The 288,358-nt window shown below is 41.3% G+C and overlaps 4 protein-coding genes across 6 annotated transcripts; 1 reads left to right on the top strand and 3 right to left on the bottom strand.

The window, feature by feature from the left end:
* Positions 1-1,363: 1,363 nt before the first annotated feature.
* On the bottom strand, positions 1,364-5,356 carry TNFAIP1 (TNF alpha induced protein 1; the record flags this gene model as incomplete). Its single annotated transcript, XM_079726428.1, has 6 exons — positions 1,364-1,600; positions 2,746-2,941; positions 3,754-3,806; positions 3,889-3,978; positions 4,409-4,578; positions 5,152-5,356. The coding sequence occupies 6 exons, from the start codon at positions 5,354-5,356 to the stop codon at positions 1,364-1,366; spliced, it is 951 nt and encodes a 316-aa protein (XP_079582554.1).
* A 3,545-nt stretch (positions 5,357-8,901) lies between these two features.
* On the top strand, positions 8,902-15,133 carry IFT20 (intraflagellar transport 20). 3 transcript variants are annotated; one of them, XM_079724722.1, is made up of 6 exons: positions 8,902-8,955; positions 11,968-12,008; positions 12,168-12,296; positions 13,460-13,545; positions 14,151-14,254; positions 14,712-15,133. In XM_079724722.1, the coding sequence occupies exons 3-6, from the start codon at positions 12,170-12,172 to the stop codon at positions 14,791-14,793; spliced, it is 399 nt and encodes a 132-aa protein (XP_079580848.1). In that variant the 5' UTR covers positions 8,902-8,955; positions 11,968-12,008; positions 12,168-12,169; the 3' UTR covers positions 14,794-15,133. The 3 variants fall into 3 exon arrangements, with proteins under 3 accessions (XP_079580848.1, XP_079580849.1, XP_079580850.1); XM_079724723.1 differs by lacking the exon at positions 11,968-12,008 and having other exon boundaries at positions 8,928-8,955; XM_079724724.1 differs by lacking the exon at positions 8,902-8,955 and having other exon boundaries at positions 11,937-12,008; positions 14,135-14,254.
* Positions 15,134-15,235: 102 nt separating this feature from the next.
* On the bottom strand, positions 15,236-23,337 carry TMEM97 (transmembrane protein 97). The gene is made up of 3 exons (XM_079724725.1): positions 23,191-23,337; positions 17,522-17,666; positions 15,236-16,607 (listed from the first exon to the last, which is right to left on the bottom strand). The coding sequence occupies exons 1-3, from the start codon at positions 23,317-23,319 to the stop codon at positions 16,348-16,350; spliced, it is 534 nt and encodes a 177-aa protein (XP_079580851.1). The 5' UTR covers positions 23,320-23,337; the 3' UTR covers positions 15,236-16,347.
* Positions 23,338-55,125: 31,788 nt separating this feature from the next.
* Positions 55,126-209,370, bottom strand: NLK (nemo like kinase; the record flags this gene model as incomplete). Its single annotated transcript, XM_079726102.1, has 12 exons — positions 55,126-55,321; positions 56,821-56,947; positions 58,963-59,056; positions 59,977-60,175; positions 65,148-65,234; positions 70,755-70,856; positions 74,017-74,226; positions 78,580-78,665; positions 80,167-80,273; positions 105,822-105,877; positions 114,960-115,089; positions 208,913-209,370. The coding sequence occupies 11 exons, from the start codon at positions 209,368-209,370 to the stop codon at positions 56,893-56,895; spliced, it is 1,584 nt and encodes a 527-aa protein (XP_079582228.1). The 3' UTR covers positions 55,126-55,321; positions 56,821-56,892.
* Positions 209,371-288,358: the final 78,988 nt, after the last annotated feature.

Below are 288,358 nucleotides of genomic sequence, written 5' to 3' on the forward strand. Positions count from 1 at the left end.
CCTGAAGAAGAACCTGCACCCTTGCCCAAGAGCCAGTGCTTGCATCTCCACAGCCAAGTACCCAACAAGAAAAATGAAGAACCTTTCAAGGCTCTTAGGCTACTCACATTATCCTGTGTTCAGGGACTCACCACTGGGCAGAACCACCATTCCCCAGCCAGGACACAAAACCAATAGCATGGATGCAGGGCAGGGAGATGTATGGCCAAGCACAGCCGCCTCTGCACAGGGCCTCCAGGAACGTGGGGCTCTGCGTTTGCTGTCCTCAGCTGATGGGCAGGCAGGTGTGGTGCCCACGGGCTCCGCAGCCTTCCTGCTGCAGCTCATGCTCCTGGCTGCAAGTAGCTCCTGGCTCCCGTGATGGCTCTTTGGGTTTAGCGTAAGTGAGGACAGCATGCCTTGGAGCCGAGGGCAAGAGAATCAAAGACAGCAATCATGTAAGACTCTAGAAGTCAGTACGTGACCCTAAGATGTAGGAGTAAAGTATCCTTTCTTACAGGGGTGTTATTAGGACCATAGGTCCTAACTCACACATCCTTACCCCCTCAGCGCTCTCTGGGCCAGCGGCTTGGCCAGTTTGGCAAAGCCAAAGATGGTCAGTTTTTTTTTTATTGCTTCTTTCCCCTCCCGCAGATTGATTCTACAGGGAAAAGGGGGTTAGGATCAGAGAAGGATGACGCGGGTCAGGGCAGGAGACAAATCTCCTGAATAAAAGTACAAAGTGCTTTACAGAAACAGATCCCAAAGGCATCAGAAGGGCCAAGGGTTCTGTTTTACCCACGGTCTTGAAACCCTGGAGCAGAAATACCCAGTCTCCTCATTATTAGACTTAAAACTAGTCATTTCCTGGATTATTTTTTAAAAACCAAACTCATTAAGCCTGTGCTTAAACACCTTAGGAAAAAAGAAGCCCCACCTTCTGTAAGAAATTGGGCCTCCACAGCACCAGAAGCCACCTTCCCCACAGAGCGAACCCGTTCCCCATATGGGCCTCCCTGAGGCCTAAAGTAGCCCTTCAGCAGAGCAAAGGGGTGCTCAGCGAAGGGCCAAGGGGAATGCTCTTGGCAGGGGGGGTGGGCAGGTCAGTCCATTCAGCCCAGGGGCAGCAGCGGCTCCCTGTGGCAGAAAGGGAGATGCTGAGCAAAGGGGCTGGGACTCAGTCGTCCTGAAGTGCTCAGGGAGCTGGGAAAAGAAACGCAGTCCCTCCCCTGCTCAGGCCCTCTGACCTCCCAGGCAGGGCCTGTCATGCCTCTGGGTGCTGGAGCAGAGACCCCAGGCAGCAGCAGCGTGGGGTGGCCAATGGGGCGGGGTTCCACAAGAGAGGAGACAGGGTATCTCGTGCCCTGACTCCAGGAGGGTCTTGTCAGTCGCGATGGGCAGACTGGTGGCCAAGCTGCCGGTCATCATAAGTGCTATAGCGCTTGACGTGGATGCGGCGGACACGGTCCCGCAGTTCAAAGGTTTCCTCATCTTCGCTGGGGGACGCCTGACTGCGGTTCCGGCTTGTGGCCTCCAATAGGGAGTTGTCAGGGACTCGGGGGGTCTCGTAGAGTAGAACGTTGAGTGTCTCCTCATAGATTCGGGCTTCTGGGAATTCCACCTGAGGCAAGGGGGACGAGAGGACCGAATGAGGTTTCACCCCAAAGAGGGAGCAGCACGTCAGGGCCCTTGGCCCTGTGCTGACTCCATAAGGCCTCCAGAACTCTCTCAAGAGACATGACTTTCTATCTCAAGAGGGAGGGTGGGGGTCTTCTTCTGAAGGAGGCGTGAGGAGACGGACTCTACGGACACAGAGACGTGGAACGCTAGCACCCTCCCCCTGCCTCACGCAATCCCAGACCAATGGACTAGTGTGTGTAGAGGTTATGGCCTTGGCTCTGTCTTCAGGCCTAGGTACAAATACAGCTCCCCCGCTTATTAGCTGTGGGGCCTTGGACTTAACCTTGCTGTGCCTCAGTTTCCACATGTTAACATCTACCTCAGTGAGTTGTTGTGAACATTACATGAAAGATGCAAAATGCTTAGCAGAGAGCCTGACGCACAGTAAACGAAAAATAAAAGCTTGGCTGCTCTGAGGCCTTCACGTGCACACAGCCCTCCCCCAAATGAGCTACCCTTCCAGCCCAGCAATGCTCTGCTGTCTCCAAAACATGCTGGTGGCGGGGGGCGGGTGCACAGCTATTCTCCAGGGAGGCACCATCTGCTTGCAGCCGGGGCAAAGAGAGTTAGCTATCTCCTATCAAATCTCTTACACGTGCCTGGCATTGCGTTGTCACTGCAGAGGCTAAGCTGATTGACCAGAAACACCCAACCAGCGGGGGCCAGAGGAGATCTGAACAGCTATTTCTACTGCCCTGCACTGCTTCTCCTAAGAACTGTCTCATTTTCATAACAGCTCTGTTAAATTCACACTATCATTCTCAGATTTCTAATGAGGAAACTGAGGCCCAGATGGTTTACATGGCTTATCCAAAGTCAGAAAACTGATAAATGGTGGGACCAGAATTCAGATCTGAATTGGGCCAACTCCAAAGACCCGGGCCTTCCCATGGCACCAGGCTGTTCCCTGCTGGTCAACAGCCCTGCCTCTCAGCTGACCAAAGCAGAGTTCTATACCTTCCCTAAACCCCACGCATTGGCTTTTGTCCTTGAGCAGCACCATCACGGCAAGTTTGGGAAAGACGGCAAAATGTATGCCCGGTGGCGAAAGGTTCAGCCCCACTCACGCAGGCAGAAGCCCCATACCTTGGTCTGCTTCTTCTCGGTGGCGTACACGATGGAGGTGCAGCACACCTCCGCCAGCTTCCGACCCTGCCCGTAGAAGGACCAGCAGCAGATCTCGTCGCCGATGACATCCTTGATGAAGAGCACACGGCCGTTGAAGCGCAGGGAGAGCTTGTCGAACAGCTCGATGTTTTTCAGCAGGTGGTCATCGGAGTTGCTGAAAAACGAGTGAGGGCCCGGGGCCTGGGAGTGAGGGAGGTCCCAGCACAGGGGCCGGTGCTGGCCGGGATCTCTCCTCCCTTCCACTGTTGTGCTCATGAAACGAGGAAGAGTCAAGATGCCAGAGGGACAGCGAGAGAAAGGGTCATGGGGCCCCCTTCGCGTTTGGGGGCCTGTGAGGAAAAGGAGGTGAGTTGGTTTTAAGTTAAAGCAGAGAGGACTGAGGGAGGGAGGTTTCCTCTTACCAGGCTGGAAGGAAGGAGGCTCGCTGCCATCTCAGCAGGAGGACCCCTTCCCTGGCTGTGGGGGGTGACGCTGGCAATACGTCTGCCCACGGGGAGTCCCTGAGAGGGTTTGGGTCTCCGAGCCTGCAGCCTCCTGCATATACTTAACTATGGCCTGTTGAGAGGCCACTGGGGGACAAGGGGGACACTGGCCCAGCTATGAAGAGCGAGGGCTGCCTGAGGAGGAGTCCCAGCCCCTTGGCTTCCCAGCCTTCCTCCAGCCCATAGAGAAGGCAGGGAAAACACCTGGCCCGCTGCCTGACATGACACACGTTAAGAGGCTGTTACATGTTCAGTCCCATCTACATCCCAGCCAGGGCCCCACATTGAGTTCCAAATGCCTCGGCTCTGATTTCCCTCCTACTCTGTTCTCTTCCCGAGACCCAGACTCACGCCAACTGTGCCAGGCGTGCAGGTGGCCTCCCTTGGGTCTGCTGCCCGATTTCTGTCTGCTCAGCCCTCCCCGCTGCTTCTGTGGCCCTTCCCTGGGCAGCGCACCCCACCCCTCAGCAGGTGCCCCACCTACCTGGTGTAGGAATACTTGTTGTTGCTTCTGTTGTATAGCAGCTTCACCACGGGCTGTGAAGGAAGAGAGCATGAAGGCCAGGGGCCTGACACCCCCAGCCCGCGGCCCTCGGCGATCCCTCGGAGGTCCCAGTACCTTGGTGGAGGATTCGATGAGCCTCTCCTCTTCCTTCAGGGATGTGATGACGGGGACGTTGCACACAGGCTGGTAGGAGTCCTTCTTGTCCTGGGTGACACACAGCCAAGAATCTTTTTGGGATCTTCTGTTTGCCAGGCTTAGCCAGGCTTTCCCCAGGAGCCGTCAGAGCCCCTCTGCCATGGCCACCCCCTACTTGTTGAGGAGGCATCAGAAAGAGACAGGAGGCCCCTGGCAATAGAACTGCCAGCTGGCAAGCAGACCCCCATTCCCAGAAACCTAAAATCCAGATATCTAGGCGGATAAACTAGAAGCACTGTCTACTCACACCGCCTGAGTCCGTCACCTTATAAACCGACCGGCTGCCAGCTTGCTTGGCCTGGGCAACAGCTGGTGTGTCTAACTAGGTTTGGACTCATCAATCGTACCTGCCATGTAGCCTTCCAGGAACTGGACCCTACCTCCGTGAAGGAGGGGGCCCATCCCGACCTCATCAACCTGCCCAACTCTGCCTCCGTACCTGCAGGGCAGTCTGGCACATGTTCACCAGCCCCTGAATGAGGTAATATTTTGCTTCAGCCATCAGTTCCTTGATTTCTTGCCGGTTTTGAGGGAGGATGATGGTGTCATCTCGGAGGTAATTCAAAATGGTGCCAAAGTGCTTTCCACATCGGTCTATGAGGATCCAGCCTAGGGATTCAGACAGGCCCCAGAGGGTTACTGTTTGCCTCCAGGTACCTCAGAGCAGGTAGCAGGCAAAGGCCACCTGACGAGCCTGGTGGCAGGTGATAAGGAGCACAGAGCCCACAGCACTGGGTGACGGGAGTGGGAACAGAACCTCCGGCTGTTAAGTCCATGGCTGCCTTTCACCCCTCCTCCCTGAAGCCAAGAACTGGCAAATACCGTGGGAGACACAGGCCCTCCAGGCTCTGCGGAGGCCCACAGAGTTTGTCTAAGCTCAGGAGTGCTCAGACCCACCTCCCGGCAACACAGAAACACCTGGCCCTGGCCATAAAATATGTGAATATTTTAAAAGTATGGATCTTCTCCCTGGAAAATATGTAAATACACAACATTCTATGCATAATTTCAAAGAATTCTGAAGCTCTACTAAGAACTCCAGGTGAAGGAGTCCTGCACTAGGTGAACAGGAAAAATGAATCTAGATTCCAGATCTGCCAGGCTTGAGCCACGCCCTGAAATCACTTCCTCAGGAACTTCTCCTTCCTTCCCCACCCCACCCAACAAGCCCCAGCACCTCACCTTCTTTGTCGGTCAGCACCTCCATGCGCCCACTGAACATGGCCTTGAGCATGGTGTCATGCCGGGTTAGCGCCCGCACGGTGGTGTAGTACAGGGAACCACCCACATTGAGCTGGACGTATTTGTTGCCCAAGCCTCCTCCCTTGAAGCCGCTTAGCTTGGGCTTGGCCCCTGACGCTGGGCACAGACAGGTATCCCCCGACATCTCCCGCTGCAGGTAGATCACCACACGGCAGGAGGTTGGCTTGGAAGGCCCCGCCGTGGTGGAAGGGTCACGAGTGAGTGGCCAGTGGAGGCCAGAGCCTCATACTCTCAGCGCTGTGAGCAGGAGATGGGAGAGAAGACAGGAGTCAGCAGAGGAGAGCCCTCAGCCAGGAGGGAACAGGAAGAGAAACACTGACCATCCAGTCATTCTCTCCTTATGAACCCAAGTCTCCCTGGCGAGGCTAAAGCCCTAGGCAATGGCAAAAAAGACATTCCTGCTGTTCTTCATGGTACCAGGACCCAGGTCTGGGAGCACAGTCTCCCAGAACCCGATGCTGGTCACCTCACCAGTCTCCCTGAGACTTGGCCCAGCCCTGGATGGCAAGGAGACCAAGTCAACTCTTGGAGCTAATCAAAGGCAGCTCCAGGAACAGACTGGGCAGAGCAGAAGTCCTCACCCCGGGGATCCACCAGTCAGATTCCAGTTGTTTTCTTCTCAGTGTTCCCAGGATCCAAGATTTCCGGCCAAACCTACTGGGAATCCAGCCAGCCTAGGAGTTTCCCAGGAGTCTGAGGGACAGGATGCACTTCCTTTCTAACGATTCCAGGCTCAGGAGCAGCCTGCACCAGTGCTTCCTTTGAGCACCACCCAGAGTCTGGCTTCAGGAAGGCAAGTAACAGCAGCTTCAGGAGAACATGGATTGAGCCAGGCTGGAGGAAGCCGGCCTGTATTCCTGGCAGACGTTACCCTAGCTCCAGCCAAGGTTTCCTGACCTCCCCCTTTTTTGGCATCAGCCCTGTCCCAAGTTCCTGAAATTGTCACCATTTTTCAGGATAGAACAACTACAGGATGGCTATTTTTGCTTCTTTTTCCTGAGAACGGGTCCAGCCTTATCTCCTTCTCTCTTCCTGCCCAACAATGGGGAGAAAGGGCCAAAAAAGACCAGATGATAAATTTAAAAACAGGTGATTTGGAAACTGAAACACTGACGGGAGTTCACAGGAGGGAGAAGCAAGCAAAGCAGAGGAGGGCAAAGCCAGATCACCCCTTATGATCTAGATTCTATACGTGTTTTGGCTTTCTAAAGAATCACTAAAATTCATTCACTGAACGAAAACAAAAAGCAAACATTTTTTGCATGTTTATTATGTTCCAGGTACTATTCTAGGCATTTAATATGTATCAGCTCATTTAATTCATTTGGCAATAAAACAATATTGAGTACCTACCAAGTTAAGCAGGAGGGATAAAGAGATGAAAAGATATTGTCCTTGACTTCAAGGAGTTCAAAGAAGCATGATAATGTCAGTTAACAAGAAAAAAAATAATAAGCGTTAGCACTTATCGTGCCCCTGCTTTGTGCCAGGTGCTGGGGATACAGAAGAGAACAAACAAGTCAGCCTCGTGGAGCTTACATTCTAGTGGGAAGACAACAAACAAGAAAATGAATAAATAAGCAGGCAATTCCAGAAGGTGAGAAATGTAATAATAAAGATAATAAAACAGAGAGAGTGACTAGGAAGAGGTACTAATTTAGATGGGGAGCCAGGGAAAGCCTCTTTGGGAAGGTGACTTTCCAGCTGAGCTCTAAGAGCATTCCAGACAGATGGAAGAGTAAGTGCCAAGTTCCTCAGTCAGACACAAATTTTAGGCACAGAAATAAGGCCAAGATGGCTGGTGCACAGAAAGTAGGGGGAAGTTGGCTGGATGTAAACTCAGGGAAGGCAGGGGCCGGATCATACTGAAGAGTTTGGATTTTATACTAATTGCAATGGGAATCGATTGTAGGGTTCAGAGCAGTGATATGATCTGAGATCACTCTGGCTACTGTGTAGAGAATGGTGCAAGAGACCAAGTGGGAAGACCGGAGGAAGCAGTAGTCTAGGCAAGAGATGATGAAGGCTTGGACTGCAGTGCTGGTAATGAAATCAGAAGAAAAGCGAAATGACCTCATTTCATCATCACAACTTGCAGAAGTTTACCCCGTTCTCTCTTTTAAGTGTAACCCAGAAGTGCACCGGTTTTCCCACGTTTACGGCTCCACTCTCCAAACAGTGCTTACCACAATGCTATGCACATTTAAAAGTATTTGTCAGTTTGTTAGACTGCAATTGTCCCCGAAAAGATTTAGGTAGGTCCCTGGGAGGAATGTCCGAGGGAGGCCCAGGGCAGGTGCTGTATGAAATACTGAATTCCTTTGGTGGCTTGTCATGTACGGATGAGATGAGCCCCCACCAGCAGATTGCCCAATCGGTAAGTAAACTTGAATAGTATGAGGTCACCTTACCTTCCTCTGCCCACCCCAAAGGAATAAATCCACCCCTTAACAGGTTTTAACAAATTCCCTATGTATTTTGTGTCTAGCCCAATTTCCCCAGGATCAGAGAAAAGGAGCTCACTAAAGGCTAGGCAGCTGCCAATAGAGGAAGACAAATCCAAGCTAATCTATTCTTTTCCAACAAAGCAATTGCTTTGAGCCCCTGGATGACGTCAGCTCAGATTCCACCGGCTCAGATTCCGCCCAGGCCAATGGGTTCCAGGAATCCTGTGGCAGGTGACGCCCCAGAAAGTAACTCCGGTGAGAATGAAGTTTCCACTGAGAGCCTCAATGCTCTTCCTTCCGGACTTTGTGTGTGGATATTTGGGGATGCTAGGGGCGTATCCGTGTCACACTCGGCGAAGCGAATGGCAACCCAAGACGAATAAAGGACAAACAACCACGGCGGTGTTACAAGGTGGGGTCCTAAGGAAAGAAGGTCCCAGAAATTCGTCATACTGGGGATGGCGAGGGGAGGAGCCGATCTTGGCTAGAAAGGGCGGATCTAGCAGAAACCCAAGGTGTAAATCTTATGCTTTATCCAAAGGGCCTGAAGAAATTCATCGAGACCCAATCTCTCCGTGGCCAGTGTAGAGTCTTCCCCAGCCCGTACCCCTCCCTACTATCGAGAAACCGAGACCGGTTCTGACACCCACCCCCAGGGGAGGATTTCAGCTCTCCACCTCCCTTCGCCGTCCCACGCCTTTTCCCCAGGACTGGGAGGGACTCTCTTTGCTCAGCCCAGGACCCGTCCATCCCTTCCCCTAGGGCATGGGCCGGCTCGGCTCTCACCCTCCCAGGTGGCGCCTCTCTTCTCAGCTGGGTTGCAAGTCGACACCGTGCCGCCCCTAGACTGTGGCCGCCTGCCCTCCAGCAATCCCGGGCCTTAAACTCCCAACCTCTACCCGCGGACTCCGCCCCAAGCCAGCGGGAGCCTGAGACTATAAGGCGGGGCAGGCCCAGCACCCAATCAGGGTGGAGGGAGGAGCCCCTGAGAGAATCCCGCGGTGAGCGCACAGCTACTTCCGGCAGCCTTTCCGGCGCAAAGGCCTCTGGGTCTTGTAGGCAGCCGTCTCTCCTTTCAGGCCTCTGTTTCCCAGCAGGCTCTGCGGGTGTACGGGCTTACGGTGTCGGGAAGTGATGTTAGGCGTGAACAGGGCCTGTAGCCGTGGCCGCTGCTGAGGCTGGCGGCCAGGGCGCCGGCTGCCACTGACCGGAGAGAGAAGCTGCCTGCCGACGTCAGCCTGGGTCGCAGCCGCTGCCGCCGCTGTGGAGTAAACAGGTAAGCCATGAACTTCGGGTCGGGGGACGTGGGCGGGCCCGGGGCGAGATGAGCCTGACAGGCCCGCGGCCCGAGGAAAAGCCTTCCCAGGGTGAAAGAAACGTGGGAATTCCTCCCGGCTCTGGGAGCGGTTTTACCCCCGGCTAGGGCCTGGAGCTTTACGCGCTGATGCTCGCAACCATCTTAGGAGGAAACTGAGGCTCAGATAAGTTCAAGGAGTTTACGTAGGGAAGACAGCCAGCTCCATCACCCAGGTCTTCCTAATTTTCCCCACACCCCACGGATGGAGCCTGCTCGTAGAGCCCAGCGTGGGTCCGGAAGAGCCCGGGGGGGCCGGGGGGCGGAGAGCGCGTCACCACCCTGATCTTCAGGGAGCTCAGTCCGGCTCTTGTGCCCGGTGCTCCTCAGGTGCGCGTGTGGTGGTAATTGGGAGAGAATGCGGTAGTCGGCTGTGAACCCTCTGCCTACACTTCCTCTTCGGTCTGACCCATCTCATTCAACTATGTGCCTTCCAACCGTGCAGCTGGCTCCGGCCAGATACACGGGACTCTTGTCTGACTCTCGTCTGACTCTCCTTCACTCCTCCCCAAACCCCTGCATTCAGTCATCCTTTACTAACTCCTATCAACTCGACTTACAAAACATCTCAAATCGGAACACTCTTCTTCAGCTCCAAGCCTTGGTTACTGAAATAGCTTGCTCTGTTTGTTGTCACAGTCATTCGTGCCACAGACATTTGCTGAGTGCCAGTTCTGTGCAGGCACCATGCCAAATGCTCGGGTAACAGTGATGAACAAGATAGTTGTACTTCCATCCTCTTATTCCCTCTAACGCGTTCTCCATCCTGGGCTATAGTGATCTCTCTAAAAGGCATATCTGACTATGCCACTCTGCTGGCTGCCCATTAATTACCCTTATGAGAAAATCCAGGCTCATTGCTGCAGCTTTCAGAGCCCTCCGCCACCCAGCCCTAGCCTCCCCACCTCACCTCATCCCGTTCCTCTCTTCCCCTTGCTCAGTGTTTCTACCACGCTAGCCTTTTGGCTCTTGGAACACATCAAATTTCTCACAGCCTCAGCATCTTCACACATGCTTTTCCTTCTGCCTGGAATACCTCCTCCCCCTTTAACTTGAAAAACTTCTGGACACCCTTTAGGTCTCAGCGTGTCACTTTTTCAGAAGACTTTTGTTTACAAATTTTTTTTGTAATTTTGTTTACATATGAATTATGTCCTCCTGCTACGGCTTCACGTAGCACCATGTGCTTTTCTTCATACTGTTATCACAATTCATGATTATCTGTTTACTGTCTGTCCAGAGGTCAGAAGCTAAAGCATTAAAGCATTTTCTTCACTTCTCTATCCCCAGAGCAGGGACTCAGTAGATGTTTGTGAATAAATGCAAGCTCTTAGGGAAGAGAGTGGAAGTTGAAGCAGATCTTTGTGCCCTCAGGTTACTTGAAGCAGTTGTTCTAATTAATCAGCTGGTAGGTGTTAAATGCTTAGACTGTGTAAATAGAACAAATAGGAAGACAGATCTTCTTTAAAAGCCCAATTATAAGGGAGCTCTGGATGATTAAAATGTTTCAAAATGAAGATGCTAGCCAACATACTTGAATGGGCTCCAGTGAGGCCAAAGGCTCTGGACCACGGTCATACACAGCCAAACATACATTAGTTGGGCCACACAGTGTTGGATGTGTTTTTTTTTTTTTTTTCCTTGCTTAAAATTTTTGAATTAGATACTCTCCTTTAAAAATCAGATTTCATATATTAATCTGGATTTCTGGTCCTCTTGAAAATCAGTTCTTGCAAGAATGGAGCTTAATTCTTTTTAACCATTGCTCTTCCTATGGCACATCTACCCCGGGAAGTCACTCGCAGAATCACCCCATTCAGAACAGAACTTCTCTAAGGAAGCTGGAAGGGAAACAGGTGAGGCTGGGGGAGGTGGGAGGGAAGGGTTGGCGCAGGGCCAGGTTGTGGTAGCCTTCGGAACACCTTGGGTGTGGGAATTGGTATAGCAGCCAATGGCTAGACCTCAGCAGCATTGCCTCCCTTTTTAGACAGGGTGTGTGCTGTCTTATTTTTATTTTATTTTATTTTGTGTGTGTGTTTAAGCCAGAACGAGGGTGAGTTTTCAGTGTTTCCTTCCCAGAGTTGAGACATCCTTTGGACCAGGAATGCAAGGTGGCCTGGGAAGGGAGAAGTTATCTCTGCTGGTTCTCTTGTCTACGGAAAAAAAAAACCAAACTCCTTAGCTTAGCACACAGGGTGTTTCTGATCTGGCTCCATCCGACCTTTCCAGCTCCATCCTCTGTCTTTTCATCTTCTAGGCAAGATAGGCCCTTCCAGTGGCTTCATGCTCTTGTTCAGGCTGTTTTCTCTGCTTGGAATGCCTTTCCTTGGCCTCCTTATTGGTATGTTGTTGATGATATTTCACTCCTTTTTGTGTTTTCTGCTAGAGACTGACCCCTTTGGGTCCTAGTTCAGGCGGCTGTGCCTGTGGCATACATTTTGGGTAATATTCTTACACCTGGCTTCTTATTTCTTTAACCTTAATTTTTAATTCACTCAGATTTTCTTTTACTTGTCTTTTATGTTGTTCCTGTACTATATTTGAAAAGCTCTTTTATGTCCTTTTGGGTACATAGCTGTGGTTAAATAAATATGCTTACGGCTCACAACTTAGTTCACATGTCACTTCCTCACCCCAAGTTAACTGTTCTATTCTCCTCCATGCTTTAGTGATATTTCTGTAAAAGCACTTAACACAGTATAATTTTTCAGTGTACATGTCTGTCTTCCTCCAGCTACACTCTGTGCTCCTCCAGGGCGGGCACCATGTTGTACTCATCTTTACCCCCAGCATCTAGCAGTGTTGGCATGTAGTAGGCCCTCAAGAAATGTGTGTTGAATGAACGATGCCTGTGACAAGCAACTGGACTTTATTCTTTCCTGACCCTTGGTCCTATGACACACCTCTTCCTGGCTGACACTGTCGCCCCTTCAGAGAAGGACTGCTCTTCTCTAGGGAAGCTGGAAAGGAAACAGGTGAGGCTCAGAGAGGCAGAGGCAGAGGGAAGGGGGAGCCTTTGGAACACCTGGGTTTTTGGCATTGGGGTCCGGGGCCAGGAGTGGGGCTGGGCTGGAAGCAGGCATTTCCTTGAGTGGCTGGGAAGTGATCGGGGATTGGGGCTGGTTTCTTTACAGCCATGGCCAAGGACATCCTGGGTGAAGCAGGGCTGCACTTTGACGAGCTGAACAAGCTGCGGGTGTTGGACCCAGAGGTTACCCAGCAGACCATAGAGCTAAAGGAAGAGTGCAAGGACTTTGTGGACAGTGAGTGTCATTTGGGGAGACATGGTGCCACTCAGCTTTGTGCCCCGCCCCCACCCCCAGACTGCAGCTTTTGGCCCTGCCACAGCGGAGCTGCTGGCTCCCAGAAAGTTAAGCCTGGCCTTCATGAATTCCCATGTGCCACCCACCTTGTCTACCTGCCTTCTTGTGTAGTCCCAGAGCACCAATCAAAACAAACACTGCAATGGAGAGAGGAGGGTATTTGTTTGGTTATGCCATCTCAGGAACCTTAAACTTCAGAACTATGGCTTGGGGGTGGGAAGTGGAGTTATGATTTGATTTCTTGGGAGAAATAGTGTTCTCAGTGCCTGACTTGCCTTGATTGATTGATTGATTGCCATGCCTCAGGGCATGGCCATAAGTTAATAAACAGTTCCCTGACCAGGGATCAAACCCATGCCCCCTGCAGTGGAAGTGCAGAGTCCTAACCACTGGACTGCCAGGGAAGTCCCTGACTTGCCATTATTTGGAGTGAAAATTTCTAGAGGCAGTTCAAAAGACTCATTTTTTTTTTAGCCAGATATACCCAGGATGCCTCCTGTCCCAGCAGCCAAGCAAACCCAGTAGCAGTGAATACAGAGCAGATCTAACTAGAGTAGGGATTTCTGAGCTTTTGGACACCTGTAGGCTGTGGAGAGAGCTTGACTGGTGAAAGGTAGTGTGGGTTCTCTCACCAGTCTTCTGATTGCTGTGTGCATGTCATCCTACCCTCTGGGCCTTAGTTTACTCCTCAGTAACATGGGGTTCCACTACACCCAAGGACATTGAAAAAAGCAAATGCGAGATTAAGTCCTTAAATGCTTTGAGCTTTTTATTAGCTCAGGTCACAGGTGGAAAGCCCCTACCCCACCATTAACTGAAATCTAGTGTCTTATCTGAGGCTTGTCTAGAGGCAGTGTTCATGTCCTGAGGCAGTTCTTTCATGAACACAGCCCTTTGTGCCTCAAGATCCAAATATGCCCCAGTCCAGCTCTGGGCACCTGGCCACCCTTCTCTAGGTTCAGACCAAGGGTGTCAGACACCAAACGTTTTCTGACACAAATTAGAAGGGGCAGTTAGCCCTGCCCTCTTGCTGCAAGGGAATGCTGAGGGAGAGTGGTGAAGCTGAGAAAATAACACATTTTGTTGTGTTCTTTCCCCAAAAGAAATTGGCCAGTTTCAGAAAATAGTTGGTGGTTTAATTGAGCTTGTTGACCAACTTGCAAAAGAAGCAGAAAATGAGAAGATGAAGGTAAGATCAGCATGTGTTTTGTCTAAGTCTTGGCCTGGTTCACTAGCCTCTCATCCTTCTGCCCTCTTGACGCATTTGGGGGTCGGGGCGGCGGTAGGGGAAGATGGGCAGGGATTCTTTAATTAGAACAAGATTTTAAATAAGAATACCTATGCAAATATTGAATGATTATGCTTTACACCTGAAATAATTCCTGGTCCAGTTAACCTACTATTGATCTCTTATATGCCAGTGTACTTTCAGTCATTGTTTCCTTTAATCTTCACGTCATCACTGAGATAGGTGGTTTACCCTCATTTTATAAATGAAAACATGAAGGCGTGTAGATGACTTGGCAAAGGACACAAATGGCGCACCAAATGGGCCACTGTGTGCCAGGCTCTGGGGACACTCCTAGGTCTGCCTCAGAGCTGCAGTTCCGTTCTCACCAGGCACTTTGGGATTGTGAGGTTAATTAAGCCTCTCTCTGACTGACTCCTAAAGCTCTGAGGCTCAACTTTCCCCACGCTGCGCCCCACCCTCCATCGGCCCCAGGCAGCATCCCTTCCCCACTTGAGGACTTTAATGAAGCCATGGCTTTCTTTGGCAGTATCGTGTTTTTCTAGGCCATTGGTGCTCGGAACTTGCTCAAATCTATAGCAAAACAGAGAGAAGCCCAACAGCAGCAACTCCAGGCACTAATAGCTGAAAAGAAAATGCAGCTTGAAAGGTAAGAAGTTTTGACATAAAGCAAGTTCTTTACTGAACTGCAATTCTATTTTTCCTTTTCGAATGGTCACCTCTTGTCCTTATTCTTCATCATCGTTCTCCCAGGAATACTGTCTTGTCATCCTGATTAAATAAAAATAAAATTACATTTCATGGGGAAAAAAATGTTATTATCAGACAACCTCTAGTAGTTTGAGAGCACGAACACTCAGGTAGTGAGTGCCCAGAGTTGGCTGGCTCTCTGAAAGGAAGACCCTCAGGGCTGGAGACTTCTCATGGGTGGCCCTAGGTAGGGCTTTGCCTCTTATTTTTTCTCTCTTTCTTGCCCTCACTAACTTCATTTTGAACTCACACCGTTTCTTGGAATCATCTAAATCACTTAACATTCTTCTCTAGAAGAATTAAGTCCATGGTTTATTTCATCCATTTTGAGGGCTTCTAACAATTTTGTTTTTCAGGTATCGGGTTGAATATGAAGCTCTGTGTAAAGTAGAAGCAGAACAAAATGAATTTATTGACCAATTTATTTTTCAGAAATGAACTGAAAATTTCATTTTCTAGCAGGAGGGCAAATAAAGAAAAAACCCCCACAACCCCCAAACCAAAAAAACCTCTGCACCAATCCAGTGACTTGACTAATGACCCAAGTGTGTTGTGTGAGATGGTGTGTGAGGAATGCAGCATCTCTGAAGGCAATAAAACAAATCTGGGGGAGCTTGTTTCAGACGTCAGTGCCTATCTGCAGGCGAACACCCAGTGGCCATTGTGGTCCAGGTTCTCACCTCTTGCATTCTCAGTCTGAACTGAGCAACCTATAAACTTTTTTTGTAAATTCACAAAGCTTTGGAAGGAAAAGCAATAAATTATTATTTTCAAATGGCTTGATCTACCTCTTTTCCTGGTGCCCTTGAAATGTACATTTAACCCTTTGTAAGAGAACCCTGGACTCTCTAGCCCCTGGTCCACAAAACAAACCAGGCAGTGGTCAGCAGCTACCTTTATTTTGACCAGATACACGAGTCAGACGATACTCCCAACAATCAGACCATTAGGGCTTGTAAGCAAAACAGGCAAAAAGGGGGAACTAACCAGGACAAGCATCTACCATTTTCCATGTGTGTTCACAAGTCTTTTTTTTTTTTTTTTTTGAGTTGGCCTCCAGTATGAATTTAGAGAAAGCTAGCAGAATACCAAGTACTAATGTGAAGAGACCCTATATGCACACACTGGACCTGTCATGCGCAGTTCCCCGCCACCCGTTGCCTTTGACTGGGAATGAGACAGGAAGGAATTATTAAACTATTCGGTAGGACGAAGTTATCCAGTAGGAGGGACACCTCCAGCGCAGGTTTGAGACACCAGATGTCAGAGTAAAGGAACTTATGTTAGGTGGTCTGTAAAAAGTAATAGAAGTCTAAGGCTTGGAAAGAGGATAAACAAGGAGACTTTAAAAAACCTCTTCTCCTGGGACAACCTGTTTAAGACAGAAACAATACACCTTCCAGTTTGACCCATTTCTGACTGAAGGTCATGCCAAGGTTGAATGTTAAGGAAAACTAAGTTTAACCCTCTTACAGAATAGGTCACCCCCACCTAGGCGTGGGGACAAGAAAACAGTTTTTAATGAACATCACAGAGGCACAGCTTCAAGCTTAAAAATGACCTGAGACACCCCAGTGACACGCTGTAGAGGATCATGAGTCAAAGGGTTAGTCACATGTATACTCTGGGTCAAATGACTCATGAACATGCCAAGTAGGCCATGTTGCTTGGAAGTTTATCTGGTGTCTGGTGTGGTCCTGCCTTTAGTAATCCTGCAATGGCACTTGGGCACACAGTGAGGCCTTTGCCACCACTTCCCTATAACCTAGCCCACACCCCTCTGCTCATCCTCAGGTGATTGGTCTGTTTATGCCAGTGCCCTTGGAAGATGAGGGTTTGATGTGCCTCCTGCCAGTGCCTTGGCCGTGTGTGTTGCTGCTGGTGTGTTTCAAATACTACTGACAACATGGGTTCTGAGCAGTTTCCTGGTACTGGGTCCAACGGGAAACTGCCCCGTGGTCCCCTCTCCCCTGGACCCGGGGTTATTTTTCCTCATTTTTTCTTTCTTTTCTCCTCAGACTTGTAGTAGGGGTTCTGCAACATGAAAAGCAGAAGTATAAGAGGGATGAGAAAGTAGGGCATGTAGACAGATACAAGGAATAGTCGTTCGTGGAAAGTCTTAGGTCCTTGTCCTCTGAAACAACTGGCTTTGGAGAAATCCTCGAGTAGAAGTGTGGAGAGGATTGGAATCAGAGTTGTCATCGTTTGAACTGAGTAGATGATTGCAGGGGTACGGATCCACCTGCAGCCTCCTGAGGTCATCGAGGAGAGAAAGAGATAAGGGTTAGATCTGCTCATGGCTCCAGGTATGTCCACAGCATCCTCCACCCTGTCTCTGCCTGCTCCCTTCAGCTGAATCATTCTACCTCCTTTTCCACCAAGTGGAAACTGGATGTGATATAATAATGCCCAACGTGCAAACTTATGTGACAGCTGGGGCCCTAGCCACTGACTGCCAAAGAACACTGGGTGGTGTCAGAATTAATTCAGAAAAACTCTAGGGCAGTTAAATGGCCATTACTAGTTAAACAAGGTTGGTCTAAAATGCAATTGGGGGAAGGGGAAGAGGCGGGGGCAGCCCTGTCAGCAACATCTCTTTGCTAAGTAAGTATATATAGGTGAGAGGGATCAGGAGATTCTGCTCAGAGATGGCTTGGGGGTTCCAGTGGGAAAGAAGCTGTACAAGCTTAGTTGCCATGAACACTGGTATGGCCACCTTCTTTTTAAAAGCATTTGTCATGGGGACACTGTAAGAATAATTTTTAAATGAGAAGTTAAGCCATTTAGAGATTAGCTTGATGCTACTGCTTAAAAGCCAGTATGATACTACCCAAAGCAGAAAAATAAAAGCAACAACAAAAAAGAAATTCTGTTGCGGGGGGAGGGACAATAAAAAGGAACAAGTTCAAACTTGAAAGTAGCCTCAGGTTTCATGTGTGTGAGAGGTTTCCAGTTGACTGAGGCAGTCCTGCAGCGCAGCTGACCACGGACACTAGCCTGAGCCACATTAATGTCCCTATACGAGATCTCTCCTGGCCGTTCCCACCAACCCTATATCGCCTCCTACAGCCTCCAGGGACCACTCCCCTCTCCTTTGGTCAAACTTTCCCAAAAGATTTCTGGGACCTGGTTTCAGAGGAAAAATGGGATTTCCCCATTTACTAACCTTTGAAGAAGGCATATGTTGCGACAGGAAAGAAAGGCAGCTGAAACACAAGCTCGCAAAACAGGAAGGACTTATACCACACCGGGGGGGTCTGTAGCAGGGGGTCTTTGAACTCCTCAGTATACCACTGCCGTAGGTTTCTCAGCTGGGAAAAGACGAGGATCACAATGAATACAGCTACCTGGCAGGACAGGCTTCAGCAGCTCCAACCCACTGACAGAGCCTCTCACTACCCAGCTCCCTTGGCAGCAGACGGCACACCCAGCTGGCTTTTGTTGTACAGCCTAGATGGTCATTTAATAAAAACTCACCAGCTCTAACTCAAATGTTACCTTCTCCCAGCAGCTTTCCTCAGCTCTTCCAGCCCGTGTGCTACCCAGCATGTCTGTGATAACACACGTCCAGGTGTGGATACCGTCAGGAGCAACTGTATGTGGCCCTTAGTAGGCTCTCAGCTGAACACACAAACGTGAAGTATCTGCCAACAATAGCCTTCTTTACAAAGAAATGATGTGAAAACCATCCTGACGTTTGTCCTTTCAAAATAGCAACTGCACAGCAAGCTCCAAGGGCCAGACTGCCTCAAATACAGAAATAAGTTTCCTTGTCTTTTTTGGGGGGCGAGGTGCGGGGGGAAGAGTAAGGGAGGTAAGTCTAACCTCTGTGAAGTTGCAATTTTAGACAATTTAACTTATCCCCAAATCTCAAGTTCCTTGTCATTCTTTACCCCCCTAATTCTAAAGTTTTTTCTCTTTTAGGAGATCAGTAGTATATTTGCAGAGGAACAGATTCTGCCTCGCTCTGGAGAGTGAGTGGTCTCAGTTCTAGCTTGGGCCCCACCTTCGTGATGACACTGTCAAATCAAAAGATGCAGATCCATGTAGACGAGGCTGCAGGCAGGGGAAGGAAGCAGGAGGGTTTGAGGCTGCCCATTTTGTGCTCTTTTAAGAGCCCAAAGCCTAGGGCTCTCCACACTACGTAGACTACTGAAGGTCTGTCACATTTAACCTCCTGGAGATGGCATCTTGATATTATGATAAATCAAGACAGCTTCCAAGATAAGCATTTGGCTTACGATGGAAAATCCAAAGATATTTTTCCTGTTAATTTTTAATCTAAAGATAAAGGCTCACTATTGTGAAATAGAGGCCTCTGTGCTGCAAGTGAGCTTTAAGCAAACATCCAGAAAGAAACATTCTGTTAGCATAATATTAATTACAAAAAGGCCTTAGCTAGATAATCAATTTACTGACCAAGTGATCTTGAATCTGTATTTGACTTGAAATTTAAATTCACAGCAATATCCTTAGCTTCCTTCTAAGCACTTTTCAGGATGGTAATGTGGTAGAAAATATTCATAAAGGTTAAGTCACTGCACCTCTCCTGGGCTCTATTTTCTCATCTGTAAAACAAGCAACTTGGACTAAATGTTTTTTAAGATCCTTTTTTGCTTTCTAGATTTACTTAAAAAAATATTGGAAGGATGTATTTTGAAAGATTTATTGCAGAATTTAAAAGGCATTCTGGTTCATTTGGGCTTCCCTGGTGGCGCAGTGGTTAAGAATCTGCCTGCCAATGCAGGGGACCTGGGTTTGATCCCTGGTCCGGGAAGATCCCACATGCCGCAAAGCAGCTAAGCCCATGCACCACAACTACTGAGCCTGCGCTCTAGAGCCCACGAGCCACAACTACTGAGCCCACGTGCCACAACTGAAGCCCGCACGCCTAGAGCCTGTGCTCCGCAACAAGAGAAGCCAGTGCAATGAGAAGCCCGCGCACTGCAACAAAGAGTAGCCCCCGCTCGCCGCAACTAGAGAAAGCCCACACGCAGCAACAAAGACCCAATGCAGCCAAAAACAAATTTATTTTTTTTAAAAAGGCATTCTGGTTCATTTGAACTTCACTTTCTATTTAATTCGTATACATTCAGATCCACCTATTTCATAAATCCAGGCAGATTTGTATAACACTGTAATTTCTAAGGGCTGCAGGATAATAACAGCAAAATTTAAAACACAGTTGACCCTTGAACAACACGGGTTTGAACTGTGCAGGTCCGCATATATGCGGATTTTTTTCAACAGTAAATACTACAGTACTACACGGTCAGTCGGTGGCTGGTTGAATTTGAAGATAGGAACGTGGGTATGGAGGGCTGACTATAAACTGTAAGTGGATTTTCGACTGTGGGGGGTCAATGCTCTTAACCCCCAAGCAGAGTGATGAGCATGGTACCCAGGGGCTGAGTGCCTGGCTCTGAGTGCTGGCTCTGGGCAAAGCACTTAATCTCACTAAACTTGTTTCCCAATTATATAGTACCTACCTCGCTGTTGGTAAGATAAAAAGAGTTAATACTTACAGTCATTAGAACAATGGCTAGCACACAGTAAATGTTAAGATTACTTAACTGTAATACATATTTGGAGAAGTTCAATTTAATCCTATTAAAATCTCAGCATGCAACTGGTCATTAATAATTATTAGGTAAGACCCCCAAAAAGGTAATAAAACTGTTTCCATTTATAACTGACTCACATTTGACTCAACTTACCATTGTTATCCATTAAAATATTCACCTGGCCTTCGCACATGAATTTCTAGACTGAAGTTGCTACTGAACAGTCTTGCACTCCTCTTAGAATGAGCGCACAAACTTTCAGCATCTAGATGCTCACTTGTTTTCCCTTATTTTAACAGATGCAATGCTACCCAGCTGCAGATGATACTACAAAATGCTTCCCATCCTCTCCATATTCTAATCCAAACTAAATTCTTACTGTTTCATAGTAAGAGTTTTTCCAAGTGTTGATCTGATTCAAACCAAGAAAGATATTTGCAAATTTTAGCCTAACCATTATGTAATCTCCACAAGCTTTTTAGTTCTGGAGAAACTCCTATTTAGGGAGGAAAAACACAACAGATGTTAAAATTTGGCATTTTTCCTTTTTTTTTTTTTTTTTGCGGTACGCGGGCCTCTCACTGCCGTGGACCCTCCCATTGCAGAGCACAGGCTCCGGACGCGCAGGCCCAGCAGCCAGAGCTCACGGGACCAGCCGCTCCGCGGCATGTGGGATCTTCCTGAACCGGGGCATGAACCTGTGTCCCCTGCATTGGCAGGCGGACTCTCAACCACTGCGCCACCAGTGAAGCCCAAAATTCGGCATTTTTCAAAGAGAATGTGAAAATAACTCAGGGCTTTTATTATTATTATTTCCCCATACAGAAGCAACAAAGCCATCATTGCCCACCCCAAAGCAACAAGAGTGAATAGAGACACAGGCCTTCCAAGCTGGGAGGCCCCTGTGTTACTAAGGTCTTTAAACAGTATCACAGACAGACACACACACACACACACACACAAACAGTTACAGAGTTTCTGGTCAGATCCCGCCTATGTTGGCCCTTGACCTTTTACAACAAGTCAACTTAAAAAAATAAAGCTGAGAAAACTACCAAATCAAATATATAAGTTTAAATGGGGTCTTTATGATTTTGGAAACATTTTAATTGTATTTTCTGAGTGGTGAGCAAGAACTTGTGGTTATGGCACATTCACAGAAGACAGGGAAACCAATAGCTGTTAAGTCTGGAACGGGTGGCTACCTGGAGTAACATAACTGCTGTGTATGTATGTATGTATGTATGTATTTATTTTGCCTGTGCCAGGTCTTAGTTGCGGCTCTCGGGATTTTTGTTGCGGCATGTGGGCTTCTTAGTTGCGGCAGGCGTGTGGGATCTAGTTCCCCGACCAGGGATCAAACCCGGGCCCCCCAAATTGGGAGTGTGGAGACTTACCCACTGGACCACCAGGGAAGTCCCATGACTGCCTAGTATTAAAGGGACTCATTTATAACATCAGAGATTGTGAACAGGCAGCCTGCCTGAGTTCTGTTGGCCACAAAGACTTTGCACAGACATGGCTCTCCTTTCTTCAAGGTAACTAATGGCTAATGCGGAGCTGTGACGACCTGTTTAGAAGGATCATGTACCACCTGGGCCTGTGTCGTAGGCTGAATAATGGCTCCCAAAGACATCCACATCTTAATCCCTGGAGCCTATGACTGTAACCCTATTTGGCAAAAGTGACTTTGCAGATGTGGTTAAGTTAAGGATTTGGAGATGGGAAGACTATCCTGGTTATCTGGTGGGCCCTAAATGTAATTACTTTTATAAGTGTCCTTATAAAAGTTGGGCAGAGGGAGGTTGGACTAAAGAAGAAAAGGCAGCAAAGTGATGACCGAAGCGGAGATTGATGTGATGTGGCCACAAGCCAAGAACACCCGCAGCCACCAGAAACTGGAAGAGGCAAGGAACAGATCCGCCACTAGGACCTTCAGAAGGAACGAGGCCTACAAGACCCATTTCAAACTTCTGACCTCCAGAACTGAAAGATAATAAATTCATGTTGTTTTAAATCACTATATTTTTGTAATTTGTTACAGAAGCAATAGGAAACTAATACATCTTGTATGTGTTTGAGCTTGTGATTTAACTCATCTCTCTCCTACTTGACAGTTGAAGCTACAGAGCCCTGACTTGCCCAAGGAACTCAAGAAGTTCTTGGAAGAACCAAGTCCCCAGACAATGCTCTTGCCACACACAACCTACACTTTTTCCAGGAAAAGGTAGGTCAGAGGTCTTCCCATTTATGCTTGGAGCTAGAAACAAACCAGACAACGGAGTGGGGGTTTATTGTTGAGCAGTGGCTCTTAACCTTTTGGGGAGGGTCAGACCCCTGGAAAAGTTGATGGAAGCTATGGAAAACAAGGCACACATAATTTTGCATACCCCATTAGGGGTTCATGGACCTCAGGGTAAGAACCCCTGCTCTGCAGAGAAAAAGCATTTAAAGAGAAACAGAGGTAAAATCAAATCTTTAGGTAGACACGTCAGGCTTGCCTATAGTTCTGCAGACAGATTGGAGAACTGTAGAACTGAGGACTGGAATTCTGTGATAGAAGGTTACAGGGTCCACACATGAAAATAAAACTCAATAAATAAAAAGCATTTAAAGCAAAAGTTAAAGTTTGGGGTAAAGAATGCTCTCCAATAACCAGGAAATGGGGCTTTCGCCTCCGTTTCTACTCAGGTGATCATTCTTGCTCAAACCCAATAAAAAAGGACGATTTGAAAAGGTGTCGTTTACTTCTGAGCTTTTGAAGTTGCTGGGTCCTAATCTTGAAATCAGGACGCTCTGCGAATGTCCCTTAGAGGGGTCTAATACTACTTGCGTTATTTCTTTGGGATTAGTCGGTATTTTTAAAGCTCTCCCAAGAAACACAACTTTAAAACAAATCCACCATGTGTCCATAATTTAGACACTGGTTCATCCAGGCTACTTCCCTCAAATACTGACAACTGACCAGAGCTGGGGTGTGGCAGTCTTAAACCCAGGGAAGAATTGTCTTTAAAAGGAGCAAGGTGTTTGGCCCCAGGAGCCTTGGGGAAGCGGCTGGGAGAGACAAAGAAAACCCCGAGGAAGAAGTCGAGTTGAAGGGTAAGGAGGGGCCGGAGCGCCGGCGGAACCCAAGGAAAGCAGGAGGGAACCCTGAGTGGGCGAGGCGGGGCGCCAGGCCGGAGGAGGGGAGATCACGGGGACGCCGGGGCAACCGCTACACCGAGGGGCGCCAACCTCGGCGACCGGCGGCCAGGACAGACAGCGCCCTCACCTCCACGGGGTAGAGATCGCGCGGCAGCAGCGCCTGCAGGTCCACGAGCAGGGTGATGGGGATGTGGGAGAGGAAGTAGAGGCCCAGCAGCCACTCCAGGCCGCGCCGGGCGCCCAGAGGCCCCATCATCCGTCGGTTGGGCAGAGCAGGAGCCCAGACTACGCTAGAGGGAACACGACGTGGGAACAGGCCCGCAACCTCGCCATCCCAGGACCCCGCGCCCCGCCCCGCCCCGCCCCGCCCCGCCTCGAGGGCGACGAAGGCCACTCCCATTGGCTGAGAAGCCGCGCGCAGGCCGGGAGCGTCCGCCGAGGAGGCCAGCGGACCTTTTCCATTGGCCGCGGGGAGCGCCGCGTGACGTGGGGGCGGGGCTGCTCGGCTGCCGCGTGGGGCCGCTCCGGGCGCGGTCCTTGCACAGCCAGAGGTCTTGCGTGTCGCGGGGTCTGCCGGCCTTCTCTCCGCGATCGCGTGCCATCCGTGGCCCTTTCGCTCATTTCTCTTCCGTTCCTTCGCTCCATCCGTTCAGTGCTTGCTGGGAGGCTCTTGTGTGCCCGGCCGTGGGCGCTTATGGAGATGGAGCGCCCAGTGCAGTGGGGTGTCACTCAGCAGGGCCGGCCGGACAGTGCGTGGTGGTCCTGGCCGTGGCGGCAGTCACGGGCCGTGGGAACAGCGGGCAAGATCCCTGTCCCTCCGGAGTTAGGGTCCCTGAAGCCTTCTGAAGGATGTGTAGGAGGCAGCCAGCCTCAATTAAGAAAGAAGCACGGGGATATAGTAGGAGGTAAAATTGATCATTCTTAGTGATTGGCTGTGGAGAATGAGGGAGGCTCAGTGGTTCATTTTTATTCTGCAAATATTGATCTCTAATTATATGCTGGGTCTGGGTCTGCCCTGGGACAGCATGGGTGGGGCTGCCATTCACTGAGAAGAGTGAGGTAGAGGAGAAGTGAGTTGAAGAGAAGGTAATTTGGTTCTGCGCATGTTGTCACTGAGCGGGTAGCCTCTGTGGCATCTGAGTGGAAAAGTCTAGCAGGCAGTTGGATGAACATGTCTGAAGATGTAGATTTGTGAGGCATCAGCGTTTGATGGGAGTTGAAGTTTTGAGAGCAGAAGGCCTGTGAGAGATCTTAGGCGACCTGCAACCGTAGGGGTCATGGGACGAGGGGGCTGAGATACAGGTAGACAGCAGGAGTGTGATGTCTCAGAGACACGGGCAAGGAGGGAGGGTCAGCTGTGTCAGAGCAACACCTGTGACCTTGTGCGAGCAGCTGTGGCTGGTGGAGGCAGGAGCCTGATGACAGCAGGGCAAGGAGTAAGGAGATGGGGAAATCGAGGCAGGGAGCTAGACATCTGATTAGGAAGGGGAAGAGAGATGCGGCAGTGGGTGGAGGGGGATGTGCTCAGGAGAGGCTTATTTATGTACTTTTCAGATGAGAGAGACTGGAGTACTTTCACTTGTTTAGGTGCTGCTTGAAGTTTCTCGGTCCAGGGAAAGGTTTTCCATGTAGGAGGACGAGAGCAGGAAATGTGGCTCAAGGCCGCCGAGGAGCTGGAGAGAATGGATCAGGTTTAGGTCAGAGGAGTGCTGTGCTCCCCAGGGTGGGCCCTGTGGCACTAGGACAGAGAACTGTGGTCAGTGTAGAGGACCCAGCTGAGATGTGTGGCCATTGATCTGGAGGCCCCACTCTCCTAGGCTGTGTGCTTTTCTCATGAGATCTGCACAGAAAAAGGCTGTTCGACTCGTCCAGGGTTGGGGTTAGAAAGACAGTGGTAATGTTGAGGAGTTGAACAAGAGAGTGATTGAAGAGACGGAGCTTGCAGTTCAAGTGGGATAGGGAGTGAGTGACATAAGGCCAGAAGGGGCTGGTAGACTGGGAGAAATTGGAGAAATGAATGGATTTGAGGCCTTGCTGAGGAATAAGCGCTAATGTGGTGGGAGTAACTGGATGAATGGGCCAGAAGGTTGGGAGAGTATGACATGCGGGTACAAGTGTGTGGGCTCTGGATCTCAGAGGTTCTGCCCATGGGAAGCTGTGGCTGAAATGGAGTGGAGGGGAAGGTATTTGGAGTTGAAAAGGGACGGAGGGCCCAGGGTGTGGGATGGATGGACCACAGAGGCCACCTTGGATGGTGGTGGCAGTCGGGTGGAGAGAAGGCTGTGAGCCCATTGCCAAAGTCTTCGGTATGTAAGGGGAGTGACCAGGAGGGAGGTGGGCATGGGCTGAGAGGTCTGGCTTAAACCTCGGAGAGTGGAGGGGAAATGGACGTGGCCTTGGGGAGCAGGGAGGCTGGTGACCCCACCTCCTGACCCTGAACTAGTGGACTGTGAGAAAATGAGCAGCCAGTGCTGGGGAGCTAGGTGTCATTTACTGCAGGAGGTAAGGGCTGAGGGTGTGGAGGGCTTTGTGAGCCCCATATAGAGGGGTTTGGGCTCTGGAGAGGAAGGGGGTGTTTACTGGGGAGGAGAATCAGAGCAGGGTAGAGGGAGAGCACAGCAGGAGAGGCAGTGGAGGTTCCTTCTGGGATGGTGAACAAGGGATAAACGCTGTGAGAACACAAAGTTCTGGCATCCCCAGGGCCTCTAGGGGGTAGGCTGGAGCGCTCCTGCACAGCTGTACTCAGGAGGGGGCCTGGCAAGAGCGCGCCCCCCTCCCCCCCAAGGACGGCTTTCAGGACATGGCAGATACCTTTTAAGCTGTAGTCCGTGCTGACTGTAACTGCTTGCCGTGGGGAGGGAACGTGGGGCCCCTAGGCTGGGATTTGCCCAGGGAATGGGGTTAAGTGTACAGCTGTTAAAGTGACTTCCTCCAAAAGCATCTCACTCAGCCAAGTTTGTTTTCTGTAGATAAAGATTTTCAAGGCCAAGCACTTCTGCAAGGCTCTCCATCCAACACAATCTCTGTCCAGCTGCTGTCTTATGTTTGAAATTCCTTTAGTGGGGGAAACCAAAGCTTGACAAGGTCAGATAAGAAGTAGAAGATAAATGGCCCTGGGGAGGAGGACGGGGTTAATCAGCAGGTTCTCACCAAAAGCAAGTGTTGAGTGAAAGAATGACTTAAAAAAAAAAGTTCTGAGCAGCTTCCCTGTCCTTCTGAGTGAGAAGGGGTGATGTTTAGCACCTTTTGAAAATTATTTGTATTGTGATGAGACGAACACCACTAGCCCGACAATGGACCCCGCAGTGGTGGAAACGATTCTAGCCCGTAACTCCAGCCGAAAAGTGCTCGGAGAAGGCCCGCACTAGACCTGCCACCTTCCTCTTGGGCAGCAACTATGCAAGGCTCTTTCCTCTCCTCTCTGCTTTTGTTTCACTCTTCTCTCTCCTTAAAATGCACCCACCCCCCTCACCACACCCCTGCCCGCCTCCCCATTCTTAGGTGTTTTAAGTTCCCAAGGCCTGCTGCCCTGACTGCCGCTGTCTGGGGGATCGTTGCTGTCTCTGAACCTCCGAGGCATTGCCTCTGACATGTTCATTCTTTTCACTCTGAGCAGCACTGATCTGAGTACATGTCCACACCATTTTAGGTGTACAGTTCAGTGGCATTAAGTACATACACATTGTTCTGCAACCATCACCGCTGTCCACCTCCAGAACTTTTTCATCATCTCAAACTGAAATTCTGTACCCATTAAACAATAACTCCCCATCCCCCTGCTCCTCTCCCCAGTAACCCCTATACTATTTTCTGTCTCTTTTCTAGGTACCTCATATAAGTAGAATCATTCAATAGTTTTCCTTTTGTGTCTGGCGTATTTCACTTAGCATAAGGTCTTCAAGGTTCATCGATAGATCATGTATCAGCATTTCTTTTTTTTAACTAAAGTATAGTTGATTAAAGTAAAGTAATGTTTTGTTTCTGGTGTACATCAAAGCGATTCAGTTATTTATATATTCTTTTTTATATATCCTTTTAAATAATATATATATTTTTCATATTCTTTTTCACTATGGTTTATTACAAGATACTGAATATAGTTCCCTGTGCTATATAGTAAGACCTTGTTTGTCTATTTTTATGTATATTAGTTTATATCTGCTAATCTCAAACTCCTAAGTTATCCTGCCTCCCCTTTTCCCCGCTGGTAATCACAAGTTCGTTTTCTATGCCTGTGAGTCTGTTTCTGTTTTGTAGATAAGTTCATTTGTATCTTTTTTTTTTTTTTAGATTCCACATATAAACAATATCATATGATATTTGTGTTTCTCTGTCTGGCTTACTTCACTTAGTATAATAACCTCTAGGTCCATCCATTTTGCTGCAAATGGCATTATTTCGTTCTTTTTTATAGCTGAGTAGTATTCTATTGTTTATATATATATATATAAACTATATATATATAGACAATATATTCTGTTGTTTTATATATATATATATATACACATACATACACACACACATCTTCTTTATCCATTTATCTGTTGATGGACATTTAGGTTGCTTCCATGTCTTGACTATTGTGAATAGTGCTACTATGAACATAGGGGTGCATGTAGATCTAATCTCTGGAGACAAGCAGATCATTGGTTGCCTGGTGCTGATGGAAATGGTTGGGAAGGGGACAAGGGACTATTCTGGGTGATGGAAATATTCTGTATCTTGATTGTGGTGGTTGTTACATGGGTGTATATATTTTTCAGAAGTCATAAAACTATACCCTTAAATTAAGTTTTATTGCATGTTATACTAAGCTTATAAAAAGTCACTTAACATCATTAGTTATTAGAGAAATACAAATCAAAACCACAATGAGAGGGCTTCCCTGGTGGCACAGTGGTTGGGAGTCCGCCTGCCGATGCAGGGGACACGGGTTCGTGCCCCGGTCCGGGAGGATCCCACATGCCGCGGAGCGGCTGGGCCCGTGAGCCATGGCCGCTGAGCCTGCGCGTCCGGAGCCTGTGCTCCACAACGGGAGAGGCCACAACAGTGGGAGGCCCGCGTACCGCAAAAAAAAAAAAAAAAACCACAATGAGAAACCACCCCACATCTAAGATAACTATAATTTAAAAAGCAGCAACAACAGAAAATAACAAGATTAGAGAGAATTAACAAGTCTTGGGGAGAATGTGGAGATACTGGAACCCTGTACCTTGCTGGTGAGAAAGTAACATGATGCAGCCACTGTGGAAAACAGTTTGGTGGTTCCTCAAAACGTTAAAATTACCATATGACCTGGCAATTCTACTCCTAGGTCTAAAAGAACGGCAAACGGGGATTCAAACAGATGCTTGTACTGATACATGAATGTCATAGCAGCATTATTCACAATAGCAAAAAGGTAGAAACAAGACAAGTGTTTATCAGTAGATGAATGGATAAAGGAAATGTGTTATATACAGTTGACCCCTGAACACATGGGTTTGAAGTGCCTTGGTCCACTTATACTTAGATTTTTTTCAATAAATACATACTACTACATGGTCTGTGGTTGTTGAATTCATGGATGTGAAACCAAGGATGCAGAAGGCTGACTGTAAACTTTACACAGATTTTTGGCATGGAGGGTCAGTGCTTCTCACCCCTGTATAGTTCAAAGGTCAACTGTACTTACAATGGAATATCATTCAGCCATAAAAAGTAATGAAGTTACGATACATGCTGTAACGTGCATAAGCTTTAAAAACATGCTCAGTGAAAGAAGTTGGATACAAAAGGACAAATATCTAGGAAAGGAGAATTCTTAGAGACAGAAAGATTAGTGGTTGCAAGGGGCTAGGAGGAGGGAACTGGAGTGATTGCGTAATGGGTACAGAGTTTTGTTTGGGGTGATGACAAAGTTTTGGAAATAGTGATGGTTGCAGAACATTGTGAATGTAATTAATGCCCCTGAAATATACACTTAAAATGATTAAAATGACCAATTATCAAAGAAATAAAAAGAAACAATTTTTAATTTCAGCAAAAGTTGAAAGCAAAAAAAACATTAAGATTTTAATTTTGTAAAGGTAATGGTTCTCAAAGATATAATTTGATACTTTTATCTCTACCTGCCTACCCTGCATTTTCACTGTGATGTCTAAAAGGTGCCTCCGCCTCAGCTATGTCCAAAGCCATGACTTTCTGCTTCCACTCTGTTCCTCCAGATTCCTTCCCCCATCGTTGGCCCCTCCTCTTGTTTCTCAGGCCCAAACAATGGCTTCATTTCCTGGCTCCTTCCTTTTTCACAAACTCCAGATGTGAATTGAAGAAAAATGAAGCTGATTCTATTCTTTGAAATATATCTAGACCTACCCATATGTGAGCACTTGCTTTATTACAGTATTACTACTGGTGAACAACGAAGTAGATTTTCAGTAAATGGTGCTTAATCAGCTGACAATCTAGATGGAATGAAATCAAACAAAAATCAATTCCAAGTGAATTGTGGATCTAAATGTGAAAGGCAAGATAAACTGGAAGATGACATAGTAGAATATCTTCACGATCTCAGGGTGTGCAAAAATCTGAGGGCAAGAGATTTTGGTCTGCTGTGTTTATGCTGTATCTTCAATGTAGATACCCAATATTTATAGAATGAACATAAAAGAAACTTCAACATTCTCTTGAGCGATATACACGTATACAAGTACTTGGATCATTGTGAAGACACACAATGTTCTTAAAGGTAAGATTTAATGTCATATAAATGTCACTTCTCATTAGTCTATCATCTAATGAAATCCTAATTAAAAACCTATTCAGGGAATTCCCTGCGGTCCAGTGGTTAGGACTCCGTGCTTCCACTGAGCACTGAGGTGTGATAAGGCCTACCAGGAGGTAAACAATATTTTAAAGCCACAATTATTACCATTTTGTTGAATCTAGGACACTGTGTATCATAAGGTGCATCACTGGTTCATGTGCCGCTAAGAAAAACACTGCCAACTAGCCTATGACTTCTTAGATGCCTCCTGATTCAAAGACCTCACAAGTGTGAATGGCATTGACGCGTGGATTCTCAGACAGATAAACAAAAAAAAAATTAAAATGCCAGAATAGACCCCAAAACCTACGTGATTAGTAGAAGATTAATATTGCAGATAGCTGGGAAAAGAGGGATCTTTCATCGACTGGTATTGAGAAAATTAGGTGGTCATCTAGGAAAAAAGCCTCCTATCTCACACCTGATACACACACACACACACACACACACACACACACACACACACTCCAGCTGGACCAAAGATGCGAAACCAATAAAACTGTCGTAGAAGAACTTGAGGGATAATAATTTTTATATTATCAGAATAGGGAATACCTTTCCAAATATGTCATAAATTGAGAAGCCACACAGAAAGACTGATAATCTGACTTCTTAAAAGCAAAACCCAGAGGCAAGGCCGACACTGCCCCACAATCTAAGTGAAAATACAAAAGGTAAGCTGGGAAGCAGCCTGGCCGCTGCTCCCACAGAGGCCTTGACCCACCGCATCGTATTTCCAGGGTCCTCATTCTCCCCAGACCCCCACTCACATGGCTGCTGCCAGTGCCAGTCTATATGGGACCTCAGCCATCTCCTAAAATTCGTGGGTTATTTTATACAAACCTAGTGGGTTGAATGGTGGCCCCAAAAGATGTGTCCCCTAGAATGTACAAAGGGACATTTTCTCCAAAAAGGGTCTTTGTGGAATGAGTGAAGGATCTGAGATGAAGTCATCCTGGATTAGGATGGAGGAAAGCGCTTGTCACTGTCATACCAGTGACAGCACGCATGCCAAGTTGCAGGCCACATGGGATGGTCGGATGGTCCTGGGTGCTCTTCTGGAAGTTTCCATTTACCTACCTGAGCTACCCCTCCGCTCCTGGACCCCACTGCCTGGGGAGAACTTACAACAGCAGGTACAGGTAACACATCCTTTTTAACAGGTGGCAGCCCGGCAACTCCTGCAAAAGGTCCGGCAGAGGCCCACTCAGACTGAGCCATCCACACGGCATGGCCCCTCACTCCCAACCACCAACCCAGCCCCACGGCTGCTGACAGGGCAGGGAGCGTGGCCTGAGGAGCAACTGCAAGTGCTCTTGCTGCCTGGGAGGGTGTTTCCAGACCTTGATCCAGGCATACCAGGGAAGGGCTGGCCGGCTGAGTCAGGCTGCCCAGATCGGCCAATCCTTGCCCATCAGGGGCTCATAGTTGCAGAAAATGGGCCTTGCTGCACCAGCCAGGTCCAAGGAACAGGTGTGAGGTCCTGAGGATCAGGATGGACATGGGGCTGCAGCTTTGGCTTGTTTTCTAATCATTTTAACTGACCCATGAGTGGGAGGCAACTGCAAGAAGACCCTCTCCTCACGAGAGGGATCTAGGAGTCAGGTAGAGGAAGGGTGGTGGGCGGAGACAGAGGCCTGGTGCCCGGGTTCAGTGGAAGCCTCTGGAAGAGCCAGTGGAAGGAGGCTGCACAGAGTGAAGCCCAGGGTCACAGACATGTCCAGGAGCTGCTGTTTGTTAGTTCAGGTCCTTCTCTGAGCTGCTCAGGGTCAGCTCTGACAAACAGGTGGGGCTGGGGTGCTTTGCTTTGAGGGCTATGGGCGCCATTCCTGTGTGCCCAGCCCTGCGGGGGTGCCTGCCCAGGTGGGCCCTGTGGGCTGCTGGGTGCCTGCCCAGGTGAGCTCCATATCCTGGGAGGTGCCTGCCCAGGTGGGCCCTGTTCCCTGGGAGGGGGCTGCCCAGGTGAGTCCCATGCTCTTGAATGTGCCTGCCCACGTGAGCCCCGTGGGCTGCTGGGTGCCTGCCCAGGTGAGCTCCATATCCTGGGAGGGGCCTGCCAGAGAAAGCCCCCGTGCCCTGGGAGGGGCGTGTGAGCTAGCGTCCTCTCTTTGCAGCCGGCACGGAGTTGCTTAGCGTCTGCCCCGTGGACACCATGGACGCTGCTGGGATGAGATGAGAACCGGGAGAGGCTGCTGGTGTCTGAACCTCTGCCCAGGCCCGACTAGAGCGACGAGGTCAGTAGGTGGGTGCTGGCTGCTGTGCTGCGTGAGGGAGGCCCCACGGGTACCTCTTGTTTCTTCCACCTGACAACACGGAGGCACTCCCCGCCCGGGACAGAGGGTACAGCCTGCCCCAGGTAAGTGGGAATTCCTGGTGACCCTGTCGGGGACACCAGAGGGAGGGACCAGGCAGGAGGGGAGTGGGCACCCACGCAGAGCCATGGGGCTCGGGGCCCAAGGGGCCTTTCTGGGTCTGAGTTGGGAGTAGACGAGCAGTGGTGGGTGTGACCCAAGAAAGCTGCCCTGGTGACATGAGGCTGACCCCGCTTCAGGGAGACAAGCCTCCCGGGCGACCCCCAAAACAGGATTGGAAGACAAATCTTGTTAAAAGAAGGTTTTGTAACATGAATCCTGCTGAAGGAGAGGTTTTGCAAAGCTAATCCCCTAAGAGGAGGCTCTGTGAGCTCTTCCCCGCGGGGGGACGTGGAGCCTGCCGGGAACAGGCAGTCCCCCTGGGCGGGCGGCGGGTACAGAGCCCACTCTGTGGCCCCATGTCTATGCTTCTGGGTGGGTAACTTGGCTTCTCGGAGCCTCAGCTTCTCAGTCTGTTCGAGAGGTGATGGCAGCATGGATTGACTAGTAAGTTGCTCAGAACAGAGTAGAAAGGGGTCTTGTGGAAATCGCACAGAACATCGTCTTTAGGGGAATCGCAGGTCCCGTTTCCCGCCGGTCTGTCTTCAGGATCAGGAGAGCGGATCTAAGCAGATTTGCAGTAGAGCCTGGGGACGGGCTCGGTTTTGGGGGTCCTCCTGTCTCCTGAATCACGGACGGGGAGGCTTCAGCGGGCAGTGGCAGGTTCATCCCACCTCTGGAAGTGTCTGGACTCCAAGGCCCAGCAGCCCCTGAGCCCCGCGTCTGGGCCCTCCAGAGGCAGGTGGGACAGGCTGGCCTCCTTCCTTCCCAGGACATGTGAGGTGCAGGCTGTCGTCAGGGAGAAGCAGGGATGGAGGGGTATCCCGTGTGGGAAGAGGACGTGGGGCGGCTTGTGTACGTGGATGTCCACACCAGGAATGTGGGTCAGTGCAGGGGGTCTCGGACACCAGGAGGTGCAGCTGGTGGGCCTGAGTAAGAGGGCTGGGGGTCCCGTGGAGGGGGTGGGTCGAGCTTCACCCGTGCTGCGCCTCGGACTCCCCGGCCTTCCTTCTCCTGGTCACTGGGGAGGAGGGGCTGAGCGGTGCTGGTGGAGTGACCGCCAGGCCCTGCCAGTGTTGGCGCTTCCGGCTCTTGTCAGGGAGCCCGTGGGGTGTGGGTTCTGCTGTGCCTGCCAGGGAGGAGGCCTGGAGGGCTCTGGCAGGAGGCACTGGTGTGGCCAGCACCTGTGCAGAAGCTTCCAAGCCAGTGTCCAGAGAGAACCCCTGCCTGTGGATTTCAAGTCCACACACACAGATCAGCTTCTAGTGGGCTCGGATTATTCTCTAGACACGAAGTCCTAACACCCTGTGTGTCCACGGCCCATGGAAAGGCACATCTGTTGTGGTGCCAGGTGCTGCCTCTGGACCCCCTCCTGACTGGATGCCGAGCAGCCAGTGTCACCATGTCGTGACTGTGTGTCAGGCGGGGGGCAGGGGGGAGAGCAAATGGTCCAGGCCCACGAGGGGCCGTGCCATCCACAGAGCCAGTGCTGTGGCTGTAGGTGTGCCCTCCGCTCACCCCACTGGCAGAGGCTACTATCCCCTTACAGATGGGGAGGCAGTTGGTGTGCCACCTGAGGTCGGGGCCTGTGGCTGGCAGGCGGTGGCGGTCAGCAGGGGGTACGCACGAGGTCAGGGAAGGCTCTCAGTGTGTTTACAGAGAAGATGCGAACGTGGGTGCAGGTCCAGAGCTGCCTGCAGATACTGCTGTGAACACCCCTGAATTCCTTCCTGAGAATATTGGCGGAGGGGCATTCAGGCAACAGGGCAAACAGCTTGTTCTGGTGGCTCTTGTTGGGGAGTGGGGCATAGACAGGGGCTCAGCCCGCAAAACCCTAGAACCGCCCCCAGAATGGCAAGAAGTGGTTCTTCCACCTACTAGACGTGGAGGGAAGCAGTGAGGTCTGCAGGGCCGCCTTCACATTCGGGGACTCGCTGGGAGGCTCGTATGCTGAAGGCTAAGTTGGGTCACAGCACACAGTAGGGGTGCATGGGGGGATCCCTGTGCTGGCTTCCTCATGCCCCCTCCTTCACTCGAGGGTCTTGAGAGTGTCTCTTCCCCCAGTGAGGAAGGGTAAAACCATGACATTTTCCCCCAGGGAAGCTCATTAGGGGCTTGGCCCCCAGCTGGGGCTGGTCACCTGGCATCGTCTGCCCTCAGCCTCCAAAATGCCAGTGCCCAGAAGGGGAGCCAGTGTTCATCATGAAACACATGGTTTGTGCAAACAGCGTAGGTGCAGGGGGCCGCCCATAACGGGAGGGAGGTTTAGATAAAAGCAGGGAGCCGTTCCCCAGATGTAGTAGCTTCCTGGGGTGGCCACGACAAATGACCACAAATGGAGGCTCAGAACAACAAAAACCTATCCTCTCTACTCTGGAGACCAAAAGTCTGAGATCAAGGTGTCTCAGGGCTGAGCCCCCTCCAGAGGCTCCAGGGGAGGATCCTTCCTGGCTTTTCCAGCTTTTGGAGGCTCCAGGCGTCCCTGGGCTTGTGGCCACATCTGTCCAGTCTCTGTCTCCATCTTCATGAGGCTTGTCCTGTGTCTGTCCTCTTCTGTCTCTTCTAAGGACACCTGTCACTGGATTCAGGGCCACCCTCATCCGGGATGACCTCATCTCCAGATCCGTAAATAGGGTCTTTAGACCCTATTTCCAAACAAGGTCCCATTCCCAGGTTCTGGGGGGCCAGGACGTGGACACAACTTTTGGAGGGGGCCCATTCCACCCATACCGCAGCCCAATTCCCAGACGCTGACCCAGGGCCATCCATGCCTACTGACCTTCCTCAGGACAGCAGTCAGGTTAGTGATATTCTGACTTTCTACACAGAGGCATCTTTTGTTTCATGCGCTTGATGGGGGGAAATGCTGTTGGCCGACCTCCCAGTCTTCCCAGGGACCATGCTGAGGTGTCCTCCCTGGGAGTGTGGGAGCACGGCCAGGGCACCCTGTATATGCTCTACGCTGACCACTCAGTGGTCATACACCTGCTTGGGGCTGGGCACCCTCAATAGGCTGGACTGGCCCCTGGACCACTGCACTTTCTACCACATCAATAGGTGCACTATGTGCGGGCCTACAACCATGATGTGTGGACAGGCACTCATGCCTGCCTCATGGCCTCCAGCCCACCATGGACCCTCCAGTCCTGCTGTGGACATCGCCATCCAGTCATGGACTCCTACTCCTGCTGTGGACAACCCCCATCCCTTTAACCCCCAAGAGGCCTGCTGATAGGGATGAGAACTCCACCGAGAAGAAGAGACCAGGGGTGTGCATGTTCCTTTGAGGAAATCATTGCTCAGAAGACCCCAGCATCTATCAGCAGTCTTCTCCGTGATCTCTTGACCTTTGCTCTTCCTCTTTTCATCTGATATCTTGCCACATCATTCATGGAGAAATGAGGTCCTAGCTGGCAAGAGCAGAATCAGCTTCCCAACATATGAGAAAAGAACAGGCGTGGGCCCGCACCCATCTTATCCTTCCCTGCCTGCCTGGCCCCATCATGTCAGGAAGATGTGTCCCTCCTCCTGTCAGAAGCCAAATCCCAGATAAAGGACTTAGATGTAAAGGAAACCAGAATATTGTTTTGAGCTATGGACACTTAAAAAAAAAACCCAACAACAGCAAAAACAAATGATCAAATCCCCCAAAATACTGATGTTACAGAAAAACCCGAACGAACTTTTGGGCCAACCCAATAGGTGCAAATAAGGGCGCGTGGACCTTTCTGCTCTTTCTTCCTGGAATCAGGAGAGAACATATCCTCCCCCCCACCCCCACTCCCGCCGCCATGGAAGACGTCCTCCCTCTGCTGGAAGGAGAGTGACATTGTTATCGTCAAGGGAAGAAAGTGGAGAATGAGAGAATTCTGTACAAATGGAGTTTGTTCAACGTAATTCTCATACTCCTTCACTTCCCCACACAGTGTACTTCCTTTTCCACAATCGCCTCTCTTTGTTCAACACAATAGAAAAGCATTTAGGTTTTGCCACTTCTCTGGGTCTTTCTTCATTTCTGTAGTGGGGCACCCTGTGTCTTGTAAATCTTATGGGAAATAAATGTGTATGCGTCTCTCCTGTGAATCTGTCTCCATTTAATTCTCAGGACCGGCTGTCAACTCTAAGAGGGTGGAGGTATGGTTTTGTCTCGGTGACATTTTTCTTGCCAGCGTCTTTGAATTCTACCTCCTTCCTTGGCTTGATTCTTCAGTATGCTGACATGCTCTCAGCTACCATCTTCAGAAACTGTGAGAATGAAACACATTCTTACCCTATGATCCAGCCCTCAACATTTTTGGTATCAGTGGACCCAAGTGAGTCGATTGCTTACATCTACTCAGAAACCTGCACCAGGATGTTTAGGGCAGCTTTATTCAGAACTGCTAGAACTTGGAAGCAACGAAGATGTCCTTTAGGAGGTGAATGGACACATAGACTGGGCTACATCCATGCAACAGAATGTTCTTCGGCACTGAAAAGACAAGAGAGAGATATGGAGCCATGGGGAGACAGATGGGGCACCTGAAATGCATATTACTCACTGAAAGAAGCCAGCCTGGAAAGCTGGCATACTTTAGGGCACCAACTACATATGATATTTGGGAAAAGGCAAACCATGGAAAGGGTGAGAAGATCATTGCAGCGCCAGGGGTTTGTGGCACGGTTGAGGGGTGAGGGCTGATAAATAGGTCGAGCACAGAGGCTTTTTAAGGCGGTGAAGCTATTCAGTGCGATACATTCATTCATGGTGAAATACATTTGTCAAAACCCATAGAATGTACCACACCAGGAGTGAACCCTAATATAAACTCTGGACCCTGGTGATGGTGTCCATGTAGATTCATTGATAGTGACTGACACACACAATGTCGGTAGGATAGTTAGGGAGCGGGGGGCTCTGAGCACCTGGGGGGATGGGGACGGGGGGAGCAGCAACAGCAGAGCAGGGTGTATGTGGGACCTCTCTGTACTCTGCCCAATTCTGCTGTGAACTCAAAACTTCTTTAAAAAAAATAAAGCCTATTTAGACAAAGAAACAAACATTCGAGTAGTATCACATGGCTGCTCCTCTTCCAGTCCTCAATTTGTCTGGGCCACTTGAGAGTGGAACTTCAGCGGACATTGTCCTTTCAACCCGCATCATTTCAGAGTTTCATCTGACATCTGCTTTTTATCTCACTACAATTTTTTTTAAGATAGTATGTCTTCTTTTTTTTAATTGACATATAATTGATGGGCAATATTATATTAGCTTTCTGGCATAACACATAGTGATTTGATAGTTTTATACATCACAAAATGATCACCAAGATAAGTCCAGTTACGTGTCACCATACAATGTTGTTACAGTATTATGGACTCTATTCCCTATGCTGTATGTTACATCCCCATGACATTTGTTTTATAACTGGAAGTTTGTACCCCTTAATCTTTCTCACATACTGCGCTCATGCCCCCACCCCCCTCCCCTCTGGCAACCACCAGCATGTTCTTGAGATCTATGAGTCCATTTCTGTTTTGTTGTGCTTGTTCTTTTGTTTTGTTTTGTATTCTACATAAAGTGACATCATAAGTTCTCTCTCTCTCTATGACATGTCTCAGCATAATACCCTCTAGGTCCGTTCATGTTGTCATAAGATTTCATTCTCTTTTATTGGCTGAGTCATATTCCACTGGGTGTGTGTAAATATGTACATGAAATCTTTCTTATCCATTTGCCAATCGATGGATACTTTGCTGGCTTCCATATCTTGGCTATTGTCAATAGAGCTGCCATGAACATAAGGGTGTGTATATCTTTTTGAATTTGTGTTTTTGTCTCCTTCAGAAAGATACCCCCAAGTGTAATTCCTGCATCATATGATAGTTCTATTTTTAATTTCTTGAGGAGCCTCCATAATGTTTTCCATAGTGGCTGTACTAATGCACATTCCCAACAAAAGTATATGAGGGTTCCCTTTTCTCCACATCCTCGCCAACTTCTTATTGGTTGTCTTTTGGATGATAACCATTTTTTCAGGTGTGAGGTGATAATTTCATTGTTGTTTTGGTATGCATTTCCCTGATGATAAGTGATGTTGACTATCTAGTCATGTACGTGTTGGCCATCTGTGTATATTCTTTGGGAAAATGTTCGGTCTTCTGCCAATTTTTTTTTTTTTTTTTTTTTTTTTTGCATTACGTGGGCTTCTCACTGCTGTGGCCTCTCCCGTTGTGGAGCACAGGCTCCGGACATGCAGGCCCAGCAGCCATGGCTCACGAGCCCAGCCGCTCCGCGGCATGTGGGATCCTCCCAGACCGGGGCATGAACCCGTGTCCCCTGCATCGGCAGGCGGACTCTCAACCACTGCGCCACCAGGGAAGCCCCTTCTGCCAATTTTTTACTTGGGTTTTAGTCTTTTAGAGGTTGCGTTGCATGAATTCTTCGTCCGTTTTGGATATAAACCCCTTTTCCGATATATTGTTTGCAAATATTTTCTCACGTTCAGTAGGCTGCCTTTTCATTTTGTGGATGATTTCTTTGCTGTTGAAAAGCTTTTCTTTTAGATGGAATCCCATTCGTTTATTTTGCTTTTGTTTCCCTTGCTTGAGGAGACAGATCTGAATAATATTGCTAGACTGATGTAAAAGAGCATACTGCCTATGTTTTCTTCTAGGAGTTTTATAGCTTCAGGTCTTACATTGAAGTATTTGATTCATTTTGAGGTTATTTTTGTAGATGGTATGAGAAAGTGTTCCAAATTGATTCTGTGCATGTTGCAGTCCAGTTTTCCCAACAAGATTTATTGAAGAGGTTATCTTTTCCCCATTGTATATCTCACCTCCTTTTTCATAGATGAGTTCCCCATACATAATGGGTTTGTTTCTGGGCTCTCAGTTCTGTTCCACGGGTCTATGTGTATTTCTTTTGTGCCAATACCATACTGTCTTGATGTTTCCAGGTTTGTAGTATAGTTCGAAATCAGGGAACATGATATGTCCACGTTTGTGCTTCTTTCTTAAGATTGTATTGACTATTCAGGTTCTTTTGTGTTTCCACACACATTTTAGAATTCTTTTTTCTAGTTCTCCAAATAATCCCATTGGCATTTTGATAGGAATGGCATTGAATCTCTAGATTGCTTTGGGGTGTGGAATCATTTTAACAATATGGATTCTTCCAATCCACGAGCATGGCATGTCTCTCCATTTGTTTGTGTCCTCCTCAATTTCTTTCAACAGAGTTCCAGTTCTCCGACTACAGGTCTTTTACCTCCTGGGTTAGATGTATCCCTAGGTATTTTATTTTTGTGAATGTCACTGTCGATGGAGTTGTTTTCTTAATTTATCATTCTGATAGTTGTGAGTGTATAGAAATGTAACTGATTTCTTTAGATTAATTTTGTATCTTGCAACTTAGCTGAATTTTCTGATGAGTTCCATTTGTTTTTGGGTGTCATCCTCAGGATTTTCTCTATAGAGTATCATGTCATCTACAAACAGTGACAGTTTTAAACTTTTTCCTCTGCCATTGGATTCATTTTACTTCTTTTTTTTTAAACAAACATTTTTATTTTGTTTATCTTTATTTTTTTCTCTTTTGGCTGTGTTGGGTCTTAGTTGCAGCATGTGGGATCTTCGCTGAGGCAGGATCTTTCATTGCGGCACGTGGGCTTCTCTCTAGTTGTGGTGTGTGGGTTTTCTCTCTCTAGTTGTGGCACACAGGCTCCAGAGTGCATGGGCTCTGTAGTTTGCGGCACGTGGACTCTCTTGTTGAGGTGTGCGAGCTCAGTAGTTGTGGAGCATGGGCTTAGTTGACCCGTGGCATGTGGGATCTTAGCTCTCTGACCAGGGATCGAACCCGCGTCCCCTGCATTGGAAGGTGGATTCTTTACCACGGGACCACCAGGGAAGTCCCTCCCCCCCCCTTTTTTTAATTGAAGTATAGTTGATTTACAATGTTGTGTTAGTTTCTGGTGTACAAGAAAGTGATGCAGCTTTATATATATATTGTTTTTCATACTCTTTTCCTTTATGGCTTATTACAGAATATTGAATATAGTTCCCTGTGCTATACAATAGGACCTTGTTGTTTATCCATTCTATATATGAGTTTGCATCTGCTAGTTCCAAACTCCAAGTCCAACCCTCCCCTGCACCCATCTGTTCTCTATATCTGTGAGTCTGTTTCTGTTTTGTAGATAACTTCATTTGTGTCATATTTTAGATTCCACATATAAGTGAAATCATATGGTATTTGTCTTTCTCTGCCTTCACTTATGATAATCTCTAGGTCCATGCATGTAGCCGCAAATGGCATTATTTCATTCTTTTTTTTTAAAAAAATTTATGTATGTATGTATGTATGTATGTATGTATGTGTTGGGTCTTCGTTTCCGTGAGAGGGCTTTCTGTAGTTGCAGCAAGTGGGGGCCACTCTTCATCGCGGTGCATGGGCCTCTCACTGTCGCGGCCTCTCTTTTTGCGGAGCACAGGCTCCAGACGCGCAGGAACAGTGATTGTGGCTCACGGGCCTAGTTGCTCCGCGGCATGTGGGATCTTCCCGGACCGGGGCACGAACATGTGTCCCCTGCATAGGCAGGCGGACTCTCAAGCGCTGTGCCACCAGGGAAGCCCTTGCTGTCCTCTTTTACATCTTTATGTTTATCCTTTTGCCACTCATTGTAGTTATCGTTTTCACAATTTTTTTTCTAATTTATTTATTTTTGGCTGTGTTGGGTCTTCATTACTGTGCACAGGCTTTCTCTAGTTGCGGTGAGGAGGGGCTACTCTTTTTTTTTTTTTTTTTTTTTTTGCGGTATGCGGGCCTCACACTGCTGTGGCCTCTCCCGTTGCGGAGCACAGGCTCCGGACGCGCAGGCCCAGCGGCCATGGCCCATGGGCCCAGCCGCTCCGCGGCACGCGTGATCCTCCTGGACTGGGGCACGAACCGATGTCCCCTGCATTGGCAGGCGGACTCTCAACCACTGCGCCACCAGGGAAGCCCCGAGGGGCTACTCTTCGTTGCGGTGTGTGGGCTTCTCACGGTAGTGGCTTCTCTTGTTGTGGAGCATGGTCTCTAGGCACGTGGGCTTCAGTAGTTGTGGCACAGGGGCTTCAATAGTTGTGGTTCACGGGCTCTAGAGCACAGGCTGAGTAGTTGTGGCACCCGGGCTTAGTTGCTCCACGGCATGTGGGATCTTCCCAGACCGGGGCTCAAACCCATGTCCTATGCATTGGCAGGCAGATTCTTAACCACTGCGCCACCAGGGAAGCCTGTTCACAAAATTTTTTTGATTTTTTAAAAAATTTATTTATTTTAAATATTTAATTTTGGATGTTTTGGGTCTTCATTGCTGCGCACGGGCTATCTCTAGTTGCAGTGAGCGGGGGCTGCTCTTTGTTGCGGTGTGCAGGCTTCTCATTGTGGTGGCTTCTCTTGTTCCGGAGCACCAGCTCTAGGTGCATGGGCTTTAGTAGTTGTGGATTGCAGGCTCCAGAGCTCAGGCTCCATAGTTGTGGCACACGGGCTTAGTTGCTCCGCAGTATGTGGGATCTTCCCGGACCAGGGCTTGAACCCATGTCCGCTGCATTGGCAGGTGGATTCTTAACCACTGTGCCACCAGGGAAGCCCTGCTTTCATTTTTTTTAATGTGTCTTTCTGTCTGCTGTTTTTCAAAAAAATATATTTATTTATTTATTTAGGTTGTGCTGGGTCTTAGTTGCAGCGGGCAGGCTCCTTAGTTGTGGCAGGTGGACTACTTAGTTGTGGCATGAGAACTCCCAGTTGCGGCATGCATGTGGGATCCAGTTGCCCATTGAACCCAGTCCCCGCACATTGGGCGCATGGTGTCCCATCCACTTCACCACCAGGCAAGTCCCCTGTCTGTTGTTCTTATTGGGTGATTTCCATGATTCTATCTTTCAGATCACTTATTCACCCTTCTGCATTATTTAGTTTGCTATTTATTGCTTTCAGCTCAGGTTTTGTCTTGGCAAATGATTTTTCTAATTTAAATCGGCTATTCTTTATAGTTTCTAGTTCCTTTTTACAGTGATCAGCATTTCTGTTGATAGCTTTTCTTAATTCCTTCAGTCTTTTTATTATCTCCTTTTTGAGGGCTCTAGCAGACTGGGGAGGTCTGTTTCATTTTTCTTTCAGTGGAATTCTCCTGTTTTTTTAATTGGGAGTGGTTCCTGTGCTTCTTCATTTTACTCATAATTTGTCTATGAATTTGGGAGAAACAGTGTCTACTGTTGTCTTGAAGGGGTGCTTTCATGTGGGAGCACCCCTGTGTAGCCTCCATGAGCCTAATATTTTTGGTGCAAGGGCTGTTTTTAGTATGGATGCCTGTCACATCTTTCCTCATTGTGTGCTGGCTGATATCCCCTTGATAGGGGGTGTGATTAGTATTGTGGTGACCAGAGCCTGCACTGGATGTTGAGCAGCGCCTCCTCTTTGCTCTGTGATTGTAAAGCCCTGTCGAGGGCAGAGTCTGTTCCCTAGTTGTTTGAGTAGAAGCCCCCAGATCTGTTTCTGAGCTGCAGTGTGAGGTAGGTGGGACTGGAGCACCTCCGCTGGGAGAGGAGCCACTGCGTATTCCTCTGCAGGAGCTGTCCACCAGGAAGTGCACTCTGTGGTGTTGCCTATCACCCACTGTGCCCACTCACAAAGCACACTGTCGTTGCCACTGCCATTGGCCCCACTTCAACCATGAGAATGCTGGCATTTGGCCTGGGTGTCCCTCAGGCACTGTGCTCACAAGGCCACCAGCATAGATCCAAGATCTGTCAAAGTCAGGCACGGGGACTGCCATAGTTGCACACCTGGACCTGCCGTGGAGCTACAGAATGAGCCTTGACCCCGGCCCTGCCTCCATGTGCCTATAAAGACCTGCAGCTGCTAACACCAGACCCACCCCAGCCATAGGAGCACCAGTAATCCACTTGGCTGGGGAGTGCAGCAAGGTGGCCAGGACTGCCTGTGCTGATCTCTCTCTGTTCTGTGTGCCACAGTCTGGCTGCTGTAGTTCCCTCTGAGCCTCTGAAGCTCCCTATCTGTCCCAGCTGATCTCCCAGCTGCTCTCCCAGCTGGTAAAGGGGGTTCCCAGGCTGAGGGAACCTTTCCTCTTTCACAGCACCCTCCCAGGGGCGGATGTCCCATCCGGAGTCCTTTTTTTTTTTTCTTCACATTTCCTGGTTACCTGACCTTTCTTGCAGCTTTGATTGTATGAGATCTTCTGCCAGCATCCATTAGGTATTCTGTGAGAACTGTTCCATATGTAGGTGTATTTTTTATGTATTTGTGGGAGGTGTTCTCTACATCTTTCTACTCCGCCATCTTGCCAAAGTGTCTCATTTCTTTCTTTCTTTTTAATTTTTTTTATTTGGCTGCGTTGGGTCTTTGTTGCTGCACGCGGGCTTTCTCTAGTTGTGGCGAGTGGGGGCTACTCTTCGTTGCAGTCTGTGGGCTTCTCATTGCAGTAGCTTCTCTTGTTGTAGAGCACGGGCTCTAGGTGCGCGGGCTTCAGTAGTTGTGGCGTGCAGGCTTCAGTAGTTGTGGCTTGTGGGCTCTAGAGCACAAGCTCAGTAGTTGTGGCACACGGGCTTAGTTGCTCCTAGGCATGTGGGATCTTCCCGGACCAGGGCTTGAACCTGTGTCCCCTGCATTGGCAGGTGGATTCTTAATCACTGTGCCACCAGGGATGTCCCATTTCTTTCTTTTTTAAGCTGGAATAATATTCCATTGTATGTATATACCATATTTTGTTTATCCATTCATCCACTGATGGACATTTGGGTTGTTTCCACCTTTTGGCTATTGTGAATAATGCTGTTTTGAACAGTGGTGCACAAATATCTGTTGGAATCCCTGCTTTGAATTCTTTTCAAAGAATTGTATATACAGTTCTTGTATATATATATACGATATATATATATCGTATATATATATATATGTGTGTATATATCCAGAAATGGAATTGCTGGATCAAAGGGTAATTCTAATTTTTTTTGAGGAACTGCCACACTTTTTCATAGCAGCTGTGCCACTTAACATTCCTATCAGCAACGCACAAGAGTTCCAATTTCTCACATTCTTGTCGGGATATTTTATCATACAATATCTTGTATGATTTTTTAAAAATATCTTTTGCTTTAAATATATTTTTATCAGAACTTCGTAGCTACAGATTCCAGCTAATTCTAATTGTGGAAAAATGACTATCATATAAACTGATCGTAAAGTCCTCATTGGCAAACCAAGTGGTCAAAACAGATTTACCTTCTGTTAGAAGTCTGGCTTCATTTTATACGTTTCCATAAAAAACCTCTCACTTCTGAATTTCAAGACAGAACTGGGCCATGAATTTGTTGCCTGAATGAAATAAAGTACTACCAGTTTCAATATTTCTTCCTAATGCTCTCTTTGCTTTACTTTCAAGGTGTTCTCTTTCAAGATTGATGTATTATCTGACAGTCATGAGATGAAAGAGGTGAGGTCCTTATTAAAAAAAAAAAACCACAACAAAACACACAAAACTGTTTCCTCAGCAAACCAGGAAGTTTTTACACACAGGGACATCGTGCCTCAGTAATATTTACGATGTATGAGAAGTACGTCTATCTTCTGTAAAGTGGGAGAATGGTGATCATGAAGGGTAGGTGGAAACGGACACCCTGGAGGAGAATGGTGATGGCGGAAAGCAAGTTGAAGTTGACTCTCTTAAAAAACATATGTGCTGGGGGCGGAGTCAAGGTGGCGTACTAGGAGGACACGGAATTCGCGTCTCTGCACAACTAGGGCACCTACCAGGCACTGGGGAGGACGTGGGGCATGGTGGGGTGAAGGGGGAGGAGAGGTGGAGGCAGGACGGGACTGGCGCCCACGCCCAAGGGGGAAATCGGGGAACCACTGGGAGGGCAGAGGATCAAAAGGTAGTGTGGCCAGGTGTCCCCTGCCCACTTGGGCCCCCAGGAACCTGCTGAGATCCCGGGCCTGATCCTTTGCCCACCAAGGCCCCCACCAGCCATGCGGGTTCTGAGGGAGACGGAGGGAGGGAAGGGGGAGCCGAAGTAAAGGCCGTAACTCCGGGATTGGCACCCCTGAGGGGTGGCTGGGGGAGGGGAGGAGTTCCTACACCCAGCGGGACCCACCCATGGTCAGGGGTCCAGCGGCGACGGGTGAGACCCTGGGGGAGACGGTGGGGGAGGGGTAGAAGGAACGGAAGGGAACATGGCCAGCGCTTTCCCTGTCCACTTAGGCACCGGGGAGCCTGTTGGGCTCCCGGGCCTAATCCTCTGCCCTCGGAGCCTCCCTCCTGCCACGCAGAACCCAAGCCCCGCCCCTACGCCCCAGCCCCTACACCCCCACCCAGGGCCCCACCTCTACACTCGGAGACCCCCTCCAACATGCTGGGCCTAAACTCCACCCACAAACCTTCACTCAGGGCCCTGCCTCCAAACTCCAGAGCCCCACACTCCAGAGGCCCTCCTTTCCACGTGCTGCCTCTCCCCTTCTGCGCAGGTCCTAAGCAGAGGCCCCGCCCCACGCTCAAATGTCACCGCCCCACCCACCTAGGTCCTGCCCCATCCTAAACCCCGCCCCTGCCTAAGTTCCACCCCACCTAAACTCCGCCCCCATAGCCAAGGCTTCTTTTGTTCTTTTTTTTTGAATTTTATTTTATTTTTATACAGCAGGTTCTTACTAGTCATCAATTTAATACACATCAGTGTATACATGTCAATCCCAGTCTCCCGATTCATCACACCACCAGCCCCACCCCCTGCCACTTTCCCCCCTTGGTGTCCATACATTTGTTCTCTACATCTGTGTCTCAATTTCTGCCCTGCAAACTGGTTCATCTGTACCATTTTTCTAGGTTCTACATATATGCGTTAATATACGATATTTGTTTTTCTCTTTCTGACTTACTTCACTCTGTATGACAGTCTCTAGATCCATCCACATCTCAACAAATGACCCAATTTCATTCCTTTTTCTGGCTGAGTAATATTCCATTGTATATATGTACCACATCTTCTTTATCCATTCATCTGTCGATGGGCATTTAGGTTGCTTCCATGACCTGGCTATTGTAAATAATGCTGCAATGAACACTGGGGTGCAGGTGTCTTTTTGAATAATTGTTTTCTCTGGGTATATGCCCAGTAGTGGGATTGCTGGATCATATGGTAATTCTATTTTTAGTTTTTTTGTTTTTGGTTTTTTTTTTTTGCATTATGCGGGCCTCTCACTGTTGTGGCCTCTCCTGTTGCGGAGCACAGGCCCAGCGGCCATGGCTCACGGGCCCAGCTGCTCCATAGCATGTGGGATCTTCCCGGACCGGGGCACGAACCCGTGTCCCCTGCATCAGCAGGCGGACTCTCAACCACTGTGCCACCAGGGAAGCCCCTATTTTTAGTTTTTTAAGGAACCTCCATACTCTTCTCCATAGTGGCTCTATCAATTTACTTTCCCATCAACAGTGCAAGAGGGTTCCCTTCTCTCCACACCCTCTCCAGCATTTGTTGTTTGTAGATTTTTTGATGATACCCATTCTAACTGGTGTGAGGTGATACCTCATTGTAGTTTTGATTTGCATTTCTCTAATAATTAGTGATGTTGAGCAGCTTTTCATGTGCTTCTTGGCCATCTGTATGTCCTCTTTGGAGAAATGTCTGTTTAAGTCTTCTGCTCAGCTTTGGATTGGGTTTTTGTTTTTTTTTTTTTTTTTTTTTTTTTTTTTTTGCGGTACGCGGGCCTCTCACTGTTGTGGCCTCTCCCGCTGTGGAGCACAGGCTCCAGACGCGCAGGCTCAGCGGCCATGGCTCACGGGCCAGCCGCTCAGCAGCATGTGGGATCTTCCCGGACCGGGGCACGAACCCGTGTCCCCTGCATCGGCAGGCGGACTCTCAGCCACTGCGCCACCAGGGAAGCCCTGTTTGTTTTTTTAATATTGAGCTGCATGGGCTGTTTATATATTTTGGAGATTAATCCTTTATCCGTTGATTCATTTGCAAATATTTTCTCCCATTCTGAGGGTTGTCTTTTCACCTTGTTTATGGTTTCCTTTGCTGTGCCAAAGCTTTGAAGTTTCATTAGGTCCCATTTGTTTATTTTTGTTTTTATTTCCATTACTCTAGGAGGTGGATCAAAAAAGATCTTGCTGTGATTTATGTCAAAGAGTGTCCTTCCTATGTTTTCCTCTAAGAGTTTTATAGTGTCCGGTCTTACATTTAGGACTCTAATCCATTTTGAGTTTATTTTTGTGTATGGTGTTAGGGAGTGTTCTAATTTCATTCTTTTACATGTAGCTGTCCAGTTTTCCCAGCACCACTTATTGAAGAGACTGTCTTTTCTCCATTGTATATCCTTGTCTCCTTTGTCATAGATTAGTTGACCATAGGTGTGTGGGTTTATCTCTGGGATTTCTATCCTGTTCCATTGATCTATATTTCTGTTTTTGTGCCAGTACCATATTGTCTTGATTACTGTAACTTTGTAGTATAGTCTGAAGTCAGGGAGTCTGAATCCTCCAGCTCCTTTTTTTCCCCTCAAGACTGCTTTGGCTATTCGGAGTCTTTTGTGTTTCCATACAAATTTTAAGATTTTTTATTCTAGTTCTGTAAAAAATGCCATTGGTAATTTGATAGGGATTGCATTGAATCTGTAGATTGCTTTGGGTCATATACTCATTTTCACAATATTGATTCTTCCAATCCAAGAACATGGTATATATCTCCATCTTTTGGTATCATCTTTAATTTCTCTCATCAGTTCTTATAGTTTTATGCATACAGGTCCCTTGTCTCCCTAGGTAGGTTTATTCCTAGGTATTTGATTCTTTTTGTTGCAGTGGTAAATGGGAGTGTTTCCTTAATTTCTCTTTAAGATTTTTCATCATTAGTGTATAGGAATGCAAGAGATTTCTGTGCATTAATTTTGTATCCTGCTACTTTACCAAATTCATTGATTAGCTCTAGTAGTTTTCTGGTAGCATCTTTAGGATTCTCTATGTATAGTGTCATGTCATCTGCAAACAGTGACAGCTTTACTTCTTTTCCGATTTGGATTCCTTTTTTTCTTTTCCAAGCCAGGACATGGAAGCCACCTAAACATCCATTGACAGATGAATGGATAAAGAAGATGTGACACATATATACAATGGAATATTACTCAGCCATAAAAAGAAATGAAATTGAGTTATTTGTAGTGAGGTAGATGGACCTAGAGTCTGTCATACAGAGTGAAGTAAGTCAGAAAAACAAGTACCATATGCTAACACATATATATGGAATCTAAAAAAAAAAAAGTTCTGATGAACCTAGAGGTGGGACAGGAATAAAGATGCAGATGTAGAGAATGGACTTGAGGACACGGGGAGGGGGAATGGTAAGCTGGGACGAAGTGAGAGAGTAACATTGACATATATACACTATCAAATGTAAAATAGATAGCTAGTGGGAAGTAGCTGCATAGTACAGGGAGATCAGCTCGGTGTTTTGGGACCACTTAGAGGGGTAGGATAAGGAGGGTGGGAGGGGGAGACACAAGAGGGAGGGAATATGGGGATATACGTATGCATATAGCTGATTCACTTTGTTATACAGTAGAAACTAACACAACATTGTAAAGCAATTATACTCCAATTAAGATGTTAAAAAAAAAAACACATGTGCCTGCGCACCTCCAGGAGAGTCTTCATTTATCCCCAGGAGTATGTGTATCCTAGTCTGAAGAATGCTTGTGTAATTAATTGTATCCCCCTCCCAACTAGACATTATTCTTGCTTTATGCAGTCTTTGTTTGCTTAGTTTCCCCCACATGTTCACCAATTTCTTTGTTCATTCTTGTATTGGAAATCTGCTTGTAATTATCCTTTCTTCTTGAAGTATAGCCTTTAGAATTGCCTTTGGTGAGGATCTGTTGATAGTAAACAATTGGTTTTCTCAAAAGATCTTTATGTTTTTACACTAAATGTTAGTTTATAATTCTAGGTGAATTTTCTATCAGAACTTTGGCTGTATTATTTGGTTATCTTCTAGCTTCAGTTTTTGCTGTTGAGAAGGCAAGTTTCACTGTTATTCTTTTTAGGCAATTTTTTTCTGTTACATTTAGGACCTCCTCTTTGTCACTCTGCAGTTTCACTAAGTTGTCTATCCTGCTTATGATTTGTTGTGCTTCCTAAATTCAACGATTCCTAACTATGATCAAATCTAAGAAAACCTCAGCTATTATTTAATATTGCCCCTCTCATATCCTTTTATCTTTGGAACTCCAATTTTATATAGATTGTTTTTTTTCACTCTATCCCCCAAGTCTCAATACTTTATTTTCTGTGCATTTGTGTTATTTCTGCTGTATATGAGGCAGTGTATATTGGGTAAGTTTTAGTTTTTCTTTGGCTGTGTTCAATGTTCTGCTTATTTTTACTTTCAGTGACTTTTTAAAATTTTATTTATGTGAGTTGATTACTTTTCAAATATGCCTGGTCATATTTCAAAGACTTTTAGCCCTTGCTTGGCTTTTGGATACCTTCGTTTTTCTTAATATTCTTAAGCATAATCATTTCGTATTCTGTATCCAATACTTCCAATATATGAAGTACTTGGTTTGTAATTGTCTCTTAGTATAGTGGCTTATTTCCCTGTGCTTTGTAATTTGGACTGTGAGTTCATATTTGGGTGGGCTTTATCTACCAGAATCCTCTGGGGCCCCAGTTAAGGATGCATTCCCCTCAAAGGAGCATCTACGTTTGATTTTGCCAGACACCCCAGGGCACTACCAACTGAGGGCCACTTTAAGTTATTATCTTGGTTTGAGTTTCTTAAGCCTTGATGGTAGCATAAGTCTGAAGTCTAATGACATGTTAGGGCACACTTGTGGTTTAAAAATTCTTGTGGAGGACTTTTTTTTCCCACCAGGAGCTGAGGCAGTAACAGACAAACATATATATATATATGTGTGTGTGTATATATGTGTGTATATATATATATATTCTTTAAATTTTTCTTTCCATTAGTTTATTAGAAGATATTGAATATAGTTCCCTGTGCTACACAGTAAACCCTTGTTTATCTATTTTATATATGGTAGTGTGCACCTGTTAATCCCATACTCCCAATTTATCCCTCCCCCACCATTTCCCTTACCGTTTGTTTTCTGTTTGTGAATCTGTTGTTTTGTAAATAAGTTCATTTGTACTTTTTTTAGATTCCACATATGTGATTATCATGAATTTGTCTTTCTCTGACTTACTTCACTGTATGATAATCTGTAGGTCCATCCATGTTGCTGCAAATGGAATTTCATTCTTTTTTATGGCTGAGTAATATTCTGTTTTATACATATACCACATTTTGTTTATCCATTCATATGTTGATGGACACTTAGGTGGCTCCCATGTCTTGGCTATTGTAAATAGTGCTGTTACGAACATTGGGGTGCATGTATTTTTTTGAATTAGATCTTTCGTCTTTTCTGGATATATGCCCAGGAGTGGGATTGCTGGATCATATGGTATCTATTTTTAGTTTTTTAAGGAACCGCCATACTGTTTTCCATATAGAGTTTGTTTTTTAGAATATCTAATCATCCCTATTGCTGGAAGTAGAAGTTCAAATATTTTTGCTGTACACAAAAAGATGTACACAACTGGTTGCAAAACTCAGCTTAACCTGTTTCTTGATAGATGAAAAAGCATGGATATTAATGATTTGGTCATTCTATTGGTCTTTACTTGCAATCTGTATGATGATGTATATGAAGACGTTAACTTTTAAGGCCCTTGTTGGTAAAATAATTGAATGGTGAGTTTTGGTAAATAGTATGGAATGAAAAAGGGTACACAAATGACTAGACAGGGCCACATCTGAATCTGGGAAAAGTTAGGAAGCTTGTATAGCTGAATGCCTCTTGATTTTTTTGTGTCTAGTGGGACAGAAAAAATGGTTAGTTTTTTAACAATGTGGTTTGAATAACTTGTCTTTAAAAAAATTGTAGTAAAGTGAAAAATGATTTAGAAAATAGTATTACTACAGATATGAGCAATGGCTTACCTGGGGGAAGATTGGTTAGTTGGTTCTACCTTGAATTATTTTTCTTCGTGGAAAAAAATGTCATGCCAAAGGATAAAAACATAGATAAGAGGTAATAATTCAAGTTATTCATTGTTTGCCTTCATAATAAGGAAGTGGCTGAAATTAAAAGCTTTAGCTCTGTGTTCATGGGGAACAACCTTCCACATTGGTCAAGTGGAGAGAAGAGGGCAAGACACAGGAGTGTTCATAGTGTGCTGTCATTCCTATAAAAATACATAAGCTTGATTATGCAGAGTATCTCTGGAATGATCCCCAGAAACTGGAAATAGTGGTTTGCACCTCTAGGGAGAATGATTTCCTTTTCACTATCCTTTTGTAGGTTGTACCATGTGAATGTATTACTAATACACACGCTATATATTTTGTTGTTGTTTTCTATTTTTATTTTGGCTGCATTGGGTCTTCGTTGCTGCACACGGGCTTTCTCCAGTTGCGGTGAGCAGGGGCTACTCTTCGTGCGGTGTGCGGGCTTCTCATTGCGGGGGCTTCTCTTGTTGCGGAGCACGGGCTCTAGGCGCCTGGGCTTGAGTAGTTGTGGCACACAGGCTCAGTAGTTGTGGCGCACGGGCTTAGTTGCTCTGTGGCATGTGGGATCTTCCCAGACCAGGGTTCGAACCCATGTATCCTGCATTGGCAGGCAGATTCTTAACCACTGTGCCACCAGGGAAGCCCCACAATATAGTTTTTAAAAGGAACTCACAATACTGTGTTTACAAGATTTTTCTTCTCAAGGATAAGTGTTCTCAAAAACTCTAAAGCTGTCCATTAAAAAAACATGGTATAACTGCTGTGATTAAGAAATGGATAAAAATAGTTGGCTGTAAGGATGATGAGCTGTGAAAATTAGTATTATTATCAAAACATAAGTAAAAATAAACCCATCTCTTTTACTACTTAGGGACCTTTTGAGTATTTCCCTGAGAGTGTAGGAGACTGACTGCTGTTTCAGAGACCTCTGAAGTCCGCTACCTTAAATAAACACTGACCTCTTAGCAAGAAGGTCCGCTTGTTAAAAATTCTACCAACAGCAACCTGAAAACGTTGTAATTTACCACTTCTTTCCAAGTATCTGGGCATTGTTCACTCATTGGGAAAGTCACAAGAACAGGGGAAAATGTTATCACTTGTGTTTGATTCTTAAAATATTTTAAACCTGAGAGAGGAAAAACTGGATGTTAAATCAGTGAGTAGTATCAGTCTCTTCCATTCAGCCCTGATTTCCAAAATGGAGAACAAGATTGAATAGCATTTAACTTATTCACTGGAAAAATTTTGTTTTTTCCTTCATGCTGTGTCATTTAAAACATTGAGATGAAAGTACATTAAAGAATGGAATGTAACATGTGCATGAATTCTGGAGCTGAGATGGGAGTGAGGAGGACCCTGATTTCGGGCTTATGTAAGCGGGTGGATGACGAAGCCCAGAGTTGAGGGTTGAGGCGTACGGAGCAGATAGAGCACTATAACTGGAGTCATTCTCTTCCATCTCACCTGCCAAAAAAGAAAAGCCTGGTTCTGTACTGCCAGGAGCACCATCCTGGCACCGGTCCTAACCTAATACGAGGAGCCCGCCTCAGTGTACAATTCTACTCCCCTTGTCCCCAGTCCTTTCCCTTCCACAATTCCTCATGAAATAGTTAAACCTCAACTATTTTGCTAGTCTAGGAAGGGGAAAAAAAGACCTAGTGGGGAAGTGAGAATGATTTAATAATAATAAAATTGTCAGGGGAAAACCATTATTAATTTCATTTTTGACATGGCTGAGGTGCCTGTAAGATACCCAAGTAGAAATTTCTAACAGACACCTAGTAGAAAAATCTGGGTATATAGGTAAGAGATTTGGGGTCATTCTCTTACAGTCAATGAGGCCATGAGGGAAGATGAGGTCACAGGAGAGTGTCCTGCAGTGGATCTTGGCTGCACATTGGAATCAACTGGAGGACTTAACAAACAAACAAAACCACAGCACAAAACTGATGCCTGACCTTGCCTCCAGAGATTCTGGGGGTGTGGCCTTGAAATTTCTGAAAGTTCTCCAGGTGATTCTACCAAGTAGCCAAGTCAAGAACCCTTGGCTTTAGAGTTGGATGAAAACCCAGGCCTGATCCCTAGCCCAGAGAACACAAACATGTGAGGATTAAGCAGAGGAAGGAGCCTGTAAGGGGGAGTTGTGGCCCCTAAAAGAGAAAAACAGAGGTGTGTTTCAGAAGCCAAAGAAAGACCATTTAAGGAAGGAGGGGTGGAGAGTCACTGCAGGGAAGGCTCTAAACGTGTCCATTTACTACCATGCTGCCTAGACATTACTAGAACACAGTAGAAAATGGCACCCCCCAAAGCTGTCTTAATTGAAAAATCCATGCAAGTGATGCATCCTCTTCTTTAATGTATTTTAATTTTAATATAAAGGTAATATTTAAAATGACAACCATAGAGGAAAAATGAAATAAAAACTCCAAATCTTATGAGCCACCTCAAGAGATTATCTCCATCTTCTGGATTCTTACACTTAAATTGCAAACAAATTGCAGCTGCTTACAGCCCTGACTTACCTGTTCATACTGATTACTTGCTGTAGAAAATTCCACATTTTTGCAATTATCAATAATTTTAAATTAAGAAATAAGGCATAAATTCCCTGGTTAGGTGGGCAGGTTCTAGTGGGAACAGGTCAACAAGTTTTCTCTAATACTTATCTGTGAAGAAGTTTAGTTTCAAAGTGTTATACGTGCAGTTATTTCTTAATGCTCTCGTGATGAAAACTAGTTTTCTTATTTAAGCATTATTGACATTAACAAGGCTTCCACATAAGTAATTATTGCACTCGTAGGTTTTCAAAAGTTTGTTGGATAAACTAATACTTGTATTGATTTATATGAGTTATAACAGTCAACTCCTCCCATGTCAGGAAAAAAAAATCCATTCATTTTGCTAAATCAGGAAAAGATAGGGAGAAGTACACACACCACCTACAACCCCAAGAGTAATGCTGCTTTATGTAGTCTCAGGGAAAGTATTCTGAAGTTAGGCAGTTTGGTATCAGGTCTTAGTCACACCACCCAGCTGGGGCTTTTTTAGCTGGAGGTACCTTTGGGATGACAGGGGCAGGAGGCAGAAAGGAAGAGGAGGGAGGGGTCAAGCCCCCTTGGCAGTCTGCTGCATCCGGAGCAGCTCACTTTTGTTTAATATAATGGACTCCATTATATTGATTTCACATGAAAATAGGATTCTTTGCTTAAAAAAAGTTTGAAAACCACTGGATTAGACTCTAAAGTCTGGAAAGACTTTCAAATTGCATATATTTAAAATCACAATATCTTTGACATCAGTTAACTACGTTTCCAATATGTTTTTGGCAATCTAAAGTCTGAGAAGATTAAAAAAACCCCACAGGGCCTCCCTGGTGGCGCAGTGGTTGAGAGTCCGCCTGCCGATGCAGGGGATACGGGTTCGTGCCCCGGTCTGGGAGGATCCCATATGCCGCGGAGCGGCTGGGCCCGTGAGCCATGGCTGCTGAGCCTGCGCGTCCGGAGCCTGTGCTCCGCAACGGGAGAGGCCACAACAGTGAGAGGCCCGCATACCACAAAAAAAAAAAAAAAAAAAAAAAAAAAAAAAAAAAAAAAAAAAAAACCCCACAACTAATTTCCTCAAAGATTGAAATGGAAATATAAATAGGTAATGTCTCAAAACTGCAAATTCAGGATACAAGCTGTACTGAAGAGAAAATAAAGGAAAGGAGTTGAAATAAAACAGATGACACCTCTTTTTCAAATGTCACATTTAATGTTTTCACCACTGTACTTCAAATCTACATTGTACAAAGTGACCAGTAAGTGTGCCACGGTAATTGACCAACCTCTGAGATTGTACCTTTCACACCAGTGTCTTCTTGGGCTCTTTTGATACTAAACACGTTTCTCATTCAAGTGAATTGAAATGCTTCAGTTGGGTTGATTCTCAGGAGCCTCATAAAAAAAAAACAAAGATATTGCACCATCTTTGTTTAGTAATTCAATGTTTGTTTCTTTCACAGCAAATAATTACTTCATTGAAGTTAAAACTTCCAAACATAACTTATTAATAGTCTTCAAATTCAGCTCAGATCACTCAAGATGAAAATACTCTGCTAAATACAGATAACTTACAATAACTTTAACAGTTAATTGTCCATAACACACACCAAGGTTTTTCCTAGACCAATTTTAAGACGATCCATTAGTATTCCTTGTACAGGTGAAAAACGATCTTCAATTTTCTTGTCTTTTTATTTTTAATATAAAAGTTGGAAGGGACATTCAAGTTTCAAGTCTCCACATTGAACTTAAAAAAAAAAAAAATAGTCATCATCAGCATGTGGAGGTAAACAAGCCAAGTTGTATAACTCCAGGAGGTAGAGGCCTTCAATTTGTATTCATATATACATATGCACAGAAGAATTCAGTGTTCCAACAGAAAAAAGAATTTGTCAAAAAGTAATAAGTTATTTACTACTGTGACATTTCAAGACTCCCACAGCTTTGCCTAAGGACACAAACACATTTGACATAATTCCCTATGTGCCTTTTTTTTTGTGGCTTAAATTTTTTTTAAAATTTGTTTTTGTCTTTTATTTATTTTTTTTTACTGTCCAGTGCAGGAAAAGTCTCACAAAATTTCACAGACCTAAAATGTGCAAGCTAGTTCTCTCTCTATACAGCAATGTTGGGATTCTTTTGAAATTAGCCCAGAAATGAATTATTTACACACATGAAAGATGCATGCTTGGGGGTTCTTTTATGTAAGAAAGAGCAGAAAAACTTCTAATAAAAATAGATTAAATATATATATATATATTTATACTGGGTAAGGAAAACAAAAGTTTAGTCTCTCCTAGTCACAAATTCATTCTCTCTACCAACAACATTGGATTTTAGACAGCACACATCACCGTCACGGCTCTAATGAGAAGCTAATTATAGGGCTTGATCATTAGGTGGCATGCCCCTCCCCCTCCCCCCTCCCGAGGTGCAGCCACGATCAGCTCACGTGGCTCCATGATTGGTCGCAGGCAAGGTTTCCAGATTCTTTCATTTTAGAGAACCCCAAATTTTCAGGAATGGCTCAAATATCAAAATGTATGACTGTCCTGTGTGTGTGTGTGTGTGTGTGTGTGTGTGTGTGTGTGTGTGTGTGTGTGCGTGTGAACAATCTCACTTCATTTTAAAAAAGAAAAACAAAACAAAAAACACAAAACCCCAAACTCCCAAATTTGGTTCAATTATCTTTTGTTCTGAGGTGAGCCATAACAGCTGCACTAAATTCATAAAACATGTGCAACTCTGGGTAAACTATTTTTCTTCTAAAAGCACAACCACTTTACAAGATTAAAAGTCTAGTAACATTTCTAAATATTATTCATATCATACAAGTAGTGGTTGTTAATTTAAAACTTCATTAGTACAATTACAGTACAAGCATGATTAACCTCCAGAATTGCAAATCCCAGACTCCAGTGGAAAGCTACATCACATCTTCAGTAGTACGTTATCTTCCACCGTCACTCCCACACCAGAGGAGATGGGGGCATCTCAGACGGCTGAGCAACAGTGGAACTGGAAGAGAACAGAGACACGGTGAACCAGTTGCGGCACCACAAAAGGCAACAGGGCAATTCACCGCTGCCTGTTTTCCCCCTTCCTTTAAAAAAAAAATGGTAAAGTCCATTCCTGGATTTTTATTTGTGTCTTTTCACTTCCCGAAAGGTGCATTTGTTCCAAATTGTCCATGTAAGGATCTGTATCTATAGTGAGGCGATATGGTACAGTAGCTAATGAGTGGGCTTGAAAGCAACACATCATTTACTAGTTGTATGATACCGAGCAAATGCCTTCATCTTTCCTCTCCTGGAAAGGGATGCTATCCACCTCATAGGATATTGTGATGAATAAATGAGATAATGTATGTTTTTCACAGTGCCTACTTCATAATATTAATGGTAGCTATTATAAATAACCTTAAAGGATACAGAATTATCCATTTAAAAGTAGCTTCTCAAAATAAGGTGATTTTAAGTGGGAACCTATCTTGAATGAGCCTCAAAAGCATTCTTTTATCAAGTTTTAATTGATAATCATTTAGCACTTGTTATCCACAGATCTGTTTTATCAGTTATTTCACATGTCTGTCTAATGTTGCCAAGATTATAGACTTGAGGGGGTTGTGTGTCACTTTGCTTCCTGGGGGCCCAGGGTAATGAATAACTTGCACCTGAAAGGTATTAAAACACCTAATTGACTCTTAGGGAAAAATATTAAAACAAAGTAATTTTAAACCACAGGGAAGTAAAAAGGCAACTTAACTCCTTCTTTCTACAGAAAAATACATGGAAGGAATGAAAGTCACCTGATTTTAAAAATTATAAACAAAAATTCTTGACCTTGGTTCAATAAATTCAATCAGCTTCAACACTATATCAAGGCCAATTAAAAGGGAAGGGAAGGGAAGGGAAAGACAAGCAAGGAGGAGAGGGAAAAAGGAAAGGGAGGGAGGCAGGAAGAGTGTGGCCTCTCAGATCAAAGCCTCCCTTCGTGCTGCTCTGTGATACCTGAGCCAGACCCTGTTCAACTTTTTCCTTCGCCACGGGCCCAGTGATAATCTTTGCCAACAGGGGGCGCTGAGAGGGCATTGCAAGGTCTTTTTTTTTTTTTTTGCTGTGGAAGGCCCAGCTTTGGTCTACCCAAACTTTCTGGCAAGTTTCTCTCCACCTAGCAGGCTCTTTGATGGATCAGCTCTGCTCACCCCTTTTGTAAAGTTTCTTCACCATCGTGCTGTGTTCCTGTGGCTCCTCTCCAAAAAGGTCCAAATCTTATTAGCCTTGGGTAGGGGGGCTTCCTCTAAGTTCTCAACTTCTCCCTTGTTCGCTCTCCCTCAGTCCAGAGGGAGTACTTGCTTTCCGCATTTGCTACTTTGGACTCTTCAGAATCCTCTTGCATGCCTTTTAGTAGTTAACCATCTTTTCCTAGTTAATGCTTGTTATCAAATTTTCCCTGTTCATATTACTGGGTGTGGTTTCTTTCTCCTGACTGGACCTTGATTGATACAAGGAGTTAGGGAAAAAGAGATGGAGGAGGTAAGGACAAAGAGAGATCAAGAGAATGACGCTTTCTAGATTCTGAAGGAGGTTTATAGCTCTATAACCAGTAAGACTATTGGTTTCTCTTTAAACAGGATACAACAGCAGTCCACCTATAAAATAGAATTTTCTTGCTTGCGGTTATTATTATGGTGGTGGGGATGGCAGTGGGAACTGAGACGACCATGTGCAACTCCAGGACAGTGGCTGCCACGCTGCTGGCAGAGGAAGATCCCCATGTACTTGACCAGGCAGCGTAATGGGCATCTGGGGAACTGCCAAGGCAGCCACAGCGAACTGGAGCTAGTGTAAGAACAAATGCTTACATTTTTAACATGCTTTTGACTAAGTCAGAACTCACAACAGAAACTTTCTGTTGGACCTTTTATCTATGTTATCTAATCTAAATAAAACCAGAAATATGCTGAATGACAAACTCACAATGGCATCCTTTTAATTCTAACAAGAAAGTCAGAATTACATCCATATAGTTACCTAATAAAGCTCTTAAAAGCAGCAGACTGAGGGTTGATGCAGAGAGGCACTCTGTTTCCTTTCTGCTGTTCCAAAATGAACTGATGAATAATTTCTGTGGAGAAAACAAATATCATACAACCCACACCAATTTGCAGGCCTGGGAGCAGTGGATTTTCAGGTTAACTCTAGTCAGCATCTGAACGGCATTTCCTAGTGGTTTAGTTAAACACACACGTCATCCATCTATCAGGCAGAATCCAGTGGAACTTTTCTGAAACCAAAATGACAGGTGCTGCTAAACATAGGCAAAACCCCGCACAGTGCCATTACGGGGGTTGGAAACCCCATGAGTGGGAGGTGTAAAATGGTCTATAAATTTGAGAGTGACTCCACTGGGTTGGCATTATAAATGAACTCTTCTAAATTGCTGGTAATTATTGCCTTTTTGAAAATCACTTAAAAAACCTCAGTTGGTATTTCGGTACATCGTTTCAGGCTGGTCACTTTGGGGACTACTCTCTTCTAAAATGTCCTAGAGCAGACACTTAAAACCACTCAGAATTCTGGCTGTCTTTACCCACCCCCGCAATAGGACATCGTGTCAGGAAATTTTATGAGCAGACTATCAGAAATCCCCTTCTTGTCATCATCCAAGGAATGATTCCCTCAGTGGATGTTTATCCTTTTAAAAACTCTGCATGTTATATAAAGTCCAATATGTATCATTCCATGAAATCACACTGAGTGAATACATATTAAATATACTGAGTCACTCTAAGTAAGTCAGCTTTGAAAACAAGAACAAAATGTTCATTCCTCTGCCGGACCTTCCCCTGGATATAAAATCAGTGTTTTTATAACACACACAGCTTTCTTGGCATATGTGCTCCGGACAAACAGCTGTATGCAAGTTTGTAAAACAAACATATAAAGGAGCTTTGATCTCCATCCAGAGCTCAGCTTTCCACAGCCACATAACAGAAAATGTTACCAGTCACCCCACCTGGCGGAAGGCCAAAAAAGCAAACTCACCTTTAACCTGTCGGACAGAACTGAGGTTCTTCTCAAAAGTGTCATCAAACTTGGGATTGGTGATGGGCTCAAAGTCACTGGTATAAACTCTTCCAGTAGAGGTGGAAAAGCAACATTTACACATACACGTGTGATATCGTAGTCGCCCTTCATCTAGGTAGGGGTGGGCTAAGGCATCCTTAGCGGATATTCTTTTGGACTGAAATCAAATTTAGAGACCAGCACATCAACACTGCAGATAAACATGACTGTCCACACAGGATCTTTCACGAGCCACAGTGACTGCTTTACACAGCTTATACTTAATTTATGGAACATCCTGTGTAAAGGGATAATTGCGGACGGTGAGGGTAAGAGAGTAATTGAATTTGGAGGTGGGTAACGTAGCAGTAGAGGGAGTATATGACGTGAGACAACAAACTACTGTGATAAACCACCATACGCCACCAGAAAGCACTTAGAAATGAGCCTGCTAAGATCCTGAAAAGTTCCTACCTTGAAATAGATATATGCAGGGTCAAAAATGACAAATACCATGACATTCAAATATGTAATGCTTTGGAAGGGATATATTTACATTTAAAATAACAGTTATATTTTCTAAATATGTCTCAGCATTTAGAAGAGATGTGATCATGGTGGCAATTTTACAAAGCTCCTTGAAACTTTTATCCTATTGGATACCAAATCAACTTGGGCAAAAGCTTATCTGAAAGCGGCTGGAGTTAGGCATCAGCTAATGAATGGCCTGTATGCCATGTTTTGATATCCAGCCCAGTGTGAGTATCAGCAGCCTGGGGTTTTCTGGCTCTTCAGATTAGAACATTTAATATACTAGTTTCAGGTTACATAAACCATAAACTTTTAAACTCATTTCTCCATGAAAAAAACAAAAAAGCTGTCCCTCCTTTTAGCTCAGTGGGTATGTAAGTACTACTGAGAGAAGGTGGATTTTAAAGGATTTAAGGATGACTCAATAGTAGAGAGTAGAACACAAACTGACACTTTGCCCTGCTTATAATATGATCCAGCACTTGACATAACACAACTAAAAAAAAGAAAACCATCTGCACTCAAACCAAAAATAACTGGATCACCGCAACTGGTTCTGGTCCCCCAAATAATAAAATGTTAAATATTTCCCATAAACCTGGATTCCCTAAAAACACTTTATCTCTGACTTTTTGCTATGCTAATGTTAAAAGGCATGTCATGACATTTTGGGATATGATAATAACAAGAGAAAGCTGCTGTTTATCCACCATGAAGAGATGAATGTAAGCTTCACAATCCTGGTTTTGTTCCTTTTGCTACTTGTCATGTTTTGTATTTGGTGATGCAGCCCTTCTGAAGTCTGACTCACTAGCACGCTTAGCAACTAAACTTTTCCTTTTCTTCCTAAATGAGTCCAACTATTCCCAGAGGTTCCACTGGGATCAAGGTCTACTGTCAGAACCAAAAGAAGCAGGACAGTACACCTTGCCTGGGTCTGGGCCCTTCTCAGTCTTCAGCATCTCTGGCCAGTCTCATGTGTGGGATTGAGCTCTTTGGCTTTTGCCCACTAAATCTGGTTATTGGCCAAGTCTATTTCTGTTTCTGACTGAGCATGGCCGATTGTATCCAAATTGGTGGCAGCAGTGATTGAATCTGGCTTTTAATTTTATCATATGACCATTAAGTCACTTCTGTTAGGTGGCAGATGTCAGAAATTGGGTCCCTGTCAGCTGCCACCAGCAGATGGAATCTGGTTTCACTGTTAGTCTTTTTTGTTTGGGAATTCTGGTATTTCCTGAAATTTCAGATGCAGAGCTGAAGAGATTTTGGTGTTTTCCTAACTATGGATGGCACGCTCTGTTTGTATGTTCCTTGTGCACCAATATGGGGTCCTCTAAAGTGTCTTACCTAAGAGAAGCCTTTGAACAAAAAGTAAATCAAATCCCTAGCATGCAATGATCAACTTTCATTTCTCTAAACAAATTAAGGTCTTTTTGGGACTTCTGAAACAAGGCTAAAGAAAGGAGACTCATTTTTTAAGGGGTATGAACACTGAAAAGAAAAACTGTCCTGTTAAACTGAGGAAAAAAAAATCACAAAATTTCTCAGATTTAATAGTGATGTTCTTTTGAAGGAATTGATGGTGCATAATTATGTCCTCTATGTCTTAATTACATCTCGTTTAAGTAATCAACATTTGTAATAGATACGGACACTTCACTTGTTTATATCCTAGATTTTGTTACTTTATCAAAATTGGCTCTTCTAGTTTTGAGTAAGTGATAAAATTTTCCATTTTACAAATATAAATGGATGTACTTTGTATACTTCTGAGGGGAGTTAATACATCATATTATGAGATCTCTTAAAATCCAATGGAGCAAACTCCTACTGCAACTGGCTTTTAGAAACAGTATCAACACATTAAAGACATATAAAAAGAAATGGAAAGATTTAAAAACATTATTCTTCCTTATGAATAAAATATTTTGGCTCTTTAGAAATTTTTGCTTGCTCAAGTTATAACTCAAAGATTAAAAAAAGCTTTAATTGAGAGTTAAAATAATACTATTACTTGATTACTAGATTACAAAGCAGGCAAAATATTTCTCTTAATTAACTTAGAAGTTTTAATATCCGGTATATAACTGTATAAGATAATTGTATACAAGATGACTCTTTGGACAAATCAGTCTGAGTTAGTAGTTATAAAAATTTAAAAACACCTGTACAAATAATGCTAACACAATATTCTCATTTATATAAGTTTTAGGTTTGTTTTCTCATAAAAAGCCTAATCATTTTGAATTTGATTTTTTTTCCTACTGGTTTTGCTGGTCAGATAAACTAATATTACTTTGTCTAAGATTATGGAATTGCAAATTATGTGTTAAACTAAATGAGATGAATCATAATAGGTAATGTGTTTCTAAAAAGAAATTAGTTTTTTGTATGCTACGAATCATAAAGACTTAATGAGTCAACTAAAATTTCAATCTCCTAATTCTTAGTTAACATTAAGACCTTACTAACATTAATTTGAGTTAATAAATGGTCTTTGGATATATGGACAACATAATTTTAATATACCTAGGCTCTTCATTAATACCGTATTGAGTAGCCATCAATAAACAGTTAAAAAAGATGTGCAAATACCTTTGGGTTAAAGTACATATGTATTGTTTTAAAGAATGTAAAAGAATGGGTGATGATAGGAAGATGTGTATGCAAGATAACAGTGTTTTTTTGTTTGTCAAGAGAAAAAAGTAAATAATTGTCTAAATTCCTAATAATTATTGTTGTGCTTTAAAAATATTGCTTGTGACTGTTTACTGCCTTTAGATAAATTAAGGTCTCTGGAGATTTGTTTAATGTCATCACTATTTTGAGGTAATAAAACCCTCATTTCTTTCTTCTTAACGTATCACTAACCCTCAAATTTAACAGGTTAAAACCAGAATGAAACATTCTTTAAAAATGGTATCTATTTCTAAATGAACCCTCAGAACTAGAAAAAGAATCCTTAATATCAATCATAAACTAAATTCAGTAAGCATATGTCAGAAAAATTCCAGATAAATCATATCTCCTTCTTATAGATAAAGCATATCTCTTTCTTATAGATAAATCTAATTTGTAACTATGACCACACCAAAGGTTTCATTTAATTAGGTGTGACATCCCACTGTTAAGGAATAAGGACTGCATTTCACATGTAGAACTGATGTCTAAAAGGCCTCCCAGGAAATATGCGTGGTATCCGCTGTACAGTTCAGTAAATTCCAGCCTTAGAGTTCCAGCCATGAGCTCCTGGCAGGTCAGGATCATAAATAAACATGGGATCTCAGAGAAAGAGGATACCCAACAGCTGTAAGTACTGCGGGAAAAACCTGGTACAGGTGAATTACACAGTTCCTCGTTCTTAATCTAAGTAGAACTAATAAAGAAAATAACGTATTTCTGACACAGAAAAGTAAATTTAACCTCAGCGCCTTTAGAAAATCCTCAATGGGCAGACAGAAATTACCTGTGAAACCTTAAGTTATTGTGCCTCTAGTTTTGTTAACCATACAAAAGGTCTTTATGTATTAATCAACATCTCCTGTTAGCTACGCAGATAAACTTGCGAAATAAAATATCAAACTAATGACACTAAACCACTAGCTCATTCAGCAAATTACGTGGCTGAAACTGTCTTTAATGGCAGGAACTTGACCACAAGGGACTATGGGAACAAGAACTGCCACTCTGTCTTGCTTCCCATATCACTAAGTACCTCACATGCCAAAGTAAACAAACAAAAGGAAAACAAAAACACCAACCAAACAAAAAATCCACTTTGCACCCTGAGATGTAATAAAAATAACTTGATCACTCTGATTGGTTCTGGTCCCCCAAATAATAGAACCCTGTTTCCCACAAACCTGGACTTCCTAACAAAACATTTGTATCCCTAATCTTTGTTATGCTGACATCTGAAGATAGTTCTGACCTCTGTGGATTTAATAATCATGTGAGAAAGTTGCTGTTTTCTCATCATGAACAAACCAATGTAAACTTAACTGGTAATTTTGTGGGTATTTTTCCCCTTTAAATACCTGTTGTATTTTGTATTTGGTGACTTCCATTTACTCTCAGCAAGTAAAATTTTCTTTCCTAAATGCTTCTGTTTTTTAGTCTTCTTTGACAACAGTTATTGGCATGGATGTGAATAATGAATATTCTTTGGACAAATGAATAAATGAAGAGCTGAACTCTGCCCCAGAAGAGTCAAGTCTAGAAATGGCATTTGGAAAAGCCACCATTTCAACAACCCAGAGTAAATATTTCCTTACGCAATACAATGGGCAGATTTTTTTCAAATAATGTTAAAAAAATTTTTTTTTCCTAATTCAAATTGGTGTCAAACTCCTTTTACAAATATTGAGATAAATAAGGATGGTACCGTTCCTTATCTCTCTTCACCTAGACTCTTATGTGTTAATACTCAAACTTCTGTGTGATGGGTGAGCATGATACACATGGAACTGGGGGCTGAAGTTTATCTTTTAAAAAGTCATTATTCATTAAAAAAAAAAGTCATTATTTACATTGCCCATCTATTCAAAGCCAGGATGTTTTTCTTAGAACACATATTTTTAATTCATTAAAAAGATATAAAAACAAACACTACTTACTGGATCAAAGACCAACATCCTGCAAAGGAGATGAACAGCTTCATGTGTAGCCTGGCTAGACAGGGTATAAAGTACAGGAAGAGATGGCTGTGAAAAAATAAAGAATTCAAATATGCAAGTGAGTCTTTGTGTAAGTAGATGTGGAATACAGCCAATTTATGACAAGGTAAGTACGCAGCTCAAAAGGTGTGTGCACATGAGTCTCAACTCAAAGGAAATGAGTATTCCCCTCATTAACCAGGCTTCAAAAGCAACAACTGTCGCTGACTTGCAGTGGCATATTTTATATTGCATGATTACCCATTGTAGGTCAGAGCACAGAAGAGCCTACGAAAAATGAAAGCTAATCCTGAAAATATGGAGCTCCTGTTAGCCTTATATCATACACGCTTTGGCAAGAAGGGAAGACCAAATACGCCCAAGGATGGGAAAAAAGAAGATTTAAAACCTTGGCTACATGCAAGTAAACTGTGCGAAGTAGGCATGTGAACTATGTCTTACGGCAACATTACCTTGCTAAAACACTAAAGGAGCCTTAGGACACTCGGGAATTTACAGAATCTTCTAAGAAAGGATGACACCACTTTAGCACTGATTACTCACTCAATAACTGTCTTATTTTAAGTGGCAGGCATATCCACATGCCTATATCTAACCTTCTTGCACTGAGGCAGGGAGATGACTCTAATGACCTGAGAAGCCACAGAGCTTATAAAGCTTTTATTTCGCTGCTTGGAGAGTCAGGGGATGAGCAGTTGAATGGCATCACTGCACTGTCTCTCACCTAAGTAACACTAAAAGGTCTCCTTGTATCTCAATCACAGGCCTAGAATCCTACTATGATAACCACTAACATCAAGTATTTTACATATCTGCCTCCTTCCCTCAGTTAAGCTGTAGAGGAAAATTCTACAAGAACAACAAGACACCTCAGAATCATCAGGAGGTAATTATTCACCATACAGATGTTTTCTTCAGGATCAAGAGTAACAGGAGATGAGATGGGGGTTCTAGTTTACTAACTAATTAGATAAATCAACATCCTGAATCTCAGTATCCTTAAGTATAAAATGAGGAGGTTGGACTAAATGATCACTGAAGTTTACTTTAGTTCTAAAATTGCGTGACACTTGATAGGATTACTATAGGTAAAAAGCATTATGTGCACAGAACCCATATATAGTTGGCATTTAAATATTTGTAGATGGGAATTCCCTGGCAGTCCAGTGGTTAGGATTCTGCACTTCCACTGCAGGGGGCATGGGTTTGATCCCTGGTTGGGGAATTAAGATCCTGCATGCTGTGGGGTGCGACCAAAAAAAAAAAAAAAACCCCAAAACCCATATATATATATTTGTAGACCAAGTTACTACTCCTTGATGCATTTACATGTTTTCCTGCTAAAAATATGTAAATCTATGGCAGCTCTGAAATTATTTGTATTAGTCAAGATAAAGGAGGGGGGATTGTGGAGAGCGTGGGGAGAGGCTTTAACTTACAATTTACATGTATTTTCCATAAGAACTTTTTTATTGTGTAAAATGAAGTAATTTGATATTCTTAAAAGATTCCGATTCTTGGTTTGGCTGTGAATAGCTGCGCTTTTTTTCACTGGCTTGTGAAGGATGGCAGCCAAATTCCAGTCAGTTTTTACTGACCAAAATGTCTCTCCATAAGCAATTCTTTTCTTTCCACTCTCAAAGTGAATCTACCCCTCATCCCATTTTTGTGGTGCAGGCAGGTTATAGGGAAGGGAACACTGGAATGAATACTAGAAGACGCGGCTTCAAATTCTAACTCTGCCATCACTAGACTCAGATAAGTCACTTGAACCCTGGCTTTCTCATCCATTAGACTGCACAAGTACAGACCTGCTTACCTACCACCACCACTGCTGATCATCTAACATCCACCAAGTGCCAGACCCTGAGCTAGGTGCTGGGACAACAAAGATGAATAACACCTCTCTGTGGCCAAGGAAAACATATAAACAAACAGTTCCAGAGGCCATTGAATAGAGGATATAAGACAAATTAGAAGGCAAAACTTACGACTCAAGGACAACTGGGTATGGGATGGGGAGCTTGTGATAATCAAGAGTGGATGTTTAAGGCTACCTGAAATTTTTAAAATCCACCCCCCCATATTATCTTTCTTTACAGAAGTATACCCCAACAAATACACTAAAAATAAGCCTGTTTCACTTCAGCCTAAACAGCCATCTGATATGCTTTCTCCCTTCCTGTGTTTATATTATATATGCAAGTTAAAAAGAGGGACAGAGAAAAAGAGTCGGTTCAGTCATGCCGGTACCTCTCTAGAATGACACCTATTAATAATTTAGCATTGGCTCCACAGGAAAGATGCAATACTAGAAATGCTGCATTTCTAATTCCATTTTCTTCCCCTCTAATTTACCAGCCATGATGCCCGGGCAAGAGGCCCTAGATGGTATATGCCACAGTCATCATGAGGCAACTGCAGAGCGTGGTCACCCCGGCAGCATGGGCCAGGCTGCACAGGGCCTGTTAGATATTCCTGATAGTCTTCACCCAGCAGCAGAGAAGCTGAGCTCCTCAGTCAGCAGCGCTGAGTTGCACCATGCGCAGTGCACTCTAGTAAGCATTTTTGGGGTTATACAAAAGAAACCCCCAATTGAAACATAAGAAGTTTGAATTGAATGAACTCTCTACCGTACTCTGAGTCTCTTAACTGTAAGATAAGGTCCCTGTCAGGGGACAGGACCATTTTCACCTCAGTGAAAATATTTTACCTATTTCTGATACAATTAGCTGAGAACAATCTGAGGAATGATGAAGATCTAAACCTTTTAAGAGATGAACAAAGGGACTAAGGGCTGATAAGAGACTTTTCAATCCTACCAAAACGGCAGTGCCTCAACAAGTATCTGCCTTAATAGATCCCTGGGCCATGGCAGCTAAGATTTTGAGTTGCGGAAAATAGACAATAAATTAAAAATGCTATATAGTGTTCTTGTGTGCCCCCCGTTTCCTGACTTTAAGGGAACCACTCCCTTTTTCACTCTCAAATCAAGTGGTTTGGCTGGGCTTGATTTCAATCTCTGAACTCCAAGGATGGGCATCTGACCCAGACCTGGCCAATGATATGGTATATTCCCCTGAGCACCACGACTGGTTCCAGGATGGGCACACAGTTAATACAGGTCAGGAACATACAATGGAATGGATAAGCTAACACGCACCTCCAATCCTTTTATCCCTATCTACCTTTATTAACTGGGATAGAACAGACCCATTTTTTTTTAGCTTCTCTTGCCATCTCAGAGGCCACACATCACATAGTTCTGGACAATGACATATAAGCAAAGGTTTGCTAGGCAGGCTTCTGGGAAAACTTTTGCTTTCCTGATAAAAGGAACAAATAGTGCTAGTGCTCCCTCTTTCCTCCATTTTTTTCCTTTGAATATGGATATGATTTCTGGACAAGCTACAGTCATTTTGTGACCATGAGGTAATAGGCAAGAGACTATGAAGTCAATATTCTAAAGATGGCAGAGGAGAGAAAGAAAAAAACCAAATCCTCTATGACATAATTGAGCTGCTATGCCATCACCAGACTGCCTACCTCTGGGACTTCATGATATGAGGAAAAAAATAAACTTCTATTTCTTTAAACCATTGTAAGCAAGGTTTTCTATTACTCATAACCAAATACATTCCTAATGGAATCAGAGACCTTCCAAATATTTTTATGGATCTCTTTGGGAAAGCTCTTTCCTGAGGATTGATATGCTAATAGAACGCAGGGCTGGACTACTGGTTCCATTTTTGCAAACACACGGGGGAAAGCCCATCTGAAAATGAAGCCACCACATAGGAAAACAGAACAGAAGAGAGTCAGATTCCTGGCATGAAATATCACTTGACTACCTGAATCCAGCAGAGCCTGAAGTCAGTGGTAGCTCACAACTTTTCAGTTATATGAGCCACTAAGTTCCCTTTTTTGCTTAAGTCAGTTTTAACTGTCTCAGTGGAAAGAGTCCTGACTCATGCCACATGCAAGTATGTATACTAATCAACCAACACAAGTATATTAATTTGAGGCAGTAATCTGTGACTTTAAGAAGATAGCCAATAAGGTTCTCCTGTGTATGTATATTTTTTAAAAAGTCCCAACAAATAATAGTACATATTTCTTCTGTTTGTACAAATTATGTAAATAAATGCATAGAAAAATATGTCTGCAAAGATACTCTAAAATTAATCCAGAGGAGACTAGGATGGCGTGGGGGTTGCTATGGATGACTAACTCTCTGTAAAATTTTTATTTTACATGTACTCACGTATTACTTGCATACATACCACAAAATTTTTAAAAATTGCTTTGAAGGTATATGTGCCAGGTATTGATAAATTAGTTTAATATTCCTGATACTAGCCAGTAAACTGAACATAACAGATCTTGTTAGTTCTTTCTATTTATATAGAACCTTCCTCTAGGTTAAGACTTACTGTGCTCTTCTAAGGGAGTTAGGGCCCAAATGATTCTATACTTCTAAACTAAATGCAACAGAAGGACATAACCAGCAGGGGGCTATTTAAAATACCAGCACCTACATCTCTAGTAGTAAATCTACATTTACTAGTTCGGGCTGGTTTTAGAAGATAACACACTTTACCCATTGCCCTTTTTGCCTGTGAAAATGGAAGCTCTGGAGTCACTAGAATCACAGAGAGGGAACCAAAAGGGAAAGGCAAGGCCTTGACCAAAATGTCTGGCAGGTAATTTGAGAGGACTGTCAAACTCAGTCTGTCATTTGGTCTATCAATTAGATCAACCAGATCTTCTAATGATCAATCAGATCATCTAAATGCCCAGTTTAAAAGAAAGCAAGGCAAAGCCCAGGAAAATTAGTTGCCGAGTCTTCCTGTTCAAGCCTTCTCTCTTCTGTTTCGGTTTGTTGTTCCTAGGAAAAGTATTCCCCTTACTCACTCTTCACATCATTAAGCTGTTTTGTCCAAAGGAGATTAGGAAAGTGCTTCTAAAAAATGCTGCTAAATCGACAGGGTGGAGATAATAACCATCTTGTCTTTCTCAGCAGTGACTTGGCTGGTTGCAAGTAATATTGATCAGTGCAAATCTGGCAATCTCTCTTCATACTTCTTTTCTAACAACATTCACATCTGATTCTGTGTTAGTGGCAAGAGTGCAATAGAAACAGCTTCACATTCCTGGCTGGAATAAGAGATACCAGGTATTTCGGCTCAGTATGTGGAAAGGATATCTTGAGTATACATGCACTAGGTTGTGGTACTGAGGTCAAAGCTCCACCCCCAGTAACTTTTCCCGGACACATCAAAAACCAGGAGACAAAAGCCAGGGGTCATTTATTAGCAAAGGTGCTACAAAAATATTTACTTTTTCCTATAGCATTGGGAATTACTATATTCTATTGGGTTTGACAAATATCTTAATATTTTCTTACTTATGGCCATGACATTAAAAAAATTAATAAAACCTACAAGTAATGCTTTTGTTTAAAAATTCTCATTTCATTATTCTGTTGGAAGAAAACTCTGCCCAAACAGATGGTTACCAAATACAGAGCCCTCCTTCTCCTCTTACCTGTTTGTGAGGACCCCTGAGTATGTGTGCCTTCGCACCTTCACAAGCTGTCCTCATTGCTTCCAGTGATGGGGTGCCCAAGAGATCTGTGATCAAATCCAACTATGAGGAAACACGAAGTATAGATGGATAGTAAGCGCATGGAAACAACATTTCATTACTCTTAAATCACAGTGTTAGAGATGAGGACCAAATTTGGGGGAAAAAACATTAAGGCGACGTCCAGATTAACTGGTAGGAGCCTCTACGTTCACTTTCTGGCCTTTTTTTAAAAAAAAAAAAAAAAAAAAAAAACCAAACAGATAAATGTTTGTTAGGAATCCGTAAGATACAAATAGAGAAAATAGTTTTGGCAAGCGTGGCATTCTAAGGCTATAGTAATTTAGGGTCTGCATCTGCCTGCCCTGTGTCTTGATACCGCAGCCTCTATGATCCTGGTAGAAACGAACTGCTCTCTCGGTGATGGCTAATGACTGTTCTGTTCAAACAGCTCATCAATGGATTCTGATGCTTCAAACGGATTCAGGTTCATCAAGGAGCTAATCCAAACCAGGCAGCTGTGATTTAGTAAATACTCAGAACATTCACACCTGAAGTAAAAGCTAAGTTTGGGCCAGTGCAGACCCTTTACATTCTAGTTATGCTAGAAATCTCTTACACTGGCGAAAAACCGTGTGATTTAGAAAACTATGACACCGTATAAGGCCACACCTAATTAGCTGTGCACGATAAAGGAGACCAATAAAAATGGTCTTCTCACAAACAAGTCTTTGTAGATAGCAAACTACCTTAACAATTTTCTTTAGTGCTATGATTGTTCTAATTTCATAACCCAATTAGCAATAACATTTCATTCTAATTCCTCCAGGATGGAAAATTCTTATCCAGCGAATGCTTATTTTCCTGGTTCTGGGGTTGCCAAATACAAAGCACTATTTTCTGCACTTAACTAAGCTATGGGGTAGCCATCAGTATCACTGCCCTCCAGGATAATAGAGATTCTCAAGTAGCTTGTTTTGCACAGAATAAAAGATCTCTATATAAAAGCTCTTTGGGAAAAGTGTGTTGGCGATACTTTTGGACCTCTAACAACTACACTAAAGGCCGAAGGAAATGACTGGCTCATGAAAACAAATGGAAGTATTGAGAAAGTTGTCTAAAATGGGTCAGACCTATGGATGAGAAACATTTTTATGAAGTCTGCTGGTACTACAGGACATAGGGTATTTATTTCTCGAAGATAAAGGAGAAAATGCTACAGAAAATATCTACTTCCATTTAGAAGTTAGGCTCTTTTTTTCATTTTAGATCTTGATTTCTCACTCCAAAATACACTGATGACTGATAGATGTGAAGGAGACTTCAGTGGCTACATCACACTGGCAAACTCAAGACCTATGTTATCTCTCTAGAAAATGAGATATTTGAATCCCATTCCAGTTGCTTCACACTTTCCTTTGTACATTCTTTTCAGCAGCAACCCAAGATCCTTGTTCAATATACAGTATTTGAACAACATCTTAATTTTTACTTAAGCTTTTCTGTAATGGCAGCTTATGTCCAGATATGACATATCATCTTACAGGTAAGTCTGTTAAACTCTACCTTCTAAAGAAATTGAACAGTAAAGTGAATATTATCAATAGTATCCAACATTAGATTATATATGATAATTTTTTATCACCAGGATCAATTTTAAAAGATGTAAACTTAAACAAAAAGACTGAACGTATAGCAGAGAAATAGATTTAAATGTTGATCAGAGCATATATAGTTTCTAATGTATCAGTTAACAATTCCTGGTAGATAGAGCACAAAGGAAATGATTTCATTTTTGGTCAAGTGCATGAATTATTTACAAAGATACACAATAGTTAGGTTGATCTTTTAAAACGTGATCAATCAAATCTTAACACTCCCTTGCTCAAAACCCTTGCTCAAAAACAGAGAGCTTTCCATCACACTTTGGATAGAATAAAATCCAAAGTCCTTATCAGGTCTCCATGGTCAGGCTCTTTCTCTCTGACCTCATCTCTTACATACTCTTCCTTTAATCAAGCCATCCCTCCAACACCCACACTTGCTCCTGCCTCAAAGGGCTTTGTTATGCTGGTTGTCCCTTTTGTCCCAGGTATGCTCCTGGCCTCACCTCCGTCCAGGCACCTTCTGGTTGTCCCTTTCCCCGGAATACTTCTTCCCGGTATCTGGCTGCCTCATTTCACTTGGGTCACTCCTCAAATGTTATCCCTTCAAAGAGTCCTTCAGCACCACTCTGCTCCATCATCATTCTCTGTCCCTAACCTGGTTTAATTTTTTTCTTCATAGAATTTATCACTACTTGGGATTATATTTATTGGTATACTTATTTTCTATCTCATGTGAAAGTTTCACAAAGCTTTGTCTTATTTATGGCTGTATCCCTCACACCCTGGCATACCACCACCACCACCGTCGTAACTGCTAACATTTACTAAGTGCTTACTAGACCCCAGGCCTTACTTTCAGCTTTACTACTTCATTTAATCTGCACAACAATCCTCAGGAACAGTTTAACTTGCCCAAGACTTGACAGATAGCAAATGGCAGAGCTAGGATTTGAACCCACCACTTTGATTCTACGGCCTGACTCATCATTGTTACGTTATTCTCACGCAAACAATATTGTTAAAATTTATGAATAAAAAATACTTAGGAATTACCCCAAAGAAACTATGGGTAGTGATGAATTAGCTATAAAGACAGACAGTTAAAGTATAATATCAGGAACGGTTTCCTAAAGCTACAGTTTAATCAGCTCCTGATGTTCTCTGCCACATTTAAATATTTTAGCTCAATAAAGGTTAGAAAGGGTTTCTAAATGTTCATATTTAAAGAAGTCAACACTTAAAATTTATATTCTAAGCACAAAGTGTAAGTACATTAAGTCACCAAATACATTTTCATGTCAGATCCATTCAGTTAGAAAGAACAGAGGCCCTCTAACCACTGAAGATTACACCTGTGCAAACTGTTACATCGGAGTCTGCTGCCATGCATCAATGCGTGTAATAAAGTCAACATTCCCTCTAATAGGCTCGTAAGTTGCAAAATCAATATCTCTGTACTCTTCAACTGCATAACTTTCTGAATTTTAAGTGAACTTGAATTTGTTAAAAGCAAGTTAGACAGTACAATGAATAAGCCCAAGACGTGTGCAAGATGGCTTTTCCTTTAAATCTGTAACAGAACTGAAAAGCTCCTAAAGCCTAAAGTGAAATCATACCTGCTGAATGGGACTCTGTGCCTGAAAGAGTATTCTTCGTCCTAGTAGTTCTGCAAAGATACATCCGACAGACCAGATGTCAATAGCATTGCTGTAATGACGGCTGCCCATCAGGATTTCCGGAGCCCGATAATACTGAGTAACAACTTCCTGAGTCATGTGACGGGATTCATCTAATTCTTCCACTCTGGCCAATCCAAAATCACAAATCTAAATAGAAAAGATTATCAAAATAGTGTCAAACAAATATATTTACAAGTGAAAAGGTAAAACAAAATAACAAAAAACTAAAATCTTGATAGACCTCTGAACTTTGAAAAGTTTTCAATGATATAGGCAGAGTATATTTGTGTCAATATAATTTGATCTTATTTGGATGAAAGGGAAGAAAAGTCTCAAACTTCCATATTTCTATATAAAATGATGTATTATAAAGATATGTTTTCACTTTTCATGTTTTCAACTGTAACTAACTAAACAAACAAAAAGCAGCTGAATGCATACTTCTAGGTTTAATGAACAAATCAAGCTAATTTATTTTCAAGGCTGGCTTATGGAGGAAGAAATTACAAGGAAAATCTTAAAGACCTCCTGAGCTAACTATGTTCACTATCTTTTGTTTGTTTGTTTTTGGCCACACCACATGGCTTGCAGGATCTTGGCTCCCACGACCAGAGGTGGAACCTGGGGCCCCGGCAGTGAAAGCGCCAAGTCCTAACCACTAGACTGGAGGAAATTCCCATATGTTCACTATCTCAATGGAATATATATAGTAAAATTTCTTTAAAGCTATGGGTTTCAAATGGAGTCCTGCTGAATCCAGTTCTGAGGAGGTACTTCAGGAGTTCTGTAAACATTTTACCTAAACTTCACATGTATCTATTTAAAATACACACTCAAATGTGTGAGTATGTCAAAATGTAGCACACTGTAGAATACCAATGCTAACAGGTTCCTTCATTTCTTCACACCATAAACATTTAATTAATTGAGTGCCTGTTATATTTTAGACAGTATGCTAGAACTTGGAGACATAATGGTAAATGAGAAAGATTGGTTAGTTTACATGCAGACCTAGGAATAAATCTTTTCTTGCTCTTTCTGTTTAAGTGAAAAGTATTTGGAGGTTGCAAGGTGAGCTGTCAGTAAATAGCAGCAGTGCCACCACCAGCAACTTCTGCTTATTTTCAGGAATTAAGATTTTCTTGATACTGGGCAACCAAAACAAAAACTGGGAGCACTGAGGATGAGATAAGAGAGGAATGACCATCTAAGTTCCAGTGTTCTCACTGATGAACTCTGAGTCAGTATTATAAGGGACAAAATAACACTTTTTATCTGTCTTCTAAGTTGAGGTCCCAGCATAATATTTCATTTGAAAAAAGGGTCTGGAGGCTTAAAAAAACTTGAAAACCACTGCTTTAAAGAAAACAAATTTTACCCCTAATTTTTGGTAATCCTCTCTTTTTATCTTGAATTGTGCTATATCTGGTCACATCAAATGAATTCATGTTTGTAGGTGGGGATGAAAAAGTATAAAGCCAACATCTTTAAAACTTAAAAATGAAAGTAAATTTCCAGACCACACAGAAAAAACTATACCAAAAAGGAAAAAAGGCATATGTTGTTTATCAAATCCTCCCAAAGGCCAGTGTTCAAATAACACATAATCTTTAAACGCTCTATTACTTGGCAAAAAAATTTTAGGATATCTTTTAAAACAAAATAAAACTAAAGGAAAGGACTGAAATCCACTTTACTTTTCTTGTATTTATACTAAAAAGAAAAAAAAAAAACAACCAACCACCTACCCAGCAGAAAATGTTTTCTCTTATAAAACAGATCTGGAATCATTTTTGGCAATTTATCTGGAAGACAGGCTAAATTCAAAGTAAGAAGCTTATATGGTCAGATAACCAAAAAGATATTCGATTTCCAGCAAAATTATCTGTTTTGTGCCTAATAGTAAACAAAATATATTCACAATCTGAAAGGACGTTAATTTTTAAACAATGTTTTATCATCATTATTTTCTATGCATTTTTACGTTTGAGAAGAGAGAATTACCATCAACAGACTGGCACTCTACTCTGGGTTTTAAAAGTAGGCTGCTAAGACAAGTTAAAGGAACGGAGCAAAATTTCAATTTGTTCTGATCTGTATGTTGTTTATTCATAAATGACATTTTCTTTTAGTTATTCATGTAGCCAGAGGTTACAACACCGTAACAATTTGGAAAATGGACTGCAAGCAGTTAATGGCATCAAGCATGACAGATTCTACACAAATGCTTTGTGAAGTTCTCCAACCAGAAACTGAAATAAGAAGAAACTGGCTTAAATCGTCATAAAGTGATTTGGTATGAATAGCACAAAGGATTCCTGACTATAAGGTTTTTTTGTTAAGGACCAGGATTTATTTATTTATTTATTTATAAAATCTTTATTTATTTATTTATTTTTGGCTGTGTTGGGTCTTCATTGCCGTGCACGGGCTTTCTCTAGTTGCGGAGAGCGGGGGCTACTCTTCATTGCAGTGTGCAGGCTTCTCATTGTGGTGGCTTCTCTTGTTGTGGAGCACGGGCTCTACGCGCACGGGCTTCAGTAGTTGCAGCGTGCAGGCTCAGTAGTTGTGGCTCGCGGGCTCTAGAGCACAGGCTCAATAGTTGTGGTACACGGGCTTAGTTGCTCCACGGCATGTGGGATCTGCCTGGACCAGGGCTCGAACCTGTGTCCCCTGCATTGGCAGGCAGATTCTTAACCACTGCGCCACCAGGGAAGTCCCTGACTATAACGTTCTTAATGTCTTTTTTTTTTTTAAGAATTAAAATAGGTTATGGGGATAGGTTACAGCTCTTTTTATTTTTTTTATTTTTATTTTAAAATATTTATTTATTTGGCTGCGCCGGGTCTTAGTTGCCACATGCGGGATCTAGTTCCCTGACCAGGGATTGAACCCGGGTCCCCTGCACTGGGGGCGTGGAGTCTTAACCACTGGACCACTAGGGAAGTCACTACAGCTCTTTTTAAAAAGTGAAAAGGTGGCAGGGGAATGAACTCAATGACCTATAGAAGGAATATTTACTTTAGTGGTTTTTGGGACAATTAATTTTCTGTGGAAACAAAAGAATGAACTACAATATTAGTTGTTTTCAGGGAAGATATGAAAAATAGGTGTTTTAAATCTTCCTAGAGTTAAAACAGGAACAGACTTCTTCAAGGATAGAGTGAAGGGAAATTTTTTATTCAAAAGCAGTGTAACACATCAGCTTTTGAAGAAAATTGGCCCACAGTTTAAAGAAGGCATTTAAGATAAAACTGAAATTCATTTATATACTTGGTTTTAAGGTTTAGTTTAACTGCCAACAAGCTAAGTACTAATGACAGTCTTGATTATGTTTAAAATAAGACAACATTTATAAACAGTTCTTTTCTTTTTCAAATATATCAGTTGAAATGTTAAGAATATTTACTGTGGGGCTTCCCTGGTGGCGCAGTGGTTGAGAGTCCGCCTGCTGATGCGGGGGACACGGGTTCGTGCCCCGGTCCGGGAAGTTCCCACATGCTGCGGAGCAGCTGGGCCCGTGAGCCATGGCCGCTGAGCCTGCGCGTCCGGAGCCTGTGCTCCGCAACGGGAGTGGCCACAACAGTGAGAGGACCGTGTACCGCAGAAAAAAAAAAAAGAATATTTACTGTGGACTGAAGCACCATATAATACTTTAGCCACTCATAAAATAAGAGGAGTTTTAATTTGCTTACACAGAGATGACTCAGCTCTAGGAAGGCCCTTATCTCTAATTTCTATGATAGGGAAAAATATGGTGGGCCCCTCACTATTTAGGAGTTCTGCTAATACACATCTCTATTAGGGGTAGGGTATATGTACACATGTGGATTTTGCTATTCGTGAGCCACTCTAACAAAAGACAATGGGGTGGGGATGGTACTGGGGTAAGAATAAAAAACTGAAATTGACACCTTGAGATTTGTGGGCCGCTAAACATAATAAATCCTGTAATCAATACCCCTTCAGAGGGATAACTGAGAATTGGTTACTGTATACCGTGGAAATACATTTGAACCTTTCCTGGCTTAGTATTTTCAGTTTTAAATGTTTCTATTTCCCTACTTTGCTGCCTCAGTCAAACAGCATAAAAAAATGTTAGCTGTGCAAAAACACAGACAGTCTTCTTAAAGGCCACATTTGATTCTTACGTAAGTAGAAGCTTACTGGTCTTCCAATCTTTCTTCTGATATACACTTCCTTTATAATGGAACAATCTGAAAAGAAATCACCTTCTCTATTCTTATTTCTAGTCACACTGAAATTCCAATTCCAATGTTTCCAAAACATGTGCAAAATATCACAAAGAAACCATGAGCCAAGACTACAAATTAGTTACTATGTCCATGACTAGTGATATTGCTAGAGAACACTGGGTTCTTTAAATTTTGGTAAAGTGATGAAAATAAATTTAACCATTTCTTTCACAAAAACATGTTCTTTAAACATGCCTTGACGTTCCAATTTTTTCTTACATGTTTAAATAAACTGAAAAGCTACCTTTAGAACACAGTTGCTGTTCACAAGGAGATTCCCTGGCTTAATGTCTCGATGTAAAATGCCAGCTGAATGGAGATATTTCAAACCTGAAACAATAAACAGATTTAACTGCAGATACTTAATTCCTTTTACTCAACCAATGATTTGGGGAAAACCATAGAAACAAGAGTACAGGATTTTAAATTGTTCTCTAAATAACTGCATAATGAACATTATTAAAAGCTTGACTTAGTCCTACCTCAAAAAACTATAGTTTTGCTACAGTAAAATAAAATGTCATCAAAGGTTTGCACAGTCTAGAGATAATGTCTATAATTTGAAAGATTATTGAGGTTTAAGTATATAGACAGGCATTCCAAGCACTGGAGTTAAGCCTGACCAGACCAACAGCCTTGAATTGTTCACAAGTGTGGCTACTGGAGCTCTGCTATTGATACTCTCAACCTGTGATTGTGAGCTGCTCCCACAAAATAGTTCCCATCGACCAGCAGGGAGCCTTTCCCAGGACAGATCTTCACTGATGAGACAAAATTCAGAAACTTGCCCAGGTTTGTTGGTAGTATTCTCCACCACTAAGAATCAAGAGGGTAATTAATTACTTTGAAAATATTTTTGACATCTTGAAAGACTGTAGGCTTTAGCACTGCTAAAGATCACAGCTTCAAGGCTGAGCCTTCTGAATAAAATATAGCAAATCCCATTTTTTTTTACAAGTGTGAAAAAAAGATCCAATATCCAATATCTCCCCTCTACCCCCACCCCACTCCCATCTCCAAATATCAACAAATCTATAGAAGGGGAACTTTCTAGCTTTAACACTGTGTATGTGCTTTAATTCTTTTGGCAGATGCTTGTCAATTTTTATAAAGAATGTCTTAATTCTTTGAATCCCGTGGGAGAAAAAAAGTACTTTACTAGGTAAGAAAACTGTTTCAGCTTTAAACAACTCTCCATTTGTAATGGCAAAAGTCTGAGGGACACACCTGATGGCCAGAGGACGCTCCAACAATGTCAGCCCATATCACTTTTCTGTCAAGTCAGTGCTCTTTAATGAGCCAGCCTACAGAATTAGTTAGTTGGCTGTTTCTATCAGTCTCCTCCATGCTTGAAGAGTCATTTTGCTTTTCTAGAGTTGAACTCAGGCATGCCTGCCAACACTCAGGCCAGGCCCACCTACTGCTGGCTTGAAGAATGTATGTTATCCATAGGGAACACAGTTCCTTTTCAATTTAGTCATCTGATGCCAGCCACACACTCCTACTAAAGGCTGTTTAGTGGAAACTCTGTGACAAAGCATTCTTGTTTGACAAACCATCTTGCTTATTTACCTCTCTATATTAACCCCCTCGATTACCTAATGAATTAGATAGGGCCTTCTCTTCCACCACTGAAAATAAGAACCACTTGGCTACCCTTAAAAGCCTCTTATTAAACGTCAAGTACAGAAATTATTAAATATACCTTGGTCAAAAGAAAGAAGTTGTTAGGGAAGAAGTAAGCCTTGGAAGGTCAGATTAGTTCAAATGAAAAGCAAAACATTTCATTTATACAGTGACACTACCTTTTTCTTCATAAAGAAAATCTTACCTCGCAAAATCTGATAAAGAAAAACTTTGACATGATCTGAGCTGAGTGGTTGAGGAGAGACGATAATTTTATGTAGGTCACTCTGCATCAATTCTGTGACAACATATCTTGAGGTTTCAAGTTAAGGAGAGTTCCGAGAATTCAGCCCCCAATCCCTGCAAAGTAGGTACCAGGTCTAAATAACTTCTGTTCTTAAGGCTGGAAAAAGCTTAGGGAAAAAAAGCTTCTAGACAGCATTGAAGAGGTGACAATTCCAGCCCTCACAAGATAAAACACTGCCAAAACTAAAGAATTTTAAAAAGTTAGCAGAAGTAAACAACCAAGTGACTTCACTATAATTAGCATTATAAAAGAGAAAACCAAGGGTAAATATTTTCAACGACAGCTGGGCCAGGAAGAGTGTGAAGACCAGTCTGAGGGTCTATTCAGACATGTTACTGGAGTGTCCTTTGAACCCCAAGAGAGGGTTGCTGGTCTCACCCTAGGCCACCATGGCACCAATGGAACAGATGACAACCTACCTATCAACTGTGGCTTAAGTTACTCTATAAAGCATGGTACTCCTAAAAATACGCAAAATGGTTAGTTCAAGTCCAAATCTCTCTACAATCTTCACAACTGAATTCTTTTATTATTTAACTTTTTATACATTTATACTTCCCTTACTAAATTTTAAGCTTCCCATGCTTTGCACTCTGTTATATCCTCAGGGTTTTGCTCAATCAACATAAGGCAGATGATCAAAGGCTGGGGCACAGGGAGCAATGGAGATGGGAATTCAGGACTCTTGTGAAGGCATCACCTTTTGCTTCATCTAGAAAAGGAAAGATTCATGTCTTACTCTGCCTGCAGTTAAGAACTCCTTAAAAGTCTGGGTGAGCTTTATGATTTAAATAATATAAGCTTCCTTAAGACAAGGAGAGATGGCCTTTGACTTTAGGAGGCTCCTACCAGGATTCAAATTCTTTTGACACCTTGTAAAAGTCAGTTTCACATTCTCAGTAAAACAGTAAGGCTTCCCTGGCCCTGTGCACCTGAAAGCAGGGAAAGGCAAGACAAAAAATGTCAGTTGTTTTGCTTTCTTACATAGTTCCTCAGATCCTAAAATTCTTCTTCCAGAACGATATTATGGAGGCTGTAGTCTTAGGGTGCTTACCATTAGTTGTAAATGAACTAAGAGGCCCTGGGGCTCTTGTTTTAGCATTTACATGCTTGTTTTAAGGGTAAATGCTGGGCTTATAAAAATAAAGACGAGAAGGAATCTGCCTTCAAAACTTAAATTTTCAAAAAGTGATGTTAGGCTTTGTATCTTACCCTTATGAGCTTTAAAAAGTCTCTTGTAGTAAGTGATTATTATTTGGGGAGAAGGATTTAAAAACACTTCTAATTTAATGTTTTAGCAAAAACAGGTAGGAAAAGGGACAACTTGGGAGTAAGGAGAATAACTGATAACACTCGACACACCATAGTTGGAAACGCCCTCCTCCTTGAGACATTTTCTTCAACTGGCTAGCAGGACACCCAACTGTTGACCTTCCTTCTCCCTCTCTGGTTCTTTCTTCTCAGTCCTCCTTTGTTGGTGCTCTTTCCCAAGCACTTAATGTTGAAATGCCCCAGGGCTTAGTCCTCTTCTCTCTCTGTCTCTTTTTTTGGTCATGCAGCATGGCTTTTGGGATCTTAGTTCCCCAACCAGGGACTGAACCTGGGCCCTTGGCAGTGAAAGCACAGAGTTCTAACTACTGGAATGCCAGGAAAGTCCCTGGTCCTCTTCTCTTTCGATACTCACTCTCTAGGGTAATGGGATCCAGTCCCATGACTTTAAATAACATCCATACTGATGACTCCCAACTTGGTACCTCTAGTTAATCTTCTTTCCTTAAGTCCAGCCTTGTCTATCAAACTGTCTACTCATCATCTCCACGAGATGTCTAATTGACAGCTCAAACTAACATGTCCAAGATGTATTCTCTATCTTTCCCCCACCACACACTTTCTAGGTGCAGGCTTTCCCACAGCAAACCTATTTTTCCAGCAGGTTGGTCACACCACAAACCACAGACCTTGGAGTCAACCTTGATCCCTCTCTTACTCTGTCTCCAATCCTATTGGTTCTTTCAAAACTTAGCCACAGAATTAGACCACTTCTTATCATGTCCACTATTACCAGCCTGGCCCAAGACCCCTAGATTTCTAAAACAAAGTAGCCAGAATACATTTCTCACTGTTATATTTTATCTGTATATTGAGTCACTTTATTATACAGAAAATGCAATTTTAAGGTATTTATACTCTTAGGTTTAACTTTTATGTTAGGTTTTATTAACCAGGCTCTTTCCAAAGAAATTAGTGAGGAAATGGGATTTGGCATGTAGAATTCTTAATAGTTAAAAAATCTTTTTCTTATAAAAATTTCCTAACAGACAGAAAACTTGGAAGAATTAAACAGTGATCACCATATATATGCCTACCACGTAGATTTACACTTAACGTTTTGTCATATTTGCTTCAGTGCACATTTATCCATGGCCCTTTCCATTCACCAATTCATCTTATTTTTTAGATGCACTTCACATAATCATGCTTTAGAACGAAAGCCAGATTATGTCACTTTCCTGAAAAACCTTCCCATTTCATATAGAGGAAAAGTCAAAGTCCTTAAAATGTCCTTGCAGGGCCATAAATGATCTGGCTTTCCTCCTTCTCTAACCTCCTGTCACTTTCCTCTTTGCTGTTCTCTGAAAATGCTAGACACACACTAACCTTAGGCCTTTCCTTCTTCTCTGCCTGGACTGTGCTTCCCCAGACATCTACTTGGCTAACTCTTTCACCTCCTTTGTATCTTTGCTTCAATTTTATCTTTCGATTGAGGCCAACTCTGACTACTCTAATAATGTGTCCTGCACTCCTCGTCCAATTGCTACCCTCTCGCACAGCCCTACTTTTTCTTTTTTCCTTTAGTACTTATCCTACATAATTTACTTATTACATCTATTGTTTGTCTCTCCAATCCTTCTCCATGAGGGCAAGGGTTTTTTCTCTGTATTGTTCACAAGTCTATCCAAAAGTCTCAGAAGAAACAATGCCTACATATAGTAAGTCCCCTGTAAATATCTGTTGAATGAATGAATATATATTGAGCACCTACTAGGTATTAGCCACTCCATTAAGTATTTTAAATATATCATCTCATCTAATTTCCATGGCAATCCTACAAGATAGGTAGTGGTATCCCCAATTACAGATGAGAAAATTGAGGCTAACAGAAGGCAAGTAACCTGCCTAAGGTTACATAATAGTGAAACTGACTATGTTTAAATTGTTTCAATGGACCTACACAATTTAGGATTTTACCTTCTTTTCTTTTGAGTTATAATTTTTAAAAACTCTAATAAAATATACTAAATGTTGAGTGTTCTTTATAGAAGAATTTCAGCTAATAAATACAGAAGTAATGATACATTAGGGGGAAAAAAAATCACTGTTTTGCAACCTCTATGACACCATGGATCTAAGGTACCAATTATCAATGGTTGCTAAAACCACTTGAAAGGAATGAGACCCACATCAACTCAATCCACCACTCAATCTTAGCAGCACTTATTGTGGGACAAGATATTATGTCCCTGTGATATACACACCACTGCCTAGAAAATATTCATATCTTAAAAAACAATATAATCAATCTTCTAGTTCTAATTATCAGTTTACTAGAAATATGGGAAATAAAAAGACATCATGAGGAAGCAATCAGCTAAACTCACAATGTGGGTCATTCTCCAGGAAAAATACCTCCAAAAAATCAATGAGAAAGAAAGAAAGAAAGAAAGAAAGAAAGAAAGAAAGAAAGAAAGAAAGAAAGAAAAAGAAAGGGAGGGAGGGAGAAAGAAAGAGAGAGAGAAAGGAAGGCAGGAAGGAAGGAAGGAAGGAAGAGAGAAAGAGAAAGAGAAAGAAAGGAAGGGGGGCGTTGTGAGGGGAAGGGAAGGGAGGAATGTTTGGGATAAAAAGTCTCAAGAAATATAATAACCAAATGCAATGTATATTTGTTTAGATCCTGATTCAAACAAACCTGATTAAAAAAAGAGACCTTTGAGGCAATCAGGGAATTAGCTAATTTTATTAGGTTATGATGGTTATGTTTTTAAGGCCCTTACCAGTTAGAAATGCATATTTAAGTATTTTTAGGTAAAATAATGTGATAGTTGGGATCTACTTTAAAATAATACAGCTCTCCTTTCCCCCTCCTCTCAATAAAAAGGAAACGAGACTGGCAAAATGATTAGTAATTGCTGAAGCTGGGTATTGTGTATATGATAGATATTATACTATTGTCTCTCCTTCTGTGTATTTAAAAAAATTTTCCAAAATAGTTTAAAAAAAAAATTCATCACAGAACTAGGGAAATACAAAGAAGCCAAAGAGTATAAAAACTACATAGAATCCTACCTCTTTGAATTAACCTATAATATCTTCATGTAAAAGCTGTGTATGCATACCTATATGTATATTTAAAACTGGGATTATAGTATACACATGGCTTTGCTGCCTGTTTTCTTGCAGAATTTTTATTACTGTAGAGGGTTCTAATGTATGGATATATTATAATTCATTTAACCAATCTGTCATTGTTGAATATCCAAGTTATTTCTAATTTTTTAAACTATTTTTAAATAACCAGGAGATAAATATCCCACATATATAGCTTTATGTGAATCTGATTATTTCCTAGTGATATATTCCTTGTAGTGGAATTATCGTGACAAAGTAGATCATATTATACACACACACACACACACACACACACACATATTTTTTAACTTAAAATATCTTGTGAATATCTTTCCATGGTATACAATTCTTTTATATCATTTAAAGTGCTTAAATAGGGACTTCCCTGGTGGCGCAGTGGTTAAGAATCTGCCTGCCAATGCAGGGGACACAGGTTCGAGCTCTGGTCCGGGAAGATCACGCATGCCACGGAGCAACTAAGCCTGTGCGCCACAACTACTGAGCCTGTGCTCTAGAGCCCGCGAGCCCCAACTACTGAAGCCCGCGTGCCTAGAGCCCGTGCTCCGCAACAAGAGAAGCCACCGCAATGAGAAGCCCGCGCACCACAAGGAAGAGTAGCCCCTGCTCGCTGCAACTAGAGAAAGCCCGTACGCAGCAATGAAAACCCAACGCAGCCCCCCCCACAAAAAAAAGTGCTTAAATAGTATTCCAATTTATGTAATGTCATGACTTAAGCAATCTCCTATCAATTGGCCTTTAGGTTATTACTGTTTTGACTGTAATGTAGCTTTGTGTGTGTGTGTGTGTGTGGGGGTGGCGGCAGCACAGAGCTTTAATTTTGTTTCACGAAGGATCCTCAATTACGATCCTCTCGGGTTAATCCATTTCTCTAGAGAAGAGCCCTCCAAACTTTTGTCTTGGAGGGCACAGGCCAGGTTGCCAGTGTTCTGTATAAGTGGGGGATGGGGCCAAAGACACCACAGCTCCACTCATGCTGTCTCCAGGGAATAAAGCATTATATGGTCTCCTGCGGAATAGGAGACGATCTGAACATTTGAACATCTTACTACTTCTTACACAGGCTTGCAACCAATTCTGTGTTTAGGCCTACCTGCATCCCTACTTTCTGAGATACTTGATGCCTCCAAACCCTGAGCTGCTCTGATGTTCTGAGCAAGAACTAACTTGTTTCTGGGTTCTCATTACTGCCAGCAGAGGTTTCTGCCTCTTCTAGTTTGAGTTCCTAACCCTTTACTGACATTTTAGGGGGGGCTGCAGGAAGAATTGGCAGTAAAGATCTGTGTTCTATCAACTGTGTTTTCAGATTGAAAACTGTTTACATGTTTATTGGCCATATATACGTGTGAGTATGAGAGAGGGAAAAAGAGAGGAAGAGTGAGAGAGAGACTTGTTTCTTTTCTTTACTCAATTTTCTACTGGGGTGATAATTTATTTGTAAAAGTGCCTTACATATTAAGGATATTAACCCTCTTGTATATACTAAAAATTTTTCCCACTAGGAAATCTTAATCATAGGATAGAGACAGGAAAAAACTTCTATTTGCACCATTAAGCCTTAATCAGAAGTGCTAATATTCCTGAGTTGGTTCCAGAAATCTCAAGGGACGAAAACAAAGGAACATTACACAGGAAAAAAACCAAGACAGAACAACAGAAAACCAGAAAAACTTCACAACTGCTATCCCTGTATTAAGTACTATCAACTTGCAGTTTTACTCAGGGAAAAAAAATTCCTAATGAGAGTACTCATCTGTATGGGATGTCAGCCATGTCTTCTGAGTTTATTGACAATTTTTTCTTCCTGACAGGATTGAAAAGTTCTTGCATGGAAGTGAAGAGTAGGTTATATTATATTCTATTCTGCCTCACATATCTATAAAATAGGCAGCCAAGTTGCGATTCCAGAATCTTTACTGTTACTGGTGACAGTTGGTATGCATGCAAACAGCAGAGAGAAAACATCTTAATTTTCAAGTTATCAGGTTGAATTCTCAGTGCTGGCACCTGAAAAATCTTGCTTTGACTTATAAAAGGAACGAATTGATACAAAAGCCAAAAACAGAGAATAAGTATGAAATAATGTCATATGCTTTCTTCTAACAGTGACTACATTTTCAAAGAAAAGGGAAAAGCAAAACAGTCTGGTTGGAATGGGTACTGTTCTAATCAGATATTTTATAAATAATTACTAATTTCAGAAAAAATTCTTACATTTCACTTAGCATTACGAAACCTGTATTTCCAGATCAGGGTGTTGTTCACATCCTAGACCTGTTGGATTTGAACTGACAATGTTGGACCATTTTGACCAACAAAAATAGTAATTTCACATTGTTCAACCTAACACAGAGCAAAGTATTACCAGATATCAAAAAACCCCTGAAAAACAAGGCATTCAAAATGAATGATTTCAAGTGGTAAGTCAATTCTTCTATACTAAGAGCCCATACATATGTGCACAGTTTCTTACAAAATATAAACCAGCAGGTATTCCCTCTGCTAAATGCAAACAACTAGATTACTGTGTTACTGTCCTCAGGATCTGTGAATTTAAAAAACCTTTCATTCGGGCTTCCCTGGTGGCGCAGTGGTTGAGAGTCCGCCTGCCGATGCAGGGGACACGGGTTCGTGCCCCGATCCGGGAAGATCCCACATGCCGCGGAGAGGCTGGGCCCGTGAGCCATGGCCACTGGGCCTGCGCGTCCGGAGCCTGTGCTCCGCAACGGGAGAGGCCGCAACAGTGAGAGGCCCGCATACCGCAAAAAAAAAAAAAATAAATAAATAAAATAAAAAACCTTTCATTCAATCTCCTGTTATAATATTTAAGAAAGAAGAGTTTAGAAGAGTGTTACTTTCATATCTCTGCTTCTTGAGAAGATGACATGCTTGGTTAAAAAAAAAATGAGGGTAGGTTAATAAACTCTTAATTTAACCAGAAAGTCCAGGGCAAAACCACATACAGCCCTGTCTACCTTGACCATTTTGTTTACCTTTGTGCAGAGATGTTTTCCCCTCCTCTAATATCTTTTAAACATAAAAGTCTGATAAAATTTAAATGTATGATTTTTACAAAGTGATTAAAACAGCCACTCTGTAGAGAGTAAGTTCTGTCAAGCTTTAGTTTAGCAAAGTAAATTCTTCAGGGTTGAAATGAATAGTTTTCACCTCACGAATAAAGCATTTTTTTCTTCACAGAAAACAAGCCAACGACCAGGCCAACCTTAAAAAATTTTATTTCTCTGGAAAACACAATTCCTGAATTTGGACATTTAACAATATAGCTGCAGAAATTTAGAAGCAACACACACCACTTCATGATAAGGTTTCTGCTTTGCTCTAGCAGAAATCCTCTGAAGTCTCAATCCCTAGCATAATGTCTCCCAGATGTCTCAACTAGTTGCCATGCCAACTAAAGCAGCTTAAATTAAATGAGGGCCTGAAAAGGCACCTGCATCACTCCAGGTCTGTTGCGCATTAAATAAAGCTCTCTTGACAGGGACTCAGAGGTGCCATTAACTTGAACAGCAGCTATCTGATTATTGTTTCTGAGTAATTTAATGAGGGTCTCCAAACAAGAAGAAAAACAGGGTGCGCTTTCCCTCTCCCGGTCCTTCTAAATGGGACAGCCTCTCTTGACAGCCGGTGCACCCACTAGGTCAATGACTTTGCTGTGGCCTTTTAAGTTAGCACTGGGTAAAGGTAAAACACAGGACCAAAGTTAGGACTTTCAGGAGAGTATCAGCAGATTAACCATTTTCCCTTATTAAAACTCATCATTAAAAATATGGTTGTAAAAAACACACTGTGCATGGTATGCCAACCTCAGAGCGATCTGAACAGCGCTGCTATAAAATAAATTGCTGCTGATTGCAGCAATTAGTTAAGTAGCTCCATGAAATATGGATTTCAAAATGTACTGATTTGCTTCAGAAAAACGAATGATGCAAATTAACAATTACAACCGCAAGGGTGGGGGCGGGGGGGATGGCAGCTCTTGATGCCTCAGGTGCCCAAGAGACACAAACGTTTCTGTGTTGTTTTAAAGAGTTAATTGTGTATGGTTTTTGTTTTGGTAATACTGACATTTCAGAAGCTTCTTTATATATAACAGGGTAGAAAATAGTCCCTTTGCTGCTTTCTCAATTATTAGTCGATGGGGAATATCACTTAAGAGAAACACAAACTTCAGCTAGAGAGGTTATGTGATCTACCCAAGGTCACATTCAGTCCCGACTCCTAGTCTAGCGCGCTCTCTACCCCACCAAGCTGCTTCCCATAGCAGCTTGCCTACTATTCCCACTTCTTAACCAAATGTCACCACAACATGCAGATTACTTTGAAATAAAGAATAGCTGAATTACTTTTAATTATGTGCTATGAGGAGAAGAAAAGGAAGCTAACTTTCTGTTGAAGCTACTTATGTGCCACTTTATATGTCATCTCATTTAATCCTCACTAACAATACCTAATTTGTAACTATTTCTACTAAGATATGAGCACATCGAGGCTGGGACAGGTTAAGCTGCTGACACAGAGCTCGGATTCAAACCCAGATTGTCATGAGTTCTAAGACTGACCCTTTCCATGAAATTCTGCCTCACTCTGTTTACTATCAAGAGAGAAAATGAAATCCGTAAGACTGACATTATTTGCATGTTGCAAAAACCAGGTTCCAAGCAAAAATCAGAAAATCAGTACTGCATTACATGATGTGGCTTTCAGAATCCCTCCCTTGCCATGTGTCTTCAAATGGGAAGTCACTCTCTTCGTTCTTCAACAAATATTCTCAACAGCAGCACGTGCCAGACACCGTTCTAGACACTGGAAATTTGATGGTCTATAAGAATGTCACTGCTGTCACTGAGTTCACAGCCCACCAAGGGAGATGGACAATTAAACAAGCAATTACAACTGATTCACTCAAAGATCACAACAGTGTTATGGCTGTTAATCTCATAAAGCTCCTTAGGCACTGCTTTGGGATTGAATACGCCAGATTTGCCATCACACAGCCAACAGGAGTAAGAGGAACAAAGTAGCACAACCAAGAAATATTCTTCTAAAAAGATAAATCTCTAAATTATTAGAATTGCTGAATTCCAATAACTAGAGATTTAAACCTTTAGTTAAATATGTGAGAAACCATCAAGATTTCTTCAGCTCCTACTGAACTTCTAATTAGATGCACATTCTAATTGGCAGTTTGCCTATATCTATAAAAACACATACATACTTTCCTTAGGTTTCCTAAAATGGTTCACCTTAAGACTTTTTTTTAGAACACATGAGAAATAACAAAAATAAAAGCAACTAACACTTATTGAGCTTTCTCTATGTGCCAGGCACTTTCTAAGCACTTCCTACGAATTATCTCTATGAGTTCTCACAGCACAAGTGGTAGGTTATTCTGGAGACTACTTGTTCTCTTTTTGAGTTTTAGTCTTTCCTTTTGGAAGGAACTGAATCCGAAGATGCCTGAAGTAACTGCCCAAATCCACACAAGTACTCTTATTAATTTCTTCTAGGATCTGTAGTCTTAGTTCTGTTACTAGTAGGCCACAACCTCAAATAAGAAGCAATCCCACCGTTTGCTGAAGGATGATCTCAGTTTGGTGAAGAATATTTTTGAGCCTACTATGTGCCACTTTTAACATAGGTCACCGCATTTAATCCTCATAACAACCTGGAACTACTCCCATGCAACAAATCTAGGCTGAGCGTGAAGGAATGTCAGGTGGAAAGGCTAAATAATGATACTCCTTTGGCCAGCAACTGAAAAATAATACAAAGTTTCAAAAACAAAATCATAGAGGCAAGTTTTTCTACCTTATACGTTCTTTGCCTCTGTCTCTTTCTACCTCCTGAGTTACTTCCTTCAAGTCTTATTCTTTTCACCCTTTTTTCTTTTTTTCTTTTTAATTTATTTTTGGCCACTCCGTGTGGCATGTGGGATCTTAATTTCCCGACCAGGGGTCAAACCCACGCCCCCTGCATTGGAAGGGTGGAGTCTTAACCACTGGACTGCCAGGGAAGTCCTCTTCCACCCTTCTTAGTCAAATTACAAAGCTAAAATTGACAATTCAATAAACATTTTTCTGTACCTATGAATCATGTATGCTTACCTGCATAGCTTCATATTCCCTATTTTTTTTTAACGGATAAGGAGAATTTTAAAAATTCACGTGCGCACACGTCTGTGTACATATAAAGAAGTCCCAGCTAACTTTTTGTGTGTGGTAGGGTAGAGGGTTGGGCTAGTAGTCCTTGAGAAGAAAATGGGAAAAAAAGAAAAAAAAAACTGAACTAGAAAAATCTCTGAACAAGAGATTGCTGGAAATATAGGACAGGCTTTGGTGGGAGATCTAAATTGAAAATATAAGTTTATATATTATATTACATTAGATATGGTAAGAAATAAACAAGTCTCTACTAAATGAAATCTGCCACAGATGGGGTGTTAATTTTGCTTTTGGTTACAATCTTTTTTTTCTTGCACAAAGTTTTAATTTTTTTATTAATTTTTTTCCCATTCTTTCTTTTATTAAAAAAAATCTGGATTTTGAAATTATGGAAGCATGTCATTTATAACCATGAGTTATAAATTCAACCTTACTGATATGATGTTCTTTAGAATAATGCACATCAGTGTCAAGAGCTGAGTTGTTAGTGCATAGAGCCTAAATATAATATGCAGGACACCCTGCTAGACTCCCACAGGGGTTGCTGAGGAATAAAATGTGTTCATGGAGAACAGAGGTTGAAGCAGAAAAAAGCAAAAATAAGAAATCTTCTGAGGATCAATCAAAGAAATGAGGTAGGAATGTATTAGAGATACCAGAAAGGCAGAGAAAAGGGAGGAGTGTTTAGGATTAAAAACAGTTTTGTACAATTTTCTTTGATGCAAGAAAGGATTATGGGCAAGATGACTAGGAACTAATGTAGATGGATAGAGCCTGGCAGTCAACTACCCCTCAATGGTAAGCCTCCCCTGACCTCTTGCTCCAATTAAAACAAATCTGTACTGCAATCAATATTTGTTTAACCCACCTTTATGATGCTGCATTTATTTTAGGAAGTCATTTAAGAATGCATGATAATCAGCCTCATGCCAGAAAGCCTAACTACTCCAACTGTCAAGTAATTCTGCAGAAAAAGCTATATAATCAGCACAGAAACAAATGCTGACATCAAATTCTGACCTTCAATTATGAGTAAGATGATTGAGTCCTTTTCTGTTTTTAGGAGTCATGATTACTCAGGCAGTCTCAGAGGCTGCAGGACTGGTGCCAACAGCATCTTTGTTTAACCACCATCATTCACATCAATAAATACTGACTAGGTACCAAGTGGGTGTAGAGAGCATGCTAACTCAATGACAAAACAGAGAAAAAAGATGGATGAATGCAAGGCAACATTCAAGAGATTAGAAGAAGCCTGAGATTGATGTGTAAAAATCAGGTAGAGAAAACAAGAAGGAAGCAAAAAGATTTTAATGTACACAGCCACAGAAGCTTGATCAAAAAAAAAAAAATAGCTGATATTTATTGAGAGTTTTCTATGTGTCAGACTTCCAGCTTAAACTTAATTTGCCTCATCTACCCCTAATTACTCTAAGTAAGTCCTATTATGATTCCCATTACACAAATAAGTGAAGAGGTTTACAGAGGTGCAGGAACTAGCCAGAGGTCTTAGCTGGTACACAGAGGAGTTGCTGCCAAATCCCAGCTTTTGTTCTTGACCTGTGCTCTGTCTTTCAAAAGATGAAACCTCAAAAAAGGTGAACAAAATAATTCTACTTAAGAAGAAAGAGAGCATATTTTTAAAATGAGGAGTTAAACGGGTTTAGGCAGTGTGGTGTAGGCTTTGGAATCGAAGACCAGGTTAGAATCTCGACTCGGTCACTTACTGGCTTGGTAACATTAGGCAAGTTAAATAACTTCTCTGAGTTTGTTTTTACTTTTATAAAAGAGGCACAATGAAAATAAAAACAAAGAAAGAGGCACAACGATACCTACTACACAGGGTTACTGCCGGGTTTAGATGTTGTATGTGAATCACATATAAATGCCTGGCACAAAGGGAAGAGTGATTACATGGAAGCTGCTGCTACCATCATCACCACTGTTATGGGAAGAACACATGTGACTATGTTCTTATCTCCTCCTAACATCCCCCCCCACCCTAAGAAAAAGCCAAAGGAAATAAGTAAAAAAAAAAAACAAAAAAACACACACACATACAAAACAGGCAACCAATTTAAAAAGCTCTTTTAAGGTACTGATCTTAAAAAGAAAGATCATAATCTCAAAAGGATATTACTGCTGAAAAGGAAAATTATATTCACTTCTTATTAACGGGGTCTCATGTATTAGTTTTCTTGGCACCAAAAAACAGTACGTCCATTCGTGATAGTCACATTCCTTCATAAGAGGACAAAAACCCTTTTCTTAGACCAAGAAAAGTTTTCTACAGGGCGTACTGCGTATTACTTTTGAGAAAGAACTAGGGTTGGTTTTGGACAGACTGGAAACTCAAGGGAGCAATTAAAAGTGTTAATCTCTGTGAGAGCTCCACACAGGGGACTCCTGGTTTTGGTAAAGGGCTTCTAGTAACCTGAAGAGTTTCTCAGTCTGAGCTCAGGGTGGTAAAAATTAGCTATCATACTGGTTTCCCCTAACTGATTGATTAGTATTCCACATATCCAAACAACACACACATGAAACAAAACTCTGCTTGGCTCATGCATATCATATTTCCTTTGGAAAAATGCCACTTCAACCTAATCCTATTATCTACCATCTGGGTTCTCTTGCCACCTCTAAGTGACGTAGTAGTAAGAGGAAAACTGTCAATAAAACACACAATTATTAAACCTATCACCAACAATTAGGCGCTCTTAATTTTTAATAATGACATTCATATATTATACAGACGTAAAACCAATATAATAAGTAGTACATAAATAAATTGTACTCCAGCTAAAATACAGATTTGTGCTAGTGCACTGTAGGTCTATTAAGTTCCTTGACGTACTGCTCTCAAATAAATTGAGTTGGTAGCTGGAGACTCAGCTGGTCTATGAAGTGGCTAAAAGCCCCACTGCTTCCCATATCCTCCAATTAAGGCAGGTCTGATATATTTAGTGGCTTCTGAAACCTCTGGGCATGTAACACATGCCTCCCTGGTGTCTACCAACCTTAAAAAATAGAAATAAAGTCAGAACAGTGGGATAGGACAAAAAGATCAAATAAATAGTCCTACGAGCATCCCTAAGCTCTCATACCTGAATTAAGTGTGTCAAGAGGCTAATAATCAGAAGGTTAACCAGTTCAAGAGAATGATAATGGGGTTATTTAGGTATGGCTTTGTTGTTATTCATTATTACCCTCTATTAGTTGGGAAGTCTGACAGCATTTCATTCCCACCAGCTGGGAAGTTTTAGAGGTTTATTTATTTTGTAATAGAGGTGAAAAGACTAGATTCTAGCTTTAGACTTTTTTTGGCTTCACCTGAAACACATGTGTTTCAAAGAGCTGGTATGAATAAGTTGCTCTGACTATAGTGACTCTCTTCAAAGCAGAGGGAAAAAAATTCCAACTGTGAGCTGGAACTTTAAACAGTTCTTTTAAAACAACCTCAGGATTTGCTAGTACACTAATGCCGAGATAATCTTTGTGCAGTCAGGAAGGGACTACTACGAGGAGATGTGACCACTACTTTAGGGCATAACAAGGGGAGTGGTTCTGGGACTGTAGGTTGAAGGAGGAGGTTAGGTCTTATCTTTCTAATTAATAAGAAAGGTTTGGTTAAGGTAATGGAAAAAGAAAAAGTAGTAAGAAAGATATAATGTGGATGCAGTCTGGATGGAAGGCTTGGAGCTGCTAGCGAGTTGTATATAGAATATATTTTCTGGTAAGAGGAGATCACGTAAGGGAATATGAGGTACTGAGGTTGACAACCCATTCCTCATTAACAGCTCACATCTTATTAAGACAAAAAATCTTTCTATAATTAGGCTCGGTTTGTTACTGACAGGCCATTATGAAAGTCCATTTGTTTGTGATGAGTACTTGCTAATGCCATCTGTTGGTAGTTGGCTTGGCGCACTTTGTTTGCATCACAAAGTTCATAGGAGTTCCTATTGTCTTCTAGCTTCACTTCCTCTGTAAGGCCTTCCCTTACTACTTTTATAGCACTTATTAAGTGCCAGGTACTGTTCTAAGTCTATTTAACTATCCCAATTTATTCCTCAAAATAACTTTATGAGGTAGGTACTGTTATAATTTTCATTTTATTAACCAGGAAATTGAGGCACAGAGAGGTTAAGTAACTTGCCCACGAAAACACAGGTTGGGCTTCCCTGGTGGCGCAGTGGTTGAGAGTCCACCTGCCAATGCAGGGGACACGGGTTCGAGCCCTGGTCCGGGAAGATCCCACATGCCGTGGAGCAACTAAGCCCGTGCACCATAACTACTGAGCCTGCACTCTAGAGCCTGTGAGCCACAACTACTGAGCCCACATGCCACAACTGATGAAGCCTGAAAGCCTAGGGCCCGTGATCCGCAACAAGAGAAGCCACCGCAATGAGAAGCCTGCACACCACAACAAAGAGTAGCCCCTGCTCGCCACAACTACAGAAAGCCTGTGCGCAGCAACAAAGACCCAACGCAGCCAAAAACCAAAAACCAAAAACCAAAAAAACCCAGAAAACACAGGTAGTAAGAGGCAAAGCTGCGATTCAAATCTAGGTGGTCTGGTTCCAGACTCCATGCTCTTTGCCACTATGGTAGATTTTCTATTACCTCAAGCTAGCAGAATGCTGACTAGGTCGGCCCTGAACTGATGATAAAGATTTTGAAATAAACAGAGGATAAGGAGCTTGTTCCCATTCCATGATGTGATAGTAAGTCACCAAACTCAAGACTGCTCTTGTCAGGCAGCAGAACTAACGGATGATGAGAGTATGGCAAGCAGAAGGAGTGGGGATGGCACTGATTTCAGAGTGCAGTTATTTAGGCTCCAACATCAAGAACATGTATTGGAGGAGCCACCAAGGCTTTGTAAGGAGAAGAAAGGGAGATACGTGGTGGTCAATTTCCTAATATAACCATCCTCTAAGAATATGTAATGAAGGCCAATTTTCCATATTTCCATGTTCAGGCCTGCCAATCAGTCTATAACTTATATTGTTTCCAACTCTCAGACAAAAGAGAATAAAGCTGATTCATTACCCAGCTTCTACAGTCAGTAAAAACCAGGGGAATTTATAAACTCTTATGAATAAATGACTGCTATTGATAAGGGCTATGCAAATATTTCATAAGAAAGCACTGCTATATAAGTACTTTAATAATAGAGAGCTAACCCTTCTGGACAGCTCAAGTTGTGCATATATGTGAAAATCTGTGATGTGGTCTTATGTAAAAAAACTACCTATCAGCTTCAAAAACTCTGGCCACCTAGAGTTCTGAACTACAGCGGCTGACCTGTCTGCTTAACTGAATTGAAGTCTGAGAACACATTTAATGTTCTATTTGCAATCAGCAACTGAGGTTGTATGAGAAACTATTAATGATGCATTAAAAGCCTTCAGATAGCAAAATAAGGGTATTTAACTGGTTTAGCTGGGTTGGGAGAAGAAAATGGAGAACCTGCTGTATCAAATTATTTCCTACAGAATGAATATAGACAGAAAGCTTTGAAAACACAATTTTAATCCCTGACTTCAGATATTAAAAACTGGACAATTCTTTCTTCCATTTCATTTTGGACAGAGACCAACACTAAGCCAAATTATAAAAAAGAAATCTTACAATATTAAATATTTATCAAGTAGGAGCCATCCATGTTGGTCAACAGTTTTACAACTATTTGTTTTAAAGTCTTCATCTTTATGCAATATGAGTTAAAACAAATATGAAAATCAGGTGATTTTTCCAAAAGGACATGGTGAATTTTTGGTTTAATAAACTATAGTATGTAGATACCCAGGTCTGATTCCTGGAGCCACAGATTCTCTTATATGAAAAGTCCAAGAATGACAGTTAAAATATTCTTAAACTCACATTAAGCACTAATTCTGAAATCCTGCCATTCCTGTTGGAAGGAAAAATCTCACAACCATAAATATGGGAGACTTAACAGTATCCTTTTCCTCACATTTTTTTCTTCCAAAATCAGGTCCACAGAGGAGGGAAATTTCAACCTCGATCTCAGATATATAACTGCCTATGAAATAAAAACGAGGGCATTAAATAGCATGGATAATGAAAATCTGGTTTATGGGTATTGTTGATTTCAAACAATGCTTTCCATGTGAAAGAAAAATGGCAATGCATCACAGAAAAAATTGCTTTCTCTGGTAACAAATGGTCAGCCCTAAATCTCATCATCTTCTTTGCAACAAAAACCATGGGCGTCTTTGCAACCAGAAAAAAATTGGTGTGTGCTTCAATTAGAATCACTGACCTTTTATGAAGCATGCCGGTGCTTCTCTATAGAAATCAATGGAATAAAAGGTCACGGTGTTAAAATGTTTGAATATAACAATCTCTTTCCCAGGCTAAGGCAAATTCCTCTTCTTTTTAAGGTAACTAATTTGTTGTATAGAATATCAAAAATCAAAAAATAAAAACTACCTTTAATTTGCGATTTAAAATTGACTAAAAAAAGAAAAAGAAGTCTATTCTACCACTGGAAAAAAAGAAAAAAACCCTGGAAAGTTGTCATTTACATCCCCTGTCATGGCCCAGAAAATTCTGTTGGCTGAGTCCTTGTCACTAAGGCTATAACCACAAATGCAATGAAACAGAAAAAGCATCCTAGAAAATATTACGTTATTTCAAACCTCAGCTCTTTTCTTCCCAAAGTACCCTAGAGAAGGCAAAGGCAAGCTTCTGCGTCTGTCAAATGTAGGTGGTAGAGCCTGGGATTACTAATCTTCCATCATCACAGCCCTTCAAAGCACATAAATGCACGTATACACAAACCCAGACATTAAGAGCCAAGGAACAGGATTTCCCTGGTGGCCGCAGTGGTTAAGAATCTGCCTGCTAATGCAGGGGACACGGGTTCGAGTCCTGGTCCGGGAAGATCCCACATGCTGTGGAGCAACGAAGCCTGTGTACCACAACTACTGAGCCTGCACTCTAGAACCCACGAGCCACAACTACTGAGCCCGCATGCTACAGCTACTGAAGCCCACACTCCTAGAGCCCGTGCTCTGCAACAAAGACAAGCCACTGCAATGAGAAGACCTCGCACGGAAACGAACAGTAGCCCCTGCTCGCTTCAACTAGAGAAAGCCCACAAGCAGCAACAAAGACCCAACACAGCCAAAAATAAATTAAAAAAAAAAAAAAAAAAGCTGATAAGTAGAGAAGGAGTAAGCTGCCTTCTTTTATCCTACCCTTTCCAGGCTATGGTTGGTCCCACTGCTATGCTCAAAAACCTCTTAAAAAATACACAACAGAAGCTAATTCCACATTCCACATTCTCTCATCCTTGTCTTTTCTAGCAGCCTATACAACAATACTGATTTTAGCTACATGACACAAAAAGCTAGTTTACATTTGCGTATTCAAATTCTCCCAGGTGGTCACTGGTAACTTCAACATTCATACTGAGAATCATTCCAGTGCTTTAGTCTAGTGGATCCCAACCCCGAGGCCACATTAAGTTCACTGGAGGGAAGTTTAAAAAACAAACTGACTGATGCCTAGGATCCAACTCAAACCAATTAAATCAGAATCTCTGGTGCTCAACATTGCTAATTATTAGAGAAATGCAAATCAAAACTACCATGAGGCACCACCTCACACTGGTCAGAATGACCGTAATTAAAAAGTCTACAAATAGCAAATGCTGGAGAGGGTGTGGAGAAAAGGGAACCCTCCTATTCTGTTGGTGGGAATGTAAGCTGGGGCACCTACTATGGAGAACAGTATGGAGGTTCCTTAAAAAACTAAAAATACAGTTGCCACATGATCCAGCAATCCCACTCTCCCACTCCTGGACACATATCCCGACAAAACTATAATTCAAAAAGATACACGCACCCCTCCCCCATGTTCACAGCAGCACTATTTACAATAGCCGAGATATGGAAACAATCTAAACGGCCATCGACAGATGAATGCATAAAGGAGATGTGGTATACACACACACACACACAATGGACTATTACTCAGCCATAAAAAAGGATGAAATAATGCCATCTTCAGCTACATGGATAGACCTGGAGATTACTGTACTAGAAGTAAGTCCAAAAGAGAAAGACAAATACCATATGATATCACTTATATGTGGAACCTAAAATATGACACAAATGAACTTATCTACGAAAAAGAAATAGACCCACAGATAGAGAACAGACTTGTGGTTGCCAAGGGAAAGTGGGGTGAGGGAGGGCTGTATTGGGAGCTTGGGACTAGCAAATGTAAACTATTCTATATAGAATGGATAAACAACAAGGTCCTACTGTACAGCACAGGGAACTATGTTCAATATCCTGTAATAAACCATAATGGAAAAGATTATGAAAAAGAATATATGTATGTATGTATGTATGTATGTATGTATGTATGTATGTATGTGTGTGTGTGTGTGTGTATATATATATATAAAATCTCTGGGATGCAGGGTCTGTTCATTTCTTTTCTTTTTTTTTTTTTTTAAGTTCCCTAGGTGAATGTGATGTGCAGCCAGGGTAGAGATTCTCTCTACCCCTCAGTTTCTCAACCATCTGAACTCTAAAGACTTTCATTATTATTCTACTTCATCCACTTCAAAGCGTGGCTTTAGATCTTGAAGGTACTACAACTTGTTCTTCCTTTCTTAGAATAATCTCCATATTCAAACCACACAACTACTCCTGCTGAGCCTGCTATTTGCTGTCATCCCAACATCTGTCTTTGGATCTTGCCTCTCCCCTTTCTCAGAGTACGCCAAGTCCTCTTCTGATTTCAATTGCTTCTCTACCGATGTGGCCAGCCATTCTGTAATGTTCTAAGCAGCCCCTCAGATTTCTTCATTTCCTTGTCTTGCCTCTGTAAATACCCAACCAGCCATCAACTCGACAACCTAGGCTGTTGAGTACATGGCTAAAGAAGTCCCAATCAGTTGCCAAAAATCCTTCTGTCCTTTCACTATATTGTGCACAGCAGTCACTGCCTCTCAGCCCCCAAAGTCAGGTCCTTGTTAAGATATTTTTAATTAAAAAATTTTTTTTGGTAAAATATACATAATAAAAATTACCATTTTAACCAATTTTACGTGCACCATTCAGTGGCATTAAGCACAATCACAGTGTTATGCAACTATCACCACTATCCAATTCTAGAACTTTCTCATCACCCAAACAGAAATTCTTTGTTAAGTTTATAAAGTACGCTTCCAATTCCGTCATTCCTCACCACACCTCACCCTAAAATGCCTACTGAATAAAGATGAATTTCCTTAGTTCAACATTCAAGGCTCTCTATGACTTGGCCCTAACTAGCTTAATTTCTCATTATTCGTACATTCTAAACTCTAGTCATTCCCTAAAAGATGCTAATACTTACTCCCTCCATTTGGAACATCCACCCTCCTCAATGTTACCCATCCAAATCCTTCTCATCCTTCCATACTCAACTGAAATGTCTTTTCCTCCACGAAGTCTTGTGTTTTCTTTTAAAGTCCCACATCACCTGTCTATATTCTTTTGGCACATTCTACCATATATAATAGTTTTTTCTTTACATCTTATCTCACCCCATAGACTTGAGGGAAACATTGTTCTTGAGGGAAAACATTAAGAGGCATCAGTGGGTTAAGAGCACTCTTGGCCCACTGGACCAGTCAACATGGGTTCAAATCCCAGCTCTATCATTTTTAAGTGACCTTGATCAAGTTATCTACCTCTCTGAGCTACAGTTTCTTCATTTTTAAAATGGAGATAAAGGTATTTAGAACAATGCCTGACACACTAAATTTTAAAAAATTAAAGAGCCAAAGAGTCAGCAGATACTAAGGTGGTTAAAGTCAGAAATTTTGCTGTTCTTGGATTGTTCTGCTAACTCTTCCTTGGTTTTGTCTTTCTGTGTCTCTGTCCTAGGCTTCAGGGCTAAGGAGCCAGAATTGGTGACAGTGGGTAAGTGAAAGTTTTTGTTTTAAATCATCATATGCTTTTCAAGTAATCAGCTTGGAAACTAAAATGAGAAAGAGTAAAAAATCAGATCCTCAACACTCTCAGGATATGTAGATTTTTTTCTATCACTATACTTTCCAACCTATATTATAATTATTACTTACATGATTGTATCCCCCACTAGACTACAAACTTGAAAGGCAGAGACTATCTTATTTATTTAGCACCTACTATATGTTAGGCACTGTTCTAAGTGCTGGGAATACAACAGTGAGCAAAACAGAAAAAAATTCCTGGTTCTAGGAACATAGTTGATGCTTATGCTTATCAAATAAATGAAGAGGAAATTCTAACAATATGGGAATCTTCAAAACTCCTAAAATGTAGATTTCTGGTCCTTGCTGGTACTGTTGTTGCAGAAAGAGTGTACTTACATATGCATATACACATTTTATTTTATTTGTTCTTAGCTTTTCACTGGCTCCTAAGATTCCCTGAGGGTTATAGAGCTGTTTCATAGCACTAGGGAATGACATATTGTGTATATAAAATATAGTATACTAACACTATCAAGTAAACTACTGCATTTGGGAGTAGTTTAAGTGATAGCATTACATTATTGCCTACCAAGGACTTTAACTGGCTGAACTGGATGTGTAGGTTCCCTCGCTGCCTTTACGACAAGAAATTCCAGTTTAAACACTGCCTGCACAAGCTAAACCTATTATTCAAACGGACATTTCTGAAAGTGAAAGGAGAAACTTATTTAGTATTTATACCAGGACATCAGGTAAAATCCAGGAGTCCTGGCAAACTGGGATATATAGTCATCCTGTTAGACTTCTTGTTTCCATTGGTTTTAGGTTGTAATTGTTTCTAGCACAGAAGACCTGTACCATCCATATTCTTCTCCATAAAATGCTAAGACTATGTTTCAAGTTAAAAAGAAGCTTTTCCCAAAGCAAGCCAAATTTTAATTTCTAATCCAGTCGGCATCTAGTACTTTCTGGGAAGGGGCCTGTTTATGTTACAGAGTCCAGAATCCTGATGGAAGCATGATAAGAAATGTTTTCCAATCAAACAATTAGAAACTTGTTTCTCTTGGATGAAATTTCAGTAGGCTCAAAGTAATTAAATGCCAAACTGCTTTCATACACATTTCCAAATAGGAACTCAAAGTGCAAAATGAATAATGTAATCCTTTAACAAGCTGAAAGCTCAATTCAGAAAAAATATAATCTTTCTTAATTATTAAAGAATATATTTTCTAGGTGTATATATTAGATTTTAAAACTATGAAAACACAAAAGCTAAAAGATACAGAGGTCATAGTAGAATTTATTGCTCTTTCCATACCTGACTCATCTGTTGAACCCTGTAGGAAGATTTGTAAACAGTTATAATCACTGTCTTTTTAAAAGTTGCTTAAGGAAATATCTAAAGATGCACGGTCTTTCAAAACCCAAGCTAAATCTTTGGTGAGCACTGATATAATCATTTTTATTACAGTTTTAGGGGAAAACATATGATTAACTGTGTGATACCCATGTTGATACTTATTGTGATCGTGACACTTGATTACATCAAAATGTTTATAGACCTCAGATTTTCGAAAATGATATTAACTATTCAATTAGTTTTAAAAAGACCTGGTTTAAAATACTATTTGCAAAAACTTACATATGCAATGTAACATCCCAATTTTCTAGTCTTAGAAAAAAGTGTAATGATATGGTACTGTATGTTCAATGGAAGATTACTAAAGATTATTTCTTTCCCTTTACAACTTAAATAATATGATATATATTTTTGACTCTATAAACTGACTCCTTTATCGACTAAATATTAGAACATCCATTAGATGAATAGCTATATGTGTACACAGAACTTACCTAAAACAAGAGCCTCAAACAGACCTCAAAAATAGTTTCTTCAAAGCACAATTCCAAGATCATATATTTAAAATTCAAAATATTATCCATTCTAAAATCCTCCAACTTGAAAAAAGCACTGTCTGAAACAATGTGTAATGTGTATGCCATGATTTTGAGATACTATAGCGGGAGCTGCTGGCACAGAGGGATAATATACTAAGTTGAAATCAAACAGTAACTTGAGATCCTATTAATCCTCCATATTTTTGTGTTGTAGGTAGTAAGTTTTCTTATTTTTCAGAGGGAAACTGAGGGGAAAACTTTTTTTTTGCTTTGACTACAACAAATTTATTTGTATTAAAAAGCATAGGACACAGAAAACTTTCTATTTAGAATATTAGAAGAATCAGGCAGAGCATATATGTAATAACTAAGGCATTTCTTACATTTCCATTTAATAGCTGTTCTAAAACACAAAATTTTAGTATTCTGTTTCCCAAGCTAAACCATGCCTTCCTAAAAAGTCTTTATAACCCTGTAGAAGCTATAGGTTTAATTCTTTTTTATGTTAACAGGATTTGGTGCTTTCCAAATGGCACCACCACTGGAAAACACCTTTTTTCTGTGTATCATTCTACATATAGCTAAAAATTATATAACAGAAAAAAAGAATATTGGGGTTTAGGTTTGAAGGTTTTTCCATCTGTAGCCAGCTAATTACTGTGAAAGCACAGGTGTCCATCTTTTAACCTGAAGGTAAATAATTAAATAAAAAAGTAAAACATGTAAGTAAATGGTGTACTAGGGGTTCCATGAATATTTTATGACAAAGGCTTTTAATTTAAACATTCATGAACAATTTTAGGGAAAGAATTTCATAGAAACATTCTGCTAGCTAATGAAATGGGCTGAAATCAGCTACCAACCACTCATGGTTTTAAACCATAACTATGCTAAAATTTCCTCTGCTCTGCAAGTATTTGAAATAATAATGAATCCAGGATCTCCCAGACTCAAGTTATGGCCTATAATAATAAGCGATTGAGAACTCCTAGCTTATAAAAGCACACATAGGGTTTTTAAAGGAATGACAAACCCAAGTACAAAAAATTAATGCCTGATGTAAACAATTCATGCTTGAAGTATAAGACAGACATGGATATAATGAATTAGCTAAGTTCAGTGAAGAAAATCTAAAAATATTTGACATTTGTTTAAAATACTCATATTCACCAATTACATGAAAACATTCCTTCCCCACAGATGGCCTGAGTGCAGTAAAGGGTTAACTCAGCAGATCTGGGTTGCCCCAAACCTACACATTCCAAAAGTCTTTAGGACTGGCCCCCGACTGGCTCCTGGGAAATAACCTCTGAACTCTTGCAATATCCTGCCTCATATGATTGTCTTAGTATACCTGATGCTTTGGCCATACCAGATGGCTTATGCTAACAATGTGATTTATGGTGAACACCTGTTTTTGTTCACCTGGGGCCCTGGTCCAGCTGTATTAGTTCAACCTCTGGGTGAGGAGAAGGGAGGAGGGCTGAAGGCTGAGTTGCTAAGGTCAGTCCCTAAGGCTCACTGACCTCCAATAAAAACCCTGGACACCAAGGCTCAGGTGAGCTGCCCTGGCCAATAACATTTACCTGTGTTGTCATACACTGTTGCTGGGAGAATTAAACTCTGTGCAATTCCACTGGGAGAGGACAACTGGAACTTTGTGTCTGGTTTCTCTTGGACTCTGCCTTATGTACCTTTTTCCTTTGCTGATTTTAATCTATATCCTTTTGTTGTAATAAACTGTAACTGTGAGTAGAATATCTTTCCTGGGTCCTTGAGTCCTTTCACTGAATCATCAACCCTAAGGGTGATGTTGGGGACCCCTGACATACCTGTAAATCCAGTAAAATTCTTATTTAATAAAGAAAATTTCTTAACTTCCAAAGAGGCAGAGACAGTATGACCCACTCAGAGGAACGCCTTCTAGTATGTGGATGCCCTTCCCACCAACAAAAAGGATAAAGAAAGTGGCTCCTGGCCAGGTGTAGAAAGTTGCTTCTGCTGAATGAAACAAGTACTGCCCCCATCTTACCAGCTTCCTTCTTTTCTTCAGTGAGGAGCCAGGTAATCTTCAGGAAGTCTAAGAAATGGAATCCTTAATGCTCTCACCTCAGTTGCTACCACTGACCTATAGCTGAGGAGAAAAGAACTTTCTCAATCCTTCTATTCTTAGATTAATTTTATACTTTTAAGAAAAACATGTGTAGGGCTTCCCTGGTGGTGCAGTGGTTGAGAGTCCGCCTGCCGACGCAGGGGACGTGGGTTCGTGCCCTGGTCCGGGAAGATCCCACATGCTGCAGAGCAGCTGGGCCTGTGAGCCATGGCCGCTGAGCCTGCGAGTCTGGAGCCTGTGCTCTGCAACGGGAGAGGCCACAGCAGTGAGAGGCCCACGTACCGCAAAAAAAAAAAAAAAAAAAGGCGTGTGTCAGAACCATCTGGCCTGGCCCAAGATCTCATTTTTGTATACCAAGAGGTATACAAAGACACTCTATCAGCAAGGAGCTGGTCAAGGGCCAGTCTCTTCTTTGGAATATACAGGGGTGGAGCACCCCAAGTCCACTGAGTTAACCCTTTACTGCACAAAGGGATTAGTTCCACAAAGAACTGGTGGGATAAAATATCACCAAGAGTTATAGTACTCAAGAGCTCTCTTTAATTTTCACCTTACCCCAAGTGGTGGATAAAAGGGCAGTATTACCTTCTTGACTGATTGGCAGTTGTTGTATAGTGATAAGAGCACTTTATTGAGTTCTACTATAACACAGCTGCCTCAATGGTTTCACCAGCAAAATGGGAATAGCAATACCCATCTCACAAGGCTGTGGGGATTAAATGAAATATCTGTTCAGAAAGTCTTGTTTTGTGGTATCACCATTCAGGATATATTGATAATGTTGTGCTCTGTCAGATACTTGGGATTTCAAAATTACCTGGTTCCAGGTACTCAACCACTTCTGCAAGGATGAGATTTAATACACTTCAAGGCATGAACCCCAGAAGATGCTAGAAGAACAAATTAATAAAAAATTGCTCCCTTCTTTCACATTCCCTGGTTAGGATACATTTCTTCAAAATAGTCAATGTGTGGAGGTTGGAGTATGTCAAGGGCAGAGAGTACCTGGGAAAAGGAAAAAAAAAAAAAGCCAAATTTAGAGAAACAAAAAAGAAACAAAATATGACATAAATACAAAAAACACTATTAACTCATTAATGATTTTAGGCTTGGTTACAACTGAACACTGAGATTAATGAAATTTATCAATCAAGAAACATGGTCTAAAACATTAAGACACGTTTTGTAAAATCACTGTCAAAGACAATTTTACTTACACCAATATGAGAGAGGCAATTGGGTTATACTACATGCTACCAGAACCCCTGCACAGGAGAGTGCTGGAAAGAAATGCCCAATTTTTAATAATCAGTGTTGCTCTAAGAGCATGAGGAGCCATATCTACCATTCATTCCTTTACTCCTCTGTTCAAAAAATGTTTACTAAGTGCATTCTATCTGGCAGGTACTGTGGGAGGCTCTCGGGGAAAGCTGATGAATAAAACTGATAATCATCCTTGTTCTGGAGACCACGGGAGAGGAAGGCATTAAACAAATAGTTACACAAAAATATAATTGTGACATTTATTATTATGAAGGGAAAAAGTAAAGAGGAGTGGGAGAAAGAGCTTCCCTGAAGCAAAACTACTCTAAGAGTTGAGGCGTGAATACGTGTTGGTCAGGCAATGTAAAGGCACTGAGGCAAGAAAGAACCAGGCAGATTCTAGAAACAGAAATGCCAGTGCTTATGGAACATAGTGGGTGGGAAGAAAATAGACTAGGATAAAACAGAAGAGAAAGGCAGGGTTATATCACACAAAGTCTCTTTAAATTATGGTAAATGTTTTGGATCTTATTCCAAGTACAAAAAAAGAAGTCACTAGGGTAGGAAAAAAAGACTTTAAGGCATCTGAAATTCAAGTCCTTTATAAAAGCAGCACACTACCAATGTAACTTCTGCCATCGAAACAAAACAAATAGGCCTTCTTTCCCTACCAGCTGTTTATCTACTCTTTTAAGCCCCATCTATGATGTCACACCTAAGAATCTGAATCTATCTTGCTAATGAGAAATACCAGGCTCAAAGGATATAGAAGAAATTATTTAACAGGAAATAAACTGTGTAGTACAAGTTCAAATTTTCTGAGCTTAGTTTTTTAAGAAAAAACATTTTTTATAATGGAGAATTTCAAACATATAAAAGTGGGCAGAATAGTATAAAGAATACACATGTAATCAAGACCTGGCCTTAGCAGTTATCTACACATGACCATTCTTGCTTCATCTATGCCCTCCACACTCCCTATACAATTTTGAAGAAAATACAAGACTTATTTCAGCTATACATCAGTAAATATCTCTAAAAGATAAAAACTTTAAAAAAGTACAATTATCAAATCTGAAAATTTACCATTTTTCAATACCATCAAATATCCAGTGCTCAAATTTCTAATTTTCTTTTTTTAAAAAAAGTTTGTTAATCTAAATCAGGAGGTGAAGATTTATATATTATGGTTGATTTATGTCTTTCAAGTTTTACCTACAGATTTCTCTTCCATTTCTTTCTCTTTTCCCCTTGCAATTTATGTATGGAAGGAACCTTGTTCATTTTAAAGGTTATTCTTTTTTCAGCCAAGAGTTTGTCACTTTAAAATTTTTAATTAAACTAAAACCTCCTGTATTGAAAAAGCTTTCACTCACTTTAAAACCAGTTAAATATAAAGGTTTTAAAATAGTTTAGATGTTTTATAAAGAATATCTATATTTCCTTTCTGAATTAAAATGTTTATACTTAGACTCTTCGTATAAATGGAAAATAACAGATTTTCCAGTTCCTTCAAAGAATAACTTTTATCATATGAAAGATAAATTATTTCATTTCTATATTTTTAAAAACCTATAATTAGCTAGTGTCACAAATTCACATAAATTCATTTCTCATTATGTGATAGAAAAAATTTTAACATGAATATTTGATGCTTGTGGAAGGCAGTTAAAAATTAATGTTTTACTTGACATCTTTTGGACTCTAAGCTCTGTATCTGAACAACATACATCCTGTCTTGGGGGAAAACAGAATGCAATGAGTGACAGCGTCCATTAGACAAAGCTATTTTACACTTCAAATCTATCTGCTATAATTAGAGGTTATCTAAAGGAAAGTGACAACCATACATTTTAAACCTTGATAGAGAAGAATGAGGCTTTCTTACTCCAAATTTGATGAGGCTTTTTGTAGAAAAGCCGTATAAAACAGGGTTAGACATTTGCACCAAAGCATTTAGCTGTGATTCTTAGCTTCGAAGGTACAATATTTTAAACTCTGCCTGGAATTTTTGAAATGGCTGTTGTCTTATACTCCTGTTCTTTATACCACCTCAAAATGTTTATCAGATGATGGCATTCCACAGTGTTTCTAGGTGGCAAAAAACAGTGCTTAGACCATTAGAGATGATCCATGAATCTCAGAAGTGGTGTAAATGAGCAAGTGAGAAGGAATAGTAGCAGAGTTTCAAACTCCAGACTTCATGCCTGACTCACTATTTAAAAAGCCCAAGTCCTTCTATAACCCCTCTACTATCTGTGGGAATAAAGTACGTGAGATTAGCCTTATGATGTAAATAGGAGGACCCTTGTAAAGACTTTGACTTGTAAAGAGTCAAAGTATCCCAAAACACCACAGACTCGTCAGAGGATCTCAAATACAAAAAAAAGCAAGCAGACTTGTTTAATTAAAAAATGAACTAAAGCTACATCCTTAAATAATAGTCATTACCAGTGTCTCAGCATACTTCTCAAATCTTAAGAGTTGGACAAAAGCTCATTCAGTAGCTGCTTTCTAGAATTTTAACCTCTGTGATCTTAGAAGATTCACTATCAATTGGTTACATGATGAGTTAATGGCTTAGTGTCTTTTTTTTAAAAAAATAAATTTATTTATTTATTTATTTGGCAGTGTTGGGTCTTCATTTCTGTGCGAGGGCTTTCTCTAGTTGCGGAGAGCGGGGACCACTCTTCATCGCGGTGCGCGGGGCCTCTCACTGTCGCAGCCTTTCTTGTTGCGGAGCACAGGCTCCAGACGCGCAGGCTCAGTAGGTGTGGCTCACGGGCCCAGTTGCTCCACGGCACGTGGGATCTTCCCAGACCAGGGCTCGAACCCGTGTCCCCTTCATTGGCAGGCAGATTCTTAACCACTGCGCCACCAGGGAAGCCCGGCTTAGTGTTTTTTTTAGTTAATCCTTTATCAAAAAAACAATTGCTGTGAATAATCGCAATCCTAAATGTAAAGACTAAAAATTTAACTGTTTGTAGAGTGCATTCCCATAATTAAGCAAAGGAACTCCCACCTCCCCATTCTCTCACCACCCCCCCCACCGGTATAGATCTCAAGTTCTTTCAAGTAGCGACTATTACTATTTTTTATAGAGTTGTAAGATATAAAATAAAGTATACAAATCCTAAGTGTAGAATCTGATTAATTTTTACATACAAAGTGTATAACAAGATAAATATTTACTCCGTGGCTAAAATCTAGATCAAGAAATTAAGGATTTCAAGGCACCCCTTGCTCCTTTCCAGTCAAAACCCATCTCTGCTCAGAGGTGACGATTATTCTCATTTCTATCACCACAGACTCCTTTTGCCTGTCCTTGAACTTTATACAAATTGAATCATAATGAGTGAAGACCTTTGTATATGGCTTCTTTCATTTACTGTTACACCTGTGAGATACACCCATGTGTGGATCCTCATCCTTTTAATTGATGTGTAGTATACCATTATATGAACTAACACAATGTATTCATCCAGAGTACTGCTGGCAAACTTTTGGGTTGCTTCCAAATGGTATCATGATAAAGTTTCTATGAACATTTTTGTACATGTCCTTTGGTAGATATATGCAGTCATTTGTCTTGAGTATACCAAAGAGTACAACTGCTGGGTCATTGGGCAGGTGTGTATTTAAGCTTTAGCAGCAACTGCCAGGTTTCCTAAGTGGTTTTAGGAATTTACATTCTCACCAGCAAGGATGAGTTTCAGCTGATTTGCATCCTTGTCAACACTGGGTATTGTCAGTCTTTTATTTAAGCTATTCTGGGGAGTATATAGTAGTATCTCACTAGTCTTAATTTACATTTCTCTGATGACTAACGACTTTGAGCAATTTGTCATATGCTTATTAGCCATTTGGTTATCCTTTTATGTGAAATTCTTGATTAAGTCTTTTACTGATGGGCAAAAATTCTTGATTTGGGGCTTCCCTGGTGGCGCAGTGGTTAAGAATCCACCTGCCAATGCAGGGGACATGGGTTCGAGCCCTGGTCCAGGAAGATCCCACATGCCGCGGAGCAACTAAGCCCGTGCGCCACAACTACTGAGCCTGCGCTCTACAGCCTGCATGCCACAACTACTGAAGCCCACGCGCCTAGAGCCCGAGCTCCGCAACAAGAGAAGCCACCGCAGTGAGCAGCCAGCGCACCACAATGAAGAGTAGCCCCTGCTCGCCTCAACTGGAGAAAGCCCACACGCAGCAACAAAGACCCAACGCAGCCAAAAAAAAAAAAAAAAAAAAAGAATAAAATAAATTAAAAAAAAAAAATTCTTGATTTGTAGAAGCTCTTTATAAGATATATGATGTTTAGATACAGAATTTACAGTCTGAAAAATGTCAAGTAAAATATTTATTTCTAATGGTCTTCCTCAAATGCTAAATATTTATTTAAAAACTTGTTCTATCACATAATATATTCTGGAAACAAGTTTTTTGTTGGATAATGCCTAAGGTCTGTCTTTTCATTCTCTTAAACTTCTGATGAGCATTAATTTTTAATGTTAATGTTAATGGTGTCCTGTTTAACACTTTTTTTAAAAAAAGGTCAATGCTTTACTTGTCTAGTTAAGAAATCTTTGCTTATTTCAAAGTCATGAAGACATTTTCCTATGTTTTATTCCAGAAGCTTTGTTATTTTACTTTTCATATTTAAGTCTATGGTCCATTTTGAATTAATTTATGTATATGTCAAGAAGTAGATTTTTTTCATATGGATATCTAATTGATTCCTGTTTGTTTTTAAAAGTCTTTATTGAATTTGTTACAATATTGCTTCTGTTTCATGTTTTGGTTTTTTGGGCACAAGGCATGCGGGATCTTAGATCCCCAACCGGGGACTGAACCCGCACCCCCTGCATTGGAAGGTGAAGTCTTAACCACTGGACTGCCAGGAAAGTCCCTGATTCCTGTTTATTGAAATGGCTATCCATTTCCCTCTGGATTGCAGTGGCACCTGTCTTGTAAATCAGGTGGACATGTATATGTATCTCAGTTTATAGACTCTGTTCCATTAATCTATTTTTCTGTCCTTGTGCTGCCTTGATTATTATAGCTTCACATGTTTCAAGTGTGAATCTCCAACTTTGTTCAACTTCTTCAAGATTGTCTTGAGTATTTTAGGTCTTTTCCATTTCCATAAACTTTAGAATGTTTATCAGTTTCCACACACACACACACGCATAAAACCCTGCTGGGATTCTCTTTGGGATTACACTGAATACATAGTTCAACTTGGGAAGAACATGGGTATTAACCACAGTGAGTATTCCAATTCATGAACACAAGAGCCTGTATTATTTTAAATGCATGAAGAATCTGCTGAGTACCACAAATTTTAGGCACAGAGCACACAAAACCAAATCCACTGATAAGTAACTTATTCTAAGTATCCTTTGCCTTTTCACACTCCTTAGCAGCAGACCCATTAGCATTAATAACGTCTGCAGCCAAACAGCTTGTCTGCGTTCCGAGAAGGGTCCTATTGGTATGATTCTTTATCCTACTTATGAACCTAGAGAGGCCTTATTTGAGTTCAGCCAGACTATACAGAGGAAAACAAAGGATCCCCCTTTGCCTTCACTACCTCCTCTTTTGCCTCCTCTACTCCAGAACTACAAGGTTGGGAAAAAGTAACTCCCAGAGAGATCACTGAGGTTATCATTCCAGACTCCGAGATTTCATATTTTTTTTTCCCTGTCACTTTCACTCACTCACTTACTCTTCAATAGACTGACTACCTACCGTGTGCTTAGTGCTATTGCCTAAGGACAAGAAAAACCCAAGAACTCTACTACAGGGGCTCTTAGCAGGAATCAATGGGTCCTAAGGAGGCACTGGATGGGCATTAAAGGACTAGTAAAAGTCTAAAATGACATAAAAATTATGTGTATATGTATTTTTCCAAAAGAGGGTTCATGGCATTCATCAGATTGTCAAAGAATGAAAAAACCCTCAGTCATCCTTTTTCCATGCTGATAAAATGACAACTCTGTGTGTGTGTGTGTGTGTGTGTATGTACACACACGCACAAGTGCACAGATGGGCAAAGTAGAGAATATTTTGTCAGATTTTATAATAGCTCAGATTCTGACTAGACACTACTGAGAGGCCTAAACAACATCAATCTTTAGAAAGTTAAACCCATTTCTGTTTCTCTAAGTTGCTACATCAAGGAGAACCTATCCCTTTAAGATGAACAACCTTTAAGGAAAAAAATGTGCGTGTGTGTGCATGTGTATGTATGTGTATCTCAATCAGTCAGATCACCTGAAATCAATGAATATGATACAGTGACTTTGAAGGTTCTGTTCAAAAGAAAATCTAAAGGCTTCCAGGGTTTTGCAGCTATTCTCTGACACATAAAAAGCCATCCAAATTAAAATCTAACCTTCCTACAACAGCCAGGTTAATCTTTCTAAATGCCATTTTCATCATGACATTCCTTTCTTTTCCTTCTATTCAATCAAATGTTAATCTCAAAAGGCTCATCTTAAGGTTTCTCCCTGTTTAAAGCATCTTTGAGATTTTAAGTCCATGACAATTACTCTCTTTTTCTTAATAGTACAGTACTTGTCTGTCATCTTTCACCTGAGAAGCTTTAAAAAAATACAGCTACCTGGGTCTCAACCCCAGAGATTACAATGTAGTAGGTCTGGGATGAAACCCATGAATCTGCATTTTTAAGGCTCACTTGGTGATTCGAATATATTTTTAGGTTTGGTTGCCCAGCTTTTCACTATGCGCAGAACACATAGTGTCCTGTATTAATGTTTAACCATGCAGGCAGTCCTCCCACAGCACTGTTATCACAGTATCACATTACTAAACTCCTTGAGGGTAGAAACCCCTAGAAGCTGATGTAGTTTAGGGATATAGGATGTGCACAATAAATGTTTACTGAATTAATGAATATGGGCCGTGAAGCAAGACAGATTTAGACTTCAATCTTGTGCCACCTTGACGTTGGGCAAATTACTTAACTCTAAGCTTTGGTTTCCTCCTCTGTAAAGCAGGGATAATAAGCCCTATCTGACGAGACTTTTAAGTATTAAATTAATATATGTAAAGCAGCTACACATTTTCTGACACTTGGTAACAAATGCTTAAACACTTGGTCCACTTCCTTCAAAAAAGGACAATGTTTTGAACTTTTTTTTGTATTCTCCATATGACCTAGCACTGCACTCTGCACACAGGACACAATTAATAAACATCTGTTGTCTTAACTACATCAAATACCAGTTGCCTCTTAGATTGGCATTCCACACATACCAGGTATGCTGGCCCTGAGATGCTTTTGTAGATCTCAGTGCACAGCAAAAATTCATTATGTATAAAATAGTGGTGCCATGATGTCCCATCTCCAACTATTTGCCTCACTTTTGAACATTCCCACAGAAATCACAAGCACTCTTTTACGATACAGCTCAGGAGCTCGAACAGTAGTTGCTGTGTTTTAATATGTGTGATTTTCAAGAATGCAGTTTGTTTCTTTTCTTACACTACTCACTCTGACACTATCTTTGTAACTTAATTACTCTATAGGAATGAGTCATGAGCAAAGACAGCAACATATACAGATAGCAGCCTATTACACCACCCCTCCTTTATAAAAGAAGCCAAGATAAGTTTGAATAAACCATTGAAACCCTTAGAAAGTATATTTCTGATGCCACCTTCAAAATATTTATTGTGGACCCCTTTACTTGAGTCTCTGACAATGTACATACGGTTTGTACTCTTTGATGCTGGGGTGGCACTCACTCAGGAAAATTCAAGAAATAAATAACAAAGCAAGCACCAGACATCATTCTAAAATCACTTCCAAAATTTCAGGAAACAGTCATAAAATAGCAACTGGAATGATGTTTTCAAAGTTATTGAAACAAACAAACACATTGCTAGGCAGTTCCAACTGAATGAAAGATAAGCAGTTACTTTCTAAAAAAGTTTAAGGAAAATGGATTTCAAGAGGGGTAATCAATAAAGTGAAATGTGTCAAACCAAGGAGCTTCAAGTGAACATATTATAAGTTTGATATTCCTAGTTTTACCAAATAGTTCAAACTTTTACAAATTTATCTCTTAAAGTGTGACCTACACTTCGGACAAAGTCCTTCAGGTTCCTATGCAAACAAGCAGTCAGACTCACAAGAAATTACTGTTTTCCTGATTTTTATTTCAGCAATTAAAATTGCACTGGTTGAGTACCAAATGCAGAATGTGAGGCAGTTTTTCTTTTCATATGAAACTGAAAACTAAGAGTCCAATGCTAACATCCCCCAGGTAAATTTTACACATACCAAACTTTTAATTCAGGATTAGTTGAGAAGAAGCTCTCTCAAACCACTGTGATTCTATTTCCCCACGAATCCTGACATCTCTAAACACAGCCATAAATAAGATAAACTGTTATCTTTAAAAGCTGTATTGTTTTTAAGAGGAGAAACATTTTTCTCACATCTTTAATCTCTGGTTTAAAATATTAAAAGATATAAATAAAGCATTTAAAATCAGGGGCCAATTACTTCTATTTAAATCACTCAGACTATGTATTATACTCTATTTTTATGTTGTACAGTAGTATTGTTCCCAAGCTAAATATTAACATTTGCTTTAAATGAATTAATATTTATCTGTCAATCAATAAATCCTAGAATTCACTTAAACTTGCTCATTCACAAAAAAGGTCTAATTTGTCTCAGGTTTCCAAATCCCTTAATATGGTACATGTACCGTTTTTAACTCTCTTTTGCTCTTTACTAATATAATCAAACATACTTAGGAAATAGTTTATCCCAAACACTGATTTCACTTACATTATCATGTTTAAAAAAACACAACATCTTCAATTCCCGGAAGACCCTTTTGCAAGAGACCAGATTCTGGAAGACGTTGGGCATCTTTTTGAGTGCTACTCTCTTTCCATCTCTTGGATCTGTTACTGACCTAAAGACACAATATTTAGGGGGAGAGGAAAAAAAGACAGAAAAATCAATCCCAAACTTTGTTCTTCAATGTTTCAGAGAATGACAAATACCTTTATGTTAAAACACTCAATATTAAATCCACTTAATAATGCTTCAGGTATCAATGAGAAAGATAAAAAAAAAACTATAATCAAAGAGCATGTTTAGCCCACCCAACTCATTTGCCATGCTTTTTTCTTTTTTTAAAATCCCTGTCTAAATTTCTATAAACACTTAACCTTCCTGAGAGGTCACTTAGCAATACATCTGAGGTAGGAGGGCTACTAGTGGTAAAGCCATTTTAAAGACGGGAGAAAAACTACTGAACATTAACACGACTGAAGTCAAATTAGTTTTATGCTTTATTTTCAGAACCAAATTCAAGATGGAAGAGGTGTTCATTCAGATGTGGTCACTTTTAGTTGAATGTAGAGAATACAATTTGAGTATTTTGGTTTCTTATATAAATGAAACATCTTTTAGTAATACGGGTTTCAGGACACAACAGTGTCCCCTCATGAGTCTGAGTGGCAGCTTAGGAGCTGTAGCTTCTAGGTTATGGTAACTTCTTCCCTTTTGTTTCTCAGTTCTTGGTATGATGGCTGCCTTGTGGTTACTCTCTCTTTAATAGCTCAGTGTCCACCTTTTCTCTCTTTTAGCCTTCTAACACCTATATTGCCAACTCCTTGTATTATATTTCCCTGTGCTTGAAATACTAATGTGTTTCCATTTTTCTGATTGGACCCAATCGATACATATTAAATCAAAGAGTTTTGCTAAACATGGCCAATTGGCCATCTGGCTAATCGAGTTTCCATGAATTAACCTGAAGCTTTTTTCCTTCCACCCATCACTGATGACTGGTTGTCTTTGTAGAATTTATTCCTGTCAGATTTATTTTGCTAGATTCCTATAATGCTCGGCTACCATTATCTTTCATTTTCTGTTTCAGCCATTCAATACTTTGGCTATTCCTCCCAGATTTGTATCATTTTGAAATCTGGTCTGTATGTCATCAATGCCTTTATCCAAGTTGTTAATTAAAGTTTAGAACAGGACTGAGGACAGAGCTCTGCAACAGATACAACACTAGAAGCCATCTATGAGGCCGGCATCCAATCATTAATCTGTGTATGGTTAGTCAATTAATTATTTATTTAATTAACTGCAGTCACTCAGTTTATTTCTTCATCTTGTCCACAAGGAAATAAGACACTCATCAAACTGCCTTCCTGAAAATAAAGCATTCCTAGTTTTTACCTAAAAATCATACCAAACTTCTTTATGAATATCATCACTTCTTTATAAATTTATCTTAGTGATTGCTACTTCCTAAGTTCTTGTAAAACTCTTAAACAGTGCATTCTAGTATTTTTAAAACAGCATGAGGACTTCACTTTCTCCCACTGATTGAAAATTTGCTGAAAATTAAGTATTATCATTTTCAAGTCTTCAATAGCTTGAAATGTAATTCAAGTAGGCTAAGAGACCTAACATTTTTGACTGTTGTTTAAAAAACACCAACCAAAATCCATAACACTGCTTAGAATCCACATAATCTAGGAAAGTAAAGTAGGAAGGAAACCAAATATTATATTGACTATTAAAATTTTTTTCCTGTTTAAATACACCACTTCTGTAGCTAGATACTAGAAGATAAAAGTCAATGAAACAGCAAGGAAGGGAAATTCTGGATCACACATTGCACAGTAGTCACTGCCTCTCGAGTCTTCTTTAATCTAGAACAGTTAATTAGCATTTCTTTATCTTTTATGACATTGCCATTTTGGAAGAGTACAGGCCAGTTAGTTTTAGACTGTTCCTCAGTTTGGGTCCATCTGTCATTTTCTTGAGCTTAGATTCAGGTTCTGTATTTTTCACAGGAATAACACAGATGCCTTCTTAGCGCACCACGTTAGGAGGCCCATGAAGTCGATTTTTCCCATTACTGGTGATAACTTTGATCACTTGGATGAGGTGTCTGTCAGGTTTCTCCACTGCAAAGTTACTATTTTTTCCCTTTGTAACTATGTAAATATGCTATTCCTCATCAAACTCTGACCCACTACCTTTAGCATCCATGGATGTTTTTTTGCCTGAATCAATGATTATTACTATGATGTTGCCAAATGGTACTTTAATAATTTTTAATATGTCTAACAGCTAGCCTGCACAATAAATATTAATTTTTAAAAATGAGTAAATTGATTTAACACAATACCCTTTCCAAAGACCTCATGCAGCAATACTTTGCAACTTCTGACTTCTTACTGGTCTTGACCCTACTGTGGTGAGGAAAGCTGCTTTAAGATAAACCCACTCCTGGCTCAAGGTTAGTACTGTGCCTTGTAATGTTTTAAGGTAAAATTCACAAAGCAGCATTTTATTTTATTATTCATGCAAAAGCCAGTCATGCCTGTGGCTGGTAACAATATAATCTCATGAATGTGAATGGCAGTGCAGTAATTTCACGCCATGTTGAGTTTGTTCTCTCTTAACTTGAAGTAGCAGATGCTTTAGTTCAGCACAAACAGTATCACAGAACACAGATAAGTGTGGAAGCCTGTTACACAGGAATTCTTTTATTTTCTTTGTTACTGAAAGGCTTGCTGTGCTTAGTTTCTCTGCTGCTGCAATACCCTGGTTATTTCAACTGCACTTGTTAATGAAGCTCCAGCTGTAGAGATAATGAACAACATTTAGGGCAACTTTCCTCATTTCAGAAAATGGAGCCATCCTTCGACCTACAATTCACTTATGACCAGTTACTTTCTCTAAAATACTGTTCGCTCTAAAGGAAAACAGTGCATCTGTCATTTCATGATTACCTTCATAATCATTCAAGTTATATTAACAGGCACTTACGTCCTCAGTTTTAAATTAACATTTGATTCTGTAAACACTACATTAAAAACAATGTTTTAGAAAGAGAAAAACAAAAACAAAAAAATAAAGTTTTAAGGGTTGTGAGAAAGAATCTTTTCTTACATCTGCTCCGGGTACATCAATCCTTCTCTGCACTTAGAATTTAAGTTCAACTGCTTTTTAAACAGCCAAAAGAATCCATGAGCCATTCTTCAGAGAGATAGAGTCAGTCAAAAGAGTACAATACCAAAACAGGAAGCTTTTTAGATCTGGTTGTGGTCGTTTTGTTGTAGAGTTTTCTTAATCCCAGGAAACTGTGACCACTGCCACAAATCTGCTTATATTACTGACAAGCAGAAGGGGTGAAATGAAACAAGAGTAAAACTTATCATTGGGGGTACTTTCCCAGGCACTAGAATGTTACATTATAATACCTTTTAATTAGTATAACTAATCAGCAAGAGTCCCCAAGAAATTAAATGCTCCTCATTCATTTTATGTGAAGAATCTTTCCCCCATGTATTTTAGCAGTTTTAAAGTTCATGGTGCTTATACAGGTTTTTAACTATCCAAAGCAAAAAAAAAAAAAAGAGAGAGAGAGAGAGAATGCTTCAACCTGGATTAAGAAAATCAGGTTCTTCTAATTCTAGTCACATTAACTTGTAATCAGCAATTCTCTATTTTTTGCTATACATACTACAATTACTATGTCAACTGTACCAATACAGTACACATCTCAGTAACAGAACTTCCTAGCTAGACTCTAAATATTTAATTATTGCCTTCACATTCATTTCAAGATTCACTTCCTTAAAAGTTATTTTTACTTGTATTTAGATTAAGTTTCCTTGAGAAAACAATAGCAAACTATGAGACAAAATTTTTGACAACAAATAAGTCTAGAAAATGTTTATTTGTCCTTAGTACATATTATATGTTCATGGACACTACAGGTTAAATATGGAATTTATTTATATGACTCTGGTTTTTATAACCAGAACTTCAACTCTATCTAGCTTGTGTGCACTCTGACATAATATACAGAGTTGCAAACTATTTAGAAGCACAAACCTTCTAGGTTTCCCTGCCCCCACCCAAAAACACATAGAAAAGGATTCTCAACTTTCATATTTAGATAATTTGTTCCATCAGTTGGGGTTTTCTGATGTTTGGTTTTTCTTTTTAAATGTTTATCCAAATTTGGTATTTGCTGAGTTAGCTCTATACATGAGAAAGCAATCCTTTTCCTTTAACTTAAGATACTTATAAATGATCCCTAAATTTGTTAATCTGATTATTACAAGGAAAAAAAGGTCTTACACAGTAGCCAAACCAAAGCAGTGAAATAGTTCTTTCTTTCTCTCCTATCCTAACACTACCGATCAGGAGAAGCAAAACATCTACATTTAACTGGGAGAGTTAATAGGAACTTATCCTCTAACTCTGTGTCTAAGTAACTATAAACAGCAATGATCCCAGCAGATGAGACACAGCACTGAGCCATTCTGATCTGTAGGGAGAGACCCAGGGAGGGAAGGAGGAAGAATAAGGAACAGGCAAGCCATCCAATATCAAGCTGTCACATTTATTTTCAAATACTTGTTATTGTAAGATCTAACTTTTAAGACTGTCTCAACTCCCCAAACCAATAACCACTGAATAAGTTAAAATATAGGTGAAAAATTATTTAATGCTAATTATTGTTGTCCTGGGAATATTTTATGGTTCTTTAGAGCATGACTTAATTAGTTCCATCCTTACTGTAGATGCCGGGAAGACAGAGAGACTCTTCCTCCTCAGTCACTGTCAAATATCGCTGTGAGAGGGCTTCCCTGGTGGCGCAGTGGTTGAGAGTCCGCCTGCCGATGCAGGGGACACGGGTTCATGCCCCGGTCCGGGAAGATCCCACATGCCGCCGAGCGGCTGGGCCCGTGAGCCATGGCCGCTGAGCCTGCGCGTCCGGAGCCTGTGCTCCGCAACAGGAGCGGCCACAACAGTGAGAGGCCCGCGTACCGCAAAAAAAAAAAAAAAAAAAAAAAATCTCTGTGAGAGTCTGACCGGCCTGCACAAAAGTTGCCACATTGCCTTTTCAAGGGGGATTTTCTCATGTTTGAGGGTGAACATGACATAGCCTAGTCTGCCAAGTCTAGGAAGTTTTCATGGCACACTACCCACAGTCTTCTAGAAACAGACCTGTGAACATTGTATGGGGAGGAAAACCAGCTGCAATGAAGGAAAGGTTTCTGTACAAAACCACAAAGGAAAATAATTCACAACTGCAACTCCTTCTTGCATTTTAACAACTTTGGGCAACGGGACGTTACAAAGGGTAACCAAAACGAAAACTATGTCACACAAAAATAGGCTTGCTTTCAATCCCATTGATGAATTCCTGAAAGATATGTATTCAGTATTCAGGAACACTGAGGAATATAAAGATTTAAAAAAAAAATTTAAAGATGGCAGTTTTTGTTGTACATTAGTTTCATAAATGTGGAAGACATCAAATGAAAGAAAAGGACAGTTTTACTCACATGGTAGGTTTATAAGATTATGGCTTTACCAATGTCAAAAATTGTAATGAATTTAGAAACAAACTTCACATCATCAGAAAAAGTTTTTAAATTATTATTATTTTTTAAGATTATTTATTTATATTTTATTTTTGGCTGTGTCAGGTCTTAGTTGTGGCACACGGGATCTTTGTTGAGCCACGTGGGATCTTTCATTGAGGCAGATGGGCTTCTCTCTAGTTGTGGCGTGTGGGTTTTTTTCTCTTCTTTAGTTGTGGCACACAGGCTCCAGGGCATGTGGGCTCTATAGTTGTGGCATGCGGGTTCCAGAGCGCGTGGGCTCTGTAGTTTGGGGCACGCAGGCTCTCTAGTTGAGGTGCGCGAGCTCAGTGTTTGTGGCACACAGGCCTAATTGCCCCGTGGCATGTGGGATCCTAGTTCCCCAACCAGGGATCTAATCCGTTTCCCCTGCACTGTAAGACGGATTCTTTACCACTGGACCACCAGGTAAGTCACAAAGTTTTGCTTTTAATTGCCATAGAGAATGCTTTATCATTTGATATTTTAGTGGTTAAGCTAATATTTTAATAATTACTTAACATAAAATGTAAGTCTCAATATGCTGTAAGTTAAAAGTAAACTGAACACACCAACAGTAAACTGCCATTTTTGAAATAAAAGGGAAAATTTGAATATGGTTTAAAATTATGATTATAAATTAAATTTCCATATTTCTATAGATGTATATACTAAGTATACATAGGTGAAATGATATGAGATCTAAGATTTGTTTTAAAATACTTCAGTAACAAATATTGTTGAAACAAAGCAAATCTTGAAATTATTGAATTTGAGTAGTAGGTTAATGGGGTCTAATTATTCAAAACTAAAGAAAGTGTATATTTGCAAAATTGCAAAATAAAAAATGGAAATGAAAAAAAATTTAAATGTTATTCATAATAATGTTAAAAATATCCACTATTGGGATTAAAACTAAGAAAAGCTAAGCAAGACTTCTACACAAAAGGACTAAAAAACATCACTGAGCGAAATTAAAGACATAAATAAATGGAGAAACATACCATATTCATGAATTAGAAAACTACTCAATATTGTAAAAATTTCAATTCTCCCCAAATTGACTTAGAGACTCAGTGAAATTCAAAACATGAAATGGTTTTCTTTTTGTGAAACTACACGAATTAGTCTTAAAGTTTTTATGGAAATGCAAATATGCCAAGGACAGCTAAGACACTCTTGAAGAAGAATAAGGTGGGAAAAGTTGCTCTACCAGATAAGAAAACTTATTATAAAGCCACAGTAATTTAGCTAGTGTAATAGACCAATGAAATAGAAATATGGCTCAGAAACAGATTCTCCCATATACAGACACTTGGCTTATCATAAAGGTGGCTCTGCAGACAGGAAGGTTGTGCCTTAAGCTAGCGTTTCTCAATTTCAAGCCCATCCGTCTAAACACTGCTCTACAATACTGGGGCTAAGACTCTGCAAACCATGTTTTGGTTTTTCCAGCTAGCTCCAGGTTAGACTCTGCTAATAGAGGGCTTTAGAGGAGACTGCAAGGCTGGAGGAGCAAAACGGAACAGAGGCCTCTTATCCAGATGCGTACAGAATTCCTACAAATCAATTTTTAAAAAAGGCTTGAATAGGCATTTCATAAGAAAGGATTAATTCAAATGGCCAATAAACATATGAAAAGGAGCTTAACCTCATTAGTCGCTTGGGAAATGAAAATTAAAACCAAATGAGAAAGTACGATATAACCACCAAAATGACTAATGTTTAAAAGTCTGACAATGCCAAACGTTTGGTGAAGATGTGGTGCAATCCAATTCTAATACACTGCTAGTATAAGTGTAAATTGAACAACCACTTTGGGAAACAGGTTGGTTTTATACACTAAAATGAAAATAAATATACACTGGAACCCAGCAATTTGACTCTTAGGTATATACCCAAAAGGAATTTGTGTACCTATACACTAAGACACAAACAAGTGTGTGTGTCCATGGCAGCCATATCTTTAATACCCTTAAAACTGGAAACTCAAATATCCATGAACAGCAAAATGGATAAACAAATTGTTGTATATTCACATAATGGAATACTCTATAGCATTAAAATGAACTACTGCTACATGCAACAACATAGATAAACCTCACAAACATAATTTTGAGCCAAAGAAAACAGTCACAAATGAATAATAAGATTTCTATATAAAAAATATAAGCAAAGTTAAACTCTAATGTTTAGGGATGCACACTTAGTAGATAGAAACTATTAAGAAAGGAAGTGGTTATCATAAAAGTAAGGACAATGGTTATCTTGGGGGGGGTACTTAATGATAGGGCAGAGAAGAGAGGACTTCTGGGTGTTACCAATGTCTTATTTCTCATATGGATGATGGCTAGAGGTGCGTACTTTGTGATAAATCACAGAGCTGTATGTTTTATTTCGTATTGTTTCTCTCTGTGTGTTATTATATAAATAAAAAGGTAAAGGCTAACTTCCCAGTTAAATTTGAGCATAAAAAAGCATTTTAGATTGAAATCTATATAATGAGTAATTTTTAAAGAGGGTGATTCTTTCCTTTTTTCTTTTTTTTTTTTGCATATAGATACACATCTACACCAGCCCAATGGATTCTATCATACCTTTCCTTGTGCCACTGGTTCATTCTGTAGAGAGGAGTATACATAATATCTTCCTTATGTTTTGATTGAATTCCAAAAGAATTCGCTTGCTTAAAAAAAAAACAAACGTTTTCTTCATCATTACACAAGAATATGCTATTAAGGAGCATTCCACAGAAGAGTGCTGTCAGCAGAATTATAGCAGAACTACAGTCCCACCCCTAATCTAATCACAATCTCCTAACTTCTATTGTGAAGCAAAATGCTGAAGCAGCTACAATATATAGATGTCCTTCAGGTTTTTAATTAGTTAGGCTTTTAAAAATAACCAAACCCCAAAATATTGCAAATACAAAACAGGAGGCAAGACTTCCAGCTGTCGCAAACTGAAGAAATCAGCAAATCCTCTCCCAACAAAACTACTACAAAACTGGACAAATGTGTCAGAAACAACCATTACAAGACTCCAGAACACAACTAAAGTCAAATGACAAATTTAAAAGTGTTTACTTATGAAAAATGTGGAACTCTGGGTAAGAACAGTGGAAGTCAGTGGTGTTACTGCTTTGGGTTGCTCCTTATTCACCCCCCACCCCAAGCACAGTCCATGCAGTACCTGGGAAGTGCTGGCCACAGAAACCAGTGGCTTCACTGCCCGAGTCTGCTGAAGTGATTTGAAATGGAAGGCAAAAAACCCATACCCAGTGGCACTGAGAGTAAAACCATTAAACCCAACTAGAAAAGAAGAGATAAAGCCTACAGCTCTGCTAGCCTGAGGCTGCTGTCCCAGTTGGGAAGAGGTGCAGACTAACAGAAATCCAGAAACTTAATAAGGAGATTCTGGAAATGAGAGCCACAGGGGGCCTGGTAAACTCTCTATGCATTCCTGGCTAACTGGGGGCTGCGTATATGCTCCGAGTTGACTGGAGAGGTCCTAAGCTCTCCACCTATCAAGGGCTGACTAGGAGGCTTCCTACATATGAAGGGAAGAAATGAGAAGCTTAGCAGAAAGTAAAAGCTGAGGCATGCCTGAAAACTAGATGAGCTCCCTAATACACTCACAGAAGGCTCAGCAAAGGGTAGAAGCCTTATTGGCTCAAGATGTTTGAGCACAACCTTTAACTAATCACTGGCTGACCACTAAGCTATGGGACTCCAAGAAGGCCAAGGTAAAGATGAAAACAAAAACAACTGAGCAAAAACTTGAATGGCTGCAATCCATAGGGGGGAAAGATCCCGCATATTAAGTCAAGTTACTTAAATATAAGCAAACATACATAACAACAGCAATAATGACAACCTTCAGACATGGGAGGAGGGCTGGGGAGGAATCAGACCCAGGGTTGTTACAATATATTACCAAATATGTCCAATTTTAACAACAACAACAACAAAAATTACAAGACACGTTTAAAAAAAAAAAAAGGAAAATGTGACCCATATTCAGGGGGAAAAGCAGTCAACAGAAACTGTTTCTGAGTGGGCCCAGATGCTGTATTCACAAAAACTTCAAAAGCAGCTATTATAAATATGTTCAAAGTATTAAAGAAAAATATGGCGACAATGACATAATAGAAAATCTCAATACAGAAATAGAAACTACAAAAAGGAAACAAACTCTAAAGTTGAAAAATACAATTAGGAATGAAAAATTCACTAGATTGGCCCAAAGCAGATTTCGGATAGCAGAAGGAAAAAAAATATCAGTGAACATAAAAGACAGATCCATAGAAATTATGCAATCTCAAGAACAGAGAGGTAAAATCTGAAGAAAAATGAACAGAGCCTCAGAGACCTATGCAATAACACTGAATGTACCAACATACATCTAATGGGAGTACCATGAAAAAAGGAGTGAGAGAAAGGAGCAGAAAAAAAGATATTTGAAGAAATAATGGTTTAAAACTTTCAAAATCTGATGAAGAACAATATACAAAACTCGAAAACTCCCAAGTAGGATAGACACAAGAATTCTGCACCTAAACACTTCACAGTCAACCACAGATCAAGTTAAAGACAAAGATAATAATTGAAATATGAAGAAAACCAAGACAATTAATGACTGACTTTTCATCAGATATAATGAAGACTAGAGGGAAGTGGAACCCCATAATTGCAGTGGTGGTAGTGGGGCAGGCAAAAATTCTATATTCAGTTAAAAAAGACCCTGTCCTTCAAAAATAGAGGCAAAGTGAAAACAATCCAAGATAAGTAATGACTAAAAGAGTTTGTTGCCAGCAGGTTTGCCTTACAGGAAATAAAAAGAATCCCTTTGGTCTGAAAGGAAATGACCCCAGAAGGTAACTCAAATCCATAGGAAGAAAAGAAATGGCAAATATGTGGATAAATAGCACAATATATTGTTGGTTTTAACATATATAGGTGTAATATATATGACAATAACAGCACAATATGGGAAGGGAACTGAGCTATATTGGAGCAAAGTTGTTGCATTCTACCAGAATTAAAATACTATTAATCTGATATAGATTGTTCAGAAATTAAGATGCACACTGCAATCCCTAGAACAACAAATAATACAATAACTAAAAAACCAAAGGAGGATTAAAAAAAAAACAAGAGATGAGTTAAAATGGTCAAATGAAAAGTAGCTGACACAAAACAAGAAATACAATTTTGAAATACGGATTTGTTTAACACAAAAGATAAAAAGGAAGCCCAGAGTAACGAAAGAAACGAGATATATAGAAAACAAATACTGTAGCAAAATGGCAAATGTAAATTCAATCAATAATTACCCTAAATGTGAATGGATTAAACACTTCAATAAAAAGCAGAGATTGACCATTTTTTAAAGTTTTTTAAAAAATAATTTATTTATTTATTATTTATTTATTTTTGGCTGCGTCGGGTCTTCGTTGCTGTGCGTGGGCTTTCTCTAGCTGCAGTGAGCATGGGCTACTCTTTGTTGCAGTGCATGGGCTTCTTATTGAGGTGGCTTCTCTTGTTGCGGAACACGGGCTCTAGGCACATGGGTCTCAGTAGTTGTGGCACGCAGGCTCAGCAGCTGTGGCTCGCGGGCTCTAGAGCGCAGGCTTGGCAGTTGTGGCGCACAGGCTTAGTTGCTCCACAGCATGTGGGATCTTCCTGGACGAGGGATCGAACCTGTGTCCCCTGCATTGGCAGGTGGATTCTTAACCACTGTGCCACCCGGGAAGTCCCAAGATTGACAATTTTTAAAAAGCAAGATTCAACCATATGCTGTCTACAAAAGACACACTTTAGATTTAACAATAAAAATGTGTTGGAAGTTAAAAAAGGTAAAAAGACATACCACAAAAATGGTGACCACAAGAGAGCTGCAGAAGCTATGTTAATATAAAACAGAACAGATTTTAAGACAAATATTACTAGAGACAATGAGGGACATTTCATAAAGATAAAAGGGTAAACACATATACGATAATTATAAATGGTCTACATAGTTAAAAATAGACTCTCAAAATTCACAAAGCAAAACTTGACAGAAGAGAAGAAACAGACAATTCAATAATTATATTTGGAAGTTTTAATACTCCACTCTCAAAGATAAAACAACTAGGGCTTCCCTGGTGGCGCAGTGGTTGAGAGTCCGCCTGCCGATGCAGGAGACATGGGTTCGTGCCCTGGTCTGGGAAGATCCCACATGCCGCGGAGCGGCTGGGCCCGTGAGCCATGGCCGCTGAGCCTGCGCATCCGGAGCCTGTGCTCCGCAACGGGAGAGGCCACAGCAGTGAGAGGCTTGCATACCACACACACACACACAAAAAAAAGATAAAACAACTAAACAGAAATTAAGCAAGGACAGAAAAGAGTTAAAAAGAATACCATCGACTAACTTTACCTAAGTGACATTTACAGAACGCTCTACCTAACAAGAACAGAATACTCATTTTTCTCCAAGCATACACAGACTATTTCTTTAGGAAAGTCCAAATGCTAAGTCAAAAAACAAGTCTCAGTAAACTAAGAAGGACTGAAACCAAAATATGTTTTTCAGACCACAGTAGAATTAAATTACAGATGTTAGAAATTTTAGAAATCCCCAAATATTAGAATATGAAACAAAACAAAGAAGAAGTCACAAAGAAATTAGAAAATACCTGAATTGAATAAAAATTAAAACACAATATATCAAAATTTATCGGATGCAGTTAAAGCACTGCTTAGAGGGAAAATGTATGCCTTTAATCAGTTATATAGAAAATAAAGCCCTCAAATCAGTGAGATATAAGCTTTTATCTACAGAAAACTAGAAAAAGAGCATATTAAACCCTAAGCAAGCAAGAGGAAATAACAAAATCACAATGGAAACAATAAAGAAAAAAACACATCAAGAAAATCAATGAAATAAAAAGTTCGTTCTTTGACAAGGTCAAAAAACATTGATATACCTTTAGCTAAACTGATCAAGAAAAAACAAAGATACAAATGGACAAAATCAGGAATGTAAAAGGGGACATCACTACTAACCCTACACAAATGATTAATTAAAAATATTCCCTCAATGAATAGCCCACGTCCAGATGGCATCATTGGTCAATTATACCAAACATTTAATGAAGAAACAGTACCAGTCTTTCACACATTCTTCCAGAAACTGAAAAGGGACCACTTCCCAACTCATTCTATGAGGCCAAAGTCAGACAATGACAAAAGGACTGAATTCCTTTATCACAAGAGATAAAAACTATAGCTTAATATCCTTCAAGAATATTAATGAAAACATCCATGAGTAGGAAATCCAATCCAGCAACATAAAATCCAACCCCCATTTATGATAAAAACATTCAACAAACTAGAAACAGAAAACTTCTTCAACCTGATAAAGGGCATACGAAAAACAGAGCTAATATCTTACTTCACAATGAAAGACTGAATGCTTCCCCTTAAGGTCAAGGAACAAGGCAAAGTTGTCTGCTCCAGCCATGTCTATTTAAATTTTACTGGAGGGTCTCATCAGTGGAAAAAGCGCCCCCCCCCAAATTTTTTTTAAAAAACATCCAAATTGGAAAGGAAGAACTAAAACTGATTTTATTTGCAGATGACATGATCCTCTATGTAGAAAACCCTAAGGAATACACAAAAACAGTACTTAAACTAATAAACAGGTTTATCAAGGTTGCAGGATACAAGATTATTATACAAAAACCCATTTTTTCTACATGCCAGCAATGAACAATCTGAAAATGAAATTAAGAAAACAATTCCATTCACAACAGAATCAAATCAAATCAAATACTTAGGGAACAAGTTTAACAAACGAAGTGTAAGATATACAGCAAACTATGAAATATTGCTGAAATAAATTACAGAAGATTTAAACAGAAAGAACACTTCATATTCATGAATTGGAAAACTCAATGTTAAGATGGCAATCTCCCCATAGTGACCTACAGATTCAGTGCAATTCCAATCAAAACTGGAACCCTCACATATTACCAGTGGGAATGTAAAATGGTACATCCACTTTGGAAAACAGTTTGGTTGTTTCTGAAAAAGTTAAAATAAACTTATCATATGATTCAGCAAATCTTCTCATATATTTACACAAGGGAAATGAAAATATATGTTCACACAAAGGTTTCTATGTGAATATTCATAGCGGTACTATAGCCGAAAAACTGGAGTCAAATCCATCAACTAGTGGATGGATAAACAAACTATGGTACATCTGTACAAGAGAATAAAAAGGAACAAACTACTACTTCCTTACAAGCTACCACTTACATGGCTAAACCTCAAAAACATTATGCTAAATGAGAGAAGCCAAACACAAAAGACCATGTAATATATGATACCATTTATAAGAAATTTTTGGAAGAGACATTTAGAGAGACAGAAAGCATATCAGTAGCTGCTCAGGGTTGGGAATTGGAATGGGTGATTGACCACAAATGGTTAAGTTTTGCAGGTAATGAAAATGTTCTAAAATTGGGTCGGGGTGATGATTGCACAACAGTGGAAATTTACTAAAAATTACAGAATTATTACATACTCATGATGGGTGAATATTATGGTATGTAAACCATGCCTCACTAAAGCTGTTAAAACAAAAACGTCACCTCAGAATACTGACTGTTTACAATATTCTAGACCCTGTTCTGATTTTATGCTATATAATTCCCCCCTTGATATTTATATAGTTTTTCCATTTACCCACAGAGATTTCATATTTCAAAGAACACAGAAAAATCATAACTTCTCTCTTTTCTTTCTTTCTTTTTTTTTTTTTTTGCGGTACGTGGGCCTCTCACTGTTGTGGCTTCTCCCATTGCGGAGCACAGGCTCCGGACACGCAGGCTCAGCAGCCATGGCTCACGGGCCCAGCCGCTCCGCGGCATGTGGGATCTTCCCAGACCGGGGCACGAACCCGCGTCCCCTGCATCGGCAGGCGGACTCTCAACCACTGCGCCACCAGGGAAGCCCTCCTTTTTTCTTTTAATATCAGCGTTTTGTTAAGCTCTAATTCACTTGGAAATTCCTATAATGTATGCAATGAGGAATTAATTTTTGGAACTGAATGAATGAATCCATGAATCAATCTTTGGAACTGCTACTTTGTTTTATGGTTTACTTGTTTATTTTTCAACCAATACTATTTGATAATTATCACTTAATATGTCTTGTAACTTCTTCATATATACATTATTGCCATATAATCAAATTCTTTGAAGCAGCTACCATCAAATTTAGCACATCAGAATCAACTGGTAGGCTTTACGAAAAGAAACACAAAAACAAAACAATCCTATTTCATTACTTCCTAAGAATTTGTATTTTTAAAAGCTCCCAGCTGACTCTGACTTTACTCAGATTCAAGAACTACTGCTTTAAACACAGTGCTTTTGTAACTTTAGGTACATAAGAATCACCCAGAATTCTTAAAGTCTTAAGGTGAAGATTGATTCACTAAGTCTGCAGTGGTGAATTGAGGTTCTGCATTTGTAACAAGCTTCCAGGTGATGCTGATTTTACTCGTAGCAAGGTTTTAAGATATGTATCTTACTTGGTTAAATATTAAATATTAAATACATAAGGTAAACATGGGATCTTAGTATACTTGGCCTTCCCATTAGCCAGGGTATAAGTCCTCATTTATTCTAACTTTTTTTATGCTTGCCATTAAAGTTTTATTGTTCACATATACAGAGTAAGCTAAAGTGTCATGTCTAGTGCCCTGATTTTTGTGACTGCCACTTAGGGGATGCCTCTTGACTGCCTCGCTCTGGAGGCCAGAGGATTTTGTGTCCTGGTCCCATGGGACTGTAATGATTTGTGTCATCCAGAAAGAAGCTCATACCCCATCTGGTGCCTTGATTTTTGTTACTGCTGCTGGGGACACCTCTACCCCTCCTGGCTCTGGTGGCCAGCAGGGCTTATACGTGTGGTCCCAAAAGACTGTATATATTTGCATACATTTAAAAGCTGATGCCTGAGGATCTGGCTTCTACTTGTCCTGAATCTGGGTGCTGAGACCCTCCCTTTTGGGACACTGACAGGTCTTAGCACATCCTCAACTACTAGGAACTATTAAAAATATAGGGGGCTTCCCTGGTGGCACAGTGGTTGAGAGTCCGCCTGCCGATGCAGGGGACATGGGTTCGTGCCCCAGTCCGGGAGGATCCCACATGCTGCGGAGCAGCTAGGCCCATGAGCCACGGCCGCTGAGCCTGCGTGTCCGGAGCCTGTGCTCTGCAATGGGAGAGGCCACAACAGTGAGAGGCCCGCGTACCACAAAAAATAATAAAAAAAAAAATAATAATAAGCTGCTTGGACAATCACAAAGGTTTGAGAGACAACCAAGAGCTGAAGTAGGGTTGAATGATAAGGTTCATCTCCTACATAGGCCAGTCCTTCAAGACTGGGAGATGTAGTTGCTTCATCTACTGTATAGAAACCAACAGAGAGTAAAGCAAAATGAAGACACAGAGGAATATGTCCTAAATGAAAGAACAAGATAAAACCTCACGGAAAAAAAACCTTAATGAAACAACAGAGATAAGTAATTTACCTGATAAAGAGTTCAAAGTAATGGTCCTAAAGATGCTCACTGAACTGGGGAGAAGAATGGACAGACACAGTGAGAACTTCAACAAGAAATGGAAAATATTAAGAATGTACCAAATATTTAGAAATCACAGAGCTGAGGAATACAATAACAGCACTGAAAAATACACTAGAGGGGTTCAACAACAGACTAGATGAAGCAGAATAAAGAATCAGTCAACTTCTAGAAGGCAGTGGAACTCACCCACTTAGAACAGCAAAAAGAAAAAAGAATGAGAAAAAGTGAAGATGGCTTAAGGAACTTTTATGGGACAACATCAAATGGCCTAACATTTGCATCACAGGGCTTCCAGAAGGAGAAAACAGAGAGAAAGGGGCAGAAATATTATTTAAGGAAATAATGGCTGAAATCTTCCCCGTCTGGGGAAGGAAACAGACATTCAGATCCAGGAAGCCCGAAGAGCTGCAAATAAGAAACATCCAAAGAAACCCATACCAAGGCACATTATAATTAAAAATGCCAATTTAAAGACAAGGAGAGAATAGCAAAGGCAGCAAGAGAAAAATAACTTGTTACATACAAGGTAACCCCCCCTAAGGTTATGAGCAGATCTTTAGCAGAAACTTGTAGGCCAGAAGATTGTGCATGATATATTCAAAGAGCTGGAAGAAAAAAAACTTGCAACAAAGAATATCTTTCCGGGACTTCCCTGGTGGTCCAGTAGTTAAGACTCTGCACTCCCAATGCAGGGGGCCCGGGTTTGATCCCTGGTCAGGGAACTAGATCCTGCATGCCAAAACTAAAGATCCCACACGTGGCAACGAAGATCCTGCATGTGGCAACCAAGATCCCACATGCTGCAGCTAAGACCTGTTGCAGCCAAATAAATAAATATATATTTTAAAAAAAGAATATTCTACACAGCAACGTTATTAATCAGAAGTGAAGGAGAGATTCCAAAAAAAGATTTCCAGACAAGCAAAGGAGTTCATCACCACTAAACTTGGTCTTATAAGAAACGTTAAAGGGACCTCTTTTAGCTGAAAAGAAATAGCACTGATTAGTAACAAGAACACATATAAGGGGACTTCCCTGGCAGTCCAGTGGTTAAGACTCCATGCTTCCACTGTAGGGGGCATGAGTTTGATCCCTGGTTGGGGAACTAAGATCCCGCATGCTGCACGGTGCAGCCAAAGAAAAAAAAAGAACACATACAAAAGAATAAATCTCACTGGAAAGGTAAGTATATAGTAACGATAGTGGATTAATCCCTTATAAAGATAGTATGAAGGTTAAAAGACAAAAGTAGTAAAAAATATCATTAACTATGACTATGATAATTAGTTAAGGGATACACAAGATAATGATGATTGCTGGATCATCTGGCAACTCTATTTTCAGTTTTTTGAGGAACCTCCATACAGTTTTCCATAGTGGCTGCACTAATTCACATTCCTACCAACAATGTAGGAGGGTTCCCCTTTCTCCATACCCTCTCCAGCATCTGTTATTTGTAGAGTTTTAAAAATGACTGGTAGTACAGTGAGGTAGTACCTCACTGTAGTTTTGATTTGCATTTCTCTAATAATTAGCGATGTTCAGCATCTTTTCATGTTCCTTTTGGAAGACTGGCCTTTATTTTTATGTTCTGTCCTTATCAGGCACCATATCTGTCTGCCTCACAAAATAAATTAGTAGCCTTCAGTGTTTTGTAGCTATTTATGATATAGGTATCATATGTTGAAAAATATTCACCAGTGATCCTAGCAAATTGTCTTGTGTTTCCTATTACAATTGATTTATTCAAAGTATCTAGTTGTGTAGTGTTCTAGATTTTTTAAGTCTAGTTTCTAAATTTTTATAAATGCTATCCATTTCAGTAGTTATGTTTATTTTGTCTACCTTATCACTCTGTTCTTTTCATAGATCCTTTTGAGATTAGCTAGTCCATTATATATAGATTTTTTTTTCTTGTCAAAACAGGTAGGTAGAGTTGAACAAAACTCTAAGCTTAGCTTTGCCAGTCTTACGAGCTGAAAAATTGGTGATGGGGGTTTTTATGTCTTTTAAGTAGTACATAGCCTTTTGTAGTACGTATTTCTCTTTTTCGTCTGGTTGAAAACCAGCTATGTTTTGCTACTCATTTCTTAGTTTTTGTACCATAATATGAAGATGCTGCATGTAAATTTTATGCTGAAAGTATTTACTAAAAAATTGTGTGTATTCAAATCTGTGCACTAAAGCACACACGCCTACTATTTCCATTTCATTCTCTCAAAAATTTACCTTATTATGTTACTGAGAGCAATTAGTTTTTGATTTATTTGAATTGAAATTTTAATAGTGAGGGACTTCGCTGGTGGTACAGTGGCTAAGACTACGCACACCCAGTTCAGGGGGCCGGGGTTCGATCCCTGGTCAGGGAACTAGATGCCACATGTCGTAACTAACAGTTCGCATGCCACAACTAAAGATCCCACATTGCACAACTAAAAAAGATACTGCATGCCGCAACTAAAAGATCCTGCATGCTGCAATTAAAGATCCCTCATGCCACAACTAAGAGATCTGGTGCAGCCAAATAAATAAATATAAAAAAAAAGAAATTTTAACAGTGAGATGTTGTCTTCTACTCAACTGTTATGGTATATAGCTCTTGCATTTATCAGTTTTTGTTTCCCATGGTTTCCTCTTATGTAACCTGGAACACATCTGCTGGCATATAAGAATGGTGAATAAGACATATCCCAATTTTAAAAAAGAAATTTTGAGATACTTCATGTATTTTCATTATATATGAATTGAAAATGATTTTAAATGTACAGGAAAGCACTATTTTGTTCACATAAATAAAGCACACTGTATAATAAACAATTTAGTTGAGGATAATAAGTTCTGAATATGCAAAAATATTCTAAAAACTAAGATAATTTTCTTTTTGGCCGCGGGGCTTATGGGATCTTAGTTCCCTGACAAGGGGTCGAACCTGTGCCCTCGGCAGTGAAAGCATGGAGTCCTAACCACTGGACTGCCAGGGAGTTCCCAAAACTAAGAAAATTTAAGAAACAAACTGTTTGAGGTATGTTTTCAACAACATAGATATAATGAGGCACACAAATCATAATTCAACGTATTTTATGCTAGGTTTTTCAACCATAATATGGAAATGAAATAAATCACCCCCAATAGGAACATCAAACATTGCAAACAATATTTTTCATATCTTGGTGTTCTAGCATAGGGCTAAATTCACCCTTGGCTCTGGGCAGAAAAGCCTGCTGGCATAATGCAGGGAGCAAACTGACTCTAATGAGCAGGGTGATCATAATTAGCTAACAATGTCTACCACAGACCCACCTGGGTAAATGGGGGTGGAATGGAATGCTGCTGTTAACAGATAACAAGGGCTTTCTTCTACGGCCAGTCAATGGGTAAATCACCAGGTCTTCTTCATGGCTCACTCAAGAAATGACAGGGGGAGGATTTGGCTGCCCAAACACCTGGCAGGGGTGTAACTGATGACTGACTCCTTACTTTTTCCCAAATCCATTTTTCACCAGCAAATGACACCTGTATCCCTTTGAAGAGTAATCCATATTTTCTCCCACTTGAAAAGACAGCTAGAGAGAAGAAGAAAATACCATCCTAGGTTTAGATCTGAAGCATACCAGCCTTTGGATCAAACAATGATTTAAAAATTTTATATTACCAGCCCATATATATATATATATATATAATTACAAACTATAAAATCTCAGGTAAAGAGGAATTCATTTGCTTCAGCTACAGCTCATTAGCCACCTGTTATACCACAGTTAGACTATCAGGTGTATATTATTACGAGGTAGGAAGATTTTTTTCAGTCCTCCTCTGGGATATGAATTTGAAAAACAGCACTGGGTGAAAGTAGGTGCCTGTCTCCTTTCTCTTCAGCTAAGACAGAAAACCTTGAACCAAGGTGAAGATTCAGTGTAGCAATCAAGATAGTCATGCAGAATGCAGATGAATACAGGAAAATGGTCTGCTGCCTGGCATTTTACTGAGGAGAACACCTGAAAAGAAAACACCTGACGAACAGAAGCCTAGCAGAATTAAACTGGGATTTAATGGCGCAACAGTTTTAGTAGTGGAAGGTCAGAGAAAACGACCACAAGAAAACCACAAAATGGATTTAGAACTAGGACAACCTGAGTTTGTTCTTAGAGTTTCTTTTGCTAATTATATCCAAAATACCATCCCAAGAAGAAGAAAGGCTTTCCTTAACCTATAGAGTTCCATATAAAAAGATTTCAAGACTATTACTACCACCTCCTATCAAATAACTGCAAATTACTTCCACAGGAATCCTGAATTATCCTTGAGAGCCTTGCTCTGCTTATTGTCAGTTTCACTTCAGGAAAGATGAAACTAACCATCAAAGTCATGAGGATGAGAAATGTCAAGTTTGTTTGCCAAAAAAAGTCTATCTGAAAACTACCACTTAAAACATCTAATAAAGATAACTAAAATCTAGCTCCTGTCTTCCAGTGACTGGCCCCACTTTGATAAAGTAAAAATGATTGTTTATATATAGCAATTTGTTATCAGGTCACACAAATCCCCAGGAGAAACAAACCAGAGAAATAAGAACTGCCAAGGTCTACCTAAGAAAGAGGCTAGAAAGGCAGCTTTACATCTAGTCCAAGATGGTATCTTAAAATCCCTGCCTGCTATTAGAGAATATAGTAGTTTTGGTGACCAATATAATAAAGTGAACATCAGGCAGGAAACATTCATCACTAGACAAAGGGTAAATGGGGAATCTCAAGCTGAAAAGGAATTCTGAAGTGTTTCACTTATTAAGTAGCAACTACAACCAATAATACAAATAGAATGAGAGTATACAAAATGATAAAGGTATGAGTCAAAAATTAGTAGGTAAAGTGGTCAGAATAAATTCTTCAAAGAGCTTATCAATCTTAAAACTATCTCGCTTGGAACAGAAGTATAACCTACAAACCTGCTAAGTTTAGGAAGAGAGTAGAGTTTTGCCTGTTTTCAAAAGTATTTATTCAGAACTTGGTTTCAAAAGTTCATCAATGACATTAATTTGCCACCACTGTGATAACCAGACAAAATTTAAAATGTAAGCATATTTCCAAATCCGTTATTATATCATTTATAAATATACATTAAAAATTCCCTTAATTAAATCTCTAGGACTTGAAATATGTAGTGACTATCTGAAGCAGCTCTCTTGAACTGTTTTTAATATATGGCTGAATACAAATAACTTGCAAACAAAAAGTTTAACATTACAAAAGTTTCAAAGTTCAGAAAAAAGAATAAACCATAATTTTAAAAGGTGAGTGCAAAAAATATTTTAATTTAAGTAAAAAGGCACGCAATGTATAATCTCAATGTCTAAACTTCCAGAGAGCAATCTACAGGACTCATCCTTGTCACTCTCACATTTGTCACACTATATATAAAGTTGCAAGACTGATACAAAATAAAATTTCCTTTCACTTCACCACTGTTGTTATTATTATTATTTTTTTTCCGGACGCGCAGGCTCAGCGGCCATGGCTCATGGGCCCAGCCGCTCCGCAGCATGTGGGATCTTCCCGGACCGGGGCACGAACCCGTGTCCCCTGCATCAGCAGGCGGACTCTCAACCACTGCGCCACCAGGGAAGCCCCACCACTGTTGTTTAGAACAGAACGGCGACTTCTAAACTCTCTTACCCTGGGCCAAAAAACCAGAAGTGCTATTCCCTTTTCAAATGGCTATTCTTAAACGTGTAACCTAAAAGTCCTCTAAAGAGTTACTACAGCACATAAGGAAGGTAGAATATATTTATATAACATTGGAGATGTACTAATCTGATTTGCAAAGACAAAGCCTTTTTCAATGTCAAAATCATATCAAAAATGAAAAAATTATAACATCAAAAAAAGATCCTCAATGATCGAAGATATACAGGAATAATTCTAATAAGGGATGAGGATAGACAGGTAATAAATGGATATAGATATATAAAAATGTAAAATCTTACGGAAAAACACAAAAGATAACTTGAATAAACAGAATAAACCACGTGCCTGAAAGAGAAGAGTGCAGCAGATTCTTTTCCAAAACGGCCACAATAATGGTACTAGTCTCACATGCTCTTCAAAACTCTTCAAAACATTGCCATTTTGCTCACAGAGAGATGGGCCTATTTTCTTCCCTTTCCTTGAATCTGGGGGAAGGCTTGTGACTTGTGTTATTCAAATGCTAAAATTCTCCCAAACATAAACCAATCAAACAAGACCTCTCTCTTGGCCTTTTGAGCTGAACTACCATGTAAGAAGTCTGGCTATCCTGCAGCCATCATGCTGAAATGACCACAAGTGAAAAAGATGCTTCAGGAGCCCTACTTCTTCCATCCCCAGCTGTTTGAATCTTCCCAGTCTAGGCACCATTTATGTAAGGAAGCCTTCTGATGATTCCAGCCTTCAGCCTTGGAACTGTCCATGCTGACACCAAATGCAGCAGAAACTAGCCATCCCCACTGGGCCCTCCTCATCAGACTGCAGATTCAGGAGCAAATCGTTTTTTAGCTCTAAGTTTTCAGGTGGTGTTACACAGCCATAGTTAAGTGGGAAAATAGTACTAGGATGTAAATTATCGATTCATTTATAAATTTAACAAAATTACAATTAATACTCCAAAAAGATTTTGGAGAAAATCTGATAAAGTGATTCTGTGGCAGATTAAAGATGTCCATAAATTCTTAGACACAAACCCATTAACCCTTCAGACTAGACAAACTCACAGGTGAATACCACCAAGTGACCCCAGTCAACGTCATGTGGAGCAGAATTCCCAGCCAACCCTGCCTGAACACCTGGCCCACAGATTGTGAACAAATAAAATTACTGAGTTTTAAGTCACTAAGTTTGGAGTAGTTTGTTATGCAGCAACAGATAACTGGAAGAGGTTCTAAGATTTATCTAAAAGAATAAACAGTGATAAATAGCTACAAAAATGATAAAATAAGATGCTTTGCTGTTCAGATATAAAGCTATAAAAGTTATAACATTACAGTGTGGTTGGTATTAGAACATAAATACATGCCAATTTTAAAAAACAGAAAATTCTGAAACAGACCCAATTAGATATAAAATTTTACAGAATCATAAATGTATCAAATCAACAGAAAAGGGATATACTATGCAACAAATGGTGCTGGGACAACTAATTACTTTAGGGGGGAAAAGTTATATCTTTACCATAATCTTTATGCCAAAACAAACAAAAAAATATAGATAGACTGAATATTTGAAAGTAGAAAATAAAGCCATAAAATCACTAGAGAAAAAGACAGATAAACAGTTATACATTCTTTTTTTTCAAATTCATTTATTTATTTTTGGTTGTGTTGGGTCTTCGTTGCTGCACGTGAGCTTTCTCTAGTTGCGGCGAGCAGGGGCTACTCTTTGTTGTGGTGCACGGGCTTCTTCTCATTGTGGTGGCTTCTCTTGTTGCAGAGCATGGGCTCTAGGCACGTGGGCTTCAGTAGTTGTGGCTCGCGGGCTCTAGAGTGCAGGCTCAGTAGTTCTGGTGCACAGGCTTAGTTGCTTCATGGCATGTGGGATCTTCCTGGACTAGGGGTCGAACCCGTGTCCCCTGCATTGGCAGGCAGATTCTTTTTTTTTTTTTTTTTTTTTTTGCTTTATCACAAATTTAATCAGTTATATGTATACATATGTTCCCATATCCCCTCCCTTTTGCGTCTCCCTCCCACCCTCCCTATCCCACCCCTCCAGGCGGTCACAAAGCACCGAGCTGATCTCCCTGTGCTATGCGGCTGCTTCCCACTAGCTATCTACCTTACGTTTGGTAGTGTATATATGTCCATGCCGCTCTTTCACTTTGTCACAGCTTACCCTTCCCCCTCCCCATATCCTCAAGTCCATTCTCTAGTAGGTCTGTGTCTTTTTTTTTTTTTTTTTTTTTTTTTTTTTTTTTTTTTTTTTTTTTTGTGATACGCGGGCCTCTCACTGTTGTGGCCTCTCCCGTTGCGGAGCACAGGCTCCGGATGCGCAGGCTCAGCAGCCATGGCTCACGGGCCCAGCCGCTCCGCGGCATATGGGATCCTCCCAGACCGGGGCACGAACCCGTATCCCCTGCATCGGCAGGCGGACTCTCAACCACTGCGCCACCAGGGAGGCCCAGGTCTGTGTCTTTATTCCTGTCTTACCCCTATGTTCTTCATGACCTTTTTTTTTTCTTAAATTCCATATATATGTGTCAGCATACAGTATTTGTCTTTCTCTTTCTGACTTACTTCACTCTGTATGACAGACTCTAGGTCCATCCACCTCATTACAAATAGTTCAATTTCATTTCTTTTTATGGCTGAGTAATATTCCATTGTATGTATGTGCCACATCTTCTTTACCCATTCATCCGATGATGGACACTTAGGTTGTTTCCATCTCCGGGCTATTGTAAATAGGGCTGCTATGAACATTTTGGTACATGTCTCTTTTTGAATTATGGTTTTCTCAGGGTATATGCCCAGTAGTGGGATTGCAGGGTCATATGGTAGTTCTATTTGTAGTTTTTTAAGGAACCTCCATACCGTTCTCCATAGTGGCTGTACCAATTCACATTCCCACCAGCAGTGCAAGAGTGTTCCCTTTTTTCCACACCCTCTCCAGCATTTATTGTTTCTAGATTTTTTGATGATGGCCATTCTGACTGGTGTGAGATGATATCTCATTGTAGTTTTGATTTGCATTTCTCTAATTAGTAAAGATGTTGAGCATCCTTTCATGTGTTTGTTGGCAGTCTGTGTATCTTCTGTGGAGAAATGTCTATTTAGGTCATCTGCCCATTTTTGGATTGGGTTGTTTGTTTTTTTGTTATTGAGCTGCATGAGCTGCTTATAAATTTTGGAGATTAATCCTTTGTCAGTTGCTTCATTTGCAAATATTTTCTCCCATTCTGAGGGTTGTCTTTTGGTCTTGTTTATGGTTTCCTTTGCTGTGCAAAAGCTTTTAAGTTTCATTAGGTCCCATGTGTTTATTTTTGTCTTTATTTCCATTTCTCTAGGAGGTGGGTCAAAAAGGATCTTGCTGTGATTTATGTCATAGAGTGTTCTGCCTATGTTGTCCTCTAAGAGTTTGATAGTGTCTGGCCTTACATTTAGGTCTTTAATCCATTTTGAGCTTATTTTTGTGTATGGTGTTAGGGAGTGATCGAATCTCATACTTTTACATGTCCCTGTCCAGTTTTCCCAACACCACTTATTGAAGAGACTGTCCTTTCTCCACTGTACATTCCTGCCTCCTTTATCAAAGATAAGGTGACCATATGTCCGTGGGTTTATCTCTGGGCTTTCTATCCTGTTCCATTGATCTATCTTTCTGTTTTTGTGCCAGTACCATACTGTCTTGATTACTGCAGCTTTGTAGTATAGTCTGAAGTCAGGGAGCCTGATTCCTCCAGCTCCATTTTTCGTTCTCAAGATTGCTTTGGCTATTCGGGGTCTTTTGTGTTTCCATACAAATTGTGAAATTTTTTGTTCTAGTTCTGTGAAAAATGCCAGTGGTATTTTGATAGGGATTGCATTGAATCTGTAGATTGCTTTGGGTAGTAGAGTCATTTTCACAATGTTGATTCTTCCAATCCAAGAACATGGTACATCTCTCCATCTATTTGTATCATCTTTAATTTCTTTCATCAGTGTCTTATAATTTTCTGCATACAGGTCTTTTGTCTCCTTAGGTAGGTTTATTCCTAGATATTTTATTCTTTTTGTTGCAATGGTAAATGGGAGTGTTTCCTTGATTTCACTTTCAGATTTTTCATCATTAGTATATAGGAATGCCAGAGATTTCTGTGCATTAATTTTGTATCCTGCAACTTTACCAAATTCATTGATTAGCTCTAGTAGTTTTCTGGTAGCATCTTTAGGATTCTCTATGTATAGTATCATGTCATCTGCAAACAGTGACAGCTTTACTTCTTCTTTTCCAATTTGGATTCCTTTTATTTGCTTTTCTTCTCTGATTGCTGTGGCTAAAACTTCCAAAACTATGTTGAATAAGAGTGGTGAGAGTGGGCAACCTTGTCTTGTTCCTGATCTTAGTGGAAATGGTTTCAGTTTTTCACCATTGAGGACGATGCTGGCTGTGGGTTTGTCATATATGGCCTTTATTATGTTGAGGAAAGTTCCCTCTATGCCTACTTTCTGCAGGGTTTTTATCATGAATGGGTGTTGAATTTTGTCGAAAGCTTTCTCTGCATCTATTGAGATGATCATATGGTTTTTCTCCTTCAATTTGTTAATATGGTGTATCACGTTGATTGATTTGCGTATATTGAAGAATCCTTGCATTCCTGGGATAAACCCCACTTGATCATGGTGTATGATCCTTTTAATGTGCTGTTGGATTCTGTTTGCTAGTATTTTGTTGAGGATTTTTGCATCTATGTTCATCAGTGATATTGGCCTGTAGTTTTCTTTCTTTGTGACATCCTTGTCTGGTTTTGGTATCAAGGTGATGGTGGCCTCGTAGAATGAGTTTGGGAGTGTTCCTCCCTCTGCTATATTTTGGAAGAGTTTGAGAAGGATAGGCGTTAGCTCTTCTCTAAATGCTTGATAGAATTCGCCTGTGAAGCCATCTGGTCCTGGGCTTTTGTTTGTTGGAAGATTTTTTATCACAGTTTCAATTTCAGTGCTTGTGATTGGTCTGTTCATATGTTCTATTTCTTCCTGATTCAGTCTTGGCAGGTTGTGCATTCCTAAGAATTTGTCCATTTCTTCCAGGTTGTCCATTTTATTGGCATAGAGTTGCTTATAGTAATCTCTCACGATCTTTTGTATTTCTGCAGTGTCAGTTGTTACTTCTCCTTTTTCATTTCTAATTCTATTGATTTGAGTCTTCTCCCTTTTTTTCTTGATGAGTCTGGCTAATGGTTTATCAATTTTGTTTATCTTCTCAAAGAACCAGCTTTTAGTTTTATTGATCTTTGCTATTGTTTCCTTCATTTCTTTTTCATTTATTTCTGATCTGATTTTTATGATTTCTTTCCTTCTGCTAACTTTGGGATGTTTTTGTTCTTCTTTCTCTAATTGCTTTAGGTGCAAGGTTAGGTTGTTTCGTCGAGATATTTCCTGTTTCTTAAGGTGGGATTGTATTGCTATAAACTTCCCTCTTAGAACTGCTTTTGCTGCATCCCATAGGTTTTGGGTCGTCGTGTCTCCATTGTCATTTGTTTCTAGGTATTTTTTTATTTCCTCTTTGATTTCTTCAGTGATCACTTCGTTATTAAGTAATGTATTGTTTAGCCTCCATGTGTTTGTATTTTTTATAGCTCTTTTCCTGTAATTGATATCTAGTCTCATAGCATTGTGGTCGGAAAAGATACTTGATACAATTTCAATTTTCTTAAATTTACCAAGGCTTGATTTGTGACCCAAGATATGATCTATCCTGGAGAATGTTCCATGAACACTTGAGAAAAATGTGTATTCTGTTGTTTTTGGATGGAATGTCCTATAAATATCAATTAAGTCCATCTTGTTTAATGTATCATTTAAAGCTTGTGTTTCCTTATTTATTTTCATTTTGGATGATCTGTCCATTGGTGAAAGTGGGGTGTTAAAGTCCCCTACTATGATTGTGTTACTGTCGATTTCTCCTTTTATGGCTGTTAGTGTTTGCCTTATGTATTGAGGTGCTCCTATGTTGGGTGCATAAATATTTACAATTGTTATATCTTCTTCTTGGATCGATCCCTTGATCATTATGTAGTGTCCTTCTTTGTCTCTTCTAGTAGTCTTTATTTTAAAGTCTATTTTGTCTGATATGAGAATTGCTACTCCAGCTTTCTTTTGGTTTCCATTTGCATGGAATATCTTTTTCCATCCCCTTACTTTCAGTCTGTATGTGTCTCTAGGTCTGAAGTGGGTCTCTTGTAGACAGCATATATATGGGTCTTGTTTTTGTATCCATTCAGCCAATCTGTGTCTTTTGGTGGGAGCGTTTAGTCCATTTACATTTAAGGTAATTATCGATATGTATGTTCCTATTCCCATTTTCTTAATTGTTTTGGGTTCGTTATTGTAGGTCTTTTCCTTCTGTTGTGTTTCTTGCCTAGAGAAGTTCCTTTAGCATTTGTTGTAAAGCTGGTTTGGTGGTGCTGAACTCTCTCAGCTTTTGCTTGTCTGTAAATGTTTTAATTTCTCCATCAAATCTGAATGAGATCCTTGCTGGGTAGAGTAATCTTGGTTGCAGGTTTTTCTCCTTCATCACTTTAATTATGTCCTGCCACTCCCTTCTGGCTTGTAGAGTTTCTGCTGAGAGATCAGCTGTTATCCTGATGGGGATTCCCTTGTGTGTTATTTGTTGTTTTTGCCTTGCTGCTTTTAATATGATTTCTTTGTGTTTAATTTTTGACAGTTTGATTAATATGTGTCTTGGCGTATTTCTCCTTGGATTTATTCTGTATGGGACTCTCTGTGCTTCTTGGACTTGATTAACTATTTCCTTTCCCATATTAGGGAAGTTTTCAACTATAATCTCTTCAAATATTTTCTCAGTCCCTTTCTTTTTCTCTTCTTCTTCTGGAACCCCTATAATTCGAATGTTGGTGCGTTTAATGTTGTCCCAGAGGTCTCTGATATTGTCCTCTGTTCTTTTCATTCTTTTTTCTTTATTTTGCTCTGCATTAGTTATTTCCACTATTTTATCTTCCACCTCACTTATCCGTTCTTCTGCCTCAGTTATTCTGCTATTGATCCCATCTAGAGTATTTTTCATTTCATTTATTGTGTTTTTAATCGATGCTTGATTCATCTTTAGTTCTACTAGGTCCTTGTTAACTGTTTCTTGCATTTTGTCTATTCTATTTCCAAGATTTTGGATCATCTTTACTATCATTATTCTGAATTCTTTTTCAGATAGACTGCCTATTACCTCTTCATTTGTTAGGTCTGGTGGGTTTTTATCTTGCTCCTTCTCCTGCTGTGTGTTTTTCTGTCTTCTCATTTTGCTTATGTTACTGTGTTTGGGGTCTCCTTTTTGCAGGCTGCAGGTTCGTAGTTCCTGTTGTTTTTGGTGTCTGTCCCCAGTGGCTAAGGTTGGTTTAGTGGGTTGTGTAGGCTTCCTGGTCGAGGGGACTAGTGCCTGTGTTCTGGTGGATGAGGCTGGATCTTGTCTTTCTGGTGGGCAGGTCCACGTCTGGTGGTATGTTTTGGGGTGTCTGCAGACTTTTTATGATTTTAGGCCACCTCTCTGCTAATGGGTGGCGTTGTGTTCCTGTCTTGCTAGTTGTTTGGCATAGGGTGTCCAGCACTGTAGCTTGCTGGTCGTTGAGTGAAGCTGGGTGCTGGTGTTGAGATGGAGATCTCTGGAAGATTTTCGCCGTTTGATATTATGTGGAGCTGGGAGGTCTCTTGTGGACCAGTGTCCTGAAGTTGGCTCTCCCACCTCAGAGGCACAGTACTGACTCCTGGCTCCTCAATTTGGGATGATTTGTTGTCTATTCATGTATTCCACAGATGCAGGGTACATCAAGTTGATTGTGGAGCTTTAATCCGCTGCTTCTGAGGCTGCTGGGAGAGGTTTCCCTTTCTCTTCTTTGTTCTCACAGCTCCCGGGTCTCAGCTTTGGATTTGGCCCCGCCTCTGCGTGTAGGTCGCCGGAGGGCGTCTGTTCTTCGCTCAGACAGGAAAGGGTTAAAGGAGCAGCCTCTTCGGGAACTCTGGCTCACTCAGGCCGGGCGGGAGGGAGGGGCACGGAGTGCGGGGCGAGCCTGCAGCGGCAGAGGTCGGCGTGACGTTGCACCAGCCCGAGGCGCGCCGTGCGTTCTCCCAGGGAAGCCGCCCCTGGATCCCGGGACCCCGGCAGTGGCGGGCTGCTCAGGCTCCCGGAAGGGCGGTGTGGACAGTGACCTGCGCTCGCACACGGGCTTCTTGGCGGCGGCAGCAGCAGCCCCAGCGTCCCACGCCCGTCACTGGGCTCCGCGCTTTCAGTCGCGACTCGCGCCCGTCTGTGGAGCCCCTTTAAGCAGCGCTCTTAATCCCCTCTCCTCGCGCAGCAGGAAACCAAGAGGGAAGAACAAGTCTCTTGCCTGTTCGGCAGCTCCAGAGTTTTCCCGGACTCCCTCCCGGCTAGCTGTGGCACATTAGGCCCCTTCAGGCTGAGTTCTCGCCGCCAGCCCCAGTCCTCTCCCTGCGCTCTGACCGAAGCCCGAGCCTCAGCTTCCAGCGCCGCCCGCCCCGGCGGGCGAGCAGACAAGCCTCTCGGGCTGGTGAGTGCCGCTCGGCACCGATCCTCTGTGCGGGAATCTCTCCGCTTTGCCCTACCCAGGTATGTGGGGAGTTTCTTGCCTTTTGGGAGGTCTGGGGTCTTCTGCCAGCGTTCAGTAGGTGTTCTGTAGGAGTTGTTCCACGTGTAGCTGTATTTCTGGTGTATCCGTGAGGAGGAAGGTGATCTCCGCGTCTTACTCTTCCGCCATCTTCGTTTTAGGAACGGCAGGCAGATTCTTAACCACTGCACCACCAGGGGAGTCCCATAGTTATATATTCTTAAAATGGGCAAGACCTTTCTAAGTAAAACAAAAAGCATTACTCATAAAATAAAAATCTGTCAAATTTGACTATGTGAGAATTATAAGCACTATAAGAAAAAGAGAAAACCAGGAAAACATTTTAAAATATGATAAATAATACTTATCTTTCATGTATAAAAGTTTTTACAAATTGATAAGAAACAGCTCAATAGAAAAAAAGTGGACAAAGGGCATAAATAGGGACTTCACAGAAAAATATATATGGTCCATTATTTAAAAAAAGAAACACTGGGGCTTCCCTGGTGGCGCAGTGGTTGAGGGTCCGCCTGCCGATGCAGGGGATACGGGTTCGTGCCCCGATCTGGGAAGATTCCACATGCCGTGGAGCGGCTGGGCCCGTGAGCCATGGCTGCTGGGCCTGCACGTCTGGAGCCTGTGCTCCGCAACGGGGGAGGCCGCAACAGTGAGAGGCCCGTGTAACACACACACACAAAAAAGAAAGAAACACTGATTGGAGGAGAGTAACAGAATCTAGACACTATATAACACAACATTTGTGATGTCCAGGATACAACCCCAAACTATCTGATATATGAAGAACCAAGATAACGGAACACATGCTCAAGAGAAAATAAAATTTGGCAAGTTTGACTCTGAGATGAACCACAGGTTTAAACAAAAAACAAAGATTTTAAAATGGCTGTTATGATGCTCAATAAATCAAAACATGCTTTTAATAAATGAAAATCTCATCAGAAAATAAGAAATCTCAGTAGAAAAATAAAGCTAAAAAGACAAAAGCAAATTCTAGAGCTGAAAAGTTCAGTTTCTGGAAAAAAAAAAATTCAATGAATAAACTTAACAGCCAATGCAAACAGCAGAGGAAAAAGTTAGTGAACATGAAGATATGTCAACAGAAATGATCCAAGATGAAGAACACACGCATACAACATTTTTAAAAAATAAAAGAACAGTCTCAGCGACCTATATGATTAGATTAAACAGGCCAGCATATTTGTAACTGGATGCCACAAAGAGTGGAGAAAGAAAATGAGACAGAAAAAATATTTTAGGAAATAATGATTGTAATTTTCCCAAATTTGATGAAAGCATCATAGTCAAGCTATTGATATACAAACATTGAGAGCAAATCTTGAAGGCAGCAAGAGAAAAACAACATATTATATACAAGGTAAAAAAATACACTGATCTACAACCTACTTCTTATCAGGAACCATGGAAGGCCAACAGAAAGTGGAATACCATCTTTGAAATGCCTTTGAAAGAAAAAATAACTCATACTTCCATATATTCAGTGAAAATATCCTTCCAAGAATAAAGGTAAAATAGAAATGTTCACAGACTTTTTTTAAAAATTAAGAAAATTAATTGGCAGCAGACCTACAATACAAAAAATGCCAAAGAAATTTCCTTAGACTTAAGGGAATTGATACCAGATAAAAACTTGGATCCTCAGAAAACAATAAAGGACACTGAAAATGATAAATATCTGGTTAATGCAAAAACTTTTTTCCTGATTGCTTTTTCCTCTTAATTCTTTATAAACCATTAAACAGTTCAAAGAAAAACCTATATCACTATTTTATGGTTCATAATGCACTACATATGACAACTATAAAGGATGAGATGGTTTGAGAGCTATAACACTGCAAGATTTCAATATTTAATGAGAAGTAGTATGTTATTAATCGTAGGTGAGCTGTGAAAAGTTAAGGATGTATACCACCATCCCTAGGGCAACTACTAAAAACATAATGCAAAGAAGTACAGCCAAAATACCGAAAGGAAAATGAAGTCAAATTCTAAAAATATACTTCAAATAATCCAAAAGTGAGGGGGGTAGGCAAAAAGGAACATAAAAACAAAAAACAGGAGACAACAGAAAACAAAAAATAATATGGTAACCCAAACCTGACCACATCACTAATTATGTTAAACATTAATGGACTAAAAATTACAATTAAAAGGCAGAGACTGTCAGAATGGATAATAAAACAATTACCCACTCTGTGCTGTCTATAAGAGACACAGGGACTTCCCTGGTCCAGTGGTTAAGACTCCACACTCGCAATGCAGAGGGCCCGGGTTCGATCCCTGGTCAGGGAACTATATCCCGCATTCTGCAACTAAGATCCTGCATGTCACAACAAAGACCCGGCGCAGCCAAATAAATAAATATTCAAAGAGACACAGTTAAACCATAAAGACATATAGGGTAAAAGTAAATGGATGGAAAATAATACACCATGTAAACAGTAAGCATAAGAAGGCTGGAATATTAATATTAGATAAAACAGATTTCAACACAAAATTTATTCAAAATACAAAGAGAGGCTTGCTATATACATAAAGGACAATTTGTCAGGAAGACACAGCAATCTTAAGTGTGCATGTGGCCAATAACAGAGCTTCAAAATAAATGAAACTAAAATTCACAGAAAATAAATGAAACTAAAATTCACAGAACTAAAAAGAGAGGCAGATCATTCCACAACTATAATTGTGATTTAACACCTCTCATAGTAATTGGCAAAACAGCTAGGCAATGTATCAGAAAAGACATAGCTGACCTTTCCTTACTTTGTATTTATAGAACATCATACTCAACAACAGCAGAATAGAAATTCTTTTCATAAGCATATGCTATATGTTTACCATGATAGACCGTATCCTGAGCTGTAAAACATTTCAATAAATTAAAAAAGGTTAAGATTATATAAAGAATGTTCTTTGGCCATAATGGAATTAAATTAGAAATCTATAACAATAAGATCAAGAGAAAAACAGAAATATTTGGAAATTAACAACACACTTCTAAATAATCAGTGAGTCAAACAAGAAATCACAAAAGAAGTTTGAAAGTATTTTGAATGGAAGGAAAATGAAAATACCACAGAGCAAAATTTGGGATGCAATTAAAACAGTGTTTACAAGGAAACTTACCACTTTGGATGACTGTGTTAGGAAAAGATATCTGACATCAATAACCTGAATTTTCACTTTAAGAAGCCAGAAAAGGAACAGCAAATGAAACCCAAAATAACCAGGAAGGAAACAATAAAGGGCAGAAATCAATTAAAGAAAAATAATAGACAAAAATTAATGAAACCAAAAGCTAGTTCTTTAAAAAGACTGATAAAATTGCTAAGCCTCTGGCAATACTGATCAAGAAGAAAAAAGAAAAAGTAAGAGAGGCCACAACTTATCAGTATCAGAAATGAATATGGGTATATCACTACAGATCCTGCAGCTGTTAAAAGTATAAGGGAGTATTATTAAAATTTTTATGCTAATAAATTTAACAACCTAGATGAAATGAACAAATTTCTTGTAAGACACAAATGACCAAAATTGACCCAAGAAGAAACAGATAACCTTAATAACCCTATATCAACTAAAGAAATTGCATTCATACTTTTAAAACTTCCTTTAAGAAAAATTCAAGACATAGATGGCTTCCCTGGTATATTCTATCAAATGTTTAAGGAAACAAAACCAATTTTACGCAAACTCTTTCAGAAAATAAAGAAGGCAGGAACAATATTCAATTCATTTTATAAGATCAGTATTATCCTAATATAAAAGGCAGACACAGACATCAGAAGAGAATTATAGACCACCTCAAGAACATAAAACATAAGTAGCAAAAATCTTTAACGAAATGTTAACAAATTTAATCCAATGGTATATACAAAGGAAAATTCATCACAATCAAGTGGGGTTTAATCTGGGAACTCAAGGTTAGTTTAACTTCTGCAAATCAAAGCAATTCACCATATTAGAATAAAGGAGAAAAGGAACGCAACTGTTTGAATAAACACAAAAAAAGCAGTTGACAAAATTTAATATTCTCTCATAATTAAAGGTAGATGATAACTTTCTCGACCAGATTAAAACTAACAGCTAAAATCATACTCAATGATAAAAAGCTCGAGAATTCCCTGGCGGTCTAGCGGTTAAGACTTCGCCTTCCAATGCAGGGGGTGCAGGTTCAATCCCTGGTTGGGGAGCTAAGATCCCACATGCCTTGTGGCCAAAAAACCAAAACATAAAACAGAAGCAATATTGTAACAAATTTTCAATAAAGACTTTAAAAATGGCCCACATCAAAAAATCTTAAAAAAAAAAAAAGATGAAAGGCTCAATGTTTTCTAAGATCACGAACAAGGCAAGGATGTCCACTCTCCCCACTTCCATTTAAACAGTGTTCTTGAGTACCTAGCCAATGCAATAAGGGGGAAAATAAATAAAAGGCATATGGGTGAGAATTTAAGAAGTAAAATTGTCCTCATTGATAGATGACATGTTCACGCACATATCAAACACTAAGGAATCTACAACAAAGCTACTAGAACTAATAAGTTAATGTAGCACAGTTCCAGGATATGAGGTTAATAAACAAAATCCAAGTGTATTTCTATATACTATCAATAAACAATCAGAAGATAAAAATTTAAAAAACAACCCCATTTACAAAAAAATAGAATGAAAAAATAATATACTTAAGAATAAATTTAATGAAAGATGTGCAAGATCTATACACTGAGAACTATAAAACACTGTAATGGGAAATTATAGACAACCTAAATAAAAATATACTATGTCCATGGATCCATGTTCATCAGCTTCAAGGACTTAATATTGCTCAAATAGCAAACTTCCAAAATTGATCTTTATATTTAATGCAATTCCAATCAAAATTCTGCAATCTTTTTTGAAGAAATCAACAACTGATTTTAAGGACTTACAATACCTGATTTTGAGACTTATTATAAAGTTACAGAAATCAAGATGGTGTGGTATTGGCATAATGATAGACACACAGACATAAAACAGAGTAGAGTCCAAAACAGACCCATGCTTACATGTCAACTGATTTTCAACAAAGAGAGGCCAAGGCAGTTTCAATGGAAGGAAAGAGTTTTTCAATCAGTGGTGCTGGAACAATGGGATAACCATATGGGGAACAATGAACATGACCCTTAACTCACGCTATATACAAAATTAATTCCAAGTTAATCACAGACATAAATATAAGAGTTAAAACTATTGACTTTCAGAAAAAATAGCAGGAGAAAATTTTTGTGACTTTGAGTTAGACAAAGATTTCTAAAATAAGACACAAAGAAGCACAAACTATAAGAGGGGAAAAAAAAGATGAAATGGACTTCCCTGGTGGTGCAGTGGTTAAGAATCCGCTTGCCAATGCAGGGGACACGGGTTTGAGCCCTGGTTTGGGAAGATCCCACATCCCGTGGAGCAACTAAGCCCATGCGCCACAACTACCGCATGCTGCAACTACTGAAGCCCCCATGCCTAGAGCTCATGCTCCGCAATGAGAGAAGCCACTGCAATGAGAAGCCCACGCACCGCAACAAAGAGTAGCCCCCTACTTGCGGCAACCAGAGAAAGCCTGCGTGCAGCAACTAAGACCCAACACAGCCAAAAATAAATAAATTAATTAAAAAAAAAAGATGAAATGAACTTTATTGAGATAAAAAATCTTGCCTTTCTACAACTAACAAATGCTGGAGAGGATGTGGAGAAAAGGAAACCCTCCTATGCTGCTGATGGGAATATAAATTGGTGCAGCCACTATGGAGAACAGTATGGAGATTCTTCAGAGAATTAAAAAGAGAGTTGCCATATCATCCAGCAATTCTACTCCTGGGCATATATCCAGAAAAAACTATAATTCAAAAAGATACATGCACCCCCTACGTTCACTGCCACACTATTCACAATAGCCAAGACATGGAAGCAACCTAAATGTCCATCAACACATGAATGGATAAAGAAGATGTGATACACACACACACACACACACACACACACACACACACACTGGAATATTAGCCACAAAAAAGAATGAAATAATCCCATTTGCCGCTACATGGACGGACCTAGAGATTACTCTACTAAGCGAAGTCAGTCAGAAGGAGAAAGACAAATACCATATGACATCACTTATATGTGGAATCTAAAATATGACACAAATGAACTTATCTACGAAATAGAAACAGACCCACAGACATAGAGAACAGACTTGTGGTTGCCAAGGGAGAGAGGGGGACAGGGGAGGGCTGGATTGGCAGTTTGGGGTTAGCAGATGCAAACTATTATATACAGAATGGATAAACAACAAGGTCCTACTGTACAGCACAGGGAACTATATTAATAACCTGTAATAAACCATAATGGAAGAGAAAAACGAACAAAAAAACACACACAAAAAACTTGTGCTCTTCTAAAGAAACTGCTGAGAAAATGAAAAGGCAAGCTACTAAATGGGAGAAAAATTTTTTTAAACATGACAAAAGGCCTGTATCCAGAATATTTATATCTCTTTCCATAGTAAAAAGACTAACAATCCAGTTAAAAATGGGCAAAAGACGTGCATACTTTATAAAAGAAGATATGCAGGGGACTTCCCCAGTGGCACAGTGGTCCGCCTGCCAACGCAGGGGACACAGGTTCAATCCCTAGTCTGGGAAGATTCCACATGCCACAGGGTAACTAAGCCCGTGAGTCACAACTACTGAGCCTGCGCTCTGGAGCCCACGCACCTAGAGCCTGTGCTCCGTAACAAAGAGAAGCCACCGCAATGAGAAGTCCACACGCTGCAACGAAGAGTAGTCCCCGCTAGCCTCAACTAGAGAAAGCCTGCTCACAGCAACAAAGACCCAACAACATATGCAGATGGAGAATATGCACAAGAAAAACAAAATTCAACATCAGTAGTCAAAGAAATGCAAACTAAAGCCACAATGAGATTCTACTACACACTCACTCTAGAATGACTAAAGCTTAACAAGACTGACATTTTTAGCACTAACCACACTACACTGTGATTATGGACATGTCTCTCTATTCCAATAAAATATAAGCTCATGAGGGAGAAAAAAAAAGACTGACAATAAAGAGTGGTGGTGAGGATTTGGAGAAGCTTGAACTCTCATACATTGCTGGCGGGACTACAGAATATACAGACACACTGGAAAGCATTATGGCAGTATCTTATAAACTTAAGCATATACTTAGCATGTGACCTAGCAATTCCACCTCTAGGTATTTGCCCAAGAACAATGAAAATATATACCCACGTAAAGACTTGTACACAGAAATTCGTAACAGCCAAAAATTCAGCGCACTCCAAATGTCCATCAAGTGATGAATGGTAAATTTTAGTACATCCATAGTATATGTAATACAACTTGATATTACAAACAATTGAAATGTTAATAAACAACATGATGAATCTCAAAACATTATGCTAGGTAAAAGAAGTCAAACACAAAAGACTATGTACTATATGATTCCACTTGTTTGAAACTCTAGAAAAGACAAAACTATAGGGACAGGAAGTAGATCAATAGTTGCCTGGGGTTGCAGGTTGGAGAGGGGACCAACTGCAAACGAATGGGAAGAAACTTTTTAGGGTTAGAGATCCATTCTAGTGTCCTGATTGTGATGGTGGTTGCACAAATGCATACAACTATCAAAGTTCATCAAAGTGTACCATTAAAATGAGTCAATTTTACTGTATATATAAATAAAACTTTAAGAAAAAGAACACACAGTCAGAAAACAAAAGAAATGGTGCTCCACTTCACTAGTACAAACACTCTGATGATATAAATGTTTATGTCCCCCCAAAATCTGGTCAGAAATCACTTTTGATTTTCTGATTAAGTTTAACAGTCTACAGTAGGATAGAGTACTGGGTACAAGCGGCCCCAAGTAAGATAAAAGACTGCGATAAAAATGCTAGATCTTTTAAAAATTTATTTATTTATTTTTGGTTGTGTTGGGTCTTTGTTGCTGCACGTGGGCTTTCTCTAGTTGCAGCGAGCAGGGACTACTCTTTGCTGTGGTGCACGGGCTTCTCATTGTGGTGGCTTCTCTTGTTGCGGAGTACAGGCTCTAGGCGTGCAGGCTTCAGTAGTTGTGGCTCGTGGGCTCTAGAGCACAGGCTCAGTAGTTGTGGCACACGGGCTTAGTTGCTCCACGGCATGTGGGATCTTCCTGAACCAGGGCTTGAACCCGTGTCCCCTGCAATGGCAGGCAGATTCTTAACCACTGCACCACCAGGGAAGTCCAATGCTAGATCTTAAAAAAGAAACTGGTTTATGTACTAAACGTTTTGTGCCTTGGTCTAATATTAACATGATGTCTGTGTAAAATGACAAAAAGAACTACTGTTAAATCACATTATATTTCCTGTCATTCTGCATTATCCCAGATTGCTAAAAGTGTTCTTTCCAAGAAGTCTGACTGAATTACTGTATACATTTACTGTCCTATGTGACAGTTTTGTCATTGTTAGAGATTTCAGTAATTAAAATGGGAAACAGAAGTTTAGGTTATTTTCCTTATCAAAACTATCTTCCTTGGAGCCACATTATTATGATGGTTTTCATGCTCTTGTACATTGCATGTCTTAAGCTGAGTGCAGTTTAGGGGATCCTCTCTAATTTCAGGAAGGTACTTCTTTCCTTCACCCTGTGATCTGACCTGTGACAAATCTGTACTATACACTATGTAAATGGCTAACAAGTCAATTGCTAACCAACTGAATGTAGAAATCTTAGTGCTAGTGCTAAAATCTCTTCATGATAGTCACCACGATCTCAAAGTTTGTTTCAAAATTTGCAAGCATCAAGTGTCAATCAAATGTGAAGATGAAACACTAATGAATGTTGAATTCTCACGCTTTAGGTGTATTTCCTTTTTTAGATTTTTTGGTTCTCTGCTATTTTTACAGTACTGTTTCATTTAAATTTCCTACATGCCAACTTCGTTTGTGTGAATGAAATAAAATTGCAGTATATACATGTTTAAAAAAATAATTTGTTGTTTAAGTCAAAAAAAAAAAGAGAGAAAGAAATGACATTGAAACCAAGAGCTATTGTTTTTTCTCCAACTGCCTTGGTAAATACTATACTAATGATGAAAGGCATTAATTAGTACAACATTTCTTGAAAGTAATTTGGCACTGTACACCTAAATTCTTTAAAAATGAGTGGACCGGGCTTCCCTGGTGGCACAGTGGTTGAGAGTCCGCCTGCCGATGCAGGGGACACGGGTTCGTGCCCCGGTCCGGGAGGATCCCACGTGCTGCGGAGCGGCTGGGCCCGTGAGCCATGGCCGCTGAGCCTGCGCGTCTGGAGCCTGTGCTCCGCAACTGGAGAGGCCACAGCAGTGAGAGGCCCGCGTACCGCAAAAAAAAAAAAAAAAAAAAAAAAAAAAGAGTGGACCTTTTGACCCAGCAATTCTATTTCTAGGAATTTTTACTACAGAAATAATCATAAAAATTAAATAAGACTATATACAAGAATAGTATTGGAAAGCTTTTCATAATGATGACAAATAACTGGGATAAAGCCCTGTATGTCCAACAACAAGTGACCAGTTAAATAATAAAACATCCATTCAATTAAAATGATGTGCCCAATAACATACGTGTCCTTCCCGATGTATGAAAATATACTTCTTTACTGCATTTTACGTTGGTACCTTTCACAAAAATGTTTATCCTCTACCTGTGGGAGTTATGGTATAAAGAAGTGACTAGTAACTATCACAACAGTCAGATTTCTAACATTAGAAGAAAACTAATTAATCATTACTGTCCTCTTTTACCCCAGATTGGGCATATGAAGTCATATTTTCTGACTAATTCTTACGACAATTAATGGAAAGAAGGAAAAAAAGAACCTTTGGACTTTACTCAGTATTATCACAAAAGATCTGATATGAGCAACTATTTCACTTCAAAAGGGCTTTAACCCACAAATTTAATTAGTTATTTTAATGATTTACTTACAGTTTGCCCTGTAATAGACAAAGGAGTAACAGAAGGTTCTAGTATACACTTTTTAGGTTTGTATTACTTGGGTCTCAGTTCCTTATCTATAAAAGAAAAATGGTAAGGTGCAGGATTGGTCATTTCTAGTTCTAAGGAAGATTAATATACTAAAAATCAGTGAATGCTTTTAAAAATTATTGGCAAATGCAAAGTGTTAAGAAATAAACCTTTGTCGACTAGTCTGGGATATCTTGTAAACATTCACTTAAAGAAGAAAAAAAGAAAGAAAGAAAAGAATAAGATCCTTATTAAATCCTGGTGAATTTAAACCCAGGGAACATTCACTATCAACCTGTCAAGGAGACTAACAAAGGCAGGAATCACAACTAAAAAGTGATATATCCTCAATGGTTTCCTAGTTGCTAAAATTTAAAGTCAGTTATCTTACTTGAAGACAGTGAAAATGTATAGCATCTATCAATATAACCACGTCAGCATCAGGAAATAAGATGTCTAATAGTCCCACAACTACAGGTAATTCAAACAGAAAAGAACAATACACTAACAGTTATTTGAGGCTAATAATTTATTGTGCCTGCTTTAAAATAATGTTTCCCAATCCAATGAGGTTCAGATATTCAAAGTAAGGATAATTAATTTATAAAAATGAAATACAACTTGCATTTCCACCTAACAAATAGTATTATGCCTAACAAATTTGCCCTGCAACTCAGCATATTTTAATTCAAAGAAGAGAGTAAATAACCTATGTAATATGTTTGTAAATTTGACTATAAAGATTTGAATTTCATTCATTTAATGCCAAATCAAAGAAAACAAGTTAAATTTACAAATACTCAAGAAATGAAACTTATTTATTAAACCTTCTTAATAAAGGAAATAATTACATTTGGGAGAAATGGTCAATTATAAATATTATACATTAGTTAAATTTAAAATTTTCCATAATCAATCAACTATCTGAACTATCTTTGCAACATGAACATTTTTTATTGTGCAGCTGCCTTCAGAAGTTACACAATAAAAATAACTTTTGGGTTTCCCTGGTGGCGCAGTGGTTGAGAGTCAACCTGCCGATGCAGGGGACACGGGTTCGTGCCCCGGTCCGGGAAGATCCCACATGCCGCCGAGCGGCTGGGCCCGTGAGCCATGGCCGCTGAGCCTGCGCGTCCGGAGCCTGTGCTCTGCAGCGGGAGAGGCCACAGCAGTGAGAGGTCCGCGTACCGCAAAACAAACAAACAAACAAACAAAAACAAACTTGTAATATGGCCCTTTTACCTTGGTGCCTCATTTTTAAGTTAAATTACATCCCAAACCAAAGTGAAATACAAAGTGGAATCTAAAAAAGATGATACAAATGAACTTACTTACAAAACAGACACAGACTCACAGATTTTGAAAACAAACTATGGTTACCAAAGGGGAAAGGTGGGGGGTGGAGGGATAAATTAGGAGTTTGGGATTAGCATATACACACTATTATATATAAAACAGATAATCAACAAGGACCTACTGTATAGCACAGGGAACTCTACTCAGTATTCTGTAATAACCTATATGGGAAAAGAACCAGAAAAAGAATGGATGCATGTATAACTGAATCACTTTGCTGTACACCTGAAACTAACAAAACATTGTAAATCAACTATACCCCAATGTAAAATAAAAATTAAATTTAAAAAAACAAAGGAAATAAACAAAACCAAAGTGAAATACAAGCATTTGGCTCAAGCAAAGTTCCATCAGGTGGAAGAAGAATAAAACTATCATTAAGTGTGACTGGAGATGGTGGTGATGGGATGTGATGCTGCAACATATTAAGACACAGCCAGACAAAACAAAGCATGAAACAAGGGAAAGGCTCCATCACATCACTGTTTAGACCCCATAGTGTTGCATTCATATATCCTACAAGGCAACTGCTGGGAGAAGAATCCACCTCTTATTTTCTAACAGAAAAGGAAATGATTCTTTAACTGCCAATAGTAAGGGATTTCTTAAACTGTTTCCCTGACATTAGTGATTTGTAAAAGTAAATTTTTATTAGGGCCTCATTTCTTTATTGAGGAAGATGAAGATGTTTCAATATTATTTCAATTTTTTTTTATATTTTATATTTTTTTAATAATATTTTTCAATATTATTTTTCCTTTTCTCTCTGCAGTTTGGAAATAGAGGTGGGAGTGTGTAACTAGAGAAGTGTCTTCAAGATCTATGGGAGCTTTTAACTGACTTATATCAGTGGCCCATTGAAAGCATGTCTTTTGACTGCCAGGTGTCAGGATTCCAACATTAAAGTTAAGGTAACCTCTCAGTCCAAGTGCAATGGTTGACAGACATTTTCTCCTCCTTCAGTACTCCTCTGATTATATTTCCTTAGGTTCAGAGATCTGAGGCTATACTAGAGGAAGATTTTTAAAAATTTAAGAACACTTCGTTTTCAAAAACTCAAGTCTATACCAAGTGAGTCACAATAGTAACAGTTCTGTTAGGTTTTGGTCGGCACACTTTTTTAGGCTTAATTAAGTAAACTAGTGTAAAAGTAAACTATATTGTACTTTTTTTCTCATGTGTGAAATTATAATTTTACATAGTAGAATCAAGAACATATGCATTTTGTGATCCTCTTCAACAACAATTCCTATTTTCAGTGAGTCAGTATGAAGTCCAGAATGCTACTTAAGCCTTGTTTCTGTAGTACAGTGGGTAGCATGTTCATGTCACAGAATGCTGTTTAAACTAGATTCTTCTGAAACCAGTTAAGGAGCTACCATTCTTTTTCAACTTTTTCAAAAGAAGTATATTCTTGACCTATAAAAGAATGCCTGTGCTGACAAATGCTTGAATATCACTATTTAATAAGTAAGGCATCATGATGAATGTGCAATTACATCTCATCTGTGAAAGAGACTTCGATGGAGAAACATGGGAAATTTTGGAAAAGTAAATTCTCCATTCTGGTGTTATGATTTTAAGAAAAGAGCAACAGTTGAAACACACAACGAAGAGAAAAGGACAGGAACATACTTGAGCGAAGATGAATTCTATTTGAGCCAGCTATTTTAGAAAATCCTAGAAAACTTACAGTGAGTGTCAGAATGCCATCTGGCTGTACTATTGATGTAATTTTTAAATGCAACTTTAAGGATTGATGCAATCCAGGGGAAGCAGAGGGGAGGGAAAACCTAAGGGAATAATCACCTCCACTATATTTAAGTGCAGATTTGGCATCATATGATACTTTACAACCTGATAAAGAAGTGAATTTTACTGACACCTTGCTTTATAATAAAGCCCTTGAAGATTAAGAAATTACACAATAGCAATAGGATCCTTGACTCTAGAATTGAGCCTTGGATAGACAGATGCATCTTTTCCAAAGAACTCTAAATTTCTTTCACAACTATGTCAGTTATAGTCTGGGGAAGAAGAAGAAAAAAAGTAAAATAATTCCATCACATGTAGAAGCTACTAATCTGTGTTAGAAATGGAATGAATCAGATGCATTGCCATGTCGAATAGAATGGTCAGCAAACTCTTCCCTAGGGTCCAGGTGACTGTCTAAGTTGACTACCCTCCTAGTTGGAGGGGTACTGCATTGCTGGGGAGAGAGGGAGATAAAACAGGAGGACGAGGACCAGGAGGCAGCAACAGTAGTATGGTGAGACATTTAACAGTACCATATATAACTCAGTCTTTTCTCCCATGAATACAATCCTCTCCTAGTACACATAGCAACAATTTCCACTTGAGGTGGCTGATGGCTATTACTTGTGCCTTCCCAATGTTCTTTCTCATCTTAGACTGATAAGCAGATCACGTTCCCCACCATCCAAAAAGACTTCTTAGGAAACTCAAAAAGTGGAGCTAACCCTTTTCCTCTTTCATTAAGGAAGAGCTGTAAGGATGTGTACTGAGAACTGCCTCTGCCATGTGGAAAAACCAATTCAAGAAAATAATCACAATTTGCACAGAAAGAGAAAGGAGACAAGAATCCTGATAATATTCAAGTCTTACATTTCATTTATACCTAAGGCTAGTTCTACTTCTATCCATCTTGAAGTCTGGTTATATGAGCCAACAAATCTTTTTTGCTAGTTTGAGTTGAACTTTTGTAATCCAAAAGACTCAACTCTTACACCAACTTTTACTAGATGTTCATTTTTACCTGTATAAAAATATTAGCTTTTGTCTCTTCTTCCCTTCCCCTCACAGATCATAAACATTGTAATTTGCCCTTCCAGCAAACCCCTAGGAGATGTCAATGTCTAAAATAATCTTTCTTCAGATATTTAATCTCTTCATGACTGACCTTACATTATATATTATCATGGATGCAAATCAGTAGCTCCTTTGTCAACTCCCTATATCTCTCCCCAGACTACTTCCCTTTCTGGTATGCAAGCCTTGGACTCAGCCAGCAAAGGACAAGTGGCTATAGCTGGGTTAATAGTGCACTGTTTATAAATATACCCACGATAGTCATTTCAAAGGTGCAAAAGAGAAAAGCAGCCTTATTGAAATGTGTTCTCGCTTTTAGATTCAGGACAGGAACAATTTGACATCAACTTTCAAACTACTTGGGCTCAACTACTTTTGGATTTGTTTTGGTGGTGTATTTGTTCAGAAATCTGAAGAAAGAATGTAACCATTCCCTATATAGCAAATCCTAGGGACTTGTGGAAAATTATAGCCTTTTCAGAGAACTTAATTTCACTTCACGTAAATAAAAACAAATCATTTTACTTGTTTAGAGGCTATGAAGTATCATCTGGTGAGGATATAACTGCTACGGGCAAAACTTGCAAATCTATCATCTTCTAGTAAAAATATTACAGCTTCTTTCTGCTACCCTTGTTACTGAGCAATAGTCATTTTTTGTAATCTTTCTTGTCATTCTCTTTTTGGAGATGTTGAGTTGAAATTCTAATGTGTTCTAATGCAAACCATATCCTGACTTTGGCAGTCTGACAGCTGAATAAGGCCTGACACAATGTTCATCAATTATTAACACTAGCAGGAACCATTAAGGAGTCTAGTGCAACATCAATAAATTAGCTGAACAAATGAAATAAATGAATAGTGAGAGCCTTTGATGTGCAATTTTCATGGGAAAGATTGTTACCTTCATTTTTCAGAAAGGAAAATTGATGCCCAGAGAAGTTAACAAATTTGCCTTGGGTCACAGAGAATAAATCGCAGTACTGGGATTGGATTAAAGTGTTCTTTTTTCTATACCAGGCAGCGTTCTCTGAGCTCTGAAGGTCTATGAAGCAGCAGTGACAAAGCTGTCACTCTATACCTTCTAAGGACCCCTTTGACCACAATTACATTTCACAGAATTCTCCTTTTTATTATAAATCGCTCCTCTTGATATGCTTATAGAGTAAGTTAAGGGAATATGCAGTGAGGACAGGGAGGGAGAATTAATGGGGACCGCCCACAAAAGCTCTACTTTTGGAAATGCTATTATATATAGATCAGCCTACTTTAGGAGTGCTCAATTTTGGTTTCATTAAGTATGTATGTATTTCAGAGCCAGAACTATATTTTAAAAACCCATTGTATATTTTTCCAGCATCTGGTCACAAGAATATTTCAAAGAAACCAAAGTCCTTTGTTTCATTAACGTATGTTCCCACCCCCTCCCAAACCCCTTCCCACCCAGTTATCATTCATTAGTTGGGGGACAGCATTTCTCAAAAATGTAGATTAGGAAAAGTATAAAAATATAACAAAAATTAAACCATTTAGTTTCTTAGCTGCTTCTGCACAAGGACAGGACAGTCTGTTTCACCTTTATCTCCCTCCCTACCACTTGTTACATGGTAGGTGTTTGTTGAAAGGGGAGGCTTTACTAATGTAAACTTGGTTAGAAAACAAGGAGTTTTATAAAATACGTATTGTTCACTGAGCTTGAGGATAGAAAAACCTTAGTAACAGAAAGATAAATCCTAAAATACTGTTCCAAAATATTTATGTAGTTAATGGGAAAAAGAAAATTCCTTGGCAGGGACTTCCCTGGCGGTCCGCGAATCCACTGCAGGGGGCGGGGGTTCAATCCCTGGATGGGGAACTAAGATCCCACAAGTGGCCAAAAAGCTAAAAAAAAAAAAAAAAAAAAAAACCATAAAAAAAGAAAGAAAGAAAGAAAGAAAAGAAAATTCCTTTGCAAACTATGGTTTCCTCCAAAGAGAAAAATAAATATCACCAAAATGGAAAAATTACCACATACTGAGAAAATGTTCTAGATTGGTTTTTATTTGTTGTAAAGAAACATGTATATCTATAAGTTTTCTGAAACTGCTAACATATTAAATGCTACATTTCAATTATCTAAATTCTTTTTCCAAGACAAAAATGCTGACAAGCCTTCCCTTTCCCTTACCCTCCATTCTCCCTTTCCTCACCTCCCCCGCTTTTTTAAAGCTACAAACAACATACCAATCTTGAGGCATTAAGACCAGAAGCATAGCACCAAAGAAAAGTTGGTCCTGACAGAGGAGCATTTTACTTTAAAAATGGGAAGAAAAAGCCGCTGTGCAGGTGCTACATGTCACCAATCAGAAGAGGTTTTGCTCTTTGGCAGCACATTTAAGAAAAACATGTATATTGTTAGTTATAATGATTTCTAGGTCTTTCTTGTTCAACAAGGGGCACCTACCCGGCAACATTTCTAAAGATGATTAATATGACATTCAGGACATAGAAGACAGGCTAGTTGTCAAAAGAGAAAAAAACGTGATGCCAGCATGACAAAGGCTTTTTATTTTGGAAGATATATAACAAGTGTATTATTTTTTTAAAAAATAAAATAAAAGGCTAAGAAGGGGACATTACCCAGTATGATCTATTTTACTTGGATTAAATGCCATAAAACTTGCAATGTGTCTTTTGGGATACCTCAAAGGGTAATCAACAAGGGTCTCCTAAAAGGAAAAGGAATGGTCCCACAAAACAGACACACGCATTTTACAGAGTGCTATGAAAATTCTGATCATTACTTTTTAAAGGAGACTAACTGGAAACAGGTCTTGAATCTATGGGAATAATTTTATTTGGTAGATTATCAAATGTAGCTAAATATGGGGATGAGATTTATGTGGGAGCACTTATTTTATATTTAATAAAATGGAAGCCATGGAAACTATAAGAACTATATTGATATCTGTTCAAATCAGTGATAATATATTTCAGACACAAATGTAAACAGAGAAATTAGACACTCACCTACTCATTGCCCAGATAAAATGTTTGCTACATCTGCTTCAGATACCTTTTGTTAAAATATGAAATGCTATATAGATGCATCAAAAGACTCTCCGTCCCTCACTCTCTCCCTACCCAGAGTTAACCAACATTCTGAGTCTGGTGTGAATCCTTGATATTCATACTTGAAAATGTATCCATGTTGATCCGTCTAGATTGAGTTCACGCATTTTATGTGTAGCATAGTATTCAACTGTATGAATAAACTATAAGCCCACAGATCCAAGAAATTCACTGAACCCCAAGCACAAGAAAATTATACTAAGGCACATAATAAATTGTTTAAAGCTGGTGGAGCATGGGGGAATTGGATGAAGGTATGGTCAAAAGGTACAAACTTTCAAATAAATAAATAAATAAATACTGGGGATGAAACGTACATGATGACTACAGTTAACACTGATGTATGTTATGGTATGTTTGAACGTTGCTAAGACAGTAGGTCCTAAAAGTTCTCATCACAGGGAAAAATTTTTTTTTCTTTCCTTTATTATACTGCATGCCTTAAACTTATACAGTCCTATATGTCAATTATATCTCAATAAAACTGGGGGGGTGGTATTGCTTAAAACCACTGATAAAGAGAAAATCTTAAAAGCAGTCAGAAAATAAAGACATATTACATACAGGAGAACAAAGGTAAAGATTATAGGCTATTTCTCAATGAAAACAACAACATGTGGAAGACACTGGAGCACCATCTTAAAAGTACTTAAATGAAAAAAAGTCATCCTAGAATTTCAAATCCAACAAAAATAACTTTCAAAACCAAAGATGAAATAAAAACTTTTTCAGTCATGCAAAAGCTGAAAGAATTCATCACCAGGAGACTTGCACTGTAAGTAATGGCAAAGGAAGCCTTTAAGCAGAAGGAAAATGATACCAGACAAAAACCTGGATCTACACAAAGGAATGAAGAGCATGGGACTAATAATAGACCTTTTAGTATTATTTAAATCTCCTTAAAAAATAATCAATGTTTAAAGCAAAATAACATGTGGTGTAGGGTTTAAAACATGTATAAGTAAAAACAAACAAAAAAGTTTAAAAAAAACAACAATAACATATGTAAAAGTAAAATATATGACACCAATAGCACAAAGGCCAGAAGGAGAGAAATGGAAGTAGACTACTGTAAGGTTCCTGTAAGGTTCTTACGCTATGTATAAAGTAGTATAACACCAGCTGAAGGTACTCTGTGATGAGTTAAAGATGTATAGTATAAACCCTAAAGTAACTGCTAAAATAACAAAGCAAAGAGTTATAGGTGAAAAGCCAAACAGAAAAATAAAATGGAGTCATAAAAAGTATTCATGCTCCATATTTAAAAATTGATAAATTGGAAGTCATCAAAATTAAGAACTTCTGCTCTTCAAAAGACACTGTTAAGAGAATAAAAGACAGGTCACCAACCTGGAGAACTTATCTGAAAATCATATAGCTGATAAAGGATTTGTATTGAGAATAAAAAACTCAATAAAAGTAAACAATTTTTTTAAAAATAGGAAGAGAGTTGAACAGACACTTCAAAAAAGATATACAAAAGGCAAATCACTAGTCATTAGCAAAATGCAAATTAAAACTACAGTAAGATACCACTACATACCTATTAAAATATCTAAAATTCAAAAGACTGACCCTACTAAGTATCAGCAAGGATGTAGAGAAACTGGAACTCACACTGCTGGAGACGTAAAATGGTAAACCACTTTGAAAAACTGCTTAACTTAAAAAGTTGTACAGGGGCTTCCCTGGTGGCACAGTGGTTCAGAATCCATCTGCCAATGCAGGGGACATGGGTTCACGCCCTGGTACAGGAAGACCCCACATGCTGTGGAGCAACTAAGCCTGTGCGCCACAACTACCGAGCCTGCGCTCTAGAGCCCGTGAGCCACAACTACTGAGCCCACGTGCCGCAACTACTGAAGCCCACGTGCCTAGAGCCTGTGCTCCGCAACAAGAGAAGCCACCACAATGAGAAGCCCACGCACTGCAACGAAGAGTAGCCCCCGCTTGCTGCAACTAAAGAAAGCCCACGCGCAGCAACGAAGACCCAATGCAGCCAAAAATAAAAAATATTTATGTATAAAAAATAATTTCAATTGTTCTTGAACTATGAAAAAAAAGTTGTACATACACTTACCTTAACATCTAGCCATTCCATGCCTAGGTGAAACGAAAACATAAGTCCATGCAAACACTTAGACATGAATATCCACAGCAGCTTTATTTGTAGTAGCCCCAAACTAGAAATAACCCAAAACTATGGTATATCCCTACAACAGATTACTACTAAGCAATAAAAAGTTATTACCTATTGATTTGTGCAACAACATAGATGAATTTCAAAATAAAAATGCTGAGTGAAACAAGTCAGATGAAAAAGAGCACACTCTATATGATTCCATTTATATAAAAATCTCAATTTTATGCAAATAGATTTTATTTTCTAAATGCAAACTAATTTATAGTGATCAAAAGCCTAGAGGTGGGGTGGGTGAAGTAGGGAGGCATGGAAGGGAACGATTACGGAGAGACAAAGGCATCTTTCTGTGGTGATGAATATGTTCAGAATCTTGACTGAGGTGACAGTTTCATGAGTGTATACATACATCAAACATATTGTGCAATTTAAATATGCACAGTTTGTTGTATGTATTAAATTATAAATTATACATACAGTATTAAATTATACTTTAATATAAAGCTGCTTAAGTAATCTTAACCTGTTTTCTAAAAAGGTACAAACTTTCTGTTAGAAGATAAATAATTCTGATGATCTAATATATAACATGCTGACTACAGTTGATAATACTATATTGTAAAACCGAAATTTGCTAAAAAAGAACTTTAGTGTTTTCACCCAAAATAAATAAATAAATAAATACAAGAGGTGACAGATGTGTTGATTAACTCAGTTGTGGTAATCCTTTCACATGTCAAATCATCGCACTGTACACTTTAAATATATTAAAATTTTACTTGTCAATTATACCTCAATAAAGCTGAAAAAAAATCTTCACTCATTTTCATTAATGACATTGGTGTTGGTATGCCGAGTGCTGTGTATGTACTACAGAATGAAACAAATGCACACTTATGTGATGTTTTACTTCTGTCATTTCACATGCCATTCAAGACCAGGATTCTCAATATGTGAGAAAGGAGATACAAGTGTAAGATCAGAGTTTAAATAATTAATTTCTATTTGAAGTATCAGTATAAACTCCTGATGTTATTTTATCTTAAAAAGATCTGTCCACTGAAAAAGCCTTGGAAACAATGACCAACCCAAAAAGAATGAGTATCTCTTATGCCCAGGGGACACTGGACAAATGGCTGATTCTAGGTCTGGGGTAGGAAATGTACAGGATGAGCCTGGAACATTTTGCCATATCTAAACTACCAGAATTATGTCAAAAGGACAAAGAAGACCAGTGCCAAGACAGTATAATTTGTACATCAATAAAGATAACTGCAACAAAATTAAAATATCAAATATGTTTAAATCCGTAAGTTAATAATTGGTCACTTTTGGACGATGGTAGTGAACCAATACATCATTTTGAAAACAGATAAAGGGGACAAATAATGCATTTATCCTACTTTTACAAATCCTACCTATACAATCTATACCTACCAACAGATAATCAAAGAGAAGAGGAAGCTTCACTTTATAGAAATATTTCAGCTAATAAATGAAGAGGAAATGGTAGAATCAGAATATCACTACTTTGCAAACCTCAATAAATCGATGGACCTAGGTTTTAGTCATCAATGTCTACTAATATCAAAAAAAGAGAGATAACCCAATATTATGTGTCTGCTGATCAAGTACACACCACTATCTAGTAGTCATGCCCACCCATGAAAAAACACCAAAAAACAAAAAAACATGGACATGATTAAGCCTCTAGATCCAACTACTAACGAACAGAAAACAGAACAGAATAACATGCTAAACCACATGGATGCAACCAGTAAATCTCAGTAAACTCTAAGAAAAAACCACCTAGATTCCTTAAAATTAAATTATAAGAAGAAAAAGGGGAGAAATATAGAGAAGGAATCACTCCCTTGATGTGGTCATTCTCAGAGTATTCTAACCTTTCCTCCTTGATGACTTCATCCTCTGTATTAAGCTATAAACCTGCAAACTGATGACTAAATCTCTTAGAGCTGACACCACAGAGGTGACATGGCCTCATCATGGGTTATAAATTCATAGTACTAAAAAAAAATCTTAGATATCATCCAGCCTAACCATCTAACTAATACATTCATCTAAGGCAAACAAAAACTTTGAACAAACAAAAGTGAATAAAATCCAAATTTCTTATCCTAACATTCAAATCTGTTTCTAGTTTTATCTCCCTTCTCTAAATATATCCTATTCTACTGCCAAACTAGACAATGAAATTTGTGTAGCACTCACAATACTGCAAAAGATACAAAAAGCAACAATATATAAAATTTAGTCCTGTTGACAAGTCACAGCCTAGACAATTCTGAAGCCTGGAAGACTTTAACCCCATCACTGCCCCTTTTTGGATTAGCAGCTAGGTGGTTGAGTTCTTTCTGTTCCCAGCTCTAGCACTCAATCAGCTTTCAGACTTGATTCTAGAAATCAAGCCTCTTCATTGGTACACATAACTCTGAAAACAGATGGAAGACTTACCACAAGACAATTTTCTACATATCAGACAGTGCAAGGGATAGTACAGAAATGGGAAAAAGCAGATTTAATATACATCATAAGGAAGTTCTTTTCCTCTGCTTATTTCTAAACCATGTGACTATTATTTCAAATAGTTCTCTGCATACAGTTTTTTTTTTTTTTTTTTTTTTTTTTTTTTGCGGTACGCGGGCCTCTCACTGTTGTGGCCTCTCCCGTTGCGGAGCACAGGCTCCGGACGCGCAGGCTCAGCGGCCATGGCTCACGGGCCCAGCCGCTCCGCGGCATGTGGGATCTTCCCGGACCGGGGCACGAACCCGTGTGCCCTACATTGGCAGACAGACTCTCAACCACTGCGCCACCAGGGAAGCCCTGCATACAGTTTTTATGATCAGTCAAAATCCTTTTAGGAGGGCCCACAATAGAAACCATTGCATTTAACTACACAGTATAACCCATCTTAATGGTTAAAAATTTCCTTCTAAATGACTATTTAGGTGTAACGTTTAGGATAAATAAGAAAACCCTGAGATGTGCACCTGCATATGTTATGTTACTTAGTCACTACAAACATGCTATTTCCTCAATGTTTGCATTTTAAAGCTTTTACAGCCAAAAAGCACTCTACTCGATTCAAAAATTGACAGGTTTCAGGGAAGACAAATAAGCCCTTTTGGACCATCAGCTTTAGAGGTCAACATTAAATTCTGCTCTTCAATTTCATCTCACAATCCAAACTGATCCCAAAATAAGAAGAGCAGCAGGAAACAGAGGAGTGTGCCTCCCTAACCCCACTTACCCTTTTTCGCAGCTTCCTGTTCACAAGGACAGGGAGGCATCCTGGTATCGGACAAAAGGAAACGATAAAAGTTGGATGAACATATTAGCAGACACTTGTAATTAGGCATCTGGGACTTGGAAAGATGCATTTTGCCAAAATATCTTCTTACAATCCAGGTAATCCAAGTGAACTTTATCTGCTATGCTAGCACCCTTTATTTTTCTTTTGAACAGCTAATAATGTTTAAAAAATACAAGATTCCATAGAAAACTATTTTCTTTGTCTGGGCCTCTTAGAAAAAGCCAATCATAATATGTTGCAGATGCACTATTTCTGTTTAAAGCGTTACTTTAAAAACAGCAAGAATTTCGGGGGAAGGGGGACACTTCCTCTGGCGTGGTTGACAAGCTTTCAGTGACAAGGGGCATAAAAGCATCCCTAACACATGCTCCTGAATGGTGATTTGCTTAGGGGCTTAGAATTTGCCTGGAGATGTCAATATCAAATGACAATCCGACTAAAAAGAAACCTTCAAATCAACACAAAGCTGACTGCCTTTGCTTCTGCAGCATACACATCATCAGTCTATGTGAAGGGTTAACAAGAGAGGCTTCAGGATAAAGCTCAAAGGTAAGCTTTATTCAATCTTGCCCCACAATGGAAAACACTACGGATAGTTCTCTGTGGTTTATATTTGTTACTTTGCGGGGGAGGGCAATGGGGGAGGGTGGACATTCTAATTTTTAAAATTCATTTAATGTTGCATTATAATTACCCCCCAAGAATGTATAATAATCATTATCATTTCTTTAAAAATCCAGCTCTAAAAGCAAAAGTGATTACATCAAGGAATCAAGTCCCTTGAATAAAATGCATACCATTAAAAACATAAAATAAAAATAAATAAAATAAGATTTTTAAAAAGCAACTAGTTCTAGCATTTATATGTTTGGCTTTCTGTTTTCAACAAACTTTCAAAATATATAGCAAGATATATACTATGTTTATCTACCAATGTGGTTAAGGAAATGCTACAAACAGAAGAACTAAAGTGCTTGCAGGATGCTATACTTGGTACTGTCCCCATTGTGCTTCTCACAGAGGTTCTCTACTTCATTAGCAGCATGAACTTATGCTGCATTCGTAAGTGTGCTATGTTCCAATAATTTAATGATCTTTTTTTTATTTTTTAAACTTTTTTTTTTTTTTAATTTATTGGCTGAGTTGGGTCTTCATTGCTGCGTGCGGGCTTTCTCTAGTTGCAGCGAGTGGGGGCTACTCTTTGTTGCGGTGTGCAGGCTTCTCATTGTGGTGGCTTCTCTTGTTGCGGAGCACAGGCTCTAGGTGCGTGGGCTTCAGTAGTTTTGTCATGCAGGCTTCGGTAGTTATGGCACATGGGCTCAGTAGTTGTGGCTCACGGGCTCTAGAGCACAGGCTCAGTAGTTGTGGCACACGGGCTTAGTTGCTCCGGGGCATGTGGGATCTTCCCGGACCAGGGCTCGAACCTGTATCCCATGCATTGGCAGGCGGATTCTTAACAACTGCGTCACCAGGGAAGCCCCTAATGATCTCTTTCAGACTGTCACAATCCTAGCCTTGTGGGGTCGGCGGGGGGGTGGTGGTGGTGGTGAGTATTAGGGATCACTTTTAGAATCGGATGAAAGTTAATGCGTCCTCTTAAAAAGTCACGCACGCACAAAACATTTTACACAATTTCAGGGATTCACAGACATTCTGAAGCCACAGACCTGCAGGTCATAATACTGGGAAAACTAGATATCCACATGTAAAAGAATGAAGCTGGACTCTTACATCATATGCAAAAATTAACTCAAAATGGATTAAAAACCTAAATGTTAAGACTGGAAACTATAAAACTTCTAGAAGAAAACATTGGGAAAAAGCTTCATGATACTGGATTTGGCAACAATTTCTTGGATATGACACCAAAAGCACAGGTGACAAAATAAAAACAGACAAATGGGACTGCATCAAACTTAAAACTGCACAGCAAAGGAAACAGTCAACAGAGTGAAAAGCCAACCTACAAAATGGGAGAAAATATTTGCAAACCATATATCTGATAAAGAACTCCTACAACTCAAAAACAAACAAAAAACTCGATTAAAAAATATGCAAAGGGGCTTCCCTGGTGGCGCAGTGGTTGGGAGTCTGCCTGCCGATGCAGGGGACACGGATTCATGCCCCAGTCCGGGAGGATCCCACATGCCGTGGAGTGGCTGGGCCCGTAAGCCATGGCCACTGGGCCTGAGCGTCTGGAGGCTGTGCTCCGCGGCGGGAGGGGCTGCAGCGGTGAGAGGCCCGCGTACCACAAAAAAAAAAAAAAAAAAAAAAAAAAATGCAAAGGACTTGAAGAGACATTTCTCCAAAGAAGATACACAAATGGTCAAAAGCATATGAAAAGATGCTCTGTATCACTAATCATTCAGGGAAATGCTAAACCATACTGAGATATCACCTCACACCATCAGGATGACCATTATCAAAAAAACAAATGCTCGTGAGGATGTGGAGAAACTGGAACTCTTGTGCATTGTTGGTGACTATATAAAATCATGCAGCTGCTATGGAAAACTGTATAGAGGTACCTCAAAAAATTAAAAAGAGAATCACCATATGATCCAGCAATCCCACGTCTTGGTATATATCCAAAAGAATGGAAAACAGGATCTCAAAGGGTTATTTGCACATCCATGTTCATTGAAGTATTGTTCACAATAGCCAAGAGGTACAAGCATCCATCCGTCAAGAGAAGAATAGATGAAGAAAATATGGTTGTCAAGTTGACCCTTGACAGTGCAGGGGTTAGGGGTGTTGATGCTACATTCATGCATATAACTTTGCAGTCAGCCCTCTGCATCCAAGGATTCAACCAACTGCAGGTTGTGTAGTACTATATTTGTTTTTAAAAAAAATCTGTGTATAAGTGGACCCGTGCAGTTCAAACCCATGTTGTTCAAGAGTCAACTGTACATAAAATGGAATATTATTCAGCCTTAAAAAAGAAGGAAACCCTGTCATATGCCACAATATGAATGAATATTGAGGATACTATGCTAAGTGAAATAAGCCAGTCACAAAGACAAATACTGCATAATTCCACTTATATAAGGCATCTAAAGTAGTCAGATTCATAGAAACAGAAAGTAGAATATGGTTACCAGGTGCTGGGTGAGGGAGGGATTGTTGTTTAATGGGTATAGAGGTTCAGTTTTGCAAGATGAAGAGTTCAAGAAATCTGTTACATGACAATGTGCATATACTTAATATTACTGTACTATTTAAATATGGCCAAGATGGTAAATTTTATGTATTTTTAAAAGTAAACCAAAACAAGAGATAACAAGAAAAGAATCCATAACCGTACAATAAATCTAGGGTGAGAGGATGAGGCTGGTTTTTAAGGGTCCTTTAATGCCATGCTAGGGCTTTGAATAAACTTTTTAAACAAACAACTGAAAGAATGAGATAGAGAGGGTGCTACAAACCAAATACTTAATGACTACTCTGAGTCTGGCACTGTACTTAGGCACATTACACATATCATCTCATTAAATTTTCCAGTAAGCCTGCAAATGAGTACAAAATAACATGGAAAGTGGGTGAAACTGGCATAAGGAGCCCAACTAGGAGAACACTGCAGTAATGCTGCTCTAAGGAGATAACAACAGTGATAACATTTACTAATGCTGCAGCTGGAATGACCCTTAAAAAGTCTTCAACAATTTCCTGAACCAGGTTTAATCTTGCTATCAAGAGGAAGATTTTGCAGGTTTTTGGTTTCTTCTATATAATTTCTTTTTTTCAAATGGTAACGTGATCATACAATCCAGCAATTGTACTCCTTGGTATTTACCCAAATGAGCTGAAAACTTATGTCTACACAAAATCTTGCATATGAATGTTTAGAGCAGCTTTATTCATAATTACCAAAACTTAGAGGCAACCAGTATGTACTTAAATAGGTGAATGGATAAACTGTGGTATATCTAGACAATGGAATATTATTCAGCACTCAAAAGAAATGAGCTATCAAGCCACAAAAAGATAAGGAACCTTACATGCATATCACTAGGTGAAAGAAGCCAATATGAAAAGGCTACACATTACATGATTCCAACTATATAACATCCTGGAAAGGGAAAACTATGGAGAGAGTACAAAGATCAGTTATTGCCACAGGTTGGGGGAGAGGGAAGGATGAACATGTGGGGCACAGAAGATTTTTAGGGCAATGAAACTATTCTGTATGATACTTTAAGCTTGGATATGTCTTTATACATTGGCCCAAAACCATAGAATGTACAACACAAAGAGTGAACCCTAATGTAAACTATGGATTTTCAGTGATAATAAAGTGTCAAAATTGGTTTATCAATTGTAACAAATGTACCACACTTGCGTGGGATCTTGATGTGGGGAGGAGGTTTGGATGGGGGATGAGGGCGGTAGAGGAGTTGAAAGGGATAGCTGGGAACTCTGTACTTCCCACTTAATTTTGCTGTGAACCTAAAAATGCTCTAAAAAATAAAGCCTATTAATTTTTAAAATGGTAACATGATTTATTTTATAATATAATCAAAGGAGATGCTTTTCAATGCTTGAAAAAAAGAGGCGTGTTACTTCAGGAAATCTTCTAGTAAGTAAAATTTAACTTTCTCCTATTGGATATGCAATGATCTAAACTCCCGTTCAGCTACCTTTACCAAAAATAATTACATATGCTTTCTAGGATGAAAAAAAATGTACAGTACTTCTTGGATTGAAGCAGTCCTTTCATAATTTTAGCTGACTGAATGAATAGAAGCGTTAATAAGCTTCATTCAATGCAACTTTATTTGCTTATTCTTTTCAGTGTTTAAATAACAAATGTATACTTTAAGGTAGAACATCCTTGTAAGAATTCTGTTCCATAAACCCAAATTATAGGATGCTTGAGAAAGACTGGAATTTTCTGTGACTCTATTTGTTAAAAAGAATTAATCTTGTTTCAAAGCTTACAGAAAGAGAACTATGCCAGTACAATAATGTAAGGTTAATGTTATAAAACATGAAAATCTAGAATTCGTTTATCATCTCTGGTATGAATGAATAATAACACATCACTGACAAGAAGAAGCTGAAGTTTCCAAACATTATCTTATTACTTTCCTCCATACTAATGCAAGGTTTAATGTAACAGTATTCTCTGTGTCAAATTGATCAAGATGCCTGATTTTAATCTCTAGATTAATGTTTTAGATTAATTTACAGTGCCAGATGCCTAATAGGCTTAGAAGCAGTTATAATTTAAGTATCCCAAGACAATTCTCCAGAATGACTTTTGTCCCCAAGGGCTGGCAAACAGGGGAAGGAAGGGAAAGGAGGTTTGTATCTAGTATAAGAAAGAAAAGTACAATGCAAAGAAAGACAAGAATAGGAAAAGGAAGGAAAGGGGGCACAGGTACTAACAAAAGAAAGCACCAAGAAGAGAAAACAATAAATAGAAAAAGAGCTGACATGACACACAGTATTAGATTAGTATAATTTTATGTATATCTCTGACTATAAATCTCAGTCTTTCATGCTACATTGTTAGTTCAGAGGCAGAAGAAATAGGGAGAGAGTAAAATATGCCAGTGGTGAGGTGAGTCCAATCATCACTTTGGATTCTTATCTGGTAAGACAGAGGACAGATATTTGAATAAAATGCATGTACCAATAATTGCTAACCCTCTCAATCCCTAGTTCTTTCCTTCCATTGTTTTATAAACCACAGGTTCTCTGTACTTTGTTCACATAATTAACTTTAAACTTAAAATACATACACATAGATGCACAAAAATGAAATACCTTCTCCATTCTCAGGCAAAATACCTGGAGAAAAGCACCTTTTCTGTTAGAAAAGAATATAGCTCTCTCTTATTATTTAAGCTGATCACACTAACTTTAAAAGTATTCAAATTTTAAATTATCATTATCATTTCCTTTAAAAACCCAGTCTCTAAATTAGAAATAATCTGAAAAGGCTCACAATCCTTTTTCGCCCCCAAACACTGTAACAACCACAAATGTCAGCAAAACAAAATTCTCCTTTCCTCAAAACAACTCACTTTGGGACTTCCCTGGTGGCACGGGGGTTAAGAGTCCGCCTGCCAACGCAGGGGACACGGGTTCGAGCCCTGGTCCGGGAAGATCCGACATGCCCCGGAGCAACTAAGCCTGTGTGCCACAACTACTGAGCCTGTGCTCTGGAGCTCGCGAGCCACATCTACTGAGCCCGTGCGCCTAGAGCCCGTGCTCCGCAACGAGAGGCCACCGCAATGAGAGGCCTGCGCACCGCAACGAGGAGTGGCCCCCACTCTCCGCAACTAGAGAAAGGCCACATGCAGCAACGAAGACCCAACGCAGCCAAAAATAAATAAATTTATTTTAAAAAAACAACTCACTTCATTTATGACACAAATGAAGAAAAGAAAACAAAAATGGACTTTCCACTTCACTTGTTTTAATTTGCTGTATCGCTACATTAGAAAAAGTTTTTAAAAGATAGATTTCATTGATTGTTTTAGTCTGTATTTATATCCACCCCATTCCAAAACAAATGGGAGATATCTAAGAAAGAAAGAAAGATTTAAAAAGAAGAAGAAATAAGAGTCTAGGGAAGGGGAAGAAAAATAGGAAAGTTACGAAGTGAGGATGGGAGGCCTAGAAGGTAGTCTGTAGACAAAACGTAAGCTAAAATATTCTACATTTCTTAACCAAGGAGGCTGTACATTTGGCCGTGAGTCTTAGAGCAGTAAAAGCAAAAGAGGAAAACCTAAGAATGGTTTTTAAGTTGAGGCAGTTTCACTCAAATGCCCAATTTTGTCAAACAAGACAAGTCTGTGAGCATGATAGTTACGTCAAAATTCCAAAGAGAGTCAAGAAGATAAAACAGAGATGAACCTGAGGTACAAATTGTAGAGATGTTGCTGTTTAAGCACTGCTAAGAAGTTGCCATACAAGTTGTTCTTGCCTGTATATGTAGGTGCTGCATGGAAACAGCCCCATAACTAACACAAATGAGGAAAGGTTACTTTCATTTCTAGTGATTACTTACATTTGATTCAGAATTTCTGGCAATTGCAAACACAGCCTGTTCAGTGGCAGACCTTTTAAAAAAGTTGTTGCTAGTCAGGGAGATCAGCTCGGTGCTTTGTGACCGCCTGGAGGGGTGGGATGGGGAGGGTGGGAGGGAGGGAGATGCATGAGGGAGGGGATGTGGGAACAGATGTATATGTATGACTGATTCACTTTGTTATAAAGCAGAAACTAATAAAAAAAATAAAAATAAAAAAAAAAGCCAAAAAAAAAAAAAGCATAAAGTCTTTTCTTTATAATACAGAGTTGTGTTCTAGAGCCTGGACTCTGGAACCAGACTGCTGAGGTTCAAAGCCCAGCCCTCCCACTAACTAGCTGTGCCCCCTTAGAATAGTTACTTAACCTCTCTGATCCAGTTTCCTATTTATGAATGGGAGTCAAAACAGTACCTGTCTCACTGAGTCATGAGATTAAATGAGTTGATACATGTAAAGCACTTAGGACTGTGCCTGACACTTAGTAAGGGCTCAATAAATGTAAGGTATTGTTCTATGACCTCGTGTGGCTGTCATGAGAATGACTTGAATTAACATATATGAGTAGCTAGGAAGATGTGTGGTAAAAAAAAAAAAAAAAAAAAAAGTTGTTGCTAGTTTCACATAAATCATCTTAGAGAGGAGAGGCTTCTACTTGAATAACATCAAGATTCAGTTGTCTGAATCAGTTTAATGCTGAGTCTAATTCTGAACGTTTTAAGAAATTGATTCGTCTGCCAGATCACATGATATAAACTCACAGGCTAATACAGCCAATACTCCCTCTTATGAGGAAGGTAAAGTTACACCATATTTCATTAACTGTAAGATGCCACCACTGGTAAATGTGCCGTTATTTTATGTACCACCAAAAAGGAAAAACACCCACACTGTTTATCAAGCTGTGGGATACAACTGATGGTAAGAAATGTCCTGATTGTGGAGATGTTAAAATGAAAAGTGGGTATCAGAAAAACGTTTACATGTGAGACACGCTCCTTTGAGCAACACGAGCCAGCTTGCTATCCATCCCCCAGCCTCTGGTACTGGCAGCTCCTCTTGCCTTCTTCTCTGACCTGGGCCTTTCACTATTGTTAAGTCATCCCAACCTCTGCTCTAGTTGGTCTTCTTGCCAACCTGTCTGTACTCTCTACTCTCTACCAGGTATTCTTCCCATCTCTTTTTCATACCACTACTTAATTCTTTTCCTCATCTGTACATCTTCAGCTATGAGAAAGAATGCTAGGCAGAAGGGATATGTGTTCACAAAATTAGCTTCTCAAATAGACACCATTAATTTTTCTTATTGTAGGACAAGTATATAATAGCCACAAAATGACTATGTAATTCACCACAGAAAGAGAGACCTAAATTCAGGAAACAGGAAACAATACCACCCACTATCACCCCCCAAAGTAATCAAGGTCATCTAGGAAACATCCTTTAAAAAAAAAAAAAAAGTATCCCAGGGGCTTCACCTGGTGGCGCAGTGGTTAAGAATCTGCCTGCCAATGCAGGGGGCATGGGTTCAAGCCCTGGTCCGGGAAGATCCCACATGCCGCGAAGCAACTAAGCCCGTGCACCACAACTACTGAGCCTGTGCTCTAGAGCCCGCGTGCCTAGAGCCCGTGCTCCGCAACAAGAGAAGCCACCGCAATGAGAAGCCCACGCACCGCAACCAAGAGTAGCTCCCACTCGCCACAACTAGAGAAAGCCCACGCACAGCAACGAAGTCCCAACACAGCCAAAAATAAATAAAATAAATAAATTAAAAACAAAATAGTATCCCAAAGGCAAAAATTCCCTTTGATGTTCCAGACACAAAGTTCTGCTTCCAAGAAAATTCTACATATCCTGTAACTTTAAAGTAAATTGGAATTGGGACCTAAATCTCCATTTGTTCCAATATCATATCACCCCAACCCCTCTGGAGATTTTAAGATAGATAACATTTTAATCATACTTAACCTCTCCTTAAATATGACCAGCCCAGCAATTTACCAAACACCACATAAAATTATTTTATTTTCAATATGCTGAATAAACTTTAATTGCTTTATAAGTTATTTGCTAAAAAGAAACAGCAAATTAAGTTATAACAGTGCTAGCTAAAAGCTTAAAATTTCAAGATTTGTTTTAAAGGTTTTGAGAACTCAATCCAACAAACTTTAGTGATTACGTATTACATGCTAGGGACATAGAAATAAATAAAATCCAGTCTGTATCTTTGTGTCTACAGGGATATCTCCCCTTTAAGAAAGACATGTATATAAAGCAGGATGGAAACAAATGTGAGGGATTAATTCATTCTATCTTGGGGAATAGATCGGGGTGGGACTTGAGCCAGAAGGAGAGAATACCTAGAAAGAAGAACATCTGAAGTGAGTGTAAGAGTAGAATGCTTTTTTCACAGTGGAAACGAGGGAAGAACATCCCAAGTTTGGAGAAGGCCTGAATGTGGACTTTATTTTTCCTCTATATTATACCTTGTCACAATTCAAAAACATCTAGAGGTAACACACAATGATACATCGAGTATAGGCAAAAGGAAATTAGGTTGAAAAATGTACCTGAAAATGCTATATAAAATATAGCTAACCTTGAGGGGGAAGCAAAGGAATTCCTGAGGGCAGAAACAAGAAGAAAGCATAAATTCACAAGAGTGAGGAACACTGTAGCCAAAGTTTTCCCTAGAGTTACTGGCCAATCCTTGGGGGACAAAAGTCCAGGTTTTAATGGGCTACTTGCTGAGATGACAGGAGGCTACTCGGGTCCTACCATGGAGACAGACTGGATTAACAACACGTCTATAAATATGCCAAGACTCCCCAAAAGGCTGTATCCTCACTAGGTGAAACAGGAAAAACCTCATTCTGCAGAGGGAGATGATGGGAATAAAAATCGTTACTGGCTTTGGCTCATGGTAGAACAGTTAAACCAATATATATCTTCACTATAATTCTTAACCACAGTCTGCACCACTGTGGGGCTAGAATTCAAACTAGTTGTGTGGCCTGAAAAACTAAGGTGAAAAATTTGCTTAAAAATAGGTGGTACCTCTAGACACTCAAATTATCTCCGAAAAAAAAATCTGATTTCTAGCTTCAAAAAATTACAAGTTCCAAAGACCATGAGCTCGCAGTTTTAAAAAAATCACAGGAAGGAACAAGCACCTATGAGTCAGAGCCAACTAATAGTAAACTATAGAATTAGACCAACAAAGACTACAGATAATACAATTATCAGATGCATAATATGAAATAAGGATTTTTAATATGCTTGAAGCAATAAAATAGGGAGAAAAGTATTATACAGGAATAGGAGACTACTAAAATTGACCAGGCAGATTTGAAAATAGACAATATATATTACCTATGGACTTTAAATATGCATGTTAAAATTTCTAGGGCAACTGAAAGAACAGAAATAGGGTATGAAACTTAAAGATAAAAAATTTAAGGGCTTCCCTTGTGGCGCAGTGGTTGAGAGTCTGCCTGCCGATACAGGGGACACGGGTTCGTGCCCCAGTCCGGGAAGATCCCACATGCCGCGGAGCGGCTGGGCCCGTGAGCCATGGCCGCTGAGCCTGCGCGTCCGGAGCCTGTGCTCCACAACGGGAGAGGCCACAACAGTGAGAGGCCCGTGTACCGCAAAAAAAAAAAAAAAAAAAAAAAAATTAAGTATGTATTGTTTACCAGCAACGTATAAAATATAGGACAGAGAAGTGTTGAAAGTAAATGGATAATAAAAGAAAAGCTAAAAGATATACCAAAACACTAAACAAAGAGAACTGGTAGCGAGTTAACCATTTCCAGTTACGGTACAAAAGTTAACGAGATACTTCTTCTAACAAAGAAAAGAGGCTGGGTAAAAGCAACAATATCAGAGTTTTTTGGTTGGTTGATTATATACATGAAAGTTGAGAATTCAAAGAAATGGAAATTAACTAAATTCCAGAAAGGAATGAGAAAACATCCAAAGCCCCTTTCATTCCAAGACACAGTGGAAGGAGAAAACTGGCCACTAAGATGGGTAAGGAGAAAACCACAGAAACATTTTAGCAAATTTTACTGGCTGAAAATAGGCTGGTTTGATTGCCTAGAAACTTGATGATCTCTAGACCCAAGGTTTGTACCTTTTCTGCCAATTCTTTCTCATGGGGTCTTCACAGTAGGATAGAGCAATATGACTGCTGAAAGAGATGCCACTCAAGTGCCATGGTGCCTTGAGTGTAAAGTTGTGGTGGGGCAGGAGGGTCTACAATTAGTCAATGACATTAGGCAGTGAAATTAAAAATTCAAACATCATTTCCAATAGCAATGAAAAACATTAGTTAGGGGTAAATTTAACAAAATGTGTACAAGATCTCTATAATGAAAACTCCAAACTACTGACAAAATAATTAAAGACAAAAATAAGTGGAGAGATATACCATGTTCATGGATTAGAAGACTCAATTTTATTAAGATGTCAATTCTTTTATAATCTATATATTTTATATCACCCTAATCAAAATGTCAACATATTTTAAAAATAGAAATCGACAAGTTAATTCTATATTGATATGGAAAAGTAAAGTTTTAGAATAGCCAAAATAATCCTGAATGAGACCATGAAATTTGAAGGGCTTTCATTATCTGCTTTCAAGAGTTACTTTAAAGAAGTGGTTCTCAATTATGGGTGATTTGTCCCCTGGGAGACATTTAACAACATCTGGAGACATTTTTGGTTGTCACAACTGGGAGGATGCTACTAGCATAAAGTGGATAGAGGCTAGGGGTGCTGCTAAACATCCTATAATACATGGGATAGCCTCCCACAACAAATAAGTATGAGGTCCAAAATGTCAATAGTGTTGAGGTTGAGAAATCCTGCTCTAAAGCTACAATAATCAAGACAGTACAGCATTAACATAAGAATAGAGAAAAAGACCAATGAAACAGAATTAAAGTCCAGATTAGACTATACTTACACAATCAATTGATTTTTCCACAGCAGAGCAAGGCAATTCAACAAGAAAAGGAAAGCATTTTCAACAACAGGTGTTGTAAGAACAGGTCATCAGTATTAAAACCCAGTAACAACAACAACAACAAAAACTTTCAAACCTTTACCTTATTTCATATACAAAAATTAAAATGAGATAGGGAATTCCCTGGCAGTCCAGTGGTTAGGACTCTGAGCTTTCACTGCCAAGGGCACGGGTTTGATCCCTGGTCAGGGAACTGAGATACATACACACACATATATACATACATAAATAATTAGTTAATTTAAATTGAGACAGAAAAGTGACCTAAACATAAAAACTAAAACAATAAAATTCCTAGAAAAAAAAGAATATTTTTATGACTTTGGGGTCAAGCAAGAAACATAAATGAACTGCAAAAACATGTAGATAAAACAAGACTGGCACAAAAGAATACATATTGTATGATTCCATCTACATAAGATCTAAGAACAAGTAAAATTAATCAAAGAGGATAGAAACGAAAAAAGTGGCTGCCTAGGGCAGGACAATGACAGTACATGGTTGAATTCACTAGGGTGAACTTCTTGGTGATGAAATGTTCTGTATGTTGATTGGGGTGGTGCTTACTATTGTCAAAACTCATCAAACTGCATACTTAAGATCTGTATATTCTGTTACATGTAAATCACAATTTAAAAAAATTTTTAAGAAAAAGTAGCAGTTGCATTACCAAAAGATAAGCCATGGAAAAAGAGTTTTTAGAGGTAAAAGTGAGTACATATTCAGAAGGCTCAACATAACAGAAACATACAAATTCTAAACCTGCCTGTAATATGAGCTTCAAAATATATAAAAGCAAATATTGAGAGAAATAAGAGGAGAAATAATACAAATTTGCCAGAGTAATAGACTTTAAAAATACATTTATCAATTGAAAGGTTATGCATATAAAATATATTTGTTTACATAAATACTTAATTATATAAAGTATATATATTTAAACACAATTAGCAAACTTCATCTAGTGAACATACACAAAACATTACACTAAATAACTGCAGAACAAACATAAGTTTCAAACACAATAGAATATTTATAAAAAGTGATCATATACTAGGCCATAAGGTAAATCTTGACAAAGTCAAAGAAAATAGTATTATGTAGACCACCCATTCAAATCACAACAAAACGTTACAAGGTAGTAACTTGAAAATAAGTATCAGTTTTGAAAAGTAAAAACACACTTTTAAATAATCTACAGGTTACAGAAGAAATAAGGGATACACAAATATGGCCAGTTGATTTTTGGGAAAGGTGTAAAATCAAATCAATGGAGAAAAGATAGGCTTTTCAACAAATACTGCTGGCAAAACTAGACATCCATATACTAAAAAAAGGAAGCTCAGCCTAAACATTACACCTTATATAAAATTAACTCAAATATGGATCTCAACATAAACCATAAAACTATACAGCTTTTAGAAGAAAACGGGAGAAATCTTCATCACCTCACAGGCAAAGAGTTTCTAAATATAGCACCAAAAGCATGATCCATAAAAGAAAAAAATGATCAACTGGACTTCATCAAAATTAGAATGTTTGCAGCACAAGACACTGTTGAGAGAATTTTTTTTAAAAAGAACTACAAAACAGGAGAAAATATTTGTAAATTGCCTATTTGAAGAAGATGTCTATCCAGAAGATATAAAGATTGCTCAAAACCCATTATTAAGAAAACAAACAACCCAATTTAAAAATGGGCAAAGGCTTAAACCAATACTTAACCAAAAAGGATAAAGAGACAGCAAACACGCACATGAAAAGATAAATGCTCTGTATCATTAGCTATTAGGGGAAATGCAAAACCACAATGAGACAGCAGCACATACCCACTCAAATGACTAAAACTAGGGGGGCGGAGGGGCGGTGATGGATAACACCAAATGCTCACGAGCACATGGAGCAACTGGAACTCTCATATATTGCTTGTGGGAACGCAAAATTGCAATCACTTTGGAAAATGCTTTGGCGTTTCTTACAAAGTTAAACATATACTTATCATTTGACCCAGTATTTTCTCCTAGGTATTTACTGAAGAGAAATGAAAGCATACATCCACACAAAGATCTGCATATGGGCTTCCCTGGTGGCGCAGTGGTTGAGAGTCTGCCTGCTAATGCAGGGGACACGGGTTTGAGCCCTGGTCTGGGAGGATCCCACATGCCGCGGAGCAACTAGGCCCGTGAGCCACAACTACTGAGCCTGCGCGTCTGGAGCCTGTGCTCTGCAACAAGCGAGGCCGCGATAGTGAGAAGCCCGTGCACCGCGATGAAGAGTGGCCCCCGCTTGCCACAACTAGAGAAAGCCCTCGCACTGAAACGAAGACGCAACACAGCAAAAATAAATTAATTAATAAACTCCTACCCCCAACATCTTCTAAAAAAAAAAAAAAAAAAGATCTGCATATGAATGTTCACTGTGGTTTCATTTGTAATAGGCAAAAACTGGAAACCCAAATGTCCATTAACATGTGAGTGGATAAAAAATTGTGATGTATAAATACAATTCAATACTATTCAAAAGAAAAAAGGAGCAAACTATTGATATGCAACGTAAATCATAAGGGCTGAAATGTGCTCACTGGATTTGGTACCTAGGTGCTAGTTAATAATAGGTCACTGGTCATTCATTCGTCAGAGCAGTTTGAGCTGTATGGTAAGTGTAAGAAAGATGCGTACAGTGGACTGGGAGTAAATGAGAAGTGAAGGAGTAGAGACAACTGAAGACCAATCTTTCAAGGAGCTTTTGCTGTGAAGGGAAAGAAAGGACAGATTGGTAATCTAGAGGACGATAAAGACTGAATTTAGGCGTGAGCCTTGGGCGAGTTCATAGGCTATGGGAAGAGGTACTATAGAGAGACAACGACTAAAATCTGAGAGAAGATAATACATGGAACAAAGCCCCTGGAAAAACTGGAAGAGAACAGGATCCAGAGACAGGAAAATGAAGGAAAGCTGAATAATGTTGACACACATTTGTCTGTGGGTGTAGCAGGAAGTTATCCAGTTCCTCCATCCTCTGGCTTTATGTTCTCTGTGAAACAGAGGATGAAGTCATCTGTGGAAAGTGAGGAAGAAGTGGAGTAGGAACTTAAGGAGAGTGAAAGACATCTGAAATAGCTGCTGTGGGAAGTGGAGAAAAAAACTGACTTGAGACAAGTATAAGGCTGTAGAACACTGAAAGTCCAGCAAAGGTTATAAACCATGAACTATGTCAAACTGCCATAAAAGTTTCTGAATGTCTAGAAATGAGCCTAAAGTAAGAAAGGAGAAAGGTATTTTCATCACTGCTGGCTTGTAATAAAGTTTGTAGTCCACACTAGGAGTAGCACTGACCTAGTACTACAGTTGCCTTCTCCTAGTTTCTGTTCTTACTGCAAACCATTCTCCTCACTACTGCCTATGCACCTTATAAAAAGAAATCTGATCATTTTAATCAGCGGTTTAACTCATTCAGTAGCTTCCTAGATTCAAATAAAATCTGAAGGTATTACAATACAAACAAGGTCCTTCTTAATCTCATCTCCTAGTAATCACTCTCTCATCCATCTCATCTTTCACTCTAGTTATAATGAACTAATTCCAGGTCTCCAAACCTACCATGGGGCCTTTCAGGTCCCCGTGACTTTGTACATGAAATTCTCTCTGTGCTATCCTTCCCCATCATCCCTTGACCTTTCACCATCAAAATTTAACTCAGATGTCACTTTCCTAATTAGGCGTACTACAAAAAATGCACTACATAACTACACAGGCTACCATTCACAATATAACGCTATAAGAACTGTCCCTTTGGAATCGTACAAAGTGAGGCCCTGGGTATCCCACCTATATCTTCCTGCTGTAAGTATCCTGGACCTATCTGTATGTATAGTTCAACTGTAATGTTTACAAAGATTCAAGTACAAGCTTCTTCAAAGTAGGGATTGTGTCAGGGAAGCTTCCTTAGCCTCACAAATTAGACTAGGTATCATAACCACTCTGTTTTCCTCCATAAAACAAAGATGCTAAGGGCTAATAGATAACAATAAACACAGCTCATATTTATTGTGTGTTTACTATGGGCAAGGCACTCTACTAAGCATTTTACATATATTATTTCATTCAATTCTTACAAGAGTCTGAGACAGGTACCATCATAATCCCTGCTTTATAGAAGAGGAAACTGAGACACAAAGAGCTAAAGCAACTTGCCTGAAATCACATGGCCAATAAGTAGCAGAAAGTTAATTTAGGTAGATTATCTCAGGAGATTTGTTTAATGTCTGCCTTCCCTTCTTAAGGTCATATTAATATGCCCTCAGGGCTCAAAGCCTAGTACACAGGTCTTCAATAAATACATCTGCTAACTTAAAGATGACTCTCAATTCACACCTTTACACTTAGTCCTACTAAATTTCTGCTTGTCGATTTCTGCCCATCATTGTCATAGCACTCTCTGAATACCTGTCATCTACTATGCCGGCCATCTTTACGGGCTCTTATTATTATTTTTTTAATAAATTTATTTATTTATTTATTTATGGCTGCTTTGGGTCTTCATTGCTGTGTGTGGGCTTTCCCTAGTTGCGGCGAGCAGGGGCTACTCTTCCTTGTAGTGCACTGGCTTCTCATTGCGGTGGCTTCTCTTGTTGAGGAGCACAGGCTCTAGGAGTACTGGCTTCAGTAGTTGTGGCTCGCAGGCTCCACAGCGCAGGCTCAGTAGTCGTGGCACACGGGCTTAGTTGCGCCAAGGCATGTGGGATCTTCCCGGAACAGGGTTTGAACCCATGTCCCCTGCATTGGCAGGCGGATTCTTAAACATTGTGCCACCAGGGAAGCCCCCTAGCTCCTACTGATTTGAAAATTTGATAAGCCTTATAGGTTACTGTCCAAGTTATCAATAAAAATGTTGCAGAGTCCTATATTTAGAATCAGAAAATTATTTTTGACATCTTAAATCTGGATATTCACTCAACTACTTAATTGAAATCACAGCTTTTAAAACTATTTAAAAGCCTTAACTTTTCTCACGGTATGCAGTTTTTCAACAGGTAAATAAACACTCTTTTGTCATTTCATTCAGTTTAATTATCTATTAGCTTCCAAATGCACTCCTCAGGGTTTCTCATTTTGTCATGATTCCTTTCTGCTAACCCTCTATTTGTCATTAAAAGCTCCAGAAGAAAGAGTAGGGAACAAGATGTTCCATACTATTAAGTGAACTTCTATGAGGGTGAGGGGATAAATCCTCCAAAAGTTTGACTCTACACACATCTTTGCAGAAAAGAATTAGGAATTTTCTTTATGTAGACAAATACAGACAAAACATAAAAGGACTTTCAGACTGCAAAATTATCTCCTCTTTCAGGAAAGCATTTTAGGGACTATTTTTAAAGAATAAAGTTCAGTAAGAAAGATACAATAAAATGATTTGTTTTTAAAACCTAAACTCTGAGAAACAAAATGAGAAAATGAGTTGCCTGAGGAAAAAATTGTGTACATACATAAATCTTCAATTTTAAATTATTTTTCCTCTTGGAGACTATATTAAGCTTTATAATTGAAGTATGCTAGCATCAGACATTAATATTACTCACCCATGAAGTTTATCTGGGGGTAAAGTGCCCCAGTTGTGTTACAAAACTGACAATGTAACAAACAGAAAAAAAGATAAGGGGTGACTTGATTATTGTCTTAAAGATAAAACAGTCATCAATCTGTCATAATTTAATAATTTTTGCTAAAAGTATTTATCCCATAGTTTATTATGTTAGTTATTAAACACACGACTTTAATATTAAACTTTTCATCATTATTCAAAGACACCAAAGTAGATTTTAGTGAAATTTTAAATGTTTACCTAAAACAGTATACAATTCCAGGTTTTGATTTTTTAATAAGTAAGGATTTTTTAAACATATTCACTTTGGGCTTCCCAGGTGGCGCAGTGGTTGAGAGTCCGCCTGCTGATGCAGGGGACACGGGTTCATGCCCCGGTCCGGGAAGATCCCACATGCTGCAGAGCAGCTGGGCCCGTGAGCCATGGCCGCTGAGCCTGCGGGTCCGGAGCCTGTGCTCCGCAGCGGGAGAGGCCACAACAGTGAGAGGCCCGCGTACCACAAAAAAAAAAAAAAAAAAAAAAAAAAAAAAAACATATTCACTTTGACAATCCTCAGTCACCCCCGCCCCACCCCCGAGACCTAAGTGTCATAGGAAGCTTAATAATAAAGCTTTTCTTTCAGTGAAAGAAAACTAAATGAAAGGAAATGGGCATAAAGTTAGTATTAGATACAGAACTTTTGACCAGAAGGGCAAGAGGGCAATAAAACTCAGAATTAAGCCACTAAATGAGGACTACGGAGTCACAACTGCAGGCATTCTAGGAAAGAAATGCCAGCAACTTACCCCATCAATAATTTTCTCTCTCTCTCTCTGGGGGTTCACTACCCTGTTCTTATTTATGCACTTCCAATAGGCATCACCTCTCAAATCTTCCCCACTAAATTACATGGCATTATTTTCTTAAAAATTAATTTTATAATAAATTGAACAATCCAAGATATCCCCTATATAGCAACACTGAAGGAAGGAATCATCAATTACTAGAGCATTAATTGAGTGTACTGGATAAGTGATCTTTATGTCTCTTTCACATCTATAACTAAAAAATAAAGCTTCTGCGGAAAGAAGCTGCATTTCTAGTTTTGAGCAAGAATGGATCCTCATTAGGTACTTACATGAAATACAGAGACCCCACAAACCATGTAATAACTTTTATTACTCTTATTCAAGTTAGGAACTCAAGTGACATAGCATACAAATTAGCTGGTGCTACTTTCGTCACTAGCACTGTTGCGTCATAACTAAGGCATCAGAAAAATTATCTCTGGGATCATTCAAAATCATGACTTTTAAAATGTCTTTTTTCAATTTTCTTCTAACTATAAGATTACGGGCTCCTTTAAGGGACTTCCCTGGTGGCCCAGTGGGCAGAACTCCGAGCTCCCAGTGCAGGGTGGGGGTTGGGGGGTGTGGGGGAGCAGGCGGCCCAGATTTTTGGTCCCTGTTCTAGGAACTGGATCCCACATGCCACCACGAAGATCCCACGTGCCACAACTAAGAACTGGCGCAGCCAAATAAATAAGTAAAATAAATATTAAAAATATCTAATAGGATTACAGACTGGTAAAATACTAAAACTGGAAAAACTAGTACTTCAACCTTCCAACTCTCAACAATCACTGGGGAAGCCTATGTAAAAGTAACTATTCCTACCACTATCTCTTATACACCATGTTTACTAAGAATTAGTTATCTGAGGATGCAGCTTTTAAAAAACAGCAGGTGCTCAGTATTAAAATTCAGGGGTTATTCCCTAAAACAAAATTCCCCAGAACTCAGGTTCAAAAAACAACAGAATAATTACAGTTTAAGTTAAGAGAAAAACAATTAGTTCATTCTAATAGAAAAGAATTATTTTTATTTGGTAAGGTAAACAAAATGGTGAAACTTATGCTAATATCTTTGAAGCTATCGTGGACACCATAAAAAGTTAGATGGAGAAGACATTTAAAGACATACTACAAAGAACCATTTTTATATTAAACCTAATTGAATGTTTCCTTTGGTTTGAGGAGCCTGAATAAATGGGTCAACTATCCTCTAAAGTATAAAGATTCTGTATAAACTCTTATCATGTGTTCCCTCAGAGACTCATTAAAATGTTGACAAATAAAACAAATTCATCTCAATTCTTTATCATATTTTAAAATTAGAAACAGGAACCAAATTTATTAAGTTACTGCATTCTCTATTTATACCTTTCTTTATGGAGTGCAAAGTACTTATTTATTTCCTGCAATTTATTTATTTGTTTATTTAACGGTGTTTTTTTTTGGCTGTGCTGCACAGCATGCGGGATCTTCGTTCCCAGACCAGGGATCGAACCTGGGCCCCCAGCAGTGGAAGTGCGAAGTCCTAATCATTGGACCACCAGGGAATTCCCCAAAGCACATTAAAGTCCATTTAAACTTTACCATATGTATAAAGCCCCAATAAGCAAAACCAAACAACAGGTTGTTTAGGGAATTTTATGCGGTGATAGAACTGTTCTAAAACTGGACTATGGTGATGGTTGCACAATTGTATAAAATTTACTAAAACTCAATGAACTATATATTGTGCTCTAAACGGGAGAATTTCATAGCATGTAAATTATACCTCAATAAAAAAACTCTTTTAAAAATAAAGCATCAGGCTTCCTTTGGTGGCGCAGTGGTTAAGAATCCGCCTGCCAATGCAGGGGATACGGGTTTGAGCCCTGGTCCAGGAAGATCCCACATGCCGCGGAGCAACTAAGCCCGTGCACCACAACTACTGAGCCTGCGCTCTAGAGCCCGTGAGCCACAACTACTGCAGCCCGCGTGCCAGAGCCCGTGCTCCCCAACAAGAGAAGCCACCACAATGAGAAGCCTGTGCACAGCAACGAACACCCAATGCAGCCAAAAATAAATAAATAAGTAAATAAATTTTTTTTTAAATAGCAAAATAAAATAAAAATAAAGCATCGAGAGAATGAGAAGACAAGCTACAGATTAGGGGAAATATTTGCAAAAGACATATCTAATAAAGAAGTTATCTAAAATATACAAAGATTGATTAAAACTCAACAATAAGAAAACAAAAACAATCTGATTAAAAAATGGGCCAAAGACCTTAACAAACATCTCCCCAAAGAAGACATACAGATGGCATATAAGCATATGAAGAGATGCACCACATCATACATTATCAGGGAAATGCAAATAGGAGATACCACTACATACTGCTTAGAATGGCCAAAATCCAGAACAACAACAACTGCTTGTGAGGATGCGGAACAACAGGAACTCTCATACATTGCTGGTGATAATGCAAAATGGTTCAGCCACTTTGGAAGGCAGACTGGCAATTTCTTACAAAACTAAACATACTCTTACCATACAATCTAACAATCATGCTCCTTGGTATTTACCCAAAGCTCTGAGAATTTATGTCCGCACAAAAACCTGCATATGAACGTTTTTAGCAGCTCTATTCATACTTACCAAAACTTGGAAGTATCCAAAATGTCCTTCAGTAGGTGAATGGATAAATAAACTGTGGCACACCCAGAAAATGGAATATTATTCAGCACTCAAAGGAAATGATCTATCAAGCCATAAACAGACGTGGAGGAACCTTAAATGCGTATTACTAAGTGACAGGAGTCAATCTGAAAAGGCTTCATACTGTATGATTCCAACTACATGACATGAGAAGGGAAAACTCTGGAGGCACTAAAAAGATCAGTGGTTGTCAGTGTTTAAGGGGGAGGGATAAATGAATACAGAGCACAGAGGATTTTTAGGACAGTGAAACTATTCTGTATGATACTACAATGCTGAATACTTGTCCTAATACATTTGTCAAAACCCACTGAATGCACACCAAGAGTAAACCCTAGTGTAAACTACATACTTTGGGTGATAATGATGTGTCAGTGTAGGTTCATTGATTGTAACAAATTTATCACTCTGGTTCAGGATGTTCATTGTGGAGGAGGCTGTGCATGAGCAGGATCAGTGAGTTTATAGGAACTCTGTAGGTTCTGTTCAACTTTACTGTGAACATAAAACTAAAACCTAGAAAATAAAGTCTATTTAAAACAAACAGGGACTTCCTGGTGGCGCAGTGGTTAAGAATCTGCCTGCCAGTGGACACAGGTTCGAGCCCTGGTCCAGGAAGAGCGCACATGCCACGGAGCAACTAAGCCCCTGCGCCACAACTAGTGAGCCTGTGCTCTACATCCTTAGAGCCACAACTACTGAAGCCCGCATGCATGCCCGTGCTCCACAACAAAGAGAAGCCACTGCAATGAGAAGCCTGTGCACCGCAACAAAGAGTAGCCTCTGCTCGCCGCAACTAGAGAAAGCCTGTGTGCAGCAACGAAGACCCAACGCAGCCAAAAATAAATAAATAAATATAAAACATACAAAAAGATAAAATGAAGCAGATTATACACCATGATTAAGTGTATATCTCAGGGAGTTATCTCAGGAATTCAAGGTTGGATCAACATTTAAAAATCAATTTATGTTCAATGCCCTTTCATGATTAAAAACACAAACTAGGAATAAAAGAGAACTTTCTCAATCCTATATGGAGCATCTGGAAAAACCCACAGCTAACACATTTAGCAGAGAAAGACTGAAATAACTTCTCCTTAAGATCAGGAACAAACAAGGAAGTCTGCTCTTGCCCTAGAAATTAGGCAAGAAAATAAAGGCAGCAAGACGGGAAAGAAAAAGTAACACTCTCTTTGCACATGGCATGATATTGTATATAGAAAATCATGAGGAATATATTTATAAACTATTAGAACTAATAAAACATGTTCAGCCAGGTTGCAGGGCCAGATTAATATACAAAAATCAGTTGTACACACAAGCAACAAGCAATCTAAAAATGAAATTAAGAAAGCAATTACAATTACAATATCATTAAAAACAATTAAAAAAATTAGGGATAAACTTAACAAGAAGTAAAAAACATACTCTGAAAACAAAATTGAAGAAATTAAACAAGATCTAAATAAATGGAGGACTTCCCTGGTGGCACAGTGGTTAAGGATCTGCCTGCCAATGCAGGGGATACAGGTTCGAGCCCTGGTCCAGGAAGATCTCACACGCCGCAGAGCAACTAAGCCTGTGCACCACAACTACTGAGCCTGCACTCTAGAGCCCGCAAGCCACCACTACTGAAGCCTGCATGCCCTGGAGCCTGTGCTCCACAACAAGAGAAGCCACCACAATGAGAAGCTCGCGCACCGCAACAAAGAGTAACTCCTGCTCTCCACAGCTAGAGAAAGCCTGTGCACAGCAACAAAGACCCAACGCAGCCAAAAATAAATAAATAAATAAATTTATAAAACAAATAAACGAATAAACAAATAAATAAATAAATGGGAAAACATCCCATGTTCATGGATTAGAAGACTTAACATTGTTTAGATGACAAAATTCCCCAAACTGATTTACAGATTCAATGCAATCCATATCAAAGTCCCATCTGGCTTTTTTGCAGAAATTGGCAAGATGATCCTAAAATTCATATGAAAATGCAAGGGACCCAGAGTAGCCAAGACAATCTTAAAAAAACAACTTATTACAATGTGATAGTAATCAACAATGTGACACTGACATAAGGAGAGATTTATAAAGCAATGGAATAAAATTTGAGAAATAAACTATTACACTTATGGTCAACTGATTTTCAACAAGAGTGCTTATTGAAGCACTCAACATTCAAGGTCATTCAATTAGGAAATAAGAATAGTCTTTTCAACAAATGGCAATGCAGATACCCACATGCAAAAGAACAATGCAGATACCCACAGATACACACATGCAAAAGCACGAAGTTGGACCCCCTACCTCACATCATACAGAAATTACTCAAAGTGGATCACAGACCTAACTGTAAGAGGTAAAACTATAAAACTCTTAGAAGAAAGTATAACTATAAATCTTCATGATCCTGGATTAGGCAAAACCTTAAATATGACACCAAAAGAGCAAGCAACAAAAAACAGATAAATTGGACTTCATCAAAATTAAAAACTTTTACGCTTCAAAGGACACCAGCAAGAAAGTGAAAACAATGGGAGAATATATTTGCAAATCATATATCTGATAACGGACTGGTATCTAGAATACACAAAGAACTTAACAACCTCAAATGTACAGAATAGGCAAATCTAGAGAGACAGAAAGGTTAACAGTTGCCAGGGGAAGGGGGAATGGGGAGCGATTTGCTAATAGATAAGAGGTTTCTTTTGGTGGTGATGAAAATGTTCTAAACTTAAAATGAAAATTTACTCTGTGAATATGTAAAAAAACATTAAATTGTACAGTTTAAGTTGGCAAATTGCATGATGTGAATTATATCTCAAAAAAGCCATTTTTTAAAAAGCAGGTAATAATAAACACAAAATTCAGGATAGTGGTTTTCTCTTGGCAGGGGAAGTAAGGCAGAGAGATGGGAGTCAGATGTATTTTAAGGGCAGCTTCAACAGTGTTGATTTTATCTTCTATTTCTTAGGTTAGGTTGTGGGTTCATGGATACTTTTTTATTATTCTTCATAACTTCAATCACGTATCTTTTATATATATCAATATTACATTTATTTGTTTGTTTAAAGAGCGCAGGCCTGGGTGAAAGCTCTTCTCTACCATTTGTTAGCTAGGAAGCCTGAGGCAAGTCATTTAGAGCTTTCTGAGCTGTAGCTTCCTCCTCTAAAAACAGGGGCACTATCATGTACCTCCTTATGTTTATAATAAAGAAATTCTTAGCGTTTCTTTAAAGTAGAAGTTATTATTATAAAATCCAAAGTGAAAATCTACTATACTCTCACCTCATTATAATAACCATTGTTGGTAGATATCCTTTCAGACTTTCCTGGAACATATGAGTAAATTTTTTTTATATTTTAAGGGGACAATCTTTGACATTGATTTTCACTTAATAAATTGTGAGCATCTTTCAAAGATAACCACTTCACTATTCATAGACATTTAGGTTGTTTTCAATCTGGGGGGATTTCCCCTAGTTTTTTTGTTTTTTTCTTTTAGACTTTTTTTATCGTATATTTTACCAAACACACATCTTAAATTTCTACACAGATAAATCTGATGTTCTTGTCTTGCTTTGAAGTCAAGGTAATATACTCTTCTCCTTCTAATATGATAAAAACAGTTATCCATATTTTCTTCTTACTTTTTGGCTTTGTTTTTTACATTTAAATCTTTAATCCACTTGGACTTTATGAATATGGATCTAACTTCATTCTTCCCCACCACTAGCTAAACACCCCAACAAAGATACAAAATAAACCAGTGATGTCCTCGAGCTAGCTCATACTGGCTCCTGAGAGACTGTCACATTTTCTGGAATTTTGCAAAGCTGACAGTGAAAAATAGAATTTGAAAAATAAATTATTACATTTATGGTCAACTGACCAACATTTATGGTCAAACTCTCAAAAATTAAATTATATAAACTTACAATGAAATAAATTATATTTAAAATAAAGGTAATAAATACTCAGAAATCATCATTCCTAATTATCTTATTATGTTTTATGCTTTTACGGTTAACATCTACTTTACCTGTATGGTGACAACAGTTTATAATGGGTGTGCTACTGTTTTTCTTTTTCCAATTCAGCGTTTAGTGACTTCAGGTTGCTAGCTTGAAACTGGCCATTACAGGAGTATTAGTATTTACACCACAGAAATTGGCAAGCCCTACAAACTAGAGCTTTTTTATTTTTCAGAGAAGCTGTTGTTAAACGTATACCAGCACACCACAGAAATAGGCCATTTTTTCTCAATAATTTTAAAAAGGATCTCTAGTACACACTAATCTGCATTTACTCATAAATTTATAGAACAGCATAAGGAGCTTAGTATTTTTTTTTTTTTTTTTTCTGTGCTAGCATCACAGACTGCTTTGGTATGTTTTGATATATTAGATGACACTTTAGACACAGTTTCTATTTTTCTAACATGAGATCACAGCACTGCATTCAGAATGTATTTTTCCTAAACAATTCAACAGCATTCTTATTTCAATGTAGATTATAAAAATAAAGGACTATTTTGGTGAATAGTTGGTTATTGTATATTATTTTTAGATTAGGGCTCTTTACTCTTAAGAAAAAAATCCAAACACAAAAAAACAAAATCACCACCATGGGGCAGTCTAAGTACCACTCTGTTTTCTCATAAAAATTCCTCATTGTACGAGGAAGTAGGGATCTATGTAATGGCAAAAGTCAGTGGTAGTACTTTTCTCCGACAGTCACCATGACATACAAACTTAGCATTAGGAACTTTCAGCTTAACAACAAACACTTAATAAGTACCCACCAAGGACCATGTTAGGCTCTGGAGATGCAAACGAAACATGGTCCCAGCTTTTGAGGTTCTCATCATTTTTAGTGGATCAGTGGGTAGAGAATGTGTCTTAAGTGACTACAAGCATTTGCTTTGATTAGTACTGACAGGGAAAGAGACAGAAACAGATGGATTTTCATTTGTCTTCTAAGAACAAGCATTTACCTTAAGAGGAAAAAAAAAATCGAGGTATTAAAAAAAAAAAGTCTGACTTCCCTGGTGGCACAGTGGTTAAGAATCCACCTGCCAATGAAGGGGACACGGGTTCAATCCCTGGTCCAGGAAGATCCCACATGCCGTGGAGCAACTAAGCCCGTGCGCCACTACTGAGCTTGCACTTTAGAGCCCACAGGACACAGCTACTGAGCCCGTGTGCCGCAACTACTGAAGCCTGCATGTCTAGAGCCCGTGCTCCGCAAAAAGAGAAGCCATCGCAATGAGAAGCCTGCGCACCGCAATGAAGAGTAGCCCCCGCTCACCGCAACTAGAGAAAGCCCGTGTGCAGCAACGAAGACCCAATGCAGCCAAGGATAAATTAAAAAAAAAAAAAAAAAAAAAAAAAGTCTGCCCACCTACAGAGACAAGCTGATGTGCGTTGGTAACTAGATCTTCAGCACCTACACCAGTTAAACATCACAGTGTCCCTATTTTAATGTCTTTCCTGCTGAGGTACTTTAAGAAGTCAGTGATTTATTTGCAGATACCACTATCAACTGCCATCAGGTAAACGAGTATCTGCTGTATATATCTTTCTTACCTGTCACAGGCCATTTAGATTTGAACTCCAGCTACCTCATTCTTGGTGTTTATGTTATGAAACTACGTAATGTAATAGCTGGGTGGACTCAATAAAACAACCCACTTTTGCACATAAACCAAAAGACTGTACTTTTAAAGACTTGCTGTACATTTGGGGTTTCTCATTAACAAAATGTCTTATATCGTAGCCCAAGGAGCAAACACAGCAGCTGCCCTTTTCATATACACAGTTGTGGCTTGATATACACAGTGACAATTTCAACCATTTCTAATCACTAATATTTTAAACTTTAAAATTTATTTCTTAGGAATTTGTGCTACATATGGAAATAATCATTACCCTTTGGGAAACAATGTCTCATTTACTGAAAGTGAGTTTAACAAAGGAATTATTTGGTACTGAAAAATACAGAGCAGTGAATTGGGTGACACAAACCACAACATCATCAGCTCATGTGACTTTATTAGGGTAATTTCCTTAAAAAAATATATATAGTAACTTAAAATTTAGCTTCAACAATGTAATATCCTCAGTCGTGTCCTCTGTCATAAAATGGTGAAACCAGATCTTAGGTTCTTATTTTGAAAATGTCCCTTAACTCCCAATCTGAGATAAATACCTCAAAAAAGAAAAACTTTGCAGAATGGAATATTTCTATTCTGCCTGAAGCCTAGTTTTGACTGGTATGTTTCAGTTGCACATTTGATTCACACTGAATTTTGTTTTAAGTATTAAGAGAATAAATAGCATTCCAAAAGTCACAAGCTTGAAAATTTCCAGTTCGTTCTCTAGTTGGAGACCGTACAAAACTTATTACATGGAACAGTGAGTTGATGCAGTGACCATAAATTTCTTAACACTGTAAGTCTAAATTTAATTGAAACCCAATCTCAGCAAGTTCTGTAAAAACAGCCTCAAAGTAGATAAAGCAAAAGTCACAAAATGTTAATCTAGAAGAATGGTTTATGGGTATTATTATTGTACAATTCTTTCAAGATTTCTGAGGTTTAAAATTTTTCAAGTTTTACAGAACATGATTACATACATGAAAAGAGTGAGCTGTTTTCCACCAAAAGCCTTGTAGTTCATGACATTAAGCTTTTACCAGAAACCTTAGAGTCACCGGCACACAAAAACCAAACAACAGCGTATTCTAAATACTCTATTTTTTTTTCAGAAGCATTGTTCCTGGTTTCATTTATAGAGTTTTTGTTTTATATTTGTTTTGTTTTGCTTTTAGAAGCACACTTCCTCCATTTTCAACAGGCATTAAGTTGGACAGGTATCACTGGTAAAGTAGCAAAGGTTCTGGCTCAGCCTCTTACCAGCTGCATGACCTTGAACAATTCTCTTAGCTTCTTTCTCTGCGTCTCAATTTTCCCACTTATAAAATGAGGCAGTTACACTAGATGCATTCTAAAGTATCTTCCAACTCTATAATTCCTTTCAGATAGAGCTCTAGGCTTGTCAGAATGAAAAAATTAGCCCTCAAAAAAAAAGGCCAAAAACCTACCTTTGTAATGTTAGTGAAACAAATAGGATACAAAATTGTAAATATACAATGTAATAATCGTGATCCCAATGCTAACATTACAAACACACACATTCCAGATTTTTAAAATTGAAAAAAAAAATACACCAAAATACTATTAGTGGCTGTCTCTGAGTTGTAGGTTAAAAATAGCTTTTTGGTATTTTCCAAGTTTCCTACAACAAACATATTATTACTTTGATAACAGAGTGGAAGGAGGGAGCTGAAGAGCAAGGAAAAACCCTTCTCTTATGTGCTAAGGGAAATTTTACCTTTGGAAAGCATTCTAGAATCTGAATGAATTTTTCAAAAGCAGTGGGGTGTTAATCAGAAAAAAAATCTCTGGTATAGTATTTACTTGATACCTGTCAACAATCATTCAAAAGCTGTTAGTTATATGTCCTAGGTTAGTAAACTTAAGGAGGTACTGCATTTTTTCACACATACTGAAACTGGTAATAACAGTGATAGCTAACATACACGCATTGCCAAGCACAGTTCTAAGACCTTACATATATATTGATTCATTGAATCCTCACAACAACCCTATGAGATCGATATACCATTATTTACTATCCCCATTTTACACACGAAAACCAGAGGTTAAATAATTTGCCCGCAACTAATAAGGGGTAGAGTCAAGATTTAAATACAGGCAGTCAGTCTGTCATCAGAGTACAGGCTCTTAACTATTAAACCATCCTGTCCCTTTGTACGTAAATGTCCTTTTCAGGTCATTCTTTAACTTCCTTTGCTCTCAAAGTTCGTCTAAACTACTTTTCTTCAACCTGAAAAGAACTAATATTTAAGTACTGGGATAAAAAAGACTGGCCAACCTTTTAACTTGCAAGCTTAAAATTATGATTCATTTCTAAGCCATTACTTCAAAGGTACAGGAAGTATAACTTAATCTCCACACCTATCACCAGGTAAACAATATGGTAAAATCTGAGAAATTAAATATGTAGCATTAATTACTAAGTTAAAATTGGAATGTTTTAATAAAAGACGCTTTATTGATTGACGCTAATTTGTCCTCATGAATATTCTGTGAAAAGAGCCCCTAAAACCAATTGTTGTACCTTTCTAAAATTTCTATTTTATTGAAATGACATTTTAAACCATGTTGTAATTAACTAGTTTGTTTTTTAAAAGAATGCATCAATATTTATTTTGAACACTGGCCTTAGTACACAACCAGTTATCTTCACAATAACCTCAAATACTATAACATGCAGAACCTGGAAAAGCAACACAAAGGAAGCCAACCAATTCAACATAGTTGGAGGTTCTCACCTAATTCTTAGGCAATTCAAACCCAAACCAAGTATACATGTGTCTCTTTTTCTGCACAGTACCATTACCTGTCAATTTTTATGGTTTCTGGGTTACTTTTACTAAAGCTCAAACTTCCCCACATCTGTATTACTAAATTTCTAGCCCTGTCAAAGTAAATATAGAAAGCAATAGCTTCCTATCTTAAAAAATTAAAAAGAGAAGAAGTGGAGAAGTGAGAAAAAAAAACTTTGCATCAGGCTGCCTGTTAACTTAGATGTGCAATGAGACAATCGCCTGATAATTGCGCCCTTTGGGTGCTTCTGTACTGGTAAGATAATTAAGAGAAATAAAGTCACCTGGTTTATTTCAATTTACTTACACAATTTGCAAATCTGTAGCTCTCTGCCATGGTACATTAAAAAAATTAGCATGTAAGAAAAATCACCTGCTTATGTAAATTGGAGGATGGTTTTATCCACGCAGACAGAAAAAAAAAAATGGCTGCAATCTGGGTCAAATGACTAATTTTATCCATTTGAACAAATGTCTCTCTTCACCTTTTCTCTGTAGCTCAGAGCAAGAATTTTAGGTCAAGGAACGGATAAACAAAAAGTTTCTGTGTTGTTCATTCCCCTGTAAGAAGTTTGCTGCCTCACACTACTGAGCTCTATATTACTTAAACTGAATACAAGACTGAGAACTTTATCTAGATAACAAAACCACAACACTGAGAGAGGAAAGAAAAGAAATCAGTGGAGGATATCTGATCCAACTGGGAAGGAAAGCAAAAATGGCAAGGATCAAGTACCAATTTTACCTTTTGCTACTTTAGGCAAACAGGGCTTCAGAAAGGAAAATACTCCAAATAATTCGCGGCAGGCAGGACAACTTCTCTACAAAGAACATTATTCCACTTTGCTCTATAAACACACCCTGTCAAGTTCTTCTGAGTCTGACATAAGTTAGATGAATGCGTTCCTGGTCATTTAATGACTACCTTCCCAGCATTCGTTGCTGGAATTCATCCCTCCCACTTATAACTGACTCCATCTCCAGGTCCAGGGGTGGACCTGACTGATCCCAAAGTAACCTTATCCCCACTGACAGTGACTGGTTCAGAAATGAGTAAACAACCCAATAAAGGCCAAAGAGATTCTAGAACTGGGCTGGTCAATAAGGTAGTCAGTAGCCCCATGGATACTGAACACTTGAAATTTGGTTAGTCCAAATTGAGAAGTGTTGTAAGCGCTAAGAGACACACTGGATCTTGTACATTTTGTATGAAAAAAGGAATGTAAAATATCTAATTAATGATTTTTATAGTAATAACATTTGAAATGATAATATTTTGGATAAATTAAGTAAAATAATTACTAAAGTTAATTTCACCTGTTTCTTTTTACTTTTTTAGTGTAGAAAATTTTAAATCACATTATGTGGCTTGCATTATACAGCTGACCCTTGAACAACTCGAAGGTTAGGGGTGCTGACCTCCCCTGCCCAGTGCAGTCAAAAATCCAAGCATAACTTTTGACTCCCCCCAAACTCAACTTCTAGTAGCCTATGGTTGACTGAAAGGAAGCCTTACTGATAACATAAACAGTCGATTAACACATATTTTGTGTGTTATATTATATACTGTATTCTTACAACAAAGCTAGAGAAAAGAAAATGTTATTAAGAAAATCACAGAGGAGCAAACACTTTTGCAGTGCTATTTACAAGATGAATCATCTGTCAGTACCTATCAATACTGTCTTATATGATACAAAACACTGTAGGTATGATACGTATTACTAACGCTAGACGTCCAAAATGAAAAAACATGAAAAAGAAATTAATATTTATTTACAGGTATAACTAGTCATGCATTGATAACAAAGAAGCAGCAATATGGTAGCTTTATGGTAGGCTAGTTTAATCAATATGAGTATTGGAAACATTGTTACATTTTTTAAAAAGCCAGTTACCTGTGATGATAGGCTGATATAATTTCTCCAACTGAGTAAATAGCGGGGGCAGGGAGCACACTGTATGTTAATGTAATTCTTTGAAAGCGAAGTTATAAAAGAGTAAGAAAACTAACACACTATTAATTTTATTTTAAACATCATTCACCTTATGCCTATGTAAGGACAGACTAGTATCTACATATATTTTATGCATTCATGACACCTTTTACTTAATTTTTTGGATATTTCTAGGCTATGTGGTTTGTGAGTTTTTTCAAATTGTCACAAATCTCTAAGAAAGTTTCCAATATACTTATTTTTAAAAATCTGCATATTAAGTAGACCCGCACAGTTCAAACCCATGTTGTTCAAGGGTCAACTGTGTATATCTAGGGACAGCGCTGCTGGCTTACTGAGGACTATTGAGGACAGCTATGAAAGTGCTCCCTTCCTGCTGTGGAAGAGCTTTAGGAAGTCGAGCTCCCTCTATCTCTGGGCATTGTATGCCCTAAACTGCTATAGCCTTAAAGCTGTGACACAGCTCTTTTTCTGGGAGATCCATCTGCAAACTAGTAAATTCCCTACGTAAATTCAGAATTTCAAAGATTCGTAAAAACAAAACATTTTAAATCAACTTGCTAGTTAATGTAAGCACTGGTAGGCAAATCAGCTTACCTGGTTACTCACAAAAAAAGACAAAATACTTAACATTAGACTTTCTTTAAATATTTAAAAATCACTCCAAATATTTAAGAAGGCAAGCAAATAAGTCTAAAACATTAAAAAGGGAAAGTACTATCAGGAAAATAATACCAAATTTATATTGAGGAAAAAATTGATTGCCCATTTGCAAATAGGCAGGTCCTTCACAACTGCACCACAACATGTATAGTCATTACCAATAAGTCAGTAACAGGAGAAAGTGAGTCTTTTGGACAAACTGCACACTTAAAATCTGATCCCAAATTTGAAAACTCTATGTAAGTCATCACATTAGAAAAGGGTTACATTTACCTCATCCTACCTTTAAACAATTTGACAAGCTATTCAACATCTGGAGTCCTGAAGAAAGTTGTCTTGTGGTCACTAGCAGAATCTATTTGCCCAAAGTAATGCCAGAATGCTTTACAAATATTAATGCAATTTTATAATATAAACTTAGGAAGCACGGGATTTTATAAATGAGGAAACCAAGACTCAGAAAAGTCAAATAACTTTATCAAGGTCATACAGTTGTTGGTACCAAGGCAGGGACCAGAACCTTGTCTCCTAACAAGTTTAGTTAGTACTTTATTACCCTGTCATTTAAGAAAAAGAATCCTCCCAAGGAAATGGTGCCTTGAATATGATAAACATCAAGTTCCCTGGTTTATTAAACTATAAATAACAACTTGGGATTTGGGAGAATTTTATTAACAATAAAGTGCTGCTAATACTGAAGACATTCTTTAGAAACAAACATATATATATATATATATATATATCAGAGGGGGAAAAAAATCATACAATCATTCTCCCATGTGCCATCAATGATCTGCTTGCTAAATTCAATGGCCTTTTTCCACCCTCCTTTTGACTTTATCTGCACCAAAGACCACGCCCATCTTCCTAACAATCTTCTGCTGTGCGTAGGTTGTCAATCTATGCACTATGAACATATTTTCCTATCCGACTGCCCTTAGTTCCACCTCCAATAATTTCTTTCACCTACAACTGAGAACATTCCCTAAGGCCCAGACCTCAGCTACCTCTACTTTTCCATTTACATATCTTAAAAAAAAAAAATCAATCTGAACAAGTCACTCCCTTACTTAAAAACTTCCAATGGTTGCCATTCCCAATGTTTCAACCTGTTTCATTACTGTCCACCCCCAGGAGCGTTTTCAGACATTTTCCCCCTTAACTGCCCCCCCATGAAATTTTAATACCATAGTCATGTTTATGTACTGTATGTATATATGTGCTTTACTCATAAAAAGAGTAAGTTTTATTTGCCCCCCTCCCACGTACCAATGGCGTCTCATCTCTTCAGCAGGACACGCCAACCTCTTCAGGATCTAGCTCAAGCTTTCGTCTCCACCCTTATCTCCTATCACCTTCAGCAACTCCAGCCCCGTGAGTCCCCCTCACAAGGGCCCATCCACCCATAATGCCCTTCCTCGTTGTTGACTCTCTCATTCTCTTTTTTTTTTTTTTGACTCTCATTCTTAAGACTCAGTAGTTGAGGTATTATCTCTTCTAGAAAGCATCCATACCTTCCACAGAAATTCCTCCTCTGTATTCCCAGGGAGTATCTCTATTGCTGCATTTATGGCAGTGAATTACAACTATCCATTTACAAATCTCTCTCCCCCACTAGATCATAATCTCCTTTAAATCCTTATCATCCAGCACAGTGCCTGGCAAACAGTCAACACACAGTAAATGAGTATTATAAGAACGAGTGAAAATAATCTGTCCTTATGTTTTTGACGGTTTCCAATTTAGCTTCAATTCTCCATCAAGACTCCCTGAGAGCAGGGATGTATCACTTTTCATACTGTTTATTTAACTGTAAGCTCCTTCAGGGCAATACTGTGACTTAAACATCTTTATATCCCAAGCACAGTACAGATAATAGCAGAAACTTGAAACAGGTTTGCTAAATTATTAATAGAACTAAATAGCTTCATTAGTGCCTACAACGGTGCTGGTCTGTAGCAGGCTGACAATAAATATACTTTGACTAGTGACTTCCAACATTGTCAAAACCTTCCATATGATTCAATTAGCCAAACTAATTCAAAACACAGATGTGAAACTGGGTTTAGGTAAAGAGCACAGATCATGATCAAAGGCAGAATTCCCTGTACAGAGTCCCTCTACTCACACCATTACAATTAACTATTAAAGTTGAACTCAGTATAGTTTCCTTAGAAGTCATCTTTTCATAATGCCAAAGTGCCAGAATTTTTTCTAATGTCTCTTGGCTAGGTACCTTAGAACTACCGACTAGGTCTATGAGGACTTGTCACGTGCTTATTCACAGTATTACGGCTGTTGCCTCAGGCACTCTTTGTTACCCCCGCCCCAAGCAACAAAAGGATCAAACTGACAAGCTATTTTAGTTAGGAAATCATTGTTGATCTGCATCAGATAACCCAATCAACAAATAATTCACATGAGTATTATGGAAGCACAGGGAATCATAAGTAAAACCCAAATATAATCTTACAATGGAAAGAGCTTCTACCCAATGACTTCTTTCTGTTTGGTTGGATGACAAATGGAAAAGTTTCTTTGGCTTTGACAATTCCCATCAAAGAAATCAAATCAGCATATTAAGGAAACTTACAGTAAGTTTTTTTTTTTGCGGTACGCGGGCCTCTCACTGTTGTGGCCTCTCCCGTTGTGGAGCACAGGCTCCGGAGGCGCAGGCTCAGCGGCCACGGCTCACGGGCCCAGCCGCTCCGCGGCATGTGGGATCCTCCCGGACCAGGGCACGAACCCATGTCCCCTGCATGGGCAGGCGGACTCTCAACCACTGCGCCACCAGGGAAGCCCAAACAGTTGATTCTTAAACTGCTAGGACATCAACAAATCTAATAAGAACCACCAAGAATAGACACTCAATTCTACATATAGAAGTCAGTGAAACTCTAATGCTCCAAGTTGTGAAGATAGTGAAATATTCCAGTACTCCATTAGAAGCTGGCTTTTTATATCAAGGAACAACAATGCTACAGTTGCCTAAACTTTGAGGATTAAATCCCAGAACTTGAGACTCAAATAAAGATTCAGTTAACGTACTTTGCAAATATTCTTCTAGCATAGCACATGAAAGGGAACTATTTCTACCCCTATTTCTTTTTCAGGACATGCACCAGTGGTACTAACTGACAGCTAAAAAAGATGCATGTAATTTTGAGGGATATTGTTGTTTTAGCTTGCTTGACAAGGCAACTCTTTCTGAAACATATTCTTTTAGGAAAAAAATCATCTTTTTTTCTTTTAAGCTGATATTCAATAGCAGAACATGACATTTCTCCCTAAGAATACAATGAGTTTCTTTTGTTGTGTTTTGGGTTTGTTTCATTTTTGGTTTTTGAATAACATCTGCATAATCTTGTCCAGGAGCCCAAGTACAAAATGACTTCCAGTGTTACAGGCTATGGAGTTTCTCTCGCCAAGAAACCAGTTCAATATCATTAGACTGTGTTACTTTTATTTTCTCTCTTTGCCTACTCTGCTTTATGACAATGAACCTACAGTTTCTAAAAGTAAGTTTGTTTGTAGTTAAAACTAACAATATAGATTTCCACATTTCTAGTTTCACACGGATGCTTTGTTATGTCTAGAAGAGCAACCGTTTCCTTTTTATGGTGCAGGCTCTGCTTCTTCAAAGCTCTTTTCACAAAGCAGACCCCCCAAAGAATCCAGCTGTGGCTGTTAATCTTGGCTGATAGAGAAACTTCTCAATACTACAGATTCTCAACATGTAAAACACAGTTAATAACAGAACACACTTTAGTATACCACTCTTTCTGATGCAGCTAACTCCAGCATTTTCCCAAAATTATCCCAAAAGCATTCCCCATTTTTCCAAATTATAGTTTGCTATTTGAGGAGTAAGAGGACGAGAGAAAACATCAGAAAATACATGATGCCTCTAATTTTCACAAGATGAGCAAGCTAGACAATCTCTGCCATGCCTAAGGATTTACACTGAATAATTTTTGATTAAATCACACATACTTCCCCTGCCTCACTGTGATCTTCTTTAACAATTCACACCTTTTCATCCAAACACAAGTAAAATGAATTTCTACTAAAGCTGAACTTTGACAACATGGATGTCCTTCATTTGTTACATTCTGAGAAAAAAAAAATTAATGTCCTTCCAGGCATGGAAATCCATACTTTCTAAAACAGTACAGACGATCTGACTAAACACCTACCAGGTCCATACAAACATGTTTATTATGTTTTTTTTATGCATTTGTTTTTAATTAATTGAGAGAATTGGACAGAATATTTTACCCTAACTCTAAATTCAACCCTCCTTACTTCCCTGGCATATAGCACAACTAAGGGGACACTCTATGGTATTTAAAGTCATGCCACCAAAAAATAGTCTGCATGTTGATTTCACCTGATAAATCTGATCTTACCTGAAGCCACTTCTATGCACATTCACACAAGTTTGATTCTCCTACTAAAAATAACCACAATAAAAACCAGCTAACATTTATTGAATGCTTACTGTGTGCTAGACAGTGTACTCATTGGTTTACAAGGATTACCTCATTTAATCCTCATACCAATTGTATGAGATGGGTGCTAGTATTATCCTCACTTTATAGACGAGGAGCAGAGAGGTTAAACAATATATCAAGATCACACAGCTAGTAAGTAACTAAGTAGCAGTACAGCGATGCTTAAGTTTCAAACTACTTAAATAAAAGTAACCTGCTGAAGGAATTAGAATAATAAAATTCAAAGTTCTCCAACTTTACTTGGAGTACAAAGAAAAGAGACTGAATGAATCCTAGGATCTTTGATCTTTCAATTAATCAGATAAGTAAAAAACACTGATTTTATAAAGTAGAAGCTTTTCCCAGACTCACTTTTATTAAGGTGGCAATAGGTACCATGAATTCAATCTGATATTTTCGGGTGCCAATGTCAAACCTGCCTGGGTTTAGCGGTCCTCAAACCTTTCTCATGGGGTCAACTTCCTCCAATTCTCAAAAGCATACACTTCACGAGCCCCTGAAGCCTTTATGTTATAATACATCTTTAAGAACAGTATAACTTACTTTCCTCTGGCAAATGTGAACTACAGACAAGAAGGTATTTACATTATTCTCACCAAACAACTGAGGTTCCTGTTTGTGAGTTGTTTTGTGTTTTGGTTTTGCATTATGAAAATGTCCATATGGGCATCTGAAAGCCTTGTTATCTGATAAAGAAGGTCAAATTATATACAATGCTTTGATAACCCATGAACAATATTCTGTCATTGGCAATGAATGTGTCTCAGGCTACCCCATGATATTACTAGGTAAACTGGAAACCTTACTTTGAGATAAAACACAGCAGACAGTTGTTAATGAAACCTTAATTGAACTGTCAAAGCACCACCTTTACCAGCAAGGTAATAGGTAATTCACTACTTTTACACACCTGTCCAACACTGATAGGTTATTCCAATAGTTAAATTCAGCAGAAAGATAAATCAAGCCTGGTAGACTAAATTGTTCAGTGATAAATCTGAATGGTAAAATGCTGCATCACTTCTACAAATATCTCTCCTTGTCTACATGGAGAAACAACAATATCCCTCAAAATTATATGCAACATATTTAGCCATCAGTTAGTACCACTGGGTACATGTCCAAAAAAAGAAACGAGAGCAGATATAGTTTCTTTTCATATGCTATGTCAGAAGAAAAATACTTGCAAAATGCACTAAACATATTTGAGTCTAAGTGAATCTTATAATGCCCAAGTAGTTATATGGTGCTTTGAATTAAATGATGTATCATTAGGAGAATATTTTTATGTTCCATTTTCATCACTTTAGAAAATAGTTGTTTCAGACTCATTAGGTGCCTTCTAAATTAAAATGAAAATTTTTCCTTCAGTTAGTTAAAAAGTAAAAAAGCTCACTAACATCTTTAGCTTGGGTTTGAGAATACTAGTGCAATTCACTGTGGTTTGGTGTCCAGATCTCTAGTTTTAACAATCTTACTCCCGTCATATAGCAGTCAAATTCCAAATATAATAAGCAATTCAGACAGCAAGTCATAAATATGTAAATATAAAAATAGAAAAGAATTTGCATACTAAAACACACACCTGGAACTCTTTCCTCTTTTTTTTATACCAAATTGTATTTCACCTGTAACAGCTGATAAAAACAATCAATGCAGCTAAGTAGAAAAACTTGATTAAAGAACAAAGGAGGACCTGACCAGGAGATCAAATAACCAAGCAGCAAAGATGCCACGACACTGTGGTAGGTGCTGGGGAAAAAAAGAAGTACTCTAGCAGACACAGTCACTACCCTCATAGGGCTTACAAATGTAGTCAGACAGGGCAAACGCACAACTGGTGTACAGTGGAACATGGCACAGAGACGGAGGTACTTCAAGGGTCGATCACTGAAAGAACCTAGAATGGATTCAAATCAAACACATTCAGATTTTCATGTATTGGTAATTCAGAACACCCACTACCAGAATGTTTGCTGTGGGATATGTTTCAGCACTACAGTTCCTCACCTCCCTCCCCTAAAAAAAAAAATTCCCTTAGCACCAACTTGAAGTTAAAACTTCTACAAATCACATCACCATTTGATAGAAATGTAGGTGAATAACATCTTTAGAACATAGTCAAGAATGCTGCAACCCATTTCCCTTTCAGCATCTCTAGTTCTTAGCACTGTAGGCAACGCACTAAAATGAAAGAAAGCACCCAGGTCTAAGAAAATCCAAACAAATGCTCAGTAAATCAATGCAAAATTTAAAGCAAGGAAAGATCTTTTTCCTGCCCCCTGCCCCTCCTGCTTTGAAATCCTCAAGGGTTGGACAAGGAACAGCAGTTCACAGTGCAGTCCCTGAGGATAGGATATGGAAGGGATGAGAGGAAGGCAAGAACAGGCAGGTCCCTGAGCAGAGACTGAAAAGGCACCATTACCGGCTGCATTCTTTCCCACCAGGAATCCCACACACCTTGGAGAACTTGCTGGGAAAACACTGGACTTCACCAGTTTAGAAAAAGACGGATCGGATCACTTAGTAGCCTAGTTTATAAAATCTGAAATGTAAATAAAGATGGCCAGATATAATGCAAAAATGAAACATGTCAATTATAGCCTGAAAAGCAATGACGAAAGGAGACATTTACCAGGCTAGTTCCAAAGAGTTCATTTTCCTGTGGTGATGGGGGCTTTTCTATACATTAACAAGAATCTTTTTTTTAATTGAGGTATAGTTGAAGGAATCTATTTTTGAAGCACTGAAAACATCAATTCATCTATCCACACCAGAATACTTAATCCTTGGGGGGGAAAGCTCAGTTCATTCTGGTTCTGAAAGAAATAGGACCCTACAATGATAAATACATTTTATTATAAACTACTAATCTTCCTAAGAAGGACAAATAGACAAAATGTTGCATTTAAGAAGCCCTCGGACTTTAAAAAGTATACTAGCACTAGCAAAAGTAGAGAAGTTTCATGTTTAAAAAGTATACTTCCTACTACAGCAACCAACCAAGGGATAACAGCAACTTACAAGCCACTAAATGACACTAAAACATTACACTGAATGTGGGCCACTGCATAGTTACAGTCTACTGACCTCAATTGTGGTACTCATGTGTGATGCTATATTTAATGCATTCTTATCAAAAGACTAAAGCTACATACTTCCCAACTGTAGGTTTATGGTTTAAAATAAACCACTCATGCAATGACTTAACTGGTTTAACTATGAACCTTATCTGCCTTCTGGGGATCAAGATCACAAAGTAAGGAATGAAAAGACAGAAAGAGCAAAGTAGCTATGCAACGTATACCCCAATGACAAGACTATTATAAAGAATCCAGTTTGGGTCAGTTGTGACATTTGCTGCAATTGGGCAACTGATTCAAACTAAATCGAACATGAGAGATGGCCAAGGTCTGTGTAGAAATAAGCATTCCATGCATTCATCTATTTACTGAATCTCCATTCAGTGGCTTGCTTAGGTTCTACACAATAGGTCTGGTAGACAACAAACTTGTGTGAGTTACTCAACAGAGGGTGCTCCACCAAAGCTGTCCATGACTCCAAAGCACAAGCCTAGATAACCGATGCCATCAGGCCTCTTTACCAGGTAAGGAAGGGTGCCTTCCTACAGTTGAGCTGAGAAGCTTGTTCCACTTGGGTTGACATGGAGAAAACCATGAGAAAGGACTTGCCCAACGACAGCCATGAGAAGAAACCAGGAGAAGCTGTGTTTTTCTTTGGATACTCACCAGACGACACCAAAGGCTCCATATCCAATAGGTCTATCCGGCTCAATATCCAGCTGCTGTTGTGGATGATGCGAGTGCTGATGATGGTGCGCCTTAACTGTGGCAGCTGCGGCAGCCTGTACCTGAGCTGGGGCTGCTGCAGCTGGTCCAGGAGCCTGACCCGGTGCCGGTGATGGGAAATACGGCTGCTGCTGCCCAGGGTTTAACATGGCTGCAGCTGCGGCCGCTGCTGCGGCAGCCGCAGCTGCGGAGGAGGTATGCTGCTGTACGGGGTGGACAGCAGCAGCCGACCCGGGATGAAGATGGTGCTGAGGGTGGTGGTGGTGGTGAAGGTGAGGAGGAGGGAGGTGTGGAAGGTGGTGGTGATGGTGGTGGTGGTGCCCTGCTGCTGCCGCAGATGTACCGCCATTGTAAGCCGCCATCATTTTTGCGTTGGCTCTTGCGCCACAAAGAGACATTCAAATAAAAATGCCCTTTGATTGGAAAGCAAACTGGGTCAAGCTGTCATTTGGCCATTTAAAAATGAAGAAAAAACCCACTCACTCCACCTCCAAAAACATGGAGCGGAAGTGGCTTTATGTCTTCATCAGTCAATCCAGACAAGTCAGAGGATCTTGGTGTTTAATTTGGGGGTGAGTGTGTGTGGAAGGGTGTGGGTTGCCCCAAAAAATAAAAGAAAAGAGAAAAGAAAAAGAAAAAGGAAAAAGGGACCCCTTCCCCCCAGGTTTCCTGCCACAAGTGGGTACTAAAACTCCATCCTTAATTCGGGGGAGGTTCCAACTTTGAATGTGGGAATAAAGGCCAAACCTCCCGACCCCCTGAACTCCACACGCGAAAAGGCTCAGGTAACACACGACCCTGGGAATCCTGTAAGAGGCTTGACCCATCTACCCCTTCCATTCCCACATCCTTTTCTAAACACCTACCACCTCCTCAAAAATGCAACTGAAAAAAATGCCAACCACCCCAAAGTGAAAAGATGGGGGGAAATGTTCAGGGAAACTAGCTCCCCCCCTCGAACTCTCAGGCCTTCCTACATCTCCCCGTACTCCTCGTCAGGTTGACCTGATTGGCGGGGGGGGGGTACTAAACTTTCCCGAACAGAAAAGAGCCAGGGAAGGAGGCAGGAGGGACAGAGTGAGCAGAGGAGGCGACAGGGCAGGACAGAGAGGAGAAAGAGAACCGGGGCAAAGTGAAGGTAAGGAGGTGCGGGGAGCAATGAAAGAGAGGTGGGCAGCACTCGGACGCCCAGACACAGGGAACCGCCCCGGGAGGAGGTTAGGGTCCCGGGGCCAAAGAATGGGAGCCCCGGGAGACGGGCGGGGTGCAGTCGGAAGCGGGCTGACTCCTGCCCCCGCCGCCGGCTGCTTCTGCTGAGGAGGGTTGGGGGGGAGAGCGGGTGGGTCCCCCCGCGCGACGGCCCCCGCAGGGCTCAAGGCTGCTCCGTCTCCCCCCCTCCCCCCCACCCGGCTTCCGTCCCCGCGGCCGCTTTCTCCTCAGCCGCCGCGGCCGCTTTCTCCTCGAGCCACCGCCTCCTCAGCCGCCGGTGCCGCCGCGGCCGGACTCACCTCCCCTAGCAAAGCCGGATAGCGCGGAGCCAGCGGCGGACACGCGCAACCAGCCGCCGAGGCCCCGCCCCCGCCTCACACTGACCGGCTACCCTAGCCAATCCACGCCCACCTGTCCGCGTCCGCCTCCAATCCCGGGCCGGGAGCTTCAGACAGGCGCACTGTTCGGCCAGTGGCGACAGAGTGTGGGTCTCCTGGGGAAATCCCGCCCCCGACCCGGGATGGGCAGATCGAAAGACCAATCAAAAGGCAGAGTTGGGCCTGACCGACAAGACCAAAAGCGAATTAAACACCAAAGATCTCCGTGACATTTTCTTTCGCCTCTCTCCTCTTTTCTTTTTCTTCTTTTATTTTTTTGGCAGGAGCAGGAAGCTGCGTGCTAATCCCGCCTGCAAAAGCTGGAAGAGAGGGGTGGAACGAAAGAACCAATCGTGAGCCGGGGACCAAGAACAGAGCAACCAATCATTGGCTTGAAGAGGAAGTGGGATGAGACTGGGACCAGATAGACACTTGACTTGACAAATGGAAAAAAAGACTGATCTCTGTCCCACCCTTCAGGTCTCCTATAGGTCAGGATTGTGGCGAATTCGCTGTCATATCAGCGATGATCAAGGGGCGGGGCCAAGTGTAAGGGGTGTGGTCTAAAGAAGGGGGCGGGACCTAGATGAAGAAGGCGGAGTCCAAATCATCCATTGATTGGAATCATCTACTACCCCTTGTAAAAACATCAGGTGTGGAGGAATAGGAGCAAAAGGGGATGTCGAGCTTCAGAAACTTAACCAAGGTTACTCAACAAGACAGTCACTGAAGAAACTCAGTAGACTGACAGTTCATAGCCTATAGCTGGTCCTCCATGGCTAATCCTCATAGTGGCAGAAAGACGCGTTATTTCGTTTTCACAACTACATGCTCATTGAACGATAGGGCTATTGATACTAATTAAGACAACAAAAATAATAAACTTAACCACAAAGACTGTAATTTTCTCCCATATTTTCTAATAAGTTCTAGTCATTGAAATCTTACTAAAATAACATCTTTCACTTTCACATAACCTCACTTATCTTAATTTACTTTTCTTTAAAAATATGATATAATAGGGCTACCCTGGTGGCGCAGGGGTTGACAGTCCGCCTGCCGATGCAGGGGACACGGGTTCGTGCCCCGGTCCGGGAAGATCCCACATGCCACGGAGCGGCTGGGCCCGTGAGCCATGGCTGCTGAGCCTGCGCGTCCGGAGCCTGTGCTCCGCAACGGGAGAGGCCACAACAGTGAGAGGCCCGCGTAGCGCAAAAAGAAAAAAAAGAAAGAAAGAATAAGCTTACAGTACCTTACCCTTACTAAAATTGTGCACTCAATCTTGGAAATCATCGATTCCTCTTTTGCCTGCCCACTCCTCCCCTTCTAGTCAATCATCAAGTCTTAAACGCTTTTGAACACTTCTAAACACACACACACCCTTCTCCCCAGTCACCACAGTATTACCCAAATGCATGCCACTAGCATCTTTAATTAACGCATCTCCCAGCCTGCAGGCTAGCTCTCCTCTAATCCATCCTCCACTGAGAGCATTGCAATCTTTTAAAAATACACGTCTGACCACACCCCTACCCTTGAAAAAAGTCAGTAAGTCTAAATAGCCCAGCTAGATCTGGTTCCCGCCTTCCTCAGCAGCCTTATCTCTCACCTCCACCCTCTATACTCCAGACATTCTGAATTTCTTTCAGTTCCTCAAATGGTTTGTTGCCTCCAAGCTTTCATGCATATCTTCAGCTCCAAACACTCCCCACTCCACTCCTCTAACTTATAGTTCAGGTCTTCACTTTTTTTCTGGAAAGCTTTCCCTAACCCTGTGGTAGAGTATGTGCTTCTGTTATATAGATATGTAACAAGGCACTACCTCCCTCATAGCACTGAGAACTCTTTATTTTTTAATTGTTTACTGAGTTTGACCAGGACAGAAAGCTTGTCTGTCTCACTCTGTGATATGCCCAGTTCCTTGGGCAGAGTCTAAAAGGTGAAGGTAATAAAGATTTGCATGCATTTCTGAGAACAGAAGTGGGTACCAGTCCAAGCTCTGCTATTCACTAGCTTTATGACTTAGGCAATTTAACTTTTCTGAGTTTCAGTTGCCTCGACTGAAAATGAAGCTAATAATATATGCCTCATCAAGTGGAGTTGGGTATTAAATTAAGGTGATACATTTTAAAGTTCCTGGCAATATATGTTCATTCTCTTTCAATCAGAATCTTGGGTGTGGGGGGCAGGAACCTGTTTAATAAGCCCTCCAGGTGATTCTTACATGCACTAAAGTTTGAGAAGCACTGGCCTAGAGGAAAGGGTCTGAGTCAACTTTACTTTTCTGTATCTAGCATAGCACCTGGCACCTAGAAAGTGCTCAATGCATGTGAAATAAAGAAATACATCCAATTCACCAGAAAATTATTGCATATGAAGAGCTATTTATTCCTGCCACAAATATTTACTGAGCACCGACTCTATCTAGGCATTGTGCTAGGTGCAACAATAGGGGAAGGGAGACAAATTAACAGTCTGCCCTTCAGGAAGGAGCTCTAAGTCTGGTGCAAGAGTTTCCAAAATGATGTGTGTACACACCAAGCAGTGCACAAAGTGAGCCACTGGGCTCCAAAAAGAAATTAGTACAACTTCTATTTCTGCTTATTTTTTATTTCATCTTTTTAAAGTGTCCATTTTGTCAGTGTTTTATAATGTACATAATATACAGAGTTGTGTACATGTATATTATGTATAAATAAATAAAATATGTAAATTTGGGATTTATGCTCCAAAAATTTATAAAAAATATTGGGAAATCACTAGTCTAGTGACTATTTAATGTCCATGATTTAGATCAGCTCTGTCCAATAGAAATATAGAGAGTAACATAAAACATTTTAAATGTTCTAGTAGTCACATTAAAAAGTTAAAAGAAACTAATTCTATTTGTAATTTAATATATTTTATCTAAATCAACATATCCAAAGTTTGTCATTTTAAACATATAATCAATGTAAAAAAAAAGATTGTGTATATATGTATATATATATATTTTGATACTAAGTCTTCGAAATCTGGTGCGTATTTTACATTAACAGCATATCTCAACTAAATTAAAAATTCAGTTTCCTCCGTCATACTAGTCACATTTCAAGTGCTCAATAGCCTCATGTGGTTAGTGGCTATCATATTAGACAGCACAGATATAGATCATGGGTTTGAATCCCTGCTCTGACCCTTACTAGCTGTATGACCTTGGGCAAGTTCCTTAACCTATCTTAGTCTGAATTTCCTTGTCCATAAAATAGAGAGGATCCCTTACTTCTCCAACAGTTGCGATGATTCAAATAGACAATAATGGAAAGCACAAGCCTAGGGCCTGCCCCGCTCCTCATGGGGTCAGTAAGTGGAGTGGTTATTATTAGTATTACACTCCAAGGCAAAGTGTCCTACATGTCAGATGAGAAATACACTTCGGGCACTGCTCAGTTCACGTCCCCAGCATTCCATCCACATGGAGTCGGCCTGACAGACACTCAATTCCCCTTAAACACATCACCAGACAGTACAATATCTGTCCCTTTCCATTCTGCTCCATTTTTGAGAGCTGAGCATGATGAACGAGAAGTTGGAAGTGACTCAGCAGGATAGCACTTAAAGCCTAAAAAAAGCACGCAGGACATCAGAATGCATAAGCAGGAATAGAATGTGCAGGAAGTGGGAGGTGATCTTCCCTTTCTTCCAAGAACTGGCTCCCCCCCATGAGTTGTCTGCGGAGACTATGCAGCTTTGGGCACTTAACACTTTTGAGCTTTAGTTTCTTCATCTACTTTGAAGTAGAAAATATCTACTTCGAAGGGATATTGAGAGGATTAAATAAGGTTATGTATTAACATATGAAAGACCTAGCACAGTGCCTGACACAGATCAGCCACTCAATACAGGTAGCTTCCTTCCCACTTCTAGGTATTGGTTATTGATCAGTTTTTTCCCTGGTGTCTCCATTCCCAGTGCTCTTCAGAGAAACGGGGCATAGTAAGAAGCTGGGACTGGGTAAGGCCAGACAAATCCAGGTTCATGTGTTGTCCAGGCCTTCTGAAGCCTTCTATCATCCCCAGAGCTGGGCTTCCACTCAACTCAACAACATAGCTTAAGCCCCACGAGAGCTCCCTTTGCATGTATCTGAGGACTTTGGCTTCATCTCACCCCTCTCCATCTTTCAGCCCCTGGGTGAGATATTCATCCCAACTCCAAACTCCAAGACCAAACTTTAGCCCTGACTCATGTCCTTGGCCAGGAGAGCCAGGCAACGTTCAACATTTTCCCCCTTCCCAGGTGAATCAGTGATGAACATTTTACCTTAGTTTTATTAAAAAGTTTTAAACTATGTGATAAAATTGGTATGTTTAACATTTATAGGTGCCCTTTGTCATTTTGACTTCTTAAATCAATAAATGAAAGTATAACTCACATGCATTGGACATACAATAAAATAAGGCATCTTTCATAATATCATATAGGAAATGTCCTATGGATCCATTTTCAGCTTGGACTCCAAATGTGATAAGATACTTTTCACTAAAAGGGCAATAAGGAGCCTTGTACAAAACTTCTACCTATCCACTCCCAGTACATCAAGTTGCAGAGCTCAGCCTCCAGGACAGAATAAAGGTAGCCCTCCCTAAAAGCCCTCAAAGACAGTTGTTAGAAAGAGAGCTGCGGCCTTAAATAGGCATTCCTAGATTAGCAGGGGAAACCAAGTTCTCTAAGACCACACTGAGCACTGTGTAGGCAAAGAGTAAGACTGGTTCCAATGCCTTGCTGCAAATTGGAATCACCTGAGGATCTTTAACAATTACTGAAAGCCTGGCTTCAGTGATACGATGGTAAATGTTTAACACAGCTCTTTAGAAAGAAAGAAAAAAAAAAAGCTCTGATTTGTAACCCATTTCCATGGTATGAAAACTTCTACCATGGTTGATTTCAAGTTACCAGTATGACTTCACTAAAGGTGGAACTGGGAAGAGATATATACACAACAGTCTCCTAAGGCACGTGGCAGCTGACCACTGCCTGGCACCCATCCCACCCCATTTATCTGGTATGGGGTCTGGCCTGGGCATCAGTATTTTTTAAATCTTCGCAGTAGATTCTAATGTGTTTGCAGTAAGCTTGGAACCACTGGGCTAAGGGCCTCATAATAAAGGCCCAGAAGCAAGAAACAGGCCATTTCACTGTCTTTCAGTGAAAAATATAACTGACAACTAGATTTAATATTTGCCTCCTCATGTCAGTACATTTTCTCCCACTAGGCAAGCCTCCACAGGAAACTAAATCATTGGCAGAAGGTTGCTCAGTGGGCATGGTCTCAGGGCACACGGTGGAGACGGGGAGGGGAGGCTGGTGGGACATCTGAAGAGCCAAGGTCATTTTACCAATGTAACTGTCTGACTGGAGATTCCTGGTGGTGCCGGAAACACTGATAAATTCCCCCTCTGGGATACCCCTCCAGGGATATCACGAGTCTTCTATTAAAACCATCTGTATTCTGACTGGGTGGCAAGCACTTGATTTGCTTAATTCTTAATTGTTACACTTTCAGCTGTGCTGATTGAACCCTAGTCATTTTGGTTGAAGTGTACATAACTCTCCACAGGGGAGGTGAGGGACGAATGGAGTTTTCTTCTAGAGATGGCTAACTGGGCCCCATCTCTGGGTTCCCATAGCCCCTCTGCTTATTTCTCTCATGGTGCTTATAACACAGCATCACAGATGTTTACTTGTCTGGTGCTCTGGGAGCTCCCTAAGGGCAGAGACTGTGTTCCTGTTTTTCTCTGCATCCCCAGTGCCCAGTGTTGGTTCTTAAGCTGAAGTAAAACGAGCTCGTCCATCACATTATAAAGTATTTTAAAGACAAATAATTCACAAATAGATTGTTGTTTTAAATTTTTCAGTTTTCTATTTAAGCAAATTCTCCCTTGACCCTCTCATCCAATCCTACTCTCCTCGGAGGTAACCACTATTCTCAGATAAATGTGCATACCAACTAGACTATTTTATGGTCATTTACACACACACACACACACACACACACACACACACACAGAAATCGAAATATATGGTTTTACTTTTTGTTTTAAAAATACATGCTACAGAAACTAACACACCATTGTAAAGCAATTATACTCCAGTGAAGATGTTAAAAATACATATATGTGCTATTATCCTACACATCTAGTCTTTATAACATGCTTTTTCACTTAACAATATGTTTTGGGGATCTTTTCATAATTATCTAATGTATTTATTGTTCTGCTTTGTTCTTTCAAAATGTTGAATTCGAAAGGAAACCCTGAAACAAGGATTCAAGCACAAGTACTTTATGTGAGAGGTGATACTAGAAAATACCAGTAGAGGGATGGGGAAGTGAGACAAGGAAGGGAAGGAAGCCAATAAAAGGTGTTTCATCAAGCAAGTCATCACTGTAGGTAACCAGAGCTCAAGTCCTCGGGGAACTCTGGGAGTCAGTGTATGACCTGAGTGTGGAACCCTCTACCTGAAGAGAGCTGGGGCATCACCTCCCATCTACCATTGGTTGAGGGCTGCTTCAGAGAGGGATTAATTCCCCAGTACTTTTGGTTTGCCATGATCCTGGGCAGAGAGCACTCTGGTGGCCAGAGAAAGTCCTCAGACAAGGAGATGCAGGTGCTAGCAGTAGAAAGTCAGCGGGCATACAGAGACATCGTAAATCCCAGGTTCTATGGGGAGAGCACTGACAGGGTCTGCTACAGAGCAGGTATGCCTTACTTTATTATATCATTTTCCATTGAAGTTGCTTACATTTTTTAGCTTTTACAAACAAGGCTTTCACAAGTGTTCCCATCCATGCTCCTTACACATGCATGCAAGTATTTCTTTAGGATAGATGCCTACAAGTGGGTCCATCCATCACTCAATGTTTCTCTCTAATTTTATTCTCCCAGGTAAGGGAATGCCTACTGTGATCCACTCTGAACTTCAGGCTGCCAGAGTGTGAATGTCCTCTCTTCCTTAATCTCTCAATCTTGCCCTTTCAGGAATTCTTCCACGATTAAAGGGATGAGGGCGCCTAATGACTTTCCTACCACACTGGATGGAATTCCCATGGCCTTGTCTTTTTTCTCCACAGGCATCCCTATGACTTTACCCTTGTCTTCTGCCTTCAAAATCTGTTGCTGCTGGTATATTTCAGATTATAAGTCGTCCTCTGGTAATAAAAACCAAATTTCAGAGCAATGGCTTCTACTCGGACAGGTACTTCCCCTCTATTTATCTGCCTAGGCAGGCCATCATTTCCAAATAAAGAGCACTTGTTTACAACCTGAGACAGCATCTGGGCGATCCTTTTTATACAGTAGCTAGCACAAGGACACAATTAGGACTTAAAAATTTTCAATTCAAAAAATCAATTCAAATTTTTATTTTTAATTTTTATGTCAACATTATGGATCTGTAGTGTATATCCAATAAATATTTTAACTTTAATAAATTTTAACAAACATACATAGTGACACCATGTAATCACTATCCCAATCAAAATACAGAACATTTCTATCCTTGTCCCTTTTCAGCCAATCCTTCCCACCCTTGACCCAAGGAACCACTTTTTGGTTTTTTTTTTTGTTTTTTTTGCAGTACGCGGGCCTCTCACTGCTGTGGCCTCTCCCGCCGCGGAGCACAGGCTCCGGACACACAGGCCCAGTGGCCATGGACCACGGGCCCAGCCGCTCCGCGGCATGTGGGATCCTCCCGGACCGGGGCACGAACCCACGTCTCCTGCATCGGCAGGTGGACTTCCAACCACTGCGCCACCAGGGAAGCCCCACCAAGGAACCACTTTTTTTGCTTCCCATCCCTATAGATTAGTTTTGCCTGTTCTAGAATATCATGTAAATGCAATTATACAGTAATTACTCTCATGTAAGTTTTCTTTCACTTAAAATGTTTTTGAGATTCACCCATGTTTTTGCATGTATGAGTAGATCTTTTTATTATTATTATCATTGAGTAGTATTCCATTGCATAGGTGGATCACACAGTTTGCTTATCCATCCATCAGTTGATGAACTTTGGGGTTATTCCCAGCGTTGGGCAATTATAAATAAAGCTGCTATAAATGTATGTGTATAGATTTTTGTGTGGACATATGTTTTCATTTCCCTTGAGTAAAGACCTCGAAATAGGAATGCTAGAGAGTAATGTATGTTTACTTTTATAAGACACAGCCAAACTATTTTCAAAGTTATAAGTAACATTTTACTTTTTCACCAATAAATTATGAGTTCCAGTTGCTCATCCTCACCAACACCTGGGACCATAATCTTTTTAACTATGGCCATTTTAGTGGATGCATGGTGGTATTACTTTGTGGTTTTAATTTGTATTTCCCTTCTTACTAATGATGGTAACCATATTTTCATGTTCTCATTGGTCATTTGTATAACTTTTTTGGTGAAGTGCCCTTTTGAAAAATTGAGGGTAGCTATCCTTTATATATTCTGTATATAAGTCTTTTGTTGTATATATGTATTGTGAATATTTTCCCCCAGTCTATGGCTTGCTTTTTCAACTTTTCTTAACAGTGTTTTTGAAGAACAGTAGTTTTAAATTTTGATAAAGTGAAATTCATCCATTTTTTTCTTTTATGGCTTGTGCTTTGGTGCCCTGTCTATAAAATTTTTGCCTACCATAAGGCCATAGGATTTTTTTTCTTATATTTCTATCTTTTACATTTAAGTCTATGATTCAGTTTATTTTTGTATATGGTGGTGAGGTAAGGGTCAAAGGGTTTTGGGGGGATTCCCCCATTTGGATATCCAGTCGTCCCAGCATCATTTGTTGAAAAGACTATCTTTTCTCCATTGAATTACCTTAGTACTTTTGTTGAAAGATAATTTTACCAGATATGTGTAGGTCTACTTCTGTAAACTCTATTGTTTCACTGAACTATGTGTCTGTCCTTATGCCAATACCATATTGTCTTAATTAATATAGCTTTAAATTACATCTTGAAATCAAGTAATTTAAATCCTCCACCTCAGTTCTTTTTTTTCCAAAATTGTTTTGTTTATTCTAGGTCATTTTCATTTCCATATACATTTTGAAATCAGCTTGTCAAATTCTAGCCGTAAGAAAAAAAAAGCCTTCAGGGATTTGGATTGTTACTTCATTGAGTTCATAGATCAGTTTGAGGAGAACTGACATCTTAACAACATTGAGTCTTCCAACCCATGAAAGCAGTATATCTCTTTGTTTATTTAGGTTTTCTTTAATTTTCCCAAGCAATGTTTTGTACTTTTTGGTGTACAGGTCTTTTTTTATAAATTTATTTATTTTTGGCTGCATTGGGTTTTTGTTGATGCACGTGGGCTTTCTCTAGTTGCAGGGAGCGGGGGCTACTCTTCACTGCGGTGCGTGGGCTTCTCATTGCAGTGGCTTCTCTTGTTGCAGAGCACAGGCTCTAGGTGCACGGACTTCAGTAGTTGCAGCACGCAGGCTTAGCAGTTGTGGCTCGTGGGCTCCATAGTGCAGGCTCAGTAGTTGTGGCGCACGGACCTAGTTGCTCCGCGGCATGTGGTATCCTCCCGGTCGAGGGCTCGAACCCGCGTCCCATGCACTGGTAGGTGGACTCCCAAACACCGCACCACCAGGGAAGTCCAGGTTCTTGAACGTATTATTGTTGAACAACATATTATTATTCTTGAACAACACCAGATCTTGAACATATTATTTTAAATTTATCTGGAAGTATTTCAAGATTTTTAATATTATTGTAAATGGTATTGGTTTTTAAATTTCATTTTCCACTGGTTCATTGCTGTTATATAGAAATACAATTTATTTTTTTATAGCAACTTTGTATTCTGTGGCCTTGCTAAATTCATTTATTAGTTGTAGTAGCTTTTTCTTCTAGATCCTTGAGGATTCTCTAATCTTATTAATCTATAAATAAAAACGGTTTATCTCTTCCTTTCCAATATTTAGGCCTTTTATTTATCTTTCTTGACTTATTGCACTAGTTAGGACCTTCAATGAACTGTTTAATAGAAGTGGTGAGAACAAACTTCCCTGCCTTGTTCCCAGTCTTAGGAAACAATCTTCTAACATTCAGTCTTTTAGCATTAAGTATGATGTTATCAGTAGGTTTTTTATAGATGTTCTTTGTCAAGTTCAGGAAGTTCCCCACTAGTTTTAACCTGCAAGTATTTTTAGTTTCATTGTTTACATTTCACCATGATGAAAGTTGTTGGAACTCTAGATCTTGGTTCTGTTTCCTCTGGTAGTATTATGTAGAGAGCATGATTTTGGAGTCAGGTAGACTTGAACTCTGCCACTTTCCAGCTGTACAAACTTATTCAAATTCTCTATTTTCCACCTCAATTTCCTCACTTGTAAAATAAAGATGACTAATTTTTCAAGTTTATTGTGAATGATATTTGGTTTCTTTGCATGTATCTGGCACAAAGTAGACACTCAAAAAACATTACCCTCTCTCAATCCCTTGCCTTCTTTTAGTAGGCAATGCTTTTGACTTTATAATGACATTTATGATGTCTGCCTAAATTTCACGATAGGGTTTTCTAAAATGGGTATTGGTCACATAGGAAGGTCAAGATCTCATTGGTGGATGACAATTCCATGGTTCACCATAACGTGACATCAAATCAGGTGCTTCCCTCTGCTGACTGCAGATTCCATAATTATTCCCAAGCTAAGACTTTCTGGGATTAACATGTTGTCCCAACCACTACAAAAACAAATGCACTGTTGCAAATGATACCTAATTATATCATGTCCACTTCTTTTAATAGTATATCCAGAAAAGATGATTCACAAGTCTTGGCTCCAATTCAGATGTACAGAGAAACTTTACTGTTAGTCCATACACACATCTTCTTAGGCCTGAAATTCCCCTGCTCTGAACACAGCAGGAGTCAAGGATACTAGGGCAAAAAGTGTTACAACTCCCAAGTAAGTGTTTCCAAATGTCAGTCTCAGAGCAAATGCCTGATGAAGTGTTTCACAGAGACCTCTGTAGAACAAGAAATATAGGGATGATTTGTGAGTTCTTCATAGAGCTAAATGTACTGTTTCTTATTCTAAGATTCTCTCTCTCTTACCTTTTTGGTGTGAAAACGTCCCCATACTGTTGTTTTATGATGATAGTTATTTATTATCCTTATTTGGTAAAATAAGTTAGCAAAATTATCTTAATCTACTGCACACCACCAATTAAAAACATAAGATACTGGGACTTCCCTGGTGGCGCAGTGGTTAAGAATCCACCTGCCAATGCAGGGGACACAGGTTCAATCCCTGGTCCGGGAAGATCCCACATGCCGCGGAGCAACTAAGCCCATGAGCCACAACTACTGAGCCCACGTGCCACAACTACTGAAGCCCACGTACCTAGAGCCCAGTGCTCTGCAACAAGAGAAGCCACCGCAATGAGAAGCCTGCACACCGCAACAAAGAGTAGCGCTGCAACTAGAGTAAGCCCATGCACAGCAATGAAGACCCAATGCAGCCAAAAATAAATAAATTAATTAATTAAAAATAATAATAATAAGTTACCGGCCTGCCTAAGAGATAGCAGAGCATATTTTCCAGGAGAACCTCAGTATGCCTAGATTTGTGTCATGGTAACAGATTGTATATCACCATTATTACTTAGGGCAACTATGGACCTGCTTGGAGTCACTTCAAAATTCCAGCCTTTATTCTCTAACCAGGGGTGTCCACTGCAGTGACAAAACTGTAAGGGCCTGGATGCAGAGAGCCTGTGATGCTCTAGTGGATTGAGGCCAGCCTCCCCTGACCTGAAAAAAGTGTAACTGTCAATTTTGTGGCTCTAAACAGGGGGATATATTGGACAAGCTGAAAAATATAGGTGAACAAATACCAAGAGAAAGGGCCCATATCGACTTGTTGAATATTTCGGGGAACCCAGGATTTGTGGGAAGCCTGCTGTAGGGTACAGAGACAGAATCATGAGTGAGAAGAAGCTCAGCCAACTTGGCTGAGACTTAACCTTATAAGCCTCCGTTTCCATAGCCGCTAAGTGGAAATGATCACCCTGCCTGTCTCTCTGGAGTGTTTGCTTGTGGACTGAATGATAATGGATAGGAGAGTGCTTTGCAAACTACAACGTCCTGGACAAATTTAAGAAATGACTCTCTTTTAACTCTGTTGACAATTGAGAAGGCAATATTTCTAGACATATGACATAGCTCCAGGCAAACGCTTTACTGAGAAGAGATGATGGAAATGTACATGGCCTGTAGGCTAAATACTGTCAGAACGTGTTACCACCAAATAAATCTGGACAATCGTATTTTTAACGCCATGCTCCCAAACCTAGTAACTAGGCAGAAAAGCTCAGCTCTGGTGAAAGGCTGGATGCAAACTGGGGTCTGAGGTTCACAAAAAAACAGCCAGGGTCTGTGTCAGCTGCCCATGCCTCCATATTCTGGATAAACTTCTCAGAACACATTTGGGCTACAAAGATATGCTGGTGTAAATTCAGAAGATGTTTTATCTGAAGACCTAACCTAGCACGAGCAGATTTTTCAAACAACAATAAATTATTTTAATTGCCCTAAAGCCCATGCTGTTAGAGTGTATTCAGATCATAGTCAGTTCTTTAATAATAACAGTTACTAAGTTAAGTGCTACCTATGTAGGGGGACTCTTTTAAGTTCTTCAGTATATTCTCATTTAATCCTCCCAACAAACTTATGAGGAAGGTACTATCAATATCTCCATTTTCAAGATGAGGAAACCCAAGCATAGAGAACTAAGTACCTTACCCAAGGTCATGCTTTTAATAAGTGATGAAGACTGGATTTGGATAAGGCAGTCTCTCCCCATAACCTATTCTGCTCCTCTGTTTTTTTTTTGTTGTTGTTGTTTGTTTGTTTTTTGCGGTACGCGGACCTTTCACTGTTGTGGCCTCTCCCGTTGCGGAGCACAGGCTCCGGACGCGCAGGCTCAGCGGCCATGGCTCACGGGCCCAGCCGCTCCGCCTCATGTGGGATCTTCCCGGACCAGGGCACAAACCCATGTCCCCTGCATCGGCAGGCGGACTCTCAACCACGGCGCCACCAGGGAAGCCCCTTGCCTGATCTGTTTTTTAACCTAAGATATTCATTTGCCCAATTGCAAGATTCTCCAGGGCTTTATTATGCTAGCACAAGTCAGTACCTTTAAAAAAAATGACACTGATATATATTCACTTAAATAAATTAATGTACCCATCTCAACTGTTCTTTTTGGCTATATAGATAAGCTCACATTCCAAAGCATGTGACTCTAATACTAAAAAAAAAAAAAAATGCTTCAGGCTTTATGCTGATACATTTGTTGTGAGCATTAGACAAGGTGATATAAAACCATTTTACACAGTACCTGGCACATAGTTTGCACTCAATAAATATTACTACTGTTATTGAGAAGTATCAGGTCTCTTCTTTTTTTTGGTCATGCCACGTGGCATGGGGGATCTCAATTCCCCGACCAGGGATCGAACCTGCCCCCCCTGCGGTGGAAGTGCAGTCTTAACCACTGGACCACCAGGGAAGTCCCAGGTCTTCTTTTCTTGACATTTGTTAAGGTATGTCATTGTGCCAGAGATTGCATGAATGGAAAGGTAAAGAGAGAGCAAGGAGATGGGGTGAGAGGCATTTCATGATTTATTAAATTATGAATACAAGAACCCCACTTCTTACAGAAATAGAAAAAGTGCTAGAAATGCAGCAATAATAAAATATACAAACGTGCATCTGAAAGTAGTGTTATAAACCAAGTATATAGAAAAGATGAGGTGGACCTGACTTTGCATTTTGATTTATTAATTAAGATACACTTAATGATAATCTACTAAGCGCCAAGTTACATGTTAGGTGTTAGGGATACAACACTGAGTAAGAAAGATTTGGTTCTTGCTTTCGTGGAGTTTACTGTCTACTGTTTACTGTTAACTGATACAGCAGTTAATAAAGACACAAAAAATAAATATGTAATTACAAATTGTGATAAATACTACCCATGTCTAATAGACAACTCAAACTCAAGTTATCCAAACAGAATTCTTTGTTTTTCCTTTGTACCTTGTTTAGTGTTCTCCATCTCTGTAAATGGCACCACCCTTCACCAGTTATTTACATCAAAAACCTTGAAGTGATCCTTGACTTTGTTATTTCTAATATCCCAGCAAATCCCATCTTTTGGCTTTACCTTCAAAATGTATCCTGAATCCAACTTCTTCTTCCCATTCCCAAGACCACCTCACTGTCCATGCCACTATCATCTCTCACCAGGAATATCCAACACATTTCCCTGCTTCCACCCTTTCTTCTGTAAAGTCTGTTCTCCACACAGCAGTAAGAAGTCATCTTATTTATGACTTACAATGGTCATTTTAGCATCTTCCTCCAGAATATAATACCAGAGAATAATTGTAGCCAAGGAGATGAAAGACTTGTACACTTAAAGCTACAGAATACTGATGAAAACAATGAAAGAAGACCTAAATAAATGACATTCCATGTTCATGGATCAGAGACAATATTAAGATGGCAATACTATCCAAAGGCATCTACACAGTCACTGCAATCCCTATCATAACTCTAATAACTTTTCTTTTGGTAGAAATGGAAAGCCAATCCTCAAATTTCACATGGAATTGAAAAGGTCTCTGAATAGCTAAAACAATATTGAAAAAGACGAAAAAAAGTAGGAAAATTAAAACTTCCCAATTTCAATTTCAAAACTTACTACAAAGTTACAGTAATCAAAACAATGTGGTGTTGGCATAAGGACAAACATATAGACCAATCAAAGAGAATTGAGAAACCAGAAATATACCCGTATATTTATGGCCAGTTGATTTTTTGACAAGCGTGCCAAGTCCACTGAATAAGGGAAGTATAGTCTCTTCAACAAATGGTGCTGGGAAAATTAGATAACAACACGCAGAAAAACGAGGTTGGATTACTACCTCACCCTATAAATAAAAATTAACTCAGAATGGATAAATGACCTAAATATAGGCGTTAAAGTCACAAAACTCTTAAAAGAAAACAAGGGTAAATATTTATGATCTTGGACTTGGCAACAGATTCTTAGATATAATCCCACAAGCATTAGCGACCAAAGAAAAAACAGATTAAGACTTCATCAAAATTAAAAACTTCTGTGCATCAAAGGACTTTTTTTTTTTTTTTTTTTTTTTTTTTTAGCGGCACGCGGGCCTCTCACTGTTGTGGCCTCTCCCGTTGCGGAGCACAGGCTCCGGACGCGCAGGCTCAGTGGCCATGGCTCACGGGCCCAGCCGCTCCGCGGCATGTGGGATCTTCCCAGGCCGGGGCACGAACCCGTGCCCCCTGCATCGGCAGGCGGACCCCCAACCACTGCACCACCAGGGAAGCCCTCAAAGGACATTTTTAAGACAGTGAAAAGACAACCTACAGAACAGGTAAAAATATTTGCAAATTATGTATCTGATAAGCATCTAGTATCCATAATATATAAAGAACTTTTACAACTCAACAATAGAAAGAAAATCCAATTTAAAAATGGGCAAAAGACCTGAACAGACATTTCTCTAAGAAGATACACAAATGGACAAAAAGTACATGAAAAGATGCTCAACATCATTAGTCATTAGGGAAATGCAAATCAAAACCACAATGAGGTACCACTTCACACCTACTAGGATGACTATAATAAAAAAGACAGATAATGCAGAGAAACTGGAACCCTCTCATGTTGCTGGTAGGAATGTAAAATGGTTCAGCTACTGTGGAAAATAGTTTGGTAGTTCCTCAAAAATTTAAACATAGAATTACCATATGATCCAGCAATTCCACTCCTAGGTATATACCCAAATGAATTAAAAACAAGTACTCAGAAAAATTTTGAGTACTATAAGTATCTTAAGTTAAAAAAACCATCAGGCAATAAACTAGTACTCAAATAAATACACATAACATGCATGCTCATAGCAGCACTATTCATAATGGCCAAAAGGTGGAAAAAACCCAAATGTCCATCAGTGGGTAAATGGATAAACAAATTGTGGTATGTATATGCAAAGTAACGTTATTCAGCCATAAAAAGGGATGAAGTACTGATACATGTTACAATGTGAATACTTTGAAAACATGTTAAATGAAAGAAGCCAGACACAAAAGATCATATATTGTATGATTCTATTTATATGCAAATTCAGAGTAGGTAAATCCATAGACATTGAATGAATATTGGGGGTTGCCAGGGGCTGGGGGGGGAAGGGAGAATGGGGAGCAATTGCTTAATGGTACAGGGTTACCTTTTGAGGTGATAAAAATGTTTTACAAGATAGAGATGGTAGTTGCACAACATTGTGAATGTGCTACATGCCACTTAATTGTTCACTTTAAAATGGTTCATTTTCTGCTATGTGAATTTCACTTTTTAAAAAAAAGAATAGTCCTTTTAAAAAGGAAGTCATATCAGGTCTCTGTTCGTGGTTTTAGATGTGGTCAAAGAGTCAGCATGAGCCATATCAGGCAGGGCCTTACTATCAAGCTTCATGGGATGTCAAATTGTGATCAATCAAAAGCCATTTACCATGAAAACCACTGCCTTAGGGACCAGAAATATAGACCAGAACTTTGTCTCCCTATAAAAGAGGAGGTCAGAAGCTTGCTTGAAGGAGCAAGAATTAGCCCCGGGAACAATAGGTTGATGGTGCCTACTGACATCAGCCTTGGGTGGCCTGATTCCTCCTTCTCGTAACAGAGGTGGTTTTACCTATGGTCCATGATGGTCCAGGTCTGACTGTTGAGGCTCCCTTGGCGATGGGCACTACCAATCCTTGCTTCAGCACCTTTCTTTTGTCTATGTTCTCTACACTGACCAAATTTCTTTTTCCTCTGCACTACCCACCCATTCAATTTGACACATTCTTCAGGGCTATTAATATCTTCAATTACACAGAGGAGGCACCCTTGTCCTTTAGGTGATTGCATATGTCTAATCCCATCCATTGTCTTATTTAAGGTCCAAGGTGGGTGTGTGTGTGTATGGGTGTGTGTGTGTGTGTGTGTCTGTGTGTGTTAATAGGCACCTCATTTATAGACTCCATGTAGCCACAATATTCCCAAAGTAACCCAAGGGGCTGGGTAATTCTCAGTTCAACAGTTCTCAAGTAGACTAGAGGTGAGGGTACCGTGGGAGAGGAAAGGGCAGTGAATCAAAATCACCTAGGGAGCTTTTCTGAACTGTGCATAGTTGACTCCTTACCCCACAGCCAACTGTGATAGACCAGAGGGTTGGAGTGGGTGGTGAGGACAAGTATGAGTATTTTGGATAAACACCCCAGGGAATTCTGAAAATCTTTCCCTCCTCCCCCATACTTGTGAGAACTTTATATACTTCAAGGGAGCCACTGACTGTGGCTGGGAACTTGAGACACACTGACCCTTGTATCAAAGGAACTATGCCTTTAATCTGTGAATCTGGAGCCCAGCTGCTTTTGAAGAGACAAGGCGATCCCACAAAACTTCCTTGGGTACTTCTCCATCAGCCAGGTCTTTGCCACTATTTTTGTTTCAGAACCACCCACCTAGTTGAGGCTTTCTTTCTCAGGAAAGGCATTTACCCAGCAGAGTTCTCACCCACCAGAGAGTGGAAAAGATGAGGACTGGTGGAAGTGTGAGCTGAAAGGCAAAAAAGAATATTTGTCCCCCGATGGCTGATTCTCCCCTCACCCCCTGCAACTACTTCTTTGCAAGAGGAAAGACTAAATGGTTTCAGAAAGTGAAGGAAAGAGAATGAATTCATAATCACTTTTGTGGTGGTAAAGATGCAGGTTGAATCTTCTTTACAAATGGTCAAATACCCCAACTCACTTGGAATCTGGGTTGGTGAGATAAGCAGAGTGCAATGCCAGCTTCAAGTTGTTTCAGTTGCAGAGGGTGGTGCTTGTCAGTGGAGATGGTTCTTTTCCTTGGGAAATTTGTTTGTTTTTTAAATAGGCAGTATATTCCTTTCTATAAAAATTTATTTATTTATTTATTTATTTATTTATTTATGGCTTCATTGGGTCTTCATTGCTGCTCGTGCACTTTATCTAGTTGCGGCGAGTGGGGGCTACTCTTCGTTGGGGTGCGTGGGCTTCTCATTGCGGTGACTTCTCTTGTTGCAGAGCACAGGCTCTAGGCACGTGGGCTTCAGTAGCTGTGGTGCGTGGGCTCAGTAGTTGTGGTGCACGGGCTTAGTTGCTCCATGGCATGTGGGATCTTCCCGTGCCAGGGCTTGAACTCATGTCCCCTGCATTGGCAAGCGGATTCTTAACCACTGAGCTACAAGGGAAGTCTGGGAAATTTGGAATATATGCAAGAGGAAAAGGAACCAGTATAACTGCTGGGATTCTAACAGCATTGAGTTGCCCATATGATTTGTTGGATTGCACAACAGTAATATATGAGTGGGTTTTAGCAGTGGAATTTTGTCTATCAGTGTGTCAGTAAGATGCTTTAGCACAATCTACCAGAGCAGGTCTGGTGATAGTAAGGACTGGCGCTGTCCCAGCCCATCTCCCTCAATTTCTCTCCCTAAAACTAAAGGTCACACTAAGATCTTCACCTTGACAGGTGGCCAGATCAACACAGCATGGGGTGACTAAGTGCTTTAGAATTGCAGCTTTCAAAATGGAACTGATTCCTTTGGCAGATGTGGCCAGGTGTGGCAGTCTGCTCTCAAGTCAACAAAAAATCATAAAGGTGTTTTCTGCTGAGTTTCGTTTGTAAACTGGCCAGATGGGGCCTACAGAAATCTTTTATTTGGTCCACATGATATTTTAAAGTTTTAATTTGAACCAATACCTGATCTCTGGCTTTTTTAAAAAAAAAATCAGAAGCTCTGGTAATATTGCATTTCTGTATGAAAAGGATTAACTGGAACTAAGAAGGAGCATCTTCCTTTAGACAGTTCACCTTAGTCCTCACTACTCACGCAGGACGTGGATGTGCTATTTTACCCATTTGAGCTTAGACCTCCTTCATTGTACACCCAGCAGCCAACATGTCCCCAAACACTTAAAACCAAGAGGAGGAAGCACCAGTCCCCTATCTAGAAAAACCCAAAAAGAACCTCCAAGTAAGTGCAAATCCCCTCAAATTGTAATGGGGGAAACACATGGGAAGTTCCCTGGAGATAAATTAGAAATCCTCCTGGAAGACATACCAGATGGTGGAGAATGTGGTGGCTGCTCTGTAGTAGTACTGAGGAGGTTAGCATTAATCCCTGTGGAAACAGTTCTCTTACCTCCAACAAGTTTATTTCTAGGCTCATTAGATATGCAGTAGTTCTCAACTGAAGTGAGTGTGCTGGAGTTGAGAAAGTGTTCCTGGTATTGACACATGCTTCCTTTTTTTTAATTATTATTATTTTTTTTTTTTTTTTTTTTTTTTTTTTTTTTTTTGCGGTAGGCGGGCCTCTCACTGTTGTGGCCTCTCCCCTTGCGGAGCACAGGCTCCGGAGCACAGGCTCAGCGGCCACGGCTCACGGGCCCAGCCGCTCCGCGGCATGTGGGATCCTCCCAGACCGGGGCACGAACCCGCGTCCCCTGCATCGGCAGGTGGACTCTCAACCACTGCGCCACCAGGGAAGCCCTTTTTTAATTATTAATTCATTTTTTTTTTTTTTTTTTTTTTTTTTTTTTTTGCGGTACGCGGGCCTCTCACCGCTGCGGCCTCTCCCGTTGCGGAGCACAGGCTCCGGACACGCAGGCCCAGCGGCCATGGCTCACGGGCCCAGCCGCTCCACGGCATGTGGGACCCTCCCGGACCGGGGCACGAACCCGCGTCCCCTGCATCGGCAGGCGGACCCTCAACCACTGCACCACCAGGGAAGCCCTAATTCATTTTTATTTACTTTTTTAGTTTTGGCTGTGTTGGGTCTTTGTTGCTGCATGCGGGCCTTTCTCTAGTTGTGGCGAGCGGGGGCTACTCTTTGTTGTGGCGCGTGGGCTTCTCATTGTGGTGGCTCATCTTGTTGCGTAGCATGGGCTCTAGGTGCACAGGCTTCAGTAGTTGTGGCACACGGGCTCAGTAGTTGTGGCTCATGGGCTCTAGAGCACAGGTTCAGCAGTTGTGGCGCACGGGCTTAGTTGCTCCGCAGCATGTGGGATCTTCCCAGACCAGGGCTCGAACCCGTGTCCTCTGCATTGGTAGGCAGATTCTTAGCCATTGTGCCACCAGGGAGGCCTGACACACGCTTTCTGATTGAGAACCACTAGTCCTAACCAGTCTCTAAGTCCTGTGTGATCATTTCCATGGGGACTGTAGTTCCTCCTTCAGAATTGTGCCTTGTCTCTGAATTCCTGAGGATTATTTATAACTAAAGGCAGAAGAGAGGGAAGTCTGAGGCTTATAAAGGTTGCCAAGAGCAGTGGTTCCAGTAATAATTTGTGAAAAGCTAAGGCAGCTACACAAGCATTTTCCTAAGACATGGAAAACAAAGCCAGACAGAATGAAACTATAAAAGACATTAATTTCAACCCAGTAGAGGATCATTAAAAAAACGTTTAAAAGTTACATTGTTTTCAAAGCATAAACTTATATCAGAATCAGCCTCCATAGATAACTATGCGACATTTCCTAAAAAGTTGAAGGCAGTGATACAGGTTTAGAAGGTTTATTTATCTAAGTTTTTAAAGATGTTGTCTAATCTGGTTTGTTTTGGAATCAGGTTCTTTCTGGTTTACTAAATGCCAAATCTATGGACTCTAACTCAAGTGCTTAAAGCTGTGGCAAGAAGAGCAAGAAAGGCAGGGAAATGCTGATCAGAACCATGGGCAGAGGCCAGGTTCTGGAATTAGAGTAAGGAAGTCCTGGGAAGGAGCTGTCCACACGCTTGGTGCTGATACCCCCAACAGGGAATCCATTGTGAAGCTACAGGCAGAAGCAGTGTATGAGTCAATCTTGCAATCCTAGGAGAGCCTTACCTAGTGAATTTATGCACTCCAAATGGGGGTGGAGGTACTCCTAAATCAGGATGGGATGCGTCTGCACCAGGTAAGGCCATCAAAGCCTGATGCCATTGCTCTTCCCAGATGTAGAAAATGACCCATAAATACCACCAAGGGCATGGGGATATCACATTCCAAGAATCTCACAAAGGGGAATGGTAATGGAACTGACATTTATTGAGCACCTAACTGCCTCTGCTAGGTTCTTTACTTCCAATTACTCATTTTAAGAAACAAGTACCATTCCTCTCATTTTCAACTGCGTAAACCAAGACTCAGAAAGGCTACGTATATTTATCCAAAGTCACATAGCTAGAAGTGGTGTGTCCTTTCTCCCCCACCCCCCTCCCCAGCCACGCCACATGGGATCTTAATTCTTTGACCAGGGATCAAACCCAGGGCCCCAGTAGTGGAAGCATGGAGTCTTAACCACTGAACCGCCAGGGAATTCCCTCCCTCTCCTTGAAATTCAGCCCCTGTATATGAAATTTGTCTAACTTTCAAGCCTGTGTCCTTTTACCATATGAAATTTACCTAGGGCTGAAGTTAAGACCTGAGTGGAACCATGCCTATTGGATGGAAAGGAGGGTGACCCTGGGAAATCAAACTCAGGAGGCAGGTATTCAGGCCAGAATCTGAAGGCACCATGTTAACTCCATTGCCTCTTCTGACTGAGAGGAACATTTGGTGAAAATAATGCTCATTTTCCTCCTCAACCAGAAACCCATCACTTGTAGTTACAAGCAAGAGGTTTATTGACAAGAATAACTCTGCCAACAAATGGCGATGATCTCAATTCTGATATCCTTCCCCCTATAGAGAGCACTGGGGCATTCAGTATGCCCCAAATGTACTAATTCTTCACCTCACCCTACCTTTCCTCTTGTCTTCTCTGTCTCAGCTATTTCACTGAACAAAGCTGCAAATCTGTGATCCGTACTTATGCCCACGCCACACTTGTTCTTCTCACCTCACCAAAATCTACTGGTTGTTGTTGCCTCCATATATCTTTGCTACTCTTCCATTTCTCTCATTTCTACTCCACTGCCCTAGTTCAGGTCATCATAATCTCCTGTTTAGGCTACTGCAGTAGCTTCTGAACTTGTTTTCTTGCCTGCAATTTTGTCCCCCACTAATCTGTCAAACTAATCCAAAGTAAAGTGAAGCTGACTATGTTATTCCCCTACATTTAATGTAGAGAGCAAAGTGGTTAAGAGAGCTCTGGATCCAGACTACTCAGCTTTGCATTCCAGGTCTGAGACTTACTGTGTATCCCTGCACAAGTTACTTAACTTTCTTATACCTTAGTTTCTGTAGCTATAAAGTAGGGATGATAATAATGTCACCTACTTCAAAAAGTTGTTACTGAGGATTAAATAAAATAGTCCTGGCCATTGTCTTATTTCTCTGGTCCCCTTCACGGCAAAACTCCTTGAAAGAATTATCTGTACTCACAGTCACCGATTTCTTTCTTTTCTTTATCTTTATGTTTTTTTAAAAAACTTTTTGTAGGGCTTCCCTGGTGGCACAGTGGTTAAGAATCCACCTGCCAATGCAGAGGACATGGGTTCGAGCCCTGGTCTGGGAAGATCCCACATGCCGTGGAGCAACGAAGCCTGTGTTCCACAACTACTGAGCCTGTGCTCTAGAGCCCGCGAGCCACAACTACTGAGCCCGTGTGCCACAACTACTGAAGCCCGCGTGCCTAGAGCCCGTGCTCTGTAACAAGAGAAGCCACCACAATGAGAAGCCCGCGCACTGCAACAAAGAGTAGCCCCCGCTCACCGCAACTAGAGAAAGCCCACACGCAGCAACGAAGACCCAATGCAGCCAAAAATAAAATAAAATAAATAAATTTATTTAAAAAAACTTTTTGTAATAGAAAATTTCAAACATACACAGAAGGGAAAATTGTTTAACATAGTCCCATGTGCCTATCACCTGATTTTCAATAATTATCCATTTTTGGCCAAGCGTTATTTTGTTTCCCACCCTTTCTCCTGGGTTATTTTGCAGCAAATCCCAGACATACCATTTTGTCTGTAGATATTTCAACATGTGCTTCTAAAAGATAAGAACTCTTTACCAAAAACTTCAATACTATATCAAATCCAAAAAAGTTAAGTCATTTTAATATAATCAGATATCCAACCAGTTTTAATATTTTCAATTATTTCAAATGTGATGTCCCCCCCGTTTGTTTGAATCAACATCTAAATAAGGGTCATTCACTGTAATTTTTTGGATATACTTTTAACTCTCTTTTAATCTATAAGTTTCCCCCTTCATCTCTTTTTCTTTTTTCATTTTTGCAATTTTTCATTAATGAAATCAGCCGTTTTTCCTGTAGAGTTTCCCATAGCCTGGATTTTCCTGATTGCTTCCCTGTGGTGTTGCTAAATGGGTTCCTCTCTCCCTGCGGTTTTTGTAAATTGATGTCAGATCTACAGGCTTAATCAGATTCAGGTTCCTTTTTATTCAGGAGCATGTCTTTTCATAATGGCAATGGTGAGCATTGTCAGGATCCATTCATTCATCAGGGGCTGCAAAATGATGATACTCTATCATTCCTTCCTTATTTGCTAGCTGAATCCTTCTACAGAAGGAAACTCCTCATCAACTATTTGGTTACCCTGAGGAAGAAGGATAAATATTAGATTTTCCCCTTTTATTTATTAATTTTCAAAATAATGAGTTGGTTCTTTCCCATTTTCTTCCGAACCTTCTCTAATCACGATTTCACCACCAACCATGCTGTTGAATCTATTCTTGTTGAAGTCACCAATGAATTCTATGTTGATAAATTCAAAGGTCAGTTCTCATTCCTCATATTGATCCATCAGCAGCATTTAATATTGAGGATCAACATCTTCCTGAAACACTTTCTTCACTTGGCTTTGAGGATGCCACACTCTCCTAGTTTTCTTCTCATCTCATTGGCCATCCCTTCTCAGTCTCCTTTGCTGGTTATTCCCCCTAAACTTTTATGTTTTTGTACTTCAGAGCTGTCTTTAAACCTCATCTCTCTACATACACTCAACTCCCTTGGAGTTCTCATCCAGTTTCATTATTTTAAGCTATCATTTATATGCTAACTACTCCTGTATTTATATCTCCAGTCCATATACCCAAACTCCAGACTTATATACAACTGTCTACTTAATATCTCTACTTAGAAGTCTAATAGGCATCTTCAACTTAACCTATCTGAAACTGAACTCCCAATTTTTTCTTAAAACCAGCTTTAACCACGTTCTTCCCCATCTCGATTAATGGCAACATTCTTTCAATTGCTCTGGTCAAAATTCTTGGAGTTTTTTTTTTTTTGCGGTACGCGGGCCTCTCACTGTTGTGGCCTCTCCCGTTGCGGAGCACAGGCTCCGGACACGCAGGCTCAGCGGCCATGGCTCACGGGCCCAGCCGCTCCGCGGCATGTGGGATCTTCCCGGACCGGGGCACGAACCCGTGTCCCCTCCATCGGCAGGCGGACTCTCAACCACTGCGCCACCAGGGAAGCCCTTGGAATAGTTTTTGAGTCCTAGTTTTCTCTCATTACCCTTATCTAATTTGTGAAGAAATATGTTGATTCTCCTTTCAAAATATATCCAGGATCAGATAATTTTTCATTGCTACCACTCTGGTCCAAGATAGCATCATCTTTCACCTGGGTTACTGCAATAGTTTCTGGTTCATGCTGTTTTTCTAGTCCTTATCCTCCACTTTCACTTGTATTGCTACCACTCAAAATTTGAGGCTCAACTCAGTCATCCCTTCTTCACACAGCAGCCAGAGTGATCCTTTTAAAATACATTAGATCATATCACTTCTCTCTTCAAAACGCTCCAAAGGTTCCCATCATACTCAAAGTGAAAGCCGAAGTCCATATAACGGTTTACAAGGCCCTACATGAGCTGCACCCCTTGCTTCTTCTCTGACCTCATCTCCTACCAGCTTCCCCTCATTTGCCCCATTCTAATCACACTGGTTAGAACAAGCCGAGAGCACTCTTGCTTCAAGGTCTGTGTATTTGCTGTTTCATCTGCTTAGAATGATCTTCTCCTTCCTATATTCTTGCCTTATTCTCTTACTTCCTTCAAATCTTTGCTCAAAAGTCACCTTCTTAATGAGCCTATTCCTGACTTCCCTTTTAAAGACTACACTTCCCCAGCACCATTTGCTCTCTTTCTGCACCATTATCCTCCATTGTACTTCACACCAGTGAATGTACCATCTATTTGCATCATTTATTTTGTTGGTTGGCTACCCCCCACTTGAATGTAAGCTGCAAGACAGTGGGACAGGGACTTCCCTGGTGGCGCAGTGGTTAAGAATTCGCCTGCCAATGCAGGGGACACGGGTTCGAGCTCTGGTCCGGGAAGATCCCACATGCTGCAGTGCAACTAAGCCCGTGCGCCACAACTACTGAGCCTGCGCTCTGCAGCCTGACAGCCACAACTACTGATGGGACAATGGAGCATGCTCCAGGGGTTTGGAACCCCAGTTCACATGTGATCCTGCCTCTGCTGTTCCCACATCTCGGGGATGGATTCTCGCCTACCTGCTCAACCACTGCCACGCTGTGCCCCAGAGGAGCTTTTGGCATGGACATAGGGAAGGTCAAGAGATAGGCATATGTATGCCCATGGTCCAAGTCTCAGTGTTATCGAATGCAAGTCCATGTGCCCAACACACAGTGAGGCCAAACAATACCAGAATGTGGGAGTCTGGAGCAGAGAAAGGTTTATTGCAGGGCCATGCAAGGAAACAGGTGGCTCATGCCTTAAAAACCCCAAACTCAGGAATTCCCTGGCGGTCCAGTGGTTAAGACTCTGTACTTTCATTGCCAAGGGTGCTGGTTCAATCCCTGGTGGGGGAACTAAGATCCCACAAGCCACAGTGCAGCCAAAAAAAAAAAAAAAAAAAAATCTGAAAAACCCCAAACTCCCCAAAAGCTTTCAGCGAAGCCCTTTTATAGGAAAGGTTAGGGAGGGGCGTGGTTAGTTGTTGCAAACTTCTTGGTGTCAGATCCTTTGTTCCTGAGGTCAGGTCGCAGTCAGGTCACCATGTTCCTGTAAACCTCCACCAAAACAAATGTTATTCTCGGTTCTGACAAGAAAGGGCAAGGTCCCAAGGCTCACTTTCACCCTCCGGAGATCCAGGGCCTGGCTAAGAGGAGGAAGGCCCTGCGCAGGCCGGTTACCCTGCCCGGGAGCATTCGTCCAGCACCCAGTCTGGGTCCTCCCGCCAGTGTCCACGCCCAGCTGAAGAGGCAGATCTGAGCTGGCGACCCCCTCAGGGCCAGGTCCCCAGACCCTGCCCAGCCACCTTCACTGAGGGAGCCAGGCCCCCAGGGCCCAGCCTGCCCTCAGGCTTTTTATTTAAACTGGAGAGAATCATTTGTATAAGATCAATAAGAATACATGTTGGAGCACAGGGATCCCCATCCCCCGGGCCGCCGAGCGGTACTGGTCCACGACCCATTAGGAACCGGGGCTGCACGGTAGGAGGTGAGCGGTGGGCGAGCGAATGAAGCTTCATCTGCCGCCCTCCATCGCTCGCATTACTGCCTGAACTACCCCCCACCCTCCGCATCCCACCCGCAACCCACCCCCGGCAGTAGAAAAACTGTCTTCCACAAAACCGGTCCCTGTTGCAAAAAGGCTGGGGACCGATGTTGTAGTAAATACCCATCAGGTGAATTCCCAGCTCACAACAATTGCCCTTCTTTGAGAATAGCACCAACCACAGAGGTGGACCTGAAGTAATGATGCGCAATATCCTTGCAACTTAACCCTGACCTCTGGCCACCTCCTACGGGTACACAACTGATCTCAGCTGGACCAATTTTTGAAAATTGAGTGGAGAGACTGAAGCTGGTTGAAGCTGTTACCTTAATGGCAGTGTCCATATACTCCGGTTGCTGAGGCCTCCATGGACCGCGAGCCGTGGAGACAGTCGCCGCCATTAGGTCACGGAGGTGGGGAGGGAGGAGAACTTCGCTGCTGCTTCAAGGCCTGGGCCCAGCCAGTGCGCGGCCATGGAGAGGGTTCTGGAGCTCTGAGGGGTCCCCAGGACCCCCAGCTCACCTACCAGCCCCGAGGCGGAAGGGCCTCGCGGGGCCAGGGAAGAAAGGCCGACCTCCCTCTCACTGCTCTCTCCGTCGTGAGGATCACTGCGAGGCTGATTGGGCGGAGCAGGATCTCTAACCTCGCGATAAGGTCTCGTGCTAGTGCGGCTGCGCGCCCGCTCCGCCCCTTAATATTATATAATAATATAATATTATATTATTATAGGGTGGGGCACTGGGCACCTGCAGTGACCTGTACTTGCCCTGCCAGTATCTCTGGGCTTCAGGAATGCAACGTTAAATAGCAAATTAAAAAACACCATGACTTGTAGAGAGAGAGATCACAGAAAAAAGTAAAAAGCTTCTTCTTGCTTTTGAACAAGGGCCCCCCACAGTTTTCACACTGTACGGAGCCCTGCACGTCATATAGCCAGCCCTGTAGTGTTCAATAAATATTTGTGGAATGAATGAATGAATAATGTATGTAAAGCTCTGAGAAGTATCTGGCACGTGGTAAGCATTCAATAGAAGTTAACTATGATCAGCTATTGCCTTATTAGTGGTCACTTCTTTCTTCAAGTTTATCACTCGACTTACCCCCAACTATAGTTTTCCCCCCACCTCATGATGTTTCTGGCACGTGTGTCTTTGCTTATTGTCTTCTCTGCTGGGAATTCTCTTTTCCTCTCCTCCACTTCCACTTACATGGCTTACCACTCAACTCAGTTATATCCCTTCCTCTAGGGAATCTTCTCTGCTCGTCCTGGGTCACATACTCCCCTCTGTGCTCCCTTAACATTCTCTATTCTCTTCCTCTATCAGCCTCACTGCTTTCAAGGTGGGTCATTGGCTGAGTTCCACCCAAAGGCCCAGGGCTTCATTTGGCAGGGTTTGGATGTGGCTGTGCTGCTACCCAGGTTAGGTACTTCTTATGCCAAGAATGAGCCCCCTCCCCAGCCCCTGGCCCCTGAGTTAAATAGTTGCTCTTCCTCTGCCTCATCGCTTATCTGCAGCCAGGTTGATTGCTCTCCCTTAGTCCCCAGAGTCCCAGTAGTACAGGAAGTTGCTTGAACCACAACCTACTATTGGGATTCTGACACTCATCTTAGTTGCAAAAATGGGCATGCAGTTCCATTGGCATTGCATTTTCTTGCATTTAGCCTTGTGCGTTTTATTTTGTGTGTATGTGCTTTTTAACATCTCTGAGCCTCAGCATCTTCATCTGTGAAGTGGGAATAAGAGTGTCTATCTGACAGTGTTGTTGAGAAGCTTAAATAAAGAATGCCAGCCCATAGTAAGAGCTTGGAAAATGTCTACTTCCCCCTTCTGCCTGGTGTATTATTAACGATTGGCATGGGCCCTTCCCATTGGCATAGGCCTCCTGGTTTCCATGCTGCCATGAACACTTTTAAGCTGCCCAGCTCCAGCCTGTATGTCATGCTGGTCCTGCTTCAGTGTTAGTGACTATCTCCCCAGCAGGTCCTCTTGGCCTCAGAGAGGAAAAAAAAAAAAAAATCATTGTTTTGGTTCAAGTGTGATAAACAGTGATTGACAGGCCTGAAAAAGAAGCTGTTGAATAACAAGAAAAAAAGCCTCTAATTATTCCTCTTAACCTGTCTGTTATCCCGTCTGTTCAATTCATTCTTTGACAACTGTCTCCCCCAACCACTCCTTTGCTTTAACTGTTTAGGAATAAATTATTTTGAAGAAATGTGTTTTCAAATAAATTTGTTAAAGCTAAAACGTTGACATTTGGGAAAGTCCCTATCTTCTGATTCTGAGCTCGCCTGCCCTCCACTGAGAGACTGGGGATCACTCTTGCTGGGGAACCATCAGTGATGGCAACCAACAGGGGCACCAGGGTCCAAGACGGGGAGACCAGCTTCTGGTCCTGAATCCTTCACAGTTAGTTGGGCGACCTTCGGGCAATCCCTTACCCTCTTGAGACACAGCTTCTTCATCTGTAAAATGAGCATACCCTACATACTTCTTGGAATAATGGATGTAAAAGCACTTTAGAAATGCAAAAGATTATTATTATTCTTACACGGTGCTCAAGATACTGATCAATTCAGTGAAAGAAAAAGAATGCTTGATTTAGAGCCGGTTGCCTCAGTTCCTGCTCTTGGAACTCAGTCTCTGACCTTGGTCTCTCTGATAGAGCCCTCTGCATAAGTCCTCACATCTCTCCAGTGAAGAGAGCCAGTGAGCTCTTCAGGACTCCCCTGGGGCTGGGCCTGGGGCAGGAGAAGGGATGGAGGAAGGGAGGAAGAGGAAGGTTTTTAAGGAGAAGGCAGGGGAACTCCAGATTTTACTGTGGGAGTTCAGAACCACAGGTTTTGTGGTTATTGTTACGCTGGCTACATCGCTTGCTCATCTTCCCTGCTGTTGCTGGGCCCTGGGGACCCACAAGTTACCTAGATAGTGATTGTCAGTAACCTGGACATGGTTCAACCCATGGAGTGGGCTCTCTTGGTAGTGAATCCATTGTGGTGTGCATGAAGTCTCTAGTAAGTGATGATAAGGGGAGGAGCCTGAATCAGGAGGGGAGTCCCTACATAATAGAATCTGCTTTTGGGGGTTGGGTTGATAGCTAAGCAGCTCCTTAAGAAGGGATCTGAGCATTATACTAATACTACTAATAATGAGCATTTTGAGCACTACTATACATCAGGCAGATGCCAACCAGGCCTGTCAATCACTGTGTATCTTGCCCCTCAAGATACAGATAAAATTGGTTTCTCCCCACGCAGACTCCTCTGCAGCCTATGGAAATCTCCTCCTGCAGATTGCTGTGTCTGGAGATGTGTGCTCCCAAGGTCAAATCTGCCTTCAGGCTCCTCTGTCCTCTCTTTTGCACTAGATCATTCCAGACCTGAAATTCAGGGCACTTCGTCCATTTCCACAGCTACAACTTCTCACATCAGCCTTCACACAGTCATAGTGTAGGATGGAGAGGGACTCAAAGGGAAAGGTCCACACAGCGCAGTTGGAGCCGCCCTCTCTCTTCTCTTCTGCCTCCCCTTTTCCTCTTTCCTTCTCCACCTCTCACCCCATTCCCCTCTCTCTTCCTCTTCCGCAACCCATCCTGGCTTGCTTTGAAACTGCCATAATTTTCCTCTCTCTATTTATGAAAAGTAATTTCTAAATGAAATATTGTATCCTGGACTGGACTCTGGAACAGAAAAAGGACATTAGTGGAAAACTGGTGAAATCTGAGTAAAGTCTACAGTTTAGTGACTAGTACTGTACCATGTTAATTTCTCAGTTTTGACCAATGTCTCGTGTAAGATGTTAACATCGGAGGAAACTGGGTGAAGGGTATATAGGGATTCTCTGGACTATCTTTACAGTTTTTCTCTAAATCGAAAATTATTCCAAAATAAAAAGCTTAGTTTTGAAAAAAGTACTTTCCCTTTTCCTTGCTGATGTCTTAGCACTAACTCTCATGGTCCCATCTTCTACCCTAAGCTCCTTATCAGGGGAGTTTGCCAGCAAACACAGTTCTCTCCTTAATAGAATTTCTAGTGCCAGCTAAGATAATACAGTTTCCTCTGTTTTCCTTCAAGTGTACATTATCTTACTTAATCTACACAATGACCCATGTGGCTGACATTATTACTCAATTTCCAAATTTGGAAATTGAGGCTCACTGTAATTCAGTATTGTGACACAGTAAGCAGCAGAGACAGAATTCAAATCCAGACTCTTATTCCAAAACCCATGCTTTTAACCACTGTGTTAACCTTCCTTCCTTCTCTTTTGGGAGGGGTTGTACTCTTAGATCAGCATTTAACCTCCTTATATCACAAGAGAAGTTACCCTGACAATCATACCGTGTTAATCATCCATGTTATCCATCCATTAATTCAACAAACATTCATTGAGCATAACCGTGGTGTGTGCTGACTGCATACTAGGTTCTAGGGTTCCAGAAATGAGTAGGACATGAATCCTACCTTCAAAGGGCTTTACTCTGGTAGAGGAAACAGGAGACCAATTTCAATGCAATTAGACAAGTCCAGCTATAAAACGGTGGAAACAAGGGGTAATGAGGGAGCTATGAAGGTAAGGGTCACCTACACCTCGGGCTCCAGGAAAGGCTTTATGGAGGAAGAAAGACTTAATTTGAATCTTTAAGGATGAATAAGCATTTTCCAGGAGGAATCAGAAGTAGGGATAGGGTACTGCAGAAGGAAACAACAGGAACAAAGGAATGCAGGTGTGAAAGAAAATCCAGGAGGTGTCAGTACTATGGCCTTCGGGGAACACAGAGCATCTGCGGGAGGGTCATGGGAAGTGAAGTAAGAGACCCACCAGGGCCGGATCATGGGGAACCTTACTAAAGAGATTTGAGTTTATCCTGTAGGTGACAATGGAAGGGCAGGATGAGTTTTAAGGAAGAGCGTGACATGGTTGGATTTGTGGGTCTGGCTGCCGTGAGAGCAAGGATTAAAGGGACAAGTCCTCCTAAGTTTGTCAGTACCTTGCCTACTGATAAGCATGGCCTCACGGGTGCTGGATTAGGTAAGACTGGGGTTGCTTGAGGTCATCTGGAAGCCCAACTGTAGCAACAAAGAATGAGGTTAATACAAACAGGGAAGCAGAGCTGAGAGACAGAGAGATTGACAAAGTCCTTCAGAGACATCACTTGAGCCCCTGATTCCAGATGTGCTTGAAACTATCTCTAACGCCTCCCCACCCCATCCTTCTGAATTATATGAGCCAACACCTCTCCATGGATTAAGCTAGTTTGTGTTGGGTTTCTGTTCAAGTTATTGAAACCCTCTGTTCCTCAATTTCTTCCTCTGTACTGTAAGATGGGGGTAATAATATTACCCACCTCATAGGACTTTAATAAGAATTAAATGAGATGTTATAGACATAGATATACACACATGATGCATGGAACTGTGTGTGGCACATAGAAAGCACTCAATAAAAGTTAGTTATTTTTATAATAATTATCATCATCTTTATCATTAAACTCCGGGCTTAAGACCAAAACCATCAATCTGAGCCCACACTCCCTGTCGCTAGCAGAGGGACAGCTGTACTTTCTGTCAGCTTATTCTCCAAAGGCTTAGGATTTGGCAGTTGCTCGTAGAGTATTTTAATGTGGCTCAGTGTTTTCATTTCTGTCATTTTGTTGTAACTGCCCCCTGAGGTGGCTGAAGCAGAGAAATCCCCGAGAAAAAGAAATAACAAAAATAAGAAGCTGTGAAGAAGCCCCCTCATTATTCTCTAGGTTCAAGCTGTTTTTCAGGGTATCTTTTGGTAAGGAGGCGAAGATTTGGTACCTAGTGGCTCAAAGCAGAGGTGGGTTGTGGCCCCTGGAGGTGACAGATTGGGTGGGCTGGGGCCAGCAGGTGACAAGGACAATATGGGGAGCTTTGCAGACTGCAGACAGCGCATTAATGCATTCTTGAGGCAGTAGTTTTTAAATTCATATAACAACATGAAGATCACCCATCAATTAGAGCCACAGATATTCAGAAGCCAGCTTAGAAAACGCTAAAGATTATTTTTAACTACACATACCAGACAGCTGGGCTGACTCCTCTGCCAGCTCTGTCAATCTCAGCAAATCTGAGCTAGCGTCATGGAAGGTGACAGCAGGGGAAAGGTGGCCCAGAGCAGCATTCCTCTTGGGTTTGTAGCAATTGAAGAGAAACCTTTAGACTATGCAGACCCACCCATGGACCACATCAACAGAGAGAGTAAGAAGCCCCTTTCTGTTATCAGTGTTCATCCAGGCCTTCTACCTGCCCCTGCTCTTGACTGATGAAAGCCTCTTCCACGTTCCTGACTCATTAGTTTTGTCTCTTGCTTTCAGCCCTGTTCTTTCACTGGAATTTAAAAATGACCTTCAGCATCTTTACTTGACCTTTAGTGGTCCCAAGAGTGACTTGCATCTCCAGTTAGTCTGCTTTGGATAACACTCTACCTGGCTGGAACTTCATTATGCACGGGTCTTTCCTGACCTTTTTCCCACCTTCCAACTAAGGGGGCACTGGAAAGCTTTCCTACACTCCTCCTTCCTCTCCCCAGAGAGTTTAATTTAGTAAGTCTGGGGTGACGACTTAGCATCTAAATTTTCACGAGTACCTTAGGTGATCTGCTGCAGGTGGTCTATGGATCAAGCATTCAAACACACTTCCTCACAGCATCCATGAATGTTCTCTTCCTTATCTGTGTTACTTGTAAAAGGATTTTTTTCCCTTTGGACATGGACTTTTAAGTTATACAGAGAAATTAATTCAGCTTGCAGAGACTTGGGAAATTTATTATCCTCATGAAGTCAAGGGGCCCCACAAGAGTGAATGATGTTATATCTCAAGTTCATTGATAAAGAGATTTTACAAAGGTACTATAGATAAGATTTTGCTACTATTATCTTTTCTACCTCTTTCCTTGGAAATCTCTATCTGTCCCATAGAAATCCCTATCCCATGATGAAGAATAAGAGAAAAGACATCCAATGGTGGCCTTTCTGGCCCTTATGTTCTTTTAGATTCCTCACAATGGACAGCACCACTAATCTCACCCTAAATTCCAGAGGTTTTCACCACCCTTAAGCCCTCCACTATGCTTTGAAGACCCCCAGGTTACCTACATTCTGTATATCAGACAGGACGACTTGGGTTTTATCATGGGTCCACAAAGCAAGTGAAGTGAAGAAAAGTTAAGTTGTAGTAGACTTAGTATGAAACAAAAGAAATAAGAAAGACACCATGTAAACAACAGGTAGTTTAGGGCCATTCCCATCTTGAGGAAGGAAGGTGAGATCCTTGCTTCAGACACAGAGAGAAAGGAGAATGGTAGTTTCCTGCCCATTGGCATGCTTTAGTCCATTTCTGTTTGATGATCAGACCTCCATGTGGTTAAGATTCTGTAGCATTATCTTAACTAAGCATTATCTTAATTAAGGTCTCTATGACTTATAATGCAACTCTCATGCTTGATTCTCACAGCCTTTCCAAGGAGTGTAATTAATTAATTCAGCAAATTTTTTTTTACAAACATCTTTATTACAAGTGCTCTTTTTTTTATTAATTAATTTATTTTTGCTGTGTTGGGTCTTCGTTTCTATGCGAGGGCTATCTCTAGTTGTGGCAAGTGGGGGCCACTCTTCATCGCGGTGCGTGGGCCTCTCACTGTCGTGGCCTCTCTTGTTGCGGAGCACAGGCTCCAGATGCGCAGGCTCAGTAGTTGTGGCTCACGGTCCCAGCCGCTCCGCGGCATGTGGGATCCTCCCAGACCAGGGCTCGAACCCGCGTCCCCTGCATTGGCAGGCAGACTCTCAACCACTGCGCCACCAGGGAAGCCCAATTCAGCAAATTTTTATTAAGCTCTTATTTTGTGCCACGTGCTCTGCTAGGTCTTTGATATAAACACAAGTGAGTATATCAGACAAGAACCTTGCAGTCTAAGGGCTTGCTCATCACGGGTAAACCAAGGATCAGGGAAGCCAAGTGATCTGCCAGGAGTTGTAAAACAGGTAGAGGCAAAGCCACGACTGGAAACCAAGATCCCTGTTCTTTTTTCTCTGTAGGACTTGGTTACTGAGCTTATGATCTCTTATCTTGATATCTTGAGATACATGTACAGGGACAAAGGCCTTTCCTGCATTGGAGTCACCAGATCCTGACTACTCCCCTCCACCCTCACTCCTCTGAATTAGACTCACTGATGCTTTCTATATGGAGTCCCAGTTCCTCCAGTCTTTCAAACCAATCTTTATTGTCAAGGGTTTCCTCCATCTGTAATCTCAGCCCACTGGCCAGTGGGTTCTGGAATTCGTCTTGATTCTTTAGACTTGGATATGGTGTGCTTGGGGGTAAACCTGAATTCTCAGCAAGACAGTTCCCTTTCCTTCCCTTCTCAGTTCCCTTTCCTTCCCTTCTTTTTCTTTTCCGTTCTTTCTTTTTCCACCCCCAATCCCACTATGCTGGCACTGTTCTGATGACTGGCCTTCTGCCTGGGGGACCTGCAGAGGACTCTAGCTCTCTGTGGGAACTTGAGCACTGCCCTAAATCCAGCTTATGTGATTGGGGTCCTAACACCCTACTTAATTCTTAGCAGCTCTTTTGCTCTTCTTCTGGGATGGTGAAAAGTGATATTAGGTCCTTCTGGCCTGAGTTTTGCTGTGAAGAGACAGGTTATCTGAAGCCAAGAAGCCTGAACCCACTTGGATTCCTTCTGGCATGATCTAACCTACAGATGGGGAAGACTTGGTGCCTGTGCTGGCTAACCCACAGGTGAGCATGAGCTGACCATTTTGCATTCAGTCATGTGGTTGTCCCAGGGGATGCTCTAGGGATTCAACTTCCTCAGCTTGGTCCATGCCTGTTCACACTTCTGCCAGCTCCTTACCAGTCACGTGGTTGTGGTTTCAGCTCACTGTGTGGCTGAGCCCACTTGAATGAGGTCCAATATGGATTTTCCCTCACCCATTTATCGTCCCTTGCCTTGTGGTCAAGCGTGTGTGTGTTCCCTGAGGGAGCAGAATGAGACCCTCTAGCTTATACCAGGGTCATTCCTGGAGCCACATTGCCCTTGTTACAGTGATTATTCCCAGCTGAGCCACCTCAAGATGACGTGTGCACATCAGCAGAAATATATGTAGAAATTAAATGACTCAATGTAGGTAAAGCTTTTTGCAAGGTGTCTGGGATACAGGGAGCAATCAGTCAATTTGTTCAGCACTGGCCCGGGGATCTCAAGTACATCTAGCTTGTAGAAGCATAGTTCAGGAGCCTGGGAGACAAGTGAGCCTGACTACATCTGGTTAGGAATGGCTAAAATGAAACATATCTTCCTTCCGTCTAAAGCATCCTCCACCTCTCCCAAATCACAGGAGTCACAGTCATTGCAAAGTGGGACACAGCGAAGACAAAAACAAGGGGTGTGCATGGACCAACATGACAAAGAGAACAAGGTTCTGGAGTCAGATGGTTTTGGCTTTAAATCATGCCCCTGCTTGTTATTTGCTATGTGATCTTGGGCAAGTTACTTTACCTCTCTGAGCCTCAGTTTCTGCATCTTTCCAGTTTTGCGAAGTGTCTGACCCAGCATTTAGAAGGGGCTAAGAAAATGATGGGTGTCAACTATTATACTATCCTGTTGGAAGGGGACTCCGAAAGTCAAGCAGGAGGGCTTCCCTTGTGGCGCAGTGGTTGAGAGTCCTCCTGCCGATGCAGGGGACACGGGTTCGTGCCCCGGCCCGGGAAGATCCCACATGCCGTGGAGAGGCTGGGCCCGTGAGCCATGGCCGCTGAGCCTGCGCTTCTGGAGCCTGTGCTCCACAACGGGAGAGGCCACAACAGTGAGAGGCCCGCGTACTGAAAGAAAAAAAAAAAAAAAAAAAAATCAAGCAGGATATATAGTAAAAGCTATTGTCCAGAGAAGAAATTAGGCTTAACAAAGTTAGTGTGTGTGGTTTTATGGGAGCTGGTGGCAGTAACTGATTCTGTCCAGTACACCTCTAAGATGGCTCCCAGCGTTCGCCATCTCCTAGTATTCATGCCCTTGTGTAACTCCTTCCCTTTGAGTGACTAGTGACTCACTTTTAGCAAACAGAATTCAGCAGAAGTGATGGGGATGGCACTTCCTCTTCTTTTTTTTCTTTAATGCAGAATGCCCATTTATTTTTTAAAAATATTTTATTTATTTATTTATTTTGGCTTTGCTGGGTCTTAGTTGCAGCACTCGGGATCTTTGTTGCAGCATGCGGACTCTTAGTTGCAGCATGCATGTGGGATCTAGTTCCCCAACCAGGGATCGAACCTTGGCCCCCTGCATTGAGAGTGTGGAGTCTTACCCACTGGACCACCAGGGATGTCTGGGATGGCACTTCTGAGATTAGGTTATAAAAAGACTGTGTCTTGCGCCTAACGTGTGCTCTCTCTTGCTCTTTCTCTTGAATCACCTGCGCTGGGGGGATGCACGATGCCATGTGTTAGCAGCCCTATGGAGAGACCCATGTGTCAAGACAAGGAACTAAGGTCTTTAGTTCCACAACCACATGAGTGATCTTGGAATTGGATCCTTCAGTTCTAGTCAAGCCTTCAGATAAGACCACATCCTTGGCCAACAGCTTGACTGCCATCTCATGAGAGAACTTGAACCAGAGGCCCCCAGCTAAGCCACCTTCAGATTCCTGACCCATAAAAATTGTGATATAATAAATGTTTTTGTCTTAAACTGCTAAATTTTGGGTGTAATTCTTTTATACAGAGAGATAATACAGCACCTTTGCTACCTGGGCTTTTAATTTAATTATCTTCTGCCTTGGGGCTTCTCCAAGGGCCCACTCAGCGTGGTGATAATTAGAACTGGGAGACTGGAGTGTGTTGAGGGCACTGCAGTTGTAGGAGAGTGCCTGGAGCAGCAGAAAGTAATTTCACAATGATCTCATCTCTCAGAGAATGGCTGTGGAGGAACACAGAGGCTGGAGAATAAAGCTTCTCTGTGGTGCAAGTCCAGCTGGGCTAGGCAAGGCCTTAGGCTTGGGTTGAAAGTGTTAAAGACAGTGGATTTCCCCTTGGCAAGGTTGGGGCTCTCAGTAGGTCACAAGGAACAGGATGAAAAGTGAGAGGGAATTGAGGCAGCAGTACAGAGATTGGAAGCATTGTCGTTAGAGTCCAAAGGACCAGGCTCTCCTGCTTACTAGCTGTGTGATCTTGAACAAATTGTTTAACCTCTCTGAACCAAGCACTTAAAATAGAGATGATAAAAATATCCACTTGGATGGATTTTCTTGAAGATTAAATAGCATAATGTACGTAAAGCTTTTAGCAGAATAGTTGAATATTTGATGAAGAGTGATATTTCTTTCTTGGAGAGACTGTAGTGCATATTTATTTGGTGAATAGTTGATATTGCTATTATTCCTTTGGAAGGGGCCCAATTTGAGGGTCCTGCCTAGATTGTTTCTGCCGGAGCCTGGGCAGGTGGTAGGGACAAGCAGGGTCTTCCAAAGCAAGGTTGTGGAAGGCAATTTGATGAGTCTCTCCCTGAAAAATAAGTGCATGAGTAAAAGGCCAATGGAGATACCAAGAGATACCACCTCAAAAAGGGATCAAAACATAAGACAATTCATATTCGAAAGCCCAGTAGTCTGCTGAACATGGGATAAGCCTTCAGATAGCACTCAACCCTCATTTGACATAGAAAAACTGTTATAGACAGCTTGTTCTAAGACATCAGTGAACAGAAATTGGCAAAGTTTCTCATCTAGAAGTCATGACTCACGGTTCTCCAGAAAATTCATACAGCAGCAAAACCCAGAAGGATGAATTCACACCTCATTGATGTCAGCGGTTTTACACTAAGGAGAAAGTATCAGTCTAAAGAGTTGGAAGACCAGATAGTACTAGAAGAGAAGTGATGCTTCAGAAATGACATCGAAGTATTTGTAAAAAAGATTACAGAAAATTCATAATTATAAAATAGACATGGTTGATCACAGTAGGATATAAATATTTAAAAAGATGAATAAATTGAGTAATAAGAACATATATTACCACTTCCCAAGGCTTGCAAGGGTTATGGTCCTGAGTCTGCTACATTTAGAAAATTATACATGAGTTGAAGTTGCATATGTGAATTTAACATAATTCTGAAGATGAAATATTATATACTAGTCTCTACAGAGTACCTGACATGATAAAGTTGCTCATATATGATCAGGCTCTGAAGTTTTTGAAACATTAGTAGGTAGAAACTGAAAAAATGCTCATTTACAATTTACAGATCATCATTTTATGTATCTAGATTTAGAGACCTCAATTCACCTTTGGGGAAGACTGCTGCCTTAGGAAAAATCTCAGAATAGCCCTTTAATTATCCAGATGTAAAATGTTATACTTATTCATTGCTCTTGAAGGCAATGGTGATGTCATTGTTAAATTGACTGTAGATATTGATAATGTAAATTACAACTCTTTAAAGCTACCATTTATTGAATACTTACCATGAGGTAAGTATTAATAAGAACCACTTGGGATGCTCATTACAAGTACAGATTCTGAGCCCCTCTCTGGAGGTCTGGTTCACTAAGCTTGGGCAAAAGCCCTGGAATCCACAGGCAGGCTGAACTTTCCTTAAATCTAATCTTGAGTATGTTGAATGCCAGAAAAGGCAACTTGCCTAATGTCACACAGCTAGTACGTGGTGGAGCAGGGAGCAGAACTGGTCTGTCTGATCTTTACTCTAGCATGAAAACCCTTGCATAGAGGGAGAGTGGTATCCTATCGGATTGGAAGTACAGGAGCAGCAAGGAGCTTCTAGAGAGACCAAGCCTATCAACCACCTTGGGTGGGCCATAGGTATCTGTCTTAGGAAACATGTCAGGGCATAAGTTGTCCCAGTCTTTGAGTACCCAGGCACAAGCCTGGCCCATGGAAGACAAGTCATTCATGCTAGCAGTCACAAGAAACTACCAACTGAGCTGATAATTATTACAAAGAGGCTGCCATCCCAGACCAGCAAGGAGAATTCATATTCCACAACTCTCTTTCTCCTTCTACTAAGACAGGAGTAAATGCAAAGTGCTGGATGACTTGGTTTCTAGTTCTTTCTCCAGCCAATGACTTGCTAACAGTCTCAGTTACTAAGCCATAAGGGAGTCTAAAAGGGCATATTTATCAAGCAGCCTAATGGCCAGATAGCTCTTTGTTTTGGCCTTAGCTTCCTCCCATTTTCTTATGTGATCAGTAAGGTTGCTTCTCAAGCCAGCATGAAGTAAACTTTGGATATTTTTTATTCCCACGTTCCCAGAACCTAGTGTGGTGCCTGACACACAATAGGCATCCAGCAAATGTTTGTTGAATGCGTGAATGAATGAACCAACGACCATTTGGCTGTGAAGGAGACTCGCATACCTGCAGTTCTGCCCCCTTGGGCATCCCCCTCTCTGGTCTTAGAAAGTTCTTACTCTGCACCTGGTGTCATCAGCCAGAACAAAGGAGGCAACTGTGGCACAGATACCTACTGCTTAAGGGAAGCCCACTGTGTGAAAACTTACAGTTAGAGGAATAATAATTTATGGTGGTTCTTTTAAACAGACATCTGTGAGGAAAGATAAGCAAGACCTCACCATAAAGGCCTTACAATTGTGGGCAGAGCCTGGGAAAGGCTGTTAAGAATGCAGGACTGTCACAAAAGACAGAAAGGTGTTTCTTACAGTCATAATTATGCTTTAAAAAAACCCAACTAGCATTTTGGTGTGTTTCCTTCCAGTTATCTTTCTTTGCCTATTTCTTTCTCAGAGAGATTGTAATGCATATTTATTTTTTGAATCTTGCTACTTTTTACTCCACATAACATAAACATTTCCCCGTGTTGTTATAAACTCTATAAATATCAGTTTTAGTGGTTGAATAATACTCCATTTTATGAATGTACCAGAATTTATGCAACCTTTCCCCCATTGTTGATCATTTAGTTTCCAAGTTTTTCCTTATTGTAACTAAGTAATTCTGCAAAGAAGATCTTTGTGCATTAAACCTGTTCCATATTTAAGATTATTTCCTAAAGCTAGGGGATCAGGAATTGAATCCTAGATCCCAGAGAGATTCTTGAGATTCCCGAGATTCTTGAGTCTATATCATTGCTAATTTGGGGGATTTTCTCATTGTTTTTGGGAATCTAGGCTCTGGATTCAGATAGGCTGAGCGCAAATCCTTGCTCTGGCACTTACCAGTGTGAACTTGGGCACCTAGGTTGACCTTTCTAAGTCTTGGTTTCTTAGCTGTAAATTAGGGCTGATTGCATCCTATTCACGGGCTATTGTGAAGATCAACAAGTAATATATGCCAAGCTCAGTACTTGGCATAGAGTGTGCTCCATAAATACTAGCTACAATTAATTTGCTTAACTTTGATTAGCACCAAGTATGGACCTTTCCACTTACACTTATTATCTGTTTCTATCTCTGCTTGTGTGTATATGTACATGTGTTTGAATTAAGATATATTCTTTTTTAAAATAAATTTATTTATTTATTTATTTTTATTTTTGGCTGCGTTGGGTCTTTGTTGCTGCGCACGGGTTTTCTTTAGTTGCGCCTAGCAGGGGCTACTCTTCGTTGCGGTGTGCGGATTTCTCATTGCCGTGGCTTGTCTTGTTGTGGAGCACTGGGCTCTAGGCGCGTGGGCTTCAGTAGTTGTGGCACACAGGCTCAGTAGTTGTGGCTCACGGGCTTAGTTGCTCCACGGCATGTGGAATCTTCCTGGACCAGGGATCGAACCCGTGTCTCCCGCATTGGCAGGCGGATTCTTAACCACTGCACCACCAGGGAAGCTCAAGATATATTCTTTTAGATTGAAAAATAAAACTAAGCCATAAGGAACTCTAAAAGGGCATATATATCAGGCAACCTACTGAACATATAGCTCTTTCTCAGGGTTCATCTACCCCCAACTAGTACCCTAGAGTTTCCACACAGCATCTCTCCTTTTTGCTAGTTTTAAGAGCGATCGTCTCCTGTCATTTTTCTCTTTATAGGTTTCCTTTAAGGCTAACTACATTCTTCAGTATGGTTTTTATTTTGTCGAGGGACCCTGTGGGAGCATATCACCAATTATGGAACAAATTCAGAGGGAAAAGTGGATTTGATTTCCAGAAATCTGCAGCACCGCCAACCTCTCTAGGAGCACATCTCTGGGTAAAGCAAGTACTCCCAAGACAAGACTCTGGCTTTGCTCTGGGCGGCTTTGAGCCCTGTAGGCTCACAGAGCACTCCCAGCAGCTGCTGCAGCTTCCCCTGCCACTGACAGTGTCTAGAAATCCATTTCCTGTCTTGTAATTATTTCTCATGTAGCAATTAGCCCCTTCATATCAATGAAGCCAAATGTCCGTGTGTAATGGAGTGAAGCCTGAGTGCAGGAGACAAATTGAAATGCAGCTTTGGTGTGTGGTGGTGGGACCTCTGAGAGCTCCTCGGGGTCAGGGAGGACGGTCCTCCCTTGCAGAGTCCTACTGTGTGCCAGGCACTGTGCTGGACCCTGTGTGTGCCCAATTTCCTAGAATCCTCACACTGACCCTTCCTCTCCAGCATCTTCAGTTTTGCTTTCACTGTCAGAGTGCAGCTTCCGCACACTCCCTCAGCTAGAGAATTTAAACCTATCAACAGTGCCTTGATGAATAGATGACACTGCGTGCCAAAGCCCCTGAGGTGCTGAAGAGGGAGGTACTTCAGGAGCCAGCCAAGGTGAGCTGTCTAGAGGGCTGCTTCCCTCCTGGAATTTCACCTGGACCACTGAACCCCCGCAGCCCCGAGGCAGGCAGGCACGCATGGAGTGAGCATCAGGGTGGCACATAGGCTCTTCAGGGTCCCAGGAGGCCAGGGGCCCCGCTGGAGTGGGGGACATCTGGGGCATCCCTGCAACCCTTAGGAGACAAGGCAGGGAAGCGTGGAGGATCGAACCCATGCCCCCTGCCGTGGAAGCGCCGAATCTTAACCACTGGACCGCCAGGGAAGTCCCTCTCCTCTTCTTTCTTTTCCCTCTCACCTCTTCTCAGGCGTCTCCTTCCTATAATCGGGCTGTGTTTGAGGGGGAAATCCATAATCCTTTAGCCTGACGGAGAACTTGTGTGGGAGGAGGAGGGTGGGCACAAATTGCCAGGAAGGTTAAGAAAAGGATAGGAAAGGCATTGGATTAGCAAGCTACTTAGATCCCACTAAGTCCCTTAGATTCCCGATCTCTAAAATGGGGATAATAATCGCTGTCTTGCACACCTCACCCGACCCAGGAGAAGGCGGAAGATGCCTCATGTTGAGTCAAGCACGTGCTGGTTTTTCAGCGACCTGTCTAGGGAAACATGTATCAGTGCATGTTTATATGTGTGTATCTATACATCTCTGACTGCACACACAATCAACTAAATGTATGCATTTTTGTCTTTTAGAAATTTAAAACCACCATGTATAATAATAACTAGTTACTACTTATTAACTACTTGCTCTATGCCAGACCCTATCTAGGCTCTGTACATATTCTCTTATTTAATTCTCAAAACCCTATAAGGTAAGTATTATTTGTCCCATTTTACACATGAGAAAACTGAGATCCCAGGTTAAGATGATCTCCCAAGGTCAAGGACCTAGTTAGTGTTAGAGCTGGAACTGAAATAGCCCTGCATTCTGAGGTTTCAGTCTTAATCATGATGGTGTTTCTAAGAATCTGGGATTTTTCATAGCCTGACATTTTTGGACTCAGAGACAGGATATTTCCAAACACCATTCCCCCGGGCTGACTCCTACCTTCCAGTCCATTGTGGCTCTGGCTCAAAGCGATCTAATGCTTGAAATGAGAAAGGCTTTGGGAGTGTGTTGTGACTTTCACCTCTGCAGAGACCTGGGATATTTCTCCAACTGCATCCCCAGGGGAGAAAGAGCCTTAGCCAAGGCTTCAGGGCAGGGGTGCCAGGGCTCCGGCTGGGTGATGGCCCCTCCACAGCAGAAGGTGGCTGCCTATGGATGAGTCACTGCTGCCTCTCTCTCTCCATACTGCATTGGAAACCACTGTGCCTTCTCCTTTACCTGCTTCTTCCTTCTAGACCAGTGTCCTCTTTTCCTTATTATACAGAATTCTAGAAGGGTTCACTACAAGTCCAGCTCTTCGCCAGGCGGGGAGACCCCTTCTCCATCTTTGCCAGTTCAAACAGTGAACTGGCAATGGATGAGGGGTTAAGAGTAAGAGCGGGGGGCTTCCCTGGTGGCGCAGTGGTTGAGAGTCCGCCTGCCGATGCAGGGGACATGGGTTCGTGCCCCGGTCCGGGAGGATCCCACATGCCGCGGAGCGGCTGGGCCCGTGAGCCATGGCCCCTGGGCCTGTGCGTCCGGAGCCTGTGCTCCGCGACGGGAGAGGCCACAGCAGTGAGAGGCCCGCGTACCGGAAAAAAAAAAAAAAAAAAGAGTAAGAGCTGGGTTCTACAGCCATGGGTTCATATCTTGGTTCTGCCACTTTGTGTCACTTGACCTCTCATGGTCTTCAGTTTCCTCCTCTTTTTTTTTTTTTTAAAGAAGGAGCTAATAGCATCTATATTTTAGGGTTGTTGCTGGTATTAATTAACACACACAAAGGACTCCGGACAGTGCTGAGTATACTAAGTGCTCAGTAGCTCTCATTTTTACCCCACGTCAGACACTTCACAAGATGCTTCACACACACGATTCTCATTTGGATCACACGACAACCCTGTGAAGTAGATGTCATTTTATCCCCATTTTACAGATGAGGAAACCGAGGCTCATGGAAGTCAGGTCACACAGCAAGTTAGTGAGAGCTAGGATTCAACCAGAACTGCCTGACTTCAAAGCTCCTGCTCTTAACCTCCTCACTGCAGTGTCCCTCAAAGACCTCCTCATAAAGAATGTCCCACATGTCTTCCTCCTCCCTCTCTGGGGCTTCCTAAGGGAAACCTCTGCAGTCAGAGAATGGCTGCAGGTGGCTCATGTCATGTGATAAGGGGTGGGTGCAGTGTGATGCTGGTGACCTTGTGGTGAGCTGGACCCTGTGATTGTCAGGGTCCCGTCCAGCACTAATGCTGAGGATACTGTCCCCAAACTGATTTGTAAGGGGTCTGGGGGTGCCCGGCAGAGTCAAAATGTGATCTGAAGGCTTTTAAAGGGGTGAGAGCAGACAGGGCAAAAATAAACTTTTGCATTAATCCATTATCCTAATGATCATCCTAAAGATAAGATTGATAAGATATGAGCATTGCTGAGATTGATTTGCCTAAAGTAAGAATCTCATTTGCATTTTTCTGATTTTCCCAGACTTCCTTTAGCCACATCAAGACAGCTGCAGCTCTCACCAAGGACAAACATTTGAAGTAGATGGATACTGCCCACGTGTATTTATGGGGCATAGTATCCTTCTCACCCACCTGTGTGTATGTTGTCATCTCTTTGACACAGGAGAGGAAGACAGTTTAGGGAACTTCAGGGTGACAACTCTGGCTTGCTAATACAGGGTCAGCCTTTTCAACTTCCCTTTGATCATCTTTTTAACTTATGTAGGAAATATCTAAGGAGTCACAGAATACGCCTGGGTAAAGTGGCTTGAGGAAGATCCTAATTGTCTAGAGTCTGAATTAGAAGATCTAATTTTTTTTTTTTTTTTTACAGTGGAGAAGAAGTGTCAACACATTTTTTTTTAAAGATGGGAAATGATGATTCATAAGAAATGAGAAAGTTAACACCGAGTGCTTGCAAGGGGAATGTTAACACAAAAAAGGTGAATTAATACCAGATGATGATGGGATGGTTTAGGAGTTGGAGGCATCAGGAACTGCAAAGAGGTTGGTAAGGAAACACAATAAGATTGGTTGAAAGTTTGTTTAAAGAGCAGATTTTTTTTTTTTTTTTTGCGGTACGTGGGCCTCTCACTGTTGTGGCTTCTCCTATTGCGGAACACAGGCTCCGGACTTCCCGGACCAGGGCACGAACCCATGTCCCCTGCATCAGCAGGCAGACTCTCAACCACTGCGCCACCAGGGAAGCCCAAGAACAGATATTTCTCTCTCCCATCCAGCATAACCATGAGACTGGCCTTCCTCCATCTTGGATGGAACCTGGAAGTTTGATCTTGGTAGAAATTGAACTGTTGAAATGTAGACCTGAAGATATAAAAAGACCCCAAAACAAGGCACTTCACCATGAAATTTCAGAATTGCAGGAGTAAAAAGAAGGTCCCATAACTTTCCAGAAGAAGAAATACAAGTTGTGTATAAAGGAAAGAGAATAGAAATAACAATGGACTTTTAACAATAAAACTGAAGCTAAAAGACAATAGAAGCTTTGAAGATCTAATTTCTTGTGTCCCTTTTCAGAAACTATTCACATCAACCCTGATAGGTAGCTAGGGCAGGTGTTTTTATTCCCATTTTACAGATGAGGAGACAGAGGCCCAGTGAGGTGAAGGAGTATTAGTTTATATGCTATGTCAACAGTGTCCCTTTGACTCCCAGTGCTGGGTCTCAAAGCTCCTGACGTTCTGCCCAGAGTTCTTTGCTGTTGGGCCCAGATGTCTGTGAGCAGCTATGAGAAGAACCTCTTCCCTCACAGGGCAAGACTTGGTCCTGGTCATACAGGTAAGACTACATCTTTCATCCATTTGACCTTTCATTGTTTGTCTTCATGGGGGAGACAAGGGCAGTGAAAATAGCGGAGAGCAGGTGATGAGCACATGTGTATGTTTCGTGGCAGAGCTGACCACGGATAATAAAGCCCCATGAGGCCATAGTGTCCAGGCTTCAGAGAGATCCCACTGACCCCATCCCTATCTTCAACCTGGAGCCCAGTTTTCTCTATGGACAGCCTCTCTTCAACTTGACTTGGTGATTAACTTCTGTAGTGGAAAGAGCAAGGACCACGGAATCAAATAGTCATGGGTTGAGTCCTAGCCTTGCCATCAATGTCAGCTGGTGTTCATAAGGGGGCCCTCTATCCAGAACCTAATTTATTACATTATTTCATTTAATACATTATTTTACTTAATCCCACAGCACTGCCATGAGGCAGATTCTAATGTTATTGTCCCCATTCTGATTATAGGAAAACAGATTTATAGAGGTAGAGACTAAATAACTTACCCAAGTTAGGCTTACTCCCTGATTCCAAACACACACACACACACACACACACACACACATACATATATATATGTATATTTTAATTTAACTTTAAAAAACAGATAATGCATTCACTTGCCTCAAAGTTCAAAAGATACAAAGAAGAAGAAAATGAAAAGTCTCTTTCCTGCCCTTTCTTCCAGCTAGTGAGTCCACCTTCTTGGAGGCAACCATTTTTACCATGTGTTTTCTTCCAGAGACTTGTTATATATATACAAGCAAAGAAGCAAGGCTATTGGTTCTGCTCTTTTCTTTTTTGTGAGTGCATAAATCTTTTTTTTTTTTTAACTGAAGAACTATTGTTAAAGTTCTAAATATGTAAGACAACAGTACAGTATTGATTTTGGTCATATTAATACAAAGTAGTATTTTTAGCTAAACACACTATATTCTTTCCATTTCCCTGCCTCTGCTCTTGCTTTTCCCTCAACACAAAATGCGTGACTCCTCACTCATGCCTCGCATCTGGCAAGCTCCTGGGCATCTTTCAGGATGCAACACAGATGTCATCTCTTGAGAAATCTTCCTCAACTACCCCCTCTCCTCACTTAAGTTTATTCATTTCCTTTTGTCCTCACATTTTCCACACTATATTATAATTATTTTTAAAAAATTAGCTATATTCCCAATAGCCTAATAGGTCCCAGGAGAACATTCATCTATCTATCTATCATCTATCTATCTATCTATCTATCTATCTATCTATCTATCTATCTATCTATATTTGGGGGGGTAAAGTTCTGATCTTTTTACTTTAAATGGCAGCATTTTGAATATGCTATTCTGTTTCTTGCTTTCTAAAAACTTTTTGTTATAGAAAAATTTCACACATATATGAAAGTAGAGGAAATAATGTGTAACTCCCATATAGCTATCAGCTCGCTTCAACAATTATCTCATATGCCAGTCTTGTTTTATCTATGCCCTCAGCCCTACCCTCCTCCCCCTGATTATTTTAAAGCAAATCTCTGACATATACTTTCATCTGTAAATACTTCAGCATATATCACTAAAAGAAAATGACTTAAAAAAACCTACAATATCTGTCACATGAAAAAAAATATATCATAAACTATCCAATCCGCATTCAGGTTTCCCTGATGGTCTCTCACTCTCTCTCTCTCTCTCTCTCTCTATTTAACAGATGATACTTTGTTGAAATCTAAATTCAAGCAAGGTCTACATATTGCATTTGGTTGATCCCTTGCTTTTTATCACCTAACAATATTCTGGGAGATCATTTCATACCAGAACATAAAGAATGGCTTCATTCTTTTTTTCCACTGCAGGGTATTCTTTGTAGGGCTGTACTAGAATTCATTTCACCAGTCTCCTGTTGGTGGATATTTAGGTCATTCCAAACCTTCTGCCATTATAAACAATGCTGCATTGAATAATCTTGTAAGTACATCACTTTGCACACGTGGGAGTGTGTTTGCAAGATAAATTCTCGGAAGTAGAATTTCTGGGTGAAAGGATATATGTATTTGTAACTTCAAAATTAGTGCTGGTTTGTCCTTCATAGAGGTGGTACCCAAGCAACAGATACTCCCACCAGCCATGTGAGTGAGAACAATTTCTCTGTCCTCTCCTCAGAAGCATCATCCTCTCTCAGACCTCTGTCTGTGTGATTTCCTTTCCCTAGAATGTCCTGTCTCACCTTGTCCATCTGGTGAACTACTGTTCTTTAAGGCTCAGCTTAGCCCCCCACCAGCGTTTTGGGTTGGTGCTCACTCAGTGCTCTGAGACCCCCTTTTCATAGCACACATCACACTTCATATTGGGTTCTCTTTATTGACTCATCTCTCTCCTCCACTGGTTAGTGAAGTCCTCAAGGGTGTAGCCCCAGGCACGCAGTAGGTGGTCTACATCAACATTCCCCAACCTTTTGGCACCAGGGACTGGTCTCATGGAAGACGGTTCTTCCACAGACCGGGGAAGGGTGGGGGATGGTTCAGGCGCTAATGGCCGATGAAGCTTCCCTTGCTCTCCCGCCACTTACCTCCTGCTGTGCGGCCTGGTTCCTAACAGGCCAAGGACTGCTACCGGTCTGAGGCCCGGGGATTGGGGATCCCTGGTCTATATGAACGGGTCCATTTATGTGCTGAAGGACGGAGAGGTTAAGATATAACCTGTGGGTCTTATTCCAGTGGGAGTTCAGGAACTTCTACTTGGGTGGAGCAAATCCAGAGTCATGGGTACAAATCTGCTTTTGTAACCCTCCGGCACTCAAGTATTAGAGCCCAGAAAAAACCCCAAAGCTTCCCATTGCCCAGCCCCAGGGACCTGCAACAGATGGCATTGCATCCCTGAGGCCAAGAGGTCTGATTATCCTATACCTACAAATTGTTTATGGATTCTGACCTTTCAAATTGTCTTCTATTTAATCTGAGCTGGAAGACCTTGATTTTTGTTGTTTTAAAATCTAGGCTCTCTTCCCACCCCACAGATGAAGCTGTCATCCTCCAAATTACTATTCTCTGGAAGGGCAGGAGCAGAATTAGGCCTCACAAAAGCAAGTTAGGCGGGGCAGGTGGGAGTAATCCCATGTGCCCGAGGTGGGGGAGGGCATAGCAGATGGCTTCCTGGGCAAGCCTTGAAAGCCAGGATTAAAAAGTAATTTTCAGCATGCCGAAAATGGGACTGCAGATTTGGGTCACTGCAATTAACTCTTTCGGGGCTGTAGGCTGGAGATTTGGAGCTAAGAGGAAGTGTCCTGCCCTAAGGGAGGTGCTAGGGGAGAACCCCCAGGTTTCTCCTTCCCGGGCCTCATGGAGATCATCTCCTAGGTCTCTTCTTGAGGAGGGAGTTAAGGCCCTTAGGGTCAGCCTCTTCCTAGAGATGAGGCTCCTACTTCCCCTCTGAATGTGGACTCTGTCAGAGGGAAGTCCCTCCCAAGTCTGTGGGAGGCTTTGTGTCTCAAAAGATTGAGTTCTTATCAGAGCCCCAAACTGGCACCTCATCCTGTTATCAAAAGTACCTCAGGGCTTCCCTGGTGGCGCAGTGGTTGAGAGTCCGCCTGTCGTTGCAGGGGACATGGGTTCGTGCCCCGGTCTGGGAATATCCCACATGCCGCAGAGCGGCTGGGCCCGTGAGCCAAGGCCACTGAGCCTTCGCGCCTGGAGCCTGTGCTCTGCAACGGGAGAGGCCACAACAGTGAGAGGCCCGCGTACGGCAAAAAAAAAAAAAGTACCTCAGGTATTTGCCCCTCAAAAGATGAAGTGCTGCCTTGTCAATTACTTTCTGTGCTGGAGATGCTACAGTTCCTTCCCCACGCAGGATCTATAGGTATCCGTCCCTGCTACCTGCCCCACCCCCAACAATAATTCCTTTACCTCCAAAACCAATGCATTAAATTCTCTTCCCTGAGGAATGATATTTTTCTTCCCCTGCACTTGTGAATTGTAGAATTGTAATTAATGGGGTTTCCTTTTTCTCTTTGTTTGCCAGGAAGCTCAGAGCCAAATTCCCAAAGTAATTCCATGGTCTCCACGAATGCATTTTATTTTTCCACCTGTCTTGTTATTCTATTCTAATTTACAGATTTCCTTTATCTTGGTTTTGTTTTTCTATTTAAATTGCACTACATGGCTGAATGTATATCCTGTATGTTACATCAAATCCTTTGTACAACTAGGTAGAGTGTAAATAACTAAAAGCAGAAATAATTCCACTTTCATTCATTAATTAAACTTTTAAAACAGGCACCTGTTAGACGCTTAATACTGTAGTAGATGAGTGGCAGCTATAAATAAAGTACATTTAAACATTTATCACCTGTTATATACCAGGTACTATGTATGCCTGGGATTTTTATGTCATCCATTTTAATTTATGTTCAACAGCAATCTTATGACATAAATAATTAAATAAGTTGGAATACATAAAGCACTTAGCCCAGTGCCTGGTACAGTAAATACTAAGTAAGTGGTAGCTATTCTTCTTATTAGGTATCATTATTCTTATTTTGAAAGAGGAAACTGTAGTTCTGAAAGATTAAATTACATTGTTGTGAGAGTTTAATGGAAATAATGAACGGAGGGCCAGGGAGATATAGGTACAGCAGGCGTTTGATGTCTTTTTGGCTACCTAGAATCCATTTTCCTTTCTTTTATTAACTGTCCTTTTCTTTCTTTTTGGGAAACTCTACTCCCTAATGCATTTTAGTTCTTGTGCTCTGCCAGGCTTCATCTCCCACGCCAGGGGAGGAGCATGTGACTCAGGCACGGCCAATCAGTGCTCTGAATTTACCTAACCACAGTAATTTGTTCAGGGCTATAACATGTGACTCAGGTTGGACCAATCAGAGTCATCCTAGGATTTGTGTGGGCATTATTGTGAAGAGACTTGTCTTCCTTACTGCTAGGCCTGAGCTTGCCCATATGTATGACTGGCATTTGGGCAGTCATACACCTTCCTTCTCTGAGTAGAGAGCCCATTTGATAATAGAGGCAACAAGAGGATGTGGGGTCTAGAGATGGAGGGAGTGAAAAAGTGTCCTGAAGATATCATTCCCCTGGGTCAAGCCACACCTGAAGCCAACATGATCTGTTCCAGGGTAGTTTGTCTGCTGAGCTGATAAATTCCCTTTTTTGTTTAATCCTGTTTGAGTTGGATTTCAGTCACTTACAACTAAAAAGATCCTAACTTATCAAGGCATTCAATAAATTTTTGTTCCTTTTCTTTTTCCACTTATTGGACTTGCCCAGTGTCACAGTGGCAACATCAATATTTGAACCTGTTTCTGGCCCTGAAGCCCATGTGTATCATGTTCCCTGCTACAGGAACTTGCACTGTAGTTGGGTGCTAGACAGAGACAGATGAAACAGGTGAATGATGTGCCATGGGGAGAAAGCTTGGCCATTGTGTAAAAACTGTGGGCAAGTGCTTCCAGAGCACTTTCCCTCTATGCTCTCCTCCCCAGAATCTGTAAATGGTCTGGGAGAAGCACAAATGCTGATTCACAGACATGCCAGCTGGCTCTGTGTGTTTCTATGCAAGGAGCTGATTCTTTCCCTGCATGTTTAAAGGAGAAATCTTGCCTAGAGCAGAGGCTGGATGAAACAGTCAGAGATACATCTATAGCCCTGGACTCCGACTCACCATGTGACCTCTTTGGTTGAGTCATCTCCTTCCTGAGATGGGCTTTTTTATGTGCACAATGAAGGTTGGCAAATGAGGTACCAATGAGATCTCATAAATCATTAAGCCCGAGGTTACTTCTGGGTAGCCCCACCCAAGTAACTGCAGGACTGGGCCTCTCCTCTCTGGCTTATCTGGTAGTCCCCAAGGGTGTTTGTGAATAAGTCCAGCCTTACACCATCTCCAGCCCTCTGGGAAGACCCTCTGGGAAGGCCCCAGCCCAGGGCCTCGTGTTGCCCACACGGTCACCACTGCCCGGAGTGCCTTCTGTCTGTGGCACATACTCCCCACTACTCTGGACTTTTGATGAGGAAGGGAGGTCCCTTCCCCGTTCCTATTCTTATGGAGAGACTTTCCAGGGAGTTGCCTGCTTATCATGGTAAAGAGAGCCAGGCTCTGGTTCTGCAAGTTTTGTTACTTTCAGTGCATGTCCCCGCCTAGGGAAGCACACCAAGCTACACATAGGAGGATGAAGCAGCCAGTGTCCCCACTCAAGGACAACTTCAACAAGTGTGAAAGATACTATTGTTGCAGGCAGCACATTCAAAAGAAATAAGCCTGGTAAGACAGAATTCTGCAGAATTTTGCTCACCCAGTTTTGACACTCTGGGTGACGGACTCACAATCCTAATAATCAGCTAGGGCCTGCCTCATTCAGGATACAAAGATGATTCAAAGATGGTGCTGGTACATGTTTAAAAACTGACTCTCCAGAAAAAAGCGTGCTTATTATAAATTTCGTATAATGTAGTATAGTTTATGTATAAGTTTATTCTAAAATTTTATAGCTAGAAAGGGTATGTAGCACACAATTTACAAATAATAAAATACATAATGCTTCATTGTAAATTCCATATAGTCAACTGAATCTCACAATACTTTTATTGACCTTTGTTGAACTCTTGTATCCATAGTCAAACTATGGTTGCAATTCAACCATGATTTGACGAAATCAGACTGTGAATAAATGCTTGATTATTATCCGATTCAGCAAAGAAGACACTCGTGTCACTAGACAAGTGAGTATAATTCCAATATGAATGTTGGTTGATATTTTCATTTATGTTAAGGAGTAAGACAAAAGAGAAACAACAAAGATGTATATCAGAACTTCATCTGTTCATCAGTGATGTAGAGACTTCCTTGCTGAATCAGGTAGCAGTTTTTGAAAGCTGAAAGAGTATTTCCTCAATTTTTTGCACTCATCACAATGTAACAATTATAGATACAACACGGGTTTAAATTGAATCTCCATTATTTACATTTTCTCCATCATTTTCTTAAGTCTATACAATCAACAATTTCCATGGTATAAATCCTCCCACCATGGCTGATTTCAATCTACCAACATTAACTCACTGAATGCGAAGTTGGGTTCTAGCAAAACATTACATATAGTATTTCTACCAAACCGACACAATAGACGTGAGTAAACTCAAGAGCATAGATGATAATAAAATGTAGTAAAATAATTAGAAAGTGATGAGTTTTGAGTATATATTGCCTTTGTTTTTTTTTGTTTTTTTTGCGGTACGCGGGCCTCTCACTGTTGTGGCCTCTCCCGTTGTGGAGCACAGGCTCTGGATGCGCAGGCTCAGCGGCCATGGCTCACGGGCCCATCCGCTCCGCGACATGTGGGATCCTCCCGGACCGGGGCACGAACCCATGTCCCCTGCTTCGGCAGGCGGACTCTCAACCACTGCGCCACCAGGGAAGCCCTTGCCTTTGTTTTTAATGTAATTTATTTCACTATCAGTATGTATAATTTTATTTATTTATTTATTTTTAATTTTTGGCTGCGTCGGGTCTTCGTTGCGGCACATGGGATCTTTCGTTGCAGCCCATGGGCTCAGTAGTTGTGGCGCACGAACTCAGGAGTCGTGGCGTGTGGGCTTAGCTGCCCGGCAGCCTGAGGGATCTTAGTTCCCTGACAAGGGGTCTAACCCGCGTCCGTCCCCTGCATTGGAAGACAAATTGTTAACCACTGGACCACCAGGGAAGTCCCCTAATTTTTTTTTTTTGGCCGCGCTGCACAGCATGCGGGATCTTAGTTCCCCGACCAGGGATTGAACCCATGCCCAGTGCAGTGGAAGCGCAGAATCTTAATCACTGGACTGCCAGGGAAGTCCCCCATAATTTAATTTTTAATAATGGCTGTATTTAATAATCAGCTTGCAAAATTCCTGAAACCTTAACAATTGGCTCTTGTGAGCCAGTACAAGCTGTCTCTGGCACTCCACGGCCAAGGATAGTGGCAAATCACGCTCCTGGCTGAAACCACATTTGGTAAAGAGAACTAGATCAGTTGCTCAGCATACTAATACCGGACGAACTTTCAAGGCCAGTTGTGCTCTCCTGTGTGATATTATTAGCCACATGGCTGAAGGGTCATTCGGGGTGGCTGTAGATCCTCCAGGCCGGTACTTCTCAAAGCATAGTCTCTGGATCAGCAGCCTTGGCATAACCCCAAACATTTTGGACATGCAAATTTTCGGGGCCCTTGCCAACCTACTGAATCAGAACGTCTGGGGATAGGACCTGCTATTTGTTTCTGAAGTTTCACATGCAAGTTCAAGGTGTTTCTGATGCATCCTCAATTTGATGTTCTTTTCTGAGGACTATAGTTTGAGGAGTATGGCTCTTTGGTGTGTCCCACATCGCTCTCTCATCAATCGGTCCCTGTGCAAGTCTTCACCTCAATCCAATATGCTTTGTAAAATGGTGCTGTGGGACAGGTGCTCCTCTAGCTTCTCTACCCCAGGGCTCAGGGCTTATATGATTCTCCTGCACTGTGAACACAGCGGGAAGAGTTTAAATTGCTCTTAGTCAGGAGAGGGGCTTTCTGCTTTGATTGGGGGCTCAATGTAGATGCCCCATTTGTGCTATTCTGTGACACTGACTCTGATATAATGTTAAACATTCTTCCTTTCCTGTAAATTAGCTGAAGTGACAGAAATCCTGGGTCAAATGGGCTTGAACAAAAAGCAATTTATTATTTTTCGTAGCTGAAGTTCATGGGCTGTGGAATTGGTTGGTTTAGGGGCTCAACATCAGCATCAAGGACTGAGGTTCTTTTTATCTCTCTGCTATGCCAATCTCCACATCAGTCCACATTTAGGTTGTTAGCAAGATGGCTGCAGTGGCTCCAGCTATCACAGCCAGAGTATAAAGTCCAGAGCAGCGCTTATGAACTGGGCTCTATGGACAAACTCAGGGAGCCATGAACCTGAGTGGGAAAAAGAATTACGTCATTAGTTTCTACCTGAAATTTGGTGTTTCCTTCAATTATGAGTGTAGGCAATATACTACAGCAGCAGTAGTGTACTGTGGCTCTGCCATCAATAGAAATCACATGTATTTTCACACATTATAATTGTGAATAAATTGCAAAATGTTGTTTATGCTTAACCCCACTTTGAAATTATAGCAGTTGTTAGACCCACACTAGATCTTGATATTGAATGTATTAATAAAGTATCACATATTATTATATCATAAATGTTTTAATAACTGTTACATTATAATTGTTTGCATGTGATATTTATTTTATTTATTTATTTTTTTATTGAAGTATAGCTGATTTACAATGTTGTGTTAATTTCTGCTGTACAGCAAAGTGACTCAGTTATACACATATATACATTCTTTTTTTATATTGTTTTCCATTATGGTTTATCACAGGATATCGAATATAGTTCCCTGTGCTATACAGTTGTTTGTTGTTTATCCATTCTAAATGTAATAGTTTGCAGCATGTGATTTATTTTACGTATTTAAAAATATTATTCTAAAAAGGGGTCCATAGAATTCATCTGATTGCTAGAGGGATCCTGGCACCCAAAAATTTTTTTTTTTTTTTTTTTTGCGGTACGCGGGCCTCACTGCTGTGGCCTCTCCCGTTGCGGAGCACAGGCTCCGGACGCGCAGGCTCAGCGGCCATGGCTCACGGGCCTAGCCGCTCCGCGGCATGTGGGATCTTCCCGGACCGGGGCACGAACCCGTGTCCCCTGCATCGGCAGGCGTACTCTCAACCACTGCGCCACCAGGGAAGCCCCACTTCTTATATTGAATCCTGGTTTCAGGATCTGCTTCTGCTTCTTTTTTTTAAAGTTTAAGAATCCCTGATGTGGAAGGAGAAGTGAGGCCATCTCCTCCCATCTCTCTAGGGTTTCTCTCAGGAAGCAGCGCATCTCATTGGCCGGAACTGGGTTACATGACATCCTTGAGGTAATCATTGTGAAGGGAAATGGAATTACCCTTGGATCAATCAGGTCCACCCCCAGTCAGGGGGTGTGGTCAGGTCCCCCTGAGGCGTGGAGCTACTTGGAGCAGAGTGGATATCAGAACAAATTTGGGCTCTGATGGGAAAGAGGAAGGGGAGAATGGATACTGGTAGGTAGTCCCTCAGGTGCTGTGGGTCAGGTGTTGCTCAGGAATCTGCGTCGCTTTCTGCCGCATATCAGAAGGATAAGACTAAGATAAAAAAACACTTGGCGAGAGTAGGGAGGCAAGATGGGCTTTTTACCTTTCCAGAAAGTTTCCAGAGGAAAGTATGTATACACTGTCTTGGAGAATGAATAAGACTTAGCCAGTGGGAAGATGGAAAATTGTTCCCGAATGTGGAAATAACATGCACAAAGGTTGGAGATATGAGAAGGCGTGTTGTGTTCTGGGAGCCACAGGTAGTTTAATATTTGGTAAAAGAGGGAGTGGCAAGAAAAGAAGCTGCAGAGGTGGCCTGGGGCACCAACATGAAGGGCACTGGGTACCAAGGTTGGGGTTAGAATTCTATCCTGGTGAACACGGGTCGTTTCTGAGGGAGTTTAAGCAGAGCAGTGACATGATCCTATTTTGTTTTTCCGCAAGCTCATTCTGGCTGTAGATAGAAGAGACAGAAGGGAGCAAGGCAGGGAGACCACTCAGGAGCCTGTTGTTAAACCAGAGGAAGAGGGTGGCCTGAACAAAGGTGGAACTCATGGGGCTGGAGTAGAAAGAATGGCCCTGGCAGGACATAGGGGGCTGGTTGCACATGGCATGAGGGTGGTGGTGAGGGAAATGGACAAGACCCAGATGACCCCCACGTTTGTGATTTGAGCCAGTGGTGGACAGTGGAACCATTCACTGAATAGGAAAAAGGAGGAAATGCAGTTGGGGGCGAGGAGAGGTCAGAGCTGACGATGAGATCACAGGTTCAGAATTGGACAGACTGTGATATAATTTTGGCTCCTTTTGGTGTTGGCATTCCCATTTCTTGTACTTTCCCTGAAAGCTCGAAACCTCCACAACTTTTCCATGAGAACCACGACACTGGGTCTGAGGGCTCCAAGATCTCCGTAGAAATAGGAAGATCTGGCTGGAGAAGGGATGACACCCAGCGATATAATTTTTGGTCCACTGCTCCAAAGACTTGCTAAAACAATACAACCACTAATTCTGTCTCCTAGTATAACAGGGGTTGGAAGCTCTGCAGGAAAACCAAGTTATATTATAACTATAGGCTTTTAGGTAAGCATCACGGGTGATTTTTAGCACCAAACAATGAGGTGTTGAAGACCTTATTGCTTTTGGTCTTGTACACAGAGTAAAATCAGACTCAGCAGAATTCAGGGACTTTTAAATAGATGTGGAAAGTGACTCTGAGCCAAGGTGCCTACCGCCTTACAGAGTAAATTATCAAGGCAATAAGAGGCTGGAACTTCAGCCTGGGGAAATGGTTAATTGCTTTGGCCTCTAGTTATTGTTTTGGTCCTACGCTTACTGTAGAGGGTAGCCTTCCAAGAGAGGGGCTGTAAATTTCATGCAGGGGGGACCTAGGTAGGGGTGGGGTCGAGGTGGGAAAGGCAAATAGTTATTGATGCCAAGGTTAATTATCAATCATGGGAAATACGTACCTTTTAAAGACAGTGCTGTCTACCAGAACCCTTCCTCCCATGTTGGCTTCTTCCTGTGTTCTCAGTTCCCTTCATACATACATATGTGTCCCCGTCAGCCAAGCATACACACGAGAGGACCCATTCGACAAAGCCTTGGGCTCGCCACTGTTTTAGATTGCGTGGATGCATGCGGGGTCCGTAGATGGGGACATTATTAATCCAGGTCCTTTAAAAAGAGGATGCCTGGCTTGAAGAAGCGAATTTCAGGAGGAAGTGGATGACTGTGTTGATTTCATACACACCACCCCCCGCCCCACTCTGTCCTGGGACTCAATGGTAGTTGTTACTATTTCTTGATCTCTTGTCCTGGGTTTTGGCCTGGATGGAATGTACCAGTTATGCCGGCCCTGCTCTTAGGAGCTGACAGGCAAAGGCTGACAGCATTCCCATGACTTTGGCTGTGGGCGCGGAGGCGGCGGCTACTGCCGCTGCCGCGGGTGTCACCTGGTGGGTGGGGTGGTGGAGAGACAGGTGGGTTCTTTCGCACGCCGAGCGTTTGTGAAGGCGTTTTGTGCTTGGGAGCTGTTTGTGTCTTCGCTTTGCAAGCTGTTGGTTGCCTGTGCTCCGCCAGAGGCCAATTGCCCAGCACGGGGCTCTGCTCAAGTGCTGCCTTAGGAGGCGTGTCCCTTGCAGCCGGGCTTGTCACCTGGGCTCTCTCTCCAGCATGTCCCAGGCGTGCAGGTGGCCAGGGCTGTTCTGACAGCACTGGCACCAGGAGCCGGGGACGCAGAAGTGCCTGAAGGTGAGGGATCAAGTCAAGGGAGGTCAGCTCTGGGCTGGGCTGGCAGCAGGCTCCAGAGTCCAGGGGTCAGAGAGGCGGCCAGAGGGTCCTGCCAGCAGCGGGAGTGTGACCTCTGCTCCAGGGCCCAGACCACGTGTTGCTGGCCTTGCTGGCACTGCCCGTGGAGTGGACGGTTATAGCTGACAGGCTGGTGATCTGCAGCTGAACTTGATCTGATTCAGGCGAGGGTGGAGGTACCAGAACAGCAGTTCCCAAAGTCCATTCCACTGGACATTGATTCCATGGAAACTAAAAAGGATGAAAGTGTTCTGGGATTATGTAAATTGAAGAAACACTGAGTTCAATAAAGGGAAACAAATCTCTTTACTGAAAAACTGCTCAAACTTATAATATGTTGAAGAGTGTAGTAAACCTTTAGGCAGGGATTAGAGTATAAAATGTTTCCCGGACCGATTTGACTGTGGAAACTCTCTTGTAGCATCTCTTGGGCGAAGGGTTCCCTAGATCATACTTTGGGAAACACTGCCTATGCTTTCCTCGCATACTGAGTTTATGTGACCAGGCTGGGTGCTCAGATCCTGGTACCAGGATGGTGGATTTTGAATCCTGCTATTGGTGGGGCTACTCTAAGCCTTTAACTTTGGTATTTCTTGCCATATCAGTCGATGAATATGTCAGAGAGGGTCCCCTAGGGATCCAGACCTCTTGATATTAAAACAAGACTGAAGATCTTAAGCTGCTTTGTTCTGAATTGTGAAAGTGACTTAAGGTAGTGAAGTAGGAGTAGCTGAGAGGTGTCTGCCTGTGTTAGTGGTGGGTGCCCATGGCAATAACCTCTGCCTTGAACAGTAGAGAGGGCAGAATCAGTGTGGAGACGAGTCTGCAAGGAGGTTAAGGTCAATGTCGCCAGGCTGAGTCAAAGGGAACAATGTGGTGTAACAGTAACAAACTGGGCTCTAGGGTTGGATAGACCTCATTCAGATCCTGGCTCAAGTCTTCATTGGATGTGGAATTCAGTCAAGTTTCCTAACCACTCTGAGCCTGTTCTCATATTTATAAAATGGGGTTAATATTAGTACCTACCTCCTAGGGTATTTGTGATGAATAAATGAAACAGTACCTGTCAATCACTTAGCATATGACCAGCTACAAATCAGGAGCTCAGGAATTCCCTGGCGGTCCAGTGCTTAGGACTCTGCACTTTCACTGCCTAGGGTGCGGTTCAATCCCTATTTGGGGAACTAAGATCCTGCAAGATCCACACTTGTGCGGTGTGGCCAAAAAAAAAAAAAAAAAAAAAAAAATCAGGAGCTCAACTTTTAAAAAGTTCTGATACGGGAACAAATATGTCAGCTGACAGAAGGGACCAGGAAATGAATGTGCACTGCTGTACGCAGAAGGCCGGTGGACAGGGACAGGGTGGATGGGTGGATGGATGGATGGATGCAGTTACCTTGGTGCATTCAGGATGAGTGAGTTGAAGGAAGGAGAGAGGTGTAATATAAATAGAATTAGCTTTCTGCTTCTGCAACTTGGGTTGACCTGGCTTCAGCTTGGCTTTGCTATCACCGGTGAGTGTACAGGTGGGAGAAAATCACCAACACGTGCAGTCCACTCTGACCTGTGCCATTTGGAGTCTAGAATCCCTTGACAGGCCAAGTTGGTTGTGCAGCTGGGCTGGGGATTGGGGGTTGAAGGCAGAGTCCCTGCCACTGGAGGCGTGGCATCAACTCATGAGAGGGAAAGAAAAGGTCACTGGGACGTTGGGATGCCTGGAACCTAGTGACCTGAGTCGTGAGGTCACCCATTCACCCTCTGGCTGTCCAGTCCCATCTCCGGAGGTGACTCACATCCTAATGGCAGGGGGCTGGGGGGAGATAATGAGCAGTTGATTTTCCTCCTCTCTGTGTGTAGTGTCACCTCCAGGCCAGGCAGAGTCAATATGAGGAAATGATCTGAGGGTTCAGGTGAAACCTGAATGTGGTGAAGCTTCTTGTGCCACATGAGGGGAAACAAGGGAGCAGCTGGCTTGTGAGTGATTAAGGCCACACCCAGCCCGTTTCAAAGAGCATTCTTCTTGATGTAGAAAGGCTTCCCGGCCAGTCCCTGCCTGGTTCTCTGAGAGGCAATAGGTGAGGTGAGGGAACTCACAGGGCTGTTTAGTATGGTCTCCAGAGTGGCATGCTACAGGCCCTGGAAGGGGTTCTTTCTGGGTTGCAGGATGTGGGTCAGGCTGTGCTGAAATCAAACCAGAGATAGCATCACTTGCCAATTTACCATGTCATGAGCCTTTCCACATACTAACTCACTGAGTCCTCACAATCCTATGTGGTAGATTTTCTCATTAACCTCATTTTGCCAATGGAGAAACTGAGCCAAGGACAGGTTGAGTCACTTGCTAGAGGTCATATGAGTATTAAGAGCCAGGATCTGAACCCAAACAACATAGCTTCAGAGCTTAGGTGCTGAACAGTTGTGCTGCCATGGGATTTAGCAGAAATGGAATCCAGCGACGGGCTGGGTGAGATGCGTGGCAAAGAGTATGCACTCCTCATTTTTCTTGGTCTGAGCTCTGGGAGGCAGGGTTGTGGTAGGCAGCTGGCTCACGAATGAGATCAGGCCAGAACCGGCTATCTGAAGTTCAGTGGTCTTATAGACAGAATCAAATAACCACAGAAGCAACTCAGAGACATGTTACTGCGTTAAGTTGCTTGTGGTCTATGCCAGTGTTTATCGCCCCAGCTTCATACATGATATCTGGGTGGTTGAGATGAGGTTATCTCCTGGTCCTGCACCTGCTCCCAGGTGCTTCAGTGGCAAGAGGATTCTGATTCCCAGGAAGGAAGAAAAGAGCACAGGCTTTAAGTGATACAGTCTTGGCAGGGCTTGAAATCCAGCTCTAAATTGCAGTAACTGTGTGACTTTGGGATATTTAACCTCTCTGACCCTCATCTGTAAAATAAGGATAATAATATGCACCTCATAGTATTATTTTTTTTAATGGAAGTACAGTTGATTTACTACTCATAGCATTATTATAAGGATTAAATGCCATGATGAATGCACATTATACAGTGCCTGGGGCGTGGTAAGTGCTCAGTCTGTGTAAGTACCTCCCCACACTTGCTTTCTTCTCCCTCTTTCCTGGAAAAATATGGTTCTCTGTGGTGAAAAAAAGAAGAGCAAGAGAAGGGCAGTGCAGCTGCAGGGCCTGCAGCCCTCCTCAATGCCTAGGGCAAAGGAGGAAGTTATTTCTGATTGCAGTTGTGCCTGGAGAGGACGAGAGTACAAAGAGAAGCCTGCTGGCCCTGCCTGGCTGCTTTTCTGTGCTCGCAACCACCATGGCATGGATTCTGCCCCAGGACCTGACACCAGAGACTGCACACAGGGAGGATGGGGCTGAGGCAGGCGCCTCACGGGACAGCTGGGATCCTGGGTACCTTCAAGAGGGCTGAGAGCAGAGGAGGTAGCCCGGAGGTCCTGACCAAAGAAGGAGGATGGGATGGTGACTTCCAACTGGCAGGATGGCCAGCCTGTTCCCCGGAGACCAGCCACAGTGGGGTCCTGGGCTCAGTCCAAAGCCACTCCCTCCCTTCTCTTGCCCTCCCTGGAAAAACCAACCAGGGGGGTTGTCCCATGAGATGTTCAACTTGCCCTTGGAGCCACCAGGAAGAAAAAGGCTGCAAAGAGAAGGCAAGTGGAGTGGATTCATTCATTCATTCATTCATTCACTTATTCCACTAATATTTATTGAGTACCTCTTTCCTCCACGTGTGTCTCAGGACATAGGCTACTTATATAAGCCTCATTTCACAAACAGCACACTTACTAGCAGTGTGGCTTTAGTCAAGTCACTTAACTTCTCTGGACATCAGTTTCCTCAGTTGTATGATGGGTAAGGAGACACCTACCTGGTATACAGCAAGCACTCAATTAACATTGTTTTTCTTTCTCCCCCCACCCCTTCTCCTCCTTTCCAAATGTCTGCTGAGGGAGGGAAGACCCGAGGCTGCCAGCACTCATTTACATGTGATTTTTTATAAATATGGGGTGTCTTTTGAGCTGGGGAGGTGGCAGAGCTGCCAGAGGCCCACTTTTGTCTTTTCTTGCTCTGCTAACCGTGCCTGTTTCAGTTACCTATTGCTACAAAAATGAATCATCCCCCAAAGCAGTGGCTTAATACAACAATCATTTATTATTACCTCTCATGGTTCTGCAGATTAACTAGACTTGGCTAGGTGGTTCTCGCTCAGGATCCCTTGAGCCATTGCAGTCAGACCATAGCTGGAGCTGGAGTCATTTCAAAGGCTTCCTCACTCACGTGACTGGCATTGATGCTGGCTGTTGGCTAGAATCTCAGTGAGGGCTGTCACCCAGACACCTACATGTTGCCTCTCCATGTGGTCTGGGCTTCCTTACAGCATGGCAGCTGGGTTCCAAGAGTGAGAGTTCCAAGAGGACCAGGTGGAAGCAACAATGTTTCTTCTGCCATAGTCACAAGTCTGCCTAGATTCGAGTGGAGGAAATGTAGACCATGTCTCTCAATGGGAGAATGATCAGTGTCACATTGTGAGAACAGGTGGGATGGGAGATCTTGTTGCAGCCATCTTGGAAACACAATCTGCATCACTGCCCAACCAGGAGGAATGTTCAGAAGGAAGGCTTGTGGCTGGGCTCCCAGGGGTGAAGTTGTTGGTGCACTGAGATGCACAGGTCCCTTGAGAAGAGGTTTTGGGTATAAGAAGGGGGAGGATGGTTCAGTCACTACCAAGATAGTTCTTGAAACTCCAGGATTCCAGAATTGGATTAGATTTTCCCACAGGGAAATGGAGCAGAAAAATGGAGAAAGGGAGGAACAACAGAGCCTGGCATTAGGAATTTGTTAAGTTTAAGAAAGAACATCTAATGTTTTTCTGGTGATGTTCTGGTCTTCCTCCAGGGGGCCCTACTTAAGCTACTTGAAGAAGGCTCTGGGAACTCAGGTGATGGGGAATGACACTGGGGTCAGAGGTCATTGGGCACTGACTGTGGCCCCAGATAAGGTAGCTTCAGCCTTCTCCTGGCATTGGTTCTCCTGTTCCACCCCCAAAGCAGATGGCTATTCCTCAGCATTGGTAGGTGATAGGCTGGTCTCTTCTCTCATAGGCCTGGGACAAGCCCCCTCCTGCATAAACAGAAATAACCACACATGTTCACACCATTCCACGTATTCTTAAAGACGAAGTAAATATGAGAGTGAGTTTGGCATTAGTCTGTAAAAAAATAATTCTCCAGGCAGAAAAAGAATGAAATCTATGGAGATATACATGACCACTGCATGGAAAATAGAAGAGGGAGCTCTCGCTGTTCCATCCCCCTGTGAATGAGGCAGAGATGGATCTACTGAAATCAAATGTATAAATTATACATGGATGGAAACGGGCTCCGGCATAAGGTGTCTGATAGGGTGCTGATGGAAATGAAAATGAGGCTTGAAAGATCAATTCTGCTTTTGAATCAGCTCCAGTCCTGCTGATGCCCCTGGGCCTGCCTGGCAGAAATACCCTGACTTATCAAATTAGAAAACCCCCATCCCCAGACCTTTGGAACACGCACCTTCAAAGTAATTGTTAATGTTTTGGATGATATTTCTGTGCATCACCAGGAATAATAAAAAGGCAGTTAAAAAAAAAAAAAAAGGCAGTAAAAGTTTGAAGGCCCCTATTTTTTGCTGCCTGATGGCTGATGTAAACCAGACCCACCTCTTCAAAGGGATAGACAGGAAGTTTTACAGTGTGGCTGTTGCCTGCCAAGGGCAGAGGGTGGCCGACTTCTAGGGACAAATGTCATTTGCAGTCCAGTCATTGCTGTGTGACCCTCAGCCTGTCATTTAACCACTCTGGGCTTATCACTCTTCCATCCATCTATCCACTCCTTAACTCACCTATGCACTCAATTAACTTCATGAGTACCTGCCATGTGCCAGCCACTGGGCTACACACATATTTGATGCTCAATATATATAATCAACACAAAGATGAATATAGCAAGTGCCTGACTTCAAGAAGTTTTGTGTCAGAGAAACATAAACAGATAAATTGCAAAACCACCTTGTTAGTGTTAAACCAAGGTTCTTTTATCAGAGGGTTTGAAGATGGATAGGTCTGTAAAGGAACAGAGGTTGTTTTGCCTGACAAAGAGGATTATTCCCTACTAATGATCATCTGTCCAGGGCTTCACAATGTGCCCTCAGAAAGTCTTTAAGATGACTTCTGCTGAGAAAGTAGAAGAGGAAATAAGCTTAGATTGCAGCAGGAGCTATTTAGGTGAAGTAGAACAGAACTTGACCGTGCATGTTGTAGCTGGACGAGTGAGAAGGCCATGGTTGATGCGGCTCCATGAGGTCACCGACCTTCTCCAGGGCTTTGCACAGGGCCTGGCTTAAAGGATGTGTCATTTTTCTTTAACAAATGAATAAACAAATGATCTATTACCTAGCGTTATTTCAGGATAGAACAGATCCTGCCCTGCTTGTACAAGGAAGGTAGACACTTACCTGGCAGGGAAGAGATGTCACCCTTCACTGCTTGTGATGTTGTTATTTGTACCCATTTGAACTGATGGCTCACTCCCTTTTTATTTTATTTTTTTTAATTTGTTTTTTTCCTTGGCCATGCCCCGTGCGGCATGTGGGATCTTAGTTTCCCTGACCAGGGATAGGAACTGCGCCGCCTGCAGTGGAAGCACGGAGTCTTAACCACTGGACCACCAGGGAAGTCCCTCACGCCCTTTTTAAAATGATGTTATTCAGGGTATAATATATATACTGCAAAGCACATAAATCTTAATTGAACAGCTCAGTGAATTTTTACATATGTCCACACCCGTGTACCCACAAGCAGATCAAGATATGGAAAGTTTCCTGCTCCCCGCAAGGCTCCTCCACGCCCTGCAAGTCACTTCTCTGACATCTTTGCTAATTCTTTCTGTAGACTCTACCTCCATATTCCCACCCTGCATGAAAAGAAAAAAATCGAAAGGTAACTTCGTCTTCAATCTAGGAAAAAAATTAACAAGTTGATGTTTTCTTCCTGACTTTAGAAAATCAGTAAATGTCAGCTCAGGTAGGGGGTTGGTATCTGTAGGTCAAGAGCTCCTCAACTTTCCCGGAAGTAGAATTCCTTCTCAACATCAATTTCTTCCATAGACCCCACATAAGAAGAGTTGTTGCCTTTTTAGTGTCTTTTGATTAAGAAAATAACAACCGGTGGTTACCGGGGGCTGGGAAGGGGGGGAATAATGGGGAGTTAGTGTTTCATGGCTGGAGTTCTAGTTTGGGATGATGAAAAAGTTCTAGAGATGGTTGGTGGTGATGGTTGTACAGTGACGTAAATGTACTTAATGCTGCTGAACTGTATAGTTATAAATGGTTAAGATGGTATATTTTATGATATAAATATGATAACATATTATGAAATATGTCACGTATATTTTACCACAATAAAAAATAAAAAGGATGAAGTATCATTTAAAAAAGAAAATAATGACCCCAATTCCCATGAATTCAGCAACTGGTTGAAAATAAATTTTTATTTTATTAGTAACTGCTGATTCTATATTCATTTGAAAAACAATATAGTACATGTGAGCATGAGAGCTATTCTTTTCCCCACGAACAGACAGTGTCGGGTACACACGAAAGTTCCTCAAGCTTAGTCACACCTGCAAGACCCCTGGCTCTTCCCAGTGTCTGAGACCCAGGGATTGAGATGAACTGTCCTTTCCAGCACCCCTCAGTGGAAGACACCATGGCTCAGAGAGGGAAGTCACTTGTCTAGGGTCACACAGCCCGTTTGGAACAGAGCTAGGATAAGACCTCTGGGCTCAGGTCCCTCTTGCAGGTGCTCTGGTCTCTCTGCACCAGCTGAGGACCACACGTGCTCTTCTGAGCCTCCGCCTTCTGTTTCCTGCAGATACTTAACTAGATGCGATTACCAGCTTGGCGACTCCTCGCTTGCCTGTCCCATCAAGGCAGGAAGTAGGATATAGAGCCAAGAGATGGGGCCTCCTGATTCCTTTGTAATTTGACCCTGAAGCTCAGTCGGGGAGTGGGGGCTGGTGCAGGCTCATTCTTATCACCAAGGCTGTGTTCTGGCTCCTGTGAACACGGACAGATGCACCTGGTGGCACAACGTTCAAAGCCACAGAGGCTGGGAGTCGGGTTTCAGAATAGAGGTGCTGTCAGAGGCGAGAGTGGGTGCCTTGGCTATTTCGGCGAGAGCTGACACTAAGGAATTCTTCTCTCGCGCAAGCTGCGCAGAGCATTTTGCATTGTGGGCTGTCCTGCCTCCGCCTTTCCCTTTCCCAGGCTTGGTGGCTGCTGCTCCCCCTCCCCCTCCCTGACACTGCTAACGACATCCAATTAATTCAGCATAATTTGGTTCATTACAAGCCCTTAGATTGGTAACAGTGTTTTCTCGGAGTGCAGCCTTCCTGGACTTTCTCAGAGGGACAACAAGGCTCTGAGGCTGGGAAGGGAGGGAGGGCGGAGTCCTGCTTTATCTGCCCAAGAGGGGACCAAAGAGCTGGTGGGTGCCTGAAACGGGCTGCGCTGTGCTCACACCAGCAAAACACATCCTTCCCAGTGCCCCCACAGCCCTGGTTAAAAATATGATTGGAAATGGGGACGTGGCAAGACACCCCAGCAGGAACATCAGGCCACCCTCGGGGCCTGCCAATAGGCGCCAGCCTTGCGGGGCTCGAGATGTCAGTTCTGTGCTGAGTGGGCCCGACTTGATGACTGTGGGAGTTCCTGCAGGGGTCTGTGGAAAGGAGGCCCTGGCTGTGGCCGAAACCCAGCAAAGCTAAGCAGACCGCCAGCAGGGTCTGCTTTAGAGGCCTGATCTTCAGGGAAGGAAATGCTTAAGAGAACCAGGACCTGCCCAGACTGGGTGGGGCTGTGGAAGGAGTGCTGGGCCCTGGGAGCAGGCTGGGGCAAAGGACCAGGCAGGGTTCCTGGGTCGGGCAGGTTAGGACTGGACCTATAGCCACACCTTCCTTACCCACAATGTGACTGTGGCCTCCTTGATCTTTATTGGCTTTGATTAAGAGCAAGAAAATGATACCTCATTCATTGGCTTGTGAGAACGAAACAGGGTGATGGGAGGCCTTTGATGTGATGGTTAAGGGAGGAGGCTCAGCAGCCAGGCTGCCTGGGTCGCAATCCTGACTCCACCACTGTGTGACCTTGGGCAAGTTATGTCTCATCTCTAAGCCTCAGTTTCCTCATCTGTGAAATGGCGATAACAATAACATCTGCTCAGAGGAGTGTTGTGAGGACGAAATGAGCATTTTGAAGGGTCCTGGTGCACAATACATGTGAGCTATTATTACTTTTCTTGATGATGTGTGTAGAGGACCCTGCCTGGAAGGAACATCATGAAGGCTCTGAAACTGTGTGTCGCATCCTTCTCCCTGATGACTTAAACTCTTCGTTTTTGAATCGATCTCCTACCTATCTCAGAGGATGGATGCCTGTAAGGCTCCTCTAGAAAATCTGTCCTAAGCACTCTCCTCCCACCCCAGGAGGAAGTGATCTTCCCCTTGCCACCCCTGCAAGGATGCAGACTTCCATCCTGGCCCTCGGACATGTGGGTGTGGATGGTTATTCTCCTCTTGAGAGCCAGGACTATAAGGACTGTGCCCGCACCTCACCTAGTGCCTGGCGGGTGGGAGGCACCCAGGGAGGGCCTGCGGGGTGAACTGGTGTGGGCTTGAGGGCCGTGATAGCTGGATCAGGGGGAGGACACATGGCAGAATGAACAAGAAGCTACCTGTGTCGGTGAGTAGCCGCCCTATGAGTGGGAAGCAGCAGCGCTCATGCCCACCGAGGCCCCGAGGCTGCCTCTTTCCTAGACGCTGAATTCTCCTGAAACCCTCGGGACACAGCAGAGGAAAGGATTGGGCTGGAACAGAGGGGGTAATGAGGCGACTATCCTCCCGTCCCTGCTCTTCCCCCATACCTCCACCCGACCCCCCACCCTTGGTTAATCACCAAGTCTGCAACGTTAAAATCTCCTTGGGAGCTCTTACAAATCCGGCATGCCCAGGCCTTACCCCAGGCCAATTAAATCAAAAATCCCTGGGGGTGGGACCCAGGCGTGTGTATTTTCTCGTCAAGTCCTCAGGTAATTCCAGTGTGCCGCCGAGGTTAAAAATGTCAGATCATCTAGGGAAACACACTGTTTCAGAGTCTCAGTGACCTCAGGATTGAATGATGTGTCTTAGCAGCCGCATCGATTCAGGTTTCCAATGTTGCTGTCTTAGAGGAGAGATGTAGAGAATTACCGATACTCACTGGGCATCCACTTTGCACAAAGCCCCTGGCTGGGTCTGAAGGGAATACGCCAGTAACTCACAGCGAAGATCATAATAACAGCATTTATTAAGTGCGTATTGTGTGCCAGGCACTTAACAACATTTACTAATCCTCACAAAAATTCACAAATTTTTTATCCCCATTTTAGAGATGAAGTCTGTATGGATGCTGTCAACACAGTGTTCAATTTCACCTTCATGCAACCAGGGCTGCTTATTATAAACATCTGTGAGTTTGGTTTGGGGAATTTTGGGGAGATTTTTTGTTTGTTTGTTTTTTCTGCTTAAGAGACCTGAGCATTTTTTTTTTTTCTGGCCAAGGGAACATCTTCTCTCAAAGATGGATGAAGACAGTGGATAAACACCTTAGTGTTTTCACTTCTTGGCTGGAACATCTCTGGAGTGTATTCTATACCAGTAACTCAAACTTTGCTGTACATTAGATCATCTGCAGAATATAAAAAAATTTTGATGCCCAGGCCACATCCCAGGCCAATTAAATCCATGTCTCTGTTGGGGGAGGGGACTCAGGCACATGTATTTTTTTTTAAACAAATTAATTTATTTATTTGTTTTTATTTTTGGCTGTGTTGGGTCTTCGCTGCTGCACCTGGGCTTTCTCTAGTTGCAGTGAACGGAGGCTACTCTTCGTTGTGGTGCACGGGCTTCTCATTGCAGTGGCGTCTCTTGTTGCGGAGCACTGGCTCTAGGCGCGTGGGCTTCAGTAGTTGTGACACATGGGCTCAGTAGTTGTGGCTGTACAGCGCAGGCTCAGTAGTTGTGGCACACGGGCTTAGCTGCTCCGCGGCCTGTGGGATCTTCCCGGACCAGGGCTCGAACCTGTATCCCCTGAATTGGCAGGCGGATTCTTAACAACTGTGCCACCAAGGAAGTCCCTATATGTATTTTTTAAAGCTCCCAGGGGATTGCAGTGTTCAGCCAAGTTGTGAACCTACAGTCTACATGTGTCCCAGAGTTGCCCAGCAGGGCTGAACTCCAGTGCCCAGTGTTGTAACTTGCTTAATAATGTACCCTAATTGGGGTTCCTTCCTTTCCCTGTGTCACTTCCCCATTTGTCTCCTGGAAAATTCTGGCATCACCTCCGGATACAGTTCTTATTTTTATTATTTTTATTTTTTTTTATTTTTTGCGGTACGCGGGCCTCTCACTGTTGTGGCCTCTCCCGTTGTGGAGCACAGGCTCTGGACGCGCAGGCTCAGCGGCCATGGCTCACGGGCCCAGCCGCTCTGCGGCATGTGGGATCTTCCCAGACCGGGGCACGAACCCATGTCCCCTGCATCGGCAGGCGGACTCTCAACCACTGCGCCACCAGGGAAGCCCCACTTCTTATATTGAATCCTGGTTTCAGGATCTGCTTCTGTGGGACTCAAAGGAAGCTGAGATCTGGAAAGTTTAAATGTCTGGCCAAAGGCCTCACAACCAGGACACAGCAGAGGCAACTTTTAAATTTCCGCTCTCCACAGACTTCGCAATGTAAGGAAAGAGACAGGTATTCAGAAAACTACAATATAAGACAAAAGGACATGAAAGATCAAATAGATCTTCAAACAGAGACCAGAGGAACACTAAAAAAAAAAAATCCAACCCAGCAATTAAATGTGATTGGGAGTTTGGAAAGGCTACACGGAGTTGAATCATTTATGCTAGGCAAATGAGAGGGGTTTCTCTAAGTGGAATGTGGGCAAGGTCATTGCCAATGTTGGACCAACACAAACCGAGGCCCAGAGACAGAATCCAGGGCAGATCTGGATGGTGAGTGGTCAGCGGGGATGTGGTGTGAGCTAGGGCTAGAGGAGGTGGAGGTGGGCTTAGGCAGTCCCTGAAGATCAGGAAGTTCCTCTGGTCTCCTGGGCCCCAGGGTCTTTCTTTAGCCTCCCACACTGGATCTCCTTCTAAGGCACAGTTGGGCAAGAGTCTTCTCTCTGCCATCTTTTATGAGTCTGTTTAGACAAGGGGCCAACCCAAAGTCGTATTTGGGGACATGAGTGGGAGGGAGAGAAAGAGGCCCAGGGATGTCCAGTCCTGCTGGTGAACCTTAGGAAGGGCAGCCATCCCACCCGCACAAAGCGCCAGGGCTTGGGGGTCCATCTGATCCCACCCTCCTCTCTCCTCTCCCCACCCACCTCTCTGCCGCTTACAGCACTAGCCTTCTCGTGGTCCAAAAGGCCAAGTCTGCTCCTGCTGCAGGGTCTTTGCCTCTGCTGTTCCCGCTGCCTTGAGGGCTCTTTCTTCAGATCTCAGAATTGTCCCTTTCCCCATCACTCAGAATTCAGCTCAAACATTACTTCTTTGAAGAGGCCCTTTCAGGCAATCTTCCCCCTCTTTCTTTCCCTCCCCACAAGTCTCTCTCACATCAGCTCATTTGATTTTCTTTACCTCACACAACACATCTGAAACTGATCTTGGGTCTCTTTCTCTTTCCTTCCTCGTCCTATCAGTCTCCCCTTTGTGGCTGCATGAGAGTAGGTAGGACCTTCTCTGTCACGTGTATGTCTGTCCTCCCAGCTCCTAGAACGGTGAATGATTGAGCCGGGCAGGCCCAGAGAGGCCCATGCAGTGGGGCCTGGTGACAGGAGGGGGTCTATGTGAACTCTGGGGGTGGGAGGGAGGGTGAGCTGTCTTCGCTCTTCTCCACACCTCTGTGATGATGAGCGGTGCTCAGGCGGCCAGGCTGGTCGGAGCGAACAGCTCCTAATGGTGACCAATCAATACAGACAGAGGAGTTAAATCAGGTTAAGACCCAGCTCTCCCGGGTTGGTGTCATGCCATAAATGGCCTCCCAGCAGCTCAAGGTCAAGGGCACATCTCCCACACCACTCCCAGCCCCCACTGCCTACAGGGGCCCCTCTCTGCTGTCCAGGAAGCCGACCCAGCCCACAGGCAGTTGCTCTGGGCCGTTGCTCTTCTTCTGCTCTGCCTACCTCTCGTCTCACACGTTAGAACGCCCTCCCCTTCTGCATTTTATTTCTGTGCCCAAGGTCTGAGGTGGTCACACACACGCTGACGTTTAAAGCCCAGCCGGGAACTCAATCAGTGTGGTCTGTCCTTCAGCACCCCGGGAAGCTGTGTGGTTGCTCCAGGTCTCATCTGGCTCACACCCCATCGATTTGTAATAGTATCTATGGGCTGCTGAAATTACATGTGGAACCTGCTTTGAGAAAAACGGGAAGCAGTGTAGCAAAGTGCTCAGGAGCCTCGGAAACCAGATTCCCCTGACTTGAATGGCAGCCTCCGTCATTTGCTGGCTGTGTGACCCGGGCCACTTGTTCCACCTCTCTGAGTCTCAGTAAAGGGAGCTGACTGGAGTCTCTACACTGTAGGACTGCAGTGATGATAGAATGAGCTAATAAACGTAAAACATGGAGAATGCCGCCTGCTAAGTGGTGCTATATAAATATTCGTTATTGTTATTGTCTTTGGACCAGGGGTAGAAACAGTACCCACCTCCCAGGACTGTTATGAGGATGAAATGAAATAATTCACATAGAATCCACTTAGCATGTTGTAAAGACTCAGTAGATATTAGTTCTGCCCCCACAGCTTAAGGAGACAGAGTCTGGTGAATATAAGCCAAGGATAAGGATCCTTTGAAACAATGATAATCGTCAGAAGTCAAGAGGGTTTGATTTATGAACTCCCATACTCCCGAACTTTTTAGGAAGATGACTCTCAAGCAGAGCAAGGTTGCCATGAGGCTGACCGGGATCCAGGCAGTGGGGAGCCGCTTTGTCCCAAGGATTTGGTCCAGGCTGAGGTGCGATGGGAGGTCATCTGGGCTGGGAGGGGCGGTCACGGGTCCCCATGTGACTCCCTGAGCCTGATTAGTGAACCGTGGGAGGTAGAAATCCACCCCCAAGGAGCTCCAGGCTCCCGGTTTCAGATACAATGTCCTTTTTATATATCTACCCTGTGTCTGGGCCAGGACCTGATCATATGCCTATTTGGATTGAGGGCAAAAGAGAGAGAGGGCCGGGAGGGAGGATTAACAATTACCCAAGTCCTATAAACATGACCGGAGACAGCCCTCAGGACTGGAATGTGACAGAAGAAAAGCGCCTGGAGAAATGCTGCGTCTGCAGGAGGGAGAGGGAGAGCAGCCAGAACTGGGCTCCGGGCTGTGAGTTCTACATGCATTCACTACGTGTGAAGACCCTGGGAGGATGGAGCAGAAGTGATGTGTCTGAGGCCTGAGGTCATGCGGCTAATGAACGGAGGAGCTGGGTTTTGAACCTGGGTTTGTGGATTCCAGAGCCTGTTTTCCCCACTGATTGCGCAGGTCAGGACCTTGAAGGGGGAGAGACAAAACAGAAATCTGCTGGAGCTTACCGGCATTCTGCAAGCAGAGGGTCCACTGTGTTGTGGAGATGTCAACATTAGGTCGCTAGAGAGCAGAGTTCTGTTCTGGGTCAAGGTTAGTGTGGTCATAGCTTTGTGGGCAGTGCCTCCAGATCTCCATCCGCTTGACTTGCGTTCTGTGCTCATCTTCAGATTATAAATTTAGTTCCAAGGGATCTTGCTGACAGGAAGAGGTGTCCCGGATGCAAACATACTTGTTCCTCCTCCTGGCAAGGCCCGCTTCCTGTAATGACTGACAGGTTTTGGACTGCGTAGCAGTGTGGGATAGAGGAAAGAGGAAGGATTTTAGAGTCAGACTGTCTTCCCCCACTCATTAGTCCGTAAATTCTTCTCTAAGCTTCAGTTTCCTTCCTTATCTGTAAAATGGGGTTTAAGGGACTTCCCTGGCAGTCTAGTGGTTAAGACTCCGTGCTTCTACTGCAGGGGGTGAGGGTTCGATCCCTGGTCAGGGAACTAAGATCCTGCATGCTGTGCAGCCAAAAAAAAAAGTTTTAAAAATAAAATAAAATAAAATAAATAAATACAATACAATACAATACAATACAATACAATACGATGGTGTTTAATAAGATCTACCCTGAGGAGATATTGTAAGAAATGCCTAACCCGGTACCTGGCACACAGTAGGGACTCAATGAAGGGTAGATATTTTTGAAACACATTAACGTTCTGATTTGTTAATCAACCTTTTGTGAATTGACCTCTCAGTCATTGGGTAGCAACAGAGTCAAGCTGAGAATTCCACTGGGTTCTAGAGAGCTAGACTCCCAGATGCTGACCCTTGGGAATGCCCTGGGAGAAGCCAACAGGCAGGGCCAGGCTTGGCCTTGAGGAGGTTTGGGCCTAGCAGGCCACAGTGGTCAGGATCCCTGGGAGCCGGATCCCTGGAGGAGCAGGAAGTGGTCAGAGCATAGAAGAGTGTCTGAGGAGCAAAACTGAGGGCCAAGGAGTTTATGAGTCCCCAGCTCTGAGAAGACACCAGGAGGCCAACCAAGCTGAAAGCAGGGGGCCTGGGTACTCAGGAGTGGCCAGGAAGCCACAGGCTGGACCAGTCCCATCCCTACCAACCCCCTGCATGTTCACAGTCCCTGGTGAGCTTGGGAAAAACAGATTCCTGGGCCCAACCTTGAAAATTCTGATTGGGTGGATGAGGGTTGAGACCCTTAAAATTGTATTTTTAAAACATCCTCCACTGCAGACAGTGTGTATGGTGTGCTACTATTTTATCTATATTTGCATAGGTTTAAAATATCTCTGAAAGGATACATGAAAACCTCTAGTAATTGCCTGTGGGGAGAACTGAAGGTCAGGTGTGGAAGGGAGACGTTTCATTTATACCCATCTGTGGGTTGGGAATTTTCTTTATCCTGTGTATGCATTAAAATAATTACATTAATTAATACAATTTAAAAAACTTACTGAGGTAAAATTCATATAACATAAAATTAACCATTTTAAAGTGAACAATTCAATGGCATTTAGTACATTTTCAGTGTTGTGCAACCAGTAACTCTGTCTAAAACATTTCCATTATGCCAAATAAGCCCCCTTACCCATTAAAAAGTTTCTCTCCACTACCTCCTCCACCCAACCCCAGGCAACAACCAATCTTTATTCTGTCTCTATAGATTTCCCTATTCTGGATATTTCATTTCATTTTACATGATTTCGCACAAATGGAATCATCCACAATGCCATCTTTTGTGTCTGGCTTCTTTCACTTAGTATAATGGTTTTGAGGTTCATCCACGTTGTAGCATGCATCACTTTCCTTTTTATGGTTGAATAATACTCCTCTGTATGGATATACCACAATTGTTTATCCATTCATCTGGAGCGTAGTTTCCACCTTTTGGCTATTGTGAATAATGCTGCTATGAACATTCACGTACATGTATTTTTTTGAGTATCTTTTTTTTTTAATGTAGGGGTTTTTTAAAAATAAATTTATTTATTTAATTTATTTATTTTTGACTGCATTGGGTCCTCATTGCTGCTCACGGGCTTTCTCTAGTTGTGGCGAGGCGGGGCTACTCTTTGTTGCAGTTCACGGGTTTCTCACTGCAGTGGCTTCTCTTGTTGTGGAGCACAGGCTCTAGGTGTGCAGGCTTCAGTAGTTGCAGCACACGGGCTCAGTAGTTGTGGCTCACAGGCCCTAGAGCGCAGGCCCAGTAGTTGTGGTGCATGGGCTTAGTTGCTCCGCAGCATGTGGGATATTCCCGGAGCAGGGATTGGACCTGTGTCCCCTGCATTGGCAGGCAGATTCTTAACCACTGAGCCATCAGGGAAGTCCCGAGAAAGAAGGAGGGTCGGGGGAGGAAGGAAAGAAAGGGAGAAAGTCTGGTTGTTCCCCTGGGGATGAATGGCCCTAGAGCTGGGCACAGTGCATGTGGTGCATGGGGACAAGGCGTATCAGTGGGATGCTGCCTGTTTTCAATTCTTTTGAGTATATACCTAGGAGTGGAATTGCTGAGTCATATGGTAATTCTGTGTTTAACTTCTGAGGAAGCAAACTGTTTTCCACAGGAACTGAAATATTCTACATTCCAAGGAATACAATTATAAAGATTCAAAGGTATTGGGTGCAAAAGAACAAAGTAAGCTCTTAAGCTTTTGTTTTCTAAATTGGAAAACCTAAATCTTCGCCTAAACTTTAATCGAGTTCATGGTGCACACCTTGACTGGATCTTGTGTTCCACGGCTGGCATGAAGAGCGGGGGCTTGCTCCCTGCCTCCCTTCTGCCCACTTCTCCCTTGCCCAGCACACCCTCAGTCACTTGTAACTTATTGTTACCGACTCCGAATGGAAGCTTTCAGTTGCTCCATTCTTCCTCTTTTCTTTGAGGGGCTGTCAATGGGGGAGGAACTACAATCTTAGCTGCTATAACCTGTGTTGTCTGACTCGCTGGTGTGTTACTGGCTGCACTTCTCAGAGAATTAATCCCATAAGTGTGAATGGTAAATGATGAAAATCTGGCACATAAATAAGGATGCAGGCAGCGTCCCACTGGCATGCCTTGTCCCCACGCGCCATACTCAAGGTGCCCAGCTCCAGGGACATTCATCCCCACAGGAACAACCAGACTTTCTCCCTTTCTTTCCTTCCTTCCTCCCTCCCTCTTTCTCTTTCTCTCTCTCTCTCTCTCTTTCTCCTGCCTTCTTTCCTCTCTCCTTCCCCCCTCCCTCCCTCCCACCTTCCTCCTGTTCTTCCTTCCAACATTTATGGAACGGAGCACCTAATCTGTACCACACTCTTTATATATCTTTATTTGAGTTATATGTTGTAAGACTCATAATGGGAGGACATTATTGTCCTTAGTTCAAAATAAGGAAATGGAGATTCAGAGAAATTAAGAAAATTTTCCAGAATCACACAGCTAGTATGTAGTGGAACGAGGACTTAAAGTGGGTTCGCTTGTGGACTATTTCGAAATCCTCTTCTCTTCCTCTTCTTTTCTTCCTTCTTTCCTCTCTGCCTCCTTTCCTTCTACACTTATTTCTAACATACTCTGTGTGCCAGGTACCCAAGGAGACACTAAGGAAGTCACAGTGAATAAGGTGGACAGGTGCAAACTCTTTCCTGTTGCTCTTTCATTGAGTCCTATGACCCCTGGGTCTCAAATCTGTTCAGTGTCTTCTCAAATGTTCTCTCTCACATAATGAACAAGTGTAGCAGATCAAAGAGCTGTGTCATTGAAGATGAATTAAATTCAGGCCCTGGGTTCATGCCTCCTTCCATCTCGCCCCCAAAGCTTATACTTCAGAGATGTGATGAACAGATCTGGTCATGCCCTTCCCCTGCTCCAAAACCTCCTGTGATCCAGGGCCCTGCAGACATTTCTGTGACATGAGAAATGGTAAAGACCCAAGCGGGGCTCTCTGTGTGAGCTGAACCCCGGGGAAAGACCTGGGAGAGCATTTGGAGAAGCGCTTTTCTGTACATAACGTGCAATTCATGGACAGAGTGGCATAGCTGGGCATCGGGCCATGGAGGCATTTCTCCAAAAGAGGATCAGGGAGAGGGTTTCAGGGCCAAAAGACCACCTCTCCTTAGAGGTCCTCAAGGCATGCGCACTCCCAGTTCATTCCTGTATGGCACTCATCCCCGCCCTTTTTCAGGTAAGTGTGCTTATATTATGCAAGTAAACTTACGCTGAGAGGTAGCAATGTTTATTTTAGTGGAAGCATGTATTTTTAATAGTTTTGTAAATCACACCAGGATTGCATTTATAGCATCATTAAGGATCTGAAGGGGTCAGTTAAATATTTAAGTTAGACTTTGCTGCTGCAGTTTATGGGAGATAGTATTTGCTATCAAAGGTTTATTGTAATTCTGAGCAAGGCAGAAGGGTAAGCTTGATGCCACCTCTCTGCTCCCCCGACCCTCCACCCCATACCCCAAGTTTCTACATTTCAAAGTAAGGGGTTGCCGACAGCGAACAGGGAGACTTGCTAGTGTCCCTGGGTTCCTACCAGTCTCCTCCTGTGGACTAAAGAGGTCAGATTTGGAATCTAGAGACCCAGAGTCCAAGCTCTAGGCTATC

The sequence above is a fragment of the Hyperoodon ampullatus genome, assembly GCF_949752795.1.
Source record: "Hyperoodon ampullatus genome assembly, chromosome: 19".
Taxonomy (NCBI): Eukaryota; Metazoa; Chordata; class Mammalia; order Artiodactyla; family Ziphiidae; genus Hyperoodon; species Hyperoodon ampullatus.

Bases quoted from the DNA above. Each gene is read 5' to 3' on its own strand.
- IFT20 (XM_079724722.1), top strand. From the start codon at position 12,170: ATGGCCAAGGACATCCTGGGTGAAGCAGGGCTGCACTTTGACGAGCTG. The intron at 12,297-13,459 runs GTGAGTGTCATT...TTTCCCCAAAAG, and splicing joins GTGCAAGGACTTTGTGGACA to AAATTGGCCAGTTTCAGAAA. The intron at 13,546-14,150 runs GTAAGATCAGCA...GTGTTTTTCTAG, and splicing joins CAGAAAATGAGAAGATGAAG to GCCATTGGTGCTCGGAACTT.
- TMEM97 (XM_079724725.1), bottom strand. From the start codon at position 23,319: ATGATGGGGCCTCTGGGCGCCCGGCGCGGCCTGGAGTGGCTGCTGGGC. The intron at 17,667-23,190 runs GTGAGGGCGCTG...GTCTTTTCCCAG, and splicing joins GCGATCTCTACCCCGTGGAG to CTGAGAAACCTACGGCAGTG. The intron at 16,608-17,521 runs GTTAGTAAATGG...CGATGACCTCAG, and splicing joins AACATATGCCTTCTTCAAAG to GAGGCTGCAGGTGGATCCGT.